Source organism: Bactrocera neohumeralis, chromosome 4 (genome assembly GCF_024586455.1).
Source record: "Bactrocera neohumeralis isolate Rockhampton chromosome 4, APGP_CSIRO_Bneo_wtdbg2-racon-allhic-juicebox.fasta_v2, whole genome shotgun sequence".
Classification (NCBI taxonomy): domain Eukaryota; kingdom Metazoa; phylum Arthropoda; class Insecta; order Diptera; family Tephritidae; genus Bactrocera; species Bactrocera neohumeralis.
In genome coordinates, this window is record NC_065921.1 from 33,371,818 (window position 1) to 33,600,556 (window position 228,739).

Here is a 228,739-nt window from a genome sequence, read left to right on the forward strand (position 1 = left end):
CCATACATTATGGTTTGGGGAGCAATCACAAATTATGGTTTTGGCGAAATAATAATATTAGATGGTACTGTCAACTCAGCAACGTACGCAGGAGTAATAAAAAAAGACTAACTGAGCACGTAGAAAAGTAATTTTTCAAGATGATTCTGCACCGTGTCATCGGTCAAAGTCGGTAAGGATAACATTAGACATTTTCTTTCACAAATAGTTTTTTATGTTCCATACACATTAATTATCACAAATAAACTTTTCACTTTGCATAGGTTAACGAATATAAAGATATTTTGGGGATTGAGTCCCTTCCATGGCCTGGAAAGCCCTGATCTCAGCCCTATTGAGAACAATTATGAAGCACAAATTTCGACGCCATAAACCAATTAGCATTCAAAAATTGAAAAAGATTGTTGAATTTATGTGGTATAATGAAACATCTTCTGACTTAAGTAAAAAACTATACGAAAGAATGCTCAACCGGCTACAAAGTGTTATAAAGGCAAAAGGCGGCGACAACCACTATTAAGAAAATAATAAATTTCTGTGTCAAATCAAAATATAAGAAAAACACTTTAAAAGTATTAAATACAAGTATTTAAACCCGTTTTGTTGCTTAAAAACATTTTCTTTCTCCATTTTCCATATGCATTTCTATAATAGAAAACTTAGTTTTTTACAGCGTTTTTTAATTTTCGCTAAAAACCCAATATTTAAATGGATAATATGAGTTAAATGGCATAAAAAGCTCATTAAATATTATTATTGAAACGTATTTAAAAAATATATTATCTCTACAGGTCTTAATTTGATTAATTTTTGTTAAAAGATACCATGTAAACATTATAAGGTCAAATCGGTTTTTTTTATGAGCAGAAGTGTACTTAGTTTTCAATACCGTAGACGGATCACATGGATAATTAAATTCTTGTATGCAAAACTGTTGTTTTTAGAATATATCTTTACGAAATTTGGCATAGATAACTGTCCAAGGCAATGGTACAATTGTTCAGATCGGACACATATAGCTTGTTTGCCTCTACAGCTTTCATACAAATTTTTTGATCAAAATTAAGTTTGTGTGGAAATTTGATTAATTGTGAAAGGTATTATATAGCTTCAGTGAACCAATGTAAAGGGTTTTTCTTGTTGTTGAGTAGTTTTATCAAAAATCATAAATTATGATTATTTCAGATTTTTATTGTGTTTTTTTTTGCTCAAAATAAAACATAGTTTTTTATGAATTTTTGCTAAGTTTGTTGCGTGTTCTGTAAGAAACCGCACCTCTGAAAAGTAGCAAAGACGAAAAATATCACATTATAAGTATATACATATGTTGTTTCATTGCTTTAAAGACACTCATACCGATCTGTGCCATTTACCGAGCGATTATGTACTGTGATACAGTCACAAGTCTCTAAAGTTGAGATTTTAAATTAGAGACAATTTTTGTGACTTGAGATGATTTTGCAATTCAGTACGTGACAATCACAAAAGTCTCAATTGAAAATGAGCAGGTATAATCAGCCTAAAAATGTCTCAAATAGTGACTAGAGACTGCTTACCAAATTGCGCTATTAGAGGTATAAATTAATTTTATTAAATTGTGTTAGCTAATCGTAGAATGCCACACAAAAGCATATCGTACATAACAATAAAGGGAAAGCAGCAATAAACCCTTAGAACGGTGAGTGTTTGAGCAATAACGGAATTTGGGAAAGTCGGTAACAGTGGTGTGTAATTACCTGATTAACAAAGAAAATTATGGCCAGAGAACTTACGCTGGCCGAAAAGAAATTATTAACAAGGAAGGAGAAATTACAGACAGTTATCAAATAAAACGACGTCAATGCGGAAAGAGAAAAGAGAGAACCAAATCTGCATCTGTTTCAACAATTTGGGGTGCGGTGAAACGAAATCCTAACATTGTACGTGAGCAACCACACCGTAAAGTCTCTCCTCTCAGTTTTGTCCGAAATCATATGAATAAAGACTGGCATTCAGAAAAATAAAATTTTGAATAATACGATTGCGGCAAAGTACGAGTAGACAATGCTCTTACAAAACAACTTTACTATTGGCTCTAGGTGACTTTTTTTTTGATGAGAAAACCTTGCTGGTCCAGATGGCCTTTTGGAAGAGATTTACGAAAAGAGTCACGATATTTTTTAAAGCGCAATTTTGGCGGAGGCTCACTTATTGTATTGAGGTTAGCATTCCATTCTTGCCTAATGAATAGTTCGGAGTTTCAGGAAGTATTAGAAGCCAATCTGCTACGCTATATACACAGTATATTACAGTTACAGTTACAAAAATTCTTCTCTTTTCAACAAGACAACCCAAGAACCCATACGAGCAGGCGAACGAAAACGTGGCTCGAACGTAAAAATATCCATCTTTTGAAATGGCCAGCTGGTTATTCTGATGTAAGTCCTACTTTAGAACAACTGGGGATGGCTGGTAAGAAAGGCTTACGAGGATTATCGTCAATTTTATACGATTTCTGAGCTGAAAACAGCTAATTTTGATCTGGCGGATGGGCCATAAAAAAAAACTAATAACTAAGGCCGCTATTACGGGTTTCAATCCAACTTCATTTTGGTCGAAGTTTTGAAATTCGGTATATTGACATCAACTCAAACCAAAATATCAAAAAGATTCGTTTGATGTGTCAAACTTTTATATCAGTGCATCAAAAATAATATCAAGCAGTTGTTTTTAAACATTACTGCGTTTATTTAGGAAAAATGTTAACAGAAAATGGGTAGGTGGGAGCAGGAAGGAGTGCAGCCCTGTTTCGGCCTCAAAAAGCACTAGCTGTGCCATTTTGGTGAAAATGGGTAAATAAAACTATTTTATTTATAATTAAAAGGATTTTAATACAATATTGTGCAAATATATAGAAAGGCGAAAAATTTGTTGAGCTCGTAGAGTAATATCCCAAAATGGCTGGAGGCAAGCCACAATTTAAAAACAGAAAAAATAAAATTAAGGGACCCTGGGAAGTGTTTCGAACATAATGAGTCGATACAATCTACTACTCCTAGGAATATATTTTTTGAGTAGAGCTAAATTTTTAAAATGCCATTGGAGTTTTATTCTCTGTACATAAATATGGTGTTCATAATATTTTTAAAGCCATAGATATGGTCGTCTGTTCCTTCATCTTTTAAACGACATTTAAACGAAAATGATTTATGATGTGAATCTACAACAAACATAATTGAAAACCCGTTGTATTGTGTTTTTACATTACAATTATCTGAAAACATGAAACAAAATAACAGATGTATTTATAATATCAGTTTTGTCCTGAAAAATAAGGATGCATTGAATTGAATAGAGAAACAAATGTGGACAAAATATGTTATTTTTTTTAATTTTTAGTTGGAAAGGTCAGTGAAAAATAATTGAAATTCATAATATCAAAAAAATTGGGTAGATCTGAAGTTTAATCGCTTCAATTTCATTTCAACTCAGCGGAGTTGAAACCGTAATAGGGATATATGTATGTGCCATTACGTTTTATATCATTTATTTCATCATCTCGATTGCTCTTACCAGCACCAGTGATGGCATTGGTAAAAATCATCGCGAAAATTCGTAAAATTGCGTTGGTAATTTTAATAATGTAATTGAGTGAATTAATTGACGCTATTGGAGTCTCAAATAAACACGTAGGCCATATAAGTTTCTTTAAATGAAAAAGCTTTGTATCCGATGAGTGAAACTTTTTTTAAACAGCGTTCAATGCTTGCGCTCATTTACCTCATGATACTACCGATAAATTGAAGTAATTTGCTAGAATTAGCCACTCTCCTACATCATCGCCAAATTGTTTGCTGACAAACAATTTACTTAATCTACATACTTGTACATAAGTATCTAAGACAAAAAGTTAGTTTGCTTCTTAATGTTCGATATGAATAAATCTTCTGTGGGAATATAAATAATAAGTATGTTCTGGTTTCTTTTTTGAGTTCTGATGATTGATTGATTGCACTTATTTCGATATCCAATTTAATCCAAAAAAATTCCGATATTAATGTCAGCAACTTTATATCCCTATAATGTATTGTGACTAGTATAGTTGTCGCTAGGAAAGCGAATACCGTTAGGCATTCGCTATTTTTGTTGTGTTATAAGGTATTATTACTTTAATTTTTATTTCTAGCCGCGCGGTATGAAATCCCTTCAGATAAGGTTAGACTGGAAAACATTTTTTTAAATTGTTATTAAAACTATTGAAACATGTGTTTCCACAATTTGTTAATTAGAAGTCGTTCTATTGTTATAAGCCATTCAAATGATTGGCTTCAAGGGATTGGCACCTTTCAGATCCCTAGCAAGATGGTTCTTAATGGTGCTATACATATATGAGCCTAATAAAAGCCAAATTTAATTTTTTTTGTGGAAAAGTGAAATAATTGCCCAATATGCCTTTTGTTTTGTATGATAAAATTCATTTACATAATGAAAGTAAATTCCAACCTTAGACCAGGGTATATAACTTTTGAAAACAAACAAAAAAAAATCATGAAACTCATTGGAAACGAAAGGTAAAATAACAAAGATTAAGGGAAAAATCAGTGATGAGCAACCTGGGATCGGGAAACGGAAGGGGAGGGGCGTGGTTGAAATTTAAAAAAAGCTTCATCTCGATTTCCGGCTAAACTACGAGTCATATATAAAGAAATTATATGGTAATGTTGTAGATAATGGAAAATATGTATAACTTTTGTATAAAAACTTTTCACATAACCCCATAATTAATGTAAAAAATTCAAATAACAAAGTTTTTGGGTTTTTATTTTTATTTTGTAAATGTTTTTTTTTTTTGCGAAATTTGGTGTAAACTTACCTTCTATGTCCAAAAAATTTTCTTTTTTTTTAATTTTTTTTTTTTCGTTATGATGACCTAATATCGAAAAAAACTTCTTCCTCTGCTTCCCCCGGCGGGTATTGCGTCGAATACTTTCAGAGCTGCAGTGTTTTCGTCCATTCGGATGACATGACCTAGCCAGCATAGCCGCTGAGCTATGTCAATGTCGTCGTATATCTCATACAGCTCATCGTTCCGTCGAATGCGATAAGGACCATAAATCTTTCGCAAAACCTTTCTCTCGAAAACTTGTAACGTCCACTCATCAGATGTTGTCGTCGTCCATGCCTCTGCGCCATATAGCAGTACGGGAATAATGAGCGACTTATAGAGTCTTGTTTTTGTTCGTCGAGAGAGGACTTTACTTCTCAATTGCCTACTTAGTCCGAAGACTGACGTTGTTGTTGGTGTTGATGCTGGTTCCAAGATACACGAAATTATCTACGACTTCGAAGTTATGATTGTCAACAGTGACGTGAGAGCCAAGTCGCGAGTGCGACCACTGTTTGTTTGATAACAGGAGATAAGTATTTCGTCTTGCCCCCGTTAACCACCGGAGGCATTTGCTTCGCTACCTTACCCATTCTGAAGAAAGCAGAACTAACGGCGCGGTTGTTATTCGAATTTTTTTCAAAAATTTTCAGGTTATGGGCTAATTTTGGGTATAACCGAACCTTTCACTCTTGCATTAGCAAGAATCAGAGCCGGGAAATACCTTAAGGTGTGGTAGAACTTTATTTTAAAAAGTCAACCAGATGAACGGAATTCATTGTATTGGAGATCAAAGTCTACAGGGTTTGTCCGGAAAGTAATACCGACTGGATTCGGTAGAGGGCATTTCTAGCTAACGAACGAGCATCTGGTCATTTGTCTCCGAGCACAAACGAGTCAGGACAAACATTTTCGAGCGACGTGTTTCTGTGAGTGGTGCAAGCCGAAAATGCAGTGTTCGTTAGAGCAGAGGTACGCGATTAAATTCTGTGTGAAACTCAATAAATCTGCGACAGAGACGATTCAAGGGATATGATCAAGCAGGCTTACCCAGATGTAGCTTTAGCAAGAAGTCTGTGTTTCGGTGGCACCAGGTCTTTTTGGAGGGCCGGGAAGAGGTCGCTGATGAAGACCGTGCTGCGAGAGCTGAAGTTTTTTAAAGCATTGTAACGGTTGGTTCAATAAATTTTTTTAAATCGACTCAGTCCTATTACTTTCCGGACATTAAAGTAGTATATCCAATATTATACGTTCAGTTAATTTTCGTCAGCTATCGGAAACCTGAAAACCATAGGGATATGTGACATAGGTGTAGTATTGACCATATTTTAACTAGTTTTTGCATTAGTACATATTATTAACAGAAAAATAACTTTTCCATTATAGGTAGGTTGTTTAGCGACTTTAACGCCAGGGTGGGCAAAGAAGGTATCTTTGGCACAACGGTCGGTGAATTCAGCCTCCATGATGAAACATCTCCAAATTGGTTGAGGCTAAGTCGGTCCGCCCGTGCCCGAAATATGGTTATTTGTAGGACTAGATTCCAGTATAGATCGAAAAATCACCAACCAGATCGATTATGTTGTGATAGATGTATGACGCATCTCCAGTGTTTTAGAAATGCGTACGCTCCGAGGCCCTACTAGAATTGACTCGGACCAACAAACACAGTGAAGGTTCGACGTCGAGAAGCTGCAATCACAACACACAACCGAATAATTTTCTGCTTGACTGGCACTCCTGCTCTCTGAGAGCACTCGTCAGCAACTTGGTATAAGGGAACTGTGGGTGTCCATTTCAATTTCCTAATGTATAGCTGCAAATGAAAGCATTGGTTTCGATAAAGGCAAAAGAACAGTTTGTGAGATGGATAGATACCGAGAGTTGAAGAGGGAAGTGAGACGCATTTGCAGAAAAAAAGACAGCTCGAAAATTCTATCAAAAGATGCGGCGACTAACAGAAGGTTTCAAGACAGGAGCATACTCATGTAGACCTCTCAGAGGTGATCTAGCGACTGATGCCCACAGCATACTGAAAGTATGGAAGGAACACTTCTCCAGCCTGCTGAGTGGCAATGAAAGCATAACACCAGCCGTTCGATACCAAACGAGGTTTCAAACAAGGCGATTGTTAGGGAGATCATGCGACTTCTTCAATCTACTGCTGGAGAAAATAATTCGAGCTGAATAGAGAAGGAATAATCTTCTACAAGAGTGTACAATTGTTGGCATACGCTGATGATATCGATATCATTGGTCATAATAACTGCGGCGTTAGTTTTGCTTTCTCCAGGATGGACAAAGAAGCGATGCAAATGAGCCTATAAGTGATCGAGGGAAATATCTCCTGTTATTAAACAAACAGTGCTCGCATTCTCGACTTGGCTTCCATGCACCATTCACCAGCATTAATACCAACAACAACGTCGGTCTCGAAAACCAACCCGGAATAACTCTTCGTCCTTCTATATGGTGCAGAGGCGTGGACGATAACAAAATCTGATGAGCCGGCGTTACGAGTTTTCAGGAGAAAGGTTTCGGGGAAGATTTATGGTTTATTTCCGCAATCGCAACGGCGAATACCGCAGTCGATGGAACGATGAGCTGTAGGCGACGATATTGACAAAGTTCAGGGAATTAAGAGACCGTCCGAATGGATGAAATCTAAAGTGAAAAGGAAGAACGACTGGGGCGCTAAAACCGCGTAAGCTGCGTCTACGCCAAATAAAAACAAGTTTTCACCTTATATTCAATTTGAGAGACACAGACGTACCGTTATTACAAAAACTGGCTCACGTAAACTTTGTTACATCATGTTACGTTGTTCGTACAATACTTAAAAAATATGCAAAATTGTGAAGAGCTCTTCGCGCAAAATACGGTCTTCTCCATTGAGCTCCATTTCAGGCTTAATGTCTTTTCAACAAGCAAAATGGTTTCTATTGGGCTGAGTGAAATCATAGTATTGCATCCCCAAAAATTTACCGGCTAGCTCTTTGTTCAAATCATAAATGTTATAAAATTGTCTTTATAACAAAAACAAAAACACAGAACCGATTTTGACTATATTTGAATTTTGTTTTCATTTTAATATTTTGTTGTTCCTGTTGGTAGAAGCTTAATATTCCACCTATTTTACACATTTCATTTACGCCTTTAAACATTAAAAAAACAGGTTTACTTTTCTAAATATTCTGCATTTACTCTTCAATTAACTTTCCAATAATTTATGAAGAAGACGTCTCATTTCATTTAATTATATCAAAACCATCTTATAATTAGTGTTCAGATATGATACCGTCTTGCTTCCTCAAAAATTGTGCCAAATATATCAACTTGGCTTCAATAAGGATATTTAATTCCTTTCTTAAACAATCTACATATTTTCTTTCAATATGGAAATAGTCATTTATAATTCCCTTTACATAAAAGTGGATTTAGGCCATACATTAAAAAATATAGGGGTTTTGCAAAGCTATCAGTTATACCAAAACTTGTTGATGCTATCATCGCTGATCAAATAACTTTTTCCATTTATTCGATAATTTCGATTGAATTGAAGTTAGAACAATTCAACTTCAAGTCAACCCAACTCTTTTTTGGTATTACGATTTACAACTATTTTCAGTCAAAGTTTGATTGGTATTGCCAACCTAAAAAATGAAAATTTTTCAGATCATTAAACAGTTGAAAAATTTTAGACGAAAAATCAACACAATTTAATTTTGTTAAGTTTGATAATTACTAAAATACGCGTTAGCTTTCATTTATATTACGATGACAAAAATGTTACAGTCAAAACTAATGTGCGCATTCGAACTACTTAATACCAAGTAAGCCAAAGCTTTATGACAATTAAATGGCTTTTAACTAATGTTTGCTGCAAAATCAAAAGTTAATCCTCTTTTAAATGAGACATAATTTAGTTTTTTTACTATATTTTAAATGAATTTAAGTTTTGGCTGAAGCAACCTACAATATCTATGGTTGTTCCAAAACCGGCTTCTAATATTTTCAACACCATATTTGTGCGTTTGAAGAAACTCGGCTATAATCGCGTAAGCGGTGTCTACGCCAATTAAGAAGAAGAAGAATTTGTGCGTGTTGATAAAACACTAATGACTGAAAAGCAGCAACGCTTCAAAAATTTAAGTTTATTCAAAAGTGTATCAAAAGTATATTGTAGGAGTAATAGATTGTATCACCTGTTTACGTTTGAGTTCAAATAGATTTGCTTTTTCTAATGTGCAAGTCATCCGTTTTGGCTTAACATTTTTGACATCCTGATATAAATGAAAAATAATATCCAATAATTGTTAACCTTTTCATGAGCATAACTGAATTGAATTCTTTTCAATTTCCAGTTGTTTAATTATCTATCAAATCTCCATTTAAGAGTGACAACATCAATGAACTTTGACGGAATGTAGTCGAACTTCTTAACGCCAAAAACGAGTTGGGTTGATCTAAAATTGAATTGCTTTAACCTCAGTTCAACTGAAAGGAGTTGAAACTGCAACAAGAGTATAAGTTAAAACTTTGGAATATGAGTGTTTTTATGTTTAAATATAATTAATGAAATGACCTTAATAATTTTCAAAAGTTATAAATTTTGTTAAGGCAAAAGAGGTTTAGAAAGGGTGCAGAATTTGCACAATTGCTTGTTAACCGTTAATAATTTTTGATGCTCTAGTCAACCCCACTGACACAGAGTTGAAAACCGTAATACCAAAAAAAGTTGAAGTTTGACAACTCTTCAACCGAATTTTTTTTACGGGTCGGGTTGAAAATCACAATACAGAATTCCAAAATCGAACCAAAATGCAGTTGGTTTGAAAACCGCGATAGGGGCCTTAATTTTAGTCTTCATATTGATAGCATGGTTTTGAAAGCAAAATATGATTTCAGTTCTTTTAAACGTTGGACTAAAGAATTTAGAGATCTGTATGTTACTAAAAGTCTTTTTACAACTTTGGTTAGGCCTAAATTAGAATATGGTTCTAATTTATATATAATATGGAATCCTACTAACCAAATCCATTCTGACAAGTTTTTGATTTATTTGTCTAGGGTTTCAAATTTAAAAAACACTATATTGCTTTCTCTTAATAAATATAATCGTATCATTTTACTAAAATGCAATTTTAAATCTTAGCTGTTGAAATTTTTGTTTCTGTAGCTGTTCTTATCATTATTACTGCCAGAGAGATTTTTTTTGAATTTGATATTATGGATATAATCCATTAGAATTTCGTAAGAATTCCTTCTATAATTGAATAATGTTTTTTTCTTTACTTCTTCGTTATTTCATTTCTTTTTGAGAGAAACTTCCGCATATTTCTTTTTCCTCATATTTTGCATACTCTTTTCATACTTTGACAAAAAATAATGGAAAATATTTCGATCAATATAATGTGATTCGTGAAATGAATTAAGTGGAATCGGTATTGACTGAAGCGTTTTTCGGCAGTTTGAATTTGGTGACTTGTTGTCGGTAACGTTTGGATTTCGCTGGTTGGTCAGGTTTCATATATGATTTTTTGTGTTATCGTTCATTTTTCTCACCAGCCACAAGGTGATGCGAAAACAACATTTTTTTATAGCGTTCAAGTAGCATTTCTGAAATGCAAAATCGTCTTTCAACGTACATATAATTTAATATGTCAACCAATTTCCTTGGGTATGCATCCGGCTGTTCAAAAAACATATTTGAGGTGACAAAAAAATGCTGTTTACGCTTCAATTCGATGACATACGAGTATACTGAAAAACGCTTTCTAACGTATGTTCGGAATATTAGAACAATGGAATAATAATCAAGTTATGTCATCTCCAGTATGACGTTCAACAGTCCCTATGGAGCATATTACTCAACAATAATCTTCCACCTTCGCTTTTCTTTTTTGGCCATTCCCAGGTTACTGCCAGTTATGCTATAATATATTCACAAACTTGCTCTGTGTAATACAAAACACATACATAATACAGTGACTCAGATAAGTCTTTGCAGAAGAGCATAATTAAAAAGATCTTGTTGTTCTTACTTACGGCTTAATTCCCATTTCTCTAGCATAACTGTTTTTAGTATATTTTCTCGAATAAATTTTGTGTTCGCGGAAGTTATCTCCCATCCGCATTTTAACGTCATGAGCTGTATGACACTGACATGTTCAAAGAAAAACACTCTTCTTTCCACACCCGTTTTCGCACTGGAACACAAATTGTATGGACAAATAAAGAAGTTTGTCCACTGTGCCATCTGTTAGTAAAAGGTTTCGGGTCCACTGATCTAACTGAAATCTCACACCATGACGGAACCCTATCGTATTTAAATTTGGTTTGATGTTTTTAATTTGTAGTTTTTCAATTGGATCCTGCTGTACCATATACCGACTATACAATTTGAAAATTTTCTACTTACCTTCATAACTGAATATTATAGTCTCACAAAATGGAAAAAAAAACTCTCGTTTTTATGAATTGGTGAACCAAAATATGTTTATTTTTTTACCAATTTACAGTTAAAATAAGCTGTTTCTTGCGAACACCGCGACCATGTATAAATATACATATTGTGATCTTGCGCACTGTCTCATCAGACATCTGGGAGTAAATTTCTGTCATGATGTTAGCGCTAAATGTGCAGATGAAAGTGAAGATTCGACGTTTTTGCTGGTGAATTCCATTGTAATAATTTTACTCAGCTGAAGAGTTAGGTAAAATTTTTCCAACTAATAAATATGAATAAAGACATGCGTTTGCGAATAAACTAATTTGTGGTAATTGAATGGTCGAAAAGGCAGCAATGAAGTATTGGAAATATAAAAAAGGTAAATAAATACGAAAACATTATAATTAATGTGTAAAGTAATTTTATATTTATGGAGTTGGTTAGCAGATCTTGATATATTATATATGATTTTTTTTTGTAGAAGAAAGACAGAAGCATTTTCATTGAGGGATTGGATATGCAACAAATCTCAATAATAGAACTCCCCTACATTTATTTTATTGACGTGTTGACCATCAGTTGATGGTGATGGCCGTCTAGCACATGATTGGTGTGGTCAACGCGTTCTCGTCCCTCTTTGACGGATTTTAATTTGTACCAATCAATAACACGCAACACACAATTATCACCGAAGACCTTTTCCAACATTCTGAGCGTTTCGGCATTAGAAATTTGATACCGCATATAAAATTTAATGGAACTTCTTTGTTGAATAATTTCATTCATCGTAAAAACCGTCGAATGCACTTTATGTACTTTAGAAAAACAGGCGTATACGAAATACTAATGGTTATTTTTATGTCACACTTGACACAGATGCCACTGACAGTCATACTAACCTAGAACAATTTTTCGACGAATGGGGTTTCACGCGAAATTTAAATTAAAAAGCTTTATAAGATTTTGTCCACAGCACAAACATGGGGTTAAAATTGGAATATTTGAAAACATACTTACATCTCTCACCAGGCTAAAAGGGGTGTGAAGGGCGTTACCCGAAGAGGCTAGAGACTGGAATTATTTTTTTACAAATAACGGGAATAAGTTATCCAATATTCAAATTTACATAATTTGTATAAAGTGTTGCTGGAAGAATTCCTTCTGCCATTAATTTGCTCAGATGTTATTATCGAGTGATATGTATGTACAAGTATGTATATGTACATACATACATATGTAGGTATGTATATCTAGAGCAAGTAGCGTAGTAGTAGACTGGGTTATCAGTTAATAATAAATCTGTAAATTTTTGATTTGAATCTCTATTATTAAAATTTTTTGTAAAATTGTTTACAGCATAATTGTATACCTTTTCAAAACACAGAACAAAGTTACCGTTTGGCGAATATCCTCATAACTCTGCAATTCACCTATCACAGGTTAATTACCCAACTCTGTTAAGGTTTCTTAAGGCCCTACTGACAATTCTAGCCTAAACTCTTATGTACTATGACTGTGTTCACGCGGGGACTCTTTCGTTGCTCAAACTGGATTTTTTGTAGATTGTAGATGTAGGTTGTAGATGAGGGGATGACGAGGGGACGATGGGGTAAGACGTTTGGAGCATGTTGCTTGTCTCAGGTGGCACGCTTTGTTTTCTTGTTCGTAACAGTTCGATGCTAGGCATATCGTTTGCCTTTTTAGTTTATTTCCATAGTTGTAATTTCGCTCGGTTTCATACGAATATTTACAAGATGTTCGAAAACTTTAATTTTATCATATATTTTTGGATATACGAGTACTTGTACCTAACATGCAAATATGTATACAAATATCTATAAGAAATTTAAATATTTTAGAAAATGATGCATAGGGCAAACATGTATAATGGAAAAATTATGTAAATGAAGTGTACAAGAATTTGAAAATATGCAGTGAAAGGGAATTCAGAAAATCGCCCGACTTTAGTCACCCATAAAATATTCCGTAAATTGCAATTAGGTGGTAAGTGCCAGGTGTTATGCAATACTTAAGTGAAGTACATACATATGTATATGAAAATCCATCCAAGTCGCGCTCAAATTTAAAGGTTTAAGTGAATTCACGTCTAATGCAGAAATCATACCTCATCCGATATGTTCTGAAGAAATTAAATATAATGTTCGTCCAATCTTTTTCTTACGAAGGGATGAAGTTTTTGGATATAAATAAATAAAATGTCATTCGTTTCAAGGCAAAGGTTGTCCTTCTGGTTTTATTAGTTTACGTGTAATAAAATACTAAGATACCCATTAATTTGTCTCTTTGTGCTTTCATATGCCCAACATGTGTCCTTAACTTTTTGAGTTCAGTTGTTATGAGTACTTCGCTCTGATCTTAGTTTAAACAAATACAACTTGCAATATTACAATTTAACTAAAAAAATATAACAGCTTGCTATAAAAAGAAAACATTTCTCTACATTCAATGTACTGTTTCAATTTGAATGAATGCAATTTTTTTACATTTTATTTATTTCTTCTATTTGCTTCAGGTAAGTGTATATCTGTATGCATACGAGTATGTATCAATGCTTATTAGTTGTTTTTTTTTTTTTTTTGTTTTTGGGGTGGTTGGTTTGTATTGCTTGAATGCATGTTGGTAGGATGTATTGTTTTTGGTATGCAAGTAGGTATGTCACTAGTTGATCACACTATTTCTAATTGTATTTATATACTTTCCTTGCTTGTTTTGGTCTTTTTGTTTCATTGCTCAGGCTGCGTTTTATCTACTATATATTTCAATGTCAATGTGTAAATTAATTTAACTTATAAGTTTTAATACGGCTTTAACAGTAATAATAATTGCAATGCAGCGTGTCTAGACATGCAACTTGCTTTGTTTGCATGTTTTGGTAGGTAGGGTTGTTTAATGCCTTTTTGGTTTATGATTCTAATTTTTTTGGATTTTTTATTTTATTTTTTTCTCAAATTCATTTATAATTCTATAGTGTAGTTTGAAGTCTCTTCGAGTCGCCATCGTCGTCGTTTTTTTCTTAAATAACCTGTACACTAGCGAGTTATTTGTATTCTATAGATATACATATTTATATATATATATATATATATTTGGTTTTCATTAATTTACTACATTTTATTTAATTATAATTATCATGGGTTTTGTCGATTCTTTATATGTATTAAGTTATTTTCATGCATGTATGTATGTATGAATTTTGTATGTAGTAGAGTTAGTTCACCAGTTTTCAAATTTCGATTCTTATTATTAAAGTCATCACAGTTAGCGGAGCTGAAATTATGATTAATTGCTGAGGACATTAGTTGCATCATAACGACACATTAACAATATGTTCAAGTGTTTCTCTTTGTGTGTTCATCACGTAATAAGGTTGTGTGTATGTATGTACATCCTTCCGATGCTTTATCATATTGTTTCTCGTCGTAGTCGCCCTCGGTATTGCAAATGCAATAGTTGTTATTGCATTACTTGTTCTTGCTATGTACCAATTCGCTCCAAGCTTCAGTGTCATGGGGTATTTCCCTCAAAGAGAGCACGAAACTCGCCGCTTCTGGGCCTCGGCAACCCTTCTCGTATCGTTTGTACTGGCCCCGTGAAACTTGATTCCGAGCCATGAAGCAAATTCTCCTTGATATCGATATCGCTGAAAGTCCAATAGAAACATATTTGACAACAATATACTATGTAGATCGAAGCTCATCAGAGAAATGTGGTCATAAATTTAAATTTTGTTTTTGGCATATTTCATTCCTCAAAAGTTATATTGGAATGTATAAAAAACTTACTCGTCCTTGCAGTCGTCCGCCTCGGCTGCTAACGCATTCACTACTGCGGTTATAGTGTTTGATTCCGGATTACTAATTTGCTCATCCTTTTGTTGCATAATATTTGGATTCTTTCCGATTTTGTTCAAGCGCTCTGCAGCAACGGTTTCCATAGTTTTGCGCATCAATGGATATTGATCCAAAACACAATTGAAGTGATCCACGCTTAAAGAAAATAAGTTGCAATACGTTTCCGCGCGTACACTGGCTACTCTCCTTGCGTTCGTCAATAGACAGATTTCACCGAAATATGAGCCATCAGAAAGTGAAGTCGCAACCTAGGAAACCAAAAGCGCTTATCATTTTCATATAATGTACAGTAATACAGATTTTAAATATGTATCTACATTCATATAAATTGGTTAGTTAAGAAAGAGAAATGTAGTCAAGCTTGCCACATACGGTATGTACATATATGTATACGGTAAGAATTTGGCAGATTTTATTTTTTGCAAGCGAATGAAGATTTTGAAAACAGTTTGCTGTCGACTGCCATCATTTGATGCACTTCGAGCTGATCAAATATGAACGCAACAAGTCACGGCTACCGAAACTCCAACCCAGTTGAAGTTTTTTATGAAAACATACACACATGTGCAACCGTATTTTGATTCTACCCAATCGGAATTTTGTGATTTGTAATCAAATTCGTTCCCAAATAGAGTTTTTTTTGTTGAAATGTGAGTATTATTCACTAATAAATAGCGGAAATTCCATCTATTCATTAATTTTAGTTAATCTATTTTCAGAAAAGAGCACCAAATCTGTTGCAGTTCATGGAGGTAATGCTGCTTATCTTGCCGCTGGTTGTTAATATAATTTATTCTTCTCAGATATGCTGAAATTTTCAAAGAATGATGAATATCCCTAACATAATATCTTCCAACATTGCTGAAGTTGCATACAAGTAACTAAGTCTAAGTGAACTTCAGCTTAGTTTATTCGGTTTCTTCGAATACTGCAAGTTGAATTATTTCGGAATATTTTTATACTCTCACAACATGTTGCTAAAGAGTATAATAGCTTTGTTTAGCTAAGGATTGTTTTATAATTGAATTTCGGGCCGTCCGTCTGTTCGTATTTAGTAAAATTTTAAAATCTATCAAACTTGGAACATATGCTTGTTTTAGATCGAGGCCATACACGTCAATAAATGAAAACCTTAAAAATGGCCATAATTAAGAACTAAATTAAGACACATAACTGTAATGTGAGGCAAGGGATCAGTTTGTATGGCAGTACGATGGACACCTGTTGACTAAAATATTTTCAAAAGTTGGTTAGTCCCGCCTCCTAAATGATACTTTCAAACCTCTAAAGCTAAATTAACCAAACTTTTTTAGGATCTCTTTATATGCTGTGAAAATGGGTAAAATCAGATTATATTCACGCCTCCTCCCTATATAACAGATATGTTGAAAATTGCTAAAAATGTGGTAAGTCACTTGATAAATGCGATACACCAATAGGACTTTATAGCAGACTGTGTAAAAATTGGACAATGGGCGTGGCACTACCCACCTTCAGGTGAAATCGCATATCTCAGGAACTACGGAACCAGTTTCAACCGTATTTGGTCTATGAGGTTACCCAATAATTTTTATCATTGACTGTAAAAAAGGATGAAATTCAATAACAACCACGCCTACTTTTTGTATAACAAACTTTTAAGGTCTGATAGATTCTTTCACTTTACAGTATGCAAATCAGACATGAATTAAGTTATCACAGTGAAACTATTCACAAACAGCGTTCTAAAGGTTTTTAATCTCATGCTCATAAAATGTCGAAATTAGACTACAAAATTTCAAGAACCCAGACACCAAATATGTGGGCACCAGTATATATGGTTGATTTTTTACCAAACATATTGGTTAATCTGTGAGTTTTTGTATTGAAATTCGGGCAAAATATTTCTGTGATACAGCATGCCTTTGCGCCAAAAAAAAAACAACAAATTGGTCAGATTGGACTACTATTGCATATAGCTGCCAATCAAACTGATCGAACAAAATCAAGATAAAGAGCTTTTTATACTCTCTACGCTATAAAGAATACATTTCTGGAGGTTACACTGAAGTTAACTTTTTTTATTGTTTAAAAATGAAAATATAGAAGTTTCAAGTAGATTGTGGAAATACCTCTCCGTTCGCCATAACAATATCAACCACACCTTCCTGAATAAAATACATTTTGGTTCCAATGGTTCCTTCCTTTATAATAATATCACCTATAAGAAAATATTAGAAGTTACTGAATGAATTAAAATCGCTTTACATTGCTTCTTTGAATGAACTTTTTTGAGCATTTTGTTCATATATAATTAATACATACAATGTACTTAAATTATCTCATCTTACCGGGTTGAAAAACTTCATATTTTAGTTTCGTTACGACATCAGAAACAAAGTTTGAATCAGCATTTGCAAAAAAAGGCACAGACGCAACGAGAGATCTGTAAATGAAAGGAATTCATAAATATATGTATATAGTATATTATATTTGGATGAATCAAAAAATACAGAAATAAGTTTAATGTAAATAAATAGTGTTAGAATATAAATATATTGTACACTAGTTTATTTACACTGCTTACACAATGCCATAATAACTACTCAAGCAGTAGCTGATTCAAACTATACCAGATGCTCAAGCAAACAGGCAACACTTGCGGTGCAACCCTGCGCTAAAATGTCTTCTGATGTGTGCGTAATAGTGCTATGATTCTTTCTTAGTGGCAAAAATTCTGTAGGTTAAAAAGCATTGTTTTTGTTTAATATAAATTAAACTATTGATTTTAAACCTTAAGTTGGAGAAATACAAAGAAATACGAGAAATTCGTATTTTCGTTTGTCATTTGAACTATTCACAATAGTAAAACTGATCTAAAATATGCACCGAAGATAGCGGCTATAATTACACATTAATGAGGTATTCGCATACTCTCTAGCAGGAATTCAACTTGATAGCCTTGTTGTTGCTTTTATATGAAATTTTTGTGAAAAGAGAGCAGATGCGAGCAGAGAACTGGCGAATTGAAGACAGCTAATATTTCTAGAAAAACAGGATTCTCAATAATAATAATATATCAAATCTTATATACAAAAATAAGTTGGGGTTTTGTCTGTTCGTTATAGCCGACTAAACCATTATATGAAATGAAAATGGCTTGAACCACTTTGAAGGGAAACCAATGAGGATGGTTTGTAAAAAAAAAAATATATTCATTTTTAACCGACTTACGAGCGTACATTTCCAAAAAGTGACTTTTTCATACAATATTTACTTCTTTACTTTTTTTGTTTTGTCTTCCAATTGATTTCTTTGTAAATTATTTGAATCGATCAATTTCTGTTGTTTGCTTTCTTTATTTCGGCTATTCAAAAGGTAAATTATTGAAAATTATTCAGTGAAATTTTTAAGTGTGTTTCATACAAAGTGATCAATTACAGATTGGAATTTGTTACGATGTCACGAAGAGGTCGCGCTAATATCAGTCGACGTTTTTTTTGCCATCAACATATAGTACGAGTACATTGGCAGCCCAAAGCACATGCAAAATGGCCATAGATTACGAAATTAATTAATCGCGATCAATCAGCAAGATCGTCACGATGTCACAGCACGGCTTTTCAAACAACAGCTACGATGTTTGGTGGATAGTGGTTACACCGGATCAAATTCATGAAATCATTTCTGCGGAAATTCCTGATATAGAGATATGTCAAGAATTATACGAAGTGGTGAAAACCAATATGGTTCATGGACAATCAACCGGTAGATGGACATGCAGGTGTGTTCTCAAGTAATGCCTTAGGACGAATTTACACAATCCACCCGAAAAACGACGATTGCTTCTACCTTCGGTTGCTATTGATTAATGTACGCGGTTCAACTTCATTTGAGTCATTGCGTACTGTGAATGATCCGGTGTGTGCAACTTTTTGAGAAGCATGCCAGCAATTACAATTGCTAGAACATGATAATCACTCGAATGCAAATGATGGACGATTCGTTAGCTACTTCGCATGCCACTGAAGTTCGCACACTTTTCGCGATGATCATTTCAACATATCAGCCTTCAAATCTGCGTCAATTTTGGAATACGAACAAAAATGACATTGCCGAAGACATTTTACATCGTATTCGTTAAGAATTGGAAACGGGAAAATTCCGATCGTCTTGACAATAAAGACGAAGCCGTGAATTATCTAGTGGAATTTCTAAATTCTTTAGAGAGGCTTGGTATGCCGAGGCAAAATTTGCGCCTCAAAATTGGATCTGTCATTATTATGTTTTCCAATCTTCATGCGCCGAAACTGTGTACCCGACTGATTGTGACGCAGCTATTGAATACACGGGGCCAAATTCCTTGTTTCTACGAATTCCTTTGAGTTCCAACGATTTGCAATTTCAGTTCAAACCTATTCAGTTTCCAGGGAAAATTGCATTTGTGATGACAATCAACAGGACAAAAGGATAGTCGCTAGAAGTGTGTGGCATAAATCTCTAAATGCCATGTTTTCCACATGGCCAGATATACGTGGCGTTAGACGAGTTAGATAACCATCTTCTCTGCACATTTACGCACCGAAACAGAAACCAAAAAATGTTGTTTATCAAGCTGCGTTACATTGAAAAAAAAAATGTAGAAAAATCGCAAACAAATAATTTTCAACAGAATATAAATTCAACTTTCTTTTCATTTAAAAACACATAATTTCACGCAGATATTGGTTGGTGTACAATTGAACAAAGTACATAAAGAGTTAGCAATTTCCTTCAGTATTGCATATCACTAAACTTGTTGTTGGGAATTTAACTACATTCATATTAATTCCTGATCACTTACCTACAGTTGTAATTTATTACATCCTCTCGCAGTTTTTCACTCAGTTCCCCAAGTATACATTCTTCGTCGAAAAACTTTCCTTGATATCGATGCTCGAAATACTCAGTAATTCTTTGGCGCATGTCACGTGGTAGCTTCCGATAGGCCATGTATTCCTCCACCTGTTTCACCTTTTCACGATATTGCCGCCTGCTAGAATCCAAGCTCTGTATCAAATTGGTCGCATGACCTAAGAAGAGTGCATAACATGTGGCTCCTGATATCATCGAAAGCATTGTCAGCCACATATCCGTCAATGACTGCGGTGGGAATCTACAAAAAAAAAGGTATATTCACAGTTTTTATGGATATATAGGGACAAACCTGCCATAGCCAATACACAGCATATGAGACATCGCCTTAAATAAAGCCCATGAATACTGCTCTAGCCAATACGACTCCTTAAATCAAATCACGACATCAAATTATATTTTCGTAACAACAAAAAGAAGAGCAAAAAAGTGGGGGACAACAAGCAAAATGCTCTTTGGAGGGTTACCTGCAACTCGTTAATCGATACCCATGAGTTCGATGGAAAACCTTGTAGCATTGGCACTAAAAACTGCAAACAGCCGCTCCAATGGCCGATAAGTAGCATCATACAAATCAGATTGAAGATCCTCATAAAAACAGATGCCATATTAAGGAACTGAAAAGATGTACATCAATCCAAAACCCTTCGTAAGCAAATGAACTTATGCATAATTCATTGTTGTACAACATTAAGTACAAGTGAAAAATGTGAAAATACAAGAGTTAAACACAGTAATTACAACTGAACAAGAAAAACTAAATAAATAACATTCTAGAAATGCTATGCTCAAGTACTAATATTCTGCCCTTCGCACATTTATTCCACAACAAAAAAACACACATTTGCAACAATTAAGAAGTTTCTTTTAGCGAAAATATTTTTACCAATAACCAAAAATGTTGTAAATGCATAAATTTAGCATTTGAGCAAAACATCAGTAGTATCATCACAAACAATTTTGCCGTATACATACATATCTACTTATTAAATAGGTTGCTGTAATGGAACAACGAGCCTCTAGCTTTATAAACAGTTGATTAATTCACATTGACCTTATTAAATGTTATCAATAATTTAAATACAAGAAAGTGACCTTTTTGGGAGCTAGAAAGCGCTATTGTCGAAACTCGTAACTATTGTCAAAATATATGTGCATACATATCTAAACCCAAAAATAAGTATTTGTTCAGTTAAAATAAGCCTCGAACAGTTCTTAACCATTAAAATTATTCTTAAACGGTACGGGTACAAATTTACAAGTGTGCAGAGAACTATTTAGTTGTAAAGACATACTTATAAATAAATTATATGAGCACTTATTGTATCTATATATACATATGTCACTGATGTCCTTTAAGTCCAAATTATTAAATTTTACACAGAGTTGAGAGCTAATTATTTGCATTGAAAGATTTAATGAATGCTTCAAATATGATAAATGGTATATAAGTCCTTTCTGAACTCCTTAATTTCCTTATAACAGCAATCGTTCGTAAATGGTTAACTAAATTCCGTACAGGTCATATGAGCACTAAAAATCATGAACGGGCGTTCAAAAGAGGTTGTTACGGAAAAAAGTGAAAAAGTACTCAAAACGATTTTTCGAGGAAAAAGTTTTCGAACACTTTGAAAACCACTATATTCGTTGTCTCGGCTTCGATAGCAATCTTTTCCGGTTTTCCTTAAAATAATACAATCTTTTCAGTCCATGAAACAAAACTGGTGTCAGGTGTCCTTTTAGTTGAAAAACGTGGCAGGGTAAGATCTAGACCGATTTCATCCTTTGTGCCTCCGAACCTCATTATGCTTGAGAAAACATACTTTTATTTAGATATCTCAGATATTAACTAATATACAAGGTGCGTTCCAATGTAAACAGGATGGTGGCGCCATCTACATGTCGACTAGTGCGTTAGAATCTGCTATCTTTATCAATTGTCCAGTGAGATTGTCCAGTTGTCATGACATTTCATATATTCGAAGTGAAGTTATTGCGTTTTAAGTGTCAGTATGTTTGTGTTATCGGTGCGAAAATGAGCTACGAACAAAGAGCAAACAATAAAAATTGGTGAAACTTTTACCGAAACGTTTCAATTGATGAAACAAGTTTATGGCAATGATTGCCTATCCCGTAGCAGAGTGCACGAGTGGTTTCAACGTTTTCAAAGTGGTCGTGAGGGCATAAACGACGATCAACATGTGGGTCAATCAAAATCCGTGATCACCGGAAATTCCATCGAAACTGTGCGTGAATTCATCAAAAATCAGCCGAAGTCATCATTGAAATTCATGCAAACAGAAATGAACATCTCCAAAACATGGATTTATCGCATTTTGACCGAACATTTGGGCTTACGAAAGGTGTGTGCACGGTTTGTTTCGCACAAATTGACTGACGACCAAAAATTGCTCAGAATCCAACATTCGAAGAACGATTATTTGACCAAAATCACATTTTAACCATTAACCACTCCCCGTATTCACCTGATATGGCACCGTGCGATTTCTTCCTTTTGGGAAAATTGCATTTGCCCATGAAAGGAAAGCGTTATGCAGACGTAGAGGCCATTCAAAAGGCTTGCACCGGCATACTGACGGCCATACCGGCCAACGAGCTAAAACACTCGTTCGATATGCTTTTGGACCGTGCAAAAAGCTGTATTGAAGCAGAAGGAGACTATTTTGAATAAAATAAATTGATTTTGCCGAAAAACCATTTGTTATGTTTTTTTTTAAGTCCTGTTTACTTTGGAACGCTCCTGGTATGTATGTACTACATACATATATTCGTAACATTCATATCATTATATTGATATGCGAAACTAGGGGCGAATTCCAATTTCATTCATTTTAGTATCAAATTCACATCATTTATTTGAAGTTCCATATTTAGAAATCTTAAAATTTAGACATTTATATTTCAGAGAATTATAGCAGTTATAATGTGATATATATCAGTCTTTCTCGGGCGTGGTTCTTAGTAACACTCAATACTCATTACAAATATATATGTATGTAAGATCAGTGACAGACCTATAAGCTGTTGTACGCGTATTTTGATTAGAAAGTGAGCATAAGAAAAAGGTATGAAATCAAGGTTTGCAAATAAAGTACCTACCTATTTATTTTCACTAAAAACTTAAAACAATCCCAAAATATTTACATATTACTGATAAGCATTTGTAGTACAATATTTGAAAAAAGAAAAAAAAACGTAAGCATTGTAAAAGCTACGTTAGGTGCGCTTTCGTAAGCTTAAAATAAATCTATTTTGGAAATTTAACAGTTATATGTACATATGTATGTATGTATGTACAATGTCGCTTAAATTAAGCTGCACAATAAAAGCTTGGTGGATCACGGCGCTGCGCAATTACATGTAATAATTACAATACAATAAAATACATAAAAACGAGACTTATGCAATATTAATATGTACATACGTTCATTACATACGATATATGTATACGTAAGTATGCAGTATGTAGTTGACTTACGCTGGGAGCAAATTGTTTGAATATTAGCAAAAATCAACAAGAGCATTTTTGTAATGCGCGTAAGCGTAAATTTGGTAAACAGAAATATGAATGATTTAATTATATGTATGTATGTATGCACGTACACATGTATACAGCATATGTATGTGATGAAAGGAAAGAAAAAAAGTGTTACACGGATTCGCGGACTGATTCCCATTTTATGGATAATTCAATTAAAGCATGTAAAGAGTTTTTATGAATCGAAGGCGAACTGGATCGAACAGAAATGAACTGAACCCAATGAAAGCATAACGTAAAGCATTAAAAATCCTTTGTACAAAAGCGTAACTATGCATACGGCTGCGTAAAAGGTATGTTTGTATGTAAGTATGTGTGGAAATGTATGCTTTTGTACACATGTTTTATACAATAAATTAATTGTGTGGCGTTAAGTTACACAACTTATTTTCTTGGTTTTTTGTGTAAGCGCTAATTGTATATGGGTAAGTACATGTCTGTACATACATATGTATGCACATACTTTGTGTGTGTTTAAACGAAGCAAAAGCATTTATAAAGGCTGGTCATGGTCTTTAACGAACCAACATTACCCCAAAAGTCGATGCCACCACATTCCGATTCTACAATCATGGTTTTTGGCAGTACATACATACATATGCGTTTGTTTGTATGCACTACTCAGCACATTAAATTATTAAGAATATACATATGTACATATGTGCATATGTATCCATGTGTGTACGCTGTTCGAACTTTGAACACCGCCTTGGGGAATAAATGTTGTGTTTCATCGCCACGCCACCAATAATATACATTCTTAGAATAAGTACTGTGTGAGTAAGTAAGTGCGTTACAAGTAAAGAAGCAGTTGTAATTTTTATGCATCAAAATAGGTTTTCATCAATCTAAAAGGCAGACTTAGTAAATATTGTGAAATCAAAAGGAAGCAATCATGTTAACTAACAAAATCAAATTCGATACTATTTAAAACAGAAATAGGGTAAACCATTCCTCGTTAGTGATTTAATAATATTTAACTATGTATAATAGCAATCAATTAATCAATCAATCATAATGAATTAATCAATCATGGGTTGCATTTAAAAGTTGTTGAATATTGTTGGTTGGGTTACCTTCAAAATGAGGTTGCTTTTAGTCAAGCCATCTTTGTCTTTTCTATGCATTCTCCCTCTTCGATCAGCACTTTTTTTTTGCAGATTCTGCAGAATCTAGAACCATACATACACATAATCCCCGATAAGCTAATTTTCTTGTTGCATATTTCTCGTTTATTAATTTAAATAGAATAATTAAATATTTATCATATTGGCATATATGTATGTATGTATGTATTATTTTCATTTGTTTCTGACAAAAGTGATGTTGGCATCGCAATTCTCAATTGAACATAAGGCAATGCTACTTTAAGTGTTATCTTTCTTTAAGTGTTCAAACATACAAAGTGTGGTTTCGAATTGTTGTTGGCTGAGCATCTGACTGCTCTGCTCCGTTTTACATAAAAATTAATAACCGGTGGCTTGTCTCTACTACGTATGTATGTATGTATATGTGCAAATATTTTGAAATCATACATAAATTTGTGTTTTGTATTGTATTGATATTCTTGTACACCCATTTCAAAAAATATCTGCGTAAATTTCTTGTATGTAAGTATGTAAACAAATACTTCTACTAAGTTTATTTGTTGTTTAAGTTCCCTGTTGAATATCTGTTGAGGACATAATTGAGCCTCAGGTTGAACCAACTATTCAACTATGGTAATAAGTATCTGCTCAGTTCTTGGCAATTTGCATTATTTTTCTTGCGAAAATTACAAAGATGGGTTTATAAAGGCAGCATAAGATCTAGAACCCTTTTAAAATGTTTCGTACGAATGTCTCTAAACGATCACTTAGAGTGATGTTTGGCAATACTCTTGAAGCACTTGTAGGAAACATTTTTTTCTTATAAGAGTATTTGAGTAAGTAGATAAATCGGTTTTCACGTTCGAAATGAAAATAAGAAGGAAGAATATCGTGTCAAAAGTTTAAAATTTTGTTTTTTACATGTAAGTGTATTTATATATTTGCTTTTAGTTAATATTTGTGTAGTGATTAGTCACAGGAATCGGTACTGCCACGCCTCGATTAACTAGTTTCTTTATTATGTTTCGTTCATGATAGGAAACTCAGATATAACTCCTTTCATGACGTTTTCGATATACGCTAAAAATTACATAAGGAATATATAATTTAAGCAACCTATTTTAAGAAAATATGTATGTATGTATGTATATGCTTGATAAAATAATATGAAACATTTGAAATACAATATTCTGATATATGTATATGTAAGCTAAGACATGGTGAATATTAAAAATACTGATAATAAATAATTATCACTAACGATTATTTAAAAACACGTTTTTACTTTTTAATCGCAGGCTACACATTACTATAATTATTACATTTTATGCTGCACAAGGGAGCCTATAATTTTATTATGTTTAATAAATTACACTACCCAACAAATCTCCAGAAAACATTTGCGAATGATATGCTAAGAGGTATGCGCGGTATTTGAGGTGTCCTGATTACAAATTTGAGTTCAAAAATTTCCCATCACGTACAGTTGTTTTTGTTTTTGTCATTTTAGCAATTGATGGTTGTTGGATGCTCACACCACTTGGCCACAACACAAGAAACATTACGTGTTAGGAAATTTTTACTATAATTTTCGGTTTTAGCAACCCAAAATTAGCAAGAAATAACCTCTAACATCACAGTCGCAAAATGAATGCAAAGTAGTGTTATTGATCTCCGAACAAAGATGAAAGTTCGACACAAAATTCGATTGTGCGAATATACTTAATTAAGAATATTAAGTTATTATAAAAAATAGTACAACCATTTTTGTTCGAATTTAGGATTCTTGAAGAAGAAAATGCTTAATATTTCAACAGGGTTTGACGCAGTTTTGCTAGTCGGAAAATGTCCCTTTAACAATAAAAAAAATTATTTTCAACATATTTTCCACTACACCGAACGATAAAATAGTGTCTAGGGATTATTTTTGTAATAATTTGACAATTTTACTGTTACTGAGCGTAAACACCAGTCAAAGCCTAGTAGGCAACTATGTTACTTAGCTTTTTCTACGAGCACAGCATTAACAAGGAAACGAAATAAGTAAACGACAATTAAGTTTATATATATGTATGTACATACATATATTACCCTCATTATACATATTACCCTAATTATACATATGTATATACATATATATTGCGATTTTAGAGAGACCCAATTAGTAACCGAAACGTACAACTGGCAGTTCAAGCTTTAAATGGTGTTATGAGATTTGAAGATGGAATGTTGGTAGTAATGTTATTTGGCTATCGTATAACCCACTGTAAACTACTTTTTATAAATTTTATATAAATACTTAAGTATTGAAAATGAAAACAAATATTAAATGGGATATCAATTGTCGACGAACAAAAAACCATGATACAAAAGCAAACATCATTTATGGACGTAGTAAAAATTGTTGGCATTATGGAAAGTATATGCTCTTCCACATTTTTACTGAACTCTACAACAAAATAAAATTATTTAAAAATTCCTTCCTTCCTAATATATTTCATTATGCGTTTTATACTGTAGTGCCTCCATGTTAAATTTGAGGCGTGGCACTAAGAGATGATAGCAAGTTGACTGGCATTCTCAATAATCCTAACACATAGGGTATGACTGTTTTGATATGCGCTTAAAAGTTGTGTATTAGTCCTATTCCAATCAATACATAAATATCTAATACGAAATGTATAATACATACATATTCAATATAGAACCATATGTGATTAGAACATTAGGAATGCTAACAAATTACGGTTTATAAATCGAAATCAAATTGTGAATACTTACATATACCTCCTCCCATTGTGAGACATATCGCACAAGCCTGGACAGACGTAGCAACCTAACCAAAGAAAGTAACTTAGCTAGACGAAGAATACGTAGAGCACGTCCGGCATGAAGTATTTGAAAAGAATCGGAGAAATCCTATAAAATTGAATATGTCGTTAAAACTTCCTTTCCATTAAAGAGAAAATATTTTCCTTTACTTGATTGAAAATCAAAAAAATGTAGTCAAGTGGGATTGACGATATTAAATCCAGAAAAAACCATGTTTTTAAATAATGCTTGGCTATAAGCTTAGGGTCCAGAATAACCTGTTCTGCATTGTCTTGCTGCATTATACCTGTGATGAAGATATATAATAAGTATTATAATGTATATACTATATGTGCATTTGTGTACTTCATTTTTTAAGAAATATGTATTACTTAGTTTAAACTTACAGAATATTTCAATATTTATTCACGTCGCCTTAAACAATAAAGGTAAGAAACTTTACCAAATCGTCTAGATATAAGTAAAAATAAATTATTTTCATCAAATACTGTTGCAAATTAAACAGTGATATTTAGTCTGAAATTTACTTTGTTACTTTGTTAATGATAAACCTGAAGTACTATAAGTACATAGGCTGGTTACTAATCACAAGGCGATGGCCTCGGTTGTTTCAGTTTCAAAAATAAGTATAATTTTAAGTAAATTTTTGTTGTTTGCGGTTATGGGTTAGAGCCTTTGTAAGTATTAGGGGCGCTTGAAATATTGAAGAACTTGTTATTGTTGTTGCTATTGGCACAAGGCCTTAGTTTCATAAATATATCTTCCCTAAAGCGGCTTGCGGTGATTCAGTTTTGTCATTAACATAAGCCTTCGAGTGGTATAAAGCCTTCAAAGACAGTCGATAGATCGTTGAAGACATGCCTTGTTCTGGACGGTCTGCGACCTCTTCAACTGGGAAGGTGCCGCTGCCCAGCTGGTTATTGTCCTCGTTAGAGTGAAGGCTGTCATCACTGCCGTCGAAGAAATGCAATGGATGGGATAAGGACTTAGGCGAGGAGGTCCTTGTGGCATTTACTACAGTGGTCATATAAAGGAGCGCAAATTCGGTGTGGGATTAGTGGTGGGAGAGACTCTGTCGCCGAGTACTGTCATTCACCCCGGTGGATGAACCTCTAGCTACAATCCGCATCAGAGCGAGGTTCTTCAACATATCGCTGATTTGCGCCCACGTCCTGATGGAAGAGAACGACGATGTGACCAAAGATTCCTTCTATTAGCGCTTTGAGCGAACCTTTGAAAGCTGCCTTCGCCACGATGTCAAAATCGCGCTTGGCAACTTTAACGCCAGGGTGGACAAGAAAAGTATCTTTGGCGCAATCGGTAAATTTAGCCCCCACGAGGAAACATCCGCGAATGGGTTGAGACTGATCGCCTTCGCCGGGGCTCAAAATATGGACATCTGTAGCACTAGATTCCAGTATGGAAAAATTCATCAGGTTACCTGGCTGTCTCCGGATCGAAAAGCCACCAACCAGATCGATCATGTTGTGATAGACGGAAGATACGTATCCAGTGTTCTAGACGTGCGTACACTCCGAGGTCCTAACATCGCCTCGGACCATTATCTTGTTGCAGCCAAGAAACGCACCCGCCTCTGTGCAGCAAAAAACGCACGTCAACAATCACAAGGAAGGTTCGACGTCGAAAAGCTGCAATCACAACAGACAGACGAACGATTTTCTACTCTGCTTGCACTCCTGCGTTCTAAGAACACTCATCAGCAACTCGGTATAAGGGAACTATAGGACGGCCTTTCAAGCACCTAACGTACAGCTGCAAACGAAACCGTTGCGATGTCGCATCGGAGAGAAAACAGATTGCCTACCTCGCAACATTACGATCGGCCACAATACGTGCCGATGATTTTCATCATGCGCCAAATCTTGGAAAAGACCCGTGAGAAGAGAATCGACATACACCACCTCTTCGTCGATTTCTAAGCTGCTTTGAACAGCACGAAAAGGAACTGCTTTTATGCCGCGATGTCTGAATTTGGTATCCCTGCAACACTAATACGGCTGTGTAAACTGATGTTGAGCAATACCAAAAGCTCCGTCAAGATCAGTAAGGACCTCTCCGAGCTGTTCAATACCAAACAAGGCTTCAGACAAAGCGACTCTTCATCGTGCGATTTCTTTAATCTGCTGCTGGAGAAAATAATTCGAGCTGCAGAACTTAATCGGGCAGGTACAATCTTTTATAAGAGTGTACAGCTGCTGACGCATATTGATATCATCCTCAACATCCGCGCCGTTGGTTCTGCTTTCTCCAGACTAGATAAGGAAGCAAAGCAAATGGGTCTGGCAGTGAACGAAGGCAAGACGAAATATCTTCTGTCATCAAACAAACAGTCGGCGCACTTGGCTCCCACGTCACTGTTGACAGTCATAACTTCGAAGATGTATATAATTTCGTCTATCTTGGAACCAACACTAACAGCAACAACAATGTCGGCCTCGAAATCCAACGCAAAATAACTCTTGCCAACAGGTGTTACTTCGGACTGAGTAGGCGCCAACTCGGCTATAATCGCGTAAGCGGTGTCTACGCCCGTAAAGAAGAAGAAGACGTGTTAGAGAGATGACAAGAGAGAGAGAGAGAGAGATTGATTTTGGTGGATATTTTGGGTATGAAACACGTTTTTCCTCGACTCGACAACCCGATAATGTTAAAATTTTTTTTTTTTTTTTTCAAAAAGTGTACCGTACAAAATTGTTTTTGGACATGCTTGATCGTTCGAATTCCGGATTTCATGGATTTTACACCATGATAATGCACCATCGCATTGTGCCCTGATTGTGAGCGAATTTAAAGGCAAAAACCCAATGAATACCACCGATCAATCATCGATCGATCATCGATCAAATTCACTGAAGGAGCTGAAGACTTTCCCAAAAAGTAATTATGAAAACTTTTTCGAGGACTGGAAAAATCGTTGGTATAAATGTATTACATCTGGTGGGTATATTTATGAATAATTAGCTATTTTTTGATTTATTTACATTTTCCGGTTACTTTTTTGTCACAATACTTGTATGTTTATTGAAATAAATTTTCATCGTGATGTACATACATATGTGATTATACTATATATATTGTATATAGATATAAGAACGCTTACTTCTGTATTGTAATGAGAGGGTCTTAACTCACCTGTTCTAAAATTGACTACAATATCTATTAAAAAAATTGTATCACTTAGGCAGTTGAAGGCAATCCATCTTGTGCTCAGATCATCGTTAAAGAATGATATTGCGACTGGCAGGATTATAAGATTTGCTACTAATAATAAAAGCATACAAAGGTCCCAATAAAATCTAAAATATAATATGCAGATACGATTAATAATGAATGTTTTAAACACATTTCTGTGTGAATACAAACCTGAATGAACTACAAGGATGAATTACCCAGTGTCCGGAAGTTTTTTGGCGAATTCTTTCTTTGACTAGCGCTTTCCGGCTGCCGAATAATTTCATAGCCAACCGATTGTCTGTCGGTTGAAACCATGATTGCAATTGACTTTTTAGGAAATTCGCAGAAACTTTTTCGGAAACGACGGGGATGGTAGGCATTGGCTCCTCTTTCGGAGTCCCGTATAACGACACGTCATCAAAGTGAACCTATTCATAATATGCAAATGCAATAACAGTTATTAATTGATTCATGAAGAGGTAGAGATTTACTTAATTATAAGTTAAAATTATGTAGAATTTCGACAAAATAAAAACAAATTTGTGATGTATGAGATTTTTAAAGATTTTTTAGATACGGTAATTGATTGTGGATGTGATATGGATGGACCCTGCAATATTAACGTAAAATAAACCTTTGTTCTTGCCATTTCGTTTCCTTGGTCGCATATTAATAAAGCCTCATCATCGAATGCAGTTACTAGAGAATCGGTGCAGGTATTTTCGAAAGATATACGTAAGTCGTTCTCATTCAAAACGGAGCAATATGAACAGCGTACAGATTCTTCACTGTCTCCATGAATTAATCTGAAATAAGCACATTGAGCCAATGAAATACAACAAATATATAGAATTGAGAATGTGTTATGTGGTGTAATTATGCCAATTAAGACAATTTGTAGACCTTGCAGACGTGTGATATACTTTTATGACTATTGTGCGACTTATGTGCAATATTCTGTTTATAATACATTCAGATATGAGCGTACAAAGAAGTGTTTGTAGTGTGTAAAATATAATTTGTAGATTCTACGATATATATTAGATTGCACATAATGACACACATGCGAAAATAACTTTAATACATAAGAATTTTATTCAAACTATGCGCCCACAAATATTGCCTCTAAGGGTTTGTTAAGCTCGTTGAAGAAGGAACAAAAATATCCTTTTAATAAGTTATGTTAATTAGAACAAATTAACGCCAATTATAGTACTCTCTTGAAATGAACAAAACCGGGGCAAAAGGTACTTTGAGATGTTGACAACACTTTATGTTATACAAGTAAAGAATTCGATATTCGTTATTCGACGAAATAATATATCATATGTGGTATCTGATAACCATGTACGGTATATAATCACTTAGTTTCTTATCCGGTTTATTTATATTAAAATCAATCTAACATAAGGCTGAATCCACCTACATGCAATACCAACCAATAAAGCCAAGGAACACAATTAGAAAGTTTTGTGTTTGTTCCTTAACGGTTGTTTGTATCTCTTAAAACCAAAAGAGATAGATATAGGGTAAATCGAGTAGAAAATCGTTCGGCCCTCTGTTGTGATTGCAGCTTCTCGATGTCGAACCTTCCTGGTGTTTGCTGCACAGAGGCGGGTGCGAATCTTGGCTCCAACAAGATAGTGGTCCGAGTCGATGTTAGGACCTCGGAGTGTACGCACGTCTAGAACACTGGATACGTATCTTCCGTCTATCACAACATGATCGATCTGGTTGATGGTTTTTCGATCCGGAGACAGCCAGGTGGCTCGATGCATTTTCTTATGCTGGAATCTAGTACTACAGATGACCATATTTCGGGTCCGGTGAAGTCGATCAGTCTCAATCCATTTGGGGATGTTTCATCGTGGAGGCTGAATTTACCGACCGTAGTGCCAAAGATACCTTCTTTGCCCACACTGGCTTTAAAGTCGCCAAGCACGATTTCGATATCGTGGCGGGGGAAGCTTTCATAGGTGCGCTCCGAGCGCATAGAAGGCATCTTTGGTCACATCGTCCTTCTCTTCCATCGGGGCGTGGGCAAATCAGCGGTATGTTGAAGAACTTCGCTTTGATGCGGATTGTGGCTAGACGTTCCTCCACCGGGGTGAATGACTGTACTCGGCGACGGACTCTCTCTTTCCCACCACGAATCCCACACCAAATTTGCTTCACTCTAACGAGGACATCAACCAGCTGGGCAGCGGCACCTTCCGAATTAAGGGACCGGACATTCCAGGTGCATGCCCTCAAATCGTAGTACTTAATTCGTTTGCCATGGTCGTCATCAAAGGGGTTCTCATCCGAGGCTGGTTGTTCTTTTTCATTGGGTGCGTTTGTTTACGTGACGGGTACCAAACCCAGCACACAACCCTGTAGAGGGGATGTTTCGCCATCTCACTTTAACTCGGTTTCAAACGGATGTTCTTAGGCTAACCAGAGGATACTTGGTCAAAGACCGGAAGTCGTGAGCTGCTTGAGCCATATGTAAAAGAATCATTTCTGGCCACTTCCAGGTGAATGGCGATCAGAGATCTTTCCTCGTTCACATCTACACATGACTCCATCCTCCCATAACGTGACATAGAAATATGAAAAAAATGCAACAAACCAAATTTTGTGGAAATCGCTTAGTCGGGGCTTGAGATATGGGATTTCACCCATAGAGCTCTCTAATACCATCCTGGAGGTAAAATTTAATTTAAAATTTTATATGGGGAGTGAACAGGATTTTCATCAGATTTTATCCATTTTCACACCATAGGTAAGGAGTTTTTGTAATATTTGCGCTGAGCGAATTTGGTTGTTGTAACTTAAGCCGTTTAGGAGATATGGATATTAAGCTTATTAGAGGGAGGGGCGACGCCCACTTTTCCAAAATGTTTTTCTCACAGGTGCTCATGGCTACTGCGATCCCCTGTGCACATATATGAGTTTTATATCTTAATTAGGTGCTTAGTTATGGCACTTTATAAGTTTTCGGTAACGACGATTTGTGGGCGTGGCAGTGATCTGATTACGCCCATCTACGAACTCGAACTTTTTTTGCACTAAGTTACAGCTTGCACGGACGGACAGTCAACCGGATTTTAACCTTTGTCGTCACCCTGACCATTTATATATATGTATATAACCCTATATCTATCTCGATAACGTAGTTTTACGTGATACGTACAACCGTTAGGTGAACAAAACTATAATACTTTGTAGCGTTTGAAGAACGAAATAGTCGAAAAACGACCGCATTTGAAGAAAAGAAATTCCTGTTTCACCGAGACAATGCCAGTGAAAATAATGACAAAAATCCATGAATTGGGGATTGTGGCTATTTCCTGTACTCAGGTCTCAATAGAATGCTCGCAGGGAAGAAATTTTCGTCGAATGAAGGAGTGATCGCCATAACTGAGGCCTGTTTTGAAGCAAAGGACAAATCGTACTACAAAAATGGTATCAAATAGTTGGAAGGTCGCCATAATCAGTGTATCACGCTTGAAGGGATCTCTGTTGAATAAAAAAACGAATTTTGCTTTACTAATTTAGGCCGGCAACTTTTAAATTTATCTGTTATATTAATTTTTGTGATTTAATATACTATTATTTTTTGACATTGTATTAATTTCATTACTTGTTTCTTAAAGTTTCATATTTCATAAATGGTTTCCCCTATACTTTTAATTGATATAAATGATATTTTTAAGAAATGGGTTTCGGACAAGTCGCCGTCGCAGCTGGCTTGAATAAATTGCAGTCGTGAGGCCCATTTTTCGACCACTTTTTATAGCAATTGCGGCTGTATGCCAGCAATAACGCGCCGAATACTCTCCCAAGCCTTCAACTGATTCAGGCTTATCTCCATAGACCAGCAACTTCACATAATTCCACAAAAAGGCGCTCACAAAAAGTTTCCTTCAATAAATTGATTTCGCTGTATGGCAAGGAGCGCCGTCTTCCATTCCCTTTCGCACCAATGATTGGCTTTTTGAGGATGTAACAGCGTTTCAACAATAGCTTGTGGATTATCATCGCTTCAAATGCGACAATTTTGTTTTTGAACCCATCGTACCCATCCAACCAGAGCTGCATCACTGAAGAAAATTTTTTTGTGAAAATCATGATTGGTGGCCATTTGGTTTTAGAAAGTAATACATTTGTCCGATTTGCAATGTTGTTTCGTAGTAAGTCTGTTCATTATAAAATGGCAAACCAAACTGAATAGAAATATAGTCAAAACGACCTCCTTCGAAAATAGTGTTGTCTCATTGAGACCCCCACGTCTAAAAAAAACAGCCGTTATTTTACTGATATCATTTGTAATGATCAAAAGACTTGGTATAGTGTCTACTGAAAACTTTCTTCTTTAAGATACGCTATTCAAAGCTCACCAAATACTTTTAAACATTAAATGAAAGTAAGTTCATAGTTGAATTGAATATACATTTTTATACTCTCGCAACAAAGTTGCTAAGGAGAGTATTATAGTTTTGTTCACATAACGGTTGTTTGTAAGTCCTAAAACTAAAAGAGTCAGATATTATATATACCAAAGTGATCAGGGTGACAAGTAGAGTTGAAATCCGGATGACTGTCTGTCCGTCCGTCCGTCTGTCCGTCAGTCCGTCCGTGCAAGCTGTAACTTGAGTAAAAATTGAGATATCATGATGAAACTTGGTACACGTATTTCTTGGCTCTATAAGAAGGTTAAGTTCGAAGATGGGCAAAATCGGCCCACTGCCACGCCCACAAAATGGCGGAAACCGAAAACATATAAAGTGTCATAACTAAGCCATAAATACAGATATTAAAGTGAAATTTGGCACAAAGGATCGCATTAAAGAGGGGCATATTTGGACGTAATTTTGTTGGAAAAGTGGGCGTGGCTCCGCCCCCTACTAAGTTTTTTGTACATATCTCGGAAACTGCTATAGCTATGTCAACCAAACTCTATAGAGTCGTTTCCTTCAGGCATTTCCATATACGGTTCAAAAATGGAAGAAATCAAATAATAACCACGCCCACCTCCCATACAAAGGTTATGTTGAAAATCACTAAAAGTGCGTTAACCGACTAACCAAAAACGTCAGAAACACTAAATTTTACGGAAGAAATGGCAGAAAGAAGCTGCACCCAGGCGTTTTTTAAAAATTGAAAATGGGCGTGGCGTCGCCCACTTATGGACCAAAACCCATATCTCGGGAACTACTCCACCGATTTCAATGAAATTCGGTACATAATATTTTCTTAACACCCTGATGACATGTACAAAATATGGGTGAAATCGGTTCACAATCACGCCTTCTTCCAATATAACGCTATTTTGAATTCCATCTGATGCCTTCTCTGTATAATATATACCTACATTAGGAACCAATGATGATAGCGGAATAAAACTTTACACAAATACGGTATTTGAAAAATATGTAAATGACGGATAATGAAATCTCGATTATCACTTTATCATGCGAGAATATAAAATGTTCGGTGACACCCGAACTTAGCCCTTCCTTACTTGTTTTTTTTTTTAATTTTAACGTGGATACATGTTCCTTCATTAGGATTTATTTGAATACTTTGAAAACTACTTTTGAATTTCTTTAAAAGAATAATTTATCCATGATATCCTAAATCCAAGTTTCATAATAATTCTTACTCGTTATGAGTTTATTCTAATATATCGATATTTAGTATAACTGTTAAAGTTCGTCGAAGTCTCATACACTTTAAGGTATTCAAAATACTCATATACATACATATCTACATATTATATGTAAGTATGTATACAGATATACTTTCGTGGGCCACTGTTGCATATAAATATCTTGTCTATCGTTCCCCATCTTATGTAAGATTATGTATGCGTTTTTGCCGTGTAAACACAAGGAGTGTTTAATAGCAAAATTTATAGAAACAATATATGTACATACATCTATATAATATAATATTTACAAGCAAATACAGACATACGTTAATTATCTATATCTTATACATACATTAATACAATATATGGATACGTGTGTGAACTTGAAAGTTCAATTGTGTGTACATATGTATGTAAGCACCCAGAGACAGATTTTAAATGGACATAAACCGAAGAAATCTGAAAGCTTTAATTATTAATACATATATATAAATATATACATATATCTTGTATGCATATGAGCTCAAATATTGCGTTTACATACACACATAGACATACATACATACATATATACTATATGTAGTTTGGAAAAAACGAAGAAATGTGCACACATGCAAATGAGAAATTTGTCTATGTGCAATCTATTTTCCTTCCTCATATTAAATAAATATTCTTATAGTCGGTTGTATAACATGTATGTATGTACATTGTATGTACATGCTTATTCAAATAAGTATAGAATGAACAAGTTATCAAATAAATTAATAAGATCTCTAAAATGTGTGTCCATAAAATATTTGTTTGGCTTCATAAATATGTATGTTCCGAGTACTGCAGTGCAAATTTGTCCAGATCTGTGTATGATCTAATATTTTCTTTTAATACTTTGGCTTATATCTAAGCCAAAGCACTGCACTTGCGTTAATGGAATGGAAGCCCCTACACTTATGCACATACACCCATACATATTATAGGTATTAAGGTAAGGAAAATAATATGTGATTAGCTTATCAGTGATCTGAAATGTTTTTAAATTTTTAAAATTCATAAAGCAATCATCTGACATTAAAAACACAACAGGGAAATTTTTAAATGTAAATGAATTTGCAAATAATTATCACTTCATAGAATTCGAACCTTTTTACAATATATTTGAATGTATTATAGATAATACTAAAATGCATTCATTTCAGGGCTTTTGATATTAATTTAAAATTCATTTTAATTAGGGCTTTCGATATTAATTTAAAATTATAAACATATATTTTTGCCAATTGTTTATTGTGATTGTGCTGCCTGAGCAGTCCTCGTATTTTCGTGGCTCTGCTATGTACATGTAGTATACATTTATGTATGTACATTAGGGTGATTCAAAAAAAAATTTTTTTTTTTTTCGTTTGGTACTCTGAAAAATAGGTTCCTAGACACCTCTAAGAAAGCCTATAAGTTTCATCATTCATAATAATTTTTTTTCAATGAGTTATAAAATTCATAAGAAATAAAAAAATTTCCCAAAAATAATCAAAATTTAACTGTTAATATCTTTTAAACGTTTGGGTTTACGAAAAAATCATAATAGACCTTTTTTGTAGAGCATTCAATTTCCTACAAAATCTAAGGAACAAGGTATTTTTTCAAGTAGTTGGAAGCGAGATATAAATTTTTCTATCTAATAATAAGAAAAAATAGAAAACTGTATGTAGGAGGACCTTCCCGTTACAATTAAAAACTCATGTTTGGAGAGGCTTTCTTAGAGGTGTCTAGGAACCTATTTTTCCGAGTGCCAAACGAAAAACAAAAAAAAATTTTTGAGTCTCTCTAATGTACATACATATGTATGTACATACATATGTATGTACATGCATATGTATGGTATGTACGAGAGTATTAATTTGAATAGCTAATCATTTGCTTGATCACTTAAAGACGCGCTGAGATAATAAATTTCTAAATATATACATACATACATACATACATATGTCAGAAAGTTTATTTTGTTAATTATTGCCAATAAGTATTTTTAATTACACCAATTTAACTAATTAATATATTGCGACAACGATTAATCAGATCATTTATGAAATGCCTGAACACTTGCATTCTGCCAAATGCATTGATACATTTTTCTTTTGCATTAGTTTTGCAACAAAAATGCAAGTGCGGGCGGTAAAATATCCAGAATGTAAGGAACTTGCTTAAACTTTCTCTCAATAGTTTTTCTAGTGCACAAGTATGTATGTTCATTTAGCCCAATAAAGTTAGAAGATGAGAGACGACCCTCATCACAGCATGGAAATTTGTATTTGTGACAGCCCAGGAAAGGAAATTGGGCGCAAAGCTTTGAGTATTTCCAACAATACTGAAGTCAAGGCTAAGCTGTGGTTATGTCGATTGTTTACGCGATTATTTCATTTTATTATTAATTTTTTTTTTTTTAATTTTTTGGAGTTTCTGGCATTTTTTGAACGTGTTCTTGAAAAAATCCATAATCTACGTATTAAAACGTGTCGAATGCATACACATGGACTAATTTATTTAAATTTGTTTGTATTTTTACATATTTATATGTATGGCAATTGCGAAAATGATCTTTAGGCACGCCTAGAAAGCGTAAAACTGTACTGGGCAATATTTGCATATCATTATTTATATTTAAAACACACATAAAAACAACTCGGTAATACGTTAACACCTTCATATGTATGTATGAACGTGTAAAATTTTACTTGCCACTTTGAAAAATTGTTTGTTAACTAAAGTCGCACTGTATTTTGAAGTTAACTTATAGTTGACTAATTTAATTATTTTATATCGGAAGATACATTGGTGTTTTTGGCTTTTTTACATACCGACCGGAGATCAGAATTTTTAAGGGCACCTCTTCCATATTACGTTTAATTAAATACTGGTACGAACCAGTTATACAATAATTTTTAGCGGTCTTCAAAATCAGATTTTATCAGAATCGTAAGCCACTTTGTCACATAATTCAATATGTAGAAATATACTTACTACGAGTATGTGTTTGTACGTTTATTGAAAATATAATGTACATTCATAGGTATGTTTGTCTGTGTGGCCTCTTTCAAAAGCACTATCCACGCTTAATTTTTCATTTGAATGCACACGATCAAGTGGAATTATGTATTTTGGACACACTATGAACACACCATGAGCACATATTCAAATTACAATAAACACAAACGCACAATCACTATACACGTGTATGTAACTATGCGCCTGTATTGTCGCTGAATTCAAATTTAAGTTAATGATGTTCTGTTAGATGAAAGATTGCGCTCATGCCGATTCTACTCTTTTGATTTTTGATAATAATTTAACACGTTTTCCAATTTCAATAAAAAGTAACTGTAATTGACTTACTAGTAAATGTTATACTTTAGTAGTTTGGAAAAGTTCGCATTTGCACAGGTGCCTTTTAGAGGTTTTCATTTTACACACAGGAATGTGAACGAGAATTTCCTGAACTTGAACGCGATTCAAGATTCGCAGTGCGAGTTTCGATTTTCGCAGCAAGCGATTTGCGGAACAAGTTGTTGTACATAGACTCAGCGCGACACGTCTATGACGAGCATAGCATGGTGATTACTGTTTAGGTCTTTCAACCGGCAACGAACCGGCGTTCCCTCTCACTTCCCAAGCTTGCTTAACCATTGCTTCTGTCTGCCATTCGTTTATACAGTATTTTGTGGTGTTTTTCCCCTCCTCACAGTACTTGTTATCAACAAAACCCACGCAAAAAAACAAAAAAAAAAAAAAACTTTCTCAAATTTCAAGTCGAAATATATCAGCAATTAACTTACTCAACTCGGTCTCAAAAGCGAGCGACAGAATTAAACAGAATAAGAGAACCTGTTTGAGCGTAGTTGCCTCACGTCATTTATTCCTGGGTATATATGTTTGCACATATATACACATGAATACATGCTTATTTATGGTAAATACCCTGCCGGAATAAGTCCCTACGAATTTACGATAGAATCTTTAATCACCAATTAATACACAGTATAAACTCGATAGTTGGTATTAACGGTTGGAAATGTACATTTGTGCTTACAAAGACTTGATGTTATGGCAATGAAATGAAAATAACGCTTACCAAAAAGCATACGAGTATAATTGTCACTGGCTCTTTTGCTGGGTTTTTAATAAAAATCTCGATCTAGTTCTAGAACCCCACCTTTAAGATGTGTCGGAATGTCTTATTAATTTTATTAATAACTTGTTACCATCTGATTCTCTGATGACGGTTAGTATAGTATTTACCACCTGATTAGATAACCAGTAAATTAACAGGCTTTCCATTTACGTCTCCTATATCTTTTTTTAGGCTTATGCACCGAAAGGTGCATTTAGTTGACTTATGGACAATATTAAAATATTTTCCTTCATATATTCAACATTTACATTGGGAGCTTAGAGTATGATATACCAATGTGCTTCGAAATTAATTGACCTCAATTATTTCATTGTAGAATTTACCAAACAGATCTCAGTCCAAACAATAATTATTTCCAAAATGGTTAACCTTTGTGTAAAATAAGTATTGCTAATAATTCAGTACATTATTGTGAAACATACAAGTTACATAATAAGTGTATTTCATAATGGATACTTTTACTATAAAATTTTGACTCTGTATTTTTGTCGACTCTTGGGGCATACAAATTCTTTTCCAATCTTGTTATTAGAGAATTTTTTGTTTTCTGAGGTGATGTACCATATGCATTCATGGTACGAGGGCTGCTATATGTATTCTGGCCTAGGGCAACACTAAGTGTTGCCAGGTGCAATCTGACATTTCCATTGGAAAGTTTGACATTTTTTAGCATAACATCACTCAGAACGTTTTGTCATTTAATCGTGAATTGTTTTATTTGCAGAGAATTAAAAAATTCATCTCGACCAAAAAATGGAATTATCTCGTGAACATTTTCGTGCGATCATTTTTCACAACTTTCGACGTGGATTATCACAACAAGAGTGCATCGATGAACTAAAATCTTTGTATGGCTATGAAGCACCATCCTATAGCACTGTGAAAAACTGGTACAACGAATTCAATCGTGGCCGACGCTCGCTCAAAGACGAATTCCGTGAAGGTCGTCCAAAAACAGCCGTTGTGCCAGAAAACATCGATGCCGTACGTGAACTGATAATGCAAGACCGTCATGTAACATACCTTCAGATAGAGGCATGCCTATGCATTTCTCCCACCAGCATACATTCGATATTGCATGAACACCTGGCCGTAAAAAAGGTTTGTTCTCGTTGGATCCCGTACAATTTGACAATCGCTCAAAAAAAGGCTCGTGTGGATTGGTGTAAAGAAATGCTGAAAAAATACGATCGCGGTGCTTCAAACGACGTTTATAAGAACGTCACAGGTGACGAATCATGGATCTATCCGAAACAAAACAGCAATCGATAAAAAAAAAATAAAAAAAAATAAAAAAAATTAAAAAAAATAAAAAAAAAACATTTTCGTTGATAAATATGCCTATTTACATTATTCGGCCAGAAATATATATAACAACGTACGTATATTAATGTTGAAGCTGAGCAGTCAAAGTTTCTTCTTTTCAGTTGCCAGTTAAATCGAGCCGCAAATGGGATTACGATAAGTATTATATTAATAATTCGAGGAAGTTTTGTAAGTTCTGTGAGAATCCAATTTGTCAGTCAAGAACTTATCTGAAACACAAACGAAACTACTATATATACATATATCTAATTCTTGGAAGAGTTAACTTTTCGGTTTTTATAAATATATAAACTACATAGTGAAAGGGAATAATTATGTAAAAATGTATTTTTCATACCATGAAGACATCTAAATAATCTCACAATTAGTGAATTACCGTTTGTAGTTATTAGTAACAGTAAAACTAATAAATATCCCAGACGAATCAGCAAACTCGTTTTGTGATTATAAATGCATGCAAAAAATTATATACAGACATCCGTATTTTTATGCTAATCTATTTATTCACGGCCACCGGCACCGGCTTCAACTTGTTACCGCTAATTTTCACGTCACCTTCATTTGCAATGTAACTTCTCGCTTGCGAATAAAATTGTACTAGAATTTCGAGCTCTGATAAAGAGGGGGTCTCAAAATTGTTTATAACAAAACTAATTACCATAAATTAGATAAATAGTATTTACTCTTTTCTTTTTACTAATTGTTTAATATTTCCTTCCCTTAGAGATGTTCCGAACTTGTAATGTCATCACTGGTTCCCTTTAATAATTAATAATATCTTCCCAACCATATCCAATTATTCAACATCTAACTCTACAGTTACAAAAAATCGAATCGATTCTTGGTATTATTATTTATTTCACACACATACAATATGAATCGTAAACATATGTATATACTTATTTGCATATTTCTGCCCGCTGGAAAATGTATACCCCAAAACCAACTCAATAATCTGGTGAAGACACGGTTCAAATTCTCATACCTGTGCATAGAAGTATATTCTGAATTAAAACCATCAAAGGATTCCAAAATGGTTCAAACCCATCCTTAGATTTTCTTATACACCCAACTTTTTTTTACACGGTTTCTTTTTACACAGATTTGAAGTTACAAGGTTGAAAAAAAATTGTAAAAAATGTTTAATCTAGTACGGTTTAAAAATCACTAACTTGTAATTATGTTTGTTTTTACCACCCTTGGCACCACTGCTGAAATGAATTTATATACAAGATGCGTTCCAAAGTAAACAGGACTTTAAAAAAAAACAGAACAAATGTTTTTTTCAGCAAAATCAATTTATTTTATTCAAAATAGTCTCCTTCTGCTTCAATACAGCTTTTTTCACGATCCAAAAGCATGTGGAACGAGTGTTTTAGCTCGTTGGCCAGTATGCCAGTGCAAGCCTTTTGAATGGCCTCTACGTCTGCATAACGCTTTCCTTTCATGGGCAAGTGCATTTTTCCGAAAAGGAAGAAGTCGCACTGTGCCATATCAGGTGAATACGGGCAGTGGTCAATGGTTAAAATGTGATTTTTGGTCAAATAATCGTCCTTCGAATGTTGGATTCTGAGCAATTTTTGGTCGTCAGTCAATTTGTGCGGAACAAACCGTGCACACACCTTTCATAAGTCCAAATATTCAGTCAAAATGCGATAAATCGATGTTTTGGAGATGTTCAATTCCATTTGCATGAATTTCAATGATGACTTCGGCTGATTTTTGATGAATTCACGCACAGTTTCGATGGAATTTCCGGTGGTCACGGATTTTGATTGGCCCACATGTTGATCGTCATTTATGTCCTCACGACCACTTTGAAAACGTTGAAACCACTCGTGCACTCTGCTACGGGATAGGCAATCATCGCCATAAACATGTTTCATCAATTGAAACGTTTCGGTAAAAGTTTCACCAATTTTAAAACAAAATGTAATTTTGGCTCTTTGTTCGAAGCTCATTTTTGCAAAGATAACACCAAAATACTGACGCTTAAAACGCATAACTTCACTTCGAATATATGAAATGTCATGAAATTCTCACTGGACAATACCAGATTCTAACGCACTAGTCGACATATAAACGCCCACCAGGGGGCGCTAGATTCAAAAAGTCCTGTTTACTTTGGAACACACCTTGTAGTAGTAACTGGGAAATCCCCTTATTCGATAACTCTTACCTACACATTTGGTTGGCATGATATTTACATTGCTGAAATGAATATCTCCAGTGATGATACCGACTTTAGACCAGTTCATCGCAAACAATTGCGCTTGTTATCTAGTAGCGACGAATAACTATATTAATATTTTTTTTCTTTATTTCTATTCCAATTTAATTCTGTATTAACAGATTTCTTTTCAAGTTTTCAACTATATGAATTATGTATTTTAAGTTTTAATGCTCAATAAAATGCCATATGAAGATACAATTTATATGCATATCTGAAATTTTATAGGTTTCAACATTTTTTACACGCTTTTTCAAAGTAAATAGTTCTTTATTTCATCTTACACGGTTTTCAGAAGACATGGAACGTATCCCCAATTTTACTAAAGGAAACGCCTCTTTTTTTACACGGTTTCTTTTCACACGGATTTCTGAGGAACGTATCTACCGTGTAAAAAACGAGTTTGGTGTATATCCGATAAAAGAACTAAGAATATCGAATATCTTAATTCATGTTAAGAGAACTACATTTACTATAAATGGTTGATAATGATTCGTACAATTGTTTTATGCATCCAAGTTAACGCCACCAATAGCTAAAAGCATATAAATTCATTATTAAACGAATGGCCACATCGCCAATTAGGTAGCGGCCATCAACTATACATAACTTATGGCACGCTTTAAGTAGAAGAAAGTAGACAACACAACATCTAACACCCAAGCTCTGCACTTCGTAGAATGTAAGATGAAACTTTGTATCTAGGCTTAAGAAATCAATTGTAAAAATATAAATGGAATAAAAATATTTTAGTTTAGTTTGTCATAAAAACTCACTAGATTCACTTCATTAGTGATATTTTAAAAAACCCCCTCGCGTTCGCGCAAAACATAATTTCCATGCCTTCTACAAGGATATGCCCGGTAATATTAGATATATTTCAATGAAAGTGGGTAAGCTAACCACTTTTAACGTTTAAAGATATTGAATCAAATGGTCATATCTTTGCTTTTCATCCATGTATAAGTAGGTACTTGGAAATAAGTGTTTGGAATTCTTTCCTGTTTGAGTTATTTTATGACCTTCACCAACTGACTTAATCATTTCTTTAGAAAAGGTAAGTGAGTAGATATTTGTACTGCTAAGAAAGACATGTGCGTCGTTCATTGTAATAGTGAACTAGTCGACATCTGTGATGCTGTAGTTGTACCAGTGAACTTGCTTCACTTTTATATTGAAAGATATGATAAAATCTGAGTCCACTACGAAAAAGAAATCAAATTTTTATATTATAGAGTTACATGACTTTTACAATGACCGATGCATACATATGTATGTATGTAGTTAAGCAAAAGCTGGTAGATCCCAATATTCTCGATCATTGCACAACTAAAGAATAATATATGTACGTGTATTAGGGTGGTAGGTATTATAATCGCGTAAGCGGTGTCTACGCCAATTAAAAAGAAGAGAAGTATTAGGGTGGGACAAGAAAATATTTTTTTGCTTCGTATTCTGAAGAATTGGTTAGTAGACACTTCTAAGTAGGGCTTAAGTGTTTTTCATTTTATCAGTTAGAAAAATATGTGACTCGCTGCAAGCTATTCGAAAAAAAAATATTTTGTTTTGCTCTTCAAAAAAGGTCTACATCAATTTTTTCGTTAACCTAACCATTTAAAATATGTATATTAAATTTTATTATTTTAAAAAAATTTTGCTTCCGAATATCATTTTTTTGTTTTTTAAGTTATTTTTTTGATTCTTCGTTAGTTTTTGACGATGAATATCTTGTAAGCACTTAAATTAATCGAAAAATTAAACACACCGGCAGCACACTTGCTACAAAACTAGGAGTTTCCCGAATAAAATGAAATTCAGAAGAACTATCAGCTTTACAATTTAAAAGATTTTTTTTTATTTATAAGAACACAAATTATTTCCATAAATAATCAAAGAGGTGTCTATTAACCATTTTTTTAGAGTACGAAGCAAAAAAATAACAATTGTTTTTTTGACCCACCCTATCGTGTATACTATTCCACGAGTACATGGTAATTAGTACTATTTTATTGCAGCATTCTCAACGGACATATCGATTTAAGAATTATTCGAAGTATGCTTTAACTTATATCGCTTGATATTCTTAATTAACATATCGGTGTGTAATCGGATGTACTATACTTTCCTTCTGTCGTGTAAGTAATTATAATCCTGACTCTTTGATTCACATTCGGAGACTCGTTGCAAGGCGATTTAGATGCTGAAAACAATTCGTGCAGATCATTAGGAAAAACGAAAGAATTTAGTAGAACAAAACCGATGTTATATAAATTTGTTTAATTTAACCCTCACGGGACTGTATGGTGGGCTTTGTTGCCCTTATGAACGAAAATTTAAGGAACATATACATAAGTATGTATGTATGTACGTTGCGGTCAATAAAAACGCACCCCCACTTTTGTAGACTGTCTTGAGCTGTATGCTGTATAATTGAAAAAAGTTTTAAGAGATGAGGCACTTTTTTACTCTTTTTATGAAATAGGGTTAAACACTGTTCAGTTATAGTCGTGTATTGGAAAAGTTGTGCAAAATGCCAAATAATCAGAAGATATTAATAAAGAAAGCAAGCTTCTCAGTAAATAGCAACTAGAATTGGTTTTAGCCATTCAACCATTGTTCGCCTTTTGCAAAAAAGAGAATAGTGATGTTTTGGCACGCGAAATTGATCAAGTCGTCATCGAAAGTCAACTAAGAAAACAGACAACTTACTGCGGATACAACTTAAGCGATTACTTTAAAAGTACACTTCTACAAGGGCGGATATGCAAAACCTTCACTAAGTAGACTTAAGTATCGAATCCATACGTGGTCGGCTTAGAGATTTGGCGCTGCAGAAAAGCCATTATGAACATAAAAAGGAAGGCTCCACAACTTTCTCGGGATATTGTGAAGTCTATATTTCTAACGTTAGTAGTGAAAATGATTTAGTCGCTTGAAGTTAACTTCTCATTGTTTTCTTTTACTTAATGATGAATGGAATGGAATTTTTGTTAATTACTGCTTTTAAACTATTTATTTTTATAAATTTTCGTCGATAACTAATTTACACTATGTGAATAAACAAATAAAACATTCTACCTAAACCTAAACAAATAGTTCTTTAATTTTATTTCAAATATACTTGGTGGTACGTTTTTATTGACCGTAAGTGTAGACCTTAAATAATGAGCAGAGATTGTCGGTGTCCCTATTCCGCTGCTTGACATCACTTCTATCCAAAAGATAAAGTTGGCAGGGCAAGATAAAAAATATATTAAAAAATATATTCGGATTTATGATAAACTTTCTCTACTACGCTCATATAAAATAATGTATACTATATACATCTATGGATATTTGAAAGGAGAGGGATTCACGGCCCGAGTGAAGAATGGGATGAAGAGTGCGATAATTCTTTAAAAAATTAAGTACAAGTATTGTATAATAAAGTAAGCCGCATTGAGTTTATTCTATAATCTATTTTGGTAGATTGGACAATTAAAATTCATAATTAAACAGTACGCAAGCGTTTAAAAAATACTCATAGATATCTTGAATTAATTATATAGTAAGCAAGGAAGGACTACATAAGTTCGGGTATAAGCGAACATTTCATACTCCTGCAACTTTCAAGGATTAAAGCAGGGGCAAAACCTTCACTTACAGAAGGCTTGAAGGGGTACAGAACAAGTTTTCCCAGATTAAATTAATTTATTTCATTTTAGAAAACATGTTCTCTCAATTTTAATAAGATAAGTTATATATTGACCGATACATGTGGAATAAAGTCACCCGTAAGTTCGAAAACTTTTATATGAGATTGAGTAGGGCCAAGGTTGACCCAATTCAACCCATTTGTAGCACACAGACATACTACTATCAGGAAAGGAATCTCTCTGAATTTCAATTATACATATGTACATATATCTCACACAATGGCCGAGACTTTCGGTCAAATGATCTTGAATAGTTTTGGTTGGATTTAGACAGTTCTTGGTCATTCTACCGTTATGATATAAAGCAATAATTATACTTTATAGGAATAATTAGAAAAGGTTTCTACCGTTTTATAAAATTTTTCTTGATTTGTGTCCTGAAAATTGAAAGAATCAGGTGGAATTTAAAATTGTGCTACATATATGTATATGAGAAGTAGGCGTGGTTGTAATTCGCTTTCGCTCATTTTCACACTGTAACATAAAAATGTCACGTAGCAAATTTAGTGAAAATCGATCGGTCGAGCCGTGATTTTACTTAAAAATGGTAGTTGCTACGTCCAATGTTTACCCCAATTCCTCTAAAGCACTTTCATACCAGCTCGGGTGTAAAATTTGATGACTCTGGCGTGTTTAGTTGTTTTTATCATATATTTTTAACAGTACCGTTATATGGGAAGTGAGCGGGATGATCATTCGATTTATTATATTTCGGCTTGGTGAAATTGTTGCTCTCTGATGCCTCTTGCTACTGCGATCCCCTGTGCCTAATTAGAGTTTTGTATCTTAATAGTATAGTGCTTAGTTTTAGGACTTTGTACGTTTTCGGATAAAGGCGTTTTGTGGGTCCGATTACGCCCATCTACAAACTCTTACTTTTTTCCCCAAAGAATGCGCATACCAAGTTTCAACAAGATATCTCAATTTTTACTAAAGTTACAGCCTGCACTTACGGACAGATAGACAGTCAACCGGATTTAATCTTTTCACGTCATCCTGATCATTTATATAAACATAACCCTATATCTATCTCGCTTAGTTTTAGGTGATACGTACAACCGTTTGATGAACAAAACCATAGCAACTGGTTGCAAGAGCGTAAAGATTGAACAGAGAACGTCTATCATAGAGAAGGTTCACGGCGCGAAGAACGTAAAAATATTTTTCGCTAACTCGGTCGAGATGGAAGTGTTTCACCACTGCTAGTCGTTCTCTGGATTGAATTTACAGAGCACTCGCGGAAACTTGAACATACAATAACTCGAACGTTCGGAAACTTGAACATTTTTAATTCTCCATTGACTTTAAAACTCGAACAAAATTTTACATTAGTATTTTATACACGGAAATATATCGTATACGAGGTGTGTTCAAAAATTATCGCGAATTTTGTGTTTTTTCAAAAATTATTTATTTATTCATGAATATCTACATTTTGTCCCCTTCAAAGTAATCCCCATGAGATATTATACACTTGTGCCAACGGTTTTTCCAATCTTCGAAGCACTTCAAAAAATCATTTTTTTATCTTCTTCAGCTCCTCCTTCGATGCCGTCTTTATCTCGTCAAGAGAAGCGTAACGTCGTCCTTTCATGGGCCTCTTCAGTTTAGGGAAGAAGAAAAATTCACAGGGGGGCAGATCTGGGGAACTAGTGTGTTGTTTTTGGCCAAAAAGTCGCGCACAGGCAACGATGTGTGAGCAGGGGCGTTATCGTGGTGCAAAAGCCAATTTTTTTTCTTCCACAAATCCGGGCGTTTCTGGCGGATTGCTTCGCGCAAATTGCGCATAACTTGCAGGTAATATTCCTTATTGACCATTCTTCCCTGTGGCAAGAACTCATGATGCACCACGCCCCTGCAATCGAAGAAAACTGTCAGCAAAACTTTCACATTCAGCTTCCATTGAGATGATTGAGCTTTGGTTTCCACGTCATAACCATAAACCCATGATTCGTCACCAGTTATGACCCTCTGGAGCAAATTTGGGACGTCGCGGACAGAATTTAACATCTCATTAGCAATGTTCATGCGATGCTGTTTTTGGCCACAATTGAGCAATTTTGGTACGAATTTAGGTAAAAATCGAAGACGATCCAAAACACGTGCAAGCAAAGCAGCTGTCAACAATTAAATGAACATTGAAAATGGCCTAGCTTGTCGGCATAAGTGAGAGACATGAGTACCAACATAAAGCCACAAAAAAATCGAAATTCGAATATACGTAACCCGCGAAAATTCAAAATTCGCGATACTTTTTGAACGCACCTCGTACATACATACATACATAGGTTGTGCAACGGCCGATGCGTGCACTGTTGTTGTTAGATGCGTATTTTTTTATTAAAAGGCGCCTTATTAGCGACTAGTAACGGTATTTTTCTTTTGAATTCGCTATACTTTTCTTGCGTTTGCATCGCTTTTAATTGATATTCCTCATTGGCATACAGAGTCATGCGCTGTTAAGGTCAAGTGTATTTTATTGCATAACGGGATGAAAATTAAACGTTTTGAGCTTAGCAAAAAAGGCTGAAATAATTAATGCAGTCAAAAATGGCAAATTCAGGAAATTGAACAATGTCCAGAACAAATTTACAACGCAGCTGAATCCGGGTTATATTGCAAGCTTCTTCCGAATGGAGAAACCGGCACCGGGAAATATATGTACATACATATGTATGTACATTAGGGTGATTCAAAAAAAATTTTTTTTTTTCAAAAAATTTTCATTGAGTTATAAAATTCATAAGAAATAAAAAATTTTCCCAAAAATAATCAAACTTCAACCGTTATATCTTTTAAACGGTTGGGTTTACGAAAAAATTGTGCAGACCTTTTTAGTAGAGCATTCAATTTCCTACAAAATCTAAGGAACAAGATATTTTTACAAGTAGTTGGAAGCGAGATATAAATTTTTCTATCTGATTATAAGAAAAAATAGAAAACTGTATGTAGGAGGACCTTCCTGTTACAATTAAGAACTCATGCTTGGAGAGGTTTTCTTATAGATGTCTAGGAACCTATTTTTCCGGGTACCAAACGAAAAAAAAAAAAAAATTTTTTTTGAATCGCCCTAATGTACATACATACATATATGAAAAATAGCGTTTTTAGCATGTGCTAATGCTACTGGAAAACACAAGATTAAATTAGTTGTAATTGAAAGAGCAAAAAATTCTTGACTTTTTAAACATGTTAACTGCCCAGAGCTGGATGACATCAACTCTGTCCATCAACATCAACTCTGTCCAAAAATTGGTTTCACTTTTCTTTTGTACCACAGGCAACTACACAACGCTACAGACTGAATACCCTCTAACAATTATAGGGGATGTTCGAGTCTCAATCACTGCGGCAATATTGCAAAGCATCATGTTCGACGCAAAAATGTAGCAACTTTTGCAAATGTCAAACGTTCGAGCAACATATTTTGACATTTCTTGCGCGCAAAAGTGACAAAATCGGCATCAACAAAATTTATGATGGAAAAAATGAGGCAAGCGATTTAATTTATTATTATCATTAATTGTGTTTCACGAGACATTCGAAAATGTGATAAATATACATATGTATATCTGGAGGATAAAGTCGAATTGTTTTAAAGTTTTGCGATTTTACTATTGCCCTCTTTAAAATTTCGGTCATAAGCCACTTCTTTACGAAAAACTTTGTTTCCTTGCTTTTTTGTAATTAAGATGCAAACTACACTCAGTATCCACCAAGTTATCCACTGTTAAATTGATTAAAAATTCATTTTTAAGACTTCTTAAACTTCGCTTCTTCAATGCACCTGCACGCCGCGCAAAATATGTGCATTTGTTTAAGTATCAGCTGAGTATCTGCAAAAAAACATCAGGGTTGCAATATTGCCGCAGTTATTTGCTTGCTCGAACATCCCCATATTCTTTAACTAAGTGAAATCAAATTTGAAAGAGATCGGATTGCCTCAAAGGACTTTACTTCTTTTTACGCACCTTCGTATAACTAAGATGAATTAACTTGCAGCTATGTTTTTGCCCCCGAATGTGTGACATTGAACCAATGGTTCAAAACGCAATAAGAATAACAAAGTTATTATCGAGATTCCCTGTTGGCAGCCATTTTCTCCGATGTATGCGATTTGGTCGAATCAATGAAAAAAAAATTAACTTGAGAAGCTATAAATATTCTCGAAGTTTCAAATCCTGGGGTTTAGTAACAAAACATTTTTATTAGGTTACTTTTACAGTAGAAGAAAAAATAACTGGAATAATCTGATTGAAGAGGAACACATTGAAGAAAGCAATTCTGAAGATGACTTTGAAGCGGAAGGTGAAAATGAAGCAGAACGCATAAGTTCATCCGAATTTTTAGCAAAGCTATACAATGGGCAACTGCTGAAAGAGTTAGCTCAAACAAAATGAATATGCTGCAATCAATGCGCGTAAAAGCCGTATTGAATTCTGTCGAAAATAAGAAACGTCAAACAAAAATTACTGATTTTTTTCTAACAATTAGACAACAACCTAGATCTTACATACACATGTTCCTTCTATCATTTATGAAAATAAAAAGAAAAATGTCTGAACAAACTAGTCATGAATCATTAAACAGTAAACCACAGAATTCTAATATTTTGAATAATGCGGGCAAAATAGAATGTTGTAAGTATAAAAACTAATAAACGAATAATTAATTATTAATTAATTATTTTTTTTTTAAAGTTATGTGGTTTAACGCTGAATATGACTCGAATTGATTAGGGTACACAATTTTGAAAAATATTGAATAAGTTTATTGTACATATGGATCTTCTTAACCACTAAAGCTACAACAAACAAATTTAGCCAGCTCAAATATTATAAGAACTCCTACCGACAGTGTGATGAAATGGGATTATAACACCGCTCACTCCCCATATAACGGTACTGTTAAAAACTACTAAAAGTGCGATAAATGATTGTACTTAGTTATTCAGTCAGAGAGGTTAAAATTTACTTCAGAGGTGGTATAAAAAGGCGTTATGGGAGTCAAGGTAAAAATTGGACGATGGGTGTGGCACTTCCCACTTTTTGGTGAAATCATATATCTCGAGACTCGACCGACCGAATTCGTCTAAATTTAGCATTTGATATTCTACTCTTATTCCTATGGCACAGTGGAAAACATGCGAAATCGGGCTACAACCACACCTACTTTTCATATAACACTGTTTTAAATTCCATTTGATTCTTTCACTTTGCAGTGCACAAATCAAGAAGTAAAAAATATAACGGGATACAAATTTGCACCAAAAATTCTTTTAAAGTATGCCACCATATGATCAAAAATTTCTCAAATCCAAAAAAAAACTCTGCAAACGCCCAAATACCGAAAGTTTGGACTCCAGTATCTATAGTTGACTTTTGGCTGAAAATATTGGTCAATGTATAGTACAGTATCGCTGTGTATCAAAAGTGAATGGAATGGGGTCAATACTTCCCTGATGCCCCATATACCTAATATAAAGATTTTCGAAACTTCCAAGTGACTTTGTACTGCATATAACGGCCAATATGTGAGTTATCTCAATGAAAATGGCAAGGCCTTGTGCCTAAAATAAATCAAATTGGGCTAAAACTTGACTGGATACCCCATATATGTAACTAATATTAGGATTTTCTAACATCCTGCTGACTTTACTACATGTGATTGGTAATTGTATTTATGATACTTTAATGAATCCCAGAGAACATTTTTTAAGTATGTGGCATGATAATAGTTAATAGGTAAAATCGAGTCGATACTCTCCCAACTTCCATATACTACATACATACATACATACAAGTAAATTAATTTTCGTTTGGATTCCGATCCTCTGGTTGACATTTTACATCTTAAAGTATTTCTCTGACCTTGATTCTTGCAGGTTGCAAGAGTATAAAATGTTCGGTTACATCCGAACTTAGTATTTCCCTACTCAACCTGTCTTGACATGTTGCGTTAAGTACCCATTAAAAGCATACCCGAGTGGAATAAAAAATTTGAACAGGTGTTGTATTTTACTAAAAAAGTAAGAGAAGTAAAACATATGTGATATGAAAACATTTACTAGAATTATGAACACAAAGATGTATATTGAATGATTTATATAAAAACCAATACCAATACATTTCAAATAATACGCTACTCTACATCTTTCGATCGTGTTTTTGAAGTTATGAATCACTATTTTGACAAAAATGAATTAGCAAGTCCAGACCAGAAAAGTTCAAAATCAGTGTGGAGAATAATATTATGTACGTACTATATATACTGCTCAATGTTTGCCCTTTTGCTTTTGTGCAGAACATTAAAATTAGGCGAATTGACTCAAAAGATACATAGTATGTATTTTCCAATTTGATTGGAAGTCTGAGATTTCAATACAAATAACTATACTATACTTTGTTAATAATGTAAATGTGTTTTTGAAAAGTAGAAACCATTTTCGTTATTTATATATATATGTATATACATACATATTTTATCTATATGCAGAAATTTGCAATTGAGTTGTTTTTATAGCTCATGTAAAACAATGAAACAAAGTAATAGTTCTTCAAATGCTTTTAGAATCAGAAAATTTAAATTTGTAATATGAAGTATAAATAAATCATGGTCATTCCTCGAAATTTGTGATTTTGATCGTACTAAATGGAATATAAAAATGGAAATTAAAAATTGTTTCAAATCAAAAACGTGAAAAAAACAGAATTAGGAGTATTAGAGACTTGAAAGATATTACGGTTATGTTTTGGGGATGGAGCATCGAAATTGAACACATTAAACTGTAATTGACTAAAAGCTAGGAAAGATAAAGAAAATTAAATTAACGCTTGAAGTATAGTGTTAAAAATACTTCAAAAATTTACATCACAACTTATTTAAATAGTCCATTTTAAACTGTGAATATATATGAATATATAAATTTTTTTCGCGTTTTTTTTAGTTTTTTTGTGATATTGATTGGCCTTAATAATGGATTGCAGACTGTTTGTCATTGAATCAACCCGCTTCAATGTGATTTTAGGAATAGTTTTTGCCCTCCCACCGTTCCTCCAGCAACGTCTTCATCAAGTCATCTTATAGAAACTGTGTGTGGCAGATGTTTGTCTCCAGCAAAGCCTATACATTTTATCGGATGCTCATTTCAGGCGACTTCGCTGGTGGTGTGGGGATATGTGGAAATAATACATAATACGCTAAGTGCTTTGAAGTAAATTGTTTTCGAGTATGTTGAAGTACACATATTTATCTAATATTTTCTTAAAGGCACTTCAATACCACAATAATATTTGACTGTCTCTTTTATGTTTTCTTTTATCAGCTCAGTTTTTGGTTTTCTCTAGATATACAATCTAGGACAGCATGTCCAATCCAAATATGATAAATTTGAACCAGTCTGACTATACTATTATAGAAGTCAGAGTTCTTGCTGACGTATGCTTTGGCGAAAGCAAGTGTTTTTGAATGGCTTCTTACGATGTACTTGACCATCATTCCTGTTGTACCTCAACAGCCATTTTGGAGCGGATATCTTCGGCTTCCTTTAATTTTTCTGGAAATATGTATATCCGCCATTACTAGCGTTGACAATTTCTTTTTGCTTTATCTGACCGTATATATCACGTACTTCTCGCGCCTTTGGTTTTGTTTTCAAAGCTGATAATCGTCACAGGGGCGGATCCACTGGGTGAAACTGCGGAGAGTTTGCTCCCCACAAGTTAAAATTTATACATTATTTCCATCATAAGTAACACTCCGCGAAGAAAAGAACTTCTACTCTAGCTCCGCCCCTGAATCGCCACCAAAAACGATTGTATTTGCGAAGTTATCGCGACGAACAATTTAAGTATTAAAATTCAACAAATATCGACCACTTCTTTCTATTTCACCAATTGTTTGTAGGGAATCGGAACACTGGTCGTACTCGTCGTCGTAAGTACAAGTATGTAATCTTAAGGAAATCACGCTAAAAACGTCAAAATTTTAATTTTTAAGTTTATTGATTTTTATTCATTTTATTCGATATTTTCCTTAAACATGTTGTGTAAATATATATTAATCACACCAATATCAAGCTTTTTTTTAGGGCTGCAAATCGATTTCTATTCTATATTTAATTTCCGTAAATCGAAATCCATACATGATACGTGCATCATACATACACACTTATGTATTTACACATGTATGTATGTATATTAGGCACACATTCTTTTCACAAGTATTTGCACACAATCTTCGCAAAATTCGTTTAATCACAAGGAAACAAACCATTTTATATTATTATTCACTTTATGAATTTTCGAAATAGGAATTTGTATGCTTTAAATATTGACTTTTGGCATTTTTACACTATGGAGTAACATATCTATGTACATATGTATGTTGTATGTCCGTATATGAAACCACAAAAAGTTCTGCTTAAATAGTTGGTGGCTCAAGTGCCAAACATTTGCAGCTTTTAAAAGTGAAAGGGATACTAACGATGAAATTTCGTTCCAACAGTCTTTTGTTTACAGCAGGCACTGGACTACTGGCTGCCCTCAGGCGCTCACACGTGCTACGAAAGGCACCAAATGATATCTAGGGGTCAGAGCTGTTAGCCACTGATGTTTGTAAAGTTTCTTTTCATTTTGTTTACATGCCGTGTTTATGAATGTATGCATGCACATACATATCTAGGTATGTATGTATGGATGTATGTTATATATACGCATGTGGAAGTACATATGCAGTATAATAATTGCGAGTACAAGTTCGAGTACGAGTGCGGGTACGTGCATACATACATATCTACATAAATTTAACAGAAGCGGAGAAAAATCCACCCATATATGTATGTATATGTTCATATGTACATACATATGTTCAAATTTATCCATTCACTGATTCATACCCATAGGTACCTACAAACACAAGTGTATAAATAAGTTTTCAAGAGTTTGCTGGAATTTACATAGGTTGATCTATATAATGTATGATGTACATATGTACATATGTGTGTATGTAAGCATTCAAAAACACATACATATGTACATAACCATAGGCATATGAAAAGAATAGTTTATAAAACCCATTTGACTTTTCGGTGTGGGAGTGTGTAAATATATAAGCATATACATATGTATGTATATGTATATAATACATATGCAAATATGTGTGTAAAGATGTAGTATATAAATATGTTTCGTGTATACACATCGTACCGTACATACCTCTCATTTAATTTGTTATTCTTTTGGCGCTTAATGTGTCTTCGATTGAAACTGTTCGTGCACGAATTGGACGTGGATGTTGGTTTTATTAATACGGAATTCTGTAGCGATGCGGACGTCCTCGCTGTCGCCGAGCCCACGCCTGCACTGGCTACGGTCGATGTCGACTCGCAGGCGGCCTCGGTAGCAGAATGTGAGCCGCTGTTGCCGTTACCGTTGTTGGAAGAATGCGTATAATCAGTTGGGGCGCTAAGTTGTCGATTGAACGCCGCCTTCCGTCGACGACTTATGTCCGTCAAACAATATTTGTTCAGATGTCCATTACTCGATAGCGAACTTTTGGGCGAAGTGGCATAAGGATGTGTACCCGCAGTGGCCACGTGCAGTTTGTTGCACGAATTCGTGCTAACACTTAGCTTGTTGCCGTTGTTGTTCAGATTGCAGCTTTTATGGTTGTTGGAGGCGGCCTTTGGATTCCTATGCGTCGATGGTGTTGGTGTGAGTGTTGCGCTATAATCTTTCGAAGCGCGTTTAATTGAAGACTGATGTCGATATGTGGGATGCGTTCGAACCGAACCGTTAACGAGGCACTGTTGCTGTTGCAGATTTCTGCTAAGCGCTGCAACTACTGGCTGCTGATCTGGGAGTTGTTGCTGTTGCTGTCGACTAGTTCCAATCGGCCGCGAATCCGTTCCGCTGCCAGTCGTTTCTAATTGCCCTGGTTGCGTTTGTTGTTGCTGCTGCTGCTGTTGATATTGATATTGCTGCAAGTATTGTTGGGAGTTTTTCTTCTCGACTAGATATAAATTGAGGTATTTGTCTCCTGGATGAAGGGAATTATCAGAAACCGCGTTCGATTTACTTATAATTTGCCCTTTCTTCTTAGCCGTACGATTTTTTAGCGACAAGTTGCGTAGTTTCTTCGATTGTTCCTTGATCTTGTTGGATCTGAGGAATGAGGGGCTATTAGCGAGACACTTGAAGATATATGTCTTATTAACTATCTGCTGCTTATCACCGTGCTGCGCGTGTTGATCAAAATCACTTTTTAAATTCGAAAAATATTCAGCCTGCTGTTTCGCATAAATATTACAATCGCTGTAATGTGGTTTCAGGGGCAAACAGTGAGTATCTGAAGTATCGTTGATGCTAGTGGCACCGTCACCGCCGCCACTTTCTCCGCTTAGGGTGTTATAACGTGTTATTGGATCGGAATTGCTGAAATTATGAACGACTACATGCTTGAAGTCGTCGTTGAAGTCGTTGCCATAACTTGTGCTATTGCTATTGGTGATCGCGTAATGAGTGTAATTCTTGTATGCGTCACATACAGTGGACGGACCACCGTCTCCTTCCCTGACAACGTCACTTCCACCACCACCACCACCACTTCCACCCCCTCCGGCTCCGGTTCCCGCACTGATATTACTTTGATTGCTGTAATTACTGTTAGTGCAACTGATCGGACTGTTTGGCACTCGTGTCGAATTGGCAATACAGTCCAATTGTTGTTGTTGCTGTTGTTCAGTGTCACTATTGCGCTCCCTGGCGGTTAAGGTCAGACCATGCAGTTGCCCGCTACAACTACTGTCGTATGAATGCTGTTTGGAAACGCCGCTAATACGACTTGACAGATATTCGCACTGCAACGAACGCTGATCATCACCACCCCCACCACTAATGCTGCTGCTAATGCAACCCGCACTGTGTCCAGTGTGGCCAGTACTCAAGTAAGTAACGTTGTAATCGGTATAATCGGCGTTTTGACTATCAAGCAATGATTCACTGTCGGGATCGCCAGAACTGTGGCCCAATCGCTTTTTCGTTGACTTTGCCGCAACAGCAGCGGCACATTTCAGTGATTCGCAACTGCAGGAAATGAATTTGTGTAATGTGCTGGTGTTGGCGTTGGTATTGGTGGTCTTGATATTGGTATTCGAATTGCTTTTAGCGTTGGTGTTGGTGTTGGGGTAGTTAAGGGACGACGACGATGGCGCGACTGCACCGCTTCTATTACTTGTTATATTCTGTTCCGATGCGTTCGTAACACCGATATTATTTGAGATGTTGTGCGCGCTCGTGAGGTTGATCAGAGACTGTCGCAATAAATGCGGATGTGAATGTTGCTGCTGTCGATATTGCTGCTGCTGTTGCTGTTGCTGATACAGACGCTGCTGATGTTGTTGATACGGTAAATGTTGCTGTTGTTGATCGCTGTTCAAGTTTTCTCTGCTATCGCTGGAAAATATACAGAAATGGAAAGCAGCATTGGTGCAAGTACGAGCCCAATTAACTGTTACAACTAATACATACATACTTACATATATGTATATACATACTTAAATATACATATATATATATACATATGTATGTATGTATATGTAAAGATATTTACATACATATATGTTTATATGGATAGCCAAGTTATTTATAAAATGTGTATGTGATTACATTTGCATGTGCATTCTATGCCTGTATGAGAACATTATATGAATATACAAATGTGCATACATATGTATATACATAATACATCCATACATAGCTTTGTGTAATAAAAGTGGAAATCAAAGCATTGGCATTCTACATTTAAAGCAATTATCCGGAATAAGCAATGAACAAAATACTCTATGCTAAATAGATTTTTAAAGCGCTGTCATTAGTAATAGCTTTGTGGACTGTGTCTATAGAACTGTAGAGTATCAATATGTATAAGTTCATGTGGCGAATGTATTGTAACTAGTTCTACATCGCTGATATTGTGCAAAATACGATCATTTTGCTCCAATTGTGTGCTCATTGGAGAAGCTGCAGAGAGGAGTTTTTCAGTTGCATAGCTGCAGGTCTGAACAATCATTGGCTCCCGAATGAATACTGCCCATAAAAAATATTTAAAAAATCTGCTTTGTAAATGCCGGTTCACAAGCGAAATCTTTTGTCTCTCAAATCTGGTTTTGTAGACAGGGAAGGAGGAAGGGACCGTGTTGCTCGTGCTTTGACGACTCGCGATGTGTTCTTGTTCGTAACAGTTCACTGCTACGCAATTCGGAATTCCTTACCTTTTTGGAATTCCTTTCATGGTTGCATAGCGCTCGAGTTCAAATGAATATCTACATTGTGTTCAGAAGTTTAAATTTTATTATTTATTATTTATTTTTGTACGTAATGTGTTCATAGAATAATAGATATAATTATTTAAAAAAAAGTGTTTAAGGATAAAAATTAGATAATCAAAAACGTACGGTAAGAAAAAAAACAAAAAGAAAATTGTTCGACTCTAGTTGTGGAACACGTGCCGCTCTTGTCAACGCAATGAGAGACACCAGAATGCCGATATTGAACAACATAAGTTTACATGTGCGACGCAGTCTAGCTAAGCAAAGCTTATACATATGTTTTCATATTCGAGTATATACATACATATGTATGTAAATATATTTGTTGTCATGTGTATGAACACATAATGGTTTGAAAGGCGAAAACGTCGTGAGAGAAATGAGTGAGCTATTAAGAGAGTGTAGGTATAGTGCACACACATGTTCTAATTAGTGTTGCCACTTGAGAAAATTTGTGAGTACCAGAATGCCTACCAAATCTGTTGCAAACTACCAAATTTTCTTAGAATCAAAACATCACATTTGGTAAAATATGTAAATACAAATAAACCTTAGATGTTGATTAAGTTTAGGTACTTGCACACTCTTCCTCTTCTTCAAAGCCAATCGAATGCTTTTAACCACACCCTATGGAATTTTCGCTTTGAAGGTCATTCATTATTGTGAGGTTGTCGAGAACTATATGAGTGGTCGACACATTGAGCAGATTCCCACTACTCCTGATTGTTATACTCTTGCAACCAGTTGCTACACAGTATTATAGTTTTGTTCACCTAACGGTTGACTGTCTGTCCGTCCGTCCGTGCAAGCTGCAACTTGAGTAAAAATAGAGATATCTCGCTGAAACTTGGTATGTAGAATCCTTAGTACAAAAAAAGAATATGAGTACGTAGATCGGACTACTGCCACGCCCACAAATCGCCATTAACCGAAAAATAAAAGTGCCATAACTAAGCACTAAATTAAGATATAAAATTGTAATTTGGTACTTGTGTGCAAATTTTTTTTTTAATAGTGGGCGTGATCCCGCCTTCTAACAAGTTTAATGTATACTACTGTGATCAAATTGAAAGGTGAATTTTGTCCATTTCATCTCCTTTAAAGTAATCCTCTCTCGCTGCAATACACTTATGCAAACGAATTTTCCAGTCAACATAGCACTTGGAAAAATCCTCCGTCGTGATGGCCATCAGAGCCTTCTTCGATTCTCTTTTTATATCCTTAATTGAGTCAAAACGGTGTCCTCGGAGTGGTCACGTGAATTTGCTGAATAGCCAGAAGTTACACGAAGGTAAATCAAGCGAATGCGGTGGTTGCGGCACGATATTAGTTGAAAATGTGGCGAAATGATCACGAATAACCAATGCAGTATGAGATGGTGCATTACCGCATTTCTTTGTTCAGCAAAAATCGAAGAATTCACTTTCAGAGCCTCACAAAACGACGCGTATCTCAAATACTAATGAATATTTTGGCGTGAAATTTAGCATAGATGTCACTAACAGTACTACCAGAAAAGAAATTTACCGATTCGAAAAACACGCAAAGTATAAATTAAAAAATCGTCCTTCAATTTGATCACAGTAGTATATCTCCTAAACCACTTCAGCTACAACAACCTAATTTGCTGAATACAAATCTTATAAGTACTTCTACCGATAGTGTGAAAAAGGATAAAATCATATAACGGTACTCTTAAAAACTACTAAAAGCCCGATAAATCTATAATTAAATACGCCAGAGAGATGGTATGAATGAGCTTTATTGGAGATGTGGTGTGAAAATTGGACGATGGCCGTGGCACCGCCCACTTTTTAGAAAAATCCCATATCTGGAGACCTGACCAACCGATTTCGGCGAAATTTGGTACGTAGCATTATTCTCACATTCTTATGTCACATTGTTAAAATGGACGAAATCAAACAACAACCACGCTTTCTTCCCATATAGCACAATTTTAAATTCCACTTGATTCGTTCAATTCGCAGTACACAAATCAAGAAGCAATCAATATAAAAGGCCCCTAGGTACCGAATATTTAGACTCCTGTACCTATATTTGACTTTTGATCGAAAATATGGGTCAATGTGTGATATATATAACTGAAATTAAGGGTACGTCTGTATGTCAAAAATGGGTTGAATCAGACCAATAATTCTCTTAGCCACCATATACTTAATATAAGGATTTTCGAACTTCCAGGTGACTTCGTCCCGTATATATCGGCCAACATGTGAGTTATCCCAATAAAAATAAGAGAGCGTGTTTTACTCACAACTGTGTATCTTTGTGGCAAAAATAGATAAATTTGAGCGAAAACTTGACCTAGCCCCTATATAACTATTAACAGGATTTTCAAACATCCGGCTGACTTTACTCCATATGATTGGTTTTACACTTTAAAGTATTTCCCTGACTTTGATTCTTGCAAGTTGCAATAGTATAAAATGTTCGGTTGCACCCGAACTTAGCCCTTCCCCACTTGTTTTTTAGTTACTATGTATTGCAACCAAGAATATTTGAAATTTTAAGCGAACAAATTTTAAAGGTTAACTTTCATGTATATCAAAAACATAGGAAACTACCAATTTTGGTTCGATCGCACCAAAACGGCAACGCTAGTTTCGATGTCGTATATACGAGGTGAAGTAGAGAAGCTGGCGTCTAAATATTTGCCACAAAACGTAAGCCATAAATTAATATTTGTTGAAAACAGATGAGTAAGCAACACACGTTCGTATGTAAGTCCCGCGACCGATCGTTGCTCTCTCTGTCAACTTTGCGCTATTCAAACACAAATTTGCTTTATTACCAGAGCTTTTTAGAGTTCGCTGTCGCTGTGCTCTCTGCATCTTATCAATTGATCAACGAAATGCTTTAGCAAGAGCAAATATAATTTAAAAGAAATTTATATCCAGGAATGCTCTACTAGTTATAAAATATTGAAATATCTTTGCTGTTGTATTCAATAAAATAAAATATTATTATTCCCAATATTCTTTAAATGAATTTTTTCTTTCTATTCGTTTCCTTCATTTGTATACTAACATATGTACATACATACTTATACATATACATATGTATATATGATATGAGCTCAACCAAAGAGAGCTTGTCAACTTACTAATTTCATGAAAACATCACGCATTTTGATCAAACTAAAAGGTTTAATGTTAACAGGAAGGTCGGATTTCGCTATTAAGGATATATTGGGGACAAAAAAACGTCGAGAATTGTGGCATTCATTTTTGACATTGCTCAGATATACTCGAAAATTATCAAGCAATTTTTTAAATATTTAACCTGACTAACATATGCCGCAAAAGGTTTGTTAAAATAAAATATAATGAAATCATTATACATATGTATGTACATATGTGGTATATGGAATTTGAGATAATTTGTCAACTATTTTAACACATTTTCGGCATTAAACTGAAGTATATCCGATATTATATGTACATTTAGTTAATTTTTCTAAGAAATCTTACATATTGAGTGATCGGTATAAAAACCGGAAGTTTGAGAATGTTATATTAAGTATGTATGTATATATGGAAGATAGGGTACCATTGACCTGATTTTTGTCTATTTTTTCATTGCTAATAGTATTATTAGCAGAAAAATATGCTTTCTGAGTTTAAATTAATAATATGGTAATACATACCATAACCAATATCTAAGGAGGATGTTTAAAAATTTTGATGTTAGTTAGTTGAAGGCTAGAACAAAATTTCACTCGATTTCATCAAATTTTAGATACAAAAATGCACCGTTATTAGAGAAACCCGCTCTCTCAATTTCATTAAGATAACTCATATATTTACCGAAAAAACTATCAGGCTACTAGTCAGGCGGTTCGAATATCTCTATATAAGGTATATGGGGGCTAGATTATTTAGTATTGAACCGATTTCACCAATTTAGTCCACAAGCGCAGATTTTTATCAGAAAAAATTCTATCGTGATTTCAATAAAATTTACATATATTTTCGGTAAAAAGTCAGCCTTAAACGCTGGGGTCTACATATCCAGTAGTTCGGATTTCTACAAATTTTAGAAGTTAGATCGCATACATTATGTTATGTTCCGATTTTGCCAATTTTTAGACTTAAGATGGCATTTATTATCATCTCATTTGTGAAATTTATCTCTTCTGACAAATTTATTTAGAGAGGTGGCGACTTTTTAGTTGTTTTCAGGATAACCATGGTTATAATCCAGAAAAACTTTTGCCTGGCTTTTGCGCAGTTTGCAGGTGCCATCACTACTGCGATCTCCTGTACCATATAATTGTTTTATTTCTTAATTTGGAGCTTAGTTAATGACAAGTTAATGCAATTTCAACAGACAGACAGTCAGAACTTAACTCGTCTTGTCATCCTGATAATTTATATATAACTACATATCTATCTTGACTAGTTTTATGATACAATATATTGCAGGAGAATATAAAATATAATCAATTGATGTATACTTATACTTCTACTTTAATCGCGTTGAATAAGATTTCTTGGTATTCCCAATTGAAATTGAGAGACACAAATAATGATATGTGCCTCCAACATAGTACTTTTATATTGCATATTTATGACTGTTTCCATAAGAGATATGAAATATGTATAAAAAAGATGTTATTATACTATATACTATGTATATATCCCGATAATGACACATCGTTTATTCTATAAAAAGCTCATAAGTTGGGGAATTTCAATCATTTCATTTCTATAAAATAATAATATTTTAAAGGCATGAAATATTTTCAACGTAAGCTCTGAACCACTGAGGCAGCTTGATGAAGCATACTATTCCCAAATATTTATTATTGAATACAGTAGATAGATGGTTTAGGAAACCCAAAATTTCAAAAGTAATTGATATTCATTATACGCTGATTATGGTATATGAATTTTGTCCCAACTGCTTGTAACTGACAGAAGTAAACGTCGAACTATTCCCTCAGTTTTTGAGATGTCAATTTAAAATTTTTCACACGTTCCTTATACGAACCGCTCATATCGGCTCACTATAGCACATAACTGTCATACAAACTGAAGGCTCAAAATAAAGTACCTATTTTGAAAACTTTTTTAGTTGACGAGATATCTTCACGAAATTTACTGTGGATTATTGTCCAAGGCAACGATAAAATATCACAAGAAATTTTCCAGATCGGGCAACGTGCTATATATAGCTGCCAAGCAAACCGTATGATCAAAATTTATTTCTTGTATGAAAACATTTTTATTCTAACTTCGCTGTAACCGTAGTTAACGGTTTCTCTTATTGTACTATTTACACAGCATCAGAATCGATGCAGTCTTTTCAACGAGCCATTGTTTAATTTAAATTTTCATCTATTTCCAATGCGTAAATAAACGTGACCGAACGGGAGGATGGAGTCATGTGTAGAAGTTCACGCAAGTGAGGAAAGTTCTCTGATCGCCATTCACTTGGGAGTGGCCAGAAACGATTCTTTTACACATGGCTCAAGCAGCTCACTACTTCCGGTCTTTGACCAAGTATCCTCTGGGTAGCCTAAGAACCTCCGTTCGAAGGCGAGCTAATGTGAGAAGGCGAAACATTCCCTACATAGGGTTGTGCGCTGGGCTTGGGACCCGCCACGTAAAAAACAATACCAATGAAAAAGTTTAAACAGCCTCGGATGAGAGACCCCCCTTTTGATGACGACCATGGCAAACGGAATAAGGACTACGATTTGAGGGCATGCACCTGGAATGTCCGGACCCTTAATTGGGAAGGTGCCGCTGCCCAGCTGGTTGATGTCCTCGCAAAAATAAAGGCTGACATCACCGCCGTCCAAGAAATGCGATGGACGGGACAAGGACAGAGACGAGTAGGTCCTTGTGACATTTACTACAGTGGCCATATAAAGGAGCGCAAGTTTGGTGTTGGATTCGTGGTGGGAGAGACTCCGTCGACGAGTACTATCATTCACTCCGGTGAATGAACGTCTAGCCCACGCCCCGACGGAAGAGAAGGACGATGTGACCAAAGATGCCTTCTATGAGCGCTTGGAGCGCGCTTATGAGAGCTGCCCCCGCCACGATGTCAAAATCGTGCTTGGCGACTTTAACGCCAGGGTGGGCAAAGAAGGTATATTTGGCACTACGGTCGGTAAATTCAGCCTCCACGAAACATCCCCAAATGGGTTGAGGCTGATTGACTTCGCCGGGGCCCGAAATATGGTTATCTGTAGTACTAGATTCCAGCATAAGAAGATTCATCAAGCTACCTGGCTGTCTCCGGATCGAAAAACTACCAACCAGATCGATCATATTGTGATAGATGGAAGACACGTCTCCAGTTTTTTAGATGTGTGTGCGCTCCGAGGTCCTAACATCGACTCGGACCACTATCTTGTTGCAGCTAAGATTCGCACTCGCCTCTGTACAGCAAAAAACGCACGCCAACAAACACAAGGAAGGTTCGACGTCGAAAAGTGCAATCACAACAGACAGCCGAACGATTTTCTACTCGGCTTGCACTCCTGCTCTCTGAGAGCACTAGTCAACAACTCGGTATAAGGGAACTGTGGGACGGCATTTCAAATTCCTTACGTACAGCTGCAACCGAAACCATTGGTTTTCGGAAAGAGCAAAAGAACAGCTGGTACGACGAGGAGTGCCGTGTCGCAGCTGAGAGAAAACAGGCTGCCTACCTCGCAACGTTACGATCGACCACTACACGTGCGGGATGGGATAGATACCGAGAGTTGAAGAGGGAAGCGAGACGCATTTGCAGACAGAAGACGAAAGAGGCCGAAATGCGTGAGTACGAAGAGCTTGATAAGCTGGCCGACAGGGGTAATGCTCGAAAATTCTACGAAAAAATGCGGCGGCTTACAGAAGGTTTCAAGACCGAAGCATACTCTTGTAGAACCCTAAAGGTGATCTAGTCACTGATGCCCAGAGCATACTTAGTTAAATTATGGAGGGAACACTTCTCCAGCCTGCTGAATGGCAGTGAACGCACAACACCAGGAGAAGGTGAACCCGATTCCCCAATCGATGACGATGGAGCAGACGTTCCATTACCCGACCATGAAGAAGTTCGAATAGCAATTGCCCGCCTGAAGAACAACAAAGCGGCAGGGGCCGACGGACTACCGGCCGAGCTATTCAAACACGGCGGCGAAGAACTAATAGGGAGCATGCATCAGCTTCTTTGTAAAATATGGTCGGACGAAAGGATGCCCAACGATTCGAATTTAAGTGTGCTATGCCCAATCCATAAAAAAGGAGACCCCACAATCTGCGCCAACTACCGAGGGATTAGCCTCCTCAACATCGNATATAAGGNTCTANCGAGCGTATTGTGTGAAAGATTAAAGCCCACCGTCAACAAACTGATTGGACCTTATCAGTGTGGCTTCAGACCTGGAAAATCAACAACCGACCAGATATTCACCATGCGTCAAATCTTGGAAAAGACCCTTGAAAAGAGAATCGGCACGCACCACCTCTTCGTCGATTTTAAAGCTGCTTTGGACAGCACGAAAAGGAGCTGCTTTTATGCCGCGATGTCTGAATTTGGTATCCCCGCAAAACTAATACGGCTTTGTAAACTGACGTTGGCCAACACGAAAAGCTCCGTCAGGATCGGGAAGGGCCTCTCCGAGCCGTTCGATACCAAACGAGGTTTCAGACAAGGCGACTCCCTATCGTGCGACTTCTTCAACCTGCTTCTGGAGAAAATAGTTCGAGCTGCAGAACTTAATCGGGCAGGTACCATCTTCTATAAGAGTGTACAGCTGCTGGCGTATGCCGACGATATTGATATCATCGGCCTCAACACCCGCGCCGTTAGTTCTGCTTTCTCTAGGCTGGACAAGGAAGCACAGAAAATGGGTCTGGTAGTGAACGAGGGCAAAACGAAATATCTCCTGTCATCAAACAAAGAGTCGTCGCACTCGCGACTTGGCTCTCACGTCACTGTTGACAGTCTTAACTTTGAAGTTGTAGATAATTTCGTCTATTTAGGAACCAGCATTAACACCACTAATAATGTCAGCCTGGAAATCCAACGCAGGATTGCTCTTGCCAACAGGTGCTACTTCGGACTGAGTAGGCAATTGAAAAGTAAAGTCCTCTCTCGACGAACAAAAGCTAAACTCTATAAGTCGCTTATAATTCCCGTCCTGCTATATGGTGCAGAGGCTTGGGCGATGACAGCAACCGATGAGTCGACGTTACGAGTTTTCGAGAGAAAAATTCTGCGAAAGATTTATGGTCCTTTGCGCATTGGCCACGGCGAATATCGCATTCGATGGAACGATGAGCTGTACGAGATATACGACGACATTGACATAGTTCAGCGAATTAAAAGACAGCGGCTACGCTGGCTAGGTCATGTTGTCCGGATGGATGAAAACACTCCGGCTCTGAAAGTATTCGACGCAGTACGCGCCGGGGGAAGCAGAGGAAGAGGAAGACCTCCACTCCGTTGGAAGGACCAAGTGGAGAAGGACCTGGCTTCGCTTGGAATATCCAATTGGCGCCACGTAACGAAAAGAAGAAACGACTGGCGCGCTGTTGTTAACTCGGCTATAATCGCGTAAGCGGTGTCTACGCCAATTAAGAAGAAGAAGAAGAAATAAACGTGACCCTTATAACAAGTTTACTGACTTGATTGTTTAATAAAGGTGAGTATTTCGGATATTAAAGCAGTGAACTGTTCCGCTGAAATTTGTACGTGATGGTAAGCTCAATTTTTATTGTAAATCAAGATACTTTACACTTCAAAATTAAATAACATCGTATTTACATACAATATAAGAGAGTTAAAGAAAATGCTTAAATTTAAAGTAAAATAATGTCGTATCATGCTATATAAAAATGCCTATTGTACTCGTATATAGTATGAGTGTGAGTGGAAATATTTTAATACGCGACTAATTGGGAGCATAATTGCAATTTGTTTGTTCACTGCCGTTACTAAACGAATTATAAGGATATTTGATATATCCAATTCCATCCGAAAGAAGTCACAGAGTACATTACTTTAATTGTATCTACCTTGTCTATAGGCTCTACTTTTATTATAAATTATATATAATATATTAATTAATTAAGATATTTATTGTCATTATTTTTATGTGACACCAAAACAAGTTTTATTTACCATTTTGTATTTTAAAAATGCAAATAGTTCAATTATTTGTAGATTTAGATATCTCGGACAAGTTTATTGCGAGAAAATGTTTGGGTAAAAAGAAAGGTGCTAGGTTAAAAAAATTAAGTGAATTGGACAAGATTTGTTCGAAATTAGTTATATCTAATACCGAGGAAAAATAAATAAAACGTTAGATCATGCCAAAAGTAAAAAAAAAACAAATGCTGAATTTTTTCGTTTGGAAGTTTACACAGTGTATAATTATACTACTGAAAAAATGTTTCCAAAATGCTTATCAATATTAGAAAGTGGAAAAACGTGCGAAGGAACTTCGTGCTTTAAGGACGAAGGTTTGAGGGAAGTGAGATATTAAAAATCACATACGCTCGAATAAAGATTATATAAAATTTATTACGTATATGGTAGAGTGATTATGATTACCCTGTACATAGTAGTACTACTATATTTGCATAAGTTCGATCCGTGTACATGTTAAAATTTAGGTACGAGTTAATAATAACGGTACACATGCTATTTCTTATATTTATCGTAATATTCTTGCTTTACGATCTTGTATTTAATTACATACCGTAAATATTAGTTAACGACTTTACTCGCTCAATAAATGTATGTATTTTATTGCTTTTTATGTCTTCACGATGAACGATGAAGGAACCTTACTTCTGCAAACTCTATAATATAAGAATTTAAGAAAAAATTAAACTATTTTTCTAACGCAACTTTGTTCGAACTAAGCACTAAGAGCTATCTGATTGAGATATTTGAGTAAAGGAATGTGTCGTCTGACCTTCTGTTAGTTAGAGTAAGGAATTATAGTCAATTTTATTTACATATTTTATATTAGGGATAAAGAAATCGGGTTTATCTCTTCAGAAAAGAAAAATAACGAAATGTTAAATAAGATTATTTAGTGCAATTTATGTGCACATTGGACCCTAAAATGAATTGATGCTAATGTAATGATTTTCTAAATGCAAGAGGGGCCAAAATAAAAATATCATTGCACAAACTTTTGCAATGACAAAATTTGAAAAAATATGCTATGCTATGCAGTTACTGCATGTAGGTGTGTATAAAAGCAATTGTGTATGTATGAAAGTAGTTATTATGTCAAATGGAAGGAAATTTATCTATTACCGTTAAATTATGCAGTTTTAAAATAAGAAATTGGTTATGGTATAAATATACATACTATATTAGAATACAAGTATATCAGAAATAGCTAAGGTACATACATAGATTTACGTATGTATGTATGGCTGTTCTTAGATAGGATTTGAAAAATAGCAATAGTGATGGAATATGCAAAGTACGGAAGCCAACTAAATCATATTAAAAAAGCTTTCAATATGGGATTTAGAGGAAGCATAAAAAGATTTTATATTGAAAATATTTAAAATAATCTGTCAATTTGTACCTTAATTGTTCTCCTTATACCAATCCTGAAAACATGGTAAGACACAAAATTATTTATTTTAGATATTTTTCCTCAATAAACTTTACTTATGTAAGTGCGATGGTCTGTGAATATGTGTATATGTACGAGTACTTAATTCAAAAAGCAAAATCATATTATTACTTACTATTTAATAAGTTAATTAAGAATAGGCAGCTATCAATGAGTTATTGTTGGTAACATGCTCTTAAGCAGTATGGGTAGGGACTCAACTAAAGGTGCGGATTTTTGTATACATTTTGTATAAAATTTTTTATGCTCCGTAACATGTTGCCACAGAGTTTGATAGTTATGTTCACCTAAAGGTTGTTGGTAACACCTACAACTACAGTTGTTATATGGTTAGTATTGAGATTTATATTAATCAGATGGATGTTAATATAAATATATCGGACTAAGTGTTTACCTATACGATAATACCAATATAGCTTAAGTTAGATACCAATTAAGATTGGTAAGATTTACAATTTTGTCGAACAACGAATATCGAATTCTTTCGTTACGTTTTTTAATATAAAGTTTTGAAATGAGAAATGAAAATCATCTTAACTGCGATCAAGATTTTGTCGAAAATGCTTTAAAATCTCCCCACATCTTTCAAAGACAACCGTATATATCTCTTGGCATAATATAAATCTAAAGTGAGCAAGGAATTTTAGCTCTCCTCTGCGGATAGACTTGTCTTTCATGCCATTTTCTCCAAAACTCGTATACTTCAATTACGCGGTACAAAAACAAAAATATTTTTCATTAAATAAATTTTATTCTCATAAACTATTTTTTGTTACATTGTGCATATTTATTCATGTATTTGCATTTACATACAGAAAGTATATAATATTGGATAGTCGAAAAAGTATTTTCGTATTTTGTCAATAGATGTCGTTGTAGTCATATATCTCCATTGCTATCCATCACATTGTATCATACGAGGGCTGCTATATATATTCTGGCCTAGGGCAACACTAAGTGTTGCCAGGTGCAATCTGACATTTCCATTGGAAAGTTTGACATTTTTTAGCATAACATCACTCAGAACGTTTTGTCATTTAATCGTGAATTGTTTTATTTACAGGGAATTAAAAATTCATCTCGGCCAAAAAATGGAATTAACTCGTGAACATTTTCGTGCGATCATTTTTCACAACTTTCGACGTGGATTATCACGACAAGAGTGCATCGATGAACTAAAATCTTTGTATGGCTATGAAGCACCATTCTATAGCACTGTGAAAAACTGGTACAACGAATTCAATCGTGGCCGACGCTCGCTCAAAGACGAATTCCGTGAAGGTCGTCCAAAAACAGCCGTTGTGCCAGAAAACATCGATGCCGTACGTGAACTGATAATGCAAGACCGTCATGTGACATACCTTCAGATAGGGGCATGCCTATGCATTTCTCCCACCAGCATACATTCGATATTGCATGAACACCTGGCCGTAAAAAAGGTTTGTTCCCGTTGGATCCCGCACAATTTGACAATCGCTCAAAAAAAGGCTCGTGTGGATTGTGTGGATTGGTGTAAAGAAATGCTGAAAAAGTACGATCGCGGTGCTTCAAAAGACGTTTATAAGATCGTCACAGGTGACGAATCATGGATCTATGCGTATGAGCCCGAAACAAAACAGCAATCGACAAAAATAAAAAAAAAAAAAAAAAAAAAAAAAAGAACCATTTTCGTTGATAAATATGCCTATTTACATTATTAGGCCAGAAATATATATAGCAACCTACATACCATATAGTGTTGAAAAGGTGAAATTTTAAGCTTCTTTGAGCCCAAAAACAAATTAAATTCGGGGAAGTTGAAAAAATTTTAAACTGTTCAAAAATGGATGAAAATACCACCAATGAAGTTTGCGAAGTTTACGAAGACGATGCTGTATCAGCTCGTGTAGCACAACAATGGTTCGCACGCTTCCGTTCTGAAAATTTCGAAATTTCGATTTACACTGATGGAATAATGACTCTAGCGGAAAAATGGCAAAAAGTGGTGGACCAAAATGGTACATATTTGTTTATTTACCAGTATAAATGTTAAAAAATTAAGTTGAGGTTTGATTAGAAAACCGAAAAGCCTTTTTAGACTACCCAATAAATTACTTTTCCCAACAAATTTTCATTTGAAATTTTACGCAACCTTTGATAGGATTGCAAATTTTTGGAATTCAAACTGAAAAGTAATGCCGAATTACATATCAGCGAAGTGTTACGAACAAAATCACAAAGCGAGATCACAAGTATTACCCTCGCACGTGCAACTCGGTGCCACTCCCCTTTTCTCATCGCCCCTCTCTCCTACAAAGAACGAGTTACCGCAACAAAAGTGTCTTAATTTCACCTTAATGAACCATAAGTCGCTTTGCGTATTTTTATACCCTGAACGGGGTATATTAAGTCCACGAAGTTTAAAGAATCTAGAAGGAAACGTGAGAGATCCTATAAAGTGACATTTTCACGAAATTTTACATAAATTACTAACAGAAGCAATGGTCAGATATGATCAACAAAGTATGTATATACTTAGCTCCCATAAAATCGGACCGATAGAAATCAAGTTTTTGATACTTTCATATTTGTGAAAAGTTTTCTAGCTTCGGTGCAACCAAAGTTCACGTTTTTTCTTATTTCAGTAACAATAAAATATAGATAAATACAAAACATTGAAATCTGACTCAAACGGACATTAAACTTTTGCTAAAGGTGGATTGGCTTTCGATTCGGATCATTTATAGTAAGTAAGATCAAAGCGTATAAGTATTTAACCACGTAAACTAACACTATATTTAATTTACGCGTAAAACTCTAATGAATTTAAATATTCTTGAAATTTTTGAAAATGTCTGCACTTTCTCTCTGTGTTTTTTGATTTGTTGTTATACATATGTATTTGTATTAGTGTCCATTTCCTTAGCCGATTCTTTGTACTTTTTTCGGATGCCATTCCATGTTTTTTTTTCTTTTTATTGATTTCTTAAAATGTCTACACTACGGTAGAAAATCGATTTTTTTTAATTCGAAGTAATTTTTAACAGCAGTTGGAAGAAGGAGCTGTGCGGAGCGCTGAGTGGCGGAGTTGAAACTTTAAACGAGTGTTTCTTAAAACTGTTTTTTTTTTCAAACTTTCCTCCATCGTTTCTCAAACACGGCTTGACGGAACATACTACTGTGCCCAAAAAATAAGGTGACATTGTATTTATTTTGAAAATTCTTTATTTATTCTTCCAAATCAATTTCATCCCCTTCAAAGTAATCCCAACGGATTTTCCAATCTTCGAAACACTGGTTGTAGTCACTTTCCGGGATGGCCTTCAGTTCCGTCTTCGCTGCGGCTTGAATCTCCTCTTATCGTATAAAAACGGTGTCCCCGGAGCTGTCTTTTGAGCTTGGTGAGCAGCCAAATGTCGCACTTCGCCAGATCAGGTGAATACGGTGATTGCGGAACGATATGGGTTGAGTTTTTGGCGAAATGATCACGAATTACGAGGGCAGTATGGGATGGTGCATTATCGTGGTGTAAAAACCAAGAATTGTCTTTCCACAATTTCGGCCTTTTTAGGCTGATAGCGTTACGCAAACGACGCATAACGATCAAATAATATTTCTTGTTGACTGTTTGACCGGTTAGAAGGAATTCATAATGCACAACACCACGATAATCGAAGAAAACAGTCAACATGACCTTGATTTTTGAGCGACTTTGGCGCGATTTTTTTGGTCTCGGCTCTCTTTTGGCACGATATTCGCTCGATTGATCGGTTGTTTCGAGGTCGTAAGCATAGATCCAAGTCTCATCGCCAGTTATAATGCGTTTCATGACACCCTGGTATTCGGAAAGCATCGTTTCACACACTTCAACGCGACGCCTTTTTTCCAAAAAAATTCAATGTTTTCGGTACCAGTCGAGATTTGACGCGCTTGAGGCCCAAAACATCCTTCAAAATGGTATTGGCTGAGCCTTTCGATATGCCAACTTCATCAGCAAGATCTCTAATTGTTAATCGACGGTTTTTCAACACCAAATCGTTGATTTGTTGAACGTCTCTTCGTCTTCGACACGTTCACGGCCGGCTTGGAACTCACTATACCACTTGTAAACATTTTTTTTAGACATAGCCTCATCACCAAAGGCTTTCTGCACCATCCTCAATGTATCCGCAGCAGAAAATTGATTCCGTATACAAAATTTAATGCAAATTCTTTGCTCAACAAATTTCGACATCGCAAAAAACGAAAAACTCACTTTTAGCAGCTCACAAAACGACAAGTATCTCAAACACTAATGAATATTTTGACAAGAAATTTGACATAAATGTGACTGACAGTACTACCAACCTAAAAAAAAATAATTCTCCAAATCCTTCGACGCACGCAGTTTAAATTCAAATGTCACCTTATTTTTTGGGCACAGTAAATGTAAATAAACTTAAAGCTCTATTTGTTCACTATTCGTAGAGAAAAACTCATAAAAATACAGGCCATCACATGGGTGTTAACCAATTTGCTTGGAGAAAACGCGAATAGCTTCTTTTTATACATTACAATATTAAATTATGTAATTTTGTTGCTACTATGAGTGCCACCAGGAAATGTAATTTCGACTGAAATATTTATTTTATATTAAAAAAGAAAAATACTATCGAGCGAAATATTGTAATGGAAAGAATTTTCAATAAATATTTATTTATGTCTATTTTGTGATGTTGTTGTATCCTTTTCTTTTGTTATACTAGTTACTAAATAAATTTAGAAATAATATTGGGATAGTTGTTTTTTAACAAATTGGCATCAGCATCGGCCAAAAATGGTGCATCGGTCGGACACTAATTTGTACAGTCTTCCGGAACAAGTGGAATGACATTCTCGTACTACTAAAAAGTTTGCAGAATAAACTACATATGTGTTAAAAATATATTAATCACATAGAAGTGATATTACACTATATTCCTTCCTTGATTTATGTATATACAAACATACTTCGTTTTTTGCTTATTTTGCTTAAGAAACACAGGCAGAAACAGGGGCTGTTCGGATTTGCTCTTCGGATGTGTGTAATGTGTCTAATGGTTTGGTAATCGGACTTAAATCGTACGTAATTTTCATATGTTGTATGTATTATTAACTGTGTGACTGTATAGCATATCTGCGAAAGGCCTTCAAATGCTAAAGAAACAACGATTCGCTGCTCATTTAAAAATTTTGTGATGTGTAATTGAAAGTATTGAGTGAAAATAACGGACTTGAATCGTACGTAATTTTCATATATTGATGTATTATTAACATTTTATCAAAAGGCCTTAAAATGCCGATTTAAAAATTTTGTGATATATAATTGAAAGTATTGAGTGAAAATATCGAAAAAAACACAAAACTTATCAGGAATGAATCAATCAGTTAAGTTAAATGATTGCTTGCCGTTATCACTATAATGAAAATGTAGAAGCAACTTGCATTCAAATTTTAAGGTTGTTTTGTTTGTATGGAGACCTGTATTGCTCCATGTGACCGTTTGTATGCATGTGTTGCACCATTATTTGCATTGCAAATCATTAAAATAATACAACGAACCATCCACTAACGAATCAATGAAGCGAAAACTGAAAAATTCTATTAAGCAACAACAATATCATTTAAATCTACTTATTGCAATGTTTATGGTTGATCCGTTATACGAGTATTCGAATGTGTGCGTTTTAAGCCAAGATATAAGGTAATTATTTCATATATGTATGAATGCATGTGATTATGAATGTATGTATGTGAAATAAAAAGGATTTGTTGATGAAAATTGTGAGTATAGCATCAATAGAATAAACACACACAATAATGGATATCATACCATTGATTGTTGGATGTTCCAAATGCTCCAGGTCCACTAACTCTGCGCTGAGTATGTTTAACGTGCATTTTATCTTCACAAGAAGCTCAGCGTGAACGTTCGGTATGCGGGACACTGCTCACACTGCAAGCGCAGTTAAATGTCACCATACCTTTCACTACCTTATTTCCGATCGTTTACTTTTATAACTGAGTTGGCGAAAGTTTCACGGTTTTATCGCTAAACGTACGTGTTTCTACGAATATCCTTGATATATGTATGAATGTACGTCTACAGCAACATATACATATGTACATACGTACTGCATATGGATTACATAGATGCGGAAACAAATATGTTGTCGTACATTTTGAAGTAGTTATACTTTGTACGAGCTCTGAGGCAGGACTTCACTTCATTTAGCTCTCCTCTGTTGAACGGTAGTGGGGTGGTGGTGGGTAGCTGTCTGATTGGGTGGTGTCGCAGATGCACCTGATTTCATTCAACTTTGCACTTTCACTTTGTAATTGTGCTTTGCTTTTCCGTAGTCCTTTGGCGCGTCCTGTGTATTGCGGTATAAGGGGTTTTCGTTGTCGTTGTAGATTCTATTGTGGTTTTGGTGGGTACAGTACGAAAAACGAATATAAACTATACGTACTCGTGTAAATTTGTTACTTTACTATATATAGATATAGTATATATATATATATGTATGTATATATGTATTACTGTAGAGGTGTAGGTACAATAGCACTTGAATTTCTAATGGGAACTGCTAAGCACATATGTTTTTACAATTATTAAATAGGCAGGGAATAGTATCGATGTTGCTAGTTACTACGGTAATTGTTACGTTTATATGTACGTAATCGGTTAAGAATATTGGCATAATCGCTAATTATGTATATTAATGACATACAAAATAAGTATTTGAGCGTTAAAATTAATTGTGTGTTGTTTCTTTAATTGTGATATTAAATTTAGCTATTTATTTCATTGGTTAAATACCTTATTCGTTTACATTAATTTAAGTGTTTTGCCAAAAGCAGTTACAATTCGTGCACTGAACGTACATTTCGTGTTGTAACAAAGCTGTGGTATAATCGGCACTGTAATAATTATATAACTTATGTTGTTGGCATGCTCCCTATTTCGAACTTCCGAAGCAGCGTAACATTTTCACACTTTTACCGCTGCACTGCATTTTCGATTTTTTCGGGTTAAATAACTGCTTTCTTTAAATTGTGAAAAACTGACGCGTTTCGTACAACTAGATTTGTAAGTTTCAATATTTGGGATTAGTAAATGCTACGGTGGCGATTTATATTTTTTAATTAATTTTTTGTTTTTCACTTTTTAACGCTTTGAATTTCAAACAGGTACGTGGTTTTACATTAATTTTTAACTATTTGTGAAACTGCGCTTCTGTTGAATGAAGAATTTTATTTGATTATGTAATTGTTTTCATTTTCATTGAATATGAGTGATGCACATTCACTTTCTTCGTCATCGCGAACAGCACTGCACATACTGTGATCTATACATATCTACGCAAGCATATCGGTATGCATATATGTATATGTACATATATATTTATGAATTATATACATACGCACACACATATACACGCTTGTATCGAGCACGGAGCATACCGAAAAAAAGCACTTAACACATCCTTCAGTTTCCCATTGTACCTAAAATTCCGATACTCAAAGTGACTTATTGTACTTGTATACATGTACATACATACATACGGCTGAACATACATATGTACGCATACGGATAACTATGACTTTATGTTTCAGGAGCACCCCTGTGCAGGTGTGCAATGGTTCACCAAGTCGGAATCCTTTGCACTTTACATTTTGCAAATATCAATTAAGCAATTACATTTTATTAAAGAAAATATGCACTTTTGTAACTTCGATTTAGCAGCTTTTGGCAAACAATATGAAGGGAGATGGAAAATTAAATAACATATAGTTTATAAAATCAATGGTTCTCCTTTGACCTCTATTTCTTCATTTGGCTAGGATACATTTTTCGCAAAATCTAAAAATGTGTGTGTCCAACGTAGTGCAATAATAATTTAACAATTAGCACATTTCCTCGCGCTGTTACACAATAAGTAATACTTATTTAAGTCCGCTATAATTTTTCTACATATTTTTTATGTAACACTTTAACAGCTTTGGGGAATTATTCAATAAACCTTTGATTTGATTAGTCTTTTACTTTCACTTTGACCTGAACTATTCAATACGGACTCCCCACTGTAAGTAAAGCTGTCTTATTCACGGGCGCATTGCTTTGACTTGTTATTTAACTTATCCATATGAAAATCAATAAAGAATGAGCATGTCCTGTCGTCCGAAAGTTCAGTTGTCTATGGCACTCAGCGAGAGAGAGAAAGGTCCTCTCAGGAGCACAATTATGCGGAGCTTTTCTCATTGCAACCGTGTTTTCTTTCATTCATAAAAACGAACGCACCCAACACAAAATCTGACTGTCGACTGCCAAATCGGCAAATCGGCAAATCGAAGACGAAGACGTCTGTGAGTATGTGCATTTGGTTCGAAGTAATATAAATAAATTTCGAAAGAAATATTATATATATACATGCATGTACATACTATATGTATATGACATATGTAATGTCCTCACAAGTGCGCTCTAATGCGCGATGTGATTTCATTTGATTTGAAATTACTTTTTATCATAAATTAGGTGGAATTATATTCACCCAATATATCTTCGTTTCTATACATTACATATTTATATAGTCTAATAAAATCCTTTGATTACAATTAAAAAATTAAACTGATATTAAACAATTATGATTATTTTATTAGAAAGGAAAATACCTATTTTTGGGTAATACAAGTGACCAAAAGTGAAAAGTGAACAGACGATAAGTTTTATTCTTTGTATTTTTATTTATTTATATACTTACTTACTTTTGTATTTATTATACTATGTACATATATGTATGTAAGTATGTATATTATTATATTCTTAAAACATAATATAAATACAGTATGAAAAAGTAAGGAAGGCTAAGTTCGGATGTAACCGAACATTTCATACTCTTGCAACTTGCAAGGATCGAAACTGGTTTGCAAGAGCAACGGAAGTCAATACATGTCTTCTTCTTCTATATTGGCATAGACATCCCTTACGCGGTTATAGCCGAGTTTACAACAGCGCGCCAGTCGTACTTCCTTTTCACTGTTTGGCGCCAATTGGGGACTCCAAGTGTAGCCAAGTCCTTCTCCACCTGGTCTTTCTAACTGAGTGGAGATCATCCTCTTCCTCTGCTTTTCCCGGCGGGTACTGCGTTTAATACTCTCAGAGCTGGAATGTTTTCATCCATACGGAAGACATGACTTAGCCAGCGTAGCCGCTAACTATGTCAATGCCGTCGTATATCTCGTACAGCTCATCGTTCCATCGACTGCAGTATTTGCCATTGCCAAATCTTCCGCCGAAACTTTCTCTCAAAACTTCGTAACGCCGACTCATCAAATGTTATCATCGTCCATGCCTCTGCACCATATAGCAGGACGGGGGTGATAAGTGATTTGTAGAACTTGCCCTTTGTTCGTCGAGAGTGGACTTTACAACTCAATTGCTTATTTCGTCCGAAGTAGCACCTGTTGGCAAAAGTTATTCTGCGTTGGATTTCGAGGCCAACGTTGTTGTTGGTGTTAATGCTGGTTCGAAGATAGACTAAATTATCTACGATTTCGAAGTTATGACTGTCAACAGTGACGTGGGAGCCAAGTCGCGAATGCGACAACTGTTTGCTTGATGACAGGAGATATTTTGTCTTGCCTTCGTTCACAACCAGACCCATTTGCTTCGATTCTATATCCATTGTACCTTCTTTATTGAGATTTGCAGCTCGAATTATTTTCTCTAGGATTAGATTGAAGAAATCGCACCATAAGGAGTGTTAGAAATCTAGTTTGGTTTCGAATAGTATTAAATCGAATCGAATTAGTTTTGTGGAGATACCAATTTCAGACATAGCGCTATAAAGGCAGCTTCTTTTCATGTTTTTACAAGCACCTTTGAAATCGACGAAGAGGTGGTGTATGTCGATCATCTTTTCACGGGTCTTTTCCAAGATTTGGCGCATGGTGAAAATCCGGTCGGTTGTTGATTTTCCAGACCTGAAGCCACACTGGTAAGATCCAATTAGTTTGTTGACTGTGGGCTTTAATCTTTCACACAGTACGCTGGATAGAACCTTATACTATGTATACGCGATGTTGAAGAGGCTTATCTCACGGTAGTTGGCGCAGATTGTGGTGTCTCCCTTTTTGTGAGAAGAGCACACTTAAACTCAAATTGTCAGGCATGCTTTCTTCCGACCATATTTTACAAAGAAGCTGATGTATGCCATATTTGAATATCTCGGCCAGCAATCCATCGGGTAATGCTATTCGAACTTCTTCATGGTCGGGGAATGGAACGTCTGCTCCATTGTCGATTGGGGAATTGTGTTCACTATCTCTAGGTGTTATGTTTTTATTGCCATTCAGCAGGCTGAAAAAGCGTTTCTCCATAATTGAAGCACCTAAGTTCTGGGCACCAGTCACAGGCCTTGAAACCTTCTCTTCCGCAAACCATTGGTTTCGTTTGCAGCTGTACGTAAAGAGCTTGAAATACCGTCCCACAGTTCGCTTATACCGAGTTCCTGAAGAGTGTTCTCAGAGGACAAGTCAAATAAAAAATCGTTCGGTTGTCTGTTGTGATTTCATCTTCTCGTCGAACCTTCCTTGTGTCGCCAATAAGATAGTGGCCTCAGAGCGTACCACGTCTAAAACACTGGAAACGTGTCTTCCGTCTATCACAACATGATCGATCTGCTTGGTGGATTTTCGATCCGGAACAGCCAGGTAGCGATTTTTAATCTATATTGGGCCCCAGTGAAGTCGATCAGCTTTAACCCATCAGGATGTTTTATTATGGAGGTTGAATTTACCGACCGTTGCGCTGAAGATACCTTCCTTGCCCACCTTTGCCAGGCACGATTTTTACATATTGGCTGGACAGCTCTCATAGGTGCACTATAAGCGTTCATAGAAGACATCTTTAGTCGCATAGTCCTTCTCTACCGTCGAGATGTGAACGCAAGTTAGTGCTTTGTTGAAGAACATCGCTTTGATGCGGATTGTAGCTAGTTCGTTCGCTCATCCACCGGAGTGAATGTCCGGACTGGTTGATGGAGCCTTCCTTATCTTGATGTTTTTTCGCTTAGTTGTAACATTTTGGCAAAAACGTAGTTTAACATAACTCGCGAACCACTATTATCTATTTTTCCAATCCATTAGACGGTTGTAGCAGCTTTTACACACTATATTTGGTACCCAATTTTCGTTCACTATAACATAAGAAAAAATTAAACCCTTTGAGGGTTTTACTACACTGACCTAGTACCATCACCCTGATTTGGAATTTCTCACCCCACAGATTAACTGTTGTACTGTGTAATTAATAGCATTATAGACACTAGAAATATTAAAAATAATATAATAAAACGGTTAATATTTATATACCCTCTTATATAGTCCCTTTTATAATAAATAACCAAAGATGCAGTTAACAAAACACAAGATACAAGTACAAATAATAATAACATTCAGTCTCATACAAAAGTTTTTACAATTCTAGTCGAATTTAAACTAACTAACTTCTCATTCTAAAAATAAAGAATAGTCATTTAATAATAACCCCAAACTGGAAGTAAAAAATTCAACTTAGTAGTCATTAAAATTAAAAATCGAATTGTACAAATTTATAAATATTTCACGATATAAAATGATGAGACTCATTTCATTGACACCACAAATCAATATTTTAAATAAACTATTTAGATTTAACCCATTACTTCCCAAGCATCGAAATCATTGGAATTTTTTGATGAAATTTGTAACTTGGGCTCTTAATACGTTAAGAAAGAAGAATATGAAATAAAAAATAAATAAAAAAATACCTTGATTGATGAATCAGCCCGTCATATAAATAGGACACTGGGAATATACGCTCAGAAAAAAATAAAGATAACGCTTATAAGAAAATCAATTTTATTAAAATTATCATCGTATTTAAGCTTATTTTGTATGATAAGGTATAAAACAATCACTGCAAAGTGTTTTATCGCATTTGACACAAAAAGTACGAGGTTTTTTTTACAACCTAGTCTTTGGCAACGCCTCTGTTTGTCCCTCTTCATCATGTAGTGACCTAAATTACAAAATTGACCAGTTTTAAAAATTCATATTAAAATAATGTTAATACTTTTAATAGCGAGAAAATAATATTATAATAGGAAAATAGTACATGAATATAAATTTCTACAGAAATAATTAAAATAAACGGTCAGTTTTGAAAAAAAAAAATATTTACTATGGTGTCCTATAAATAGGACAATGGGAGGAATGGGTTAAAATCAAAATAAACTGGTATCTCTCTTTAAAATTAATTAATTTAAAAGAATTCAATGAAGAAATATAAAGAAATTCACGAATCTGACCACATCTAAATTTATAACTCCTGAAAAAATTTTACCATGTTTATAGTCAGCATATAAATAAAAAGTATAAGCAGCACTAAAAAAAGATAATAATAATAAAGATAAAGAAATCATAGTATCTCAAGATCAACTCACAATTCTATTTAATAAAGAAATTTCACCTAATAAATCTAAAGAAGGAGGATCAGCTATATTACAAGTTCTTAATAAAAATCATCACAGAATTATTGAGGGCATAAAATTTAATAAACCCTTATTGATTAATAAACTTCGACTTCCTAATCGTTCATAACTGATATTAGCCAAACAAAATAACCCAGATGCACACAATCCATGAGCAATTATTAAAGTGTAAGAACTACAAAGACCTCAATAAGTTAAAGTTATCAAGTCCCCTAAAACAAATAAGCAATTAGAGCCTTTAAATCAGTTTAACGTAAACACACTAAACTAATTAAAACTCCTCCCACTAATCTAATACTAACTCATACATAATTATACTTAGCCGCTCTAACTCCCCACCGCTGCAAAAAAGAAAGAACCCGCAATAATCCATACCTTCTTAACTTTAATATAATTCCAGCTAAAATTGTTTAACCTGAAACAGGTGCTTCAGCATGGGCCTTATGAAGCCACAATTTTTTTTTTTCTATATTTCATAATTTATTGGATTTGCTTGGTAAAGCGTAACAATAAGTATTTAAATCTTAAATCTATTGAAAACTAAAGAAGCTCAAGAATGTGGTTGAGCTTGTTTTGTAGAACGTTGTTCTCTAGTAGGCTAGAAGATCACTTCTTTTTAAACGCATAAATAAATTCATTCTTCAAAAAGTCAATACTAAAAATTCGAACAAAATTGAAACATTAAATAAAAATAAATTTTTATAATTATTATGTATTTTTATAAACAGATTCACTAGCACTAATTATAAAAGTACAAATCCAAAATCTCAACAAAATAAGTCCATAAGAAATAACATCAAATCCTAAAAAATAAGAAATATTAACAAAATAATTAGTACAATGGTTTAAAACAATAAAAACAAAAGTTACAATAAATCGAATATTTATCGGGTATAAAAAGGATCAATGTTTTGTTGTACACACGATCCAAATTTATTTACTTGATCCAAAATAAGGTATATTATTTTAGATATATTAAACAAAATCAATTAGATCACCACCAATTAAATTGCTTGGTGTGAAAAAATATACGCTCAAGATCTGCAATATGGTATAATATATCTCTCGCAGAAAGACAAGCTGCACCGAAGTTAATATACCCTTCACAGGTGCATTTCTTTTAGTAACTATGTGTTCAGTTTATATGGAAGCTATATGCTATAGTAATCCGATCTGAACAATTTTTTCGGAGATTACATTGTTGCCTTAGAAAATAATATATACCAATTTTCGTGAATATATCTTGTCAAATGTAAAAGTTTTCCATACAAGAATTTTTTTCTGATCGTTCAGTTTGTATGGCAGCTATATGTTATAGTGGTCCGATATCGGCAGTTCCGACAAATGAGCAGCTTCAAAATTTCAAAACGATATCTTAAAAACTTAGGGACTATTTCGTATATATACAGACATACAGACAGACACAGACAGGCGGACGGGCATGGCTAAATCGACTCAGCTCAACATACTGATCATTTATATATATACTTTATAGAGTCTCCGACGCTTCCTTCTGGGTGTTACAAACTTCGTGACAAACTTAATATACCCTGTTCAGGCCATAAAAACGTTAACTTCTTCTGCATTGAAGCTATACTATCCACAGCATAAATGAGTAATAAAAGATCTTTATTTGGTGTTGATCGGTCAGTTTATACGACAGCTATATGATATCGTGGTCCGATCTGAACTATATCATTGTATATTGTAGAGCAGCACTGAATAATAGTTTATGCAAAATTTCGTGTTGATACTTTGTCAAATAAAAAATTATTTCAAATTAGAACTTGAATTCGTTCGGTCAGTTTGTATGAGAGCTATAGTACTTATGTATTTGCTACAGTGGTTTGATATTAACAATTTTTTTTTTTTGGAGATTACATAATTGGCTTAGGCAATAGACCATGCCAAGTTTCTTAAAGATATCTCGACAGTTGATCAAGCTTTCTAAACAAGCACTTGATTCCAATAGTTTGGTTCATATGGCAGCTATATGTAGGCTGTAGTGGTCCGATATCAACAGTTCCGTCAAAGGAACAGCGTCTTGGTGAGAAAAGGACGCATTTCTGATCGTTACCTTAAAAGCTGAGGGACTATTTAGTTCGCATAAATGTATAGTCGAACATTGCTCAGCTCGTCACGTTTCGTTTTTGGTGTTACAAACTTCGTGGCAAACTTAATATACCCTGTTCAGGGTATAAATACCTGGTCTGATAAAATTGGGGCTCCGAACACTGAATTTTATTAAAAATTTATATGCTTCTGTCTGAAAAAGTCCGCCAAAGAGATCTAAGTTTACTTTGCAAACAGTCATAAATTGTATCCAATATTAAAAAATATCAACATTTCTGCAATAATTCTGTAACTGAAATATCATAATTTAATGAAGAATGGGAATAGATTCAAAGCGTACGTCTGGTTTCCAAAAATATTTTTATATGACAGATATCGTGCAATGTCTAAACAAAATCAACTTTATTAAAAAACTCTTTTAAACAACAATATCACAAAAGGAATGAGTATTTGCTATACGAATTAAATTAGTTTGGCAGTGATGCACTAAATTTGGCCTGTTAGCACAGAGTAATTGTTAAAAATATTAAAAGTGATATGATTGTCGATATCATAGTATTCGGAGTTTTATAATTGGCGGAACTAAATGCAGCAAACGTGAATATGCCTTTACGTTTTTGTTTTAAATCGGGCAGATTTGTACACTGTGCACTAAACCAACGACCCGTTATACCATTACTATTTTTCGATATTATGCATATCTCCGCTTTTTGTCCTTTAATCTTGTCCCGAATAGTTTCGATGGGTATCTCATGCGTTCGCTCATTGTACGCTGCCTCTCCCTGATACAAAACATCGTTTTCGTTGTTTCGAATATAAATTACAAAGTCGGCTATATCTCTCGCAGCCGTGACAAAGAAGCGTACCGTAAGATTCCCATAATCAGCGCTAGACAATAAGGGGAAAAACATTAGTTGAAAGTATAACAAATCGGCCGCATATTACTTACATTTTAATATCTCGGAACTGTACATCTGAAAGCTCTTTAAAAGCTACACCTTTGTATCGATCTCTATCCTCTAATAAACATTGCAAATTCTCATCCGGCACTTCCGCCAACCTTTGGTCCTTATGAAACGACGGGGTACCACACTCAATATTTTCTAAGTCATAATCTAATTTTGATTTTTCCATCATGAAATGCTTAAGTGGGCGAGCAGCGCAACTGCAATCCAAAGGATTTCCGGCAAAATACACATTGGTACCGTTACGAAGCATAAGCACTAATAGTTGCGGAAAATCCGTCAATTTATTGTTTCGCAGATCAATGTTTTCGAATTGCAAATCCTTTTTAAAATTTGAAATTGGTATTTTATATATCTGATTGTTTCTCAAATTGATGTTGATAAGATTCTTTGGTAGGTCGAATACATGTGCTTCGGATGCCAAGTTACTCAGTTCATTATTGGATAAATCCAGTGATTGCAGTTCGGTAAAATTTGCTAGAACACCTCTTCGGATTTCATTTATATTATTATTAGATATATTTAAGCTCAGCAATTTTTTAGTGCCGAAAGTGATATCGTATGTCAACACAGGCATTTGATTGAAGCTTAGGTCCAAACGCTTCAAGTTATACGGTATATATTGATTGGATGGAAAAGTCTTTTTGGTGACAAAACTTATTTTGTTATGACTCAAATTCAACTGAAATTAATCAATTATGATTATGCATATATTATGTAATCATATTGTAAATATTAACATTTGTATTCATACCTCTTCCAAACTAAGCAAATCGTCAAGTACCCCATTTGTTTTATTATCCAGCTTTGATATTTGGTTGAACGATAAATCCAACTTCCGCAGAGAAGGTAAGCCAATAAATGCGTCCGTTGGAATACTTTTAATGGCATTGGAGGACAGATTGAGCGTAAGCAATTGCAACAGGCCTTCGAAGGAACGCTTGCTTAAAGTTTAAATATATATTTTTTCTTAGTAAAGTTACGTTGTAGAAATTGACAAAGGAGCAAGTCTACATCCTAGCTAATAGAGATTTAAATGCTTAGACTGCAGTGGAGTTTCACGAGTATTGACTGCTCTAAATATTTCAAAACGCAATCGATCGAAATAAGCATATGAATTCTATGTGCAATGAAAAGTTATCAGATCTATTGAAAATCATAAAATTTTCTTTAAAAACAGATATGGTCTAAACATTTTAATATTATGTGAAATGATAATCGGTTAACATTGAAACCTAGAAAGCTGGATATTGCCACTAAATTTAACGTACCCGAACTGACTTTAGGAAGATCGACGACTTGTTCAAAAACATTAGTGTAGTAATACTAACCTGATTTCTTGAACCCCGTTAGCTTGCAAATTAAGTTCAAACAAGACTGGCAATTTTCCGAAAGCACTCTTATCCAACGTTGTTATGTTGTTTTGCTAATAAATAAATGAATTATAAATATATTAATTATTATTTCCATTGTAACTAATTTAAACCCAACGAACAAATAAATATTTAAATGGTAAGACATTATTTGTTTGGCAATTTATGTCACCTTTCTTGTAGCGAGTTGAACTTACCTCTAAGTATAAATACTGAAGTGTTGACATGCCTGCCAAACACTCAATCGGTGGCACGGTTATGCCATTTCTATTTAGAAATAATCTTTGTAATACAAGCAGGCCCGTGAAACTTTGGGCTGATAATGAATCTCCGATTTGATTGTCATTTAAGTTCAAAAATAGCAACGAATTCATAACCGGCCAAGTGCCTGCTGGTATGCCAGTTAGGAGGTTGCTTTCCAAATTAAGCTCATTCAGAGAAATTGGAATTTGAAACAGCTTTTCGAGCTTATTGTGGCTGAGGTCCAAAAAACGCAAACTTGTAAGCTTGGCGAGCGCACCACGAACAATCGAAATTAATTTATTGTGACTGAGATTCATGTCCAGCAATGTGGGAAGCGTTCCAAAAACTGAAGACTTAATCTCCGTGAGGCTATTGTGGCTAAGATTTAGGAAGCGTAGTGAGAAAAGTGTCTGAAAGACACCGTTAGCAATCAATGAAATGTTGTTGTATGAAATGTCTATAGTGTGGAGCTCATATAGCTTTGGAAAACAGTTCTTCGGCACTTCTGCTATATAATTATGTGATGCATTTATAACTTTGATTCCGGTCATATTTTGGAAAGGCACCTGCATCAGAAATACATATTTAAATTGGCCTCTTATAAAATGTGTTAAACTTATTATATGATCACCTGTGCTAAATTTGTGAGAAAATTATAGCTCACTTGAAACTCTGTTGCGAAAGTAGTGAGATCAAATGCGTTTCGTGAGAAATTTGTCAGCCTATTAAAAGACAAGTCCAAAATTGTAATGTTTACACAATTCTCAAAAGCCAGTGACTCTATTTTTTCCAAGGCGTTATGTGAAATATTTATTGTTGATTGGTATATATCTTTGAAAGAGTGCTTTTCCACGATCGTTATATTATTTTCAGCCAAATCAATCACCTAAAATACAAAATTTAATTAATAAATATAATTGCTTAAAATAGCATAAATTGATTATATTCACCTCAACGTAATTCAGTTGGGAAAACATTTGAAATTCAACTTTTTTCAAAAAATTTCTGGCTAAATCAATAGTGCCGATTTTCCCGATAGAGCCGAAAGTGCCACGTCCAACATCATTTATTTTATTATCGCTCAAAAACAGACGTCTATTAAATGAACACAATAAAAATATTAAACAAAAATTAATTAAAAGTTTTCTAAATCAAAGTCGCATTCGTCATGAAGCTTAGTAAATAAGTGCGAAAGTTCGTGCGCACTAAATATGCACGAGAACTGAAAAAAATATATATAAAAAACAAGTAAGGAAAGATTGTAACTGAACATTTCGCAATTCGTCGCTGAAATACTTTCAGATGCTACAAAACTTTATATTAAACAGTACAAAACGTTAAATTCAGCTGTACCGAAGCTATAACTAAATCTAAAACCATAATCGGTTAACGGTTTGCATCCACTCAAAAAAATGTTTTGCTAGTTCTTCTAGCCACAACGACTTGAGGTTACTTTATAACTCTCCCTGATACAAAAGGTATGACTGAGTTTAATGGCAGCTATATGTCCCATCCCAATAATTTGTTCGGAGATTATAACGTTATCTTGAACAATAGTCTAGGACAAATTTCAAGAAATTATCTTTTGAAATAAAAAAGTGTTTCATACAAGAACCTGACTTTGATTAGTCAATCTGAATAATAGTATATGCTAAAATGTTCCGATATTGGCCGTTCCGATATATGATCTGGCTTTTTGGTGGAAAGTCGTATTTTAAATCATTATATCAAAACCTAATTTGCGTATATACAGTTGGAGACACCGACGAACATGGCTAAATCGACTCAGCTCATCAAGCTGACTACTTTATGCGCTGTGCGACAACTCTTTCAGGGTATCACAAACTGCGGGGCAAGCTTAATATATCCCAATCAGCGATGAAGATGTTGTTAGAAGATATATTCACCCGATTTTACCTCTGAATTTCATTAAAATAACGTATATATTTACCGAAAAAACTATTTTAAGTCAGTCGGTTCCAATATCTCTATATAAGGTATATGGGGGCTAGATTATTTAGTATTGAACCGATTTCACCAATTTAGTCCACAAGCGCAGATTTTTATCAAAAAAAGTACTATCGGGATTTCAATAAAATTTACATATATTTTCGGTAAAAAGTCAGCCTTAAAAGTTGGGGTCTACATATCCAGTAGTTCCGATTTCTACAAACTTTAGAAGTTAGATCGCATACATTAAAGGCAATGTAAGAGGGAAATTTTATTTCGATAACGTGAAGGCTTCCAATTTATATACTATAAGGTGAAAGAATCAGATATATGTGATATATGGGAAGTAGGTGATTTCGCCCATTTTCACAACTAAATATTAGGTTGTCTGGATAATGTTACACATCAAATTTTGTTGAATTCTACCCAAAGAAGGATGGTGCCGCACCCATTTCTTTACAGCAACATTTATTAATCCTTATCGTTCAATTTCACCAATTTCCAAATATTCGATGAAGTTGCCGAAAGTAATTGTCCTTAGCAAATTTCGTTGATATAGCTTTAGTGGCTTTTGAGATGCCGTTATGTACATAATCTAAATCGCTGAACAAAATTATAATTGTGCATCTAAATACTCGACTTTGTTATGACATTTTATATGTTTGGGAATTGCGGAATTTCGTGGATATGGCAGTGGTCTAATTCCACACATCAACAATCGTTCCAGCGAACATATGTATATAGCAAGTCTCATCATAATATCTTAAATTTTTCCTCAAGTTACAATATGTATGGATTAGCAGACGGTCACCAACGAACTATTAAAGTATCAGTATGTTACAAGAGAATAAAAAATGAACTGAATATCCGGTTTAGACGAAGTTAAAAACCGATTTCATCCCAACAACCTGTTAAGGGTTGTTATTTCGATCATCTAACCCTTTTTGGATTGGTAGGTAATCGATTTCAAGTACTAAATTACCTAAGGATACTACATTTAACTCCGAAACAACCGGACAGAGGAAAATGGTCATGCTTAAACTAAATTTTCCCATTTATACATATATACATACATGTGTACAATGATATGTATAATAGATTACAAATTTTGCGGTTTACCAAAGGTTCTTTTTAATACAATAGGGCAACACTAAGTGTAATCTGACATTTCCATTGGAAAGTTTGACATTTTTTAGCATAACTTCACTCAGAACGTTTTGTCATTTAATCGTGAATTGATTTATTTACAGGGAATTTAAAAATTCATCTCGACCAAAAAATGGAATTAACTCGTGAACATTCTCGTGCGATCATTTTTCACAACTTTCGACGTGGATTATCACGACAAGAGTGCATCGATGAACTAAAATCTTTGTATGGCTATGAAGCACCATCCTATAGCACTGTGAAAAACTGGTACAACGAATTCAATCGTGGCCGACGCTCGCTCAAAGACGAATTCCGTGAAGGTCGTCCAAACACAGCCGTTGTGCCAGAAAACATCGATGCCGTACGTGAACTGATAATGCAAGACCGTCATGTAACATACCTTCAGATAGGGGCATGCCTATGCATTTCTCCCACCAGCATACATTCGATATTGCATGAACACCTGGCCGTAAAAAAGGTTTGTTCTCGTTGGATCCCGCACAATTTGACAATCGCTCAAAAAAAGGCTCGTGTGGATTGGTGTAAAGAAATGCTGAAAAAATACGATCGCGGTGCGTCACAGATGACGAACCATGGATCTATGCGTATGAGCCCGAAACAAAACAGCAATCGACAAAAAAAAAAAAAATCATTTTCGTTGATAAATATGCCTATTTACATTATTAGGCCAGAAATATATATAGCAACCTACGTATGTATCTTCCAGCTTACCTCGAATGACAAGAAGGCGTTATATGAATTAAATTGCGTGTTGCGAAAGTGTGAAAATGATTTTATATTTACCTTAAAAACCGCATTCCTCGGAAACTGTTCGCATCCAAGCGGCTGATGTTGTTGTGCGACAAATTCAATAATTTCAAAACGGAGTTGCGAGCAAAGGTACCTCTAAATATTTAATAAAAAGCTATTATGTAATAAAAAATAATATTGCAAGTGCATGGTAATTACCTAGAAATTTCCGTTAAGGCATTGTTAGATGCATTGCACCAACCCAACTTGGTTAAGTCCGATATGTGTTGTGCTTCAAGTTTTTTAAGATTATTGAAACTAATGTCTAAGACCTCCACAGATCTTAGATTCTTAAATTGATTCTTTTTAAGATTCTCTAATTGGTTGCCATGTAAATCAAGAACCCTCAGTTTTCGAAGAGGCTGAATTTTTGTAAATCATAATTAATAAACACAATAAATATTTTCATTGCCTTTATACCTAACGCATAGGTTCAGGCTTATTTTAAGCTTATGTCTTAAAATATTTTAAGATTTTAATTATATGCCAAATATATGGTACATACTTGAAAAGTTTCAATTGGAACCTCGTTTAAAGGTCCGTTGATAATTCTTAAGACTTCCAGCTTATTTCCAATGTTTTGACCATCGAAAGCATTCTTACTGATACTTTGCATCGCATGGCCGTCAATTATTAGTTCTTTTGCATTTCCTAATATCTATAAATAAACAATTACTTGGCTTGAAAATGCAATAAGAATTAATTAAAAAATTACCCCAAACGATAGTGGAGTAAACGATGTTAAATTGGTGCGAAGTATGCGCAATTCCTCTATAGTTTTATTCACACCGAAGAATGGGTAATCCTCAATGGTAACTATAGGCGTATCAGATATGGTTAGCAATCTAGTTTTAACGGTCGCGAACACTGGCCCATATAAACGAACTGTAAAAGGTAAATAGAGGTATAAGCAATCATACAACCATACATTCCAGTCAAGATTAATTTAGAATTTGTTTTACCGAAATGACCCTTTAAAATTTCCAACTGCTCTACAGGCGTTCCCAGTGCTCCAAGATTTTCAAGAGCAATTGAGAGCGTTGCTAAGTTCGTGTTTTCACAGCGCACATAGATGCCAACATCGGAGTTCTTCCAACAGGTACATGGATATATAAGTTTCGGCCTTAACAAGCAATTTATTAATACCCATATCTACATACATATATGTATTAAAGAAATCCTCACTTACTTTGCTGGACACTTATATTTTGGCTCACTGAATGCATATTCTGACTTCACTGTTGCACATAAACACAAAATGAAAGTGCACCTAAGTAGCAGCTTAATCATATTTATATTTAAACAGGTTTGTTGAAGAGAAAATTCGACATTGACATGAACACTGATATAGTTCGTCGCTTAAGTCTTTCGTTTATGCGTAAAAGAAACCCGTGTCAATTTCATCAATTTTCGCTGAAACACAACATTCTGCTGAGAAAATATATTTAATTTATTCAATATATTATAAACTGCTTAACTATTTATAAGGCTTCTTGCGGGTTCTTATTCATTTCACTAAAATAAATGATCAAAAATTAAACAAACATATTTTACTCATGTGGATGGTAGACAGATCAGATCTATACATTGCATTGGACCCTACGTCATGACATTTTCAAACTAACTTACTGCCTTCATTAGCATTTACTTTTAGCGGGAGATCTACAAAAAATGTTGCTGGCGAAATAAGTAGTTATAGCCGAACAATTTTAATGCTTCATTAATGCTTAGCCTGTCGGATATTAATTTTAATTTTTTTGTATTACAATTAGATTTTACAATGTACACCTAATAGGAAGATGGATTTCTAATCTAATAATTAATCTTGGAATTGAATTATTTTTGTCGCATTCCAATTTAATTTAATCGCGAACCAAACTACTTACTCGATATTAATTATATCGAAAACTTTTAAAACAAAAAATAGTATGAATACCATTATTTTAGCTGTTTTCGAATACATGTTATGAATAATAATATCATTAAAATAATTGCATCAACATCTAATTTTATATAAAAAGGTAAAATTAACATGTTTATATACTAAGCCAATGAATGCTATGATTTGTAATGTGTGTTTTTAAAAGACATACATACATATTATATGGTAAACGATTTTAAAAGGTTTGGGAGATATTTAAAACAAAATGCAATATTTTATTTTTTTATCATGTGTTTTTTTTATTGACCCATATCTGATTGAAGCTGAGCAGAGGAGTCTTATGGTTTAGAAATAATTACACAATCCAGCACTTTGGCTCGTTCGTTAAATATTAAAAACATACTTTTTTTTAAATAGTTTCTTTATAACAAATTTAAATATAAATCCTTAAAACCAACTAATACAAGAAGATACCTATTTAATTCTTGTAGATTTGAAAACTGCAAACCTTGGTAACACTGCTTTGTAGCAAAAATTGACAGCAATACGTTTGTTGAAATGCCATGAACACTGCCAGAAAACACTCAATCGCCTACTATGACCGACGGGAGAAATACTGACTTCGCCCGATTCATACCGCCATTGCTAAATCAGCCAATAAATGCAACGAATACTCATACTAGCGCAGCTTCGGGTTAAAATTTTGTATACATGCATGGCCATCGACAATAGTGTGTGTGCCGAGGGAGAATGTGAGTTATTTGTCGAAGCGAGCGCTAAAAGGTAGCCATTAATACTTAACCTTTCTATCAAAACGCATATTGGTTCGCAGTTGTGGTGTTTGATTTTAAACAACTTTGCACAAAGTTAGTTTTTATAAATAGAAATAAAAAGAATTTACAATGAGTTACCAAGTAGAAGCATTGAATTCTGCACATCTTGAATTGCAAGGAAGTGGTAGTGGTGCTGAACTCCGACGACCATTTGATCCAACAGCTCATGATTTGGAACCCTCTTTTAGATTGACTAGGTTCGCTGATTTAAAGGGACGTGGTTGTAAAGTGCCACAAGAAGTTCTTGGTAAACTTGTTTCGGCATTGCAGCAGGATTATTCTAATGCCTCGGATCAAGATGCTCAATTTATGAATATGGCTATTCCACGCATTGGAATCGGTTTGGATTGCTCAGTTATCCCCTTACGTCACGGCGGTCTCTGTTTAGTTCAAACAACAGATTTCTTCTATCCCATTGTTGATGATCCTTATATGATGGGAAAAATAGCTTGTGCCAATGTTTTAAGTGACTTGTATGCAATGGGTGTAACAGATTGCGATAACATGTTGATGCTGCTTGCTGTAAGCACAAAAATGACCGAAAAAGAGCGTGATGTTGTCGTTCCACTAATAATGCGCGGTTTTAAAGATTCAGCCTTGGAAGCGGGAACCACTGTTACTGGTGGGCAAAGTGTAGTGAATCCTTGGTGTACCATTGGTGGAGTGGCTTCAACCATATGTCAACCTAATGAGTATATAGTCCCGGATAATGCTGTTGTAGGTGATGTGTTGGTGCTAACTAAACCGCTCGGAACTCAAGTAGCTGTGAACGCTCACCAGTGGTTAGATCAACCAGAGCGGTGGAATCGCATTAAACTTGTAGTTTCCGAAGAGGATGTCCGCAAAGCATACCATCGAGCAATGAGTTCAATGGCCCGTTTGAACCGAACAGCCGCACGCCTAATGCACAAATACAACGCCCATGGATCTACTGATATTACCGGATTTGGATTATTAGGACACGCGCAAACTCTTGCTTCGCATCAGAAAAAAGATGTATCATTCGTTATACATAATCTGCCTGTAATTGCCAAGATGGCTGCAGTTGCAAAAGCCTGTGGAAACATGTTTCAATTGTTACAAGGACATTCAGCTGAAACATCTGGGGGTCTTCTTATCTGTTTACCAAGAGAACAAGCTGCTGCTTATTGCAAAGATATAGAGAAGCAGGAGGGATATCAGGCTTGGATAATTGGTATAGTTGAGAAGGGCAATAAAACCGCTCGTATTATTGATAAGCCCCGAGTTATTGAAGTGCCAGCAAAAGATTAATTTTATACATTTCTATTAAGAATTTATTATATCAAAATTCATTTTATAGACATTAAATATTTTGCATACTTTGAAATCTATGATTATCGATTTGGTTTTTACACAGCATTATATTTAAAAATATATTTAATTACGTAAATATAAGTTTGCACTATATATCTAATGATACCCTAAGGCTTACTATGTAATTGATACTACATTTTTTCAAGAATAAAGAAAATGTATAAGATTGATGATATAATTAATAGGATTTCTCCCAAAGTATTATGGCTAGTTATTTATTTTATTTTAATCTTTCCAGCTTTAGATTTTTAAACACAGTTCCGTCAGCTTGTTTTTCTTACTCATTTTCTTTGTCAGATATAAATTATAATTATAAATACAAATGTTCTGACAAAGAAATAATCACCCTTGTGCTATTTAATCGAGGTAGATGAAGAAATAAGCTATCACTTGAAAAAAAAAATTTAATATCGCTGCAATAGGCCAAATCCAAATATAACCAAAATGTCACAAGTTAATTAAAATTATTAAAATATTTAAGTAAATGTTTAATCCCTCTGTGAAGAATATTATTTTCGAAAAAAGTAATTCATTACAATAGCAAAAACCACGTATCACGAGGTAAAAGGTACCTGTAAGGCCTTTTACCGAAAATTTTTTTTTAATCTTAATTCGCTGGTGCGCCTTGGACATACGCTGCTTGTGGACGTGGGGGCATTGAAGTCACAAAATTGTGAGAACTTCGTCCAAAGCTTGGATATACAGTGCATTCAAGACCCTAACCATAAATTTTCAAACAATCTCAGCTCTTATAATTATTTTCGTTATTGTATATTTGCTTATAAAATACCAAATATGATTGTAATACTTCATCCAAGGCTTCGTCGAATAATGAATGATGAATTTTTACTCAACATATTTATACTCAAACAATTTGCTGCTACTGGATCGCAGTAGTGACAAGAACCAGTCGGTGAAAAATGGGCGTGGCCTTATGTCTAATTGGTAACAGTTATATCCCACAAGGCATTAAATTCATATCCACCAAACTTGCTAAGGATAGATTTTTTTCATCTCCTCAGACTGTGTGAAAATTTATATCAGAAATAGCACCTAAGTGTCGAAATCGAAGAATAACTTCATTCCCCCGGATACCGAATAAGTAGATCACAGGGCCTATGGCTTAACTAAGCATATCGGTTATTATGTGAAATATACCTATTATTTAAATTCAGAGATAATCTGTTTCAAAGAATAATGTTCCCTTGTGGCAAAAATCTTTAAAATCGGGTCAATAGTTCCCCTTTGCTCCCGTCTACATAATATAAACATTTTCAAACTTCTTTCGCAGAACTTTTCTCTCGAAAACTCGCAACGTCGACTCATCAGTTGTTGTCATCGTCCAAGCCTCTGCAACATATAGCAGGACGGGAATTAAGAGTGACTTATAGAGAGAGAGAGGACTTTACTTCTTAATCCGAAGTAACACCTGTGTGCAAGTGTTATCCTGCGTTAGATTTCCAGGCTGACATTGTTGGTGGTATTTATGCTCGTTCCCAAATATACGAAGCTATCTACAACTTCACAGTTAAGACTGTCAACAGTGACGTGAGAGCAAGTCGCGAGTGCGACGACTGTTTGTTTGATGACAGGAGATATTTCGTCTTGCCTTTATTCACTGCCAAATTCATTTGCTTTGCTTCCTTGTCCAGTCTGGAGAAAACAGAACTAACGGCGCTGGTGTTGAGGCCGATGATATCAATATCTTCGGCATACGCCAGCAGCGGTTCACTCTTATAAAAGATTGTACCTGCTCAATTAAGTTCTGCAGCTCGAATTATTTTCTCAGCAGATTGAAGAAGTCGCATGATAGGGAGTTGCCTTGTCTGAAACCTCGTTTGGTATCGAACGGCTCGGAGAGGTCCTACTCGATCCTGACGGAGCTTTTGATGTTGCTCAACGTCAGTTTGCACAGCCATATTAGTTTTGCTACCAAATTCAGTCTCGAAAAGACAGCTTTGAAATCGACGAAGAGGTAGTGTGTGTCGATTCTTTTTTCACGTGTCTTTTCCAAGATTTGACGGATGGTGAATATCTGGTCATTTGTTGATTTGCCACGTCTAAAGCCACACTGATAAGGTCCAATCAGTTTCTTGACGGTGGGCTTTAATCTTTCACACAATACGCTCGATTGAACCTTATACGAGATGTTGAGGAGACTGATCCCACGGTAGTTGGCGCAGATTGTGGGGTCTCCCCTTTTGTTGATTGGGCAGAGCATACTTAAATTATAATCGTTAGGCATGCTTTCGTCCGACCATATTTTACAAAGAAGCTGATGCATGCTCCTTATCAGTTCTTCACCGCCATGTTTTAATAGCTCGGCCGGTAATCCATCGGCCCCCGCCGCTTTGTTGTTCTTCAGGCGGGTAATTGCTATTCGAACTTCTTCATGGTCGAGCCATGGAACGTCTGCTCCATCGTCATCGATTGGGAAATCGGGTTCGCCTTCTCCTGGCGTTCTACTTTCACTGCCATTCAGCAAGCTGGAGAAGTGTTCCCTCCATAATTTAAGTATGCTCTGGGCATCAGTGACTAGATCACCTTTGGGGGTTCTACAAGAGTATGCTCCGGTCCTGAAACCTTCTGATAGCCGCCGTATTTTTTCGTAGAATTTTCCAGCATTACCCCTGTCGGCCAGCTTGTCAAGCTCTTCATACTCCCGCATTTCAGCCTCGCACACGTGTTGTGGTCGATCGTAACGTTGCGAGGTAGGCAGTCTGTTTTCTCTCCGCTACGACACGGCACTCCTCGACATACCAACTGTTCTTTTGCATTCTCCGAAAACCAATGGTGTCGGTTGCAGCTATAAGTAAGGATCTTGAAATGCCGTCCCACAGTTCCCTTATACCGAGCTGTTGACGAGTACTCTTAAAGAGCAGGAGTGCAAGCCGAGTAGAAAATCGTTCGGCTGTCTGTTGTGATTGTAGCTTCTCGACGTCGAACCTTCCTTGTGTTTGCTGACGTGCGTTTTTTGCTGCACAGAGGCGGGTGCGAATCTTGGCTGCAAAAAAATAGTGGTCCGAGTCAGACCTCGGAGCGTACGCACGTCTCGAACAATGGAGACGTGTCTTCCGCCTATCACAACATGATCGATCTGGTTGGTGGTATTTCGATCCGAAGACAGCCAGGTAGCTTGATTAATTTTTCTATGCTGGAATTTAGTACTACATATAACCATATTTCGGGTCCCGGCGAAGTCGATCAGCCTCAACCCATTTGGGGATGTTTCATCGTGGAGGCTGAATTTACCGACTGTTGCGCCAAAGATACCTTTTTTGCCCACCCTGGTGTTAAAGTCGCCAAGCACGATTTTGACATCGTGACGAGGGCAGTTCTCATAGGTACGCTCCAAGCGCTCATAGAAGGCATCTTTAGTCACATCGTCTTTCTCTTCCGTCGGAGCGTGGGCGCAAATCAGCGATATGTTGAAGAATCTCGCTTTGATGCGGATTGTGGCTAGACGTTCCTCCACCGGGGTGAATGACTGTACTCGGCGACGGAGTCTCTCTCCCACCACGAATCTTACACCAAATTTGCCCTCCTTTAAATGGCCACTATAGTAAATGTCTCAGTCCTTGTCCCGTCCATCGCATTTCTTGGCGATGATGTCAGCCTTCACTCTAACGAGGACATCAACCAGTTGGGCAGCGGCACCTTCCCAATTAAGAGACCGGACGTTCCAGTTGCATGCTCTAAAATCGTAGTCCTTATTTCGTTTGCCAAGGGGGGTCTCTCATCCGAGGCAGTTGGTAATCTTCCATTAAGGGCGCTTTTTACGTGGCGGGTCCCAAACCCAGCGCACAACCCTATTTCGCCTTCACACTTTAACTCGCCTTCAAACGGATGTTCTTAGGCTAACCAGAGGATACTTGCTCAAAGACCGGAAGTCGTGAGCTGCTTGAGCCATATGTAAAAGAATCGTTTCTGACCACTCCCAAGTGAATGGCGATCAGAGAACTTTCCTCACTTGCGTGCACTTCTACACATGACTCCATCCTCCAAAAGTTTACTCAATGTAAAAAAGAACAATTTGTAGACTGTAAGTGATGTTTATTACTTTTAATGTATATTTAAACCTTAAACCTTTCATTCAATTACGAAAGATACGAAATCCAAAGCTTATCAAGACTGGAAAAATAAGTCGTATAACTAAAAAGCCTATAATTGATTAAAATATATGATGAGCAATTATCATAAACATACTTGTAAGAGCACACTCAATAAAAATTCTTTAATATATCCAGAGCAAACGATTTTTTGTTTATATAGAACTGTGTAATTATTGATTCATACATATAGTAGTATTTGCACTATTTAATATTATTTTTGTTTTCAAAAGCAAAATTATTTCTTAAAATAATCGCAGTAAATGGGCGATTTGAATATGAATACGGCCAGCAGCTCCATCGTTGAAAAGTCAAAATTCGGAATTCATAACACCGTGGAACCAATGAGTCCACAAGAAGGATTACCTTTAGACGCTTCACTTCTCAACTTGAGGAAAGTATAAAGCCAAACTCTGAGATAAATAGGTGTAACAAGTAACATCAATAAGTGATTGAGTGACTTAATACACACAAGAGTTATTTTTTTAAAAGCATGTTACTTTTACAGATTCAAATATGTGCATGAATTTCTGATCATTGTATTGATTATAAGATAAGAGCGCATCTCCCAACGAGTGTGTTAAGAGAGTAGGTATCTAGCAAGAAACCGCTCAAGTGCTAACCCATGCGTCCGAGGAGAAGGTGGAATATTGGCATGATAGCTCTTTCAGCTTTTCGTGCAAACAATTTGAGCTTCTCGAGAGCAGGTCGCTGGCGCCAGTGCCAGTACACAATAGATTGCCGACGCGAACGCGTGTAGTGCTCGCAACGAAACTGGTCGCTCATTACCAAACACATACTCCCGCCACTGACGCCACACCGCCGCATTTATAGCACACAATCATCTCGTTGGGGATCTTCATAGTTGTCAGTGCTCAAAGGAAAGCAAGCTAAAAAACGAAATAACAAGAAAACTATACCGATACATGCTGCATCGGCATATTTTAGTCATTTAGTCGAGTATTAAGACTAGAAACTGAACTCAAAAATAATTGAAGATCGGTGAAGAGCTAAGTGTTGTTGGCGGCACGAAAAAATAGAAAGTATGTGAGATATTTGTGACAATTTTGCAAAGCCAACCTAACCGTTTTTATTCATGCTTATGTGGTGCTTTAACTGTAATGAAATATATGTATGAATGAACGAACCCATTACCTTTGTAAAGCTGTTTATTATATACATTTGAATACATATGTTTGTATGTGTGTACTAATGATTATGTACATATGTACTTACAGCAGTGTTATTTATACGTAGGTGTAGGCAATAGTAAGGCAGGTTTCAAGAAAATGTCTATGACCACACTTTGTACAATCATAATACACAATATAAACATACTATACCATATATGTTTATACATAGATACGTAGTTATACAGTGGTACAAGCATAACTACATATGCATATGTACATACATACATGTAACAATTCCTAGGTTGTATTAGGAAGTGGGCTGTGAAAACCAGTTGCAAGTAATTTTCGATGGCAATTAGCCAAATTTCATAGCAAATGTGAGCAAAATTATACACCTGTGTACATGTGTACTCCCAGCGAAAAATTAAAACCAATGGTACCGTCCAAATGTTCATAACGGGTGTGACTAAGAAAGTGCGAAATCGCGTTCAAAGGAAGAAATTAAATAAATAAAAATACATGCATACATAAGTAAATATCGCCGACAGATGTGAAAAGCAGCGATTTCACTGTCTCAAAACATGCTCAGTGACAGTGAACTAATTTTAGATTTTTTTTTCGTTTTTGAATATATCGTTTTTTAAGTTTATGAACAAGCAAGCTTTTTAATTTATATGCATGTGCGTACATGTGTATATATACTTACTTACTCATACATCGGTAATTGCAGACAGGCACCTACTCACTAATACTCAATGAATAGACGCGGAGCTCATCACCAACAGCAAAGATGCTAATAGAACCCGAACTGAGAACAATGAGAAAATTAATCAGCAATGACGTTAGAGTCGAAAAATATACATACACCTATGTATGTAGGCACATATGGATGCTCAAGGCGATTTCAAGTTGTTAAGCCTTATAACTTTTATACCCGAATTAAGCTATAGGACATACCTACATAATGTATGTAAATGTACAATTCATTTGAAATATGTATGTTGGGTGCAAGCTGACCGCAATATTTCCGTTCAAATTAGAAATTAGAACTTATACAATATTTTTTTATGCAAAAACCCGATTTACGGATACTTGTCCTTGAAGTATTTCTCACAAAATATCCTTAGCCGGTTTTGGTAGAGCCGTCCGTCAACATATTTTGTTTTCACGCCAGAAAAATAAGGCGCAATACATTTCATCTTTCGGAAAGAGAGTTAAAATAATCTCCAAAATACCAAAAAATTTAAATTGTATGTATGTATGTATTTACGGAGGCGGTATATGCATATATGAATGTGTGTATGACAAACAGGATTATATCGTAAGAAACTTAATGATCGGAGCGATGAAGAATTGTTTTGTTATTTTTACATACGTAAGTATGTATGTACATACATATGTATGTATGTGCAATGTTTTGTAGAGAATACATGGATATACATGCTTACATAAAAGATACTCAAATCAAAATGAGTATTTTACTTACAATTCGGCACATAAATATTTTCAGTTGTACGCAATCGTTGGTTTTGTTTTAAATGAGCATTCGCAGGAGGCCAAAAATGAAAAAAAAAATGATTCATTTTATTCAGGTGCAGGAACCTACAAGGTCGGAAGGCCACGGTCGATTATAATTTATAATTAATACATATTCACATGTACATACATATGTATGTATGTATATTACGCGAAATTACTAGAGTACACATAAATACATACATATGTATGTATGTATATCAAATGTGTGAAATGTAAAAGTGTACTTGAGCTAAGCATCATTTTCAAATATACCCATGTATATTAATTTATAATAATATAGATTTATATAAATATATGTATTTACGTATGTATGTCAGTAAAATGTCCACATACATCCATATACATATGTATATACGACCAGTTCTGTATTTTGTTGATTTTTCGAAATCACCTTCGGACATTCCGTTTTTGTTTTCTACGTTTATTTTGGCATAACCGAGACTATATGAGATCATTCTATTTGAATTTATGCAAACATACTCTCTATATAAGCGTGAGTATACATACGTATTCAAAAACATTTATTCAGCGTGCGATCACTGCTGTTGCCTGACGGGTTGTGTTCTAGAATCTAGCCTTTTAATTTCAAGTCAATTGATATACATATATGTATGTATATGTATGAGTGTATACTTTCGTATTTTAATAATTTATATTTAAGCCAATATATCTACATAGATACATTGGGTACCTACATACGTATGTATGTATGTATATGTTCGACATTTCGATAAAATTGCGCGAGTAGATGCAAATACAAATATGTACATATGTGCACATGTGTGCATAAGTAGTTTAACTTTCCTTGAAATTGTATAACGCTGCGTTTTAGCGTACATATTGGCAATTGTATTTGCCATTCATCGAAAACACGAATAGTTTATTTGAATGGCTTCTTTTCAAACTCTACGCCTTTCTTCAGTATTTTTCATCCTTTATTTTCTTACGAGCTCAATGTCTCTTGAATAAAATAATTTAATGTTTTCAGGGGGCAACAAATTATTCAAAAATCTACTCAAGTGGCCTTGTAGGCACAAATAAACATACATATGCATGTATGTATATGTTTTTAATTTTTGTTGTTTGTTTATTGACCGAATGAGCAGATACATTATATACAAATTCGTATATACATACAAGGTGCGTTCCAAAGTAAACAGGACTTAAAAAAATACAGCTTTTTGCATGGTCCAAAAGCATGTCGAACGAGTGTTTTAGCTCGTATGGCCGCCAGTATGCCGGTGCAAGCCTTTTGAAGGCCTTCTACGTCTGCATAACGCTTTTCTTTCATGGGCAAATGCATTTTTCCGAAAAGGAAGAAGTCGCACGGTGCCACATCAGGTGAATACGGGGAGTGGTTAATGGTTAAAATGTGATTTTTGGTCAAATAATCATCCTTCGAATGTTGGATTCTGAGCAATTTTTGGTCGTCAGTAAATTTGTGCGAAACAAACCGTGCACACACCTTTCGTAAGCCCAAATGTTCCGTCAAAATGCGATAAATCGATGTTTTGGAGATGTTCAATTCCATTTCCATGAACTTCAATGATGATTTCGGCTGATTTTTGATGAATTCACGCACAGTTTCGAGGGAATTTCCGGTGATCACGGATTTTGATTGGCCCACATGTTGATCGTCATTTATGTCCTCACGACCACTTTGAAAACGTTGAAACCACTCGTGCATTCTGCTACGGGATAGGCAATCATCGCCATAAACTTGTGTCATCAATTGAAACGTTTCGGTAAAAGTTCCACCAATTTTAAAACAAAATATCTCTTTGTTCGAAGCTCAAACACAAACAAACTGATACTTAAAACGTAATAACTTCACTTCCAATCAATGGAATGTCATGAAACTCTCACTGGATAATCGATAAAGACAGCAGATCCTAACGCACCAGTCGATATATGTATAAATGGCGCCACCAGGAGACGCTAGTTTCAAAAAGTCCTGTTTACTTTGAAATGTCCCTTGTATATATGTATTCATATATAGTTATTTTAGATTTATTTTCACTGTGTCAAAAGATATGAAAACAGATTTTTCATTGTGATTTCAATTAAGTCTAATAACCGTATTTTGGCGCTTCTCCACCCAGTCATGCATGCATACATTTTTTTATAGTATATGTATAATACATACATATGTATGAATGTATCTTTTTATGTGTGTAAACCACTTACGGGATTCAAATGCGTGTGCATGTACACACAACGTTACACACGCTATATTATTAGCTAAGGTTACATTTATGTACTTTGATTCGCCCAAAGTTCATTAATAAGCATCTCATCATAATACGATTTCAAATACTATTACATATATGTATGTATGTAAATATTCCAATTAACATAAAATATTGCACCTACAAATATGGTTCTTGACCAAATAAAGCCTTTATTTTGATTTTTATTAAGAACTTTCAAGGCGGCTTTTTTAAATAGCAAAAAAACTCTAAAAATTGTAGTGTATAATCATCACTTCTAATATTAAGCTAGTAAAAATATTCAAGTTTTCTGCCAACAAATTCTCGAACAATTTCGATAAATTTTCCTACATATGTATACACACATCTGTCGAACCGGACCAAGTCCAAAATCGCCGGTGTGCATTTATATTTAAGTATATATGTACATATGTAAATATATATAAACCAGATCCTCTGGGAAATTATCTCGAAAAACTGACTATAAAGCTGTGTTCTCATATAAAAACACATAATGGATTTTCCAATTTTTCCAATAAAAATTAGTTCATATCTAAAAGCCAAAGTAATTTTTTGTCATCGCATTTATTTAGGGATATCTACGTTGGGTGGGTAGTATCGACTATGAATTATTATTTAGAATTAACCTATAATGTTGACCCAAATCATGGGCTTTGATGTCGAAATAGTACCTCTCACAAAAATGAACTTCGGAAAACCCATGATATGTAACATTAAATATAAGACTGTTGGGGCAATTACATCCAAAAAGCCTTCGAGAAGTTCGTTCGTTTCATAACTCTACGATCTAATTCAGTCATGTTCAAAATGCCTTTGTATGAACAAATGCACCAAATTGTTTTCTTTTATCTCATACGATTGGCAGGTTACAAATAGGAGAAGAAATTTGAATAAACATATACTGATATATTAACGCTTTTTGAAATGAAATCCTCCCAAGTGATCTTCATGTTTTTGTGGGCGTTTCGGTGTGTGTCATACTCCAACAAATATTTACCTGTTAAAGCACATCATTTATACGCCTACGTGAAATAATTTCTTGAATGAAAATGCGGATTATACAATTAAGTGAAGCATAAGTGTCGTCATAAGCAAACGTAAGCTTATACGATGTAGTATTGGCAATTATTAATTCTTCATTATAATTAATTATATACATATGTATATATATTTATGTATGGTGTATGGTATGTATGTATCCACAGGTTGAATCAAATTCTGCAATATTATATTTTAAGAAAAACAAACACAAAAAAAAAAGCTGTAACAAAATAAAGCGATTATGTTACTTCATACGAATTTATTTTTTTCTTTTGTAACAAAGTAAGAATGTCTTAATTCAAAAGTAAACTTAATATAAGGGTCAAAAACTTGATTATATATATTTATTTTGCGTTCATATTTGCCTAAGAAGAACTACACTAAGTTCATTTCGTTGGATTTCAGTAGATCTACATTATTCGAAGTAGTTCAATTCAATAACTCAAAACTGTATTAATTTCTTTAAATCGGAAATCTGCAAAAATGCATAATATATATACGAATATTAGATAAAGATTCAGGTATCACTCGGTTTAATAAAAGTACCATGACTTATTGGAAGTTTGGGGGAAGTACATAGATATGAGCTACTGTTAAACCTACTTTTTATCTTTTGATCGCCCCAAATAAACGTTAGTAAAATCATTTCACTCGTTTTTAGGAATGCAGTATACGACAAGCTCAGAAAATTACTCCTCATCAATAAGAGGCGATTCGCCGTCAAAATGGGGTAACAAGGTAATTAAAACATTAAAAATTCAATTTTTAAAACTATCAAATTGAGAAAAAATAATAACATCACCGAAATCTTGATCTCAATAGGAAGATAAAGGTTATGTGTACAAGAAGTCATCCTATCAATATTCCAATTCAGGCAATAACAACATAGCAAGCATGAATAAATCACACGATACAAATATTGATCAATTGGATGCTTTATTGGAAGACTTGAAACACGAGCGTCAAATCACAAAAGATAAAGGTAATGAAGAAGCTGAAATTTCACATGAATCACAATTTACATGACCAAATTTCTCTTTTAGATATTTTATCAACTTCCGCAAATTATAGGACAATGTGAGTACAAATAATTGTCATATCATAGCATGCTACTTCAATGCGGAATCGTTTAACAATATCCCTTTTAATTAAAATAAATTTTAATCTAAAGTGCGTAAATGTATACTTTCAGGGAACGGGACAGAGAACACGTTGAACCGAGTGGTACTGTTACGAAAACCATGCGTGTTATGAAAACATCACAGCGATCAGTTCCACAACCTTTGCAGGACGAAATCGATAGCTTTTCAACATCAGAATACAGTACTCTGAAGTCGAATGGCTATCCCAGCATACAACGTGACTATCAATCGAATGAAAAGCTCTACGGATCTAGTAAGTCAAATAATTACATTTTTATACAAAACCTTAACAAGCCGATGTTTTATTACAGCTAACGTCTATGAAAGTAAGAACAAATTATACGAAAGCAATCGCATTATTGACAGTACGGACTTGATTCCTTCCGGAACTACAACCACAACAACAACATCTCAGCTAGAGAAAGATCTTCAGAATTTGCCGTTGTCTGAAGATATATTGCCATTACCCGGTACCAAAGTTACCACTACAGTTCGTACCTATACTTACGAAGTACCAGCCACCGGCACACTTAGCCGAGGTACTCCGTTAACTTCAAGCACTCGCTACAACACAATTCAACGTAGTGAAGTCAACAGCGCCACACTACAGTCTAGTCCTATCGCAGCTCAAGTACCCCCAGTAGTACCACAAACTGTTGTTTATAATACGGAAAGCTATTCTACAACTAATAGGACTAATGAGCGTCCCATAACTTCAAATCACTTATATGAAGTGCGAGAGCAACGCGAAACAAACACTCTTCAAAAGAATTTACCATTACAACAACCGCGTAGCCCTCAACCAAGTGGCAGCAACAAAACTATTATTTATAAAATGAACACAACTGAAAATGTTCATACTGGACCAGAATTCAGAAGCTATCCTCAGCGGTCTCCAGAGTATCCCATAAATCAAGAACCACCACAAAATGGACCATATGGCCAACCTCATGATAATTATCCCCCTGGACCCACAACCACCAAATATATTTATAAAGAATCTTCAAATGTGGTGAACACTATTCATGGATCACCAGTTGGTCCATCAGATGCGCAGCCCAGATATTTACCACCAGCACACCCTCAACACAAATCACCGCCAGCAGGATATTTACCGAGTGGTAATGGCTATCCCCCACACGGGCCCTCAAACACTTCTCAAGTAACATATAAATATTCATCTTCATCTACAACAAACAATCGTCAAGACAGTCCATATGGTAAACCATCACCAACCACTCAACCAGCACCATTCCCCATTGATGGAGTCGAGTATCCAGCAAATTCCAGTCCTCCGCAGAAAGTTGACGAACTCATGCAATCCTTTGGACAAGTAAGTATAAATCAACAAAAATATGAACCATATGTATGTGCAGACATAAAATTCCATATTAATTTGTCATAATTTTCTGATTTTTTCCAGGTTGACTCTGTTGACCGAGCTGACCTTTCTACTCCACGCAAACGGGAAATAGAAACCGCTGTGGCAACACCAAGCCAACATGTTCCTACAATAAACAAGGCGGGAAAGGAAGTTTATTACCCTCCTGGACATGAGATGATGTTAACAAAACGTGAAGAAATGGCTGCAGGGTCAGCGGCTGGGGTAAGATTTTGAAGAAATATTTACAACTAAGGTAGAAAAAGATAGCCGATAAATGAACGAATGAGTTTATTACTTAGATGTATTTAAAATTCGCGTTTACTTCCCCAAATTACTGCATTGAATTTTTAAAAAGTCGCCGATTAAGTAATTTAAATAGTTAGTCGTTCTAAAGCAGGTTACAATGCGTTACCCCAATTCAGTGCATCAAGTAAAAAAAGCTCATGTCCCTAAAGAATGATGGCATACATAATTACGACAATAACTTGCCGTTACTTTTTTGATTTAGGCTGTTATAAAAACAAATTGCACCCTGCCGCCATGTTGTGATGTAATTCTTTTGAGTTGAGAAGAAGAAGCAGAGAACATCATCTAAATTGCAAAAAAGACGTTAACACTTTTGTTAATTCTTGAAATCAACTTAATTTATTAGTTTTGGGTGATTGTGAAGATTGTATTTATTTGAATTAATATGTATACAGTATCGACAGGTACAATAAACTACTGCTGGATACATCGCAATCACAGTCATTCCATTTTTCCAGCAACATTATTCTATTAATTTCATTAAAATGTTTTTCATTATAAACTAATAAATTGAGTTCACACGAGGAATCTTTTTGCCGCCCAAACCGATTTTTGTAAGCGAGAGGACGAGGATCAAAGACGAAGAGTGCCGATTGTACTCCTGTAGTACGCTTTGTGTACTTATTCATATCAGTTCGCTGTCACGTTATTTCTTATTCCTTTTCAATTTAAAACACTTTTCAAGGTTGCAATAGCGATCTATTTCACATGAATATTGACAAGAATTTTATTATATTTTTTTGAATGTAATATGCAAATATGCATGTAAATATCCATTATAAAATTGGCTAATCAAAATAATTTTGCACCGCGTACACGAAACATACAAAAATTTGAGAATTTGATAATATAGTAAAATAAAAGCACGTGTGCACACAATGAGCGAAACCAAAAAAGAACTAGCCGATAATGGGCGACATAAGAGTCCTTGTCTGAACACAGTCGTAGCCATGAGAAACTTCAGCTAGTTAAAAAAACATTGTTTTAATAATATCAGTAGGCGTTAGAAACGGTTTATTACTTTGCTGATAACGGGGCATCTCGACAGTCAAACATTTATTGTATACTAACTGTATTGCTGTATATATTGTCTGTGGAGTCTTCATATTACTTATTGAATATAATATAAGGCATACTAATAATACAAAATGATAAGTACATTTCTAAACAATTTTAATTTTTTAAATAAGTCAATATATTTTTTCAAAAACTTAATATTTAGTTTAATATTGTTAATTTGCAGACAAATTATACAAAATGGATTGGCAAATAAGCGAAGACTTAAATTTAATAAACTTGTAGAAGTATAAATCAAAATAGCATAGCTCATATTAAATTTATTAATTTAAATGATATATAAAAACTATGCTACAATTATTATAGTCCGAAAATATGATTTTTTTTTCCAAGAAATACATTTGTAAAAAAAGTATTTTTCTACTTTTTTAAATTTCCGCAAAATTTTTTCCATCCGTATAAAAATTTAAACGGTTCAAGAGCTCAAAACATGCGCTATATCAGCTCGAACCTACCTACCCGACGCCATTTCGCAAATAATTATTTTATGAAAACAAATCCCCACATACAGATTTGGCAACGACAATGGCATAGATTTGAAAGTTAGTATGCCATAAACTTTAGCCTGTAGAGATGCGGGGTAAATGTTCACTTTTTGCCTAATATATGTATAAGTATGTATTTATATGTATGTATATACTATTTACTTTTATATTTTATTTATTTTAGGGACGTTGGGCTAAAGGCTCTGGAATGTATGAGTACGAGTCCGGATATAAATCTAAAACTAAAACTAAACAAGGCGGTGCAGTGGTTCCTATTTGTTTACCACTTTGTTGTGCTATGCCATGCTCCATAATGTAAATCGAAATCAAATTAATTTATTGAAATAAATTCTCGAATGTAAATATAGATATATGTATGTACCACTAATATTAAATAATACTCCATACACTCTCTACACACAATTTAGTAAACATTGGAAAATTTACAATGCAATAAACAAATACACAAACCAATTTTGGAAGCGATGATAAAGATTACAAAATTGTTAATAAATTATTTAAACTAAAAAATCGAGAAAGGAAAATAAATTCATTATTATAAAAAAAAATAATAATATAAACGCTATTAATAATTATTTATATTTATTTACGTATGTATATATGTACGTGAGGATGAATATTCTATTTGCCAATGTGTACTCTTTTTTTAATGGAAATAATACTATTAATATTAATGTATAATTAAAACTCACACATAAGAACGAAAAAAACATGCTGTCATGAAAATAAGACAATACTATCCTTATGGTTAATATTCCCAACATACAGGATCGCAAAGAAGTTTGTTGAGAGAAAGTTTTATTAAACGGACGCTCTAAACAAATAACAAAACAAAAACGGTTAAATTGTTAAACCTGAAGACTCTGAATTTTAGAGTTGTTAAATTCAAAAAATATACATAAAATACACCCATACATAGTATATTTCTCAATAAATGTTTGTACATAATATACTTTTAGACTTGCGAGGGACGATCATTAAAGAAACAATTTGTGTCAAATAACTTTATTGTCAGATTCTACGCGGAAATATCGTGCCTTTAAGGTATAATAAAAATGTGGATATGTAAGCACATATGTATGTATGTATGTATATACATATGTTTTATGATTGTGTCATAAACATGCAAGCTTATTTTCAAGATTAGCTTTACTGTAATATTAACACAAAAAATTAATGTTTGTAACCGAATTTGTCAACATCAAAATAAGTGCTAATTAACAAAAAAATGCGTTTAATAAAGATTCTCTAACGGTACATTGTTGTTTTATTGTAAACAATTTATAATATAATATTAAACTGCAAATCAAACGATAAAGAGAAAATGTTAGCGACAAAATATATTCAACAGAATTTAATTTTAAGGATGAGAATAATTTGAAATTAACGAATATAAGTATTTCAGCTTTCGAAATAAATTACTTGAGGAGCCTGATAATAGCAATGCGAAAACTCAAACTTTTTAGCTAGCGACAAGACGTTGAACAACCGTATTTTCAGTCACTAAGCAAGCCTCAACAACTGAGCCAGATTACTAACTTATATTTAACCGTTATATACTCAACAAGTACGTATAATAAAGAGCACTTGGAAAATATTATTGCCTAAGACAAATTTCAAATACTACCAAGCAGTTGTATTTGAACGTTACTGCGTTACTTCAACTTTAATTCACCAGAGTTGAGAAGGAGTTGAAAACTATAATACCAGGGTTATTTTAAAAAAAGAAGAATAAACATTCAATCATAAAGGGGGTCCCAAAATTAACGCAAGATTGGAATTAAATAGAAAACACAGTGTTTAATTTTTCGATTGGAATTTTTTATTCAATTATAGCTATCTTATGTAAGCTATTATTTATGGAATAACACATCAAGCAAGTGGCCTCCACGGCCCTTTAAAGATATTTTCAGAGACTATTCCGTATAAATGTGACTGAATTTCATTGATGCAACGTTGAATTTCTGCCTATAAAGCACGCATCGTAATGGTTTTGTGCAATAGACCCCATAAAAAGAAAACGAGACAGTGCACGACCTGGAAAAGTCAGCGTCTTGTTAAAAAACATATTGGCCACATCAATATCATCCAATTTCGGCCAAAAAGAACTGGCATTTGTTTTTAGATGATCACATGTGCTTATTAACCACCCTATCAAAGTGAAAATATGATTAAGCTTAGGGCGATTTTGCTTGAAAATTCAGCATTCCTCATATCATTTTTTTTTTTTTGGAATATTGTTCGGATGCTTTATTTATATACTGTAAAGTGAAACAATTATATGAAATTTAAATTTTTAAACACGTTTGCCAAGTTTTGTCAAAATATCTCAACTTTTACTCTCTATGTAGGTATCGCTGGTCTGGAGCTCTGGAGGTCTGAGATTTTCCAAAGACTAAAAATGTGGTAATTTTTTTCGGAGCACTGGCACCTGCTATAAATGTAACCTTTTTTGTTGTTTTTTCTTCCTCACGCAAATACTTATTCAGGAATAACGTTTGTTTTTTCAGGAAACTTTTTCCAATAAGTTGTTTTGTAATCTGCACTATTATTAAAATCCTCTATCTTCTTTATAAATGGTTTAACTCCATCTACATTAGATGGAAGCTTTTCATAATATTCTTTACGACGACATATTCGAAAGCATTTTTTCTATCTAGTTTCTCACCATCACTGGCTAAATAATTTCCCTTGTAGAACTTCGAAGAAAACTTCTCCGCCATTGTCGTTAAAACGCTCAACTAGGGAAACATTTCCACTCTTAAGTTATAAACCATTTGTTAAGGGCCTGCATCATTCTATGAAATTCACTTAGTTTAAGGGTTTCTTTCGATTTGGATCTATTCCTTCATTTTAAAATTTAAATTTTTGTAGCACAAACCAACGATTTCCGAACTCCAAATATTTACTTCATCGATATGGCCTTTATTGAAAGTCCCTTTGATAAACAGGGCGTATGCAAACGGGGGCTTAGAGATTCGATTTTTTAATATTTACAAACATATTTGAATATCTACATTTCATGCAGATTCTACAATAATTAAATATTCCGATACAATATTTTATTATCATTTCAATCGCCGGTATTCTATTTTAGCGGTTAATCGTTATCGTCGATACTGCATAGTTCATTCGTTTATATTTGAAGTCAACACGTGAGGGAAGAGAGAACTCGGGCTTCGTCTAACTTCATGCCCGGATTCCGTCGGGGTCGCTAAGGAGAATTAAAACAAGCTTTATACATGCGACAACGTGCGACTTGTGTACTTGCAAGTCAAGAAGCGTATCTCACATTGCATTTCTGCCTCGTGTCGAACGAATAAGCTTACGCGCTAGTGTTGATAGGCAATATCAGCTGCGCCAAGTGAAAGATCGTTTTGGACGCTTCGCAGAAATTGACTAATTGAAGGGCCTTGCTCTTCTTATTAGCCATAGAGATATTGCTGTTTCGAGCAAATAAATTTTGAACATCAGAAGAATGGACATCATTTTATAAGCACTATTTGCATTTGTGAATAATTTTTTCCAGTTGAAAAGTAAATAATGTATTTTATAATTTAATGAATAACTGACGTAGTGCTATAAAAAGTTATATATCGGCTAATAACTATTTTTATCTTTTTAATCCCTTTTGTTAACAAGTCGCAAAATTTGAACAAGCAACCGACCTTGGAATATGTTCTACGAACGCTTTCGTTTTGGCATGACATTATAATCTTCTTTCTAATCAACGACAATAAACCATCCTCACCTAAAGGGACTTTGAACTGACTGACGTTTAAGGGGTCCCGGTGGTCTAGAACCCTCAAATTAAGGGTGTTTTCTCGATATTTTTTTAAGGTTTATAAAAAGAGCAATCGATTTAAAATTTTTAGTTTATTTGTAGACTTATGAAAAGTATAAAAATATTATTTTGTTAAATAAAAAAAAATTTTAACAATATTAAAAAAGGCGTCCAAAAAAAGATATCTTAAAAAATGACTCCCGGTGCCGTTGTTGATTTTCACTCTTCAGAACATCTGAAACATAAAAACCAAATAAATTGTTAATCAGTAGGAGTGCAGCTATCGCTGGAACTACAACCAAAAAAAAATTGAAAATTAAAAAAATTTCGCGCTTTTGAAGTTCAGATTCTGAAAACAGCTATTTTTGGACCAGTTTTAGATCGAAAAAAATCGAAGTTCTTAAAATTAAAATTTGATCGTAGTTCCAGCGATAGATATTGATCTTATAAACACCATATTAAAATTTCAAGTGATTCGGATGGATAGTTTTTTTTTCATCAACGGCACGCCGAAAAAAGTAGTTTTGAGATAAATGACGTACAAAGCATCCATTCCATCCTTCTTAAAGGACCATACTTTCGAACTATTAAACAAAAAAAATCGATTTTTTGAAAATTCTAGACCACCGGGACCCCTTAACTAATTCGAAGTCAATAAAAACTAAAAAAAAACATGTATATTTTCTGCAGATATTTTACAACAGTTAAAGTACCGTCGGATTAATGAAACTTTTGTTTTTGCAAAGAACGTGAAGTTTAAAATAAAAAAAAACGTATCAGCGTTCGTAATATCGAATAGTTAAAATTGTTTACGTTCGTTCTATACAAACATCAATAAGATAATTATGGTTGAACCGAAAGACAGACACGGCATAGTCCGTGCTTGTTAATACAGACATTCCCAATCTAAAATCATTCACTTCGTATTCACTTGGACCCTCATTAATAGAGACAAAAGAACAACAACCAAAACCTTACAAAATCTTATATATTCATTTTATTTGTGTATTAATAATAATTGTAATAAATGAGTTTTAAATATGAGTAGAGCAAAAAGAATAAACAAGTGTATTTGTTAAAATTTTTAAAACTAAATAAATAATTAAGGAATCATTATTTTCTTAATCTATTACCATAAGTATTAACTTGTTTGATCGAAGATTTTTAATTCTGCTAGATACCAAGTAAAAGTTGGAAATTCTCTTATGCTATAGATTTCATACTTTATGGAATTTATACCGTCCATTTCCATCTTGCTGATTCCATTTACGAGATTCTCATATCTGTAGGTAATAAACAAAATAAATAACATTTAATACTATTAGTGATATAAAATAATGCAAGATTTCATAATTATCTGAAATAATTGAATAAAGATATATCTTCCGCTCAAAACGACTTTTAGTATTTACAGTCTAAAACCGTGTCTGGAAAGTGTTATTCCTCTATTACGGTTTTCAACTCCACTGAGTTGGAATTGACTTGAAGCAATTCATCTTTAGATCCAACCTTACTGATATTACGATCTTCAACTATTTTCAGTCGGAGATTCATTGATGTTGCCAACCCAAAAATTAGGCAGATAATTAAACAGCTTAAAATTTTTTAAGGAAAAATCAAAACAATTTATTTAGTATTGCTAACAATACTTATTAGAATAGAAATTAGTTCAGATAGATCTTCCACCTTCCCTTAGTTTTATTTTAATGTTTCCAAATTGTAGTTTGTTTCGTCACCTTTCTCTGGATTTATACTTAGTAACTGATTAACATAGTTTGAAATTATAAGTAGTTCTTTTTATCCACTTCCCATTTTCTAATAATATTTTTTGTTAATAAATTTATTAATGTTTTACTATATCTCCTTGTTAGCAGTTGAAAATTTTTGATACTCTACAGTGACTACCTGTAGACATTGGCGCGGAGTTGAAAACCGTAATAACCATAATGCGGGCCGGTTTTCAACTCCGTGCCAATGGGGCTGACTACCTGTAGAGTATCAAAAATTTTGGGTGGACGCTCAAAGTCGGGCCAAAAGTAAATTCGCGTGTTGCAAATGGGAAAACACCATATTTGTGTGTATTAGATATAACACAAATGACCAAGAGAAGCGAAACATTTCAAAAATGGAATAGAAGATTATACGGATTCTTTATGTTCGAAACTCTTTCCACGGCACATTCATTTTATTTTTACTGTTTCCAAATTTTAGTTTGCCTCGTCCAGCTTTATACTATTAAAAATTTTCACTCTCGATTCACTTTCGTATCATAACTGTGATCATATATGCAGCTTTAAAATACAATTGGCAAATATTGTCAGTGATATCAAATGATAGTATAAACAAAAAAACAAACGCCTTAGGCTTAGTGAAGTACGTAATTCCCTACGGAATCAAACTTTAGTTTTGCTCAGCATCTTACATAACTTAATCGATAGTATTTATTCTGAAAAAATAATATAGTTGGGAAACCCAAAAAACATTAAATTTAGCGATATGGATTTTAAATGTGTTGCACAAGGGTCACTGAGAGGGAGTCGGTGAATGTGTCTTAACACATAGCTCATAGCTCCCCTGTGAATGGCAATCAGTGCGTGTCTGAATTGAGTTGCCGCCGAAGAATAGTCGCTCGATCGAACAATACGCCGGTTCGATGTCGTCGACGTAGCCAAGAAAAGGCCCTCTTTTTTTCTTAGGACGCGGCTACGCTTCAATCAAACGACTGCAAATATGGCTTCTTCGAGAACATCCCAGCATAAACTGCTTGGAGAGAATTTCGTTATGGTCCTTAATAGGAAGCATACGGGCATCGCAGTGTATCAAGAGGCATAGACATCAAGAGACATTATGTTATAGTCCAGAGTTCAGTGTTTTTACCCGTCTGAAGTTTTTTCGGCCACTTTAACGGTACAGTGTATTTTAAGACCGGTCTGCCGATTGCCTTGTATGTTACCAACAACATTTCATTGTCTTTTCACCATGAGCTGCCGGCTTGTGGATTTTGTTGTGGCTCTGCACCCTTGCAGTTATCGCGGTCGTATGAGTAGTGAAGGACCACTGGCTGTCCAATGTTACACCTTAAATCTTTGAATTATTAACCGTCGGAAATTTGACGTCATCAACTGAAGTGTTAAGGTCTAGTCCGTACTCCTTCGTCCAGTTCGTGCATATGATCGCTGTCGATTTAGTGGTGAATAGTGTTGCAAAGAAGAAGTTTAAAAGGTCGGAGAGATGGCCGTTTACTTTTCAGCACATGCCAGCATTCCAATGCCCAATTATTAGCGTAGGTTGTGATGGAAATTCTTTCTGGTAGTTGAGGCAGTATTGAGATATACAAGGGTGTTGCAGAATCTGTTAGTTGTTGGATCAAAATTGAAACCGATAAAAAAAGGAAGATGTCACGAATTCAGATATTACTGGTTTGATGTTTGAAACAGGAAAAGTATTGCTTTTGAGTGTTTCGGAAACCGATTTTATGAGGTTTGTTGTCAGAAACAAATTGAAACAGGTTAAAAATGATTGTAAAATAAGTAAATTGTTTTTTTTTTTTTTATTGTTACCAATTAACTTATCTTTATAGGGGAAAATAAAATACCTAATACTATAATTATCGAGTTTCTGGAAAAAAGCAGCTAGTTTAAGAGGATTTACAACAGCTAATAATCTATAACAAATGTGTTTTTAATCAGTCGGTGATATAAATCTTTAAGCATATAAACACATACAAGCAAAGAAGTAAATACAAGTTATATTTATCATGCCATTCCCTTCGGACATCAAGTGAAGCACCGTGATTACTTTAAATGTCTCTTTTAATCTTTCCGTTACTTTATTCCTCCAACAAAATAAAAGATTCCGGAATCGGCCCCAAACTATCTGGGCGTTTATGACGCTAAGTGCTTTGGTGGTGGGGTGCACTTTGCGAATCCCATACGGGTCTAGACTCAGATGTTGACTAAACGTCGGGAGCAGCAAGGCCTGAAGTGTTTTCACTACTTTGGAAAGAACAGTTATCGGACGGTAATACTCCCCTTTGATGGCAGGTTTCCAAGGTTTCAATAGTGAAACCACGCTTTCGACTTTGCACACATCGACTATTTGAAGATTGGCCAGCGACAGGTTAAAGAACTTGTTTAGGAAACCTTCTCCTGTCGAGTCTATGTGCTTTAGTATCTGGCAAGACTTCAGGTGCTCTACCCAAGGACGTTTTTCGATTAATTTAGCATGGGCCGCCGGGTTATCAGACCGCCACTAGCAATGGTAATATCTGGCGAGCTATTACATGTGCCTATAATTTTGGTGAGGATTTCGTCGGTCATTGTACAGAATGTAGAATCGTCTTATGTTCCGCCAGCTTTAACCCCCTATGATCCTTTGACAGGCAGGAGTGCCCAATATCGTGACTCGCGTTAAAGTCGCCTTGTTCGGGTAGTAACCTACTGAGCAACATATTACTGGGATCCATATATATCCATATATTTAATCATTCAGCTGGACATTGCCGGATTGGATAGTTATGCCCTGACAATGAAGGATAGTAATATTCCTGTGGTCGATGTCGCTAACGATGAGACGTTATAACACAGTGTTGTACAGTATGAAGGCTAGGCCTCCGCCAATATCTCGTTCGCGATCCTTACGTAAAAAGTTGAAAGCTGTACAACTCAGAAGATCTGAGCTAACTTGACCGATATGCGTTCTCAGCTGATAAATGCAACTATCTTCTCATTCTTACTCTGGAATCCGTTGCAGTTGAAGCCGGGCTGATCACAGCTCATGTCTGTTTGAGCTCCCGTAGACCGTAGAGGTCCTTTGTTGACCCCTCGGAGCTTTGGCGCAGTGCGCTAACTTGGTACAGAATGCACAGTCGTAGAGGCTAACTTGTGATTCATTCCTGTTTCTCTTAATTGCATATGTTAGACCTAACCGAAGTGGAGTTTGACTGAAGCCTTCTAGCGTAGACACAGCAGAAAAATTCTCCGACCCCGGGTTAACTCTATGTCAGCGCGGGTTAGGAGGATGCGAAGCAATCCTGCTGCTAGAAGTTGCTCTAAATAACCTTAACCTCAACATTGGGTTAGATCGCCGAAATAACAGCCCTTGCCGGATAAAATCCGGGTTTATTTCGGTAACGTAGATAATCGTTTGTCTGTTCATCTGTGTGTACATTCAAGACCAAGTTCCTCTTTATACTCTTGCAACATGTTGCTACAGAGATGTTCACCTAACTGTTGTATGTATCACTTAAAACTAATAGGGATAGATATAGGATTATGTATATTTAAATCCGGGTAGCTGTCTTTCTACCCATCTGTCCGTACACACTTCCTATATAACACAGTTTTAAATTCATCTGACTCTTTCCGTTCCAGTAAACAAAACAAGCAAATTAAAATAAAATAAAACTTTGCAAGAATAATGTTAGATCGCCAAATAAACATGCTCAATTTGTGAAAAAACAGTAATTTTTTTTTTTTTTTTTTGCCTATATAAAATTGGTTCAAAACTTGACCTAACCGCGATAATGCAACCACGACATCCATTCCCATGATTGATAATGTGTGAAGTACCTTAATGAATCTCCATATGACTACTTTATTTTCCAGTGACAAATTTATGAAGTATTGGAAAAATATAAAATTCGGTCGATAAAACCCTTTCCACCAAAGACCAAGCAACTCTACAATCTTTGAACAAATTGTTCAGATCGGACCATTGTAGCGTACAACTTCCATTCAAAATGATCGATCACAATCAAGATAAAGTTCTGGTTACACCCTTTTATGCAATAAAAAACAACACCTGTGTAGGGTATTATAGCTTACACCTGAACATTTTAAAACCCGTCTAAATCTTACAAACTTCACCTACATCAGAATTGAACTCCTTGTTGCTTATTTCAAATTTAATTCCAGAGCTAAATATAATATATATACATATGTATATGCATAATATTCACCTTTTTGGATTGGCCTTTTCTTTTGGATGTTTTAGCATCATATAACGTGCTATATTAACAGGATATCTTGATATGAACAAATTGGCATGCTTTAATCTGAAAAAAATAATAAAATTCATTAGTAAAATATAAAATACCATAAATCATCACAATATTGTTTGCTATAAGTATGGAAAATATCTTACCTATTCGACATATCGTCATCTTCACCACCCCACCCAAAATACGAATTCGAAAAGCCATTCACTAGCTGAAAGTGTTCACGAGTCATAGCGGATACTCCTCCAAAAATTGAACGATAAGGCAACCTATTGATAAAGTCAACAAAATCACTTAGTTGAATTTGATAAAAATATATGAAAGTTATTACTTGAAGTTTAAAGTATCTATAGAGACTGACATGTGGCGCGGTTGCCGCGGACATGTATAAAAGTTTCGATTATCCAGAGGTAACAAGTCAACATCATGGAATATAAAACAGTCCCATGGAAATATTTTTAACGCTTCTAAGAAGCCTATATTCATTAACGCAGCCCGATTAAATGCTTTCCCATTGGTTTGTTCGATGAGAAATATTCTGTAGGCAATATGCTGTTTCATTAAGAATGGATGAATGTTTCTCAGAAACACGGTTAAATGGGCGTAACGATCACGAAATGGTACGACTATTGCGACGTGTTCCTTTGGAATACAATCATGTGGTTGAAATGCTCCTCCCGGTTTTAATAGAGGGGCTAGTTCAGCTTCCACAATGTCCAATGATTCAAGAGTTGTATTTGGGGTTATTGGACCTTCATCTGAAAATTAAAAAGTACGTTGCATTTTTTTATTTATATCTAAAAGCAGAAATGGACAATTCATCATTTAAAATTGATGCAGAATTGGAAATTGATGTAGAAAAAGGACATTTTAAGGAAGTTTTTAATAAAACCACGACAATCAAGATAGCATCTAAGCCATTGGGTAGTAATATGGATGCATTAGAGCATAAGGTAAGCGTATAAGAAAACTCCAAAAATAAAGTAAAGATTTTTTCATTTCGTAACATCATTAATCAAATAATACTGCAATTATGAACATTAACACCAATCCATGTTCAAAAATGAAAAAAATATATACACCGATCAAAGGCAAAAAACCATATCAACAAATAGGAGTCAAGCATTCGTTTGAATTTCCGATGTGGCACTATGAAACTAATATCAGTACTTTGATATTAATTTGCGTATAACAGACTAAGCATATAAAATGAATTAAGCCAAGTACATTTTCCATAAAAACTAAAATTAAACTCACTTTCATCATATTGTGGTTCCTTACATCTTACTCTCACTGTAGCTCCGTTTTCCCTCTTAATAGATTGCAATGGTCTGAGCAACCTGTAATTATTCGTTTGGTTATGCTCGCTGGAAACATTTTGTGAGTACAATAATATAATAGGCTTCTGAGATTCGGAATCAATAGGAAGTACTGTTTGGTTAGACGTATTTAAAGTATCATGTTCTTTAGAGTTGTTACCACTTAAAGACTTATTGGCAATTGTAATACCCCTTGCAAAGTTATGCATATGCCGAATGCTGAAGATATATAAAAGAAAACATCTTAATCTATACAAAAATCTACATATATTAACGAAACAAAGTTACCTTAGTCTACTAAACGTAGAGTAACTTGCAGATTTATTATCCACATAGCTCAGAAACGCGCTAAACAACACCCATATCCCGACCAGACACAGCATAGCTCTCACACCATTAGCTTTGGTGAAGAGCGCCATTGCCGCTGGTCGTGATTACAATTATGCGGCTGTCCAGATCTTTTGTAGAAGACAGATTTCATTGAACAATAATACAAAATTAGAAATCTCCATTAGAACATCCAGTGCAATTTAAATAAATCGTAACTTAAGTTTATTTTACTAACACTAAATGTATTTATTTGTGCAATTTTACAGCAATGCAAATAACTAGAGATGCCACATTATCTAACTGATAGTAGAAACACGTCTACAGAGTGACACAATAAAAATACTTTAGTATTCTGAGTTGTTATGAGAATCAACACCTGTCGTTATGTAGAGTTTTGAGCGGTTTTCGCCAATTTTCTTCGGTAAATTCCAATTTTTCTTTCAAATATTTAAGATGCAAAGAAAGATTACAAAAAAGTTAACAAAAACAGTGGGCTTAAATTAACATTTTCTTAAATGACAACACAAAAATTTCGCAAATCCAAACAATTTACTTTAGCACAGTATAATTTATAATACTTAGTCCAGCTATGCCCAAATAAATGCGAAAATAGTGTTAGAATGCAAATAGAGGTTGCTTGTGAGTTAGTTTTTTTATAATAAATTTAATTTAAAACATAGTTTAAAAAAGAAGTCTGTCGGGGTGACAGGGACAACACTGTCCACAGAAAAATTATGAAATCAATGACTAGAAGTTAACATGGCAAAAACACTCAAATATGCTAAATCTTGCATTGGCCCCATAGAGGAATTACCAAACGCGTAAGTTTCACAAAGGAATACAAAGTTATCTTCAGTCGAATGAAGTAACTTCACACTCAAACTACTACTTAGGGTAAGCACTGTCCAGTGGTAAATTGACGGCGTTTTGAATGTATTTTTCGAACAGCAGACTTTGTAATAAGTTGGTGTTGTGTTTAAGTAAAAATAAACCTCCATCGGAACTATCGCAATCACTATTGGCAAAGAAGTGCATAGAACAACTGAACAGCTTATCAGTCTGCAACAGAGTTCACCTTATCTGATTGCCAGGAAACAAGTTAACCGGAAATCAACTAGTTAACGAACTTGCCCGCTCTGCAAAAAATTCAAATAGCACGGGTTCCCGGTACCGGAGTGGGCCCCTACATAAACGAGCTGTTGAGGATGAGAAAATAGATAGTGAAAGATATCGGCAGCAATCTATAGGTCTGCCTTCCAAACTGTCGATTTTGCGACGCGGAGCCGAAAACCTCGAAGCTTATTGATCAATGACGCCAGGCAAGAGTTTTGAGTTTTTGATGTAAGTGAAAGAGAGGAGGACAAAACAGACTCCAGGTCGCAGTACAGAAAACTTACTTCTATTTATAAAATATTTATATTCTTTCTTGTGGTTGATTCTAAATATGTCGATTGGTTAAGAAATTGCCATGTCAAATCAAAAGCGGTTTTCATTGAAAAATAAGCAAAGATTTTTGAAATTACTACCAAAGCGCTTTCAACGAAGTATGGAGTCTTGAAATCGCAAGTTTGTACTGTCGAAATCAGAATTTAAACCACTTAAACAAAGTGAATTTCCTAAAATGAAGAAGATCTTCAATAAATCGTTTACAACTTTACGTCGAAGCAATATCCCTATTAGAGAGAATTGCGAAGAAATTTCATTGTAATTTCCGCAAGAAAATTCTTTTACCACTGATGTTTGGATGACTAAATTAACAGTTTCGGAATTCGTCTTCTTAAAGAAGGTGATGAAAATTTGTCATCTTATACATGTACATTAAAACTAAAACGCAATGATCATCCTTGTGGTGATGGTGCTAACCCAATTTTTGTCTGATTAACGCTTTTGATGCATTTTTGTTTAATTGCGAAATCGATGGAGATTTCACTTCTTTCCGTGCTGTGGTTCGAACGTTCTGCGAGTACATAACAAAATAGCGTTTCAATTTTATATACTATATGACATAGAGTATATGAACTCGAAGTCTGCTTGTTTTGAGGTGGCTGCGAATTCCTTAAGACTATCGATGGCAAATTTATATTCGCACTTTTTATACTCTTGTAACATGTTGCTACAGAGTGTAATATAAAATTTTGTTCACATAACGATTGTTTGTATCTCCTAAAATTATTCGAGATAGAAACGGAGTTATATGTGTATATTTGTATATAGATATAAATGATCATGATCATGATGACGAGACGGCGCCCAGAAAACACCATTAAACGCCGCCCTCTAATAGGTCCAATATACATATATATCTCCCAAACCATTGAAGCAATAAAACGTAAATTTGTACAGGAAAAATCTTTCAACATCCCGTACAACAGTGTGAAAATAGATAAAATATAAAAAGCCTTATATTTTATCCATTTTTACACTGTTGTAAGGAATTGGCGTCAAAATTGAGCAATGGGTGTGACACCGGCCACTTTTAGGTGAAATCACATATTTCTGGACCTCGACCAGTTTGAACTAAATTCTGTGTGTTACATTATACTGATATTCCTACAAGGTGCTTTCCAAAGCAAACAGGACTTTTTGAATCTAGCGCCCTCTGATGCGTTAGGTAAAACTTGTATTGGTAAAACTTTTACCGAAACGATTCAATTGATGAAACAAGTTTATGGCGATGATTGCCTATCCCGTAGCAGAGTGGACGAGTGGTTTCAACGTTTTGTGGTCGTGAGGACATAAATGACGATCAATATGTGGGCCAATCAAAATCCGTGATCACCGGAAATTCCATCGAAACTGTGCATGAATTCATCAAAAATCAGGCAAAGTCATCATTGAAATTCATGGAAATGGAATTGAACATCTCCAAAACATACGAAAGGTGCGTGCACGGTTTTTTTCGCACAAATTGACTGACGACCAAAAATTACTCAGAATCCAACATTCGAAGGACGATTATTTGACCAAAAATCACATTTTAACCATTAACCACTCCCCGTATTCACCTGATATGGCACCGTGCGACTTCTTCCTTTTCGGAAAAATGCATTTGCTCATGAAAGGAAAGCTTTATGCAGACCTAGAGGCCATTCAAAAGGCTTGCACCGGCATACTGGCGGCCATATCGGCCAACGAGCTAAAACACTCGTTCGACATGCTTTTGGACCGTGCAAAAAGCCGTATTGATGCAGAAGGAGACTACTTTGAATAAAATAAATTGATTTTGACGAAAAAAACAATTAGTTCTGTTTTTTTTTTAACCAAAGTAAACAATACTTTAAAAAAAAAAACAGAACAAATGGTTTTTTCGGCAAAATCAATTTATTTTATGTGCAAAATCAAACAACAACAAACGCAATTTTAAATTCCATATGATTCTTTCACTTTACAGTATTCAAATCAAGCAACAATGAATATATCGGGATAAAACTTTGCACAAGTAGTGATTTTTAGGAATACTATCTTAAGTCTAAACATTTTCAAAACCCATACACCGAAGATGTGGACCCCAGTCCCTAGGTTTGACTTTTTACCCAAAATGTCGGTCAAAGTCTGATATTTTTATTAAAATTCAGAGAGAATATTTTTCCTATAATATTATACCCTTGTGCCAAAAATGAGTGTAGGTAGGTAAGAGTGCAGCCCTATCGGGCTCAATTAACACTTGATGTGCCATTTGGATGAAAATGGGTGTACAGTCAAATTTCTCATAACCGGACACCCACCTTTGCAGTTTTTTTATCCAGCAATATGAGTTGCCCACATTTGGAGACGTGGTAAAAACTTGTGTTTAAAATGTATTCTTAGGGTCATAGAAAAAAAAAAACAAAATTTTAATTTGTTTATTTGTATATTTTAAAAAATATTTGTATTTAGGAAAGGCTAACAGATATACAGGGAAACCTTTAACAACCGGACACTGACGGTTTCACAATTTTTATCCGCTTGTAGGGGATATCCGCTTATAGGAGTGATTGAATAAAAATTATACTAAAATATATACACACGCTTTTTCTCAAAGAATGAGTAATTTATATATTTCATTTTTATTGTGAAATGTATCAAAGTTAATTAATCGTTTGCAAAATGAAAAAAGTTTTAAATTCATTTAAAATTAATATTTCACAAACTGATACCTTTTTTAATTTTTTGCATTATGTACATGATGAGGACTACTTATAATTCCAAAAATTATACTTGTAGTATACTAGAAGCGACTAAAATGAAATTCAGTACATATTGCGCTGTCAATTAACTTTTTGCAAAATGCAAACACAATTCGAAGAAAACCTAAGCTACGTAAAAAGGTACAGGATTTGTCCGGAAAGTAATAGGAATGATTTTCTTCCGCCGCGACTGTACTTCGAAGCATGTCTTCCCAAAGTCCCAGAAGCCTGAATAGCTCCAGGAGTTTGCCGGGCGCTACTGAGGTGATGTGATCCTGCTGATATAAATGGAATCGAGGGCCTTAAGCGTTTTTCCACAGATTGCTGTGCAATCCAGGATTAGCTGTGCTGGTGTTTCCTGTTCCAGGTAGCAGGACCGGCAGTTAGCACAGGAGACTATGCCCATGTTGGACAGTTGTTTCCTGAGCCTGCAGTGCCCTGTGTAGATCGCGACGAGGAGACGGAATTTGTCACGGGGGAGGCGAATTAGTTCCTTGAACCTGGAGAGATTGTACCCTCCCAGGAGCAGCTTGGCATGGCGCATACTTGATAGTGGTTGCCAATGCCGTTCTATCTCCACTCTCTCCTCCGTGGGGAGCAGCTCTTTAAAAGTGTGGGATCCTACCGCTATGTATGGTTCTGGTCCCATCACCTTGGACGCTGCCGCAGCGCGGGCCAGTTCGTCGGCCTTCTCGTTTCCTTCTATTCCCTTGTGCCCTGGCACCCAAATTAGGTGCACCCGGTTGCACAAGGACAGGCGGTTTAGCCTTTCTATGCATTCCTCGACTAAAAGTGATTTGGTCTCATATGATGAGATCGCCTTTAGTGCCGCTTGACTATCACTGAGAATAGCTATGCGTTGGTTGCGATAGTTGCGGCTGAGGTTAACTTCAGCGCACTGACATATGGCAAAAACTTCAGCCTGGAAGATACTTGGGAAGCATCCCATTGGTATGGACAGCTTAGTACGCGGTGCCGCAATACCTGCCCCAATACCCTCCGGTGTTTTTGAGCCATCAGTGTACCATTGAATGGTACTGTCTTCCAGCAGCCTTTCCAGCGTGGAATCGCTCCACTCCGTCTTGCTGCCTAGAGTAACTTTGAAATTCTTTTTGAGGTTTATTTTCTTCGTGGTACCGTCCTTTGTGAGGAGGGCTAGCGGTGTGCTTTCCGCTAGTACGTCCATCTGCCTAGAGGATATTATCTTCCCTCTTCCGCAGCCTTCTGCTGACATTAGCAGCATGGTGTGTTTTGCTGCTTGTTTTATCACCTGATGCAGCGGTGTGAGCTCCAGTATGACTTCCAGTGCCACCGTGGGGCATGTACGCATTGCCCCCGAAGCACAGACACAGGCAAGTCTTTGCAGCTTTGACAGTCTCCGGATCCAACCGCTCCATGGGTGACAATAGGCCTTACTATCATAGTATACAGCCATCTAATGATACTTGGCTTGCATCCCCATGATCTGCCGGCCAGGCGTCTGCATACCATAAGTGCTCTAGTTACTTTGGACAGCGTTAAGTCCAAATGTCTACTCCAGCGTAATGATGGGTCCAAAGTAAGGCCAAGGAATTTGACCTCCTTTGACATTTCCACCTCTGTGCCTCCTATTGTTAGGGACCTCAGGCCCGGAAGGGATATCCGCTTAGTGAATGGGATCACGGTAGTTTTTACTGCGTTGGTATTTAGCCAAACCGTGGTGCACCATCCTTCCGCCAGGTTTAAGCCCCTTTGGAAAATGTCGCAGAGAGTGTTCTCAAATCTGCCTCTCGCCGTTATGACAATGTCGTCCGCGTACCCTTGACAGCGGATTCCATTGCTGGTGAGCAACTCGAGGAGTTCATCTACTACCAAGCTCCACATCAGAGGGGATAGTACTCCACCCTGTGTTCCAAGGCAACACAGTCTTCGGTAAGCTTTCAACTATATGCGCTTCATGGCCAATGCACCTGCCCCACTACAGCACATGAAGTCAGGCTGGAGCTCACACCGCTGCATCTAATGATAAATCAATTAGCGAAACATATCATGATGCTAATGGCAGCAGAGTGCTTCGGCAAAGGAAAGATAATGTCGTCTCAACAGATGAAGGTCCTAGTGGAAAGTAGAGGAATGTATAGGAAGGCTGAACCCCCTATCAATGTGCAACTGATACACCTAATCTGGGTGCCGCGGCATAAAAGGGTAGCCGGCAATAACCCACTCTGCGGCAGCGTCCAAGATGACGGGGCCAAAACCATGCATCGCAGTGGGGTCTTACACACGTAGGGAGAGAACAGCACTGGCAGCTAGGAGGGTACAACCTCGCAAGGTTTAAGGAGAAATGAAAGTCACAATCACTCCCCTTATAAAACACAGAAAAGAAATGCCCCTTATGAGCCAGTATTGGAATCGGACAATGGGCGGTGTCACACCATTTCCAAGTGAAATCTTACATATCTGAAATTAGTCAAGTAAATTTCAACCATATTTGGACCATGACATTATTTTAACATTCGCATGTTATGCAAAATCCGACAACAAGCACGCCTACTTCCCATTATTATAAAAGGTTGATTAACGCAATAACACATAAATAGATTATTTAAACCACTTGGGTTGGGTCCAAAACTGATGTGCGATTCACGATCACTCACATCCATTGGAACTTCCCTACTCCAAATAGATTTTTTAATTAATATTTGTTTAACACATTTAGCGCCATATGCGGCACCGGTGCACACGCAACCTTAATGTCTTTAAACGTGAATGTGACATAGCGCACACGATTTACATACATTGGGTTTATATATCAGGAATGAATCTGTGGACCGAGGAGAACGTGAAATTGTGCCATACCCATAATGCGTCAGGAGCGGTCAAAATATAGGGCTAATTGGTTCAATGAGAACAGGTGGATGGTTTTTTGTAAAAGTATTTTTTTCCTTTTATATTGAAATAAACAATTTTTTACCATACAAAAACAATGATAACATTCAAATCTGACTCTTCATCACAACTACTAGAAGGAATGTAATCCTTGTCTCTATCAGCATCATCAACGTCCTCTGAGACACAAAAATCTGACTGATCGAAGAGATCTGCATTCAAAGTTTCATTTATCTTTTTATCACTAAGTTTTTTCCTTGACATTTTTTATTTTTTTTTTCAAATAAGCTGAATTAATTCGTATAAAGCAATAAAGAAATAAAAAAATGTTAAATGTGCACATGTGATCACGCGGCCCCAGAAAGTAAAATTACTTACAACAATAAATGGATATAAACAGAATGTTATCAGTAAAAAAATATTTTGACCCGAACGAGTAAATTGCGATTTTGGTGCTTGGCGCGAGATGTGTGAATTAAGAAATCGTTTTGGCTTTTGCTAAAAAGATCAAGGAACATTTCAGCGTTTCTGACGCTGCTGCCATTCTTTAAAATTGTGCGAGTTGACAGTCCTTGGCCGGTTTACTTAGACCTAATTATCGTGAGAACGGAAATATTAACATTATTTGTAAGCAGTGAATTAAAACTCAAATGAATGAAAAGGAGCAAACAGCTTAAAGAATTCAATTTTGCTCAAAAAGTGTATTTTTAGGGATAGTTAATTTTATCGACCCTTGTGTTCACAATATTTTCTTTTAGTCTCTAAAATTTATTTTTATTGCTGCCAATTAGGACTTGTTTGATCTAGAAAAATCTATCTATATCACTATTGCGCAGAGCATTGCTTTTTCGTCATGGGTTGTTATGTGATAAAGCTCCCTATTTTGTACAAAACTTAAATGTACATATGTACAACATACATTAATAAACGAACATTTTATTAGTTTTTGTCCATTGTTATTATATTTAATTTATTCAAACACTATATGAATCTAATGCGGCTGAATGCTAAACGACATACATATGTACAAATAAAAAGGGCTTTTCAAGCGAAGTAAATGCTTGTTTTTAATTTGTTTTATATTTGCTTCCCGAAGACAGTGTAAGTTCTTTGAAGTTGTACATCACATAAAAACAATTTTTTTTTATATTATTTTTAATGTTTTTTGTTTATAAAAATCACATATTTTCCAAATAGTGCGTAATATACAAGGGAGTACAACAATTTGTATATTTTTTAATAAAATTGTATCAGTTATTGCTACTTAGAGGAAGTCTTACTGAATCCATGTCCTTAAATATAACAACGTTGTCTTGATTTCTAAACATGTACTCGATTTTTAAAATTTTGTCTTCACCAATACATGGATCGTAAAATCCGGGCAATTCACTCTAGAAAAAAAATTTTGTATTTTCATAAAAACATCACAATATCAATAATTTATAGTTACCTTCGATGACTGATATAGAATTAATGTACCATCCTTTACAAGGCACTGTAGTGGTATGGTTACATCTACCGAAGCATTGTTCTGAAAATTGCTACTACTCTCTTCCAGTTGTCCATAAGTAGCACTTGTTATTATTAGGCCACCTCTACTGCTTTCTTCCGAAACTATACGCTCATAGGTATGCTGCATTAACTCGATAGCGGAACGTGCCTCTTGTCGCTGTCTAGTCAATCGTTGTTCGTTACTTCGTTTCGCTTTCTCGATGTCAGCATTTTTTTGATCTAAGCGCATTGGATCCAGTATAGACTTTTTTATAAAGAACCACATCAATACTGGCGTAACTGTAGCATAAAATACAGCGGCTGGAACAATCTCTTCGCTCAAGTGTATTGGAAATATATATGATTGATTAGAGCGCACTATTCTGAATTCATTATAGTTATTATTTTTGAGGTTATCAAACATAGATATGTGTGTAGTACTTGTACATACTTGAATTTAAGCATTACTCCTGATGGAATACCCAGCGACACAGCTGCAAACACGGAACTATATTTGGATATCTTTTTCTCAGCCCCATATTCTGCTAGAAAACCAAATGTACCCAACCTAAAGTATTAAAAAAAAATATTTCAAAGTATCAAAAATATTTTCAAGTCATTTATAATAAAAATTTCTAAAACTGATCCTTTTAAAGACAAATTCGTATATACATATGTATGTATAGCTGAAAATTACGGAAATTCATATGGTTATCTCCACTAGTAGCATGTGCATTTCGAATTCCAACGACATACAGTGTTTCTCTTGCCTTATTTCAATTGCGATATCTCCCTATTTTTTTATACACTTCTTAAATGGTTTTCAAAGGTGACCATTCGGCAAAAGAGAACTTCTCATTTTTGAATAATACTTTTAAATATTCACCGCGTAAAGTGAATTTATACTTACTTTGCAGCTAATTTAAGCTTAAGCTCGTTTTCTATCATCTTTCGGGTATATGCCGCACTCAAGTATATATGAGGGAAACCAATGACAAAGGATGTTGTCCAAGCGTGTTTTTCAGTGCTACTGTCAATTTGAGTAGTCATTGAAGACTGATTGCTTACGTTAAGAGTTAAGGAACCCATTGTATGTTTGTCTAACTGTACTGCCAGAGTTGAGAATACAGCAGGAATGACACGACCGTCACGAAAATTCATTGATGTACCCCCATTCACAGTTACAACCGAAGAGAGGGTTCGTCCACCTGGTTTACGTAAAGTTTTATCATTATCAATGTAAAAACAAATAAAACAATTCGAAACAAACCTTTAAACCCTAAAAGAGGGCCATTACCAGCACCAACATCTATTTGTAGCCAGCCTTTATTAACTAATCTTCGACCACAGAGAATGAAGTTTCCGTTTCCATTACCATTGGATGAATAAAGGTTACCGCCAAGTGTTAGTGTGTCTTTACGGTTTATTGGTGCTTCAATCGATTGTGAAATACTCATAGAAGAAACTTCGATACGGGGAAGCTGCGTCTCATCATATGGAGTAAATATCTCGGTGGCATTAACATTAACGGTAATATTACCCCGAGGATTAGTGCGTTGTTGTAGCTTTCGTTCTTCAGCCGCTTGTGCTAATCTTTCGTACTCTTCCCGTATTTCCGCAGGAGTTTTAGTGCGATGTACCAATTCCCATCCAACCGTTTGTAAGCCTTTTTGGCCAACACAGTCATATATAGCTCGTTTATGAGGATCCGATAATACCTCATAGGCTCGTTTTGTCCTATTAAACAACTGCTCTGCTTTTTGTTTACTCTCAACGTCTACATGTTTATCGGGATGATAAATTCGGCTCAACTTCCTGTATGCGGCATTTATTTGTTCACCCGTCGCCTTTAAAATGAAACATTATGCATAAATACCGGCTCATAGGACAACCAGCTGATTACTTGCTAAACAACTTAGGACTTACGTCTCGCGGAAGATTTAAAAACGTGTAGTAGTTCTCTTCCAGCTCATTGTCAGTCTCTGCGTCAACTGACATTGTGATTTAAGGAAATATCACTGAGCAATATTTTTTTATTTAATAATAATTTTGAATTTAGGCCGAATCAAAAACCATTACAATACATATAACCTATAAAACTTTTTCGTAACAACCCTCAGTGCCAATACAATAAATGCAAGGATTATTTCGTTGTACTTCAGTTCGGAATGTCAATAGAGAAACAAAACGGGTGATAAATATAGGTCCAGAATTATGTAATAAATATTGTCCCGAATATGGATCAGTACAGAGTGCTCAAAGTAATTTATACAAAATTTAAAATTTTTTTGTTAAATCTAAGATCTGTCATGAAAGTACATCAAATATTATTACAATTGTAAACCAAATAAATTTTAGCACATAGATAAACATTTGCTGTCCATTGCACAGATTTTATAATTGCTTGATGTATACATACTTACTACTGTTAAATTAATATTATATTAGACACTTTCTATTAATCCAAAGAATAAGTTAATCATAATTCAAAAATTACTTATTTATATTTTAGCTAACACTCTGCACTCCTTGTTAGTATATGCTTACTGTTGTATTTCCGAACACCTTAGTCAGTCTGTGATTCCAATTGTTATTTGTTGAACAGTGAAAAACGTGTTGGTGTTCTTTTTCTAATTCACACGCGATTGTGAAGTTCGAGAAATTTTCTAAAATCGAGAAAATCCTGAAAGAATTTAATTTAGGTTTAAAACTATTAGAAAATGTTGAGAATACCGAAGTTCGTGCCACGATTGATTGGTCAGCGATTCGCGGCTGCTGATTATGGAAAAATCTTGTCTAAGGTAATTTTAAAACTTTTCGTGGTAGCAATGTGAGCTTTGTTCCATATTGCTCTCCGGCATTTTACATAATAATGTATCACCAACGAATTGCGTGAAAAACTTAAGGAAATGTATATATCACTTATTATTATTAATATATATAATTAATTATGTTATCTTGAATATATTTCAGAACACTGTGGTGGTAGAAAATGGATCCGCTACGCAATTTCGCCATAAGTAAGTGGACAATACGATTTCGTAAAATAATTTATCAGATATTCTTTTTATAAAAAAAAAAATAAAAATCTTAAATAGATTCATAAAAACGTAGTATATTACGTATTAATAATAATTACTAGGAAAAAGTATTTGTTTAATCATTCTAGAAGGAATTGCGTCATGCTTTACATGGTTTGATAAAGCTTTCACTGTACATAACGTATTTGTAGTACTAAATTATATTTTTCTGACTTGAAATTAATTTAGGAAATAAGGGTATTTGCAGTACATTTACCGTAAGTTGAGTTATTCAAAAACATATAACTTTTATCAATAAATTACTACCAGTTAGTTCGATGTGGTATTGAACTGTATTGCTGTTATTTGTGTTTGCAAATTCTATCTACTAATTGTGTACGTTCAAAAATTGTTACCCTTTAGAAAAAATTAAATATTTCAAGTACTTTAAAATGTACACCACATGACAAGATCACGTGTCTTCATTGTTTCTAGGACCATTAGCTCCACGTACCGGCATAAAATAAGATTCATCTATATAATTAATTATTACAGCTTTCAACTGCTATATGTAAATTTAAGTGCGGTATCTGACTATTTATGTATCGATTTAAATTGTTACGAATGTTTTAAAAATGGGGAAACAATTGTTTCACTTTTCTGTAAGATACATCAATTTTCACACCATCAAATGTTCTATGTATGTACATACATCTGATAATTTAGTTTTGATTATTCATTGAATAATTATATTTTTCTACTTTTGAAGAATAGAAAAAAAATATTTTCTCTAAATGTGTACTTTTTTATGTACATATTAAATAATCCGACCCATTTTTTTTTTTTTAGATCTGGCGAAGTTAAAGGAGCAGTCATCGGTATAGATTTGGGTACTACAAATTCTTGCGTGGCTGTAATGGAAGGTAAACAAGCAAAGGTTATTGAAAATGCTGAGGGCGCACGTACCACACCCTCTCATGTTGCCTTTACCAAGGACGGTGAACGTTTGGTTGGTATGCCAGCGAAACGCCAGGCGGTTACAAACTCCGCTAACACCTTTTATGCGACAAAGCGTTTGATTGGACGTCGTTTTGATGATCCTGAAATTAAGAAAGATTTAAAAATTTGTCCTACAAAGTTGTGAAGGCCTCGAACGGAGACGCTTGGGTTTCCTCAACCGACGGCAAAGTGTACTCTCCTTCTCAAATTGGAGCTTTCATTTTGATGAAAATGAAAGAAACTGCTGAAGCATATCTCAATACACCAGTGAAAAACGCTGTCGTTACTGTACCTGCCTATTTCAACGATTCACAACGTCAAGCCACTAAAGATGCTGGCCAAATTGCTGGCTTAAATGTGTTACGTGTCATCAACGAACCTACCGCTGCAGCCTTGGCCTATGGAATGGACAAAACCGATGACAAGATGTAATAATTAAAAAATCCTTAAATTTATGTTTAAATTTGACGTTATTTATCGTATTGTTTTCAGTATTGCCGTTTACGATTTAGGTGGTGGTACTTTCGATATATCGATCCTGGAAATCCAGAAAGGTGTATTTGAAGTAAAGTCAACCAACGGTGATACTCTCCTCGGTGGTGAAGACTTCGATAATACAATTGTTAACTACTTGGTTGCTGAATTCAAAAAGGATACAGGTATCGATATTACCAAGGATAACATAGCTATGCAACGCTTAAAGGAAGCAGCTGAGAAGGCTAAATGTGAATTATCTTCTTCACAACAGACAGATATTAATTTGCCCTACCTAACTATGGATGCTTCCGGGCCACAACATATGAATTTAAAAATGACTCGGGCTAAACTTGAAAGTCTGGTTGGTGATTTAATAAAACGTACAATTCAGCCCTGTCAAAAGGCCCTCTCAGATGCTGAGGTGTCTAAGACAGAAATCGGTGAAGTTCTTTTGGTCGGTGGTATGACGAGAATGCCTAAGGTTCAACAAACTGTACAAGACTTGTTCGGTAGACAACCATCACGTGCTGTCAATCCTGATGAAGCTGTAGCGGTAGGCGCTGCAGTGCAAGGTGGAGTACTTGCTGGAGATGTTACCGATGTCTTGTTGCTCGACGTTACGCCTTTATCCCTGGGCATTGAAACATTGGGTGGAGTATTTACTCGATTAATATCTCGCAATACGACAATCCCGACTAAGAAATCTCAAGTATTCTCGACGGCTGCTGATGGTCAGACTCAAGTGGAAATCAAAGTGCATCAAGGCGAGCGCGAAATGGCAGCTGATAACAAATTGCTTGGTTCGTTCACATTGGTAGGCATTCCACCCGCACCACGTGGTGTACCCCAAATCGAGGTGGTGTTCGACATTGATGCTAACGGTATTGTTCATGTATCTGCCAAAGACAAGGGTACCGGTAAAGAGCAACAAATCGTCATTCAATCCGGTGGTGGTTTAAGCAAGGACGAAATTGAAAATATGATTAAAAAAGCTGAGGAGTATGCTGCTTCTGACAAAAAGAAACGTGAGCTAATTGAATTAGTAAACCAAGGCGAGAGCATTGTCCACGACACAGAAACCAAAATGGAAGAATTCAAGAGCCAATTGCCAGCTGAAGAGGTAAAGTTATATGTGAATTTTTAGAAAAAAATCACTCTAATCTTTAAACGTACCTTTAGTGTGAAAAACTTAAGAAGGAAATCGCAGATTTGCGCACTCTTTTGGCAAACAAGGACACAGCTGAACCGGAGGAAGTTCGAAAAGCCACAAGTCAATTGCAGCAATCGTCTCTGAAACTTTTTGAAATGGCTTACAAAAAGGTAGTAATATATTTATATTATTTAAATCGAGACATACACACTAACAAGATCTAATTTTTTACAGATGTCAGCGGAACGCGAAAGTAACGCTAGTGGAAGCAGCAGTTCTGAACAAACTAATTCCGAAGAGAAAAAGGAAGGAAAGAATTAGAGTGTCTGCTTTAATTGATTAATACTAGTGTTTAAATTAAATTGCGTAAATGTTATTATAGTTGAATAATTTCAAGTGTCTATTCTACGTTCGAAACAGCCGATATATTAAAGCTCATGCGATTATACTGATCCATAAATATTTTATTGTTTATTATGGCATCTTAAAATCAAATGAGTGCATCTAGAAGTTGCTATGCAATAAGATGTGTCCACAAGTTTATTTGTATGTGGTTCTTGTTTATTTGATAAAATAGGGTAGTTTCTAAAAACCTAGAATAAAGAAGAGGAGAATAACATCTAATGAATATTCGCATAAAAACGAAAAAACTGAAATGGGTTATTTTTAAGCAGTTGATTGTTAGTGATTTACTTTTTGTAAAACGTAAAATTATTTTTATTTCCTTGTGAACTACATTTAATATGAAAACATACATGTATGTATTAATAATAATTAAATATAAATAGTCTACAAAATCAATTGAACTTATTTAATACTCCTTTTATCAATTGCTGATTCACCCAGATGAATTCAAGTAAAAGCAAATCAAATTCAGAGCACTCCACTATTAAATTTTATAAAGTTTCGTCGATAGCCTAAAAACAATTGCAAAAGGCTTTTAATTCACAATGTCAATAGCAGCCATTTTGCTTTTATGCTTTTTTATGAGTTAAAAATAATTTTTAACTCATAATATCAAAATCACTTGGTGTTTTGTTTTTCTCATGAAATTTCTGTTTGTTAGATATTGGTGGTTTTCTGTTATTTGTAATCTATTCGTATTTTCATTGGTTGAAATCTTTTAAAAACATATTTTTGGAATAGCTGATTTTGACATAATGGACCCAATTGTAGTTTTTTGAATCATGGATTCCATCCAATGAAAATGCGTCTGTGGAGGTCTAACGAGTGGTATTTCTTCAATCTTTTACGTTGTAAACTAATGTCCAGCAGTTGAATCGCAAATATATGTATATTCATGATTCGCCAAACGGAATAGGTAACGTCTGCTAAATTCTTCGATTGTTTCCTTTACTGTAAACAACTTTATATCCCGGTGGAGGACATCGTTTCTCACATGGAAAGAGCCCCCCACAATGGTTCGCAGAACTTTATTTTTAAAAGTCTGAATTACTTTTAAATTTGAATTCGCTGCACTACCCCAGATTTGAATGGCATACGTCCAGATCGGCCTAAATATTACCTTATAAATCAGCAACTTATTCTTCAGACTGAGGCGGGATCTTGTCCTAAGGAGCCAATATAGCTGTGTCAACTTTAATCTTAGCTGAGTTGTTTTTTTTTTACGTGATTTATCCAGGTGCGCCTCTTATCAATTGTAATCCCCAAATATTTTACACTTGTGTTTGTTGGTAACAACATACCATATACCATATAAAGCCATTTGAGTGCAATTTTTGTGCTTGAGGGTATATACTACGCATACGGACTTTTCAGTATTAATAACAATGCTCCATTTGGAACAAATATTTTGCGTATGTGTTTGTTGTGCGACTGACTTTTCAGTATTATTACCAATGTTCCATTTGGTGAGCTACGGTTCTAGAGCTTTCAGTTGCATCTGCAGTTTTCTGGAAGCAGCATTAGAGTTTCCTTTTGATGCTAGCAGTGCGCTATCATCAGCATAGGTTGCCGTAATTGTGAAGTCAGAGTCGATCACTGTACACTACCTTGTGGCACGCCAGCACGAACAAGTCTCAAATCCGACTCAGCTTCACGGCATCTAACGTAGACCGTCCGATTGTGTAAGTAAGACTTTAGTAACTATTTATGTAATAATGTAATGTTATTTAGTTTATTATGAATTGGTCGTTTTTGCTTTAATTTGAATAATGGGTCTAGATGTCAGACTTTGTCAAATGTTCAATGTTTTTAGCATTAAATTTTCGCTTAGAGAACCACTGTAAATTGCAACGGTATATTATAACAGTGCATAAAAATTTAGCACGTGTTTCAGTGACAAAGCTTTGACATTTTTACTAAAATTCGGCGGTTTGCTGAATTCATTGTATTAATTAAGGACACCAAATTTTTTTATTGAATTTTTATTATTTTAACACAAAAACCTGCGGTCAGTTGTATAAATCATTTTTATATTAACTAAATATTCAAATTCAAATAATAAAACTGTTAGGCATGGTTCGAAAAAGAGTTGTACTCCAGAACTGTTGTTCAAATATCATTGAACATGCTTACTTATCAGCAACGCCGGTATTCTACTAAATATAAATATCTATTTATATATATTAACTAAAGGACCCGTCCACGCTTCACTGTGGCTGATACATACTTACATAGATAATACTACTACTACCATCTACTTATGTATATGACTTCTATTAGTTGGATTATAACTATTAGCTAATGAGATCCAGCATTTTCGTGAAGCAACTTGTGTTAGTTTACAACGAAATGGATCATGAAGCATTTCGTGTGTTAATAAAGAATTGCTTTTTGGGGGAAAATACTGTTGAATTTGGGCTCATGAAAATCCACCGTTGAAAAGATATTTGCTAAGCTAGAAACAGGGGAAATGAACACCGAGGACAATGATGCCCCAAAGAGGCGAAAGCTCTGTGCCAAGTAGGTGCCTCGCAAGTTCATAATCCAACAAAAACAACGAATAACTGATTCTGAGAAGTGTTTGAGTGCTCTTTAATCGGAATAAAACCGAATTTTTGCGTCGGTGTGTGACAATAGAAACATAGCTCCATCATTTCCCACTGGAGTCCAATCGACAGTCATTCTAGTGGACTGCACATGATGAACCGGTCCTCAGGCGTGGAGAGACAAAAAAGTGCGTTGGAAAGGTTATGACATCAGTCTTTTGGAATACACGTGGTATAATACATACTCAACGACTGATTACTGAGCCAGTTATAATCTATTTCACTGCGTATTTGGTTGCAGTTCTTTTCTACTATTCCAAATACTTAGCAATTGCATTATTTTTGAGGAGTAATCTGTTTAAAATTGTACGCATACACCGAAGCTAATATACCCTTCACAGATGCATTTCTTGTAGTAACTATATGTCCAGTTTGTATGGAAGCTAATATGCTATAGTAATCTGATCTGAACAATTTTTTCGGAGATTATGTTATTACCTTAAGCAGTAATCCATGTCAAATTTCCTGAAGATACCATGTCAAATGCGAAAATTTTCCATACAAGCCCTTGATTCCGATCGTTCGGTTTGTATGGCAGCTATATGCTATAGTTAACCGATCTGACCAATTTCTTCAGAGATTACATTGTTGCCTTAGAAAATAACCTGTCGCAACTTTTGTGAATATACATTGTCAAATGTGAAAGTTTTCCATACAAGAACTTGATTCCGATCGTTCAGTTTGTATGGCAGCTATATGCTATAGTGGTCCGATATCGGCAGTTCCGACAAATGAGCAGCTTCTTAAAGAGAAAATGACGTTAGCAAAATTTCAAAACGATATCTTAAGAACTGAGGAACTAGTTCGTATATATACAGACAGACGGACGGACGGACGGACAGACAGACAGAGGGACATAGCTAAATCGACTCAGCTCAATATATTCATCATTTATATACTTTATAGGGTCTCCGACGCTTCCTTCTGGGTGTTACAAATTTCGTGACAAAATTTATATACCCTGTTAAGGGTATAAAAATGCATGGGAACACAAGTCATAAATTTACAGATGAGATAACACACACACACATGTATTAAATTGTACACTTGAGAACAACCCCATGCATACAAGTAAAACATATCAAGCAGCACACATACACATATATTTAGTTATACGATAGTTTTCTAAAAAAGTGTACATATAAGCAATGAAAATACCAAATAATAATTAGAATGTATAAATTCTCCCTCTATATAAGTCTATCATTGCCCCTCACCAGCGGTAAGGTTTTTTAGAAACTACATTGAGGTAATAACAACTGAAAAAAATGTCCATTAGAGCCGAAGGAGCTTTTGTGCTCAAAATCTATGGTTCACAATGCTTTGATTCATTACGGGAGTACAGACAGTACTGGAAATAAAATAAGAAAAAAACGACTCAGAAAACGACTATGTAATTTGTAGAGTTAGGAAGGTGAATCCTTTTTTGATTTCCAGGCAAATTCTCGGCACGATAAAGGATCAATTGACCAACGATGTATCAACACGAACCATAAGACGTCGTCTTCTTGAAAATGGGCTACGGGGTTGTATCGCAAGAAAAAAACCGCATGATTAATTTTTTGTCGCACGTTGCATTGAAAATAATTTTTTCGTTAAATTTTTAATAAATCTATAACTTAGAAAATAATAAATATGATAACTTAAGTTTGAAAATATATGTCGCTTTTCATTTATGAAATAAACGAATGTTTTAAAAGAAAAAGGCGTGTCCTTAATTAAGTGACCACCAGTGTACACATGTAATCTATATACATATAGTAGATTCTGTCATGCGATGGTATGGTTATCATATATGTAAGTATGTACATTAAATACTATTGCTTTCAGTGGAATGTAGAATATTGTTGCTATGTTATATTTAGAAAACAATAAATAGAAGATGTACAAATATACAGTACATATATTTTTTTATTTATCAATATATTTTTTTTTAATGAAATGTTGAGATATAATCATTATGCAATTAAAGGATCGAAAACTTTTTTCAGTTTTCCTCAAAAAATCCGTTTTGCAAAAGAAATGATATATTTAATACTAAATTAACTCCAGACAAAATACATCTGAACTTATAATATATGTATATATTTATATACAACACAAGAAACGTCTTTCCATTTGAATCACAACTTAGGACTTGTTTTCAATAGCACGGTATATTTCTTTAAAATGATTCAAATCTCACTCAACAATGTTTTATCGCTCGTTGCTTTTCTTTAAAATCGAAAGAATTAATAATATTTTGCGAATTTGCCGTGTTTAAGCCTTTACAATTTGAATATTTGACCTCTACGTTCTTCTGCATAAAGCTTTTTCCTTAATAGTTAAAATGTGATTTTTGGTCAAATAATCGGTCACAAGCGTCGATCGATCAGAGCAATTTTTAGTCGTCAGTCAATTTGTGCGGAACCAACCGTCCAGACACCTTTCGTAAGCCCAAATTTTCGGTCAAAATGCGATAAATCAATGTTTTGGAGATGTTCAATTCCATTTCCATGAACTTCAATGATGATTTCGGCTGATTTTTGATGAATTCCCGCACAGTTTCGATGGAATTTCCGGTGATCACGGATTTTGATTGACCCACATGTTGATCATCATTTATGTCCTCACGACCACTTTGAAAACGTTGCACTCTGCTACGGGATAGGCAATCATCGCCATAAACTGGTTTCATCAATTGAAACGTTTCGGTAAAAGTTTTACCAATTTTAAACAAAATTTAATGTTGGCTCTTTGTTCGAAGCTCATTTTCGCACCGATAACAGAAATATATTTGGGGTACTCACAATCCAACATAAAGCATCGTAAAATCATAAAATCATAAATTTTTATACTCGTACTAGTTTAAAAATTTGTTGTTGGATTGCATACTAAAGTAAGTTTACGCAAATGCAACTCTGAACGCTATGTTTTCGGATCGTTATAACTTATAACTTTATGAGACTATGTGAAACCCCTGACACTTAAAACGCAATAACTTCACTTCCAATTGATGAAATGTCATGAAATTCTCGCTGGTCAATCGATAAAGATAGCAGATTCTAACGCACAAGTCGACATATAGATGGCAACTTGTATGTATCTATTTATAAAGTAAGCAATAAAATTAAAATTAAGGGACTAAGGCAGAGTTTTATTGACATATGTGCTGTAGAAGGGTGTGTATAATCTTTATGTTCGCAATTTTGCCCACAGTCTCTTAATTTTATTTTTACTGCTTCCAAATTATGTCTTTCCTCGTCCAGTTTTGGACTTGTTCCCCTCGAGTTCAGCAAGTTTTTCAAATTTGTTGGCTAAGTGTGTGTGTAATTATTTATTTAAGTTATTGTATTTGTGATAGTTTAGAATGATTTGAAATATTTTTTTACCGGTTTGCCACCTATTAATTAATGCTGGGTTGATATTCTAGTCAAGTGTTTTAAACCGTAATACGCCAACAAAATTCGACAGTTATTCAATCGAAAATTATTTTCACGGTCGAATAATCGAAAATTATAATATTTGAGTTGATTTAGGTAAACCGAATTTCAAAACGTCAACCAAAATGCATTTGAGCTGGAAACCGTAAAAGAGACTTTAAGTCGGAGCTGTCTTTTCGTTTGTCCTTTGGACTTATTTCAAAAAAATGTTTGCTATTTGCGTAGTTATCAAACTACAGTTTCGCAAGATGCTATTAGCCTTAGCATCATTGTATAGCAGGTATGAAAAAATAAAAAAAATGGTAAAAAGTAAGAAAGACTGAAAAAATTTTGATAATTATACTCTAGCCACATATTGGTACAGAGTAATAGTTGTTTGTATCGAGATAGATATAGGGTTATATATGTATATACTATATAAATGATCAGGATAATGACACGAGCGATGTAACTTGAGTAAGAATTAAGATATCGTAATGAAACTTGATTGTATTGTAGATGGGCATAATCGACCACAGTCACGTCCATCAATCGAAAACGTAACTAAGCACTAAATTAAGAAAAATTGGGCGTAGGCCCGCCCCCTAATACGTTTAATGTATATATCTTCCCAACCAATAAAGCTATATCACCCAAATTTACACATGAAATCTCTTTAACTTTTCTAACGATAGTGTGAAAAGAGGCGAAATCGGATCATAACCCTGCCCACTTACCATATAACGGTTATATTAAAAACTACTAAAACAGTGACATTAAATTTTACACTCAATCCGGTGTCAAATTTGAACACTGGGCGTGACACCGCCCTCATTTAGGTGAAAATCGCACATAACATTCTTCTGGTGTTTTTATTACAGTGCAAAAAGGGGGGAAATCGGACTACAACCACACCTACATACTTCCCCTATAATACAATTTGATATTCCATTCGACTCTTTCACATTCCAGTTTACAAATTAAACAACAATTTATATAATGGGGCCACGAATATGTGGACCCCAGTGCCTATAGTTGACTTTTTATCGGAAATATGGGTCAATGCGTTAGATATATAATTGAAATTCGAAGATTAAACTTTCTTGACAAATTTTGTCTGTATGCCGAAATTGAATTGAGTTGAATCGGGCCAATAATTCCCTTAGCCTCCATAAAACCAATATAAAGATTTCCAAACTTCCGAGTGACCCCATATATCTACAATGTGTGAGTTACATATATGTATTAGTGAAAATTAAATAGCATGTTTTGGTAATAACAGTGTATCTTTTTTCCTGAAGTTGATAAAATTGGTTGAAAACTTCACCTAGCCTCTATATACTCGTATAATAATTATTAATAGAATTTTCGAACGATCGGCTGGCTTTACTGCATATGCTTTTGTATAAGGTGCCCTAATGAAACCCAAAGAGAATTTAATTAGTATGTGGCTTGTATGTGGTATTGACTTGAATAGATAAAATCGATTGAGGATGATTTCGTATAATTTTTGGTAACCCAATCACGATTTCGTCGAACAATGAAGTTGGACACTTTCGCTACATTTTCCAATGTTGCCAACACCTGACGGCTTTTAACCGCCTGTGATCCTTGGTGCCGAATTTCGAAAAGAAGAAACAACTGGCTATAACCACGTGAGCGGTGTCTACGCCAGTAAAGAAGAAGAAGATCCTTGCAAGTTGCAAGAGTATGAAATATTCGGTTACACCCGAACTTAGCCATTCATTACTTGTTCGGTCTTCGTTTGATTTTTCCCAGACCCTATTTAAGGTTTCAGTAGGGTAATCTGTCCTGTTTTTTGACATTTTTTTTTTCATAGATATTTTTATTCTACAATAGAACTTTTTTCACATGTCATGAGGTACATATGTATCAATAAAATTATCTCAATTTTGGGTGTTTAAATTTTCAATTTTTAGTAATGATAAATTTTCACAAATTTTATTAACGTGCTGAAACATATACTGTACATACGTAAGTACATAAAAGATGCAATGCTTAAGTGAATAGTATATAGATTTGTTCAAATATTATTAGAATATATAAATACATATCTTTTCATATCAAATCCAAAAGGATTAGTAGTGGAATGACACGTTCCCCAAAATTTTCAATTAATAGCAAATGTTCAAATCAATGGATTTTTATAGTGTCATTGATATTGTAATTAGCTGAGCAAAGTTTTTGTTTTTAATTTTATTAAAATTAAAATTAAAATTCTAATTTCCATTTGGCACGGCAAAATGTAAAATTTTTGTCGCCATAGGGAAATTTTGTAACCAAACTCAACACAGATAAAAATGTTACCATTTGACACACAGCCTATGAATGAACCAATTATTTGGTCACAACGTATGTTGAGAAGATCTAAATATTAATTTGTGCTATTCAATTGAAACGAAGTGTAAGTGTATATATAGTAAAGTATTTTTTATTGTTATTTTATTTTTTATCTTTAAAAGAATTTTAGCTTATAAATTAAGCAATTTGTCATATGTTCACTTAGTGAAATCCTGTGGGTTAAAATCCTGTAAGATCTACATCACTAGCACCATTCTAAGAGCGTCTCTATTGATTTTCGCTTGCTTAAGGATGTGTCCTTCAACGAAAAGGTCGCATTCCCGCTGCAAATAGTCTATGCATTTTTCGACATAGAGTAGCGACTCTTCGAGCATGTTTTTCGGAGACAACGTCGTCTGCAAAGCTACACGGCGGGTGTGTTCTGCTATTGCGGAGTGTAACTCAAAACAAAATGTGCCCAACATTCGGACCTCACCTAAGAAAGAAAAAAAAAAACAAAACGAATTAAAAATGGATATTAGGTAGATAGATAAATAGATAAAATTAGATGGTATATCATACTTACAAGGCGCCAAGTTCTCATATAATTCTAATAGGTCCTTAACGTATTCCAATTTCTTATTGAGTTGATCTTCAGGCACTACCATTAGTTCTTTGGGATCAGTACCAATTAGCTGCACTAAGTGTATTTTGGCTTGACATATAAAATAGTGTCTTCTGGTAAGCCACTTTTCATAATGTTGAATATATCTGAAAATTATTAATAATTAAAAAATTATCCAACGTAATGGTGTATATTTATGAGAATTGCTTATCCCTTTGGGAGAGTATTAGTCGCTCAGTTTTATATACATCTGAATGAAAGTGCAAGCAATAAATAAAATAATTTAACAGTGATAATAGCAAAATAGAGAATGGTTAATTGGAAAATGGTTTATGACAAAAAAAATGTTTTGAAACGAGTCGCTGACTCCTACTTAATAAGATTTAGGTATGGACTATCTATGAATATTTTTACCAATTGTAAACTAAAACAACACTAGCAATTTTTTAATCACTTATTCGTGTAACATGCACGAGAGCTAGTCGGATGCTCAGAAATGGACTTAATGTTTTTCCTGAATCTAATTTCAACAACGAGGATGTCGTCACCGCTAGGCCTCAGGCTATATTCCGCATAACGTCGAGTTTAGGTCATCTCCGGTTTTGTTGAGGAAATTGGATATGATGCTAACTCCAGGCACACTGTCTGGGAAAGGTCGGACATTAATGCGAGAGGTGAGTCACTTTTTGATTTAAATGTTGTGAATACATATATATTTATCATCATCATTTCATCCTCATTTTCATTGTGGTCATAGGTATATTACTTCTAACTTAGACGGAGAGCGCCCAGCGAGCAGACCTTATAGGAACTTCAGGATCAAAAATTGGGAACTGTATTGCAGAAAGTTTCGAGCGGCTTTTCCAACCGTACCTGGAAAAAACTCGATCCTATCCCGACGTGATTGATGAATGCATAAAAGTTTTCAGTTCTATGTGTAGGACCACTTTAGAAAGTATCATTTCTTTAAAACTCAGAAAGGCAATCCATTCTATGGTGGACATCGGAGCTAACGGAGATTAAATTTTGGAAGAGAAGACTTCTCAGCAAAGCCCGTATAGTATCCCTTGAAACGATTGGGCACTGTATAAGACACCGATAGCTATATATCAGTCTGAGTTAAAGAAAACCAAGAGAGTTTCGTGAAGTGCCTCCTGGATGCTCATTCCCTGCGCAACCAATCCTCAGAAGAAGTGCCCCCTTATGGTGTTCCGGAAGAACTGTAAATACAGATCGGTCAACACTACGTTGCACTCTGTAGTGCCATTGTTGAAAGGAGCCCTTATGTACCACGAATATGCGAAGGTACCTTTCTCGATATGAAAGAGTCCTTCAAAAAAGTACTCACCGGAGGCGGTGATTATGGCAAAATTTCAGAAAGTTCCTCTTCCTTATTCTGAGGCTCAAGCTTACAATCCGTTGACAAGGTGAAGTACCTGGGGCTTACGTTGATAAAAGGCTTCCATGGAGTCAGAACATTAATGATATTGTAAGGAAGGTTGCTGTTGCCGCATACTGCTATAGAGAAGCTATTGGGAAGAGGTTGAATCTCTCACACAAATGGTGTTTTGGCTCTATGAAACCGTAGTCCAACTAATAATGTTTTAGAGAGTATTCGTCTAGTGGAGAGCGCTTGAAAAAGCTATACTCGTTATCGTTGGCATCATTCGAAGCTCAGAAGAAAGGATGAGTTTTCTGTAAGGTGAAGCTGTCAAGCTTAGTTTCGGGCAACAAGATCTCTATAGTGAGGGCTGCCGTTAAGGTAGCAGTATACGTATTGCTTCCAAGTGCAACATCTTCCAGAAACATTACATTTATTCACTAAGCGCTGAAAGTTACACACACATTTTCCTCCATTATTCAGCTTTTTCATGGCCGAGCGTGAAATATTTCGGCCTGGGGAGATCCGATCCAAAATTGATATCGACCTCTTCAAAAATTTTGTAATCGGCTCAAAACACTTTGTCGATTTACAACGAATTTTATGATCAATATATAGGAGCTTTAGGTTACACAACGAAATAACGTTCTAAACTGTCCAGCTGAGACAGGTTTAAATAATGACCTCCTTTATATAATACCGCAGTACTGTAATATGTATGAGATACAATATATAGTATGTACATTAACTTACTTCATGCAATTTTCCACAGTTTTATCCATGGCCTGCAAGTCTTTTCCAGCCTTTTCTAAAATACTTTTTATAAATGATATGTCCGCTTGAGCTCCACAAGTTGAGCACCTAAAAAATGTAACAGTTAATGCATAGATGTAAGTGCATATTTATTTATAATTGATTTGTTACCATACCTCCAAGCCGAATTCCATTCCTTTAGACTTGATGGTAAAATAACACCATCGCAGTTGGTGGTAGTGCACTTGAAGGCATCGTAATTAGTTCCGCATTCCGTTATATCCAAACACCTTTCACACACACATTTAAAGAGTTTTGTGTGCATAAGATGCTGCTGGCGTTCTGCAGTACCCCAAACGGCATCGGAGTAGCAAATACTCAAATGAGTATTCTTTTTAATTGCTTTTGGTGCCCATAGAATTAAGTTTCCTTCCCTTGAAAAGCTTTTAGCTAAATTCGGAATGCAGGAGTGTTCCAAAAACGAAGCGTTACTAAAAACTGCTACATGCGGTGGATCTGTGACGGGTACTTCATGTCCGTTTATTTGCAAAATACCAATTGTTTTCATAATCAAGTCCTCGTTAAACTCGGTTGTTTTAAAAAATCTATAAGGTAAAATTAAAAAACTCATACTCATGCAATTACATCTACGTATTTGAAGGATAAGATTATATTTAAAACGAAAAAAAAACTTTTAAAAATGATAATGAACCCCTCCTGGCACTATTCCACTGTGAATCTGGATCTTTTGGCTAATATGGAGCTAGTGTCGGACAGACTAATAAACTAACGCAAAATTATAACTCCAAATGCTCTAATACAGTTTATCAACACATGATATTCTTTTTTTTTCTTTAAATGAGGTTTACTCCTTAATTTGTCTCTAACTATACATTGTCATAATCATTGTTATAATTAAGTAGTTAAGACACTTATGTATATCTAAACTCCTATTTTAATTGTTATTTTGTATACCTAAATTCGCCAATAAATAAATAACTATTTAAAACGAAATAAAAGCAATTAGTTGAAAGAACATTGGATGAATTTGCAAACCGCTATATGTGGGTATGTTCGATGTAAACCTGATTCTACCCATTTTAAACTCTTGAAATGGCTTAAGAGGTTATGAGAATATTATGTGTCAAATGTCATGCAGATAAGTCGAAAAAAATTTGAGACATGAAATTCCTGCCCGATGATAAGAACGGAGAATTTCTGAAATTATACATACATAAGTGGGATCGTATTAATTTTTTTTCTTTAGTGATCAGTAATGATTTTCCAAATAATTCTACCATACTTTTGACCTTATGTTTTAGTGGTGAATATTAAACTGATTGATTTTTCGAGTTTAGTTTCTATAACTAGTGAGCATTAAGGGGTTAGGTGGGTTTGAAAATTTCAAAAAATCGATTTTTTTTGTTTGTCTTACTAAATTCAACAACACCTCTAGAATTTGTCCTTTCCTCTTTTTCCTAAAATTTCAAGTTAATCCGAGGAATAGTTTCGGAGATACAGCCTTTGTGCTCGAGGCTAGCTACGCTAAGTGCACCGTCTTTAAACGCGTTTTTCTTGTAACTGTGTTTTAGAAGTCGGTGGACACGATTTCTGAAAAAGTTATGAACCGATTTAGTTCCAATTGTGTACATATCTTTAAAATAACATTATCTAGTTTTTGAATGAAGTTCTTCTTTTTTGGTTTCTTTACAACTATTTTGTTTTTACCAATAAATGGCGAAAATTTAACCAAACAATGAGATTTTTTGTTCAAAGTCTGAGAAAAAAAGGAAAATTTTATTATTTTTTTATTTTCTTCGTCCAAAACCGCTATTTATATATGGGCATTTTCACAGTAACGGACGCGACATTCGTACGCTTTTAAGTGCGTCCAAAACAAAGAAGACAAAGGAAAAGTTTATATATATTGACATTGTTTTGAAGGGCTGACGCAGTACTAGATTTTAATATATACGGGAAGGTTCTACTACAATATACGTAGTTATAAGCAATTATAAAGTGATACGGACGCGACAAAAAATAGAAGTTTTTTTGAGGCGCATTCAGAAATATACAAAAATCAGCAAATTAAGGATTTATATATATATAAAAATATATATATTAATAAATGCGAACAGATGACTGTTATTCGTAGGTTTATGAAATATGTTAATTTTCCCTTAGTTTTTTTTAATTGAGTATAGAAGAAATACGGACGCGACATAACGGACGCGACAAAATCTTCCAAGAACAAAGAAATACAATTTTTTCATTATAACACTTCAATTTTATTGAAAATTAAGCAAACCAATAACGTAAATTAAAAATTCAAGTAACATTTTAGTAAAAATGACTTAAAAAATTAAGAAGAAAGTTATTAGTTTTTAGTATGGTCTATTTTAATTATTTTCTTTAATGAATAGGCGGTCCGAGCAACTTCAATAAATTTACTGTCGAAATATGAAAACCAATGCAAACTCTTAACTCCTTTGATATTTGGAATATTTTGCCATAACTCTCACAGTTGATTACAAATACTATCAATTTGTGTTCCAGAGATATACAAAATGTTAACTCCATGAATGTTGTTCTTAGCACATTCATGAAGCATCACCGAGAACAATATTTTTTGCTTTAACGATTTGCCAGACTTTTCGTTTAACTACGGCACCTATTCCGTCTACAGCACCTTTGCCATGTGAAGTGGCAAAAAAATTCCACTCTAAGATTCTGCAATTAAATTCAGCTGCAAGTCTTGGAATACTAGAAAGAATAAATTTATTTTTGAATTGGGAAGTGCTTCCATCAGAGAAAATATAAATGCTGGTAACTCCTTTGTACTGGTTTTGTAATATATTGATAATTTTGGAAATAAAGCAATAAACGTCGAATTTACTGTGGGTCAATCTATCACTGATAACAGCATTAAGACTTGGTTTATATAACATTAAACACTGTTACTTGGCTATTAAAGTGGGCATATGAACTTCGTTTTGGAATGTCAAGTGATAATTTTCAGCAACATCAACTTGCATAACAATTTAATTAGCTGCTACATTTTTTTTTAGTTTCAAAGTAATTTTGTTGGTGACGTTTAACAAAACAATGCATTTTAAAAGCTGGTAGCTGAATCTCTATATCATAAATTAAGTCGATTAATGGACCAATAGTGTAGTTTAAAGTTACATCTACTTTTCTCCACTGTTTCCATTTGATTTGCGTATTAAAACTGTATTGGAACTAGATCGTCTTTAATATCGCGTACACAGCTGTCAGAATTATTAGCCATGCCCTTTCATTCATAACATCGCAGCAAACTGATGTAAGAAATAATTCAGCTTTGGCAGGAATCTGCGGTATAAGCTTTGCACAGCCTTCTAGTGGAAAAATAAAATTTGCATGGTACTTACAGACACACATAGTGTGTCGTAAATTATTGATTAACTGAATGTAAGTTGGCTTAGAACGAATAAAAATAGTTTTGCAGACTTTTTCTTCGGTATATTCGGCTTTGAAAAGTTGATATGCTTCTGTTAAGGTCATAAGCATAAAACGTTTTGAGGCTACTTTCCCATTTATCATTGTATCCTTTCTCCCAGGAGCTTGAACGCTGATTCCATCTTGCAAAAAGAATTGTTCAATTAATTTTTCGCGCATCTGGCTTTTTGATGACTTGGTTGTATTTTCATTTATCGTTTCTGTTGGCTTAATATATTTATTGCATAAAGATTTGAGGATAGCTATTTTTCTATTCAGGTTTTTAGGTAGCGCAGCCTCAACTTTTTTAAATGCTTTTCTTATCGTTTGTTTACAGCTCTAAATTTCGCAATTCAAATTGTCAATATTATTTATGCTCTTTTTTTGCCGCAAAACTTGCTGTCTAACACGGTCCTTTTCTTTTCTAATAAATTGCAATCACTTTTCATTTTTTGCGATAATCTTTTTCGGTACTCTTGCTTTCGTTTTGCTTCTTTCTTCTTGTATTCCTGCCATTTCTCGACGTTTTCTTTTATTGTCTCTCTATACTTCATTGTTATTGCTTTTCTTGTTTCTTTTGCCGTTTTTGCCATCAATAAAATTTTAATTTTATGCAATTTCTACAACTTTATTTAATATTTAAGGTTTACGGTAACGGACGCGACGAATTTCAAACACCAATTTTTTTTAATCGTTTTTGCCGAGAGCCAATTATTACTTTTTTTAAGTGAAATGATGTATCTGCTTTTAGTCTGAAAGCAATTTGCACTTCAACACTTTGTTCACTAATGAGAACAATAAATGCTGTTTTTCGGTAACGGACGCGACATACGAATATAAGCAGAAGCAAACACAAAAAAACTACCGTTATTCGATCTCCACTCAGTCTGTCTGCTTGTTGAACATTATGTTACTATCAGCAGAAGATTTTTAAATTATAAAAACATCATAGTATTACTTTGAATTAGGGAATATAACAAGGAAAAACGTTGGTATATTTGGTCAAAAAAGTCAGATTTTTGTAAATTTTGTGTATTCGTTGTATATTTCGGCTCAAAATTAGAAGAAAATAAAAATTCCTTTATATTTATAAAATTAACACATTTGAGATTTATTATTCATCAACAGAAAGTTTTCAGGAACTGTTTGAATTTTGCACGCGTGGTGGACCTTTTTGTGAAAATGCCCATATGTATTAGCAGAGTTTTGTAATTTTAAATGAACCAATAATAAGTTATGCTGTCCACGGCGAAAGCACCCTTTTCGTGAGACACCCAGTGAGATGAGGCCATAACGGCTGAATTTTCAACATATTTATATAATAAATTTCAGGAGAAATTGTTCAAATATTGATATGGCTTATTATATTTTTCAAATATATGATTGCTTATATTAAAAAAATCGTAAAAATGTCTTTTTTGTACCTCTGAAACCCACCTAACCCCTTAAACTTTAACTTCGTCTTTCTCAAGTTTTGTGTGATGTAGAATTTTTTGACGCAATTGGAGGCAGTAGACGTATTAATTTTTTTGAGTATATTCCTCAGTTAAATAATGCGCTTGTTTGTTAAGTATTTTTACTATTATTGCTCTAATTTCTCTAAAACCCGTATACTTATTTATACAACGTAAACACATGATTGTAAATGGATAATTTTGTATGGTTTGTTTATGTACATACCTTGGTATAAATTTTCCGATACTTTCTAAATCGGCCTTCCACTGCATAGAACCTCGACGTTGTTTTTCCAGGGATTCAAGCTTTAAAAACATTTGCCATTTTTCAGGATCACTTTTCGCCAAAAGTAGGCAACGTACCGTCCCCATACATTGGTATAAAGGATGAGGATTTGTAAATTCTTTTACTGAAACCTAAATTACAGACAAATTTTAGTCACAGTACAAAACAAAATTAAAACAAGTAAGGAAGGGCTAAGTTCGGGTTCAACCGAACATTTTATACTCTTGCAACTTGCAAGCATAAAAGTCAGGGAAATATTTATGGTGTAAAACGTCAACCAGAGGATCGAATAAGGTTTGTTAGAAAAACGAAAATCATTATATGGTACATATTTATATAACATTTGGGAGTTGGGGGTAGTAGCGACCCGATTTTATCTATTTTTCTCAACACCACATACTAAAAAACCAATCATATATCCTGATTTTAATCATATAGGGGCAAAAAAATACACCGTTATGAATAGAATGCCCTCACACATTTTCGTTGAGATAACTCACACATTGGTGATCAGGTACCACACACACATTCGTGCAAAGTTTTATCTCGTTATATCAATTGCTTCTTGATTTGTATAATGGAAGGTGCAAGTATCAAGTAGAATTTAAAATTGTGCTATATGGGAAGTACGCAGTGATATAAGAATATAAGAGGAACCCCACATATGAAATTTTGTAGAAATCGGTTTGTCGTGTCCCGAAATATGGGATTTCACCAAAAAGTGGGCGCCCATCGTGCAATTTTCACATCGGCTCCCATAAAGCTCTCTCATACCATCTCGGTGGTAAAATGTAATGTCTCTGGCGTATTTAGTTATTGTTTTATTGCGCTTTTAGTACAGTACCGCTATGTGGGGAGTGAGCGGGGTTATCCTCCGATTTTATTCATTTCCACACTGTCGATAGTAGTTCTTATAAGATTTGCACTTGCACTTGTGTGGTTTAGGAAATATGTACATACATTAAAGAACGGGAACACGCCAATTTTTTCTAAAATTTTGAACAAAATTATAATACTCTGTGGTAATAGGTAGCGAGAGTATTAATAAAATCAATTAAATTTGCAGTCACATAAGTTGCTCAAGCATTTAGGAGCGATATTCAAGACGTGCTGTTATACCGACGACGGTATTAGCAAAGATTATAAACCGACGTAACGACCACATGTCACATAGATCGCCAGGGACAGAGAAATAGCACACTTTGTATACAATAATTACATAAACAAAAAACAAATTGAATGTTTTCATTAGCATAGCATAAATTAAGGAATCAGTTGTGTACAAACAAATAAAAAGTTTTTTCAATAGTTCTTTTAAAAAAATTTATTTAATAAAATTATTATTTTTATAGTAATAGCACTAGGCCTCTTCTGTGAAAATTAAGAAATTTGGTTTTTAAGCACTCTCAACTTTTATACTTTGTAGTGCATCTACAATTTGTATACTCCTTCAACAAGTACGGTTGTACGTATCACCTAAAACTAAGCGAGAGAGATATGATCAGGATGAAGAGAAAATTTTAAATCTGGGCGACTGTCTGTCCGTCCGTTCGAGCAAGCTGTAACTTGAGTAAAAATATCTTGATGAAACTTGGTACACATGTTCCTTGTCAAAAAAGTAAGGCGGCGTTCGTAGATGAGCGTAATCGACCACGGCCATGCCCACAATCCGCCATTAAAGGAAAACGACAACTGACGGCCTGCAGTCGTGTAGTCGTGCAGCTGTCTAAATAACTGTGTCCATAAGAAAGTGTGTATTTTAATATTTGACAGATGTCGCTTGCAGTCATAGAGCGCGTGTTCAGCACTTGAGCTGTAAAAAACGCGCCGCTCAACGCTTTTATTTAGGTTTTCCATCGAATCGAATATGAAAAAAAAAACGCATTGCTTAAAGCTAGTAAAACAAGTAGGGGTGGTGTCGTGGCAAGTTTCGATGACTCCTTTCAAATGTTGGCCCCTGTTATGTCTGAGTCCAATTTTCGTTGACTCCTTCGAGCATTTCGACTGGTAACTGGCGAATGATACCCGTGATGTATTGCTCCAAGGCCTGAATCGAAGGCCATTGATGGATGCGATGTGTGGGAAGTGGCGCCGTCTTATTGAAACCAAATATCGCCGAGATTACGAACTTTAATTTCAGGCATCAAATAATCGGTTATCATGGCGCGATAACAGTCGACGGGTACGTTCTCATTGACATCATTTTTGAAAATATATGGACCGATGATCCCACTGGCTTCGAAACCACATCATACCGTTGCCTTTTCTGGTTGAAATGCCCGCTCTTGAATCTCTTCATGTTACTTTTCGTCCCAAAGCATTAAATTGAGCCAGAAATGGGCCTCATAGCTGACAAAATACACCAAGTTGTAAAATGCCTAAGTTGTTCCATACGTCAGTCCGAGTTGAATAATGGGTTTCAAGGTTATTATATTTTATCGGCTTAATACCAAACATAAATTACTTCAAATTATTTAGAACTAGAGGACCCGTCCACGCTTTACTGTGGCTGACATATAGATAATACTACTACTCCTTCTTCTTCACCGCTTATAGCTGAGTTAAAACAGCGCACTAGTCGTTTCTTATTTTCGCTACGTAGCGCCAATTGGCGATTCCAAGCGAAGCGAGGTCCTTCTCTACCTGGTCCTTCCAAGGGAGTGGAGGTCTTCCTTTTCCTCTGCTTCCCCTGGCGGGTACTGCGTCGAATATTTTCAGAGCCGGAGTGTTTTCGTCCATTCGGACAACATGACCTAACCAGCGTATGCGCTGTCTTTTAATTTGCTGAACTATGTCAATGTTGTCGTATATCTCATACAGCTCATCGTTCCATCGAATGTAATATTCGTCGTGGCAAAGGACCATAAATCTTTTTCAGAACCTTTCTCTCGAAAACTCGTAACGTCGACTCATCAGATGTTGTCATCGTCCATGTCTCTGCACCCTGTAACAGGACGGGAATAATGAGTGACTTATAGAGTTTGGTTTTTATTCGTCGAGAGAGGATTTTACTTCCCAATTGCCTTCAGTCCGAAGTAGCACCTGTTGGCAAGAGTTATCCTGCGTTGGATATCCAGGTGTTTATACTGGTTCCAAGATAGGCGAAATTATCTAAGACTTCAAAAAAATGACTGTCAACAGTGACGTGAGAGTCAAGTCGCGAGTGCGACGACTGTTTGTTTGATGATAGGAGATATTTCGTGTTGTACTCGTTAACTGCCAGACAAATGCGTCCTTGCTTCCTTTGCTTCCTTGTCCAGTCTGAAGAAAGCAGAACTAACGGCGCGGGTGTTGAGGCCAATGATATCAATATCAACGGCGTACGCTAGCAGCTGTACTCTCTTATAAAAGATGCTTAAAAAGAGCTTTTGGTGTTGCTCAACGTCGGTTTACACAGCCGTATTAGTTTTGCAGGGATACCAAATTCAGACATCGCGGCATAAAGGCAGCTGCTTTTCGTGCTGTCGAAAGCAGCTTTGAAATTGACGAAAGGTGGTGTGTATCGATTCTCTTTTCACTGGTCTGTTCAAAGATTTGGCGCATGGTGAATATATGGTCGGTTGTTGATTTTCCAGGTCTAAAGCGATACTGATAAGGTCCAATCAGTCTGTTGACGGTAGGCTTTAATCTTCCACACAATACGTTCGATAGAACCTTATTGGGCAGAGCACATGTTGGGCAATTTCGTCCGACCATATTTTACAAAGGAGACTTATCCCTTCGGTAGTTGAATAGCTCGGCCGGTAATCCATCGGCCCCCGCCGCTTTGTTGTTCTTCAGATTTTTGTGTTGGGTCGTTAACTGCCAGACAAATGGGTTTGTGTCCAGTCTGATTGGGCGGGTGTTGAGAATGATATCAATATCAACTACGCTAAATTCTCTCTTAATCGTTTTGGGTTGCTCAACGTCGTCCGACCATATTTTACAAAGAAGATGATGCATGCTCCTTATCAATTCTTCACCGCCAAGTTTGAATGGCTCGGTCGAGAATCCATCGGCCCCCGCCGCGTCGTTGTTCTACAGACGTGTAATTGCTATTCGAACTTCTTCATAGTCGGGCAATGGGACGTCTGCTCCATCGTCATCGATTGGGGAATCGGGTTCGCCTTCTCCTGGCGTTATACTTTCACTGCCATTCAGCAGGCTGGAGAAGTGTTCTTTCCATAATTTTAGTATGCTCTGGGCATCGGTCACTAAATCACCTTTGGGGGTTCTACAAGAGTATGCTCCGGTTTTGAAAGCTTCTGTTAGCCACCGAATTTTTTCATAGAATTTTCGAGCATTACCTCTTTCGGCCCGCTTGTCAAGCTCTTCATACTCATGCATTTCGGGCTCTTTCTTTTTCTGACCGCAAATGCGTCTCGTTTCCCTCTTCAACTCTCGGTATCTATCCCATCCCGCACGTGTTGTGGTCGATCGTAACGTTGCGAAGTAGGCAGTCTGTTTTCTCTCCGCTGCCACACGGCACTCCTCGTTGTACCAGCTGTTTTTTGGCATTTTCCGAAAACCAATGCTTTCGGTTGCTGCTGTACGTAAGGAGCTTGAAATGCCATCCTACAGTTCCCTTATATCGAGTAGTTGACGAGTGCTCTCAAAGAGCAAGAGTGTAGGTCGAGTTTAAAAGCGTTCGGCTGTCTGTTGTGATTGCAGCTTCTCGACGTCGAACCTTCCTTGTGTTTGTTGACGTGCGCAGAGGCGGGTGTGAATCTTAGCTGCAACAAGATAGTGGTCCGAGTCGATGTTAGGACCGATCTGGTTGGTGGTTTTTCGATCCGGAGGCAGCCAAGTGGCTTGATGAATTTACTTATACTGGAATCTAGTACTACAGATAATGATCAGCCTCAACCCATACTACTACTACCATTTCTATTAGTTAGATTATAACTATTAGTTAATGAGATACAGCATTTTTGTGAAGCAATTTATGTTGGTTTACGAAAAAAAATGGATCATAAAGCACATCGTGTGTTAATAAAGCATTGCTTTTTTGGGGAAAATACTGTTGAATTTGGGCTCTGCACAAGGGAAATCAACCGGTGAAAAGAGATTTCCTAAGTTGGAAAGAGGCGAAATGAGCACCGGGAACAATGACGCTCTAAAGAGGTGAAAGCTCTGCAAAGTGGATGCCTCGCATGTTCATAATCTAACAAAAACAACGAATAACTGATTCTGAGGAGTGCTTGAGTGTTCTTTAATAGTAATAAAACCGAATTTTTGTGTCGGTGTGTGACAATAGAAACATGGCTCCATCATTCCACACTGGAGTCCAATCGACAGTCATTCTAGTGGACTGCACATGATGAACCGGTTCTCAAGCGTGGAAAGACGAAAAAGTCAAAAGGCTGCTAAAGTCAAAGGGCTATAGGGATAACCGCGGCCTCCGACGCGCTATTTATAGGCACGCTCCCGCCACCTTGGCCGGCCGGTACCACCGCAAACGCTACGACCCGCAATTTTTAAATCTGTAATATCTTCGAAAATATTCATTTAAATTATATGCTTTACAGGGCTATATAGACCTATATTAAATGAACAATGTATTTAAGATATTTAAGTGTAAATGACAAAAAGCGTTATTGTGGGATACCCATAAGAGATAGACATATACCATCGCGGAGTTTTCTGGAGACCTTTTCAATGTGTGCAATAATTAATACATTATTATGATAAATCTGGTAGGGTTCAGCGGAAAAAATGTAATTATTTATGACATCACATTAGAAACCTCAAAAATAACAGTATTTCTCCACTATTTAATGGATATTATTATACATATAAACTTTCTTCTTCAATCACTAGTAGTTTTAAAGATTTAATCTTAGCTAAGAATTTAAAGAAAATACAGAAAAATCGTGTTCACTTACTTTTGAACCTCTTTCAATGGTAAATTGGCACTCAGCTTGGTGGTCAGCTTTGCCCTTACACTCAACGCCGCAAAGCGGCCAACCGCATTTATCGCATTCGACGTAGTCTGAAGGCTCGATTCCATTCAAACAGCCTAAGCAAACGGGATTTGTTACTTGCGAGGGCGTACATATTAGAGGAGCTTCCTTTAGGATGATTTCAAATGGTTTAATGCTTCGAGTAGCCACCAAATATCTTCCCAGCTGATCTGAGTACTCCACCTTTGAATATAAATTTTTTTGTGAACGTGTGTAGAATTATACAAATGTATACATATACATACATATGTACATCTGCATGTATGTATGTACATATGTGCATTTATTTATATGCATGCATACATATATATGTACATATGTACACGTGTTTGCATATGAAACGCATAATTACATACATATGTACATAAACAGTTACGCTTAAACAGAAATATAGTTACTTTGAAGGGTCTGCAATTGACTTTATGCGTTTTCCAATGCTGTTTCTGATGCCCCGCGCAGCAATAGAAGCTTTGATTACAATTTGAACATTTGTTTTTGGTCGGCTGATCGCATACTGCACAAGTGGACATATCCCTTTTTAATTTATTCGAACTGAGCAGAAGAGAGTTGTAAGTTAAAGCGTTGTAGTTAGTTTTATTTATCACAATTATATTTATTGACTAAAGTGGATTAAATACACGGCACCAAAGCATGAACCACCAAGAAGAATCTCGCAATGAATATCACTAAAATAAATTTATCCAAAAATAGACGTTTAAAGGTTGATGCTTAGAGGAGAAATGTGTGGTGCCCAACGATGAGACATGAACACAGACACACCAGCGCAAATATAGGGTCGGGGTATTACCGTACATACGTACATGTATGCATACATAAGTACAGTAAAACCTGTAAAGTTGGACACCCTTATAATTTGGACAAAATATTCTGTACCAATATAATATAGTACAAAATATCAATATACTCACTGTTTAATCTGAACACTGTCCATTTTGGAAGATGGACAAAATTTGTCTCAATTTTTAAACAGCAAGCATTAAAATCCCTTTCTATCTTGGACAATATTTTTAATACGAATGCATATTCATATTACACACAAATACTAATACATTTCGGCATCAATGGAATATTTCAAACGTTGAATTACGGTATTTCAAATTTTTTGCGAAATTTTGCATGAAAAAATTTTCATAAATTAGCTACGACACAATTGCGCCTATTTGATCAGTTGTTGCAATCATTTCAAAAAGAAAACACGCAGTGGAGTTATCTCTGAAAATAAAAAGTGAGATATTGAATAAACCGGCTAATAAAAGCCTATCTATGTATAAGTAAATTGGCAGGCAAATATGGAGTTTCCAAATCAACGATCGCTAACATTAAAAAAGCCAACCAACATGTTATAAAAGAATTAGAAAACAACGCTGAAACAAGTGATGAAGGACCAAATGTAGATCTTTAAGCTGGTTCAGATTGCAAGGAAAAGCTATCAACACTTAAAAAATATTTACTCACCTTAAAAAGGCTTAAATGGCGACTGTAATTTTTCAACATTGACTTAGTTCTAACAATGAGCAAATGAAGAAGCAAAATGGAAAAATTGTTTGGTTCACTGACAACGCTACAAGCCACAGTTATAATGGCAGAAATACAACCTCTCGACCAAGGAATTATTCAAAATGTAAAAACAAAATATGGATCAAAAATGATGCCTTTTCTGATAATACATTATAAGTATCTTGATGAATGCAATTGGGACGAATTAGACCCTCTTTTGATAAAAAAAAATGCTTTCAACGTACTGGATTTCCTTGCCATGCTATTCCGGAATGTCCACCACAAGAAGATCTGAATTCTAAAAGTTTGATAAATCACAACTATCCTGAACAAATTCGAAATGGTTTAGTACTGTCCATAATTGTCGAAGAATATGGAAAATCGATAGATATAAATGAACAGGTGGGTGATTTCCATGAAACTATTTTTAAAAACGTGGTAGAGGATTTAAAACACATCTCCCAAGGAACTTCTTCAAGTGAAATTGAAGATGAGTGCACTGAAAACTATAATTTTCCCACTGCAAAGGAAGCTTTATCAAAAACTTGAATATATGCATATTTTTCTAATGGTTTAGAAAGTTTAGTTTTGTGTTTAACTTTAAAAATATATATTTATATATATATATATACTATATACATATATAAAATATATTCTAAAATGTGTTAATCTTTATGTTTTTGTGTTATTTATTGAATTCAATGTATGTTTTTTAGCCAATTTTTAAAATAAAGTCAATAAAATGAGAAAAAAATATATTTTTTTTTTATAACGTGGACACTCGCGTAACTTAGACAAAATGTGCTGAACCGCAATTGTCTAGCTTAGACAGCTTTTACTGTATATAGATATATAGTGTGTGAATTCGGTCGTGTACATGAGCTACCTGTTCTTTTAAATAAAATTGCAATTTAAAGATGCCCACTCACAACGAATTTCAAACTCAAATGAGATTTAACATAGTATGTACATATGTGAGGCAAATCAACCGAAGAGGTTAAATTTATTGTATTCAATTGATGTGGAAAGCATCAAACAGAGGATCGGAATTATTTATATTAGAAATATCAGAATTGACCTAGATCTACACTAATTTCATTTAAAAATGTTCGCTAAAACAAAACTTTTTGGATAACTTGTCCATTTGTTTTACTTCACGTTTTAACTAACTTAAACGATTTAACTTCAGGTGGTACATTGAGTACAGAGAAGAGAAATTTCCACACTAATTGCATTAAGGAGGATGGAGGTGTGGAAGTTCACACAAGTAAGGAAAGTTCTCTGATTGCCATTCACTTGGGAGTGGCCAAAAGCGATTCTTTTACATATGGTTCAAGCAGCTCCCAGCTTCTAGTCCTAGACCAAGTATCCTCTGGGTAGCCAAAGGACATCCGTTTGAAGGCGAGCTAAAGTGTGAAAACGAAACATCCCCTCCAGAGGGTTGTGCACTGGGTTTGGGATCCGCCACGTAAAAAACGCCACCTTTAAGGGCATGTACCTGGAATATCCGGTCCCTTATTTAGGAAGGTGCCGCTGCCCAGCTGGTTGATGTCCTCGTTACAGTAAAGGCTGACATCACCGCCGTCCAAGAAATGCGATTGACAGGAGAAGGACTGAGGCGAGTAGGTCCTTGTGGCATTTACTACACTAGACATATAAAGGAGCGTAAATTCGTGGTGGGAGAGAGACGCAGTCGCCGAGTACTGTCATTCACCCCGGTAAATAAACGTCTAGCCACAATCCACATCAAAGCGAAGTTCTTCAACATATCACTGATTTGCGCCCACGCCCCGACGGAAGAGAAGGACGATGTGACCGAAGATGCCTTCTATGAGCTTGCAACGCACCTATGAGAGCAGACAAGGCGACTCTCTTTCGTGCGACACCTTCAATCTGCTCTTGGAGAAAATAATTCGAGCTGCGGAACTAAACAAGGAAGATACTATCTTCTATAAGAGTGTACAACTGCTGGAGTACGCCGGTGACATCGATACCACTGGCCCGAACCCGAAACCCGAAAATTTAAAAAATTTCTCCTTCATCTGTTATGTTAATGACTTACTGATGTAACAGTTGAAGGTGCACCCAAACGTAATTGACAATTATGAGGCGCTAATTAAAGGCGTTTGGGTACCGAGCGAATGGAATTAGAGAATCGATACTATATCGCCATTCATCTGCAATATCTGTAGATCCAATGATATTCATCGAAGATAGTATTGCATAACTGCTTTAGCATGCCTTCTAACATCATGTTGGTAAGTTTTTGCCACAGTTTTAAAGTCTTTTCCACAGAAGTGAAAGTGTGGAAGGGCTCTCCACCAAACCATTATAGCAGACGAATGGTGACCCCGTTGAACCCTTGAAAATTTTTCGTCTATAAAAATAATACTTTCATATCCGTTTACCGGGTGCCACTGAAGAAGCATCTTGCATCTAGTTTGCTTCAATCGTGTTATCAGAAGATTAACGATGGCAGACTTTTATGTCGAGATCATCTTGAATAAGTCTTACAATGATCTGGTCTATATATCTATTTCCCTTGACATCATTTTCTGTTTTCAAAGAGGACTTCTGCGATGCATTCGCGATCTGTTGTTGATTGGTTCGAACCACGCGAGAGTGACGACTTCTCTTTCTATCATCAACTGTAGACTTTTGGAAAAAACAATCAATTGTTGAGTGGGCCTACTAATGAAGCTGCAGTCAAAATTGTTTGATTTATGTACAAGCAAGTACAGACAAAAAAAGGTAATGACACAAAATATAAACACATTCCATTTCCATTCTTCTTCTTTACTGGTGTAGACACCGCTTACGCGATTATAGCTATGTGGCGCCAATTGGAAATTCCAAGCAAAGCCAGGTCCTTCTCCACCTGGTCTCTCCATCGGAGTGGAGGTCTTCCCCTTCCTCTGCTTAACTCGCGGATACTGCATCGAATACTTTCAGAGCTGGAGTGTTGTCGGACAACATGACCTAGCCAGCGTAGCCGCTGTCTTTTAATTCTCTGAACTTTGTCAATGTCGTCATATATCTCATACAGCTCATCGTTCCATCGAATGTGATATTCGCCCTGGCCATACCACCAAGACCATACATCTTGTTGGTTGCAGAACCTTTCTCTCGAAAACTCGTAACGTCGACTCATCAGATGTTGTCATCGTCCATGCCTCTTGATCATATAGCAGGACGGGAATACTTGAAATGAGTGACTTATAGAGTTTGCTTTTTGTTCGTCGAGAGAGGACTTTACTTCTCAATTGCCTACTCAGCTGTATTATTATTTATTATATGTATGAAATGTATACCACAGCAACGCGTAGCTGGATCCACTAGTATGATATATAATTCAATGAAAATTTACGTTTATTTTGAATTTTTCCTTCTGGATGTTACAAATTTCGTGGCAAACTTAATATACCCGGTTCAGGGTGTAATAATAATATTTTAAATCAGAAATCAATGAAAATACTTCCGCCTAACTGATTGACCTATCTATGTGGAAAATAATATAATGTCTTATTATTAAAATTATATGTTTATTTTTCGAAATTCACCTGAGTTCCTGATCTGTATAGAAAAACTATAATTTATGACGTATACATTTAATTTTTTTATTTAAACGAACAAATATATTGAAATATTGCAAACAGTAGCCTCTACCATATGTATATACCACAATGAAATAAACTAAAGATGAATCAAGCCTTAGCAAATAATTAAAAAAGCTGACAGTTCAAATAGGCAAATGTAGCAATGAACAAAGCAAATTTACACATGTGCATACATATGACTATATATAGAATATATAAAAACTTTATCTTTGATCCAAAGAAAATACGTTCTCTTCTCGAAGCCTTTTGTTAAACTCCATAAAGAAGTAGAAAAATTAAGTATTAAAGAACTTTTATGATAAGAACTTAAGAAAAATTTTTTTTTTTTTTACTAGAGGAAATTATCACAAAATGTTTTTTTTTTTATTTTTGTTACAAAACCACAGAATAAGGAATATTTCTTGCACAGAATTATATATCGTTTTGTCGGTTACGTAAAACAAATATAAAAATTTTAAGTATGAAACACAATTTGATTACGCCTTTTTCACATGATAACAGATAATTCAGTATAATTAATTTTAAAGTTATGTTGTTAGTTCACCCAAACATTTTTTTCTTTATCTTCAAATTACAAAATACAACCTTTCTACTAAACATGGTTAACCTCTCTTTTATTTCATCATTGGTATATACATATATACTTACATACATTGATAAATTTACAATGTAAATATAAAAAGCTTACGAATATAAAAATACATACAAGGATAGCCCAACAGAATTAACTCTACAAAAATTGTAATGACTACTTCGAAAGTCTGATTTTTAAATATCAGTTTCGGTGGTCTCTCTGGATTCCGGAAACTGAACAAATTTCTGAAGAGTTACGCCATCTTTACTTCTCGATCTATTTTTAGTATGTCCAGTATGCACCGCTACTATTTCGTCAGAATATGATCCTAATCTTTCGGCACAGTTGCTCTTTGAATTTGGTTTTCTAGGCTTGTTTTCATATAGGAATGATTGCTTTTGATTTGTATTAAATGCACTTTGCTGTAAGTCGGGTTCGATATCAACTGCTTGAGTGGAATGTCTGTGTACTTTTTCCGCTGAACCATTTTCTATGCTATCGAAGTTCCTCCGAAAATTGTAATTACCTGTTGTTAATACGCAACTTAAATGAAATTCCATGATCAAAAATTATGTAGTATGTTACCTGTAGGTCCAAATGCACTTTTAATAGCATTTCGGCTTTTTGTATTCTTTCTTCGTAGACTATTTCGAAGTAATGGTGGGCGTAGCTTCTTACTATTACCTCCAAAACGTTTTGTATTTTTGACTTCTTTAAAATTGCCATAATGAACAGACAATATTGGCGAACGATTACTGTCATCCGAACTTCTACTATCTACAATTAAATTTTCTTGCATCGCTTCAGATTCATTCATATCAACAGAATTCATATTTCCTATATTGCTTTCCGTATCAGAAAAATCAAATTTGTCTCCTAAATGGTCAGAATCGAACTGTTCATCTTGGTCAATGATTTCAATCTAAAAGTAAAAATTGTTTCCTAGTTGAGTCTTTTTATTTTTTGAAGTTTACAAACCTCTTCTGTAACCGCTCCTCGAAGCATTATTTCTGGCCCTCCTCCATAAATACCATAAAAGAAACGCCACAGAAGAGCATTCACCTGGGCATAGTCCGAGCCCGGTCGCACTTGTCGAATTGGTAACGTCTGAGCAGCATCTGTTAGGGCAATATTAGCATTAGAAATGGGTCCCGGTTCCTTATGAGTAATCCCGCGAGCAAATTGTTGCCATTTTCGCAGCCAAGGCATTGATATGGCATATATGGCGCCACAATCATGTTCAGTATCCATACCAGTGAATTTCGTGAACACACATAATTCATAAAGTTGGCGTCGTTTCAGAGATTCAGCTGCTCTTTTGCAAATTTCGCATTCAAACAACATGTTTATAGCAGGCCCGCCACCAAATGTACAATATAGAAAATCCCACAATGGCTGAGATATAGGTACTGCAATCTGATCTAACAAAGCCATTTTAGACTGTAGGAGGCCACCGTGTAAACACAGTATTGTCCAATTATTGATTGGTCCAGGTTCCGCAAATGTACTAAATCTTGAGAGCCATTCACGTGCAACATAAAATCGAATTTCTGCCGTGTGGACTGGATTCAACGCAGAAATTTCACTTGCCTTTGCTCTAACTAGATCCATTTGAGGATTATGCTTTCGATAAAATAAAACATATGCTTGACAGTTCTGAACAGTGCTGGCTTGTACTTCTGTGACGTGTTGATCATCATATTGGTACCAACGATCTGTAACAGGATTACGGGCAAAACATGTATAATGACCACCGCCTACGGTACCATGATGACAAATTACAGAAACCAAATTGTACACTGTTACCACTGATTTACAATCTTTATGTAAATATGGTTTCATATCGAAACCTTCAAGAGGAAAATGAACTGGTGACGATATTTTCGAACTGTAGGACAAATCATGACGGAATCGCTTCAAGTGAATGCACAGCACCTCCGGTAGTTCCAAAATTTGTGAATATTTAATTCCTGTTCTTAATTTATTGCACTTTTCACAACTGTGTAATAATAATTTTTGTCGATAAAAATATTATAATTAAATATTATCGAAAATAAATACCTATACATATTGTCTCCTTTGAGTTCGTCTGCACTAAAAAAACTTGACATACAGTCATATAACGTGACAGAAGGGCCCCACAGCCATGATCGAAAAACTTTCCAGAACCAGGTGAACCATCCGTCTGTGTTATTAGGTGCCAAAGTGTCAATTGAATTAAGACTTTGAGCGCTTAAGCTATGGTTTTGATGGAGCATGTTCAAATAGTCTCGATTCGGAATGGGTAACGAAAGATCTTGAAACGTTTCTTCGCGTGTGGAAATGCGATCACAAGTGAGGCATTGTACAGATGAGAGTAATTTTCCATCAAATACATCACTTATAATTGAATGAACTTCTGCTTGAGGCTGCGATGAACTGTTGTGTGATTTACGCGTTCTTCGACTACGATCTGCGCTACTTGCATTTAACTGTCCTTTAACTTGATTAGAATGCTGGGAAAGGCTGCTATCACACGTTTCATACTCAGAATCTGACAAGGAGCTTGACTGAGACACAGAGTCTGAATCTACTGGTTCTTCGGAGGTGTTCGTCTCTATCATTGGAGTTTTGGTAGATGACATTATTGGCAATACATGGCTATTTTCTTTTAATTCTTCATGTAATTGGTCCATAAAACAACGCAAAAACTCTTGGGTATCATGCTGCTGAAAGCCACGAAACATTGGATGAACACTTCGAATTCCATATAATATTCCACGAGGTGCAATGTAATCTACATTTCAACAATATTGCATAAATAAACAGATTCAAATAATTTTGTATATTTACCTTTTCCAATACCCTTTCTGCACCATATGTCATGAATTAACCGCTGATAACTTTTAGCAAGTCCAACTTTATTCCGATTTGAACTTTGCTCAACAATGTGTTCAACCAGATCACTGCAGTTAAGGAAGTAATGTGTCATGGGTTGTACGTTACTGAGAGCTTGTAGTGCTGAGTTCATGTAACAGGTATTAGCGATGTTTTGAAGTCCGATTAATCCATTTGATGACGACGATATTTCCTCGTTGTTTTCGTCACTTTCATTTCCATCACTGCTATCTTTTTCATATTTTGGCGAAGCGACCGTTGACCTCATTGCTGTTATAAACGGATCCTCTATCAATGTTGGCTTCACGTCAATAAACACCTCTCGTTCACATAAATAGCACCACAAACGTTGTGATGACATATTCATGTGTAGACAATGGCAGTTATCCAGCTGAAAATGTTCAGTACTGTGATCATTGGCTTGTTCAGAGCATCCCACACGTAAGCAATTTCTCTGAAGACAGATCCATAGATTCGGTCCGGAATATTCACACTCTGCACATGACTTTACCTACTCCAAAAAAACAAATATTTCGGTCCGTTAGTAGATAAAATGGCATTACGAAAAGCACCTAATACTTGTGTACCTTTTCAAGCTTTTTAATCTCCAGCACATGCTCATTGCCAATATGTGGACACATCTTACTCCTTTTCTGTGCCATTGCAAAAATTAGTTGCCAATTCCCGCACAAAACATGAAATCAGAGCAAAATTCCTGCTTAATTTTGCAAATCTTCCTGCAATCAAGTGATAGTCTAAACACTACAAAGTTACCACATTTGAAAATTTTGTTATTATTACTAGATCATGAAAAAATAATATGGTGGTTAGATGTTCCAATGTTACCTAGCAAAGACTGTTACTTTAAAAGTGTCCTCCGCGTACGCAAATTACGGAGTTTAATCAATTAATATAAAATTTTTGATAGTTTAACTTATATATACATATATATATATATGTTTTTATGTAATATGAGTTATAAATGGTGTTGAACGGTATACAAGATTTACGGTAAGTAAGGAACTTTTACGGAAATGTTTTTTATGTAATAAATTAAATTGAAAACGAGCTATTGAGTTGGGCCAGCAAAATTTTGTTTCTGAACAAAAAATAAGGAGATATCTACACTGTGGAGACTTTACATAATAATTCTGATGGTGTGGCAGCATTTAAAAAAATGCATTTGCTACAGCCAGAGCCCGTCGCATACAGATATTGGATCAAAAAAAGAATTGAAGAATTATTTCTATAAGTGATTTAATAAATTAACTTCACAGAAGAGTGCATGGAGATTCGGAGTTTTGCTATTAAAAGGACGTAGAGAATTTAATTTCATTAAAATGTGTTTAATTTGATCGAAACCGAAGAAGAATATAGAGGTTTCCATTTCTCTAAAACGGAATGAGGCAGATTCTCTCGGGAAATATCTCCAAAGAAATATTTCGCTTGATTAGAACAAACGTCAAGTTATTAAGGAATGCCTTTTAGTTATGACTAAAAGTTCTATATAATCCAGACGAAAATACATTTTTAAACGGAGTAAAGTTTACTAGAATTAACTGCCTATTCAATATAACAACCATATCACCAAAGTATATTCGTGAATTCGGGCATGCACTCTGATGAGAATATGGCTTTCGGTGCATCGGCAACACAAATACAATCTATATCCGGTTGTAGCGGTGGTTCTTACGATGGAAAAATAGCTGGATTATATGATTTAGAAGAAACTCTAGGATCCGGACATTTTGCTGTAGTGAAATTGGCCCGACATGTATTTACTGGTGCCAAAGTAGCAGTGAAAGTAGTAGATAAGACTAAATTAGATGAAATATCCAAAGCCCATTTATTTCAAGAAGTAAGGTAGGATATACGAAAAACAAAAAAAAAATAACCTATAGTAAGGGCCATTAATAAATTGTTTATTTTGTTTAGATGTATGAAGTTGGTACAACATCCGAATGTGGTGCGTCTCTATGAGGTTATTGACACGCCAACTAAACTCTATTTAGTGTTGGAGTTGGGTGATGGTGGCGATCTTTATGATTATATAATGAAACATGAGGGGGGTCTTAGCGAAGAATTCGCCAGAAAATATTTTAAACAAATTTTACGAGCTATCACTTATTGTCATCAGCTGCATGTTGTTCACAGGTGAGTAAAGGATTTTGTATTTAATATGATGGATTTTTCAAAGTGCAATTTCTTAATGTAAATTGCATATCCGCAATACATAATTAACATAAAAGTTTAAAGTTATTTGCGAATAATTAACTATTCTGTGCATAGATAAATACTGTATGTTGTAATTAAGATAGAGTAAATTTTTTAATGCAATATTTTTTTTGGATTTTTTAGAGACCTGAAACCAGAAAATGTTGTATTTTTTGAAAAAATTGGTGTCGTTAAATTAACAGACTTTGGATTTAGCAACAAATTTTCTCCTGGTCAAAAGTTGGAAACATTTTGCGGCAGTTTGGCGTATTCTGCACCGGAAATTCTTTTAGGAGACTCTTATGATGCGCCAGCTGTTGGTGAGCATTAAAATATTGTAATATAAAATTCGTAAATTAACAAATCTGAGATTTCTTACAGATATATGGTCTCTGGGAGTAATACTTTATATGCTTGTTTGTGGTCAGCCACCTTTTGAAAAAGCGAATGATTCAGAAACTTTGACCATGATTATGGACTGTAAATATACGGTCCCACCACAGGTGTCTCAACATTGTAAACAGCTAATTAGTTCAATGTTGGTTCGTGACCCAAAAAAACGTGCTACCCTTGAACAGATTGCAGCACATCCTTGGTTAAGTGAAATACCCGATTTTGATGCGACCGATAGTTTGCCATTGATAAGCAGGCAAGAACTTAGTGATGAAGACCACGCTTTCATAATACAAAAAATGATTAACGGAAACATAGCTCCTAAAGAGGAAATTTTGCAGTGAGTATTAATCGTCTTACAAGCTATTGTACTTAAATAATGAAAAAAATGTATAGGGCGCTGGACAAAAATCAATATAATCACATCACAGCAACATATTTCCTTTTGGCAGAATTGAGGCTACGTAAACGTCGCGAAGAGCAATTACCGAAAAAGCATACATCTCTCTTTTTACCAGAAGTTGTTACGAAGTACGTCAAATAAATTTATAATTATATCGACGTATGTACTCATTTAAAAATTTTTAGGGCTAACGTTACAGATTCAAAGCGTGAGAAACAACCAGACATAAAAATAAATTCTTTGGACTCAAATAAAATAGTAATGCCGATAAATATGGTGGCGCGACCTGCAGCGGAAACTAAAACCGTTAGTTACTAAATACGCTTTTGTAAACTGAAACCTTATAAAAGTTACATGTTTTTTTCTATTAATTCAGGATAAAAGAAGTAGAAAGTGTAGTATTGTCCGAGAAGAGGACGAAGACGAGTCTGGCTACGAAAATACGAATGATGGTAATGAATTACGTGTGGCTATTACACGACGAGAATCAATATCTGATGGTCGTTTGAATTGTGTGGTTCAAGAACGGACGAAATCCAATTCTATGATGCAAGTTGATGATCGCCCAAAAATGACTGCATCAGTAGACGCTACTTTAGTACATAAGCTTAACCAAATAGAAAATCACGTCACATGTGATACAGGTGTGAAGAAGGACACTTCAAATTTTAGAACAGCTAAACCACCCGTAATGGAAGATGCTTTAAGAGGAATGAAAGACCTTGAAATAGGCAAATTAATTCCTATGAGTAACAAAAACCCAGTACTAACACATCGTCGTAGCAAACTAAGCAAAATTCGAACACCCTCATGTAGTAGCTCGGAAGCATCGGATGATGATACTAAAGCACGTAGCAAGAAAAAGATGAACAAATTCGTTGGAGACACTCCAACGAGATTTCGTATGCACCGACGTGATTCCCACGATGATTCAAGTGATTCACAAGATCAATCGTGCCCTCCCTCTGGATCCCAAATACCATCAACACAAATGGTTACCGGCAGTAATACAAACGTAAGCGGAAAAAAGGATAATCAAAAACATAGCAAAGATGTAAGAAAAAGTAGTTTATGATAAACTACTATATGTGAGCTGGTCTACGGAAAGGGGGCTTAGGTGTCAAAAAATCAGATTTCACTTTTTAGTTGGTTCGGATGGAAGATGAAATTTTAACAGCTGTTTCCCAGAAAACTAGTTTTCGCACGTTAGCTCCCTTTTCCTTTTTCGTAGATCAGGTCACATATATACATATTTGTTTCCTTATATTTCGTTAACTAATAATATTAATTATAATTTTTTTAATTTAGCATAATAAAACTGATGAGAAGCGAAAGGACAGTAACTCGCACACAGAACGACAAAAGAAAACTCCGAAAGACGAGAAAAATAAACATAACTGTTCACTTGAATCAAATTCAGAATTGTTTATAATCGGAACAGGTCGGCGTCGTGTTCGGGAGAGCCAATCATTGGATCGTATAACCGAGGCACAGGAATACGAATTTCGTCAAAAATGTCTCACATCTGACATTCAAACCGATATTAGGAATTCTCTTTTTAATGTTAACTCATACACTGTTGCAGAAACTAAGGAAGAGTATGAAGATGATATAATTTCCATTGATTCACAAAGAATTAAGAACAATTCCATTTTCCTCGAAAAAAATTCAATGCACATACGTGAAAGCATATGTAAATTGAACTCAATAGAAGATATTATTCTCGAAGATAGTAAGATATCAAAAGCAATTCAACTTACTGGCTCAAAATGTTTTGTTACTATGAAAAAAATTCGTAAGCTAGGTAAATATTTTCCGGTAGTAAATTTTTCTTAATACGGCAGGAGTCAAATGATACAACCACTCATAAGAGGCAGAATGAATGAAAAATATAACTAGATATTTTAATTAAATTAATTTAAACTTAAAAGTATAATCTAATATTCAATGCAATATTCTATTATTAGTAATTATAAATAAATCGCAACAAAGTCACATGCATTACGCACGTTCTGAACGTAATAAATATTTTTAATATGCGTGTTTTACGAATTGAGCGAAAATATGTAGGGTACCAATCATAGCATAAATAATAAAAATTTATGTATATATGTATAAGTATACATATGTATATGTACATATATATATTTAACGGTAAAAGGATAAAAGGAAATATTGGACTCAAATGAGTTGATTACTTCTGAAAATATTTTAAAATAACAAATATTGTCAAATATGCTAAACCCACAGTATCATGCAATGGCAGTCAACATAAAATTAGCAGCGCAAATTGCGCCAATATTTTCTGCTACACTTTACCTTTGGCTGATTAACATAAAACTTTCGCTTCGCTTTGCTTCAGACATTTGCTTTGACAGCTAAGTTCGATATATGTATGCTGTATGAGTTCGTTCACATCTTTTTACACTTGGGACGGTGATCAGACGGCGACTCTTTGTCGCTCATTCTCGGCAAATTCTCTGGTGGTGTCGCTTGCAGCGATCACAGAAGTAACCAGTCCGACGGCAATATGAATCGGAATGTTTTCTTTATTATCACATTCTCATAAATACAACATTCATAATCACAATCTCGTTTAACCATTCACTGAAGTCGCAAAATTATGTTTGAAAATGATCAAATATTTTCACGCATTATATTCATTCATTATAAACTAATAAATTAGGTCTATATCATGAATTAACAAAAGCGTTCACGTTTATTAAATGCATTTTTAGTATATCACAAAAAAATTAATTAAATAGTTCCTCCATTAATTAAACGGTCAAAATATAATTAATTTTTAATCTGCATAATGAAAAAGCGTTATCCGGGATTTATCCCTGAACCTATTGCTGAGTCGCACAGGAATAAGTTGGACATTCTTTTATCTCTGGTATGAATTGTCATCCTTATGGCCAATTCACATAGAACTTTTCTTCGCTTTACGTCAGACATTTGTTTTGAGAGAAAATGTTGAACTTATCTTTTTATGCCTTGCCATGCGACTGCCTCCATTTTTTATTAGAGAAGCAAAGCAAAACGTTCATTGTGGCATACCCCGGAGGTAACTCATATCACAAGCCAAACACACTTTACCAAATATTACCATACACTTGTACATTCTTCTTATTCTTTATGGGCGTAGATACCGCTTATGCGGTTATAGTAGAGTTTATAACAACCGTTCTCCCTTTTTGATGTTTGGTCTCTCCAACGGAGTGGAGGTCTTTCTCTGCTGCCTCCGGCAGTTACCGCGTCGAAAACTCTAAGAGCTAGAGTCTAGCCAGCGTAGCCGCTCTCACTTAATTCGCTGAACTATGTTAATGTCGTCGTATATCTCGTACAACTCATCGTTCCATCTACTGCGGTATTCGCCGTTGCCAACGCGCAAAGGACCATAAACCTTCCGAAAAAGCTTTCTCTCGAAAACTCGTAACGCCGACTCATCAGATGTTGTCATCGTCCATGCCTCTGCACCATATAGCATTTGGTCTTTGTTCGTCGAGAGAGGACTTTGCTTCTCAATTGTCTACTTGGTCTGAAGTAGCATCTATTGGCAAGAGTTATTCTGCGTTGGTTTTCGATGCTGACGTTGTTGTTGGTGTTAATGTCGTATGCAAGTTAGATGATATTATTTACGACTTTCAAGTTATATATGTCACCGCGGGTGATGTGGCGGGGTCAGATCTCATAGCTGCACAGCACTCGGCGACGGAGTCTCTCTCCCACCACGAATCCCACACCGAAATTTTGCTCCTTTATATGGCCACTGTAGTTAATGCCATAAGAACCACAAGAACCAGATGCCTTCTATGAGCATTTGGAGCGCACTTATGAGAGCTGCCCCCGCCACGATATCACAATCGTGCTTGGCGACTTTAACGCCAGGATGGGCAGGGAAGGTATCTTTGGCACAACAGTTGGTAAATTCAGCCTCCACGAAGAAACATCCCCAAATGGACTGAGGCTGATCGACTTCGTCGAGCCCGAAATATGGTTATCTGTAGTACTAGATTCCAGCATAAGAAAATACATCAAGCTACCTGGCTGTATCCGGATCGAAAAACCACCAACCAGATCGATCATGTTGTGATAGACGGAAGAGACGTCTCCAGTGTTCTAGACGTTCGTACACTCCGAGGTCCTAACATCGACTCGGACCATTATCTTGTTGCAGCCAAGTTTCGCACCCGCCTCTGTGCAACAAAAAACGACGTCAACAAACACAAGGAAAGTTTGACGTCAAGAAGCTGCAATCACAACTCCTGTTCTCTGAGAGCACTCATCAACAACTCGGTATAAGAAAACTGTGGGACGGCATTTCAAGCTCCTTACGTCCAGCTGCAACCGAAACCATTGGTTTTCGGAAAAGGCAAAAGAACAGCTGCTAAGACGAGGAGTGCCATGTCGAGCAGGATTGGATAGATGCCAAGAGTTAAAGAGGGAAGCGAGACGCAGTACGAACTTGATAAGCTGGCCGACAAGGGTATTGCACGAAAATTCTACGAAAAAATGCGGCGACTAACAGAAGGTTTCAAGACCGGAGGATACTCTAGTAGAACCCAAGGAGGTGATCTAGCGACTGATGCCCAGGGCATACTAAAATTATGGGAAAACACTTCTCCAGCCTGCAGAATGGCAGTGAAAGTATAAAGCCAAAAGAAGGCGAACCCGATTCTCCAATCGATGACGATGGAGCAGACGTTCCATTGTCCGACAATGAAGAAGTTCGAATAGCAATTACCCGTCTGAAGAACAACAAAGCGGTGGGGGCCGATGAATTGACGGCCGAGCCCAGCGTCAACAAACTGATTGGACCTTATCATTGTGGCTTTAGACCTGGAAAATCAAAAACTGACCAGATATTCACCATGCGCCAAATCTTGGAAAAGACTCGTGAACAGAGAATCGACACACACAACCTTTTCGTCGATTTCAAAGCTGCTTTTGACAGTACGAAAAGGAGCTGCCTTTATGCCGCGATGTCTGAATTTGGTATCCCTGCAAAACTATAATAATACGTCTGTGTAAGCTGAGGGAAGAACATCTCCGAACCGTTCTATACCAAACGAAGTTTCTGACAAGGCGACTCCCTATCGTGCGACTTCTTCAACCTGCTGCTGGAGAAAATAATTCGAACTGGAGAACTTAATCGAGCAGGTAAAATCTTCTATAAGAGTGTACGTAAAGCTGCTGGCGTACGCCGATGATATTGATATCTTTGACCTCAACACCCGGGCCGTTAGTTCTGCTTTCTCCAGACTGGATAAGGAAGAAAAGAAGATGGGTCTGGTGGTGAACGATGGCAAGACGAAATATCTCCTCTCATCAAACAAACAGTCGTCGCCCTCGCGGCTTGGCTCTGACGTCACTGTTGACAATCATAACTTTGAAGTCGTAGACAATTTCGTTTATCTTGGAACTAGTATCAACACCAACAATGTCAGCCTGGAAATCCAACGCAGAAGAAGTCTCGCCAACAGGTGCTACTTCGGACTGAGTAGACAATTGAGAAGTAAAGTCCTCTCCCGACGAACAAAAACTAAACTCTATAAGTCACTCATAATTCCCGTCCTGCTATATGGTGCAGAGGCCTGGACAATGACAACAACTGATGAGTCGACGTTGCGAGTTTTCGAGAGAAAAGTTCTGCGAAAGTTTTATGGTCCTTTGCGCGTTGGCCACGACGAATATCGCATTCGATGGAACGATGAGCTGCATGAGATATACGGCGGCATTGACGTAGTTCAGCGAATTAAAAGACAGCGGCTACGCTGGCTAGGCCACGTTGTTCGATAGGACGAAAACACTCCAGCTCTGAAAGTATTCGACGCAGTTCGCGCTGGAGGAGCAGAGGAAGAGGAAGACCTCCACTCCGTTGGAAGGACCAGGTGGAGAAGGACCATGCTTCGCTTGGAATTTCCAATTGGCGCCACCTTTGCGAAAAGAGGTAACGACTGGCGCGCTGTTCTTAACTCGGATGTAATCGCGTAAACGGTGTCTACGCCAGTAAAGAAGAAGAAAACTAACCACACAACAGGTTTTCCAAAAAACTTTACCTTTTCTCTAGAATCAATGTAATGCCTTCCACTGGAACTATTGTGGAACTCTTATATAATTTATGGAATTTGAATCATCGAAACTATGATGGGATTTTGGAAATACTATCAATATTCCTTCTTCATAGCTTGTGCAAACATCCTTCATATAAGTTTTAAACTGTCCTATGTGCCCAGTTTGGCTTTGCAATATATGTATCTCTGTCGTTGTCATTTGCTTTTTAGGTGCACGTGTGTTTAGTTCCAGCCCATGTCTGATTTTAACATTATTAACGGTACGTCTACGCTATCTTTTCTTGCCTGAGGTTTCTGTTTTCGGCTTACTTTTTTCGACAAGCTTGCATTCAAATCGCGTTTTAAATAGCCTAGCTTTTCTCAATTAATCAATTTTTGTGCTAATTTCTTTATTATTACTCAACTGCATCATTGCAAAGGTCTCTAGTGTTCCTTCACACAGTATGCATTAACAGCTGATAATAGCCCTTTTCATGCTCACGAGACAGTTTTCAGTATATATATGTATATCCATTTTCCATTTATTATTATAGTTGTATTCTTGTTATTCTATCAATATCATATAAGAGAGTAATGTATAATGAAGTGATTATTCTCTTCTCTGAAACAGTCTGCTTTTTGTACTAGTAAATCTGTGAAAGTGTTGGGTGTCTCCAAAGATTGGGTCAGAAGAATTCTTCTTCTTCTTAATTGGCGTAGACACCGCTTACGCGATTATAGCCGAGTTAACAACAGCGCGCCAGTCGTTTCTTCTTTTCGCTACGTGGCGCCAATTGGATATTCCAAGCGTAGCCAGGTCCTTCTCCACTTGGTCCTTCCAACGGAGTGGAGGTCTTCCTCTTCCTCTGCTTCCCCCGGCGGGTACTGCGCCGAATACTTTCAGAGCTGGAGTGTTTTCATTAATCCGGACAACATGACTAGCCAGCGTAGTCGCTGTCTTTTAATTCGCTGAACTATGTCAATGTCGTCGTATATCTCGTACAGCTTATCGTCAGAAGAATTAACATTCACAATTCTCTTCTCTTAAATAGAAGATATATGTATGTAATTACACCGCAAAAACTTTAGATTGGTTAGCAGGTTGTTATATAAGAGGCTTTTGAATACTGTATCTGATTTATTCGATAAATCGTCTACTTTGAGATTGATTAGTGAATTATAAAATAATCATTGCCACTCGAACAATATGGGAACTACGAACTTCGTTGTCTCTTTAATTCTGGCAAATTATCGTCGATTCTATTTTCTTCTGATATCTGTGTTCGCCACACTGCCTTATTTCTTTATAATGCTTCATTTGGTCACCGACGTGGCGCCCTTCGGTAGTGACAACATAGTTGTTGTTGCTCTCTGTTGATCATATTTGCATATAGTTACATATAAATATCTATTTAAATGTTTTACAAAAAAAATTAAAAAACATAAAATCGTTGATTTTTTGATGTGCCGTTGACAATGCTAGAGACAAATCTCTCCGATTTACTACAAAGGGGATTAAGCCAGTCTGTTAAATTCTGGGTAACCTCACCGGAAGAAAGAGTATTGATTAAGTTAACAAAAATTTGACTGGAAAAAGTACTGGTTAAGTTAATAAGCACTTAACTTATTGCTAATCAGACATTAAGAAATCGGCCGTAAGTAATTAATGTAATCTAAAAGTCTATCATTCATAGTCTACATAAGAGATAAAGGATGCCCAACTGAAATTCCAATTTATTTCACACAACAACCGGTTCTGCGCACCGGAATTGGCCCGGATTTTATCCGGCCAAGGGCTGTATTTCGGAGATCTAACCCCGGTTAAATCAGTAAAGCTTAGTATAAGTTTGTTGTCACTTTAGCAACGCCTTGCTCCGTATCCTCCTTACTTTTGCCGGCTTTGAGTCCAACCTGGACAAGGAGGAATTTTTCTGCTGCGTCGGCGCTAAAAGGCTCCATCCAAACTCCACCTCGGTCAGGTGTAATACATGCAACGGAGGAAGTCATCTTAAAACCTGCTCAAGCCTTAAGACACACAGGGAGTGGATCACGAGTTACGTTCCTCCATGCTGCCAACGCACTACTGCAATCTTAGCCTCTACGGCTGTGCAATCTGCACTTCTGCACTGCATGTCTTCCATTCTGATCAGTCTTCCCCCAATCTTCATTCCGCCCTAATCCTCGTGCGAGAACCACTCTGCAACTCTAGGTTCCTCGCACTGTTTGTTCCGTGTGTCAGACCGTCATACATCGGAATGTTACATCAGTCAAGTGCAATTCTTGTACTGGTTGATGTCACTTCCCGCCATGTTCCGGCCTGCGCACCACACGTGAGTGGAGTGTGTCATATGTTGCCCCATGCTACAGGAGTCTGCCCCGTCACCCAATGGTGGTGTCTCCAACTAACCCCACAGTGCGACAACTGCCCTTGCAGGTTTTACCGCTGCAACACCCATCACCTACACGCAACTTCCTCATTCACAGAATCACTCACGGACACCCGAGGCAAACTCGAATTATACAATTCAACCGCAACGGACTCCAGAGCAAGATCGAAGAGATAGTTGCATTTATGAGCCAGGAACGTGGATAGCCACGGTCCAAGAAACCATGTTAAACAACCGTTTAGATCTTCTGTCGCTGACAATTCTTCAAATTCCCGATGTGAGAAAAATTGGAAGAGTCGTCTCACTACTGAAACCTGGGCAAACCAGCCAGTAAAAGGGAGTTCTGTCGTCTGATAACTGTCCTCTCCTCTCTCACTTGAGTCCTTTCTGCTCTCGACCTTCATACACCACCTGAGCCTAGCAAACCACCAGCATGACTTCCGAAAAATGGACAGTACCACCACAGCCCTTAGCGTCATAAACGCCCAGATAGTTTAAGGCCTTAACCAGAAACCATCCTCCGATGGGACGATCCTCTAGCGTTGGACTTGTCAAAAGGATCTGATACAGTCAATCACATAGCGCTACTTGAAGACATCAAAAACTCTACGCTGCCTCCAGGACTGAAGAGGTGGACCATGACTTTATTTCTATGGTCCATCGTTAACTATAACAAAGCCAACTGGGTCGGCTTCACAGAATTTACCGAGAGCACCTTCACCGCTTTATCCATTCCTACGGACGTAAGGTCGTCTGGATGCAGTGAAACGAAGACGAGGAAGCTCCAAACATGTAAGAACACTCCACTCCAGACAACGACATGATGCCTCTAGATGTCTTCCATCGAACACTTACATAGAACTCCTCTCCAAGCAGTTCCAGCTGGGGTTCTTTCGCAGAAATTATACATGCAATCACCAGCTTTGAGCGGAACCGCTTCCTAGGAGCATCAATAAGTCATTCCTCAACGACGTCGACTACATCAAACAATCCGACGACCAGACTTCGGACGCAACTAACTTCCGACATGTACTGAGTCATTAACACCTTCACCAACTCCCTCAGAGTGAATGGCTTACTTGGAGTCAAACCACCACCCATTGCAGACGAAGAGCTCGAGTTGTCCCGACGAACGAGAGTGACCCTTGCGCAGGTTCGTTCTAGATACTGTAGCAGGTTAAACTCGTAATCATTCAGAATAGGACCTGAAATATCAAATATATGTTCAGCGTGGAATGAGTCCCCGCATGTCACTGGCCACCTCTTAGCATGCTATGCTAACCCTACTCATCTGACAACCTTCTCCCTTTGGTCCGACCCCGTCAAAACAGAACGTTTCCTGGGCCTACATTTGGATGACGGCAACGACAACTTTTCTAATCCTTACCATCCTAACAGCGATTAGATATCCGTTACAAAAAGAACAACAGATGCCCAACTCTTCTGTCATTGGAAATGAGAAAGTAACTTACTTGCCCGTCTTTGGCTGTTAACCGTATCGGGTGGGTTTTGACACATTTCACAACTGGAAAGACTGGTACGGTAAGATTGAAATTCTAGCAATAATAAAAATAGACTTTTTACTAATAAAAATGTAAGGCAATGAAAATGGAGGAAAACACCAAATTTATATGTATTTGATAAAATGTTTTGTCATGTGATGCATCATAGTATTAATTTTTAATTGAAAGTGATAAAAAACAAGTGTTAATTGAGAGCTAGAAAGTTTAAATGGCTTTATAAAATATCAAAAAAATATTTAAAGTTTGTGATATATTAAATTGCTAACACATAATAATTTCGAATTGTTATAAATGTTGGGCGGTCTAATTTAAATACCCAAAAACTAGGATTTTGTCTCTCACATTGGAATAAGTTCGATATCCCTATATCTTTGGTCTGCACATCGTACCATATCGACACTAATAGCATTGACAGACGTCAGCATTAATCCGGATTAATTCAGGAGTTAGTGAAGATAACTCCGTTGCTAACTCCCATTTAATCCTCAAATTTTTAAATAAAACCAGAAGTTTTGTGTTATGGTGTTATGTTATGATGCAGTTTTAAAAATAACGTGTTGATACGTTTTTGTAATAATAAATGGTTTTGTAAAAATTGGTTGGCCAACAACCGCAATGTTTATCTTCTATCCATTTTCATTAAAAATATTATAAAAATTACCATCAGCTGTTTACGAGAGCTTAAAACTCGCATAGCTGCCGTATGTCAAATTCAAATTTGGATCTGATTAAGTGCGCAGTTAATCCGAATTAACGCTGTCGTCTGTCAAGACTATTATCCTCGTGATGACATTTCTATCCCTCGTGTGAACACCTTGTTTGTCAAAAGACCTTTAATAGAAAAGCTAATTTTGAAACGTCTGGCAGTTACATTAGGTGTCAGTGGATGAGCAACACAATCAGGTGAAAAAGAAGAGCACTATTTTCACAGTTTGTGAAAATATTTAATTTTTCCAACTGAACTTTCGTCTGCACCGCGTATTTAATCTGTAGACTGAGAAGCTCTAAGGTTTCTCTTTAGACCATGTTACGATTAGCCTTTAACAAATCACATGTGTAAGTCAAAATATGAGATAGATTATGAAACAGTTATCTGATGTTATAAATGTAATGTCGTCATCGTTTAATAAATTTCTCCCATATCCTTCAGGGGTACAACCCAAAGAACCACCTATTTATGCACGAAAGTTATTTGCTCCAATCATTCCACGCTTTGCAACAAGTCTGTACGCCGGCAAACTTATGATGAGTACGGCAGACCCCAAAGTAAACGTGGTCCGGGTGATTTGCTATACCCTCAACTGTACGGAAGATATGGCTGGTATGTACCACCAACTCGTAAATACGGAATGCTTGTGGTCAGAATATTACGTGGTGCTTTAAAACTACGATATATTGTTCTTGGTGGCGCTATTGGTGGTGGCGTATCACTAAGTAAAGTAAGTATAAATATTGACAAATATTTTTTAACACATTATTGAGTATACATATGTTCGTTATCAAACGTTGTAGAAATATGAAGAATGGAAAGATGGTCTGCCCGACATGAAATGGTTGGAGGATGTTTTGCCACAAGGCGAAAGATGGAATAATTTTTCGAGAAAATTGATGGATGTTGGCAGTGTTATGAAGGAAGTTGTGCAAATAGGTAAGAAATGTAAATAATGAGTGTTTTTGATATTCTCTCACAACTCGAGTAGGAATTTTTATTAATATAAATAAGTAATTGGGTATTACTAATTGTATTTTTGTGCAGATAAATAACTGTAGTAATTTTCATATGTAATTTAAATGTAATTGTTTTCGTATTTAGATCCTAAGCTAAAGGAGCTCGGGGAAGAGAAGATAGCAGAATGGAAAATATGGTTCGATAATCGTCTGGATGATGCCATTGAGGCCGCGGATTATCAAGGCAACAATGCCAGTATAATTGAATGTACGTTCATTTTAATATCATTAGCCATTTTTTAGTGAGAGAATTTCAAAAGCATTTGACGAATTTACATACTTGTATATAAAGATTGATACACATGTACTAATGAAATATTTTTTAAATAACCTTTTAATAATTAGCAAAAGATGATATTAAATCCAAAGCTTCTGTGTCGGCATTAGGTCTGTCTAATGATGACAGTCGTAAAAAATATGGTAATTACGAAATTTCAAAGAAATTAATTAATCAAAAAAATTAAATTAAATATTAATTTTAATTTTAGAGAATTTGCAAACTCAAGTTGAAACTTTACAAACGGAAATTATGAATGTACAAATTAAATACCAAAAGGAATTGGAAAAAATGGAGCGAGAAAATAGAGAGTTAAGGCAGCAGTATTTAATACTAAAAGCGAATAAAAAAACAACTGCTAAGAAAATCAAAAAATCCCTGATTGATATGTATTCAGAGGTTCTTGATGAACTGTCAGGCTATGACACAAGCTATTCCATGGCCGACCATTTACCTCGCGTTGTGGTTGTTGGTGATCAAAGTAGTGGAAAAACGTCAGTTTTAGAGTCTATTGCAAAGGCACGCATTTTTCCTCGTGGCAGTGGAGAAATGATGACACGTGCACCAGTTAAGGTGACTCTCGCAGAAGGGCCTTATCATGTTGCTCAATTTCGTGACTCGGATCGTGAATATGACTTGAATAAAGAATCTGACTTGTCAGAGCTACGCCGTGAAGTTGAGTTAAGAATGAGAGCTTCTGTTCGCGGTGGCAAAACAGTAAGCAATGAGGTCATTTCAATGACAGTAAAAGGACCAGGTTTGCAAAGAATGGTTTTAGTCGATTTACCAGGAATAATATCTGTAAGCTAAAATAATTACGTTATATACATATATTAACATTAACTGAAACTTTGCTTATATATCTTTACTTAGACGATGACTGTTGATATGGCAGCTGACACGAAAGACTCAATTCACCAAATGACTAAGCACTACATGAGCAATCCTAATGCAATAATTTTATGCATTCAAGATGGTTCAGTTGATGCTGAACGAAGTAACGTGACTGATCTGGTAATGCAGTGTGATCCCCTAGGACGACGCACAATATTTGTTTTAACCAAAGTGGATTTGGCAGAAGAACTCGCAGATCCTGATAGAGTATGTTAGGAATATTTGCATTTCCTTAATATAACTAAGTCATATTCATTTCATTTATCAGATACGCAAAATTCTTTCTGGCAAGTTATTCCCTATGAAAGCTTTAGGATATTATGCTGTAGTAACTGGTCGTGGGCGCAAAGACGACAGCATTGATGCCATTAGGCAATATGAAGAAGACTTTTTCAAAAATTCAAAGCTTTTCCAGTAAGTAACTAATTTTACCAATTCAAGAGCTGAGTGAAACTGATATCCATTTAGCCGACGAGGTGTGATAATGCCACACCAAGTAACTAGCCGAAATCTCAGCTTGGCAGTCTCAGATCGATTTTGGAAAATGGTCCGCGAAACAATAGAGCAACAAGCCGACGCTTTTAAAGCTACCAGATTTAATTTGGAGACAGAATGGAAAAACAATTTCCCACGGTAATTTCCTTATTTATCAGTGAATACTAATTTATTAATACAGTGTGTATTGTACAGGCTGCGTGAGTCAGGGCGAGACGAATTATTTGATAAAGCTAAAGGGGAAATCTTGGATGAAGTTATCACGCTCTCACAAATATCCGCAAAGAAATGGGAAGAAGCGTTGACTGAAAAACTTTGGGACAAGCTATCAAATTATGTGTTTGAGAATATTTACCTGCCGGCCGCACAGTCAGGTTCTCAAAGTAATATTATGTAAATATAAACTAGAAACTATTGTAGTTCGCTTGCTGGCACTCATTCTGTTATGTTGTGCTTTTAATGAATTCATTAATGCCTAAAACATTTTTTTAATAATTGTTATTATTCAGGCGTTCAAACGGAGCAGTATGTGTTTGGATTGTTCTACTATAATAACATATATATGTAAACGCACAAACCCTTCTTCATATGTTTTTATGTATCAATTCCACTTGCACCTTATGTACTCAGGTGTACTCAAAGTAATGTACACGTGGGTTTCGTTTTATATACATATTTATATTCGTAATCAAGCATTTTCATTGTTCTTTGTTAAAAATCTTACCAAACACCTTCATACTCATATAAATATCCTTCCAGATTCCTTCAATACAATGGTGGATATAAAACTGCGGCAATGGGCAGAACAGGCTCTGCCTGCTAAATCGGTGGAGGCAGGTATGTTCCGTTAGGATATTAAAATGATTTTTGGTTATAATATATATATGTATATACTATACATAGGTTGGGAAGCGCTGCAAAATGAATTTATATATTTGATGGAGAAGGCGAAAAAATCACCTGACCATGATGACATTTTTGATAACCTTAAAGGCGCTGTGGTGGACGAAGCGATTCGTAGGCATTCTTGGGAAGATAAGGCTATCGATATGTTGCGAGTCATACAACTGAATACATTAGAAGATAGGTTCGTTCATGATAAAACTGAGTGGGATCAAGCTGTTAAATTTCTGGAAACCTCTGTAAAAGCTAAACTGACACACACTGAAGAGACTTTGAATGAGATGTTGGGTCCAGGGCAATTCACTCGTATAACTCATTGGAAATCGCTAACAGAAGATCAATCGAAACGACGTTATGTGAAATCGGAACTGGATAAAGTACTGAAAAACGATGATGTGAGTGCTCCAAAATATGTTAGTACAATCAAATATCAATTTAATTGTAATAAAATTTAGAAACACTTACCTACATTATCCTACGACGAACTAACGACTGTCCGAAAGAACCTACAGCGTGATGGCATTGAGGTCGACACAGACTACATACGTCAAACGTGGTTTCCTATTTATCGAAGGTATTCTATGTTTTTCAAGTTTGTTCGACAATTTTTTTTTCTTAAACACAGGTTTTCTGTTATTTTAATTTCAGACACTTCTTGAAACAGGCACTAAATCGTGCGAACGACTGCCGTAAAGCATATTACTTATACAGCCAACAGGGTGCAGAATGTGAGGTAATAATTATGAATGTATAGAACTTTGTTAGCAAGTTTACGAAGTCGTTAATGATGTTTCAGATAAGTTGTAGCGATGTAGTCCTCTTTTGGCGCATTCAACAAGTGATTAAGGTTACTTCCAATGCTTTGCGGCAGCAAGTAATTAATCGTGAAGCGCGTCGATTAGATAAAGAGATTAAAGAGGTTCTGGATGAATTTAGTGATGACGAAGAGAAAAAGGCACAATTGCTAACCGGGAAGCGAGTGACACTTGCGGAAGAATTAAGTATGTTATTTTAATTGAGTTAATCGCAAATAAATAAATATATGGTTTCTTTTACAGTTAAAGTCCGACACATTCAAGAAAAATTAGAAGAATTTATTAATTCTCTTAATCAAGAAAAGTAACTGTTCACCGCGTGGACGTATGTCTAGTCCTTATTTAAAATTCATCGAAATAACTCCATGATTCTGACAGGAAAATATTAGTTGATATTGATTTGTTCACCATTGTGATTTATTTATTTAAAATGCTGTTTTTATTGTTAGAGCGTGACAATTTAAAAAATGAGAACGTGCGTATTATCAAATCTTTGCAAAAATAAAAATGGATGATTGAACTTATTCATATTTATTATTTTAATATTTCTATTTGATTCATGGATGAAATAAAGCAACTTATATATTATAAGTGGTATTAAATAAATAAATTTTAGGGAAATTACTATATTATGATGCGCCTACTACTAGCTATGCTGGCAAAATTCGGAACGAATCGACGATAAAAAAAACCCAGTCAAAGGAAAATGAGCAATTCATGTACATTTTAATGAATGGCCAATCTTTTACTGTCTCTATCTTTTGCCTTCCGTTGTCCCTTTCTGTCCTAAGAGTTCTTTTCGAAAAGAGAACACTTCATCGGGTTCAGCTTTAGACCAGCGCTAGCTATCCGTTGAACAACCTCTTCCAAGCTTTGAAGATCATCGTGTAACTTTTACCCAACACATTGATATTGTCGAGATATATCAAACATGTCTTCCAGTGCAATCCTTGGTCCATAAGTCTCTAAGGTAGCAGAAGCGTTACATAATTCAAAGGGCATTTCGGTAAATTTCTATATACCACTTCTACCGCTGAAAGTTGTCTTCTCTGTGCTCTCATGCTGCCACCTTTTTTCTTCAAAAGTCCCTCAGGTGAACTTCATGGACTCGCCGCTTTCGCTCATTTCATGTGTAGTCTTGTTTAAAACGTCACGGTTTGCTAAGGGAATTCTTCGAGGAGCCTGGCGAATTGGTCCTGCCTGTGTTAATGAAATGTTTCACAACTTTGGTTTTTCATGGTGTGAAATCGTTTTTATCAAAAATGGTTGAGTATCTAAGCGTTTTTTCGTTCGATATATCGTTTTTGCCATAGAATCTTCAAGATGTAGTTCACAATTTATCTCTTGAAACTGTCCTAACATAGCTCCCCTCGAAGTTTGATCGGTGACTTTAACTCATTAAGTAATCTTGCTGGAACACGTTTATCTTGTCCTGTCATAGCCAGGTGTAGCATATAAGTCTGTGTCCTCAACAAACTAAAACTTGTTTGTCCCATAGTTTCCATCCATTTCTTCCCAAATAACTGCTTCTGATTTTGGTGGAATCTGCTGGCTCTCTAACTCTAATTTGGTATTTGTTATTATATCCAAACCTACATGGCGCTTCCATATTAGGACAAGTCATAATCTTGTTCTTCATGTAAAGTTGATTTGCAAGAAAGTCTACTTCAATTATTAGTTCATCGACGATATATGCTACTACAAAATTGTGTATCACGGATGCCTTTCCAATTATGATCCTGCACGTTACTTTTCCGAAGATTTGAGTTCCTTCTGCATTTGCAGTACTTTGCCTCAGCTAATAGTCTTACTTCTTTATTAACCAGATCAGATCGAATTATGGAATATGAGGCGCCTGTATCCACACTCGGTATATGCTTTTTACCGTCTACACATTCCATAATGGGAACATTACTTGTATCCCTTCTTATTTATGAAATGGAGATTACATGGCGTCCGTTGCCATGTCTTTTGGCTGGCTTGCTTTAGTTTAACAATTGGTTGGATGTGACATTTCCTTGATCTTCCTCAGCTTTGCATTTATGTACGTCTACTGAATTACTGAAATGGTTACAGTTGCGTGAAATAAACCAATTTTTTCGCAGTGTATCATTTTTCTAACGCGCTTCTATAGATTTTCCTGTACTTTCTGCATCTTTTCTTCAACTTTAATTGGTTCACCCAGGTCTGATCTTCTATTTCTACTTCATGGGCTTTAACCATGGAACCTTTCTATAAAAATCCTTTTTAAAAGCTTAATATTCCATACAAAATATGTACATCGTTGGACACAGAGTGCAGAAATACAGCTTTCTGTGTCAGGGCATTCCAAACGGTTGCTCAAATGTCAATTTTGTACATGCTTACTGATGTGACTGTAATTCGGATTTTACACCAATCGTCGCCAACCGTTCCTCCAGCTCCTTTTTGAGTTGTTGACCAAGAATTATAGAATACAAGATTACGCCAATTTTCTTGTGAGTTGAGAAGAAGAAGTAAAGAACTGCATGTAAATTGTAAACAAAAACATCACCTCCTTTGTTAATTCGTGAAATATACTTAATTTATTACTTTATAGCGAAAAAGTTTTAGTGACATGAATAGAATAATTTTGCAGTAAATATGTAATAAATGTTTTGAGCTTGACATCGCCTGAAAGATTCGTATCCCTGTGGTAGATACCTCCATCTTTATCTCGCTCGCGATTCATCGGTGAAACAACCTCCTCACATTCCAGGGTCACAATTGCTTAATGTATCCTCATAACCAATAATGAGAAAATGATTGTTTCTAGGAGTCTGCAAGGCATGGGGAATGGAGGAGGCAGCACAATTAGATATTGTGCACAATCGCTTATGAAAAACCCCCTAGAATTATGAGAAATTATAAAAGATCACTAGATATCACCATCACTAGTGGTAACTTGGCGATTTACCATATGCTAACTCTCGAAAGAGATCATGTGCATATGGCTATATACTTCTATTGAGAAACTCATAGACTTTATTCCTGGGAACCTCGTTAATCTTAAAAACGCTAACTAGGGCAAATGCACCGATATTTGCCAAAAGTCAGCAGCACCTATCCCTACGTACGTAATCGTAAAATTTCTTGTTGACAGTCTTAGCAAATGACCCAGGATGATCCCTTTGGTCCTGTGGATGAAATTGGTGGAACACTTGAAGTTTTGTAAGCTTTCCACATGTGTGAGTATACTTTGGGCAACCGTCTAACCCGCATGTTGAAATTCAATTCGATTGCAATGCCTCCTCGAAGAATTTCTTGAGGAATTTTAGCCCACAATTTATACAGCAAGAAAAACGGATGCGTTGTTCGACGACTGTACAAAATAACAAAATCCTGCGCACTGCTTACTTTTATTAAGTTTCCAGGAGAATAGCTATCTTCTCAAGTTGCGCAATCTCCCTCTGACTAGAATAGTTGCCCACTGCTCCAGAATTATGAACACCACAGTGTTGGACCGAACAGGTTTATTTTTTTTTGGAGCGTTTTCGAGCTTCTTCTGTGTCCAACTTCTTTCTGCAATAATAATGAATTATAAATGTTTCTATTATGTATTTCTCATTTTTACCAATTCTCTTTCAGACTCGAATACTGAGAACATCGATAATTCGAAAACGATCACTGCATGAATCAATAGTGCCCATTCGAATTTACAACAGTGGTGCCATAATTTCGAACATAATCTTTGCCGTATTTGTTTCGTTGTGAGGTTTTTCATGTTTTTTTCTATCAAAAAATAAATAAATAAAAATCAACTGCGACGTTGTTATTACTGAAAAAACATCAATAGAAATGTGTAAATGAATGATTGAAAGTATATTTTTAACATTATAAAAAAAAAATTAAGTGGATGATGGGGGGATAAAATTTACTGGAAAGGTACCTTCCCACGATTATACAGGGTTAAAAGTGACTTATAGTTTTTAAGATAAGGCATTTAAAGATGAAAAATCCATATTAAATTTGAAAATATACAATTATAGCACTTTTCACTTGCTAACACTTCACTATAACGTTTCTGCATATTAATTTTTTTAATATTTGTTTAAATAAAGATATTTTAATTTTTTATTTTAGTTCTCTGCATTTGCACAAAAAAAAGGGTTCGCTAATTTAAATTTGCAATTTCTCGATTTATAGTAACGTTTTCTTTCATATTAAGCACTTTTTATACACTTACACTTCACTGCAATATTTCTACATATTTATTTTATATTTATTATTTAGATATTTGCTTAAAATAAGCATTTTATATTTTACATAAATATTATTACACGTACAATAACAATAAGTGTTCTGTGTTGTCAAATAATAAGTGTTACCATATCCCAAACGATTGAAAACAATAAAAATAAATTAAAAAAAACTCAAATGCAGGAAAAAATTACCCTGGGCGATCCAACACCGGGGTGTGTCAGTTTTTTCTTCGAGTAAAACTCTTTTTTGCGTTGGCCGCGCTTCAAAAATATAACCTGGCCGATCCAACACCGGAGTGTGCCAACAGCAGGGTGTGTCAGGTTTTTTTTCGAGCAAAACTCCTTTTTGCCTCTCCGACCATTGTCGTTTCCTCACTGCACGGAACCTCACACTTTTCCCACGAAATCCACAGCGACCATTTTTACGAACTGGACGAAGGAATATTAAATTGATTACTTAAGTTATGCCGGGTCGTTGACAGTAATAATGAAATGTCGAATCAGCACAACGGCTCTAAGCAAATTACGCTAAGCATAGTTTAAGAATGAAATGATAGAATTTAATAAATAACCTGACGGCAAACCGCATAGTACGGTTGTTACAACAGAAAACTTAACTCGCACGAAGCACTTTCTAGCGAGCAGTGGCGTAGCTACAACTTCGGGCGCCCGGGGCCAAGGATATTCTGCCGCCCCCCTTTATCTACTTACCTACAAGTTTCATGAGGTGGTTCCAACAAAAGTGAATTTTTACAAAATATCTTCGTTATTATCTAAGTATATAAAATTTAGAAACTATGTAGAAGCCACGCAAATTCTGAAGTTCCAAAATTCTCACAATACGATTTTTGAGGAAATTGATAGTAAATTTACAAGACATTCAAAGCATAGGGTAACTGTGTGAGTGACACGTCGCTAGACAAAGCTAGAAAAGTGCATCTTTAAGTTCTATCACTATTTTTAAGAAAGATATAAGCCAAAAGATATAAGACAAATTCAAAGACTGAAGAGTATTCGAGTAAATGTTTCATTGTTATTCAGATTATTACATTGTGAGTGTACAACTCTTTATCTTTTATAATAAATTTTGTAAAAAAATTTGTTGAAGTATTTTTCTGAATATTAAAAAACAGCGAAGATCGTTTTGCCGCCCCCAAGACGTTGCGCCCGGGGCGACGGCCCCCTTCCCCCACCCCTAGCTACGCCACTGCTAGCGAGTGATTGTATATTCTGTATAAAATGTAAGGCGGAGTCCTCTTCTATAATATTTTGCTTTTATAACGGGGTGTTAAGCATTAATTTGCGACTTCATATACATACATATGTACATAAAAGTTGGTTTCGTTTTTGTGATTCCTTTATTATAAAGGCTAAAAACTAATGTCACTGGTAAGATATGGTTGGATGCAATTGACAAACACCGGAAAATTAAGTTTCAAATTTTTATTAATTAAATTATTTCTTCGTTTTTTTTAACAAATTAATAAATTATCAATGTTAGTGTTACACTGCGATTTATATTAAAATTAGAGTAGTCGTTGCTATTAAAATATAATAACTTTTTCGACTTACATATGCATATCCTAAAAAATATTTAATTACAATTTCGTAACTTCTCAGTATAACTTACAAATTGTATTTAAGCTATTTGCCTGACTTCGGTTAGGAAGCTTTCGTTTCGTCTCGGTCACTACGAACTTATTTTTTACATAACATATGTGTGTATGTATAAAAATATACATATACATATATATATACATACACATACACAGTTTAAATTCAAGTCTTTAGTTTTACTAGTTTATTGTTATATGTTCATTCAGTTGTATGATATTATTTTAAATTTAATTTTAACTTTAATTTTAATTCCCGAATATTTATGTACTTAGGCTCTTGGGGGGCTCTGCGTGGCCTTTCTCTCATTGCGCGCCTTCTCCCAGTTAGCAATATATGTCAATGGGTAGCACAGGAACGCCGAAACTAATATCAATCCGCCAGCAAAGTAAAACGAAGTATTGTAGTCCTGTGTCAGCTCAAAGAGTATGCCTGAAATGGTAGGAAAATGTTGATCAATCTAACTAATGGTGTGCACTTGAATTTGAATCTGTGAATTTAAATCAATTTAAAATACTAAATAAATAAACTTTTTTTTATTTCTGCCTTGTTGAATTCCAATAAAACCCAATAACCACTTATAGTACACGCGTACAAACATAAAGGGTTTGTTCGGAAAGTAATAGGACTGAGTCGATTTAAAAAAAATTATTGAACCAATCGCTACAATTCTTTAAAAACTTTCAAAATAGGCTTCTTCTGCGTCGATTCAGCGCTGCCAATGCGATTTCTAAGCTTCGAAGACGTCACGAAAGGCATTCTCCGGAATAGCCTTGAGAGCAGCGGTGCATGCTGCTTGGATCCCCTCTGTCGTCTGAAAATGCTTGCCTTTCATCGGCATTTTCAGGCAAGGAAACAAAAAGGAACATCAAGGTATGCCTGCTTAATCATATCAAAGTCTCTGTCTCAGATTTACAAAGTTTCACACAGAATTTAATCGCGTACCTCTGCTCTAACGAACGCTGCATCACTCAAAGAATCACGTCGCCCGAAAATGTTTGGCCTGACTCTTCAGGTGCTCGGAGACAACTGACCAGCCGCTCGTTTGTTAGCTAGGAACGTCCTCTACCGAATCCAGTCGGTGCGCGCACCCTCAGAAGTACAGACGCGGCGGACGAAAATCAGTCTTATTACCTTCCGGACAAGCCCTGTATAATGCTTAGATACATACTATTTAACAGCCCTTTAAAAAATGGCACGATTATTTTTATACTCTTGCAACATGTCGCATCTAACGGTTGCTTATATTACTTAAAGCTAATCAAGATAGATATGGAGTTATATATTGTATGTAAAGGACTAGGATAACTAAATTAACTCACAAAATCAGAGAAAACCACTAACAGCGCGATAACTGACTAATTAAAAGCGCCACAAGCATTAAATTTAACAACCAAGTTGGTAGGGAAGACCTTTATGGGTTCGCTTAATATGTTAAAAATTTTAAGGATATTCACATGGAATCTATTTCTAATAACAAATAATCCTATTGTCTCAATTGAATGAAATTAAGGCAATACTTAGCCAAGTTTTGTCAATACCTGAATGTATCAGTTACACCCGACTTAGTTCTTCATTACTTATAAAAAATTATTGGTCCAACACAATTACATTATTAAGGCTCAAAATTAAAAGCAAATTTCACTTTTTCAGCGTTTATAAGGGTCGCCACATCCCCAACTCTTTTTAAATAAGTTGATAGAAAACGCTTTTTAAGGTTGGTCGGATTTATAGATTATAGGCTTTTGGTTGCCTCATTATGTTGTTTTACGAGTATAAAGATTTGAACACATCTCGAAATATTTCAAACCATATTTGTTCCAATAAATGATGAGAAAATCTAATGTTCTATTAGGAACACTGACTCCCTCATTGTTCCAAGTCTACCATTATAAGAGTTGTATTTATCGCTTTTGAACTATATTGTACTGGGATACGAAAAAAATTGTATATATGCAATTATACGAAATATTTTCTTTGTTATTAAGAAACTAAAACAAATGTTCAAATACATTAGTGATCTTTATTATCTTTGTATCTTTATATAGTTGGCGTTCGAATAACTCCGTTTTATCGAATTATAATAATTTATTCCATATATTGCCAGTGGTATGCAGAGTTCAAAAGTGGCTAAAGTAACACACAAAAATTAGTTGATTTACAACTCACTGCCGGTGACGATAACGTGCTTAGAACGTTATCAAAGTGTTATATGGTTAGCATAAATCACAATCGCGTTGTTCTATTACATATATAATTGAAATCAATTGCAACCGCCAAAATTAATTTCACTCAGAACTGAATTATAACTGTTTGTTGCTTTGTTGGCAGAAAGCAGTAAATACTCGATTACGACTACGTAATTATCTTTGCCTATAGCGAGAAAATATCAAACACAAAAAACCGCCTGGAATAAATGACATACCCAGAAGAGCTATAAAAGAAGCTAAGACTTCAAATCCAAACTTGTTCGTTAACATATACAAAGTGTGCATAAACCAGTAAGGAAGAACTAAGGGTAATTTGTGGATTGAGAACACTTTAGTGTATCCAACACTAGAGGTCCACATAATTTAATTAATATATCTTGTTATATGGGTGCTTTGGGTAATATTGAACCAATTTATCCATTTTTGGCATTACGATATAACATTGCCAAAAAAATGCTCTATGAGTTTTATTAAAAAACTAATATTTAATGAATAAAGCCAAGAGAATGTTGTAAAACTTTGTATAAAATATATATAAAATATATGAAGGTTAAGGAAAGAATTCAGAATGCATACTGCTATCATAAAAATATTCACTTCTATCTAATTTCCTATATTTCTTTAATAGATCTCACAGATTTACCGATATTTTCGGTAAAAAGTCATGACCACTGTCCAAGTTTTACAATGGGTCCTTCGTTCCTTTTCGGACCGTTATGTAGTGAATAGGGGAAGCTAACATCCGATTTCACCCATCTTCATACTGTATGAGGAGATAGTAGAAAACGTTTATGCAGTAAGTTTTGTTAAATAACATTAGTAAGGCGGGCCGTGTCCTTTCAAAAACGTTTGAATCCTACCACAATTGAATGTACTAAATTATACTTTTGTATTTTAATTTATAATTCATCTGTAAAATACACTAACCTTCTTATTGTATCAACGAAGTTAAAGTTTGATTTTTGTCGCTTTGAAATACTACAAATAATAATCCTAACAAGTGTTATGCAAAATACAAAAAATTAACGTACCTGCAATAGGTGCTCCAACTGTCGCTGCAATACCCTGAAACAGCATAAGGAATCCAAATGCATTCGTTAGTTTTTCCAATCCTATCATTTCCACGGCAATTAGAGAACGCAACGCCGAAAAACAAGCTATACAAACGCCAAAGAAGATAGCGAATGCCCATTGAGTCACAACCGTTATTTTTAGTCCACTGAAAATTGTCGCCAGACCACCCGCTGTGATTGCCACATTGTTCAACCATAGTGGTTTCACGCTGGGAATCGAACTGACCGTACCACAAACTAACCTAGCAATTGTATTAACTAATCCTATGCCAGAAACAACGCTGAGTGCAGTACTTTTGTCCATTCCTGCCGCTTCGGCGCGTGGTGTCAAGAACATAAAAGGCACAAAGAAACCCATCATGGTTAGAAAACCGCTGAAGGCCAGACACATGAAAGATGGCGACTTGAGCAACGAAGTGTCCAACATCGTCGATAAAGTACGCCGCACAGCTTCAGGGCAAAGTCGGCATCCCTTTTGGCGATCTTCAAGCATATCCTGTTTGGTTGGAAGACGTGTCACCGACATATGATAGGCGAGGGAAGTTTGTGATTGATATTGTGGAATTCGTGCCAAGGAGCCAGTGAAGAATATATCATCACGGTACATTGGTCTAGTGTGAATATTGTGCACGGTATCTTGCGATCCCACTGCACTCTTCTTCCCAACGATGTCGTTTGGCCTTCTGCCAGACACTGTGTGCCTACGTGCCTGTATTACCACTGGTTTTGCCTCAGTTTCGATTAAATTCTCATTCTCGGTTTCTTCTTCATTTTCTCCAACTGTTGTTAATTCTTTGTTGATATTGAAGTGAAGTTGTGAGGGTTGAGGCTCACCATTCGGAGTGGTAGGCTGCGATTTTCGTAGAGCTTTCAATTCGGTACCTTTGCCGGAAGAGTTTGATAGGCGACGCTCAATATTGGCACCTCTAAAAACTTCTGCTGCTGTGGGATAATGATGCTTGGGAGATTGCCCCATATATGTGTTATGTGCTGAATTTGGCATTGAGTAAGCGAAACGTCCTTCAGGCAATGGTTTAGTAAAGGCAGCTTGATGGAGCTGGGGCTTTGGTGCAACAATATTGCCATGTCCATTGCGTTTCTCATTATCATTCCTGTTTTCGTTAGAGTCTTCATCAACAGCCAGTGTGATGGGCTGAATTGGTCTAAAGGCGCATGCAAACAAAGCACAAAACGCAATTATTATTCCTTGAATTACAAGTGTGTATCTCCAACCCGACTTTAGCAATATATCAGTTAATGGAGTGAATACAATAGTGCCCACGCCAGAACCACACATAGCAATACCGGTTGCCAGAGCACGCCACTTTTCAAAATAAAAGCCAATTATTACAACGGCCGGTATATAGACCATGGAAAAACCAATACCAGCGAGAACCCCATATGTGATAAATAAGAATTCAATACTTCGAGCACAATATGATATACCAAAGCAGGCTGCTGCAAACAGCGCTCCAGCCATAGCTACAGGGCGGAAACCGAATCGATTTGCCAAGGCACTTACAAATGGTCCTGCCATTAAATAACAACCGCTGAGAAGTGAAGACACTAGTGCCGCATAACCTTTTTTAACATTAAACTCTTTGATTAAGTCTTCTTGAATTAAACCAGAACAAAAAACAATCCCGTCGAGTACCGTACAACATAAAAATGATGCCACCATCACGACCCATGCCCATCCGCTATCCGGTGGAACGACTACAGCTGCAGTTGATTCGTCGATTTCATAATCTTCATCATTCCCATTTAGGGGATCAGCCACGGCTTTGGTCTCCTCATTTGCTCTGCTGCTTTGCGTTGCCATTTATTCTAAAAGTAGAGTAGAATGGAAGTGAACAATAAGTAACTACTTTGCCTTATTCAATTTCAAAATTAAATTAAATTAATGCCGTTACAATTATATGGCCGATAAGATGTCTTATGTAATACTGGTGATATTCATAATCAGCAAGTAAGATTAGAGATTACGTTTAGAGAGTCACATTGTGTATTTGATGTCAGTACAACTGTACGTGAACCTATTTTAGGTAAAACTATTTGACTACGGTATACTATACTAGAAGTATATATGTATGTGACCTGGTCTACGAAAAGGGAGCTAACCTGCGAAAACTAGTTTTCTGGGAAAAGCTGTTAAAAATAATCGTCAGTTTCTCGTTATCTCATTAATTGTTCTCCTATTTTTTTGACACCTAAGCCCCCATTCCGTAGACCAGGTCACATATCTATATATCGTCACCTAAAATGCAAAATAACGTATCATCAAAAAATTCGAAATTGAGTATCTTATTGATTACGATTCACTACTTCAAATTACATTCATAATATTACATTTGTCCATCATTTTGAGGTTATGCGCACAAATTTAAACCAGTTTTAACCAATATTAAATTTTTGTTCACTCTTGTTCCATTTTATTTCGTGTTTCTAACACGCCACTGTAAATTTTTGAAAATGTTGTTACGTTATTTTGCATTTTAGTTGACGATATGTATATAATGGCATTACTTTTACACACTTTAAGATTGCATAAACTGTTTACTTGATAATGAGGAAAATTTTCAAATTTCGTTAATTTTCCCATCATAGCCTAAAAATGCTTACGCTTAGTTTCGGAGGTTTGACAAGGTGCCAGAAATATATGAGATACGTATAATAAAAACGGTTAGAGGGCGGGGCTACGTCCACCTTTAAAACTTCAAATTGTTCAGGCTTTGAGTAGCTTAATTCGATAAGATTCGTTTCTGGCAATATGTAAAGGCAAAACGAGCAATGTACCAGCCAACTATTTTATTAAAATTAAATTAAAATTAAAATTATTTAAATTAAAGGAAGGATGGACACACATATGTATGTACATCCGGAAACCAATTCATTTCATTTCTGATTTTTTTGTTACACATAGCACTATACATATCTAACACGATTAAATTTTGGTGTTGGCATTACAAACAACCGTTAGGTTAACAAAACTCACAAAACATACTTTGATCAACGTATTGTGAGGGTATTAATTGAATTAACCTCTATTTGAACTATACTATTTACCGATGGTAATAAACGTTTAAATTTTAATATTGTCGCTTCATTTTGCTGGGAAACCCGTTTCCCTAGGGCTTGGTTGCATAATATTTGTGGGTTACCATGTGAAGTTTGTCTGAGAAATCTCTGTAGTAATACATATTTTGAAAGTCAATTTTCTATTCGCAAAGCTCGTTAGCAGTTTTGCCAATTTTATTGAAACTTTGAGGGAGTATCTGGGAGGGCTTCAACATGTTTCCATTAATATAGTTGTAATAATTAAAAACAATTTGCTGGAAATTTTGTTGCCAACATGGATGCAATGGATACATGCATTAAAATGAATACTTATTGGGTAGTCGAAAAAGTCTTTTCATATTTCTAATCAAACTTCAACTTTTTTTTTTTATATTAATACTAATAAATAAAAAAACAAATATGAACCAGTTTTAACCAATGTTAAATTTTTTTTCACTCTTGTTCCATTTTATCAGTGTAAACCGAAATTTAGAAATTTCCAGAACGGAAGCGAGCGAACCATTGTTGTACTATACGAACTGATACAGCATCGTCTCCGTAAACTTCAAAAATTTCATTATTGGCTTGCCTGGCATTCTTTCCTTTTTTATACAAAAATTCCAAAATATAGCGAATTTCCTGATTATTTTCACTCATTTTTGAACAGCTGTAACTTTTTTTCAACTTCCCCAAATTTAATTTTTTTTGTTAAATGAAGCTTAAACAATGTGATTGGTAGTAATGGAGATATACGATTGCAAGGACATCTATTGACAAAATACGAAAAGATTTTTTCGACTAAAAAAAGTTACCACTTATCGAGAAGAGGTATGAGAAATTCTTAAATAAATGGACAACAACAATAGTTGCGGTCTGTCAAAATAAATTTAGCATACCTTTCAAATTTTTACGAAATATTTTAACAGACTGATAGAAATATTATAAATAAAGAGTATCAAAACAGTTTCTTATGTGGAGAAAATGTTACTCTCGCAATATAAGAAACTATTTCACTATTTTCGAAAATACACTTTGTTATTTAACTGCAACTTTTACCACAAAAGTGTTCTCTTGTGTAAAGTTTTATTACAGAATTAAAAAAAAAAATCCGAGATAATTTCAGTCAAAAACTATTACTACTTATTATTACACAGTATTTTTTGTGTGGCAGTAATTTGCGGCACTTCTTCAGCAAAGCTAATGAAACTCTCCGAAAAAAAACAAGTCATTTGTTTGCAATGTTGTTAGGTCTTACCCGCACTATACATACAATTAATAGAAACTCAGACTGTACCTATTCTTAAACCATCACTCAAACGAATACGCTTAAAATCATAATTTTACGTAAATTCATATGTATACATAGATAACTAACGTACATATATCTATGTATATAATAATCCAAAAGATTTAACTAAGAAATCTAAAGTATTTGGAAAATTTTGCTTACTTGACAACCAAAACATTTGTAGCTACTACTTGATTTTACTATGCAAATTCTAGCTAGATAAGACCTATCATCTTAATTTGGCTATCGTTCCATCTTTATCTTTATAACGGTATTTTGAAAGAGTATTATTTGTTTATCAAATGTTTTAAGTAGTCGGGAACTGTATTGTTTGGCTAAAAGCCATTGGGATTTCGCTTGATAAAACTCATTTGACATTAATATTTTTAGCTTCGTCGCTGCTTTTCGCTCGCTTAACTTTATAATATTGATCCTATGTACATAGAACACTGCATTCAACACCCCAAAAACAAGACAATTTTTTTAAATTTTATTCATTCAGGGAAAAATTTACCTAACCTTTAGTGTTCTAATTTAAATATATATAACAAATATTATATTATAATAAATATAAAAAATAAAATCGAAAATTCTTTCAGTAAAGCAATTGGTTCTTGGTTATAGTCTAGTTGCCAAGGTCATAATGAAATTCAAAAATTTCTGGACAGATTTCTGATCATACACTCCTGGTTTCTCTTAAATTTTAATATTTAGCATTACTAATAAAACAATACAGACCAAATAAAATTTGGAACATTTTATCATAATACATCGCTTTAATCAAAGAAAAGTCAACACGCCGACTCTAGTTTATTTATATCAGATACCCGTATGGTTTTGCTTATGCATACAAAGGTATGAGTGTATGTATTTTGGTGAAAATGTGTCACTGTAGTCGTATGGATGCATTGGGTTTATTTCATGAGCACTGATGGAACGGAGTGTGATATTATTCTCAAATAGAAGAAATTACCCATTAGTACAAACTTGTACTCATTTTCCAATATTTATTGTGTAGTAGAAATATCACACTCCGTTCCATCAGTGCTCATGAAATAAACCCAATGCATCCATACGACTACAGTGACACACAGTGAGTTCAAGAATTTCTTACAACATAAAAAAATTAATTTTTTTAGAATTTTTTATACAAAATTAAAAATAGGTTTTTAATCCTCACTACGGATTTTCAGCAATATATTGCCAAATATTGAAATCCATCGTGTGCAGTCCACTGAAGCCATGTTTCATCCATTGTCACATATGACGCAAAAACTCGGGTTTATTACTTTTGAACATCTCCAAACACTGCCTGTCACTGAGTGAGCCCGTGGCGCCCATACTTTGCACAGAGCTTTCTCATACCCAAATATTCGTGAATGATATGATGTGCACGTTCAATTGATATCAATAGAAAGCCTGCTATCACTTCAGTTTACGGTCATTCAAAATCATTTTTTGTGGACTTTTTTTTTAATATTTTGGTCAGTAACAATCAGTCTGGACTTAAAGAAACTTCAGAAAAACAAAGCGGACCAATACTGCAGAAAGCTCCTGTTTGCTCTCCCCTGACGCGGTCACTAAATAGTTGAAGTCTTTAGATGGAGACTGGAACTCTAGGTTTTTCAACAAGCATTAGGTCATCTAACGATTGGGCATTGTACAATGTAGGACTAGCAATCCACAAGTCCGAAATTAGGAAAGTCAAAAGGTCCTCGTGCAAAGCATTCAAAGTTCAAGCGCATCCTTGCAAAGGACCCCATACCCTTAGAGTATTTAAAGAATGGATGTGATAGCTTGACGACAGATATGTTAGTCATTGTTCTTGAGTACAATTACCAAATTGTGATTATATAGCAACCGCAGTAATAGCTTTAAATATTAAATTTTATAGTTTTCCGTTTTAATTTTATATTGTCCTACGTATGTACTATATGTACCATATGAACTTTCAACAAGAAGCAGTATCGAAAATAAGTTATGATTCAAGATTGACTTGAAATTAATAATGGAGTAGTGTCTGGTCGATTGGAGTAATTTTGAAGCGAATTGTATGTATTGCTAGTTCTTTCTGCGTGGTTTTCTTTTTTATTGACAGCTTCTGCCGAGCCCCTAAATATATTATACTATGTATTGTATGTACTATATTATATGTTTTCGTGCGTAATACAGTTTTTTATGTTACTTGTTGAAAATTTTATTTTTGTATCATTTTTAGAAGTGTCTATTTATGTATTGTATTTGTGTGGGTTCATATACTACTCAACACAAATAGTGTTGAAAGCATTTCATTTGTATTCATTCTTTCAAGATTAAGATCGTCACTTTTGACACATATTTTTGTCCAATGCAAGGGTTTTTTAAAATTCTTAAAAATTTTCTAATTTTTTAAGACTTTGTTATTTGTAAAATGGTTTTTTGTTTTGCGAATTTTAAACTAGGCCCGTCTGTATAAAAATAAATAAATTCCTATGCCATTAAGAGTTGCCACTTAAATATGAAAATTATAACGTTGTCTCATATGTATTATAATGTTCGTATGGAGTATGAGAGAGTTTCTAGTTTTACAACAAATTGGAATATTATGTTAATAATGTAATATTTAGCACTACAATGTCTTTTATGACCCTACTAAAGTTAAAAATTCAAACAAAAAAATTGTATGTATGAAAGGATTTATATATTTCACTTAAACAAAGAAAGCAGCCATCCAAGTGTTTCAAAGTAACATACGATTAAATCGGATTTGATTTAATAAATGAATAAAAATATATGTTTGTTTCTTTATACATATGTATATGTACATATATCATAGAAGGGAATTTGACACTAATATAATATTGTGGCCGTCTATGTACTCATACCTTGTGACTTGTGGTTTTAGACTCAACCGTATAAGCAGACAAACAAGAAGCTGAGCAGTAGTATTTTACGACATATTTTACTCCGAATTTACTTAATTGTTATTTTAAGATTGTCAACTGAGACAAAAAATGTGCAAAGCTGTGAAAGCAAGGCGGCCATTCAAGGTAAAAATACATGAGAAAATATTTGCACTAATAAATATACATGATATGTATACATGAGTGTAAGCGTAAGTAAGCAAACATCTTAATATGTAATCCTTTTATACCTATTCACCGGTTATTTGTTGCTTGGTGGAACATTTTCTAGCAGATCAGTACTAAGAAATTATATAAGTATTTATGTACATACAATAAAATATAAGTACACATATGAATACAGAATACACGCATTATGCCAAGCAATTTTTATACTCTCGCAACAATGTTGCTAAGAAGAGTATTATAGTTTTGTTCACATAACGGTTGTTTGTAAGTCCTAAAACTAAAAGAGTCAGATATAGGGTTATATATACCAAAGTGATCAGGGTGAGGAGTAGAGTTGAAATCCGGATGTCCGTCTGTCCGCCCGTCCGTCTGTCCGTCCGTCCGTGCAAGATGTAACTTGAATAAAAATTGAGATATCATGATGAAACTTGGTACACGTATTTCTTGGCTCCATAAGAAGGTTAAGTTCGAAGATGGGCAAAATCGGCCCACTGCCACGCCCACAAAATGGCGGAAACCGAAAACCTATAACGTGTCATAACTAAGCCATAAATAAAGATATTAAAACGAAGTTTGGCACAAAGGATCGAATTAGGGAGGGGCTTATTTGGACGTAATTTTTTTGGAAAAGTGGGCGTGGCCCCGCCCCCTACTAAGTTTTTTGTACATATCTCGGAAACTACTATAGCTATGTCAACCAAACTCTATAGAGTCGTTTTCTTCAGGCATTTCCATATATAGTTCAAAAATGGAAGAAATCGGATAATATCCTCGCCCACCTCCCATACAAAGGTTATGTTGAAAATCACTGGAAGTGCGTTAACCGACTAACAAAAAACGTCAGAAACACTAAATTTTACGGAAGAAATGGCAGAAGGAAGTTGCACCCAGGCTTTTTTTTTAAATTGAAAATGGGCGTGGCGTCGCCCACTTATAGACCAAAAACCATATCTCAGGAACTACTTGAAATATGGGTGAAATCGGTTCACAAGCACGCCTTCTTCCAATATAACGATATTTTGAATTCCATCTGATGCCTTCTCTGTATAATACATATATATATACATTAGGAAATAAAAATACAATTCAATACTCAAAGTACACAAATTGATCTAATCTAATTAATTTTACAGCAAAATAAAAAAATATGTAAATGACGGATAATGAAATCTCGATTATCACTTTATCATGCGAGAGTGTAAAATGTTCGTTGACACCCGAACTTAGCCCTTCCTTACTTGTTAAATCATATGTCCATGTCATGCAAAGCATTTGATTTGCCAAAATATGCAATGCATTTATTTGATGTTTATGAATAATAACAAATAAAATTAAAATGAAATAACAATTACAATTTAATAAGTAACATAGGCTGCTTTCGTAAGCGCAAGGAAGTAAGTAATTGATTTTACAATATACCTATGTTTTTTGTTTAAATTTTAATTTAATTCGTCGAATATAAATATTTTCAATGCAAAGCATGCAAAATAAAACTCATGCAAATTTTGACAGCTCATGGCGTTTACGAATACTATGCCAGCCTACGTTAAAATTTCAATACTAATATAGTAGATTAAATTATAATTTCTAACTACAATACTCAAATTGATTCCAGTATTTTAATATTACTTTGAAAACAGTTTTTACTACTGTTCTTTGGTGGATACTGTTTCACTGTTATGGAAAAAGATGCTTATAAAACCGATTAGCTAATGACATACGCTTCAAAACTTTTACACCGTGCAGGTCCAGTTGTAATATTTTGTTCACATAACAATCTCAATAAATTTTCGATCTGGAAAATTTCTGCAAATATTGTATAATTGCTTTTTGCAGTAATTAAAGCCAAATTCCGTCAAATAAAATGTTTTCCATATAACAAATGGTTCGATATCGGCGGTTCCGACAAATTAGCAACTTCTTAGGGAGAAAAGAACGTGTGCGAAATTTCAGAGCGATTTCAAAAACTCTGGAATTAGTTCGCGTATATAGACAGACGGACATGGGTATACACATATGTATTTATTTATAGCGTCTCCGACGTGGATAAATATTTTTCCGTTCTGCTCATATAGGAAACATACGAGGTGTGTTCAAAAAGTATCGCGACAGTTTGCTGACAGTTTTCTTCGATTGCAGGGGCGCGGTGCATCATGAGTTCTTGCCACAGGGAAGAACGGTCAATAAGGAATATTACCTGCAAGTTATGCGCAGTTTGCGCGAAGCAATCCGCCAAAATCGCGCGGATTTGTGGAAGAACAAAAAATTGGCTTTTGCACCACGATAACGCCCCGGCTCACACATCGTTGCTTGTGCGCGACTTTTTGGCCAAAAACAAGGCACTAATGATGCCGCAGCCACCGTATTTCCCAGATCTGGCCCCTGTGACTTTTTCTTGTTCCCTAAACTGAAGAGGCCCATGAAAGAACAACGTTACGCTTCTCTTGACGAGATTAAGACGGCATCGAAGGGGGAGCTGAAGAAGATAAAAAAAATGATTTTTTGAAGTGCTTCGAAGATTGGAAAAACCGTTGGCACAAGTGTATAATACCTCATGGGGATTACTTTGAAGGGGACAAAATAGATATTCATGAATAAATAAATAATTTCTGAAAAAACACAAAATTCGCGATACTTTTTGAACACACCTCGTAGTTTCGCTGAAGTAAATACTGTTATTTACTATTTTATAAAGTATGGATGTAGTAATTTTTTAAGGCTATTCTAATATTTTCGCATTTTTTGACACGTAATTTGGACATAATATGTTTTTACTTGTATTTATACATATGTATGTATGTATAAATTTCAAAAAGCGGTAGTCATAGTATTCTTTGATAATATTTGGCTGAAGTCTGAAGGTTTTGTGGGAAGTTCTCAACCCGTGACTTACCGAGTCACCGACGGCAGAGAAAAGTTGTATAGTTACTATGAATTCATACTGTTTTCCGGTTACAATCTAGTTTTTAGTTAACGACAAAACGATAAAGCCTCAAAAATATGTTGAAATGTTTCAATATTATTCCACTGCGTAATTATGAGATAACGTTTTCCAACGTTGATAGAAAAGAATGCAAATTAGCACACTTAACTGTTACTTTTCATATGAGCTTTTGAATACATTCATTCACTTACAAAGATGAATGTATGTATGTACATATTCCTATTGAATGTAATATACTTATGTATAAATTACTTAGAAATAATTAATTAAAATGTGTATAAATAGGTTTTCTTATAAGCATGTGTAGACGATCGTCGCAATCACAAAGATTATAAAAGTCTAATGACCCAACAATGAAATGTAAATGAACTTTGAGTGCAGCCTTATAATTTTGCACCGAAACACTACTTTCCGATTTGTGATAAGAGAGAGGCCCCTGCAATGGGAATTCATAATATAGTATATACAGACATATATACATATGATTACGCATATTTATAAAAATACGTGGCCTATATATATATTTATACACATACATACATAGTCGTAAATATGTATATCTCTTTAATATTGTATATGTATCTATATACTTGTTCGTGAATGGAGAAAACAAAGAGAAGTAAAATTACATTTCATCAATAAGTATGTATGTCAACTATTTTTCAAATAAAGAAATATATAATATGTTCGCACATATGTACATACAAATGTTTATGTACACATTTTTCCTAAATATGGGTCCCTCATCAAGAAAATACGTAGTTGGCGGCACCTCTTTTACTTTATTTTAATCGTCTTTAAATTCTTAATTTCTATCCTATTTTGCGATGTAATATGAATTTAACGTTACTTAAGATAATAACGTTTAGAACAAATATTTCAGTTTAATTTAAAAAAGTTTTTTTTATAGAAATTGTATTTTCCAAAATTTCAAACCATCACGTTGGAGAGCGGTTTGAGCGACCTGCTTTTTCGAAATTTTCAATATTTACAAATGATTGCAATTTACTTGATGAGTTTATGCATGTAGACTATAACTTTATATTTTGTGGAAATTGTGCAGTAAGAGATCGCTCTGTTTTGATAAAAAGCGGGGACAAGCGAGGTACCTCTAGTTATCAAACAAAGGATCTCAACGATTGGGAAATCATATCACTGTTGACAATGGTGAAAGACTTCGTCTAACGACTTATGAGCGTTGGAGAGAAAACGCTCTTCGGCGATATGGACATAGAGCAGGCCATAAAATTAGATCGGCTCCGTTGGCTTGACCATGTTGTCTGAATGGTAGAAAACACTCCAGTTGGCTAAATGTACGATTCTGGCGACGTTGAACGCAATACAGAACCACCGGCGAAGACTTATCGACGCGGCCAAGACCGTACAGTTTGATTTCCGGTCTTAATAACCCAAAACCGATGTTAATTTTGTCGCATTTAAAAACAATATCTTAAGAGGAATTCGGATATAAAGTCAGTATTTTCAAGTTTCGATTTTTTTGGTTTTTTAATTTCAGAGGATCCTGTTATGAGATATAGTGGTCACCGAAAAACGTCTTTTTGAGAAGAGCTTCCGAATATCAGCTGTAGTTCATTTCCAAATAAATATTTTTACTAATACTAAGTCTTAAAATAAAGTTAAAAGATACCATAATATGTGGCAAATTTTTGGATCAATAACTTTAAAAGTTTTCTTAGAAAAAATTCTGGACAATTCGCTTTTTTCAGTCTTCTAACTGTATATAACCCCTTAATCAGATATGAATATTGGTAAGTATGCATACGCATTCTTAAAATTGTTTTTTTTTATGACAAGTATACATACATACATACTTTATAGGTGTATATGTACACATGCCACTCGAAATTTTTACACTAAAAGTCGTATAAAGTCATAAAGATATTATAAAAAAAACCCCTGACAACTAAATGTACTGAACGATCCAAAAGCCTATCAACAATTTATTCACATTTCATTTTTACAAGGGAATATCAAGTACTTGCTTGAAAGTAGATTTGTTTACTGGCCTTTGAATATTTGTAGTCAAGGAATTGTTAGCATAATCAGTAAAGATTATGAAATTTATTGCTCTCGAATAATGTTATAATTTATGGACCGCATTAAAATAACAGTTAGTAACAGGCCGCCCATAATAAATAAAGACAGATCTCTAGCACATTTTTAGACTTTCTCTACGCCTTTTACAGTTATATTTTGAACAAGTATAATATTGTATAATACAGGTACAATATTATAATATTGAAATTTTGAAACTTTCGCTTTTAGACAAAATGAAGCTGCCCCTTTTTCATAAATTCATTTTCAATTACGATTAATTTACGCCTGTGATTTCTGCTTGAATGGCGATATCCAATCCATGGGCTGGATGTCGAACAAAGACCATATAGTGAGGCGCAGTGAGGCGCAGGGGGTAACTTTATGATACTTAAAGTATAATTTTTTGCACATTGCACACTATATCCGTAGAAAACGTGTGTTTGAAACATTTAATATTCATTGTTCTTCTTTAGGAGTGGTCATACGAGTTTAGGAAGAGAGCAATTGACTTTGTTATTCATCGTTATTCACTCGTTTGCATATTTGCCTCTTTATCCATTTATTATAAATGAATCTCGACTTGTTGCTTTTAATACGAAATACAAAAAAGTTTTACATAGATCTGTTTTTATTTCAAATTTTAATGAAAAGGTGCTGTAGGTTATCTGGGTAAACGGACTTTATCAGTTTTCAAACTGCAGCGATGTCTGTATGCATACACAAGTTTGCATGTATTTATAAGCACACGTTATATTACTAATAAAGCTGACCTCATCTCACTAATCCTGATCAAGTTGTGTGTAGGTACACCTACCAGAGCCAGGTAATTTGAAAATTTTAGTTCTTTAGCAGACAACATCGCTGTTGGCGACAAAACATGCAAACCGTTAGTTATACCAATCGAAAGCAAATGAGAAAGATGAGAGGTGTAAAATGAAAATTTAGAGTAGGAACAATGCAATAAACCAGCTTGGTAGGGAGAATAAAATTTGTTTCCTGCTAAAAGAAACATAAGCGATATAAGCAGTAAAAAGAGCGCTAAAACTCATCTTAATTAAAAAAAAACATAACGTAGAGGTTCTACTTCTAAATATTCTAAAAATTACACTAATTAGTGCAATTTAAAACAGATCTGTGTGTAAACAAAAATATTACATCGCCAACTACTCGTATGTTTCTGAGGCTAGTAACTAAGTGTTTTATAACAAATCGGGTTTGAGTTTTTTTCTCAAATTATTCTCGAAAAATCACCTAATCTGATAATTGGAGATCCTTACCGTAGATATTTTACTGTGCGAACCTATACACAAATCTACCATGCGTGAGTTAAAGAAAAATAAGTCCACGAACTGCGAGTCAGAATAATATGACTTTATTCATTAACATCCGAAACTTAAATTCAAATTATTTCTAACTGCTTAGCCTATTTATAGTAGTGAGTAAACAAATATTTTATATCCGCTATCCTTACAATTTGTTGTTTGCTTAATCGGACCATTTAACGGTCGCTCTTTGGTTTGATCATTACTGCTATGACAACAACAACATTAGCTACAGACATTTGTCAGGTGATTTGGCGGTTGTCCTGATCGCCGATGAATGTTAGTTTATCACAGCATTGTTGCTGCACATGTTGTTGACAAACAAGTGTCTTCATTGTTTGTTGTTGCATTATTTTGTATTACATGTTTTACATCTCATTTGTTTACAAGTTATTGGTTTTCGTCTAGCTGTGCATGTACATATATGTATGTTCATATTTAAGTAATTATGTGTAAGTATATGATAAGTATGTTTGTAAATTATTTTTTATGTATATATGTACATGTATGTACATATAACTCGTGCGCGTACATACAACAGACCAGTTACGCAAGTATTTGACCACGCAAACCGACAAGAATTCGAAAGTAATAAGTAATATATGTATGTATACATATGATGTGTGTATCTATATCACACTAATACTAATATTACAACTAATACAAATACATACATACATATGTACATATGTATATGCAAGTGATTGCTGATTATGATACAGATTGCTTATCCGTCCTGCATTATGCAATCAATTGACCTGCATACATATATATACATACAAACAAACGTGGCATTTTTTACTTGTAATTGGTTTTAAGTTTACCCATGTCTCCCATAATAGTAATGCAACTCCGCATCGATTGTAACAAATAATTATCGAGAAGGTCAAATTCTTCACATATTTTGACAGCAATAAAGTGAGAGCAAATTGAATAATATACACATGAATATACAGTGTAGTTATTGCACACATATCCACATTTGTACGTACATATGTATGTATGTGAATGTATATACATACATATATACACGTATGTTTGTATAAAGCGAATAGTCCATTTTTAAAATGTAGTTAATATACATAAGTGAAAAATAAAGAATTTTCGAAATTTTCTGTTTTCTCAGAAAAGTGAAGCTAAAGCTCGCACCGGCCCCTTTTTGCCGTGTATAACTGATAATGATTTCGCAGCCGTCATACTTTTATTTTGTAAATAAATGTTCATACATACATACATATATATATGCGCGTTAAGTTATGTTCATATTTATATTCATAAACGTACTATGGTCACATAAATAGATACATATGTATATGTATGTGTGTGAATGATTGCGACTCACACGATGCTCTTCGGCTCACATGCTTGCTGTGCTTTGTGGTCATGCTTTTGCAGCCATGCTCCAAGTGCAAACTCATGTACATATGTATGTATATACATATGTAAATAGTGTATATGTGATATGCATACATTTTGGGGCTTTCTTAGAGGTTGATCGGAAAGCGATGAAATAACTTCTTGTATACATACATACATATGTACATAGATATGTGTATGTATGTATGTAATTATTTCTACAAATACAGTATATGCATTTGTCTATACTGCTGTTAGTATAATATTATTATCACTTAGTTAATTTAGTAGATTGATTGTGATCTACCAAAAATGTTAATGCAAACATATCGCGATCTACATATGTATATATTTTTGAAATGATTCCTATATGAGAGAGATATATAATTAACTATGTAAATAATGTTAATATATGAAGAGACGATTTGGGCTATATCTCCTTGTCCGTCCAGCCGAACAGTCATGTGCATGTGCATACCATATCTAGATATACATACTTATGTACATACATAGTATGTATCTTCAATTCATGAACTATAATTATTCTATTGGTATCATATATTATATATGTATGTAGAGTTTTCCCAGTCTGACTCGAGCTTTTAAAATCTTGAGACAAGATTGCTACATGCAACGGTATAAACGAAACAAACTGTCAAAATTTCATAGTAATTGCCCTGCTTTCGCTCATGACGTTACAAACTACATGTGTATGTATTTTCGAAAGTTTCTTATAATCCATTTTAGTCGGAAATATCTTCAGAACAGTTGACATTGGGAGTTTAGTCGAATAAATTAATATGTACATGTGTAGTATATATATATATACATATATACATTTAAGGAAATATAATACATCACAAAAACAATTTAGTAGCTTTATAGTGTCTAATGGTTTTTCAGGCTCCAAAAGTCCTCCGAAGCCCTTCTTAACGAATTTTAGTACAGAAGTTTGTTGTGATATTTCAAAATCGAATTCTTCATAAAACAGTTTTTATACTGTATACTATGTATGCATTTAAGTCGGGAAAAATATGCCCTTCACTTAATGCCACGTGCGTGTATAACGTGCAATAAGGCATCAGAAGAGTTCAATATCCATTAGTAAACACTTGTCCTCCGACAAATGGAATAGACTAAGTCGGCAAAAGTTGTTTCTTCTTAATGTGACTGTTTATTTTTCATTTTGTTTTGCTCTTACCTTAACTGATTTAACCGGAGAAACCGCTTCTGAACTCGTACACCATGCGCAGTCTTTACCTTATAAGAGACTAAGAAATAAGAAGGCTGGGTACGACGCCCATCGCGTATTACCAAGTGTGCGGTGCACTTAGACAGTATCTGCTGGGAGCACTAACATCGCAAACGTCGTCTACGTCATATCCAATGCCAACAGCCTCGGCCACTGCACACTAACAACAACAGCGATTCATTATTTCAGCACCATTACCAATCATACTTTCGTGTGATTCGTATTGAGTAAAGCAGCAAATACGGCCGGCAGCAATAGTCGCAACTGCTCGTGTAGCGTGCGCGATCCGCTTGCCGGCAACCGGTGCGAAAGCCAGCACCACAGCGAGCGCCAACACGACTTGTTACGTGTTTATGATCACAATGGGCCGACAGGGAGAATGGTCTGACACGCACCATGCCGGTGAAGTGGTAGTGGTGTCACAAGCACAGGCGTGTACATGAAATGAGCACTAGAATATAAATTATTGCTGTCGATTGCAACGCGACATTGCGACAGTAATGGTGAGTGAGCGCTCAAAGTTTTCCACTATTGCAGTCAAAATCGGTTAGAATGTATAGTATATAGGTGCGTACGCACAACAGTGGAGTAAGCAAGAAACGAAAGGAATATGAGAATGTGTAGTAGAATTGGGCTAAATATCAGACTAATGCCGTCCGCAAAGCTACAGTTTCTTGGTTGATTAGACTCTCAGGCCAAGCGATAGCGCCCGATCGGTAGTAAAGTTAGCGAACTGCTGTCAGTTACATACTCGCGCGCGCATACTTATACATATAATTTAAAATCTAAATGCGAAAATAATTTCCATTTACCTGCAGTGTGTTGAATAAATAAATAAATGAATACGACAAAGTTAGTCGCTGCCGTCGATGCACAAGTCTTTGGGTTGTTGATTGTCGCTGGTGGTTGTTGTTTATTATTATTACGGCCGCTAGTGCTATTGCTCTAATCGTTGTTATTGTTGATTTGCTTTTAACGTATATACTGGTTGTTTTGGTTGATAGTTGTTATCTATGTTAGCTTTGTCGTTGATCTGTGACTGCCCGGCCAGACATCTGACGCAGTTGCAGCTGTTTGCATGCGAGAACGGAACAACGGTTGTTTTCGATGATTTTCAGAGTGATGGCACCGATGAATTGTTTTGGTGCGCAGCGAAACTTATGCGCTTATGCACCTGGCCAGAATACATAGACCGTTCTACCACATAAGCTGATAAACTGTGGGCAACACTTTCTACACCAGTTCGCCTTTCTTTTCGTGTGTCAGCGCGTGCACTTGTGTGCGTATCTGTTTGTGTATATGTAAGTAACTAGAACTCGCTCCCAATCGCTTGTTTGTGAGTGTGTAGTAAGTCGTATGCGCACGCCTTCTGTGGCTAGTTGGATGTGTGAGCAAACAATCGGCGCAAATGCTGCTTCAAGCTTTTGCTAGCGATATTTTGTGTGTTTGCTTCGCAAAACTTAAGAATTCCCACTTTTAACTTTGCATTTACTTCTTTCTCTTTCTATGTTGCTATTTTCGAATTGTCTTCACTTTTGTTTTGACTTCATTTGCTTCTTGTGACTACAGTGTTTCGATTTACTAAATTTAAATACTTTTCACTTCTTGCCTTTCATTTGTTTTTTGTTTTCGAACACTACGCGCACATACATACATATGTCATGTAATTCTATTTTCTTAAAATATGCTTATGTATACGCATGCACACCAATATACATACATATGTATATAATATATATGTACATATGTTTGCGTTTGTACGTAGGCAAGTGTTTTTATTTATTTTCTTTTTGTTCAAATATTTTTTTAAAGAATACTAGAACGAAAGTATGTACAAACGGACGAATGAAGAATCGAATATTGAAAATCTGAAAGCACGTTTTACTGTTGCGCGATGCACTAAGTATTTACATATGTATGTGTATGTATGTATGTGGATATATGAATGAATGTGCACATAGCTTCGCTTGTTTGTAGCGTGCACTGCGGACGTGTGTGTTAAGCCGCGGTGGCAAGAAAACGAAAACAAAACACTAACTAATAATCACCACTAGCGCCGATCAATTTAAAATAGACTATTGCTTATCATCCGGTAGCGACGAGCCCGCAACCGTTTCCTCAGACTGCTTTCAGATAACTAAAGGAATGGAATTGTGCGCGGCTCAATGCTCTGGCTACAGATATGGGCGAGAATATAAGCGCGCGGCACACACAACACAGCAGCATGGAGCGACAGTAAGCGACCAGGCCATTTCAGCATTTGTGACTGCGCCAACAGCGAAAAACAAAGACAATAATACTCGTATAAGCGCCAACAAGCAACGAGCCAACAGTTGAAATCGAAAGGCGGCGAAGCCAAATGAGCAAAAAGCCCCAAAGTCAAAGCGGCAAAGCAAAAGTAGCAAAGCAGACTGCCAGCAAGCAATGCTAACAACTCATACATACTACATACATGCATAGGTATACGTACTTGTAGCTGCGTTTATGCGGACTTGTGCGGCGAGCAAGACAGTAAGTCAACAAGGGAGCAGCATGCACCGAACAAGTAATCGCAGACATATACATACATACATACATATGTATGTATGTGTTATATACGCATGGGCGGGCGTATGTAGATATGTATGTATGCATGCATGCATGTATGAACACTTGAATTTACTAAGTCGGCATGAATAAAACTGTAAAGAAACCGATCAGTATTTGAATTGTGTTGAATTGGATTGAGCAGTGGGAAGCATGTGCAGCAAATTCGTTTTCTGCCCACTCATGTGATAGACTTTGTCGATTGCAGCTGAAAAGCGAAGCGCGCCGCATCAAGGTGCTCACGCTCAGCACTATGCACTACGCATTTAATACTAAATTTTCTTTATGTGTGTTAGCTTATTAGCAAGTGACGACATTGCCATTCTCAATTCCACTACCAGTGTTAACTACTCATGCAATAACAACACTATTGTACATACATACATACATACATACAAATGTATGTATATAAAGGCATCAATAACACAGGCAGAAGCAGAAGCGGAAACGGCGAAATATTGGCTTTAGCGCCACACCAGAGTCTCAGTCATAGCCAATGTCGCGAGTACTTGTGTGCAGAGTTTCGTCACATTATCACATTGAGGTTTGATAATTGTTAGTACGGGTTACACTCGCGCATAAGCGAAACCTATATGTCTGTATATACTCAAGAACATACATACGTGTAAATGTACATGCGTGTGTTTATGAATATCTACACGCATATATACATATGTATGTCTGTTTGTATATTTGTACGTGCGTAACATGAACTACTTTGTTCTGCTATAATAGGCGCGGACAAAATATTAAAAAATTGCCACTGCCATACCGACCGGTAGACAGACAGCAAATAGTTCAATGAAAACAATTACAATCACTTACCCATGCATTTATCAACATACATACATACATATGTACGTATGTACACAAACATAGGTGAAAGAGAATAGCCTCAGTGCGTGCAATGCATGGTTAACTAGAACCAATAGCTCATTAGACAGTACCACCAGCACTTATTGCCAATAATTAAAGATTTACAAAAATAGTCATACATATGTATGCATGTGCAATGTACATATGTATGTATATGTACTACACGTATTAACATGTGTAAGAACATTCTCATAATTTTACAACATATGCATATGTATTATGTATGTATGTATTCATTTGAAAATATTTGTGAACTACAGATGTGTACCATATCCCGAAATCTTGGTTTCAAACGGGATTGAGTGTTGCAAGAGTTTATCAAACAATTTATTCTAACAGCACAGTTTCTGGATTGATTATATAACTCGGTTATACCAGTAACACTTTTGGTAACAACCTACAAGGTGCGTTCCAAAGTAAAAAGGACTTAAAAAAAAACGAACGAATGGTTTTTTTGGCAAAATCAATTTATTTTATTCAAAATAGTCTCCTTCTGCTTGTAGAACGGTCCAAAAGCAAGTCGACCGAGTGTTTTAGCTCGTTGACCGGTTTGGCTGCCAGTATGCCGGTGCAAGCCTTTTGAATGGCCTCTACGTCTGCATAACGGTGGGTCAAGCCACGTCAAGTTGTAAACGAAAATTTCGAAAAGTCAACGATTTTGAAAATTAGCAGTTCATTAGAAAGGGGACCAGACGCATACCCCGTGATATAAATCGTCAAAATTCTTTTTTTTGTTAAAGTTATTGAAGGTTGAAAATTAGAGCATGATAAAATTGTAAAATTATTTTCTCATAAACTACTGAAGACAAATCGATGAAATTTTGTGAAGTCAAAGAAAAGTGGTCGTGCTATATTATAGATATTTTTCACGATACATTTGTTTAAACAATAATGTTTTAAAAAATTTTTAGTTAAACAATTAAAATGTTTCATGTGTTCTTCACGCTAAAAAAACTGAAAAATATGTGACACAACGCGTAAAATATTCACCTTTAATAATCTGCAAAAAATTGTTGTTCATTCATACCATTCTAAAGATATTGAATTTTTTGTCCCCCTACCTCTCTCATGTGAACGCATACATTTTACCACTTTTTAGGAAAATTTTTTTTTATGCGACAACAAAATTCAATCATTTTAATTTTTTAATATATTTTTATTTGTATTTTGAAATGTACAAAAAAATTTTTTTTTTCGTTTTTTACATTTTTAATATATTTTTTTTTTCAATCAAAGTAGTTCCCAACAAAAAAGGTATTTCACTGATCATGGTGATAGCGGCAGTTCATGTTGTCTGAAATAAAAAAAATCGAATGGATTATTATTCAGTAGTTCTGCGTCTATCGTCCCTACCAAATATAATAAATTTCATTAAAAAAAATGTCGAACTTCAAAAAAAGTCACGAAAATCTTGTTTTTTTTCGTTAAAAATCGTTTAAAAAAATATATGAAAATATTTTCGAAAATAAACAATTCTGGTAGGGACGATAACTATAAATGAGTAGAAGAACATATGTAAATTTTAAAGCAATCGGTGGAATACTTTTTTTAGGACCATGACAGTTTCAGAAAATGATGATTCGAGAAAAATGCGTTTAAAGTTTCAAGTGTCATGGCGCCTGGTAGACAGTCGCTTACGACACGTCGGCGACTATGAGCTGTAACTTATCAAATACTATGAATTTCGGTCTGAATTTTTCAAAGCATGTTTTCAATAGGTTTTACTGTCAAAATATAAAAAAAATCGATTTTTCGAAGTGATTACATGAGAATACCCCCTTAAAACGTATGACACAACCATCATTGCGCAGTTCGCTCGTAAGCTCCCGACATCTGTGCCGCAAGAAAAGCATACATAGGGGGACAAAAAATTCAATATTTTTGGAATATACATCACGTCACATATATTTCATTTTTTTAGCGTTTTTTTAATTGTTTAACAAAAAAATGTTTAAAATATTATCATTTAATTTTTTTATTTAATTTATTTTTCCGCAAAGGAAGAAGTCGCACGGTGCCATATCAGGTGAATACGGGATCGATTCTGAGCAATTTTTGGTCGTCAGTCAATTTGTGCGAAACAAACCGCGCACGCTCCTTTCGTAAGCCCAAATGTTCGGTCAAAATTCGATAAATCGATGTTTTGGAGATGTTCAATTCCATTTTCATGAATTTCAGTGTTTTCGGCTGATTTTGGATGAATTCACGCATAGTTTCGAAGGAATTTCCAGTGATCACGGATTTTGATAGGCCCACATGTTGATCGTCATTTATATTCTCACGACCACTTTGAAAACGTTGAAACCTCTCGTGCACTCTGCTACGGTATAGCCAATCATCGCCATAAACTTGTTTCATCAATTGAAACGTTTCGGTAAAAGTTTTACCAAATTTAAAACAAAATTTAATGTTGGCTCTTTGTTCGAAGCTCATTTTCGCACCGATAACACAAACATACTGACACTTTAAAACGCAATAACTGGTTTGAAATTTAATACTTTTCACGTCTGCATAATGTGAATATAATATTACTCTAGACCTACTCTTTCTTTCCATAGAACGGTTTTGTCAAAATCTACTAATAGTGCGATAAATCGGTAACTAATGGGCAGAGGGCTTTATAGGAGCCAAATTTAGTTGAAAATAAATATATCCGGACCTAATCGACTAATTTCATCCTAATTTGGCACATAGTGTTAATTTAGCATTTCCTTGTTGCAATGTGAACTACTCATGTGTTATTAAAATTCGGAGAAAATGTTTCTTTGATTGTACCCTTGTGTCAAAAATATACCTAATATAAAGATTTTCGAACTTCCAGTTGACTTTATACTAGATATAGTATGTATATCGACCAATGTGGGAGTTATTTTAATGAAATCCAGAGAACGTATTTTTCTAATACTAACAGAGTATCTTTGTGCCTAATTGTGCGTGAATAAAATCGCGAAAATTTGCCATATAACTAATATTCAGGATTTTTAAACATCAGGCTGACTTTACTCCTTATATACATATGTTTATTTATTATATTTCTTAAAAATAAGTTCCTAACACCTTAGCAATGCCAAAAGTTAGTGTAATCAGTCCTTTCATTTCTCTATCCCCAATCATTTTAATATAATTTTCGCTGACGGGAAATAAAATATAGTAATAAAACTAAGAGAGTCTATGACTTTCAAAAGAGGTGATACCAAATTTGATTGTAATCAATTCACTTTTTTGTAGAACAATGAAGTTGAATTCTTTCGCTACATTTTTATACTATTGCAACCTGTTGCTACGGAATATTATAGTTTTGTTCACATAACGGTTGTACGTATTATTAAGCGAGTTAGATATAGGGTTATATACATACATATAAATGATCAGGATGACGGGAAAAATTGAAATCAGGTTGACTGCCTGTGTCCGTCCATATGGAGATATCTTGATGAAACTTGCGACGTGGGTTCATTAATACAAAACAAATTACGAGTTCGTAGATGGGCGTAATCGGACCACCGCACGCCCACAAATCGCCATTTACCGAAAACATATAAAATGCCATAACTAAGCACTAAATTAAGATATAAAGCTGTAATTTGATAAAGAGGATCGCAGTGGCAAGGGGCATCTTTGGGCAAAAATGGATGAAATCGGATGATAACCCCGCTCATTCAACATATAACAGTACTGTTAAATCCTACTGAGAACGCCATAAATCAATAAATAAATACGCCTGGGACAATAAATTTTACCATCGAGATGGTATGAGAGAGCTTTATGAAAGCCACTGTGACAATTTGTCGATGAGCATGGAACCGCCCACTTTTTGGTGGGGTTTGGGTCTCGGGATCCAACCAACCGATTTCGACAATAGGACGTTCATCTTAAATTCGTATGTCACAGTGTGAAAATAGATGAAATCGGACAACAACTACGCCTACTTCCCACATACTTAAATTCCACTTCATTCTTTCAATTTCCAATACACAAATCAAGAAGTAATTAATATAATGGGATAAAACTTTACACGTATAATATCTTCAGTGTGTGCCACCTTATCCCCAAAACTATTCAAGCCCCTAGGTACCGAATATTTGGACCCTGGTACCTTTAGTAAACTATAATTGAAATTAAGGGATAATCCTTCTCTTATAATGATACGATTTTCGAACATCCGGCTGACTTTACTAGATATGATTTTTTTTTAGTATGTTTTATTGAGAAAAATCAGGTCGCTTCTAGCCTCAACTCCCATATATTATATACATATGTACCATATAATGATTTTCGTTTTTCTAACAAACCTTATGGCGAATATGTCGGTCAGTGTATGAGTTATATTTAGTATACTTATGTATGTACATATATGTATATAAAATTGCTTGGATTTCGATCCCCTGATTAACGTTTTACACCTTGACTATTTCCCTGGCTTTGATTATTGCAAGTTGCAAGAGCATAGAATGTTGGTTTGCATCCTTTCTTCATTGTTTAACATAAAGTTTTGCCAACACCTGAAGGTATTGAGCCGGCTTTAATCCTTAAAGTTGAAAGAGTGTGTGTAAAGTGTTCGGTAATACCCGAACTTTACCCTTCCTTACTTGTTTTCTGTTAATAAACTGTAGTAATGTCAAAAGATAAATGATAAAATCGGGTCAATACTACCCTATAACTAATGCAAGATTTTCAAACTTCCGATTGGTATACTGTATATACCGAACAATATGTAAGATATATTAGCAGAATTAATTGAACTTATAGTGTCAAATCTATAGATTTCGGCTACAGCTCATTGTATAACGCAAAATATCGTGAAAAAATGCAAGTCACCTAAGTCACCTACTGGGCCAAACTCGTTCCGACATTTATCGCTAATAGCAATTGAAAACAAAACCGCATCAAGCCTGGTTTTTAACGAATTCACTGATACGAGTACTTTTGCGAAAACTAAAACTAAGAAAAAATGGTAAATATAATTGTTCTTTCTCTATTTCGTTTTATTAGCCAAAGGTGGGAAAAGTTCTATCCCGCTACATTAATTGGTGCTTTATTTTTATACCTATTTACACGATCGAGAGTGATTAGTCTTCGCTGGTGAGCCTATGAGTGCACGTCAAATGAAAATATAATTTTAGTTTTGTTCATTTATTTCAAAGTGAAACTGAATTTTACTACAAAAATTTACATTTATTTAGTTGATTTCTACTATTATGGTGAATAGGAAAAGAAAATTCGTAACGCCGACTCATCAGATGCTATCATCGTCCATACCCCTGCACCATATATCAGGACGGGGATGATGAGTAGCTTGTAGAACTTGCTTTTTGTTCTTCGAGAGAGAACTTCATTTCTTAATAGCCTATTCAGTACGAAGTAGCAGCTGTTGGCAAGAGTTATACAGCATTGGGTTTCGAGGCTGGCATTGTGGTTGGCATTCTACGACTTCAAAGTTATGACTGTCAACAGTGGCGTGGAAGCCAAGTCTCGAATGCCACGACTGTTTGTTTGATGTTTGTTTCTCTTGCCCTCGTTCACTATCAGACCCTTTTGCTTTGCTACCTTTTCCAGTCTGGAGAAAGCAGAACTAACGCCGCGGTTGTTGAGGCCAATGATATCAATATCTTCGGCGTAGGCCAGCAGCTGTACACTCTTATAGAAAATTGTACCTGCTCCATTTAGCTCTACAGCACGAATAATTTTCTCCAGCAGTAAATTGAAAACGTCGCGGGAGTGCAAGTCGAGGAGAAACGCGTTCGGCTGCTGCACAGAGGTGGGTGCGTATCTTCGCTCCAACAATATAGTGACCCAAGCCAATGTTAGAACCTCGGAGCATATGCAGTACTAAAACACTGGAGAATTGTCTTTCGTCTTTCACTACATGATCGATCTGGTTGATGGCGATTTTCGATCCGGAGACACCCAGGTAGCTTGATGAATTTTCCTATGCTGAAATCTAGTACGACAGATAACCATATTTCGGGCCCCGGCGAAGCCAGGACTCGGCGATGGAGTCTCTCTCACGAATACCACACCGAATTTACGCTCGTTTATATGGCCACTTTAGAAAATGCCAGAAAGACCTACTCGTCTCTGTCCTTGTCCCGTCCATCGCACTCTTGGACGGCGATGTTGTCAGCCTTTACTCTTACGAGGACATCAACCAGCTGTGCAGTGGCAACTTGTCAAATAAGGGACCAGAAATTCCAGGTGCATGCCCTTAAATCGTAATCCTTTATACATTCGCAGTGGTCATAATCAAAAGGATCGTTTCTGGTCAATCCCAAGAGAACTTTGTTCACTTACGTGAACTTCTACGCATGAGTCCCTGCTCCATTTTTTTGTTCTGTTCTTAGTAAAATATAGGGAGATATTATAGAATATATAGATATTCGGAATTTAATTGTAGAAGATGGGAAGAGGTGGGAAACGTATTAAAAAATATCTGGAAAGATTTTTTAAAACTTCAAGAAAAGGAACACATGCAAAACTCGGCACGGTCACAAGCGTCGATCGATGAGACGGCGCATTATCGTGCAACAAACGCCAACTTTCATCTTCGCGATATTCGGGCCGAACACGTCGAATACGGAGCACTAAACGCTTCAAATCTTCAAGGTAGAATACCGCATTAACGTTTCACGATGATTTCGGCTGATTTTTGATGAATTCACGCGCAGTTTCGATGAAATTTCCGGTGATCACGGATTTTGATTGGTCCACATGTTGATCGTCATTTATGTCCTCACGACACTTAAAACGCAAAAACTTCACTTCCAATCAATGAAATGTCATGAGATTCTCACTGGGCAATCGATAAAGATAGCAGACTCTAACGCACCAGTCGACATATAGATACAAAAAGTCCTGTTTACTTTGGAACGCTCCTTGTATACATTATACTTTTCAATGCACAGCCGCCCCTCCTTAATGTGTTGTACCAAATTTGAGTTATATATCTTAATTCACGGCTTAGTTGGGGCACCTAATACATATTCAATTAATCTACGAACTTTTTCTTACTTTTTTGCCAAGGAATATGGAAATATAAGCCAACTTTTATAACAAAATACGAAATTACAAAGTTTTGTTTTAATTAATATTAATCGACCAACAGCACACAAGAGAGTCTAAAAGGTATACATATGTGAATTTGACATTAAAGCGTAAGACATTTGTTTTGACAGAAAAGTTCGATGCATGCTTTTGTATGAGTACTTTCGGATCGAAGCGAAATGCAACAAGACGAAGAAAAATGTTGGGCTACTCTTATCTCTTTACGTGTTGCCAAGCAACAGCCTTCATTTGAGAGAGAAACACCGAAAGCAAAGCGCTCATTGTGGCATACCTGTTGCTTCATTAGCCGCGTTGTTAAAGTATGAATTGTTAAGTTGTATGTGTCCCATACTCTCCGATGAAAAATGTTGCGAAAGAAATAAATATAAGTAGTTAAGCGATCTGTATATATAATAGGTGTGTTACTATTGCAAAAGAAATTCAAATCTATTTAATTTAGACGTTGTAGAATTTGTAAAGATATTTTATATGACACAGATTTGTGTTTTTTATTTTTTTGCAAATTTAAAATCTATGGTATTCCGATAGCAAATAAATTCATCAAAATCTATAAATCTTAGCTTTTACATATATTATTTTGGTTCTCATTCACCGTCGAACTGTCATCGTAACCGGTTGCTTTTCGCTCTGTGCTTATTGAGTTTGTTAAAACGGTATAACGGTTTGTTCTGCGTTTATATTACGCTCGTGCTTTGTTTGTGAATTAATTTTTTATCGTTTTATATCTTTTCAATCACTTAATTTCTTAATTTGTTAAACTTAAATTCGCGTTTACTATGGCCCCTGGGGCCACCAAATTAGGGGATAATAGGTTTTCCCTATTATCTCCAATAATGAAAAAGAAAAGAAAAAAACCAAATCCGATCCCGTTAGACCAATTTCCAGAATTACCAGTCTCAAACACGGATGATCCAAAATTTTTGGTCATGTCATCGCTGGACGACAACAAGCCACTTAATTCGTCATCATGCTTCGCTACGTATAAAGGTATTCAAGCAATCAGTAAGGAAGTAAGTAAAGTTACTGAGCTACGTGATGGTAGCCTACTGCTCTTTGTAAATAACAACAAAACAGCTAGCAAATTTCTTTCTGCAAAAATTTTACCTGGCGGAGGTCATATCAATGTCAAGCTTCATAATACTTTGAATACGGTTAAAGGCACCATATACGCCCCATTCCTGAATAACTTATCAGAAGAAGATATTGTTGATGGTCTAAAGGAGCAGGGTGTTTCTGCTGTACATAAGTTTTCACGAATTGCTGACGGCTCCCGTAATCCTACGGGTGTAGTTTTATTAACTTTTGATAAATACAAACTTCCTGAAAGAATTGATGTTGCCTGGAGGAACCTCACTGTCCGTCCGTATTACCCTAATCCTATGCGTTGTAAGCAATGTCAATTAATTGGCCACACAGCAAAATACTGCCGTAATTCACCTTCTTGTGTCTCATGCAACCTCCCTTCCGATCATACCTCACCTACTGAATGTAAGAGAATAATGTGTGCAAATTGCTCGGGCGACCACCCGGCATCATCTAATACTTGCCCTAAATATCAACAATCCAAAGAAATATTAAAAATTAAAACTATTTATAAATGTAGTATGCGTGAAGCTGTTACCAAGTATAAAATTCAATTTTCTCATACAACTTCTAATGCAAACTCTTTTGCCTCTATAGCTAAAATTTCTAACAATACTAATCAAATCAATAATGAAACAACACCTAATAACAAATCCAACAATCCTACCAAAACTAATCTAACAACAACTACAGACATCAATTCATCTAAACAATCCCTTCCAACCCATCCTACCTCCTCTTCTGCCACTTCTCCTTCCCCTCTCTTTTCCCCTTTATCCATCTCTGACTCTCCTCTCAATATCCTTTCCTCCTGTCCTATCACACCCTCCCCCACCCTCTCCTGCTCGCAAGATCCTCTTGCATTACCCAATTTTCCTTCTTACAATGAAGACATTTAGTTTAAATAAAATATTCGTAGCTTAACTTTTTTCTTTTATAAGTTTACATATGATATGATTACACTTCTTCAATGGAACATTAACGGTTATGTTAATAATTATATTAACTTAGAGTTACTTATGGGATCGTACAATCCATCTATTATCCTGTTGAATGAAACTCACCTATCTTATAATGCCTCAGCTTTTACCCCTAGGGCTTATGTGGGATATTTTATTAATCTCCCACATAACACCACCAACAAGCAGGGAGTTGCCATCCTAGTTAAAAGAAATCTACCTCACGTATTACTTCCCATACCCCTTTCAATTTTTTCTTCTGTAGCTATTGAGATCCTCGCCCCTATAAAATTTCAATCATCTGTGCTTATTCCCCTCCTGATCAATCATTTTCTACTACTGAATTTTTAAATCTTATTCCTTCCGGTTCAAATCCTTTTATCTTGTGTGGTGACTTCAATGCTTGGAGTCCCCTTTGGGGCTCTGCTTCGGCTAACTCCAAGGGACGTAGCATTGAGGATGCCTTACTAAGATCCAACTGCATTGTTTTAAATGATGGTTCCCCCACCCATTTTTCCACTCACTCTACCTTCACTAATATTGATCTTTCCATATGTTCTGCCTCCCTCTCCTCAAAAATATCTTGGTGTTGTATTGATGATCTCCATGGCAGTGATCATTTTCCCATCCTTTCCAAAATATCTACTTCTCGCCCTCATTCATTTTTTAAGCCCAGGATTCGGTTTAAAACTGATTCGGCTGATTGGGATAGGTTTGAAGAAGCCTGTTTTTCGCATTCACGTTATTTCCCCTTTTCTTCCAATATAAATCAAGAGGCTTCTAGAATCCAAAAAATTATACGTTCTGCTTCTAACTATTCTTTTCCCCTTTCTTCTTCTAAACCAGTCAAGCTTGCTCCTCTTTGGTGGAATAATGAGCTTTCTGCACTAAGAAATCTGAAACAGAACGCATGGCATCAATTTAAACGTTTACGTTCTAGTGCAAACTTAATAGCTTACAAAAAATCCAATGCACTTTTTCGCCATAAAGCTAAGGCAGCTAAGGTTCATTGTTTCCAAGAATTTACGAATAATATCACTTCTTCTTCGGATTCTAGAAAAATCTGGACTGATATGAAAAGACTGGCTGGTTTATCACCTTCTTCTCCTATCACTTATTTAAATACTCCTCGGGGCACTCTACTATATCCCAAAGATATAGCCTTAGAGTTTGCCACCCACTTTTCCAATATTTCTTTGGACTCCAATTTCTCTTCTGATTTTTCCTCTAGTAAACTTTCTTCTCTTTGCTCTCCTTACCTTCCTCCTTCCACCTTATCTCAATCAGCTGAATATTTAGATGCCGATATATCTGAACTTGATTTTAATTTAGCCCTCTCGTCAGTCAAGGGCAAAACTCCTGGCATTGATAAAATCTCTTACCTTATCATCAAGCACCTTCCTCCATTCCTTATATCCCGTCTAGTCAAACTTTACAATAGTATTTTTCTCAGTGGCAACTACCCTGTCCTCTGGAAGACTAGCGCGATTATTCCTATTTTAAAACCTGGTAAACCTCCTGGTGTGGTCAGCAGTTATCGTCCCATTTCCCTTCTTCCTTGCCTTGGTAAATTGATTGAAAAGATTATTGCTACTAGACTCGCCTGGTATGCTCAATCTAATAATCTCATTTCGCACAACCAAGTTGCGTTCAAGAGGGGGCAGGGTACGTTGGATGCTCTCCTGCACCTTGATCACTTTATCTCTGATACTCTGTCCCACAAAAATCATGTTTCTATTCTTTCTTTAGATTTCCTAAAAGCATTTGACAGGATTGGGATTCATGTAGTGTTAAGACAGCTTAGTAGGTGGAGAGTGGGTTCTCGTATTTTTAACTTTGTCAAATCTTTCCTATCCAACCGTAAATTAAGTGTTATCATATCCAATGTTTCATCCTCTGTTCTACCATTAGATAATGGTACCCCACAAGGGTCACCGCTCTCGGTGATCCTATTTACTATTGCATTTGATGAAATCAGTACCATTCTATCAGATTTTGTTACTATCCGGCATCAGATTTATGCTGATGATTTAATTTTATTCTCAAAAACTTCAAATTTGACTTCAGTAACAATTACTTTCTCTGAAATTTTATTGCGTCTTTCTCGTTGGTCCTCTACTTCAGGCACATCAATATCTTTTCCTAAATCGAAACTTTTTCATATTTGTAAAAAACATCAATGTACTATCCCAACGCTCACATTTGATAATACAAACATTTTGTGTACAGATAGTATTAAGTTCCTTGGTATTGTATTAGACTCTAAGTATACATTTAAGAAACATTGTCAGTATATAAGAAAAAGACTTTTTGTTAATTTAAATATTATTAAATACCTCTCATGTAAGCGCTCACTCATCGGCTCGGCTTTACTGGTCAACGTCACTAAAGCCCTCATCTCATCTGTAATTAATTATGGCTTGGAAATTTATGGACATCATTCTAAGAATCATCTAAAGATGCTTGCTGCGCCCTATCATTCTTCAGTTCGTTGTTCTCTTCGAGTGTTTCCAACATCGCCAATTAAAAACATACTGACGGAAGCTGGCCTACCTTCTCTAAAAGATGCAGTGGAAGATAGCTTAAATAAGCTTTATTCAAAACTCATACTCAGCACGAACTCTACTATAAAAAAGGACTTTCAATCATCACTTTGCAGAAAGAGGTCTCCTAAAATACCGTCTTCTATTTTTAAAAGTGCTTTGTTTGCTAAAACCAATGAGTTGCCGCTTAAAATATTGCTGCCTTGCAGTAAATATATTCCACCGTGGAAAGTAAATGAATCTTCTTTCATTAGTGATCTTACTTTTCTTCGCAAATCCATCACTCCAAGCACTGTGTATAAATCTCGATTTTTGGAATTATCTGCGCACTTCAAATCTTTTGGTTGGCAGTTTATATATACTGATGGCTCCAAATCGTCGCATACATCTTTTGCTGTAGTTGATGATAACCAACAAAGAATATCGTATGGTTTATTATTTCCATTTTGTTCAATTTTTACCGCTGAAGCTACGGGTATTCTCAAAGCTGTCCAGTATGCCCAACAAAACCTTGGTAAATTCATCATCTGTACAGATAGTCTATCGTGTTTTCAAGCTTTAAAAAACCGCAGTAACTACAATGACGTCATTATTGGCATTAGATCGCTGTTGTTTTCGTTAGCACATAGACTAAAAATAATGTGGATACCCGGTCACTCTGGAATCATTGGAAATACTTTTGCGGACTCGGTGGCTAAGGAGGTGTGCATCACTCCAACAACTACATCTGCCTTGTTTGTTAAGAGTGATATAAAACGGCTTATTATTCAACAAAGATCCACTAAATTGGCGCTTGATTGGATGAATTACAGACACCACTACTCTAAAATAAATTCAAATCGTATCAAACCATCCTTTCCGTCATCGCTTTCATCTAATTATATCATTCCATATATCAGACTTCGCATTGGCCACTCCATTATCACACACGCTCACATACTAAATGGCACTCAGATCAACCAATGCCCATTTTGTGATTCAGATTTAAATCTATTGCATCTTCTGCAACATTGTCCAGCACTTCAAACTCATAGACTGTCAAACTTCAATAATACTGATCCAATAACTTTATTGATGGATCCCTCAAGCAACAACATTTCGAAAATCTACAACTTTTTGAAAGACAGCGACCTTCTTCGACGCATATAACATAACCAGTCGGCCGATAGCCCATGATGCTAGTGCTGCGTATTTTCTTAAGTTTGTATAATAATTGTATTATTATGTAGTATTTCAAATTAGTTTAGGCTACAATGTGACATGACTTTACTTTTTTCCGAACACTTCCTGTTGAGTTGCAGCTTGAAAGTTGTTGTAGTTTGAAAGATGTATACGATCCGAACGGCAGCTCGTTCTTTTATTTCCGCCATTGCTTGAGAAAGTTTTTATGGGTGAGTTGCAGAAATAGTTCATTTCATTTGTTTTGAAGCATTTCTTTGCTATATTTGCGAAAAGTTTATGAAATGTTTTAAACGGCGATGAAAAATATATAGCAGTAAGTAAAAGTTCCTCACAGAAGTTCGGAAAACTTCAAAAAATTCGTCGCAAATTAATCAGCGTCTAAGTGCAAGTAGTTTGCCGACATCTTAAGTTATTTTATCCAACAATATCACTAGAATCAGCGTATTAGAAAACAGATTTCTAAATAAAAGTATGCTTGGTTTTTCTGTTTGAATTGTTAAAACTAATATAAAAGTCATATCTCTAAAATAGTAAATGCCTTCGGAAATCTAACCTCAATATAGTTCAGTGTACAAAAATAAAATTACAGTTTGTATTTTTTTTTTTATTTTGCTGCTTGATCAAAATTGTACTCATGATTTGTTTTCTTTTTTATTATTTTGTAGGCAAGCCAAGAGGTCTCCGCACTGCTAGGAAGCATGTGAATCACCGCCGTGATCAGCGTTGGGCTGATAAAGACTACAAAAAAGCTCATTTGGGAACCAGATGGAAGGCCAATCCTTTTGGAGGAGCATCACATGCCAAGGGCATTGTACTCGAAAAAGTGTATGTATATTTAGTACTTGATTTGGAAAATGTGTTAATATGTAACAGTGAAATGTGTGTCACAACCGTCTTTGGCTAATGATAATGCGGCACGCAGTATATTTTTGTGTTATGTGTACTTAACAATCATATCACAGGATTATACTGTGAGCAGCGTATCACTTTACGCAAATTTATTATTATTATTAGTAATACATTCGACTACGAATATAGTATTATTTTTAAATAGATAAATATTTAATTTCAGTGGCGTTGAAGCTAAACAGCCTAATTCTGCTATTCGCAAGTGCGTGAGAGTGCAACTGATCAAGAACGGCAAAAAAATTACCGCTTTCGTGCCCCGTGACGGTAGCTTGAATTACATTGAAGAAAACGACGAAGTCCTGGTTGCCGGTTTCGGTCGTAAAGGTCACGCCGTCGGTGATATTCCCGGTGTGCGTTTCAAGGTGGTTAAAGTTGCAAACGTTTCCTTGCTTGCATTGTACAAGGAGAAGAAGGAACGTCCAAGATCGTAAATCTTCTACTTAATGGATAAAATACATTCGTTTAGTTTCTACAGTAAAGAAAAAATATAAAACTCATAAAAAATTAACTTCTCTTTATTTCTCATACTCTATGAATTATTTTGTAAGGACTCCTACTTATTTATATTACTAGATATGAAGACAATACTATTTTCTAAAGGTGATTTGATAGCATATTACTAATATCTCAAAGTTTTCAGTTGTGAATTAGCCGTACGTTAATCCAGTTTTTTACCATGTTTAAGATGGTCACGGAAAGTAATTCCAAAGGGACTACTTATTACTTACAAGTAGGTTTAAATTGCAGCACTTAGACGGATAATATCTGGTAACGTATA

General features: G+C 35.4%; 14 protein-coding genes and 2 long non-coding RNA genes across 31 annotated transcripts; 7 read left to right on the forward strand and 9 right to left on the reverse strand.

Moving 5' to 3' along the window:
* Nucleotides 1-13,537: 13,537 nt before the first annotated feature.
* LOC126756486 (uncharacterized) lies at nt 13,538-78,109 on the reverse strand. Of its 8 annotated transcripts, XM_050469564.1 has the most exons (16): nt 77,593-78,109; nt 76,606-77,189; nt 57,036-59,273; nt 31,389-31,560; nt 30,944-31,182; nt 30,713-30,876; nt 27,701-27,845; nt 27,509-27,644; nt 24,716-24,811; nt 20,548-20,697; nt 20,373-20,449; nt 20,010-20,321; nt 17,518-17,612; nt 17,299-17,387; nt 15,119-15,435; nt 13,538-14,976 (listed from the first exon to the last, which is right to left on the reverse strand). In XM_050469564.1, exons 2-16 carry the CDS (start codon nt 76,671-76,673, stop codon nt 14,841-14,843), a joined length of 4,434 nt encoding a protein of 1,477 aa, XP_050325521.1. In that variant the 5' UTR covers nt 76,674-77,189; nt 77,593-78,109; the 3' UTR covers nt 13,538-14,840. The 8 variants fall into 8 exon arrangements, with proteins under 8 accessions (XP_050325521.1, XP_050325522.1, XP_050325525.1 ...); XM_050469565.1 differs by lacking the exon at nt 77,593-78,109 and having other exon boundaries at nt 76,606-77,567; XM_050469568.1 differs by lacking the exon at nt 77,593-78,109 and having other exon boundaries at nt 27,509-27,646; nt 27,709-27,845; nt 31,401-31,560; nt 76,606-77,478.
* A 7,650-nt stretch (nt 78,110-85,759) lies between these two features.
* On the reverse strand, nt 85,760-93,460 carry LOC126755700 (toll-like receptor 3). Of its 2 annotated transcripts, XM_050468448.1 has the most exons (14): nt 93,350-93,459; nt 93,061-93,299; nt 92,834-92,994; nt 92,587-92,756; nt 92,377-92,529; nt 92,031-92,233; nt 91,866-91,967; nt 88,913-89,057; nt 88,594-88,848; nt 87,917-88,528; nt 87,678-87,772; nt 87,101-87,290; nt 86,331-87,028; nt 85,760-86,269 (listed from the first exon to the last, which is right to left on the reverse strand). In XM_050468448.1, the coding sequence occupies exons 2-14, from the start codon at nt 93,159-93,161 to the stop codon at nt 85,882-85,884; spliced, it is 3,273 nt and encodes a 1,090-aa protein (XP_050324405.1). In that variant the 5' UTR covers nt 93,162-93,299; nt 93,350-93,459; the 3' UTR covers nt 85,760-85,881. The 2 variants fall into 2 exon arrangements, with proteins under 2 accessions (XP_050324405.1, XP_050324404.1); XM_050468447.1 differs by having other exon boundaries at nt 93,061-93,460.
* Nucleotides 93,461-94,520: 1,060 nt separating this feature from the next.
* Nucleotides 94,521-96,103, forward strand: LOC126755972 (inactive selenide, water dikinase-like protein). The gene has a single exon (XM_050468713.1). The coding sequence runs from the start codon at nt 94,656-94,658 to the stop codon at nt 95,856-95,858; it is 1,203 nt and encodes a 400-aa protein (XP_050324670.1). The 5' UTR covers nt 94,521-94,655; the 3' UTR covers nt 95,859-96,103.
* A 4,646-nt stretch (nt 96,104-100,749) lies between these two features.
* Nucleotides 100,750-111,646, forward strand: LOC126755031 (uncharacterized). Its single transcript, XM_050467299.1, has 8 exons — nt 100,750-101,073; nt 106,636-106,712; nt 106,797-106,956; nt 107,018-107,051; nt 107,167-107,369; nt 107,428-108,449; nt 108,540-108,722; nt 110,553-111,646. The coding sequence occupies exons 2-8, from the start codon at nt 106,638-106,640 to the stop codon at nt 110,685-110,687; spliced, it is 1,812 nt and encodes a 603-aa protein (XP_050323256.1). The 5' UTR covers nt 100,750-101,073; nt 106,636-106,637; the 3' UTR covers nt 110,688-111,646.
* A 3,501-nt stretch (nt 111,647-115,147) lies between these two features.
* On the reverse strand, nt 115,148-122,116 carry LOC126755595 (beta-1,4-N-acetylgalactosaminyltransferase bre-4). The gene is made up of 6 exons (XM_050468287.1): nt 121,779-122,116; nt 121,429-121,709; nt 120,503-120,929; nt 120,318-120,440; nt 120,133-120,228; nt 115,148-115,456 (listed from the first exon to the last, which is right to left on the reverse strand). The coding sequence occupies exons 1-6, from the start codon at nt 121,907-121,909 to the stop codon at nt 115,315-115,317; spliced, it is 1,200 nt and encodes a 399-aa protein (XP_050324244.1). The 5' UTR covers nt 121,910-122,116; the 3' UTR covers nt 115,148-115,314.
* A 1,843-nt stretch (nt 122,117-123,959) lies between these two features.
* Nucleotides 123,960-127,316, reverse strand: LOC126754797 (uncharacterized). The gene is made up of 2 exons (XM_050466924.1): nt 126,612-127,316; nt 123,960-123,983 (listed from the first exon to the last, which is right to left on the reverse strand). The coding sequence occupies exons 1-2, from the start codon at nt 127,314-127,316 to the stop codon at nt 123,960-123,962; spliced, it is 729 nt and encodes a 242-aa protein (XP_050322881.1).
* A 2,563-nt stretch (nt 127,317-129,879) lies between these two features.
* LOC126755615 (dnaJ homolog subfamily C member 11) lies at nt 129,880-132,502 on the reverse strand. Its single transcript, XM_050468313.1, has 6 exons — nt 132,272-132,502; nt 131,616-132,192; nt 131,256-131,553; nt 130,797-130,913; nt 130,305-130,728; nt 129,880-130,245 (listed from the first exon to the last, which is right to left on the reverse strand). The coding sequence occupies exons 1-6, from the start codon at nt 132,341-132,343 to the stop codon at nt 130,105-130,107; spliced, it is 1,629 nt and encodes a 542-aa protein (XP_050324270.1). The 5' UTR covers nt 132,344-132,502; the 3' UTR covers nt 129,880-130,104.
* A 442-nt stretch (nt 132,503-132,944) lies between these two features.
* On the forward strand, nt 132,945-136,792 carry LOC126755131 (heat shock 70 kDa protein cognate 5). The gene is given in 7 exon segments (XM_050467480.1): nt 132,945-133,146; nt 133,319-133,365; nt 134,215-134,483; nt 134,486-134,792; nt 134,857-135,961; nt 136,021-136,161; nt 136,226-136,792. Coding segments are annotated over 7 exon segments (2,037 nt in total). The 5' UTR covers nt 132,945-133,065; the 3' UTR covers nt 136,313-136,792.
* An 8,041-nt stretch (nt 136,793-144,833) lies between these two features.
* On the reverse strand, nt 144,834-159,363 carry LOC126755917 (SET domain-containing protein SmydA-8). Its single transcript, XM_050468644.1, has 7 exons — nt 159,021-159,363; nt 158,545-158,805; nt 152,621-152,811; nt 147,640-148,068; nt 147,464-147,571; nt 145,291-145,475; nt 144,834-145,200 (listed from the first exon to the last, which is right to left on the reverse strand). Exons 1-7 carry the CDS (start codon nt 159,150-159,152, stop codon nt 144,962-144,964), a joined length of 1,545 nt encoding a protein of 514 aa, XP_050324601.1. The 5' UTR covers nt 159,153-159,363; the 3' UTR covers nt 144,834-144,961.
* A 4,980-nt stretch (nt 159,364-164,343) lies between these two features.
* LOC126755373 (ubiquitin carboxyl-terminal hydrolase 33) lies at nt 164,344-167,977 on the reverse strand. The gene is made up of 6 exons (XM_050467901.1): nt 167,796-167,977; nt 167,164-167,719; nt 166,393-167,107; nt 165,310-166,330; nt 164,917-165,253; nt 164,344-164,857 (listed from the first exon to the last, which is right to left on the reverse strand). The coding sequence occupies exons 1-6, from the start codon at nt 167,868-167,870 to the stop codon at nt 164,526-164,528; spliced, it is 3,036 nt and encodes a 1,011-aa protein (XP_050323858.1). The 5' UTR covers nt 167,871-167,977; the 3' UTR covers nt 164,344-164,525.
* A 412-nt stretch (nt 167,978-168,389) lies between these two features.
* LOC126755447 (SNF-related serine/threonine-protein kinase) lies at nt 168,390-172,253 on the forward strand. The gene is made up of 8 exons (XM_050468024.1): nt 168,390-169,071; nt 169,144-169,362; nt 169,567-169,742; nt 169,804-170,155; nt 170,212-170,346; nt 170,404-170,524; nt 170,595-171,272; nt 171,527-172,253. Exons 1-8 carry the CDS (start codon nt 168,821-168,823, stop codon nt 172,052-172,054), a joined length of 2,460 nt encoding a protein of 819 aa, XP_050323981.1. The 5' UTR covers nt 168,390-168,820; the 3' UTR covers nt 172,055-172,253.
* Nucleotides 172,254-181,052: 8,799 nt separating this feature from the next.
* On the forward strand, nt 181,053-185,820 carry LOC126757339 (dynamin-like 120 kDa protein, mitochondrial). 5 transcript variants are annotated; one of them, XM_050471150.1, is made up of 16 exons: nt 181,053-181,240; nt 181,335-181,623; nt 181,697-181,832; nt 181,998-182,120; nt 182,258-182,332; nt 182,401-182,990; nt 183,063-183,290; nt 183,352-183,497; nt 183,552-183,716; nt 183,774-183,961; nt 184,338-184,415; nt 184,482-184,876; nt 184,937-185,055; nt 185,130-185,214; nt 185,278-185,482; nt 185,540-185,820. In XM_050471150.1, exons 1-16 carry the CDS (start codon nt 181,209-181,211, stop codon nt 185,602-185,604), a joined length of 2,919 nt encoding a protein of 972 aa, XP_050327107.1. In that variant the 5' UTR covers nt 181,053-181,208; the 3' UTR covers nt 185,605-185,820. The 5 variants fall into 5 exon arrangements, with proteins under 5 accessions (XP_050327107.1, XP_050327108.1, XP_050327109.1 ...); XM_050471151.1 differs by having other exon boundaries at nt 183,774-183,952; XM_050471152.1 differs by lacking the exon at nt 181,998-182,120.
* A 2,012-nt stretch (nt 185,821-187,832) lies between these two features.
* LOC126757342 (uncharacterized) lies at nt 187,833-190,051 on the reverse strand. The gene is made up of 3 exons (XR_007666725.1): nt 189,501-190,051; nt 188,889-189,092; nt 187,833-188,836 (listed from the first exon to the last, which is right to left on the reverse strand). It is a non-coding gene; the product is annotated as an uncharacterized LOC126757342 (long non-coding RNA).
* LOC126757343 (uncharacterized) lies at nt 189,056-194,287 on the forward strand. The gene is made up of 2 exons (XR_007666726.1): nt 189,056-189,116; nt 193,969-194,287. It is a non-coding gene; the product is annotated as an uncharacterized LOC126757343 (long non-coding RNA).
* On the reverse strand, nt 190,945-212,911 carry LOC126757341 (uncharacterized). Of its 4 annotated transcripts, none has more exons than XM_050471159.1 (4): nt 212,810-212,911; nt 211,574-212,342; nt 194,372-196,240; nt 190,945-191,562 (listed from the first exon to the last, which is right to left on the reverse strand). In XM_050471159.1, exons 3-4 carry the CDS (start codon nt 196,233-196,235, stop codon nt 191,402-191,404), a joined length of 2,025 nt encoding a protein of 674 aa, XP_050327116.1. In that variant the 5' UTR covers nt 196,236-196,240; nt 211,574-212,342; nt 212,810-212,911; the 3' UTR covers nt 190,945-191,401. The 4 variants fall into 4 exon arrangements, with proteins under 4 accessions (XP_050327116.1, XP_050327115.1, XP_050327114.1 ...); XM_050471158.1 differs by having other exon boundaries at nt 211,574-212,324; nt 212,800-212,911; XM_050471157.1 differs by having other exon boundaries at nt 212,800-212,911.
* A 14,775-nt stretch (nt 212,912-227,686) lies between these two features.
* LOC126754798 (40S ribosomal protein S23-like) lies at nt 227,687-228,469 on the forward strand. The gene is made up of 2 exons (XM_050466925.1): nt 227,687-227,877; nt 228,125-228,469. Exons 1-2 carry the CDS (start codon nt 227,687-227,689, stop codon nt 228,390-228,392), a joined length of 459 nt encoding a protein of 152 aa, XP_050322882.1. The 3' UTR covers nt 228,393-228,469.
* Nucleotides 228,470-228,739: the final 270 nt, after the last annotated feature.

Bases quoted from the DNA above. Each gene is read 5' to 3' on its own strand.
- LOC126756486 (XM_050469564.1), bottom strand. From the start codon at position 76,673: ATGCACGTTAAACATACTCAGCGCAGAGTTAGTGGACCTGGAGCATTT. The intron at 31,183-31,388 runs GTTTATTTTACG...TATTATGAATAG, and splicing joins ACGAAATGGCAAGAACAAAG to GTTCACTTTGATGACGTGTC. The intron at 20,450-20,547 runs GTAACCCTCCAA...ATTTGATTTAAG, and splicing joins TATCGATTAACGAGTTGCAG to GAGTCGTATTGGCTAGAGCA.
- LOC126755700 (XM_050468447.1), bottom strand. From the start codon at position 93,161: ATGATTAAGCTGCTACTTAGGTGCACTTTCATTTTGTGTTTATGTGCA. The intron at 92,995-93,060 runs GTAAGTGAGGAT...TTGCTTGTTAAG, and splicing joins AAATATAAGTGTCCAGCAAA to GCCGAAACTTATATATCCAT. The intron at 87,029-87,100 runs GTATGAATACAA...GATTAATTTCAG, and splicing joins ATTTGCTTAGTTTGGAAGAG to TTGAATTTGAGTCATAACAA.
- LOC126755972 (XM_050468713.1), top strand. From the start codon at position 94,656: ATGAGTTACCAAGTAGAAGCATTGAATTCTGCACATCTTGAATTGCAA.
- LOC126755031 (XM_050467299.1), top strand. From the start codon at position 106,638: ATGCAGTATACGACAAGCTCAGAAAATTACTCCTCATCAATAAGAGGC. The intron at 107,052-107,166 runs GTGAGTACAAAT...GTATACTTTCAG, and splicing joins TCCGCAAATTATAGGACAAT to GGAACGGGACAGAGAACACG. The intron at 108,450-108,539 runs GTAAGTATAAAT...GATTTTTTCCAG, and splicing joins TCATGCAATCCTTTGGACAA to GTTGACTCTGTTGACCGAGC.
- LOC126755595 (XM_050468287.1), bottom strand. From the start codon at position 121,909: ATGGCGCTCTTCACCAAAGCTAATGGTGTGAGAGCTATGCTGTGTCTG. The intron at 120,441-120,502 runs GTAATAACTTTC...CTTTATCAATAG, and splicing joins ATAGATACTTTAAACTTCAA to GTTGCCTTATCGTTCAATTT. The intron at 120,229-120,317 runs GTAAGATATTTT...TATTTTTTTCAG, and splicing joins GATGACGATATGTCGAATAG to ATTAAAGCATGCCAATTTGT.
- LOC126754797 (XM_050466924.1), bottom strand. From the start codon at position 127,316: ATGCGTACATGCCCCACGGTGGCACTGGAAGTCATACTGGAGCTCACA. The intron at 123,984-126,611 runs GTAGGATCCCAC...GAATAATTTTAG, and splicing joins GACCAGAACCATACATAGCG to GAGATACAAACAATCGTTAT.
- LOC126755615 (XM_050468313.1), bottom strand. From the start codon at position 132,343: ATGTCAGTTGACGCAGAGACTGACAATGAGCTGGAAGAGAACTACTAC. The intron at 131,554-131,615 runs GTTTGTTTCGAA...TACGTAAACCAG, and splicing joins CCCTCTTTTAGGGTTTAAAG to GTGGACGAACCCTCTCTTCG. The intron at 130,729-130,796 runs GTATGTACAAGT...TAATGAATTCAG, and splicing joins GGAGTAATGCTTAAATTCAA to AATAGTGCGCTCTAATCAAT.
- LOC126755917 (XM_050468644.1), bottom strand. From the start codon at position 159,152: ATGTCCACTTGTGCAGTATGCGATCAGCCGACCAAAAACAAATGTTCA. The intron at 147,572-147,639 runs GTATGGTAACAA...TACATTTTTTAG, and splicing joins GAATGGAATTCGGCTTGGAG to GTGCTCAACTTGTGGAGCTC. The intron at 145,201-145,290 runs GTAAGTATGATA...TTTCTTTCTTAG, and splicing joins ATATGAGAACTTGGCGCCTT to GTGAGGTCCGAATGTTGGGC.
- LOC126755373 (XM_050467901.1), bottom strand. From the start codon at position 167,870: ATGGCACAGAAAAGGAGTAAGATGTGTCCACATATTGGCAATGAGCAT. The intron at 167,720-167,795 runs GTACACAAGTAT...TTTTTGGAGTAG, and splicing joins AGATTAAAAAGCTTGAAAAG to GTAAAGTCATGTGCAGAGTG. The intron at 165,254-165,309 runs GTTTGTAAACTT...TTTTACTTTTAG, and splicing joins GAGGAGCGGTTACAGAAGAG to ATTGAAATCATTGACCAAGA.
- LOC126755447 (XM_050468024.1), top strand. From the start codon at position 168,821: ATGCACTCTGATGAGAATATGGCTTTCGGTGCATCGGCAACACAAATA. The intron at 169,072-169,143 runs GTAGGATATACG...TATTTTGTTTAG, and splicing joins CATTTATTTCAAGAAGTAAG to ATGTATGAAGTTGGTACAAC. The intron at 170,347-170,403 runs GTACGTCAAATA...AAAAATTTTTAG, and splicing joins TTACCAGAAGTTGTTACGAA to GGCTAACGTTACAGATTCAA.
- LOC126757339 (XM_050471150.1), top strand. From the start codon at position 181,209: ATGTTACGATTAGCCTTTAACAAATCACATGT. The intron at 181,241-181,334 runs GTAAGTCAAAAT...CATATCCTTCAG, and splicing joins GCCTTTAACAAATCACATGT to GGGTACAACCCAAAGAACCA. The intron at 182,333-182,400 runs GTAATTACGAAA...TTTTAATTTTAG, and splicing joins TGACAGTCGTAAAAAATATG to AGAATTTGCAAACTCAAGTT.
- LOC126757341 (XM_050471159.1), bottom strand. From the start codon at position 196,235: ATGGCAACGCAAAGCAGCAGAGCAAATGAGGAGACCAAAGCCGTGGCT. The intron at 191,563-194,371 runs GTACGTTAATTT...CTACCATTTCAG, and splicing joins AGTTGGAGCACCTATTGCAG to GCATACTCTTTGAGCTGACA.
- LOC126754798 (XM_050466925.1), top strand. From the start codon at position 227,687: ATGATTTGTTTTCTTTTTTATTATTTTGTAGGCAAGCCAAGAGGTCTC. The intron at 227,878-228,124 runs GTATGTATATTT...ATTTAATTTCAG, and splicing joins GGCATTGTACTCGAAAAAGT to TGGCGTTGAAGCTAAACAGC.